The sequence below is a fragment of the Perca fluviatilis genome, chromosome 3 (assembly GCF_010015445.1).
Source record: "Perca fluviatilis chromosome 3, GENO_Pfluv_1.0, whole genome shotgun sequence".
NCBI lineage: Eukaryota > Metazoa > Chordata > Actinopteri > Perciformes > Percidae > Perca > Perca fluviatilis.
The window spans coordinates 21,846,765-22,135,122 of NC_053114.1; the positions used below are offsets into that span (position 1 = coordinate 21,846,765).

At 38.6% G+C, this 288,358-nt stretch overlaps 3 protein-coding genes across 6 annotated transcripts in view; 2 read left to right on the forward strand and 1 right to left on the reverse strand.

Annotated features, from left to right (window-relative positions):
• Positions 1–25,261, forward strand: part of gpc5a (glypican 5a) — a 151,992-nt gene extending 126,731 nt beyond the window's left edge. Inside the window, exon 9 of one of the 2 annotated variants that reach the window (XM_039794999.1) lies at positions 25,206–25,261. In XM_039794999.1, coding sequence (XP_039650933.1) covers positions 25,206–25,261 — 56 coding nt within the window. Of the gene's footprint in view, positions 1–18,895; positions 21,423–25,205 lie in introns of those variants that run through there. The other variant, XM_039794998.1, reaches the window with a different exon arrangement.
• A 14,568-nt stretch (positions 25,262–39,829) lies between these two features.
• On the reverse strand, positions 39,830–204,861 carry gpc6a (glypican 6a). 3 transcript variants are annotated; one of them, XM_039795001.1, is made up of 10 exons: positions 204,216–204,861; positions 167,991–168,149; positions 125,303–125,694; positions 108,278–108,443; positions 83,603–83,733; positions 80,764–80,907; positions 78,093–78,122; positions 50,058–50,188; positions 47,982–48,157; positions 39,830–43,991 (listed from the first exon to the last, which is right to left on the reverse strand). In XM_039795001.1, exons 1-10 carry the CDS (start codon positions 204,373–204,375, stop codon positions 43,768–43,770), a joined length of 1,713 nt encoding a protein of 570 aa, XP_039650935.1. In that variant the 5' UTR covers positions 204,376–204,861; the 3' UTR covers positions 39,830–43,767. The 3 variants fall into 3 exon arrangements, with proteins under 3 accessions (XP_039650935.1, XP_039650936.1, XP_039650937.1); XM_039795003.1 differs by lacking the exon at positions 39,830–43,991 and adding an exon at positions 46,809–47,544; XM_039795002.1 differs by lacking the exon at positions 78,093–78,122.
• LOC120555860 lies at positions 64,642–75,112 on the forward strand. The gene is made up of 2 exons (XM_039795004.1): positions 64,642–65,528; positions 75,078–75,112. The coding sequence occupies exon 1, from the start codon at positions 64,749–64,751 to the stop codon at positions 65,514–65,516; it is 768 nt and encodes a 255-aa protein (XP_039650938.1). The 5' UTR covers positions 64,642–64,748; the 3' UTR covers positions 65,517–65,528; positions 75,078–75,112.
• Positions 204,862–288,358: the final 83,497 nt, after the last annotated feature.

The window sequence follows — 288,358 nt, forward strand, 5'->3', positions numbered from 1 at the left end:
CGAACCGATCCAGTGAGTGCTGAAGGTGAAGATGGCATCATCACAGGCCGATGATGCCATCAGGACCACGTCATCTGCAAAGAGCAGCGATGAGATCCCCAGCCCACCGAACTGCAACCCCTCCCCACCCCGACTATGCCTTGATATCCTGTCCATAAATATTACAAACAGGATTGGTGATAAAGCGCAGCCCTGGCGGAGGCCAACCCTCACCTGAAACGAGTCCGACTTACTGCCGAGAACCCGGACACAGCTCTCACTTTGGTCGTACAGAGATTGGATGGCCCTGAGAAGAGACCCCCTCACCCCATACTCCCGCAGCACCTCCCACAGTATCTCCCGGGGGACCCGGTCATACGCCTTCTCCAGATCCTGCTCTGCCTTTGAGAAAATGAAAGCTCAGATGGGTCATAAGGAGCAAGGTTACCTCCCCTTTCTCTGCTTTGCCCGCCCAGAGAATTTGGCCCACCCATGAGAGAGCAAGAGAGACATCATGGCTTTCAAACGAGCAAAGTGGCAGTTGGTCAAGGCCACACCCCCACCCTCCACCTTGCCCCCCCCCCCCTCCTCCTCAATAGCTACAGACACAGAAATGGCACATACTAAGGAAAGCTCATTGTGGGACTGGCTCTAGTGGCTGTAATTCTGCACCAAGGCTGAATTTCGGGAAAGAGACTTCAGATACAGTATTAGGGGACCACTAAGGACTATATAAAAGCATCCAAAGAGCACCATGTCATGGGACCTTTAACCTCAGTGCTCAAACAATACATACTGTATACATGTATATCTGACCAGCCTTCGATTTGAGCATATTCAGCAGTTGCTGATCTCTTCACTGACACTTAATAGAAAGTCAGCAGCACTGTTCACCTTGGAGTCCCTTTGATGATGTCTAAGGGATTCCCCTAATCCGTGGAGGGTAGGGTGGAGGGCACCTCTCCTCACTGAGGGGATGAAGCCACTTAATGGATCACAAAGTTAATCAACCGCAGGGAGAGCCTGACTGAACTGGAGGAATAGGCTGGACCATTAGACTGGATTCCTCTGGGACACACACACACACACACACACACACACACACACACACACACACACACACACACACACACACACACACACACACCAAAACACACACACACACCAAAACACACACATCACTCTCCTTAAACCCAGTAAATAACAAACAATTAGTTGCCAGTTTATTAGGTACACAGTAGCTAAAATTAATGTAATATTTTAAAAAGATATAATGTTTTGTTTACCTCATTTATTTCAGTGAGGGCAGACTAGGTATCGAGCAATGCAATTCAACATCACCACACACGACATCCTCTAAATGACTCTCTCAAACAGTTACAACAGAAACTGAACATTATATTATATGTTTTATGAAGGTAGGCTTTATTCTAAGACTGTTGTATTAGACTCCATTACATTTAGCTAGGTGTACCAAATAAAAATGTTTATTTATCAGAACCAGTGTACAGAAGAGTAATACAGAAAATACTGTAACATATGGAACTGTGCAACACAGAAATTTAAAATGAAAAGAAAAGCTTGACATGTGTGAAATATAAGATAGAATTAAGACTGCAAGATCAGTAGAGTTCATACATAGGAATTATCTATATCCTGTGTTCCTACACTTTATGAAAATGAAGTGCTATTGAAGAAGCCATACATATAAATCTGTTTGATCAATGTTTAGTTTTATCAAAGACCCTTAAAAACAATAAGACCCTTCGATCTTATTTCATTCCCTGAAGCTTCACAGGGTCTTATACTGACAGACACGATCCTGTAAGCACTCCACACCAGTCGTATATATATCCACTGTAGTGATGATGAAGTGTCTGCAGGCTAATGGTGTTGCAAGAGTATTCATTTGTGTGTGCTAAGACAAGAAATGCAATTCAAGTAAATACTTATTTGTATTCAAAGCTGTAGGATTTGCATATAATTGCAGGAATAGTAGCTTAAAAAGACGCGTACATCTGTTCTTTCAAGCATGAAATTTGTTACTCTATGAAAAAGAAACATGGGACCAAAGTACCCTCTTCTATTTTACTTACTTATTTTTGCATGCTTTATTATCAAACCGCTTGGCTGTCTTTTTAGTCCTTGATCAACAGTTAGGTCATACATGTGACTTCCTCATCGAGACTGTTCACACAGAAAAAAAATGGCAGCATTTGTTGTTTGTTCAAATACCTAAAAAAAACATTACATTTATCCCACAACAACAGTCTTCACCCTTAGTCTTTTAGCTTGTAAACTGAAAAATACTATTTGAAACTTCTTTAGCATAATTTTCCTTTGTGTTGCTTGTCGATGTTTGTTTTTGAGTGTGGAATGGACTCATTGTTGCCCCTTGTGATCGTTGAGGAAAAAACACCAACAACAACTGTAATTCTCACCAACAACCAAGTACCATTAAAGTGGGCAGTAAAGAGCCTGTTACGGTTTGGTGCGTGAAGAGGACGGTGCATTATAAAAACGTACACAGTGGATGGGACAGTCCCAAATGGGGCTATGGTTAAGAGGTTGTGGTAGATAGACTGTTATCCCTGACAGATCGGCAATGCTTATGTCTCATGCTAGAAGGCAATGACGAGTGATATATTTTGTCGTCTACAAACTGAAATTGAATTCCACTGAATACATTTTGGACAAAATAAAATTGAGGCTTCACTTGGCAAACACGATCAAAATCGTCACCATCCGTGTTTCCTCTCGTATTGATTTACCAATCCCTAATGAATGAATCCCTCAAATTACCTGTGTCAGAGAGGACGTGCAGACTCAAACGGAGCTTTAGCTGTTTGGTACCTCCTCGCTCTCGAGCAACTTCTGCACGATCTTCATCTTCAGTGAGGCGAGCAGCTATTAGTGGCCTAATCACCCATACGCAATTCCACAGCTGGTCTGATGAATTGGGCCAAGCCTTTTGCTGTGTGATCCAAGGGAATAATGCTCAGAGCTGCCTATGTTTACCTAAAGGTTAATGGAAGGTTAATAAGAGGGGGAACAGTGCAAATTCCCCAAAAAATTATAAGGTATATATATATATAATATTATACTATATATAATAAAATATCTTATTATTTAAGAAGCTGAAATGAGCTGGTTACTCAAATTGTAAAATAATTTTTGATCGAGGTGTTTTATTATAAATGAAAGTGATGATGGTGAGCCGCTTGGTTTAGCAATGTTCTCCCTCTTTAAATCAACTTCTGTATTTTCTGACTGTGTGTGCATGTTTTATCGTATACGCAATCTGAAGTGGGACCAGTGCATTCCAATTGGTTGCTGAAGCGGTTAGCTGAGGTCAGCATCTAATTCGTACATAATTCTTCAAGGCTGAAACAGAGTGCATTACGTCCCTCTGATTCTCAACAGATCCCCACAAATAGAGCCAGATGGGTATTGACAAAAAGTATTCCCATCCCACATCATCAAATCAACTGTTTTATAACATTTAATTAATAGGTGCAAAATCCATTTAAATCACACAGGAAATATTTTACTAATCCTGATTTTATTCGAGCACCTAAAGAACAATCATGCCTTTGAGGGTGCTTTGACACCTGAGCTGTTTGGTCTGCTTTAACCGAACCATGGAGCGTTTCGTTGGATAGTCCCAACAAGTTCCTTCCCAAGGCCATTTTGCAGGGGCACCGTTGCTGCGTCCAACCCTTTTCGCCGCCCAAGACGATTTTGATTGGTTTAAAGTAGGGATGCTCCGAAATGATCCAGCAGGTGAAACACATCAGGGCGGGGCAGGACAATCAGACAGGCGGGGAAACACAGGAAGTAAAACTAGACAAGACAAGACAGAAAACCAGACTACCAAAATAAAACAGGAAACAGAAACACACCCTACTCAGAATAATACACAATCAAAACAGGATAAACAGAAACATAAACAATCCTCACAGAAACATACACAACCAACAGGGAAATACAGGAAACAGAAACAGAAATATACACAACCATAATAATCATCAAAAACAGGGAAACCGAAACATACAATTGTCATCCACAATCAAAACAGGAAAACAAAACGCTCAACACCACAACAGTAAGGGCCTTTTACATATTGACAAACGTTGATTAATAACATGTATATGCCTGTTTATGGTGAAAATAAGCGATTTATTTCAAGATAGCATATTCGCCCCATAGGGTTACACTGTAGAGTCATCCGACGTTGGTATCCAATATTGCGCCCATGATTTGATTTGGCCACACTCTCTATATAAAGGGCGCTACTTTGATCAGATTTGATTGGCAGTTGCCTGGCAACATTAAAGTAAGTAACCACACAAATGCCATCACATTTAGATTCAGATGTTTGTTAAATCCTAATCCTTGTCCAACCGAGCCCCGCCCACTTCAATACAGAAAATCTGTCTTGTAAAATAAACCAAGATTGTTGTAACTTTGACAGAACATTTTGTGTTCATCACTGAGAGGGTGACTCAGAAAAAAGGTTTTCAGGGACTTTAATGTCACCATTCATTCATACTATATTTTTGAACACAGAGATAAAATAGCTGACCTTGTCCTGTTTATACGGCACAAAATGTTGCTGAAGTTGACTTCAGTGAGGGTTAACTCCAAAGATATGGTGAGGGAAAAGAAAGGAGACGGAGTAGGGCAGGTTTGCAGAGACCTTTACCAGCGCATGCCAATTTCATCAGGCCCCAATGTTTTGTTTTCCTCAGTGGAAAAAAGGAACTGTGCATGAAACATTGAACACATCCCCTCCTTTTGTTAACATTCTCTGACTCCATCTGATACAATATTAACAAGGTTGTTTTGAGCTTTTCTTTTATCATTCGCTAGGAATGAAGGATTTGTTTTGCTTCTGCCAGTCAAATTGTTCTCATTAGGTTTAGGAAATGTAAAAGATTATTTTGCCAAAGATTTTACTTAGCTACTATAGTAGTGCATTGCATGATTAGTCATTTAGTTTACAATGGGTCAGAAAATAGTGAAAAGTGGTTGTAATAATTCCTCAAAGCTTACAGGTGATGTATTCAACCTTCTCCTCCAAAATCTAAAGATAGAGTATAGACACAATAAATCTCATATATGACAAAGATAAGCAGTAAATCATCACATTTGAAAAACTCGAACCAGTGAATGCTTGGCATTTTTGCTTGTTCCGATTAATTGTCCGACGATTGACTTTTTGACAACTTTTCATTTTCCTGCTCTACAAGCTTCATAGACTTCACTGATTTAATTTAACTTATTATTTTTGTTTACTACACATCATCATCATCATCATCATCATCATCATCATCATCATCACAACAAAATATATCATAAGCTAACTAGAAGGACACTTGCAGAGAGCAGACCTTCGCCAAGGCGCCGTATTTCACAAGGTGCATTGTGAATTTTCCAAGTCGGGAACTCTTTTTCCCGATTTTTCCAGAAGTAGTATCAACCCTGTGATTCGGACCCGCTCCAAAATGTAATGGGTTCTTCCTTGGCCCATGGTACACCCTTTGACTAAATCTCAAGCAAATCGGGCTCACTAGTTTTTACGTAATCCTGCTGACAGACAAACAAACAAACACATGGACAAACCAAACCGAAAACATAACCTCCTTGGCAGAGTAGCCTCATGTACAATATGGAGCCGTGTTTCTTATTCTTATTAATGGCAGTTTCTTTACAAGTTTTGCTACCTAGGAATTGAATCCTTTCTAATATTTACAGCTTGTGTGTTCAGTGATTATGTGCCTTGTGTAGATGTAGTTTTCTCTGTGATAAACCAAATTTAAGGGAACAGGTTTGTCCAAACAGCAGCCTGCTAAGAAAAAGTGTGGACACAGAGTGGATGCAGAGCTTTGAGTTTTCCAAGTTAATTTGTATTCTGCCTGTGTGTGCAACCTGAGAGTGACTGACTGGCGGTCAGAGCCCAGTATTGACTGCTCTGAGGATGTAATAGAGGCTGGGGTGATGGGATCCAGGACATGAACACTCTCACTGTGGCATGTGCAGCAGAGCTATACAGGATATAACCAAGGCACTTAATCATTCTGCTGGCTCCATGCAGAGATGCACCAGGCTCTGTGTTTTAGAATAATGCTTCTGTCTTAAATTAGATTCCATTGATCCTGTTTTTCTCTAATTGCACAAACAGGATGGATGCTGGTTGTATTGGGGGTCAGACCAGACATTTGAAATACTTTAGCTTTAAGTACAGGTAAATTAAATCAGACTAAACGCAGGTTGCCCTGATTCAAGGTGATTGGACTCTTGAGGTATTGTCAGACTATGTTTATCTAAAGAGAGCAAAGATTGTGTCTCTGTTTGTTATTCTAAACCTTGCTACACAACCTTTTTACTGATGTATGCTTAACAAATCATTTTACTGATGTATGCTTAATGTGATTACTCTAATGTTGTATATGTTTAATACAATGTAGTTACTTACTGTAACTGTGCTAGGTGACTTTACATGATGGCACCTACAAAAGGCATCTGTTTGTTTTATATATTTTCAACCCAAACAGTCGGCGGTGGCATGTTTGCCGTCAGTAAACGCAGTGTTTACCAACCTGGCCAGTCTATGAATGCTTTTCAGTAAGGGTACAAGATAGAAATGCAATGCTTTTACCTTTTAGAGAGTCCAGCTGCCTCTGGACAGAGCTGTCAAACTCTGAGACAGCTCAAAATATGTTAATGCTTTTTGATTTTTCATTTGTTGTTTGGGAAAAACAATAGCTGCATACTGCACAGCAGTGCTTTGAGCTAAATGCTAACATAGTTGCAGTGACAATGCTAACATGCTGATGTTTGCCAGGTATTATGTTAACCATTTTAGCTTAGTTCAGCTTGTTAGAATGTTAACATAATTAGCTAATTAGCACTAAACATAAAGAATAGCTGAGACTGATGGAGTGTTTGGCCATAAAATTTCAAAATATTTCACAAAATGAGACTTGATGTCTGATGAATCCATTTGCACCAATTCAGGTGTCCCACACTAATATTGCCGCTCTTCTAGCACTGCTATACAGTAAACACACATGGCAGCTGAAAAATTTAGATGTGACACCATTTGATTATGTCAACACTAAGAAAGAAAAAATGATTAGAGCGTTCACGGTGGATCAATCATCATAAACTGGCTATTTATTAAACGCTGTAATTGTACAGGCGACTTAAATGAGTGAAATTGTGCAAAATGATGTGATTTTTATGGATAAAGAGTTAATTTATTCCGTTTTCTCTGGGCGTTTGAATCTAATTGAAAGGGGATGCCGTCTCCAGCACAGAGCTATATTCAATTGTTCAGTTTGAGAATGGGAGCACTCAGCCTTCTCTCCAAGAGGTCTCAGGTGGTTTCTCTTCATTTAGCTTCTCCCCTCAGTTGATCTCGTTCTTGTATAAACAAAACAATTCTGGGGGAAAACAACTGGCTCAGAAATATGCATGTGTCTTTTTATTTACACTTATCCTGCTTTTCATGCTCTATATGCCATACATATTGGGCTGTACACTGATCATTAAAATTCATCTATAGAGGCTTATAGCTGCACGCAAAAACATAAGTGTGCAGTTAGTGCGTGTCTCCTTGTATGTGGTTTTCAAAGTGTGACAGGGATAATTTAGCTCATCCTTTTCTCAAGGCTATATCATCACCTGCAGGGCCATAAAGTAAGGGCTTTCGAGCAGAGCTGTTGGGTCCTCTTGCTGTTATGGCTTTTTGAAGCGATGGTGCAGGACGAAGATATTGGTTCATGAACAGTACGACGGATGATGTAGCACTTGTTCAGGGGAGATCTGCAACCACATAGGCAGCTAAAACAAGACAAACATCTTCATCGGAGACGTGGTGACACCATAGACCCATCTTATGCTGTCTGATTTGATGGACAGGATAGGGGACAGAAGCATCCGTTTTGACACAGACATTTTTTATTTGTGAAAAATGATAAAAGACAGGTTCCAGAAATATGCTCCTTTTTTTAGGAGCCCGACAAGATTAATGGAGATACCGGAAAGGACGACAACACTGTGGAGTTTGTGTCAGGCTAAACTCCTAAATGCTGCGTTTATCAGACTATCCACAATAAGGACCAGTTTCAATGCAAAGAAAATGCAACAAATGCCAACAACACATCTGTTGTCACACATGACACCCTTAAAGACTTGTATTAAAGTTTGTGAGCACTTACAGGACGGATAAAAAATGATATTCAAAAGCATGATAGTTGATAGAAATATGGTGTGGTCATTTTTACAATTTTACTATATACATCTAGCCACTAAATGGACGAATGAAGAATAAAGAACAGCAATTATAAGCATATTTTAGATAAATAGCAAACGTCAAAACACATTGCTTTATGAAAGGTTTGTTTTTCTTTGCGATACTGTGAGAGGACTTCATCTATACAGTATAATGTGATAATGTGAATATTTTGTTTTGTTTATTGACTACAGTTCAGTGTTTAACACCATAGTTACCTCCAGGCTTGTCATAAAGCTCTAGGACCTGGGATTAAACGCCTCACTGTCAGGGCTGGACTGGGACAAAAAATTTGCCCTGGCATTTTTTGGCCCAGGCGGCCCACACCCACCGTAGGTCAGTCACATTCCCTGCAGACAGTGCTCTTAAAATATGCGTGCAATCTATGATATGAGTTGCCTAGTGTTCAGCGTTCATGTGATAGTTTTGGATCCTTCAAGAGGGTTCTCAAGACTTATCTGTTGCTCTTACACTTAAATAATCCATTCATTCTTAGAGTTATGATTTGTATATTTATGGTATATTTATTATTTTTCATTATTGATATTTGATATTGTATTGCTATTATTGTTATTAGTACTAGTATGCTTAATATTGGCTTAGCAACTTTAAAAACAGTTTACTGTTAATTTTAACTATTGTAAGATTCATATTTTGTCGCTTTGGACACAAGTATCTGCTTAATACTATAACCATAACTATAACCCTTCCTACAATAAAGCTGAGAGTAGTATATGCCCTGGAAAAGAGCACCAATACAAGAGAAGCTAATTAAGCCATTCAAGGAACAGTGATGCTTGTATCAACACTGATTTTACAGATCACACAGACTTTTCAGCTACCCAACAGGCTAACTGCTAGCATTTTCAATGTAAGCTTAAGCAGTTAGGTTACTTGACAAGCACTAACTTTAATGTTACCAGCAACGCTTCTTGTTATCGTATTGCACGACACACACACACACACACACACACACACACACACACACACACACACACACACACAGCCTCCCTCCCTTCCTGAGAGTCCCTGTTAATTTGCCTACTCCTTACCACATCGTCAACTACTCTCTCCTTCCATCTTATCCTCACTCGCTCCCATGGCCCTGTCATGGTCACTCGGCTTCTTCCCTGTCATGATGTTGTTTCTGCTTCTCTGTATAGCCAGCCACCTCTCCTCCTCCTCGGCTTCAGGTAATGCTGATGCTGAAGCAGCTACTACAGCCCCAAACATGTCAGAAATTTTGGCACATTTTGAGGAATCCGCCTGTAGATTCTTAATCTTTTTCTCCTGTAATTTCGCTGCACTTCCCTTGCACTTTGGTGGTCGTTTGTCCATTTTAACGTGAATGCTAAACTTCCAGCATAACTATTACAGCTTTGTGTCTCAGGGCCGGGAGGTGTGGCCATAGTGGGATTTGTAAATTTGCGGCCAGGAGTGGGGAGGGGGGTTCCTGGATTTGATTGGGTCAGGCCAGTGCCAATAAAGAAAATTAACCAATGGGCCGCTGTGAGTTCTTTATGGGCTGGCCCCACCCGGCAAAAAAAAAAGGCCTATTTATATCGGCGATTCGGCCCAAAAGTGCGTCGGCCCACCGGGAAAATGCCCGGTATGCCTGATAGCCAGTCCAGCCCTGCTCACTGTGCATGTGGCTCCTTGACTTCCTGACAGGCAGACCCTTAGTTGGTGAGGGTGGGCGGACACACCTCTTCCACCCTCATCCCTAACACCGGAGTACCCCAGGGCTGTGTTTTGAGTCCCCTGCTGTACTCCCTGTACACACACAACTATGTAGCCACTTACGACTCAAACACCATTTTACGACACAGCTGTGGCGGCCTGATCACTGACAACAATAATAAGGCCTACCTGAAAGATACAAACAAACAAAACCTGTCATTCATCATAGGATTATTGTTGGATACCTATTTATAGGATTAAAATGTACTCAAAAATCTCCTTTGAGTCTGGATACTGGGGTATTATTTGCTCACCCTCTTGCCACAAAACTATAATGAAACATTCAGGAAAAGAAGGATTAGAAAATTGAATCACTGCTTTTTGCTCTTGCTTCCTAATATAATGATGGTTTAATCCCTCTACTGTAACGCTACTTGTTCACAGCAGACTGAAAAGAAGGTTATAAGACTTCTCTTAGGTTCAGTTCTCGGGTGTATTTCTGATAGCAGGAAGTCTAATAACACTGTCAAATAACACAGAAATCAATGTCGTTAAATGTGGTGAAGCTCCCGCCCCAGGCCTGGTAGAAAAGCTAGTAGAAGGGCCCTGGCTCTTTCAGAAAGTGATTCTTTGTTTCTGAAAACACAAATAAGCCCACTGGATGCCTATTTACACATATTTACATTTTCTGATATTTGTGTTTATCACAAATGGCTGTGAACCCATTTTTATTCAGATGCAAAGACATGATGACAAATAGGAACAATACTGTCAAAAGATACAACTATCTCTCTCAAATACAGTAAATAGAGCTGGGAGTAATTGAAGTACATTCGTGCAAGCAGGGTGCGATTTGTGAAAAAAGCAGAGCGTGGGAAGTGTTTTGATCATTCACAATAAAACAAAACATGCAAGAATTAAATACCCCTTTCAATACCATGGATATAGTGCCACTTGGCCAGGCATGCCCAAACACGTATTTATGAACTTCAATATTCAATGGAAAATAATCTTAAAATGATATAGCACAACTTGATTTCCACATAAAACAGCGCTTTCAAGCCAGATAGCGGAGTTCTCTTTGCGGCGAAAACAAAATACTTTCACCCAGGAAACGCTTGTTCGTTCCCCGAGAGTGTTTTCATCTAAACCACGATCTTTTTCCTAAACTTAACTAGTCGTTTTGGTGCCTAAACGTAACTGTCATCGTAACATTTAGTTCCCACTGGGGATTCAAGTAATTCAGCAGAGGCAGGGATACATAAGCCTCTTTCCAACCAAGTAGTTACAGGAACGTAGTTATAGGAACAGTCCACTTCTAAACAGTTCTACTAACTACTCTCTCCCAAGACCGGTTTTGCCATTTGCATTCACACTGGCCAAGTGTCCATAGGAACTGACCTTTTATTATTATAATCACAGCCATCTAACCACCACTATGCGGAAAAGGGAAAAGACCCTACCCGGAAGCTGAAAGAGTTACAGGAACTGTGGCCAGAGGAACTTAATAATCCCCAAATTGGTCCAGTCGGAACAGGAGGAAAAAAGGGTTCTAGGAACGTTATGTTCTAGGAACTGACAAAAATCCCTCCGGTCGGAAAGCGGCTATAGACCAGAAGAGGGGAAATCCCACGCATCCCCCTTGCAAATCGCACCCTGTGTGCATGTACAATTTTGTGGTTCTGGTACAGTAGTGTTACTTAAGTATTTCCATTTTGTAAGACTCCATACCTTTACATTTTTCAGAGATACATATTGTATTTTTCCCCTACTACTTTGATATACTAGAGTTATGCAACATATGGCAAGCTAATATAGATAAATAGACAAAACGGTGTCAGCTAAAGATCTTGAATTGGGGTTGATTGGATAAGACAAGCACCTCTATTCCAGTGAAACTTTTGTCACATGTCATTATCTCTTCTCTCTGTGTTTCTTGTCTCTCTCTATACTGGTGTCCTGTCAAACAAAGGCAAAAATACCTTTCTTTTTTTTAAATTTTGTATTGCCAAAATGTAAACTGCATTGTGTTAGCTTGATGACCAGTTCTAATTGAAATAATCTGAATTCATTCATCATTCTTTATCTGAGTAGTTTTAATTTTAGTAGTTTTTAATCTTTGCTTAGATGAAACTGAAACCGTATATCCTAATCTAAAACAACAGAACACAATTAATGTCACTGTCTGAGCAGTTTGATTTCAACAGTAATGCATTTTACAACCTAATATACTGTTTTCAGTACCAAGCTGGAATCATCAGGAAGTGATAGAGGACATGCGGTTTGTTTCCATGTAAAAATCCTCTCTATAGTAATAAATCTGCTGAACCAAAAGAATGGAAGCTGTAATGAAGTTTGACAAACTTGAGCTGTTTATAATAATCCTGTTACTCAAACAGACCAGCTGAAGATGTGGACATAAAGCTCTGAATGGTTACCCTCATATACAGTAATCACACAAAAGGCACTTTCCATCACTGCAGTTGTTAGGTGTTTTTTTCCTGGTGCACTTAGTGTGGTATTGATCATTGTTGGTCCAAGTCCTCAGGAATCAACTTCTATTGATTTCACTTCAGTTGGAAGCCTCTCTTTCTGACCTATGTCTCTTTTCAGACCAAGCTCCTTTTCAGGCATCCTAACCTCTCTGCTGAGGGTTTAATAAAACTTGTCATTACTGCAAAAACTTCCCAAGCAAATCATTTCACTTGGACAGACCATTATAGCTATTTTCAGCCATTACCTGTTAGAGACTAAATTCGCAATGGTAGCACAAGAAACATGTATGCTCTGTTGGGTTTTTATATTGAGGATGTAGTTGTGCTTTAGAGGGGTAATATGCTCCTTCTCCTGGGCTTTCATTATCATTCATAAAAACAACCCACTTATAGCCAAAAGATTCAGCCATGATGATGGTTGTTAATAGCCGCAGTGCATTCACAGACAATACTGTGTGTGTATATGTTAGATATTAAGTAACATGTACATGCCTGATGTGCCAAATGAAGAGACCTCCATTACTTACATGTTAGTTCGAGAATTTATTTCAACATTTTAAAGATTATTTTTAATGCACAGCTTGGTGTTGCATTGCAGAATCGTTAATCCCAACGAAATGAAACACAATCTAATTCTGCATCCTATTTTTTGCCCTTCAATCCTCAGAAACCTAATAGTGTCCGGTTACAAAATTCCTTCTTCTTCTGAACAAGATGTGGGGTTAAGAGAAAGGATGAGGTCAAAGCCCTAATGTAATCTTTCACATTTAGGACCCCAGTTTGGGATGAACCAAGAAATAGCTTACTGTAAATGTCAGTGCTGTCTTTTAAATCTTTTTTCTTAACTTTTTCTGAAGTATTATTTAATGTCTCCCTACTTTAATACTTTTATTTCCTTCTATATTAATATCAGTTGTATATTAAATACACTCTACAGTATATACACATTAAATATGGAGGTTATATTCAATACATTCATGCACATTAATGAATCAATCTTTTTTTTATTAAAGCACTCTGTGTAACTCAAAAACAAATGGTGTAGTTTTCCATTTTTGAAGGCAGACCTCATGTGCATGACTTTGTTTGAGGTTTTTGCTTGGTGTTTCTTTTGCTGTTAAAAAAAAGTGGTCTCAGTGGTGCAGAATGTATTCATCTGTAAGGTACATTCTTTCATTCTATCTACAGCTTGTTGCTGCATTAGAGACCTTGAAGCTTCAGTAAGAGGAATTGGTTATATGTGCCCTGCCACACAAAACCGTTTTTACTTGTATTTTTTGAAATATGTTCGTGTTATGTGGTGAATGCGAAAATGAACTGCTACCTCCTTTGTCAGCTCTAGCCACTGAAAAGAAATAAGTGGAGATATCAGGCCAATTACAAAAGCTGGTCAGTCTGACGTGGTGTTGCCTGAGCTCATTACTGTTCATGAGCTCGCCCAGTTGCGCTGGGTAAAGGATTCTGATAACCAGGCTCTCATTGGCTAGCTGTTAGCCAATCAGAGTCAAGCCACTTAGCTCGTTGAATATCAATGAGAACTGGCACAAATCGAGCTGAGTCTTCCTGCAGGCTTTCCATACCATGCTAGAATGGCTTGAAACAAGGTAACCAAGGCATTGTTTTCCACAAAAACTGTTAGAGTCCATGGTAGAACTTTAGACATTACTACAAAGTAATGAAATATGTGTGGCACTGCACCTTTAAGGTGTTGAAGTTCAATGCTCTTGGGTGCAAAACTCAGACGAACTATCTGTGAGCTGCAGACCTTCAAAGAGCTGTCTTGGGGACTCCTCTGCAGTGAATCAATAGGCAGTTAATTTCAAGCCACACTCAGATGCTTCAACAGCAGCTCATTTATGGACCCTTACATTGGAAAGAGGCCATTAGTAAGATACATTTCTATTTCTACATTCAAATGTGGTGAATTTACCAGTTAGAAATCAAAAGAAACACTGATAAACTGTAATTTGAATGCAAACAATGACATTACATTAGATTAGACTTTAATGATCCTCTGAGGGAAATTCAACCGTTACACCAACAAGTGATTGTCGTGAATCCCGCTCTGGGAAAAGGAATTGCAGGCTATTTCTGCTGCACCATAAAAAGTGGAATTGAAGTCCACAGAGTCCAAATTGCCTCTGCAGCTGGTCTTATTTTATTCTGCTAGTAAGATAAAGTTTGATAACAGAGCCTTTATAGACTCTGAAAGGGTCTGGGTTGGACTAATCCAGCCCATGACAGACTTATGACCCTTGGGCCTAAGTGAGAAACTTGAAAGTCTTGGAGCAGCTGGTCATCTATCTGGGTCCAGCTTTACTTCTTCCCTGTGGGGATGAACTAGGATGGAATTTGAAGTATACTAAGGTGACATCAGCAGGGTTTAGGAGTCACTCAGGAAGGGACACTGAATTCCTCCCCCCTCAATTCTTAAGGCCTCCAAAGAGATGTAAACAGCAAGATGGATGTTGACACCTGGTGTGGTGCAGTTGTCTGAATTGATATCCATTGCTATTAAGGTGTGATTTTCAAAGGTGTAGACATTGGGGGTGTTTGAGTTCAAGTCCAGGTGATTTCTGGTATATAACTATAGGTAAGGGTTAGTAAAACAAGGCTGTTGTTCTATTTTTAAACCTTTAAGTCATTATCTCATTACTGTACATGCACTGTCTTGTTGGTTAAATTTGTCTGTACACTTTCACTCCTCACTGTGAGAGGCAAAAACAAAATTAAACAAATTACCTCCCCAGAAACTCACTTTATCTACCTTATATCCCTGTATCCAAACGTTATCTACAGTGTCAAAGAAAGAGTCCAGCTGTGATGGATTAGCAAGCGACTTACTTGTAAGGGATCAGTATTATTCAACAGTTTGACTGGGTTGAGTGATGAGCAACTGTTGAGTGAGAGGTTGACTATGACAGGGTACTGGTGTTTTCTGCTTTGCTAACATATACAGTACAGTCCAAAAGTTTGGACACACCTTCTCATTCAATGCGTTTCCTTTATTTTCATGACTATTTACATTGTAGATTCTCACTGAAGGCATCAAAACTATGAATTAACACATGTGGAATTATGTACTTAACAAAAAAGTGTGAAATAACTGAAAACATGTCTTATATTCTAGTTTCTTCAAAGTAGCCACCCTTTGCTTTTTTATAAATAAGGGAAAAAATTCCACTAATTAACCCTGACAAAGCACACCTGTGAAGTGAAAACCATTTCAGGTGACTACCTCATGAAGCTCATTGAGAGAACACCAAGGGTTTGCAGCGCTATCAAATAAGACATGTTTTCAGTTATTTCACACTTTTTTGTTAAGTACATAATTCCATATGTGTTCATTCATAGTTTTGATGCCTTCAGTGAGAATCTACAAAGTAAATAGTCATGAAAATAAAGAAAACGCTTTGCTTTTTTTGATAACTCTGCAAACCCTTGGTGTTCTCTCAACATCTAAATATAAGACATGTTTAAGACATGTTTTCAGTTATTTCACACTTTTTTGTTAAGTATATAATTCCATATGTGCTCATTCACAGTTTTGATGCCTTCAGTGAGAATCTACAATGTAAATAGTCATGAAAATAAAGGAAACGCATTTGAATGAGAAGGTGTGTCCAAACTTTTGGCCTGTACTGTATATATATGCAAAATGGCAGCAGTACTATCACCAGTAAAAACCTTGAGGACATGCATTTTAAAAAAAAAATAATAATAATCATCATCAGCAAATGCACAATGAGAATGGAATAGAATATGATACACAAATGTGGGTATTTGCATAAACATGCAACCTCTGCAATATGTTTCTAAAATAGCGGGATTGTTTTAGCCCTTCAGGAAGCTCATTCCCTAACTAAAGCCCACTGGTGACAAATTTGGATTGGATGAATGTCCCACTGACATTTAGCAACAATCAGAATTATACTGGTGGTTCAATTAGTTATGAAATGGAAGTTCCATTCTTCAAAAGTGGTTTAATTTGACAGATATGTTCCTGAAAGTTTTAAAGTATAAAAATATCAAGTTGTTATTGAAAGGTTTGATGTTTGTCTTTTCTTTCTTTTCTGCCATTCAATTGCTAGTGGTGTAAATTTGAATGTACATCAGGTACTTTTGTAGCAAAACCAGTCAGGGTCATTAGGTGTAAAGGTGATATAAAGCAGCAAATAATCTGCAGGGAGGGAGTCTGTGTTGTGTGACCCAATGGGAGCAGCCTAAGAGAAAGAAGGATTAACCACACACATACACAACCACAGACACTGTCATGACTGTCACCTCATGGTGACCCATACCCAGCTCACAGTCCCCCTTTTTACCTGTAACGGCCGCAAAACTGTCATGTGGCCAGTCGCCATCACATGACTAGTCAGCAGTCATTGTTATTTTGTATGGGGTATGAATTGTTGTGCATAAGCATCAAACATAGGTCCACGTTACACAGCCATTGTGAGCACTCTGATAATTGTCATATACAGTATTACGTGAGTATACATATCAGCACAATAATACTGTTGCGTGCAACATACCAAAAACAAAAATCTTGAAAAGAAGTCACTGAGCAGTGCCATCTCAGAGGCTCTACAAACTGGAATCAGTGCAGATTAAATTAAAAAGAAAACTTTTTCCTGTAAAGAAATCCATCTGTTGGTCAATACTTATTTAAACTATTATAATTTGTAATGAAGTGTATGCGTTCATCCTAAACACCTCGGCACAAATATGGGTGTTGACACAAAGGAGCACCCAAGATGCTCTCTGCTGCACCTCGGGGGATGAGATGGAGGCTGAAGGTGCTCCATAGTTGCATCAGCTCACTATAAATAGGGTGGTGGAAAATAAACAAACTCCCTTAATGGTTTAGTAGGAGCAACAATGTATTGCAGCTGTGAAATATGTGTGAAGCATTATAGCTATAGTTTTAATTATGGGATAAAACACCAAATATAGTCAGACAGACAGACAGACAGACAGACAGACAGACAGACAGACAGATAGATAGATAGATAGATAGATAGATAGATAGATAGATAGATAGATACTAGAAATCATAAATAAGATAAGATAAGATTAAATAAAACAATATATATAACATATATAATAATACTGTTAGTTCAAAATTATAAGGGAGTGGTGTAGAACTTGGAATTCATAGAATAGTTTGTAATCATGATTTTTTTAAATGCCTTTAGCAAGACAGTTAGATTTGCCCCTGTTAAACAAGGTTAATTTTCTTGTGATATTCCAAACTTTTCTTTCGTCAACAAATTCCATGAAAAGGCTAAAACCTATTTTAAGTATTCCATGTACTACCAGAGCCTGATACAGCTTAGTCCTCTGTGCTACAGAGCTCCACTGTTGTCCAAAAACTATTAAAACACAAAAATTATAGGGCTTATAGACACCTTCTGGTTGGTTGGTTGGTCAATATTACTGGTGTTACTTTCATAGAATCAGAATCAGATTTATTGGCCAAGTATACTTACATGCACAAGGAATTTTTAAACTCTCGGCGACCAGAAAAAAAAAGCGCTCATCACAGAATAGGGGCTCAGTGCCTTGACATGCAGCTGGCGTTTGTAGCATAGTGTAAATATGCGGCGCACATTTCAAAGAATTACAAACATACGCTAGCCTCAAGTTAAAAAGCTTTGGTGGATACACAATGCTACCAGGTAGAGCATGCTCAGTGCACTGTAGCCAATTTAGTTAATCTAGAGATAATGTTAACCTTTTTCCCCCCATCGACCAATCGATTGGTTGTATAGGTAGAATTTCAGTCAACAGGACGCCTGGATAGCTCACCTGGTAGAGCTCAGCCCATATGTAGAGGATTTGTTTCTCGATGCAGAGGCCTAGGGTTCGAATCTGACCTGTGGCAATTTCCTGCATGTCTTGCTCCTCTCTCTCCCCTTACATATCTAAACTCTCCTATCAATTAAAGGCAAAAATGCCCAAAAATAATCTTACAAAAAACCAAGATTGTCTTTGGTTGACTACAGTCCTAAAAAAATCATTAACATGAAAATGGTATTTTGAGTCAATCCCATATACACTCTCCTACTGCCATTAATACTTGTTAGAACACCAAATGTGTATTGATCCACTGCTCAAAACCAACAAATGCACTATTTACATACAGTAAGTAACGTTTGCCTAAACTACAGAACTTAAGCTCCAGTACTTTAATAAATTTAACTACATATGTCCGACCCATTTTTAGGATTGAATGGGCTTAGGGCTGAGTGCCACTAACAGTGGTCTGGTTTTGGTCTTTTCATGGTCTTTCCTTTCATTTGTTGACAAGAAGACTAGTGTAGATTAGATCATCCTTGTACTTAAAGTTAACAGTGCAAACAGTAATATGTCTTCCATGATGTTATATTGATAATGAGCATCCTTCTGACTGACCTGTTGGTTTCTGCTCTCTCCTCAGTTAGTCCAGATGTGACCGGTGATCACAAACATCATCATCATCATCATCATTATCCACCTGCCGAGGATTCAGAGATGGATGGCAGATCCAGGAGCCTTGGACTGACAGGGGCCATCTGGGTCTTGATATTGCCTTGTTTACATATGCTCATGGCCTTGTAACAGCTGCCTTTTTGCAGCATGAAACTTTCAAGACTTGTTTTCAAGCTTATTTAGAAATGAAAGGTCCAGTGGATGTAACAGGCTTTATGTAATGGAGCACCACTTCCACACAGTGCAGGACACGGTACTCTGTGAACCCTAATGATCGTGTGGAAATGACAAGACACTGTGGCTTATGTAAGACGGCATATGGTTCAGCTTTGCGAGTAGTAATTATTTTTTACCTGGCATTCAATAACACTAATGACTTATTTATAACGGCGGATGTCAAGAATAACTACAACTTATGTTGTAAAGGTTTGACATTAATTTAATTGTATTGCTACACATAATATATATATATATATATGATCTATGATCTGTGTGTGTGTGTGTGTGTGTGTGTGTATATATATATATATATATATATATATATATATATATATAAGCATTAATTTGCATCTGCATATCACATTATAATGCACAGTACAGGTTGCACTTCTTTTAAGCAGGGTTTAAAAACTGCTGTGAAATGAGTCAGTCTATATGGATAAGTTGGATTTGAAATTGAAAAAAGTCAGTCTCCCCAGCTCTTACAGTTAGCTCTTACAGTTGCAATATTTATACACGCTAAATTAAAATGGCCTGTTATTGTTAAAGCATTGTATGAATCCCTTCTGACTATCAACCTGTCTTTACAGACATTTCTTTTTATACTAAAGTGCTTCAGATTGTAGAAATCTTACAAGAAGCTCTCAGATATGGTCCCTATGTTTTAAACATTTTGCTAATAAGAATAAAAAATGATTCAAGACATCTGCTATTCACTTGTAATAGCTGCAATTCTGTTCAAAGTCCATTTAATTGGCTTATTTCAATTGCAAAATTGACCTGTAATGCTATTGCCGAGGAAAATTGTGAAAGGAGAGTGGTAGGCAGGTGGAAGTCGTGGGCAAGTGAGAGAGTTCATACTCCTTTCTTCTTTAGGAATAGATTAGTTTCTTCAGGAGTCTATTATCATCTTTCAAACCCAATCCTCCTCCTCCGGACGGGAGCTGATATAGCTCCTGGAGTCACTGGTGAGGAAGAATCCAATTGCTCCTACCTACTACCTAACTGCGTACTGCTAGTGTGTTACTGGCAGGTTTCTGTGCAGAGAAAAAGAAAATGCATGCATGTCTGGTCAATGGCTGAGAGAGAATAAAGTACTCAACGGTATCGACAATTGGTTCTTTGGCTCACATATGCTGGGAAACTACTTGGAGAGCTTAAGAAATAATCCTATTGAGATGCTGCAGAAGCTAAAATGATACTCTTTAAAACCAAATTTCACTATTCATATACAGCATATACTGTATGCATAAATACATACATACATACATACATACATACATACATACATACATACATACATACATACATACAAACCACAGACATAAACAGGAAAAACTTTAAAGAGCTGCTACTGTAAATAGACGACAATGTAAAAATAACTTTTGAAATAACATTTAATTGGGGCTCAAAACAGCCAAAAGTACATTCTCCTCAGGTACTCTGATCATATATGATAGGATCTGATCATAGACTGTGACCTTCCTCACGCTGCAGTTGGCCTAAGCATAATTGTTGTCATTCATCATTTTCACCTTTAATATACCAGGTGAGGCTTTTATCATGCTATAAAGTCAAGGCTGTTTGAGCATCTGAACCACTTGAGTAGCTTGGAGCTTTTTCCAACTACAGTCTCAAGGTTAATGAATAATAACTTTGAGATTAATTATACTACTCATTTATTACTGTATTGTATTTGGTACTTTGTATTTGAATTAATGTCTTGTATATGAGGCTTTTGTTTTGGGGGTGATTCCCTGGCGACAATAGTCACTGCTTAACAACCTTAACACACTTGTTAAACTCCCTAACAAGTCACGACTGCTCCCCCAAACCAATTATATCACAAGTTGGCACCCTCAAAGTCAGTGCTACTGCCGTTGGAACAGCTCTGTTAATGACACTATTAAAGAATAGTGTTCAGCCTCTAACTAGATAACAGGAGCAGGCACAGAGACAAAGGTACCTTGAGGCTAACTATATAAGATGTCAGGTTATAGTGCCACTCGTTTGCTTAAGGGAAAGAGTTCAATTTGATGTCTTATGTGATTATTATAGCTCCATACTGAGATAGTTATCCAGAGAAAGGAGGAAAGGCGCTAGATGCTGATGATGAAAATGCCAATGTTGTGATGACGTGCACCCACATCCAGACAGGTGTCATCCTGTGGGCATTGCAATGTGTCAGAATGTCTCGAAAAACATGTTTACTCTCTAATTCTGTGTTCAGAGAGTGAATGCATTATTTGAAAAATAAATTCCTCTAATACATGCAGCTCTATTTTGACTGTATTTCTTCCTGCAGTATTTTTTATTTTTTTTAACGGTCCTTTAAGGAAATCAATTTTTAATTCCAATTTGGGCTTCATTTTCATAGCTTTGGTTGTAGGTTTAATGTGTTATAACGTACACACCAAAGCGAAAAATGAGATCTTGGAGCACAACAATATTGCTGAAAATAGGTCAGACATTGCAACAAACGATCAGACGGGTTGTAAACAAACCCCTGGCTAGGAAAACTTATTTGGAGAAAAAAAAATGAAGGCGAACAGTAAAATGATTACCCAGACTGTCCATTGTAGTCATCAATCACAGTATAACTGACTTCCTGGTTTACCTTTAACCTACCCTGCTTGCCATGTGCACATTAACTGTTTTCCTTTGCAATGATTAATAGCGACATTAGCAGCTTTCAGTTTACCTGTTAGTGAAACTTCAGATTTTTTGTCTGCTTCTATTTGTGGCCCCATTGGATCCATTTTTAACGTTTGCAGATCTCAGTAATTGTTTAGATAGTATGTGAATCCTTTACTATAAGTTTAACAACTATTAGTTTGTACTTGAATGTCTGTTTAATGCAGTCATATAATATCTGTATGAAATAACTTAACTTGAAGCCTGTTTTCCAGCAAAATCCTGAGGCTTTGGGTTGTCATCCATCCTAACTGTTTTACTGCTCTGGGGGATCCCCAAGTGTTCCCAGGCCTGCTGACAGATATAATCCAGGGTTTCATGTTTTCTTGTGGCTTAAAAATTATTTTCTTCTCCAGTAAAAATCACTGCTTTTCCTTGGAAACTGTGAGTTCTCACTATAACAAAAATTTAAAAGGAAAAACGTAGGATACTAATCAGAGAATGATGTATATTTCTGTTCTGCCTATTCTTTAATATATATAATTGACATGTTAATAATTTTGTAATAAAATAATGAAAAATAAATATTATACAATATTTCTTGATGAGGTTTGGCCAGCTTCTTTCTGCACTGATTGAAGGTAGTTATATGTGCAACACATGACGTCATTTTTGTGAGCAATGTCATCCTGTTGTTTCAGTTGGCTAAAGCGACATGATCCCGAACACCTCTCACTGCCACGATGTGCTATCATCTCGACACCTTGGATCTGTCCGTGTATTCATGGACATCGGAAAAACAATTTTCCGAGTGAAAACGTCATCATTCACGTCACTTCCTGTGGGAGTCAGAGGTGGGAAACTCGGGCTGGATTTTGCCAACCGAGTTTCCCAGTTGGTGACGTGTTGTTGACAACTAACGTTTGATGTAGGGGATTTTGGTTCACTGAACATATTTCAATGACAATAAACTGTTTATTGTGGACAAACGCGTCTGCCAAGAAACATACACAGACATAACATGTTTCAAATTATTCATAAATAGGCCCATGTATAAAAAAACGCCACCTTATCCCTGTCCTTTCCCGTTGGTTGTCCTGCAGATAACACAAACAAACACCTGTCCATGTGCTGTTTCTATGCTTGTATAAGAAAACAGCAGCAAATCTTTTGTTATTGTGGCCTTCAAGTTTTCACACACCTGATGCTCTAGGCTACGGCCAACCGTTGGTGGCAGTCATGCAACAAGTTGTTATGCCAAACGCCAATATAACAGAAGAAGAAGAAGAATACGCATCCCGACTATGTGAACGCTGGCAGTCGGAAAAACAACGTAATCACGGGGGCGGTCCCTGTTATTCGAGGTGGCATGAACGTGCCATGTGATTTCACTCTTTGGTCATGAGTCGTGACCGTACTGTAGGTGAGATTTAGAATAAGGGTTGAGCGGTAAATTGAATGTTTTCCAATTTACATCGCAGATCTGTCCTCACTGCCAAAGTAAAGCCAGTGTCCCTAACTGGCAGTCGGTCTCACTGGTGAATAGGTCTTCACTTGGACCAGCTGCTTCCTACTCATCTCATGTTTAATGTTGGTTTTTCACAAAGTGCTTCCTCTACCTCTCAAAGCGGATAGATATATTTATGTATAACTTCAGTACCCATCAATAAATAATGCATCTTACTACATCCACTAGTGTTCATAGTTTCAACTTGTGGTGTCATCTGAACCTTTATTGGAACAACAAAATCTCTCACAATGTTTCCTTTGATAGAAATTACAGTGATCGTAGTAAATGAAGATGTAATTCAGTTATATATTTATGAGTAAACACTGATTTTAGGTGTTCATGTTTTTTCCACATATTTGAACTTCCAGTGGCTGGAACTGGAAGAGGTATGGCCATGATAGATATAAAGCGGTTTTATATCTATGGGTATGGCGCTGTATGTTATCTTTACTATTTATCTTGGGTGTTAGATTTACTTAGCTTCTAAGATACAGGAGTGTCACTTTTTGCCACTAACTATAACGCATTACTTGGCCTACATGTGTTGAAACGGCTCACAACCACTAAAGAACACAATCCTGTGTAGTTACTCATGTAATACAATGGCTCTGACTGAAGAATGGCTTTTTACCTTGGTAAACCAATCAATTCAAATAAAAACGCTGACTGATCTAAGCGTCGGATGATAATGTGTGAATTGTAGAAATGTTTTTCAAGAATGATTTGAAGTCAAACCACATAAAACATAAGTTAATGTTTGATTTTGGATATGTGATCAAAGTGCAACTATTCTTTGTAGAAACTGCCTTTGGCATTTTTTAGTACTGGTTATTAGTTGAGAAACCTGTACAGTAATAGGACAGTGTTCACTTTGCACACAGAGAGGGAGAAAAGGAGGGTGGTATTAATGAACTCCTGCATTTTATAAGAGGTGAAGACAGGTATTTTTTGAATAGCTCTCATTTATGTAGTTTCTCAGTGCTGGAGTGAGTCAAATTACAATACACTCTGGTGTCTTCAAAATTACTCTCTGGTAAAGCCTCAGATAGTATGAACAGTTGTCTTTGGAGGATTTCATCTCTGCATACTGAAGAAGGGCTCCTGGGACCTTTAAGGAGAATAGTGCTGAGCGCTGCTTAAACGTATACAGAGATTAATTTCATATTCCCATCGAGGTTTCTGTTTCAGTCAAAATTATTACTGTGACCTTGACAACAGCTAACGTTTAGCCTCAACTTAGAAGGGAGCTTTAATCATCACAGTGCAGACACAGACAGGGCTTTGCATCATTCTCGAAGTTGTTCATGGTAAAGCCAGTGTTTTCAGAAGTTTAACTCTGCACACAGGGCGTGCCTTTCAGTGAGTCAAGAACATACAATATGTTGTGAAATACTGTGTGAGTGATTGCCCAACAGGCTTTTTGTATTTTTGAATGTGTAAAATGGTATTAATAAAATTAATTTAGCTTACATTTCCCCATTACACATTCACAAAATTATGTGTCCAGTTATTTGGTTCAGTTTAGCTTTGCTTTCTGTATTTCCACATTTTTCTATAGGAAATGTGTATCATAAAAGTGCAGGTTTGAAGCTGAAGCATTGCTCTGTTTTAGAAATGTCCACTCCAGTGTTTAGCTTACTCACAGGTCTGAGGACTGCGTAGCATTGTGTGAACCTTTAGTTAAATCCCTCCTACACAAACACCATGCATTAGACAAACAACTACTGTTACAAACTGAAGTGGAAACAGTAGTACTGATGCCAACAGGTGGAGCTCAGGTCAAGTGCTGCTGTTGACCGCTTGGTGTAAAAATACAGAGACGTTATGGATAATCACAGGTGTATTTTTCACAGCATGGATCCAAGAGTAAGGTTAAGAACCTCCATTATTCATGTATTTCATTTTTCATTTTCAGACAGAAAGAGAACGGTGTCAACGAGCACCAAACCGAGCCACCCTGATGCCCCATAGGTACTTTTTACACTTCTTGATGAGTGTTTTCAGACATTAGTGGCATAATAGGAAAACACACACACACACACACACACACACACACACACACACACACACACACACACACACACACACACACACACACACACACACACACACACACACACACACACCTCCTACCAGCTGGAGATAACAGTCTGTGCCTTCTCACTCTCCTGTTTTCTGTGTTCAAGCCTTTTTTTCTCTCTGAGAATGGGGCAAACAGTCCCATCAATATAGTGTTTTCCCGCCGTCTACCCACCCACTGCTGATCAGACAGGACTACAGCACAGGTTTCACAGTAAATCCTCTCATCCCTTCCCTCCGTGGCTTTCCTCTTCACTCATCTTTTTTTATTACTTTCCTCATGCTCACTACTTCACTATTTCAGTAATCATTTTCAATCTTTCCTTTTTGCAAACATGCATCTACATCCCATAAATGACGGGTGCATTAAAAAAAAGTAATATAAATTATATAAATTTATATGCCTCATATAGTATATCAGTTTGATTTATATCAACTGCCACAGTATCAGTCATAGGTGTCTGCCAATTCGACCTGAAATCTAAATTTGGCAGTCTTGCTGGGACGTGTGCCACGAGTGCCAGGTTTATTCTCCATGAGCTGAGAACTGGGATCAGGTGTGAGGATAAGTGACCAGAAATAAGCTCGAAATATGTGTGCAAGAGTCTAAGAGTTATGAAAATGTAATTTGATGTGCTGCTGTTGTGTCAAGCGAACCTGCCGTCTGGTAGGAGCTGAGAAACGGCAGCAAATAATAGAGAAGGACAAAATTGAAGAACATGGAACAAAATTGAATTAGTATCAGATCTCAAATTGTGATGAGGCTGGAAACACACATGAGTAAATGGTACAAATATCAGCTTCAAAGAACTACAGTAAATAAGATTCCTTTACAATTCCATTCAGTGCAAAAGTACAAAAAAACAGAGCAGCAAGGTTGTGAAAATCAATTGTTTTTTGGGTCACACAAATAACTTTGTTGTTATTTGTCACAAAGTGTGACAAAAAAAACAATTGATTCCTTTCTGATGTGCTTGACGCCTGTTGTCTTTATCCCTATGTATGTCTGCTGTTGGAAGGTCAGTTGGCCACACAATGCAATATTGCTGAGTGTGCCGGGCACAACAGAGGGCTAATTTGGCACACACGATGAGGTGATAAGACATGCTGTCGCTAATTCTTGAAATTAGAAAAATCACATGTGCAGTAAATGCTTTATGTTTAAGGAGGGAGGAAAACGATTTAATTAATCTTCCCCTTGTTTACACCTCCCTGCTAAGAAAAACTCCTGACATAATTCATTGCTTTGTCCTGCATCAAAATCTCCACATTTTTTATCCATGCAACAGCTTTAGCTTTACCATCATCACTTTCAATGATGTTCTGGGAGACGAGCTTCATTTTATTTACTGACCTACTTATCACAGCTCACATAAGCATGGCACAACTACTAAGACCATCCCCATGGCCACTGACCCATTTGCCAGAAAAGCCAAACTTTGAAATATTAAATTTTCAGGTCACATAAGTCATGCTTAAATCTCTTCCCTAATATTTCTCCTCTGCTGCACACCACCAACTAATACCCACTTCGTCCAATTCCCATCCACTTTCTTTTCCCATAGTTCTCTGGTGCAAGGTGGGTGTCCCGCTTAACATCAGTTCGTGACACATCCTCTCGGTGCATCCACGGCGGACGTACTGCCAGTTCCATTTATGACACAAGCAGATACATTATTCATGCTTCTTAATTCGCTAGTGAAGCAGCAGCTTATACTGGTGAGACATTTAGTAGATCAGGTTCTTGGGTGACACAATCAACATGAATTTGCCACTGCGTACAAAAGCAAACTCGATAAGAAATGGCACTGTGACAGAGGTTGGAGAGGATGCGGTATTTTTAACTACAAGCGATTATACTATTGTGAGTGAACATTTTAAGAAAGGTGCAAATGAACACAGGGTTCTCATATAATATCAGTGCACAGAGTTTCACAGAGTGAAACTGGCATGGAGGATCATGAATATAATGGGTTATAGGTTATATTAACTGACTGAACGTTTGCTCTTCATGGTGCAAAGACAGAAAAAAAAACAGAAAATGTGTAGAAGAAGAGTGGTTGTACATGCAGTAAGTAGAATTGCTCTTAATGGAGCACTGCATAAAGAGACAAATCTGGAGGAGGAAACAGCAGCAAACACAACAGACTTTTTAGTTTTCTCTTATCAGTTGAAAAGAAAAAAGAGGCAGTGTGCTGTACCTGTTGGCACTGGAGCCGTTTGCCTCCAACATGGCAGTATGCAAACCTTTTTTATTTTTTGAGATCAGTGTAGTGACAAGCCTAATATCCACTGCAGATTCCTCTCTTTCTCCAGTCAAGTGGTGGGTCAAAAGGGATAAAACCGTTTCCTTTCTCTTCTCTGATACGTGCTAATACGCAGTCTGTCAATACTGAGGTGGCAAGGCCCTCGGGGAGGGTTTTGCACTGAACTATTTCTTGTCTGTAGAAAGATGAGGGAGGGTAATCTCTGTCTCTGCTATCCAGGACTGTGCTGCTGTGTAATTCAGTCTTTATCCTAAATCCGGGGAGAGCAAGACAGCAGAGAGAGAGAGAGATAGAGGGAGAATTATTTAAAAACCTCTAACGTACGATTCAAGAAAATAATAGAAGCACATTTGCAAAAGTAACATGGTTGCAAAGTAGTTAGGGCATTGACCCCCCCTGTTTTTCAGATGCAGCAAGATTTACAAAGTCTCTTCATCCTCATACAAAGCAGTTCACAAGCAATATTCTGAATTGCAGGCATCGTATGAGCCCTTCTAAGACAATAAACACTGCAGACCCAGGTCATTTCAATATCAGAGGAACCAGGTGAGTGTTGGTGTGTTGAACCTGCAGTGTTGGTTTTGAGATGAAGTGGGTGGAGAAAACATCCGCATCTGGTGTTTTGTTAAAACATAAAGAGCATTTAAAACAAAGGCCAATGACGAAGCCTGTCCAAAAGAAAATATATGATACTTGAGATTCACTTTGAAACTTATTTATTTCTTATTATACGGTCTGGGTTAAATCCATTTAATTGCTCATCTCTTGTGGGAGTGTAAATTGAAAACCAAGGTTTAATTTCATAGGTCTCTATTTTCAAGGGATTCTTCAGTGTCTCTAAAGCCCTTGCACTATTACTTGTCATGTAAAAAGCAATTACAATCAGTGCGTGGATGAAATGTGTCATCAGAGAATCCATTAACAATGTCCTCAGACCTTAATATTTACAGTCACCACCCTACTTTCAGAGGAAACAGAGTTTTATGAGTTGTGAAGGACAATTAAAAGGCATTGGTGTCTGTAGTATTAGGAAGTCTATTTGAGGCAGTTATGATTTCACAAAGGTATTGATTTTACTTTTACTATTTTACTGTATTAGATTAAATTATACAAGTGTTCCTGTTGTGTCCAAGCCTTGTATCTGATGCTAAAAAAAACTCTTTTGCTCCCACATTATTAATTAACTAGTGCTACTACTATAATTGCAATAAAAAAGGTCTTTAAAAATGTGTGAAGGGAAAACAACATTAGATTGTAATCGACAGTTTTCTCTCTTTAAGGAGACGATAACCAATAAACTCCAAATAAAATGTAATGTCCCCAGTCTCTTAGAGTAAGCTGTCCTAAAGGAATAGTTTGTCATTCTGGGAGATAGGCCTACACTTATTCACGTTCTCGCTGGGAGTTGTATGAGAAGATTGATAGGTTACCACACTTATGTTTGTACACTAAGGATGAAGCTACAGCCAGCAGCCAGTCAGCTTAGCTTAAAATAAATACCAGAAACAGCTAGCCTGGCTGTGTCCAAATATTAATCTGCGATCAGCACCTTAAACACTCACTAATTAACTGTCTATTGCCTGGAAAATGTCCCCCTGTTTCCCCTACTTCCAGTATTTATGCCAAGCTAAGTTAATCACCACCTGGTCACAAATACAATTGTCAACTCACATTTTCTATATTAATGTAACCTAATATGTATTTTTGGCAAGTTGTATTTCCCCACACAACTGTCTAAATTGTTTCTAGCATTCCCCACAATGGCAGGAATATAGGTCTAAATCAGGCCTAAACTTGCTTACAGTTTACACTAAAACAGGGTTTCCAAAATCTGACACTGTGGCCCCCCTCATACAAAAGTGAGGCAAGAGTTCCTCCTCAACACCTACCAGTCATCACCTTCCATGGAACTACATTGCACATGATGCTTTGGGGGATGTAAACAGGAAGTATAATGTTTGAAGTCAGTGAGTTACCTGTAGGCAACAACTTGAGCCCTGTTTTCTTTAGCCTATTTGTTTACATTTTGGCAAATTGGCACCATTAAAAGTATGCTGAATTAGCTATTAGCAGTTACTGTTTGCTATAGACCCACGTATGTTCAGACAACTATCGCTGGATTACTTTAATACTGCAGAAACCTTTTTTTTTACAACGGACATCAGAGATAATGATATCCCCAGAAAGTGTACCATCTAAGGCAGCTGAGGAAGTTTGGAACCTCCCCAGCCATTTTAAGATCTTTTTACTCTGCCACTGTGGAGAGTATCCTGACGCAGAGTATAGCAGCGTGGAATGGCAACAGCTGTGAGAAGGACAGGAAGGCCCTCCAAAGAGTGATCCGTGCAGCTGAGCGTTGCTGCGGTTCAGCTCTCCCATCCCTGGATGAACTCCATCAGAAGAGATGTTGGAGGAGGGCTGTCAAGATTTTAAAAGACACCTCCCACCCTGGCAGCTGCCTATTTCAGCTACTGAAATCAGGCAAGCGATTCAGTAGCATGGCTAATACAGAAAGACTCAGGAGGAGTTTTTATCCACAAACTGTTGGGCTCCTGAATCAGAACATGACAAACTGCACCTTGCACTTTAAGCCCTGGATCTACTTTAGTGAGCACTTAGGTAATAGAAGGTTTTATTATATTTATAAGTAGGGGTAGTCTGGGTGGTATATTTTTATTTTTTAGCTTCTTATTTATTCATGTTTCTAACTTAAGTTTTATTCTATAACTTAATTATGCTATTAGTTATGTGATAGCACAGTTGGAGTGGAGTCAGGAATTCATTTCACTGCTTGTTGTAAGTGTATGACTATGCATGTGACAAATAAAACTGAAACTGTAAGTAACACAAAATCAAAAAATATGCGTATCAGGTCTGTGTGCTGATATTTATGTTAGTTATGATTTAGAAAGGAAGTTTACATTTTTGACACAAATTGCAGCATCAGGCACTACGTTTTTTTAAGTAGCCTACCATAATATCCATGAACACAGGTGTTGTGTCGAAGTCTCGAATAACGTTTCCAGTAATTGTGACCCTTAAAACAAAGCTAGGTCCTCTGTCCTCTGGCACTTTGTCGTCACACTCATTTCTACAGGTTGTGACCAGTTCTGACTAATTTCTCCATATCCCTGCTCCAATTGTTTTATTGCATTACATTTTAGATGCCTGAAAAGATAAAATATAATAATAAAAGTATTTTTTTAGTAAGAAAAAGAAGCTAATTTCTTGCTTTCCTTACCTTTTAGCCATCTGGTGACCCCTCAGATTTATCTGGCGACACCATGGGAGAGTTCCAAAATGGTAGCTACAGCTCTGCACAGATCTCACACAGATCTCTTCTTTGATGTCAGACGTTCAACTGCTAATTTGTATATTTTAATTAAAGATAATAATAATAATAATGTGGATTGCTGCATAAGACATCAGTGAGACAGTAAAAATATGTTAAAATATTTACCAACACTCTGTCTGTATGTGAAATCGTGGCCTGCATGCTCACATGTAAGCAGCCATTTGCTGACACAGTGAATACTAATCACTAAAATTAATAGAATTCTAAAATTGTCCAGCTGTATGAAAGTTATTCAAATATTCTGAATGCAAAGATAAAGCACAGAACAAATGGTTTTAATTATTTATTTATTTATTTTAACTATGCCAGCAGATCAGATGGTGCAGCTGCAGTTACAGCACTCATACTGCATTTCTCCAATACTATACTGTACAGTGAAGCAGACTTACTTATTTCTATACAGGGGGTTTTGCCAAGAGCAATCCAAAATTATCAAGTGGATCCCACAGAAAGATCTCAGCTCGGTCTTTGAAATCCATGAACTTTTATATTTCGACAGGAGTTTGGCCCATTCACACTGCGTTTCCATAATTGAAGCACATAAATAATTTTACAGACAGAAAGAGAGATTATGATGAATAATTCTGGTTCAGATGTGAAGCCGTTTCGTGTTGTCCCCATTGCTGTTGTCATGTGAAAATGAATACATTGATGTTTGGGGGAGCTACTAAGATGAATTGAATGTGGCAATGCAGTAAGCTTTTTTTTGTCTGTTTCTTCTGTCAGCCAGATGTTTTTCTGCCTCCCCCGACAAACATGACACACTGCCAAATGTAATGACAGATAGATAGCAGTTATTAGTTATTCTCAACTATGCTTGACACTACCTGTTGTTGTGAATAATGTTACAACGCCTAAACAATATGTGGTATCATTATAATGACCTCCCCGTCAGCACCTGAAAGCATTTGTGAAAGTATTGATATATCATTTGCGTGGATAAAGTAAAAGAATTTGGGCATATCAGTGATTTGAAAACCTGGTACTCTGTCAATGAAGGAATGCTTCAAATTTCAAACACGCCAAATGTGTAAGTCCTATTGCTTAAATTGGCTGAGAGTAGAAAAATATATCCACGTTTTGACATATAAATGGTTTATGAGAAGTAAGAATTGTGGCCGTGAGAGCAAGTTAAAGAGAACGTTTTTTAAACGATGTTCTCTCTTCACTGCACTGTAGCTGTGACATCACCCACACTGAGCAGCCCTTAAAAACACAGAAAAAGCATGAAGAAGCACTTGACTTTAACAGTGATAACACATAAACTGTGAAAGCTGAATAATTTTCTAATAGCTGATGTTTTGTGAATAATTTAAAATTAGAATGACGTCTGTAGGTGAAAGTCTATGGGTGGAGTAGCATTTCAAAGTGGAAGAAGCCTGAAGAGGATTTGCAGATTGCTTCATTGACTTTCAATTTAAAAGAAAAAAAGCTTAATATTTTTGTATAAATAGTAAACTCCACACAAAAAAGCCAAGCCTGGACTGGGTATCGGACCAGGTGCAACAGTCTCCAGTACGTACTTGCTGGTGTAGTTGGAGCACTGCTAATATCTGAGCCACCATGTAACCAAATAGAGTATGTTGAAAACAGTCATAGCATAGTATGTCCAAAATAAACATGAAAAAGTCTTAGTGTAGTATGTCGAAAAAGAGATTAAAAAGTCATAGTATAGTATGTCCACACAAAAAGGCCCAGCCCGCACTGGGGATCGAAAACAAGGGGCAGATTCTGCAGTGCCTATTTGCTGGTTCTAGTTAGCGCAGTGCTAACCACTGAGTCACCATACCAGTATACCAATAAAGTACGTTAACAACAGTCATAGCACAGTATGTAAAAAAAAAAGAGTGATAGCATAATATGTCAAAAAATTATTTAAAAAAGTCATAGTATAGTATGTTAAAAATAGTCATAGTATAGTATGTCAAAAAAGTGATAAAAAGGTAATAGAAGAGTATGTCAAAGAAAGTCTGGAAGAACATGAAAAACTCAGCACAAAAAGGCTGAGCCGACACTGGGTATTGAACCAAGGGACACAATCTTCACTGCTTATTTATTGATGTAGCTGAAGCATTGCTGACCACTGAACCAACATTCCTCCATATTCATTAAGTCAAAAATAGTCACTGCATATTCTGTTGAAATATCCATTAAAATGCTATAGTATATTATGTCGAAAAAAGCCATTAAAAAAATCCTAGTATAGTAGGTAGAAAAAAAGCCATTAAAAATTCATAGTCATGAATTTTTATGTCAAAAAAAGTAATAAAAAAGAAATAGTATATCATGTCGAAAATAGTCATAGTATAGTATGTCGAACAAAGTGATAAAAAAAGTCATAGTATAGCATGTCGAAAAAAGTCTTAAAAAGTCATAGTATAGTATATATTATTATAATAATATATTCGTAGTGTAGTATGTAAAAAAGTGATGAAGTCATAGTACAGTATGTCAAAAATTCTCATTGTATAGTATGTCGAAAAAAGGGATAAAAACTAATAGTATAGTATGTCAAAAATAGTGATAGAAATTTCATAGTATAGTGTGTCAAAAAAAGTGATAAAAAGTAATAGTATAATATGTCCAAAATAGTCGTAGTATAGTATGTTTTGAAAAAAGTGATAAAAAGTCATAGTATAGTATTGCAAAGAAAGTCTGTAAGAACATGCAAACTCCACACAAAAAGGTAGAGCCTGGACTGGGTATCGATCCACAGGTGACAGTCTCCATTGGTTACTTAGTGCTGTAGCTGGAGCATTGCTAACCACTGAGCCACTGTGACACCACTATCAAACTATATGTAATGCGTGTGCAGGTTATATAAAGATAAATGCCCACAAACCGTTTCAACAGTAAGCGAGGATTTTATTCAATTCACAATAAGTTGTCCTAGTTGGCGATACAGGTGAGAACTTGTAATCACCTCAAAACAGTGGCATAAGTCTTAACACTGTGCCCCGGTCTAAAATCAGCCACTCTAAACGATAGACGAGCCTCACCACATCCGCGCACCTTCACACATTGATAAAACCTGAGTACCCAAGAGGAAGAAACTGCTCCACGCTGCCAGGTAATCAGTGTCCAACAAACATTACCCTCCAGCTGAGTTTGACGCTCCCTTATGCCGTCATCAGCAGCGTGCCCGGCTACCGTGCGCGTAACCACACCTGTAGCGGCAGCGCCTCACATTCATCCCCCCAGAACACAAATCATCGCCCCGATGATAGGGCTAAGAACCAACCCTTAGGTGCCTGCCGAGTCCAATACCTCACAGCATGGAAGATTTACTTAAGTTATCCATAACGGTGGACAGAATCTCTTTTAAGGTACCTAACCATAAATTGTTAAGATGGGCCACTACCTGAGCTCCAGCCCGTCCCCCTCGCCTTGGCACTGCAGACCGTGGTAGATGAAAGGGATTGGAATGCACTCCTGCCGTGCTCCTAGCCGACCGTCGCAACCCCACTGGAGACGGGTCTCGTTCCTCCTCTGACGACTCTGGGTCCGACACCTGTTGTGCAACAGCTGCTACATCCCCCATCTCACTCTCTCCTGATCCTTCAGGGCCCACCTGCATGCTCACTTCCGCCTCCTCCGGATTGTTTCCTGTCCCGGGCGTCATTGCAGACACCCCCATCGAACCCCACTTCTGGAGAAACCTTCTTGAGCAGCACCCCCATGTCCTCTTCGGACTCCTCACCGGCCGAAACCTCGTTCTGCTGCACGCCATCTCTCACACTCTGTCCCAGAGGTGGTTCCACAGACCCAGCCTTACCACAGGGCCTGAGCTCCATCCGATGTACATTACGCTGGGGCCAAGGACCCATCCACCGGAGCCACAGTGTACACCCCCCCCTTGGGGTTCGGCCGAGACAGCACTTGGTAGGGAACTGGCAGCCATACGTCCTGAATCTTATGCCGACCCTTAAAGGTGCGATTCCGCCTATAGACTAACTGACCCTACTCACAGCGCCAAATGTAATGCGTGTGCAGGTTATATAAAGATAAATGCCCACAAACCGTTTCAACAGTAAGCGAGGATTTTATTCAATTCACAATAAGTTGTCCTAGTTGGTGATACAGGTGAGAACTTGTAATCACCTCAAAACAGTGGCATAAGTCTTAACACTGTGCCCCGGTCTAAAATCAGCCACTCTAAACGATAGACGAGCCTCACCACATCCGCGCACCTTCACACATTGATAAAACCTGAGTACCCAAGAGGAAGAAACTGCTCCACGCTGCCAGGTAATCAGTGTCCAACAAACATTACCCTCCAGCTGAGTTTGACGCTCCCTTATGCCGTCATCAGCAGCGTGCCCGGCTACCGTGCGCGTAACCACACCTGTAGCGGCAGCGCCTCACATTTAGTATGTCGAAAAAAGTGATAAAAAGTCATATTGCATGACGAAAAAAGTCATAGTATAATGTTGTAAAAAGTGATAAAAAGTCACAGCATAGTATGTCAATAAAGTGATAAAAAAAAAGCATTGTATAGTTTGTCAAAAAAAGACATAAAAAAGTCATAGTATAGTATGTCCAAACAAGTCATTAAAAAAGTCATAGTATATGATAATGAAAAAGTGATAAAAAGTCATGGTATAGTATGATGAAAAAGTGATAAAAACAGTCATAGTATAGTACATTGAAAAATGTCACAGTATTGTTTGTCAAAAAAGTCATAGTATAGTATGTCAAAAATAGTCACGAACTGCCGTTAGACTGTGTTGCATGTCAAAAAAAGTCATGGTATAGTATGTCGAAAAAAGACATTAAAAAGTCATATTATAGTATGTCGAAAAAGTGATAAAAGTTGTATCATAGCATGTCAAAAAAGTCATTAAAAGTCAGTCATTTCATTTGAACCAGTTTTCTTCACTGCAGCATTATATCACACTCACCTATCTGATCTTACACACTTCATATATTCTTGTTGTGTATTTCACTTCTTTACTTTCAATGGTGAATCTTAAAATTTATAGGAAATGTAAAGGGATCGAACCCCCAAACTGCAATCCTCACTATTTCCAAGTGAATCCTGCTGAGCTATCTGCAAAGAGTGTAATGGTCTGGTTTAAAGTTGTATTTATCGTTCACACTACTGAAAACAGGAAATGAAAAACAAAAAAAAAAAAAAAAAAAAAAAAAAAAAAAGAAAAAAAGGCCTTTAAAAAGTCACAGTATAGTATTTCGAAAAAAGCCATTAAAAAGTCATAGCATGTTGAAAAAAGTCATAAAAATGTCATAGTATAGTATGTTGAAAAAAGTAATTAGTGTATCAAAAAACGGCCTTTAAAAAGTCACATTATAGTATGTCAAAAAAGTCACAGTATAGTATGTTGAAAAAAGCCATTAAAAAGTCACAGTATAGTATATGAAAAACGGCATTTAAAAAGTCACAGTATAGTATGTCGCAAAAAAGACATTAAAAAGTCATATTATAGTATGTTGAAAAAAGTCATTAAAAAGTCATAGTATAGTATGTTGAAAAAAGTCATAGTATAATATGTTGAAAAAAGTCATAGTATAGTATGTCGAAAAAAGTCATATTATAGTATGTTGAAAAAAGTCATTAAAAAGTCATAGTATAGTATGTTGAAAAAAGTCATAGTGTAATATGTCGAAAAAAGTCATAGTATAGTATGTTGAAAAAAGCCATTAAAAAGTCACAGTATAGTATATGAAAAACTGCCTTTAAAAAATCACAGTAAAGTATGTCGAAAATAGTCATAGTATAGTATGTCGAAAAAAGTAATAGTATAGTATGTCGAAAAAGCCATTAAAAGGTTATAGTATAGTGTATCAAAAACGGCCTTTAAAAAGTCACAGTATAGTATGTCGAAAAAAGTCATAGTATAGTATGTCGAAAAAAGTCATAGTATAGTATGTTGAAAAAAGCTATTAAAACGTCATAAGTATAGTATGTCGAAAAAAGTCATTAAATAGTCACAGTATATTATGTCGAAAAAAGTCAGAATAAGTCATAGTATGGTGGCCGGGTTAGCTCAGTTGGTAGAGCAGGCGCACATATAGAGGTTTACTCCTCGAAGCAACGGCTGCGGGTCGACTCCGACCTGCAGAACATTGCTGCACGTCATTCCCCTTCTCTCTCCCCTTTCATGTCTTCATCTGTCCTGTGGAATTAAAGGCCTAAAATGCCCCAAAAATAATATAAAAAAAAAGTCATAGTATAGTATGTCAAAAAAGTCAGTATAGAATGTTGAAAAAAATTATAAAAAGTCATAGTATGGTATAGAATGTTGAAATATAGTCAATGAAAAGCACCTCATGAATGCTGATCAGTAATGATCCTGGCGAAGAGAAATTGAAGATTATATATAATATTTATATTAAAAACCTTAGGTGACTGCCATTTCCTGCTGGAAGCAGCCGGTTGCGAAAAACCCCAGAGTGGTGAGGATCTGTATTTGGACCGGGCATTGTTCCGCCGTGTTGCCCTCTCTAGTACTGGACCCAATTCAGTACATAGATCCAAGAGCACAGCTTTACGGCATGTTAGCTAGTCATCGTCATGGTCCCTGAAGTCTCTTTCTCTCCTGATTCCTCCATTGGCGTAGTCCTCCTGCAGCGCCAGCAGTGCCATCATGCAGTATTACGCACTGGGTTCACCGCAGTATTTATATGTTTACAACAATTTGTGATTGTTAACAACACCTTGCCAAAATCACAGCATCAGTTAGTGGTATCCCCCACCCCGAGATACAATTTGAAGACGAATGTGTGATAGAAAAACACATTTTTTTTCATGCCAGTTTTGTTCTGAACAGTATTAAAGTTTGGACTGATAATGAGAACATAGAGTAATGATTGTGTGAGAGCTTAATGGCTGTATTTCCAGACTTTGACATTTGATTATATACTGTATATGCACAGTATTTAAGAAAGATGTTTAGTTATTTACACTGTGTTCTGAAGTAATCTATCTAATCTCCTGCGCTCCCATAGCGGACAATGGGATGATAAGAGAGTGCTGATTAAATATTTAGAACAAATTCTGATTTAAGATTTGACTTGGATTTTACAAGGTGTTTGTGGAACAATTATCATTCAGTACAAGCGCAAATAACATATCTGGATTTAATCTTCATGATAACGTGGATCTAACGTATGATATAGAGTGACAAAAACGTGTGTGAGGCATCAATACTTAAATATTATGAGTAATCGTTCTTCCCACATTTACTTTCTGCAGTCTGACTTCAGTTCACCACCTCACCATCTGCATCGCCAATTCCCATTGTCTCCAAAATGTGTGTAAGCATGGGTCAGAGTTTGCGTGGAGGACCGCACATTCTCCCGTCAAGTTTGTTTTTTATAAATCACAAACTTTGTGTGGGATGTGGCGTACGCACATTTTCAGCCCCGTTTTGTGCGTACGCCACGTTTATAAATGAGACCCCAGAACATTTTTATATTTGAATGATTTTTGTTGCTGAAAGTATGCAGAAGTAGTGGGCGGCCGAAAGTCATACAGAAGAATCAAATAACAACACTGTGAATGCTGCTAAATCTGCATTCACACAATTAGGTGACTTCTGAAGGCAATTGATTGCACTGGAGTTTAGTTAGCGGTATCTGAATACTTTTGCACGCCAAACTTTTCAGATTTTTTGAAAATAAATGTGACATTTTCCTTCCACGTCACAATTATGCACCATTTTGTGTTGGTCTATCACATGAAATTCTAATAAAATACATTTACATTTGTGATTGTTACATGAAAAAATGTGGAAAAGTTCAAGAGGTATGAATACTTCTGCAAGCCACTGTATATCTTCATCTGCATGTAAATACACTTCTAGAACCCAGGTCCTGTTATCCCCCTGCAAATATTGTAACACATAATTTGTAACAAACGATAAATAAATAAGCGCTATAAATGTAACCTAGGCCTATATAAAATAGAGTTCATACAAATTGACAACCCTATTTATATTAACAGACAGTACTTTTGAATATATAGTGGGAATGAATATAAACTCAATGTAGCAGAACATTAATGTAACTATATGACAGAATGTATTATTTCTGTCAGTAATGACACATTTTGTGTATTACAGTATTATTTTTCATTCAGTTTGAATGTTAAATTCTCAGTGCCACAATAAGTCTTAAAATATATTACCAAAGATCTTTTTTGTTTAAAGTATAAAGTAATTTGAGAAAGAATATCGCTCTGTATGGAGTAGGTGATAACAAAAATGAATAGGGTGCAGTATTGAGAATTCGTATTGAGATTATGCAAACTAGCTCAAACACGAGACATGAAAGAAGCTGTTTTTATAAGGGTTCATTAGAGTTCATTAGTTTTCATGCAGTAATATATATGAATATATATTACTGCATGAAAACTAATATACATATGTGTGTATAAACATATATGTATGTATATAGATAATTATTTACCAACAAACTAGTAACCCTTAACAAAGTGTTAGGAATATCTGGTCCATCTATCTATGTAATGTTTATAGATGTTTTAAAAATGGTTTCTTAAAGGTTTACAAACATTTTTTCATCATTACCCAATACCTAAAATAGTATATGAGGGATATAATGTGTGTAACAATAAACTGTTAATTTACAGCACTACTAATAATTACTAAACATTATTAATTAGAATTGCATTGTTTGTTAACAGTAAAATGACATTTAACTAAAGATGAATTAACTATCAATTTACCATTTACTAATGATGTTGTGTGATGAAGTGATGAAATGTTACCGTTTTACTTAGTACCTGAAAAATCGTGATACATGGACAGCAATGATAAATGGAGACACAACAGAGAAAACTACAGTAAACAAAGATTTTTTTTAATAAAACGTTTATTATTACCTTGGTATTATTTTCTGTATACAAGAATGTGTAACAAAAGCCGAATAAGCAATCCATTTTAGTCTTTTAAAAATGGTAAGGCATGTCTGCTTGTACAACCCTCAACTTCAGTTCCCCCAAAACACTTCAAACAGCGTGCACTGACAGCTCCAAAAATCTTAATGTGCTCCTTAGTTATCTGATTTTGCAAATCACAACAGTACCACACTCACAGCATATGTTTTAGCAAAAGTGCAGCAAACAATTAACATCAAAATGGAGAAGACCTTGCATAACACATTTTCTAAACATTCTGTAAAAAACCTAATTTTTTCAGTTTTTCAAATGCCAAAGAGAATAAATGAGACCAAAAAAGAAAAGAAAAGGATCACAGACAAATTAAGCGAAGCACTGAAGCATCTCAGACAGTGATACTGTCTGACCAGGGTAACGTAGCTTGTCAGGAGAGAGAGGAATACACAAGGCAGTGGAAAATGACAAACAACAACTCATCAGAATGAGAGAAGACTGTTAGTACCGATGCAAGATCTTTGGAAAAATTCAGCCTACTTCTGAAACACCTTCACCTTGATTTACTTTCTTTACTGTATTTCAGGAACACGACCCGAAGACCTGCCTCATCCTAACTCATAAAAAACCTCTTGTTGTTGCAATCACAGATACAGGTGCATTCAACCTTTGTGTGGCTGCAGATTCTTGCTGAGTTTTCACACTTTCAAAAACATAGTCTTCATAAGTTCATGGCTCACTTCTGACCCTGACTCAGAAATATCTGCCTCCACAATGTTATTTAATACTTGAAAAGTGAATCTATATGGCTGTGTTTGACTGCAGCGATATATAACCCACTAACTTGCATTTTTACTGTATAGTTATTTAATCAATTGTAAAATCACCAAAGGACAAAGATCATCTGAATGCAACTCTGTTACTGCCTGATTTAATCTAGTTTTAGGCAACAATATGACACATCAAAATAAAAGTGCTGACAAAACATCTTTTTGTGTTCAATTCTAAAAATCAAGTGAAGATGCCTGAAGCTGAAATTGAATTATCAGTCTGAGCTTCAATGGCCCAATTTAACAGAACATGATTTTTACATGGAAGTTCCTTCATTGAAATTATCTGCTTTCCAGACTGCACTCCTGGGTGGGTAAATCCTGTTGCTGCACATCAGGTCTGGCAGAGAGTTCCTTCATTTAATATTCAGCACATTATAAATAGTTACTGCTGGATGTCCATCCTGTCTAACTACCTCTCATCTGTCAGCCCCACTAAGTTGAGATGGGGATCTGTCTGCTTTCACCTCTGCCTAACAAAGGTGGGTGGTGGGATTTCTTTGCTCATGTAAATATGATCCGGCAGAGGAGACGTGAGATATCCAAAATATCCAACACAGAAGTGTGGTAGAGTGTAACCAATGTCACTTTTGCGTAAACACTATTTCAGATTTTGAGAGGTTGGTAAACTGTGTTTACTGTATGTGTGTTTAGTTTCCATTGCACCCCTGCTTCTGTCTCATACAGACTTTGACCTTTTAAGGGCTTAACAGGCTCTCTCAGTCAGCCCAGACTAAACACTTTTTTAGTGCAATATTTCACGTTTTTAATTTTTGTCTTTTCTGTATTTCCACTCAGGTTATTTAATGCACAATACAAACATTATAGAGGACCTTATGTTGATCAGTTTAGTGTTGTCTTTCCTCAGGCTTTGGTTGGATAGAGGCATGTCGCCTTTCACAATTAAGGTTTACGCACTAGTGATTTAATTGTGTCATGCTGGTTTTAGTGGGAGGCTGCTGTTTAGTCACCTTCTCCTGAAGCAGTTTTTGCAGGGAGTGAGGCGTCAAAGGTCAAATGTTTTCCCATCTGTTCTGCAGTGGAAGCTTCCTGTGGTGATTGGGGTCTCTTGTGTGAGTCATATGAGCCCACTGAGGGGAGATCTTGCTTAAGTTGCTGTCTGTGAAGACAACCATGTTGCTGCAAACTTTGGCGAATGTGGAGATCAGTCTACTTTTGTCATTTGCTCCTTTGAGGGGACCACAGAAACACTGCATTTCATCCACACCTGTAATTTGTGCCTAGGACATCATATATTTTTTGCAGGTCTTGACAGTTGCAGCTTGATGCTATTTGCACTCTTGTGTCCCATGATGCTCACAGTAGCTGTTAATTTGTCACAGCGATGGGTTTAGGGAATGCCCCTGTTGAGTCAAGAGACTTACTTATTGGCTATGTAAAAGCATTTCAGGTGCTTCTGAGTTGATGGGATTAGATCCTCCAGGGACAATCCAGGACGAGGGTGGCTGCCACAAGTGCCCTCTTTTGTGGATCAGTGTACATTTATCCCTTTGTTTGTTTGTTTATATGTACGCCTGCAACATTTCTGGAATGTCCTTTTTCTGTGTGAGCAGAGGTCACGGGCATCGAGTTGTTTTGGTGGAGTGCAAACTATTGGCTTTGCTCCCTACAGAGCCTGTTAGAGGTCAAAGACTGTTGGGAGAAAGAATTAAAGTTATGAATAGTAACCCTAGTTCTAAGAGTACAGCCAGAGCCCACTAACCTTGGCACCCTGTTTTTTTTTAGTTTCTGACTTTGTACATGTCTTTTAGGAAAGCATGGGCACTTGTATAACCTTTAACCTGTAGGGGTGGTGGGTCCGGCATGATTGCCAAACAAGAACACGCAAATTTCAGCATAGTGCTCCATAAGATGTGAAAGGGTGAACCTGTCAGCGGGCTGAGCTTACAGGTGTAGGATAATGTGTAACCTTCCATACATGTAATACAAACAAGTAATACAAACGTTCAACATAAATCATAAATAATTAAAGCATGAGAGTGAAGAAAATACATAAAAATGTCATTAACATATACCTAATATCACTAATATACTCTGAGTCCTCTGAGAAATAAAAAGGAAATCTGAACTGTTTAAGTGCATGTTAAGTACCCAAAAAGAAGAAAGTAAATCAGGTAACTAAATATAGTTAGCAGGCAATTGTAGTATAATGGCTTAGTGTTGTTGCGAAAAACTCCTGTTTTTAAATTTTTAGAGGTGATCAAATATTTTGTAAAAACAAAAACATTTCTAAATTTTTTTGCCATTAACTAAACCAGTAACATAACATGACAGTACCTTCCAGTGAAATACATACTGCAACCGTTTATAAGTACAATACAATCAGTTAAATGATCTGAAAATATAGATCTTCTGTCTCTATGGGGTGGCGCTGTAGCTTTATAAACTTGATATGAAGCTGACAAAAATAATCTGTGCAAAGTAGTGCAGTACATTAGCACTTTCTTAGAGATAATCAAATGTGCAACTATAAAGTGGCTGTAAGAACTGCTTCCTGAAGCCATACTGATATGACCAAACGGGAAACCAGGTGAACTGCTAGCACTGTACAATCCTGTACCAACCAATCCAAAACTGTGTAGCCTGCATAAAAAAACCTAAAACATGTTTTTGTTAGTTAACATCATTTCCATGCATGCACACAGTAAGACTTTCTCCTTTTATCTGAGGGGGAAAAGACTAATAAGACAAAATGGGTGTTGTCTTGTTTTCACAACTTCATCATACAAAGGAAAATAAAAATAAATTCCCTTTTATCTGAAAAATCTGATCAGATAGTTTTCATTATTTTTTTTAAAACCCACTTTAGAATAATGAGAAAACACCACATGTTGTTTTTTTTTCAGAGAAAGCTGGTTCAGTGATGACACCGAGCATTCTTTGGGGGACGAGCAGGATGCAGCACTGCACTCACTTCCAGTCCTACCATACAACACAGTAAGCCATTCTCGACAGGTTTCCAGTGTCCAGTGAGGGAACAGCAGTAGAACTTGCTGTTACACATACTGTACTGTACGTAACAGTATAAAAGTCAGTGATCAGGCCACACTCGTGTATTATCTCCATTGAATCTGCATTGCCCAGAGTGGGAGTGCGAGGGCGGTCACCACCAGCAGTAGGGAGGGTCCGCGGGAAAATGACTTGCCCGCGGCTGCTGCTGCTGCACGTTCATTGCTTCTGTCGGCTCCGATCACAGGAGCCTCTGTTCCAACAAAAACAAACTCTGTTGTGCAGCCGTCAGAGCAGCCGCTGCCACTGCCAGAACTACTGCCCTCGTCACCTGCAGCAACAAAATCACACAAATTAAAATGTACATAAAAATAAAATCGTTACAAGGACCTATTAGTTTGGCAAAGGAAAGTGAGAAAGCCCAGGTCACACTAGAAAGTGGCACCCCTTGTCTTATTAGATCTTAGTGCTGCATTCGACACTATTGACCATACCATCCTGTTACAGAGATTGGAACATTTAGTTGGCATTAAAGGAATCGCACTAAGGTGGTTTAAGTCCTATTTTTCTGACCAATCTCAATTTGTTAATGTTAACAATAAATCCTCCAGGTACGCTAAAGTTAGCCATGACGTTCCATAAGGCTCAGCGCTTGGACCAATTCTATTCTCCTTATAGCACCCAATTATATTTATCAATCAAGCCAGACAAAACCAGTCAGTTAGCTAAACTTCAAGTATGCATTAAAGATATAAAATCATGGATGACCTACAATTTTCTGATGTTAAACTCAAACAAAACTGAAGTTCTTGTGCTGGGCCCTAAACACCTCTGAACCTCATTATCCAAAGATATAATTACTCTGGATGCCATTGCAATGGCCTCCAGCACTACTGTCAGAAATCTAGGAGTTATTTTTGATCAGGATATATCCTTTAACGCACACTTAAAACAAACCTCTAGAACAGCCTTTTTTCACCTTTGTAACATTGCCAAAATTAGGAACAACTAGTCCATGCATTTGTTACTTCCAGGCTGGACTACTGTAATTCCTTATTATCAGGACGCTCAAATAAAACCCTTAAGACTCTCCAGCTGATACAGAATGCTGCAGCACGTGTTCTGACAAGAACTAAGAAAATAGATCTTATTTCTCCTGTATTAGCTCCTATATTAGTCTTCTGACCTATAAGCTCTAAATGCACCATCATATCTTGAAGAGCTCATAGTACCTTATTGTCCCACTAGAACACTGTGCTCCCAGAATGCAGAGTTACTTGTGGTTCCAACCCAGTCTCATGGCAGTACGTGTAATGGTCACGTTATTTTAATCTATTGATACGTGTTCACGGGGAAGTTTTGTCGTTTGTTTCGTGGTGGCCAGGACGAAAATGTAAACTAATGTATTTAAATGGGAAGCATATGTCGTGGACACAGCACGTCTACGGTAGCTAGTAGTATTAAATGCTGAAAATCCGCGTAAGGAGAATGGTTGGGGTGGTGGATGGGTCAAACAATTCGGGACTTTCACCCAGGAGGCCGGGGATCGCGTCCCGCGTGTGGCGTTTTGTTTCCCCGTTAACCGTCCCGTTATTGTTGTGTGTTCCCCGCGGCCATATCCCGGTGTGTGAGGCGTCCTTTCCCCGTTGTTTTTTTCCTTACCGCGTCCTGCGTGTGGCGTTTTGTTTCCCCGTTAATTGCCCCGTTATTGTCGCGTGTTCCCTGCAGCCGTCTCCCGGCGTGTGAGGCGTTCTCCCCCGCGGCAGTTTCCTGGCGTGTGAGGCGTCCTTTCCCTGTTGTTTTGCGGCCGTCTCCCGGCGTGTGAGGCGTCCTTTCACCGCGGCCATGTCCCGGCGTGTGAGGGATCCTCCCCCGCGGCCGTTTCCCGGCATGTAAGGCGTCCTTTCCCCGTGTTTTTTTTCTTAAACCCAACCACCGCCATCCCGTTATTGTCGCGTGTCCCCGCGCCCATCTCCCGGTGTGTGAGGCATCCTCCCCCGGGGTGTGGCGTTTGCTTTCCCCGTTAATCTCCGTATAGACCATTTTGTCCTGGCCACCACGAAACAAACACGAACTGCAGTAAGACCGTGTTGGTGGTTCCTAGAGTCTCTAAAAGTAGAATGGGAGCCAGAGCTTTCAGCTATCAGGCTCCTCTCCTGTGGAACCAGCTCCCAATCTGGGTTTGGGGGGCAGACACCATCACCACTTTTAAGAGTAAACTTAAAACTCTCCTCTTCGATAAAGCCTATAGTTAGGGAGTGAGGAGTTGCAGCGTTCAACTATACTGGCAGGGAGCGTGTGTAACCACAGTCATGGCACACCTTCTCCCTATCTCCCTATATTTAGGGTTCAAGGAGTTGCAGTGTTTTCCTAGACCAGCGGGGGTGGGTGTGTAGCCACAGTCATGGCGCACCCCCACCCTATCTCTGCTTCTCCCCATAGAAAGCTTACGTATACTTAGGGAGTGAGGAGTCACAGCGTTCGCCTAGACCGGCGGGGGAGGGTGTGTAGCCACAGGCACGGAACACAGCCTCTCTATCTCTCCTTCTCTGCAGCTCTTAGTTATGTGGTTATAATTCTAGACTACTGGGGTACCTCCTTTGACACACTGAGCTTCTCTCTCGTCTATCTTTCCATCTGTGTGTATCCATGTCCCAGAAATTCTTGTTACTAACCTAGCTCAAGGGAGCTTATTACCCAGAGTCCTTATGTTTTTTTTCGCCCCAGAATGTTTCCTTGGATCAGCATGGCACCTAAATCATGGTGGCAGCTGTTGCCGTGGTCCTGCTCTACGCCCTGCTGTGCCCTCTTACACCCTGCTATGCTCTGCAATGCCCAGCTACGACTTGCTACGTCCGGCCAACGTCCTGCCACGCCCTGTTATGTCCTGCTGTGCCCTGCGACACCATGAACTATTACAACTACTACTTCTAGTCATTATCTTTATTGTGACTATTATTGCCATTATTCATCACACCCCCAACCGGCACCGTCAGACACCGTCTACCAAGAGCCTGGGGTTTTTCCTTGCCACTGTCACACTTACGCATTTACGCATGCTCTTGGGGGAATCACTGGAATTTTTGGGTCTTTGTAAATTATAGAGGGTGGTCTAGACCTAATCTGTAAAGTGTCCTGAGATAACTGTTGTTACGATTTGACACTATAAATAAAATTGAATTGAATTGAACTGAATAGTAGGTTTAGTCTGTTGCTCGTTCAACCTGTCCTACTCAGTTTAGTACAAAAGCACTATTTGTAAGGTTAATAGCTCAACACCAAACTATTTTCAACAGAGTTATCATAATTGTTTCTTTGGCTTTTTTTGTTCTTGTAATACTCTTTTAACAACGAAGTAAAGTCATAAAAGTAATAATAAATGAATTTCATTCATCTACTTCTGTGTTTGGGTATTCTTTTATTATTGTTAAGCCTTATTTGGTTGAAATAAAGTAATACAGTAACATTTTCTCAGTGTAGGAGCCAGGCGAAAGATAGCACATGCATGTGTTTACTTGCTGATTCAGTTATTTCTACAGGTGTGACAATGGGTGTATTTAAAGGAGAGGGGGCCCACTGAGGCTACATATGTTCAGTGACAATGATGATGGAGTGAGTGTTTCGGGGAGATTTTATTAAACATAATAAACTTTACTGCAAAATTTCTCCTCGTCATAAGTGCTGGTGCGACCGAGCCTTTACAGGTGACAGAGCGCAAAAATAGCTTTTGCATGATTGAAAATGGGCCAAAAACAGCCGTTATGAATAGCAGTGTGCAAAATGTATAGTACATGGCATAGTTTTTTTTCCTTATGTAGCCTACGCAACACATTTAGGGTAGTTGCTGCTGTACTGGGTCTCTGGTGTTGAAGAAGACACCTCTCCTACAGTAACAAACAAAAAACAAAGATGACAGCAACAAAAATGGAGTTGAGGTACACAATTTAGTGGCAGTGGGGATTGGATCCACATAATCTAAAAGACAGAATGGTTTCTGTCATGGCAACATTGGAGATGTATCTTCCTAGACATAGTCTATCATTGTCTGTGTCACCGTACCTACAGCTATTTATTCTCCTAATAATGTCAGTTGTGCCTCAGTGCAACACTGATGCATGCTGTGGAGAGTTGCTACATGAATGACACCAAGGTTCTCTTTTCGGTACAGTTTCTATTACTGCAGGAGTATTCATGTGTGTGTGTAGTGTGGTACATATCAAGACCAACATGCAGTGCCAGAAATTAAAACGTATTTTACTTTAAATTATTAATATTATCTTGTCACTGCATTTGTAAACACCTGAGAAATTGGAGAACTTACTTGAGTCCTGGAAGTATATGTCATTTCCATTGTAGGCGTTCTTTAGCTTGTTGGTCATGACACGTAGAGCCATGATCTGCTGTCGTATCAGTGTGTCAGGCCTGGTGATATCCACATCCACTTCTGGGTTGTTCACTTGGTTGGTTAGACCCTCCTTCACCACCTCAGGGAAATATCTAATGACACAGCAAAAAACTTAAATCACCTAATATCTCCATGTAGCATCTCTGGAAGCACTATATAAATGGGCCTTCATGGCAATATGTTCAATCATTATTAATATAACGTGGGGTTTAGTAGATACAGTAATTTATAACACAACACAAATGTGTGTGTATATATATATATATACAGTATATATATTAAAAACAAGGTTTTTTTGTTTTTTTAAATTTTCACAAAACAATGTTGTCCATATTTACTTGATTTCAATATAGTTTGTCTTCCAAAACTGTGAGAAATAAAATGAGTACAGTCTCCACAAAGCATTTAAATGAAGCTATCAATCAATGAAAGGCAATCTACTGTATGGTGGCTGACAGAGCTCAACACTATGTAGAAGTAACAAAAAGAAAGTGATAAAAATGGAGGTGATGAAAATGCATGTGAATTGAAAAATGGAGTGATAAATCATTCATTTTTAATTCAAAGCCGATTTGATTCAGGACAGTTGTGTTATGATGAAAACAGAGCCATGTTTCATTATTTTCCCTGTCTTACATTCATCATTCACAACACAAAATGCCATGTATCATTTAAGGAAAGTGGCCTCAAGGGTGGAAGAAACAAAAAATAATTGAAAAGAATCAAAGTGATGAAAATGCATGTGAATTTGTTTATGTTTATTTATTTGCAGCATTGAGTCCTGGAAGTAGATGTCATTTCCAAAGCGGTGAGAATCTTCTCTTCATTTACATGTTTTCTTAAATTGCTGTGTTGGGCTCTCTCTGCCACCAATGCAATTGAATCAAATTACAGATCTGATCCAGTTGTTGTCTTTAGACAGTGTCGGCCCTTGTACAGCCATTGTGTTCCTCTCATTCACTTACTGAAATGTGTTTGACCAGTACTTTGCATCCTTGCTTTCTCCACACCACACATGGATAATCTCTGCAAATTGTGGAACGTGTGTGAATATCTCATGATGTTGGTGTAACAGGCTTAGAACTCACAGAGTAGACAAAGAAATTAGAAAGAATCATAAGAGCTACTCTTTCTGATGATGGCTGCTTAAATAAGGCAAAATGCAAGTGTGTAATCAGGCTTAATAGTCTTTTTCATGTTGGGAGTGCACTTTGCTACATACCCACAAATGACTACTTTTTTTTTTTTTACTTAATAAATCAAAAACAACTTAACTTCTGTGCAATGAAAATAATGCACTACATGAGAAAGACAACCTGTTCTCACAATGAAGGAGTGTATCATTTAATTGCTGCTGTAATTGCGGTCGTCTTTTTACAGTTATTGTACATGTGTGTTAATATTTCACCATTTAACCATTAATTTGTATTTAATTTGATAGGTTTTATACAAAGTGAAGCGTGCATAGTTTGTGTTTAAGTAACAGGAGAATCCGATGATTTCACAACACACTCCTAACGTGGTCCGACTTATACTGATGTTTTATCATCTCTGGGAAATCAATTTACCTTCAAGATTTAGAGCGATGCTTAAAAATGTTACTGGCACAAACAAGCAAATTAACATGTCTTTTATTGCACAATCTAGTGATTGTGTTACTACGAGAGGGCCAAAGTGATGGGGTGATATATTGTCTCTGCCAGCGTCTCTGGTTCAGAGAAAACAACTCACTGTCCAATCGACTGTACGGCTCGGCAACACTCTACATGCTGCAGTGGTGATGAGAGGTGTTGGAAGCTCCACAGTCCTCTGGGTATTAGAGCCTCTGAGCTTATATAGAAGTTCTCCACATAAGCAATAACCATTGTGCTAACCGAGAGAGTGTTAATCTGGGAACAGAGTGTGGTTATTTTAATCCCTGGCAGGCAAAATGTGATAACCGTAGAGAGGGGTGACTTTGCTGTGGTTATAAAGAGTAGCAGAAGTCCTCACCTGCCCTTCGTGTGGCTGTTCCAGCACTGATCCTCATCAGACTCTGTGAGCTTGCCCTTGGCACAGATGTCATCTGGCAGGTTGGACCAGAACTTCTTGGACTCCTTCAACTTCTCTTTGATGTCAATCACCTGCCATGGGCCAAAACAGAAATATAATATATATCAGGCTTGAGGATTTTGTATTTTTAAAGGCTTTTTAAATTTGGAAAATACAATCAATGAAAACCAAACTTTGTTAAAGACAAATTTTACGATGAATTAAAAAAAGGGTAAAAAAAAACAAACACAGTGGTACATACTCTCAAAACTAAAAGCTAAAACAGAACAGGAATACAGTAGACTCAAATAGCTCCATCTCTGTATGGAAGAGAGACACATTGCGATTTCAAACATTCATGTGGCATCAAAAGTTTGTCATTGCACAACCCCTTCTGTTCATTTATCCCATGAGGAGATAAGTACTGTTGGACTGCCCGGGGTTTTTTCTTTCCATTTTGCTTCTTGTCCACTTCTATCCATATTATGTTCCTCTCTGTTTCATAAAACAGACTTGGGGTTTTGAATTTGATATTTGGCATGAATGGTCACCCCCGACTGATTCCATCTGGACTTAGCAAGAAGTTTGAGCTGTGACCAGCAAACAGGCGGAAAAAAACATGAGGATTCACTGTGTGCAGAAGCACATTGTGTCGATTTTTTCATTTTGATACAGTTGGTAACAATCATGAAAACAGAGAACACAAAATCCTAACTAATCTAAAAAGAAGTGGTAAGATATTCATGAAGGTATATACTATCATTTAACATTTAAAGTATGCACCATGTGTAAATATGTTGGATAAAAACATGTTCATAACAAACTCACTTGTCCTTAACAAGTACTAAGCTTTTCTCACAGGAGAGTAGGATAACATACAGTATACAGCATAAGGCCTTGTTCAGACAGTCAGCCAAAATCATGGCATATCCAGATTATATCCAGATTGATTTTAGAAAGTCTGGACAGCAAAAAAACACATAATGTGCATGCAGTCGAAATGTAATCTAATTTACCCAGAATATTGTGAGATCCTATTCAAGATTTGTACACTTAAAAGGACTCAAACTCAAAACAAATACTCAAACAAAATCCACAGATATTGAATCCTGCATCCATGAAACAAAGAACCTGGTATTAGACAGCTGATGTACTGGATTTATTCTGTGTGTGTGTGTGTGTGTGTTAAAATATATTTTGGCAAGAAAGAACATTGTTAATGGGTCACAACCTTCTCTGTGAAATTCAATTGCTTTCAGAAATATAAAACAAACACAAGGAATTGCACACCTCCCACTCCAAATCCTTGAATTAACTAGCAAGGAGTGATTGACACAAGTTACTGCCTCTTTTCATTGGTTAAAAAGATTAAAAAAAATAAAAAAAACTTGCCACTTTCTCCGAGATTCTGGCATATCAACCTGCTTGTTTGTAGCAGAGACAATATTTTTCTAATTACTTGTCAATAATTGTACTTATAAAATGTCCCTACTGCAGCTTTGATTAAAAAAAGAAGTTAGATTTGACAAAAACTCAAGGTCCACTTACTAGCTTTTTCAGGATCATTCAACCGTATGTGGTTCAGTAGTGATCAAATATAACCGTGTGTTACACTTAAAAGCTCCAGAAAAGCAAGTTAATGGAGCTTAAATTTGGATTGTTCTGTTTAACTTTGATGATGGAATTTGATGCTACATTTTTAAGCCAACATGGACGAGAAGTCCTTAAAAGTGCTGTGGATAGAATCAGAACCGCTACTGACCTTGCACGTCAACAGATCCATCTCCATGACAACTAAACAGACTTCATCTGCTGATGAAGACGATAAGGTTGAAAGTTTCAGAAAAGCTACAAAGTGGATCTCGAGTCGTGACTGTTGTGTCAAACTACTCTTCAATTTTCAAATAAGAGCTTTGAAGCTTAAATTTAAATTTGTGACACATTCAAAAAATCCTGACTTTTGTCAATAATACTATGCACTGTACAAAACACACGCACACACACTCATACATTATGTATACATAGAGGGTATACACATCACCAATTATTTATTAGATAACCAGTCTATAACAACAAGGTTGAGACTGCAGCAGAATTTCATATCACACTTTGCTGCAGCAGATTCTCTCAGACAAACCATCTCTAAATATATATGTGTTTAACACCTGGGGCCTCATTTATAAAACCTGTTACGCAAGAAAAAGTTGCATGAAGCAGGGTGAAATTTGTCGTCGCAACATTCCTCGCAATAGTCGGGATTTATAAAGAATTTTCATGCGTAAAAATGTTCCCAGTTTTCCGTAACCTTTTGACCACACGTGTGATCGTGCTCCCAAGGTTTTGTGGACTGCGTTTTAGTGAACTCCGATGGTATGTCCGTTTTCCGAACCTAACCCAGTTTTTGTTTTCCTGAACCCAACAATCCCGTTCTTGCTAAACCGACCCAGAGCCGGTCGCGGCGCCCGGCGAGGGGCTGCCAGCAACGGGGAGAGGCAGGTGATCCTCCCACACCGTGCAGCGGGGGAAATACGCTTTTCCTCCGCTGCTCTCCCCTGCCTCTCTCCGTGAAATGCGTTGTTTGTTTGATGTGTATCTGTGTGTGTGTCTGTGTGTGGGAATGTTGTTTTTCTGCACCTGCCATTCCCACACAAAGTTACCAAATTGTACATTTCAAGCACTTTCACCTGTTTTGCACCAATAATGATCCAAAATCTTGTTTCTATTTTTTTTTACCTTTTTAGTAATTGAATTTCCTTTCTCACAAAAAACGAAAAATGATCATATGATCATAAATGTGATCTCACAGGGGTAAATGGCAAATATGAACCATAAATGATGTGTGTATCATTGGTAATTGAGCTGAATCTGTTACATTACATTATTAAGTTTGTGTAACAAAAATATGAACACGACACAAGGGTTAAGGCTTCCAAATAGGATTTTCTTTCGATGTTCTACCTCTGTTAGGAGCACATCGATCTCACAATCACTGAATCGGGTTTTTTCCCCATTTTTCCGTGTTGCGTGATTGGTGATCAAGGGCTCCTTTCAAGGCTGGAATATTCATTGATTGATTAACATGGACCTTATTAGGACAAATATGGGATGACCTTGGGAGGAGCGTGAAGCTCGTGCAGGACCGCATAAGGTAACGCACGTCCGTATTTATAACGAGAAGAGTGCGTACCGGTGTGCGCCGCAAGGTGTTTTAAATCAGAATATTAGTTATATTAGTTTTTGCGTACGAAAATTCTGACCTTTTTGCGCACGAAATCTTTCAGAATAGAATCTACGCACAGTTTTATAAATGAGGCCCCTGCTCTTGTCTATCACATTCATCTGTTCACATATTCTCCCTCTATATTTTGCACACTTTGCCAGACGTATTTCATATGTAAAACGGTGCAGGAATTAATAAATGTTACAATTTCGTCCGACTTCGTCCGACTTCTTCTAGTTAACTGTGTTCCCCAGAGTTGCACCTTAGCTCCTTTTGGTAATACATATTCAACAGTGATTTGGAAGAGAATATCTACCGCAGAAATGCATTGCATATTATAGCTTTACGACACTTAGTTGTATATAACAGCATGTTGACATGATTTTTTTCAGTCCAACTGCAATTCACACTTTGCTGAAATCCACCCTTAGTTGCTGTTGCAGTGCTTGTCAAGCGAAGTAGCCTACATTTACAGTTTATATTGGTAGCGGTGGCAGCTTTAATTCTTAGTAATTCTTGAGACAATGGGTCTTTGAGTTCACACAGATGTAAACAAAAGCAGCCTCTCATTTCTAACAACTGACAAACATCAATTTCATTGGCTGAAATGACAAATTTTGCTAGCAGATTTTAGCAGTTGTAACTTTACATTACCTTTATGAGTTGGCTGAAGACTCTGTCTCCAGCTGACTTGTTTTAACAAAGAGAAGCATGTAATGGGTGCTAACTATGACACTATCTCAGGTAAAGACTTTGGCTGAAGTTGTTGGGATGTAAACTTCCAAAAACCAAAAAAAAGATCAGGATAGAACCACTTAACAGTACCCCAAAACGGATTTACTGTTGTAGCAGTAGATATGTCAGTTCTAAACGGGGATGTTTGTAACCTAACCTGGTACAACATACCGTAGTTAGCTAATTAAATGCTCTTTGACTTTGGTAAAAAGGTAAATATTGTAGGTACGGTAATAAGATAGTTAACCTGGCATGTTAATGTTTGCAGTTCATGTCTGCGCAGACAAACACACACCATTCATACACTTTTGCTCCAAACTCATAAGATGCCAAATATCACTCTTTCCACAGCCCCAAACACACAACTTCCAAAATCCAAAGCTGGCAAGACCTGCCATGCCTAGTTACGGTTGCTAAGCTCTGAACAGACAGTCGGGACATGGGATTAGCTATAGGGAGCTGTGTTTTCTCAAAATGAAAAACAACTTTTACAGTGCTTTACTGTTATGCAGTAGTAGTTTTAGTAGATTTAATTAACATATTGTATCTAATGGTGGTTAGTTCAGGATGTGGGACCGACTGCTCTGCTGTGTGAGGCTGGTGGAGAGACAGTTGAGAGAGAGCGGGAGCTATCAGGTTAGTTCTAACAAGCCTGAGGTAATAACCCAGTGAGCAGCAACATCTCTTCATCTTGGCTTTGGCTGCAGGCCACAGTAGCCTGTGGTTCATATAATAAAGCACTTGCTGAATAGAGTAAACACCTCATCCAGTATGAATTAACTTCTTGAGGGTGCTGAGAATTTGACAAGTTATATAACTACTTCCCATTATGCTAAATATTTAACATTTTCTGCATGTGCCAGCTGTTATGCTGAAACTTATTCCTCACTGAGATTTAAAAAAATAAATAAATAGAAAAAGGTTGAAAAAAGAGTGGTCAACTTTGTGGTTCATGAAGGATGATTCACCCCTTCCCCTAATCCCGATGCCACCTTCCTGAAGTCCTGGACTCTGAAACATGTGACGAACTGAATTATTTCAAAGTTGTTCATTGGTTTTACATATTTAAATGGATTCATCTCTTTATAACCATTTCTTGGCCTTATTTTATTGGACTTATTATACTGGATTTGCTACATTGGTATTGCATCCATTATAATCCTTTTTATGCTGGGTTGGGAACTGTTGCGGGCCTGGAAAGTTTATTAGGACAATGTGTGTGATATGGGGCTGAACAAACAAACTTGACTACAAATAAATTTAGGTTATTCTGCCTTTAATGGATTAAAACCATACGGTATGTTGCTCCACAGATAACGTGATAGTTTTCATGGGTAATGATACAGCCATCTTTAGCTCCAATAGATATGTCTACTGTAAATGCAAAGCCATGGCCACCAAAAACACTTCACAACAGCTGCTGTAGCAGCAGTATAGGAACATTTAACATACCGTTTTTCACATCGCTCTAAGAAATATGTCGATAAATGTTTTTTTCTGTAAGTCAACTTACAACCACTTGTAGAGGTCATCCACGCTTGTCACTATTTTTCTGTCACTATTTTTCATGTAAGTAGCTTGGTAGCTAGCTAGCTATGTAGGCTGATGACATTGATATATATAAAATGGACCAACAGAGCCCGTTGCTCTGGACGGAGACCAGTGAAGGATGTTAGAAGCACTTTTCCGGTGAGCGTTTATGTGCAGCCTCCAACTGAGAGAGACAACGTAAATGTGACGTGAGCAACGTGTCTGAAAGTTGGAAGTCTTCTGGTAGCTGTGCCAAGAGAAATCTCAATCATTCCGAATCTTGCAGAGACGGAGAGTGTAGGTATATGTAAGGAGATAACAGTGGCACAGGCTAATTATTGCTAACTAAAATGCTAGTTAACATCAGTAATTAAACCTAAACAGCTAACTTAAGTCGAAACTGCCTGCGAGCTTCTACTGTACTATACGGTAATTCCTCTACTATGCGACAGTAAGTCGCTTGGTTATGACACAATCGTTAGCCTATTTTTACAAAAACGTCTGCTACGGAGCCATAACGTGAGGTACAAGGTAATGGAGCCTTTTATACATTGTCGTGTTTCTTTAGAAATAAACAATGGACAAATAGAGTCTTTAAACGCTTCAGATGTAAAGTTATTCGCTGTCAAAGTGACGTCAAAATGAATGGCAGTCAATGGAATGCTAACGGGAGGTGATTGCTTTGTAGCATCAAAATGGCGCCATAGGAGGTTTGAGTTCTGAAGCAAAGCTTACCCCCTTGGCTGATGATGATAAATTCTTAATCCCGCCTACTAAATTCTGATTGGTTAACTGTTTCTCCAACCAGAGGAAACACCCGTCAGAGGCCCAATGCCAGACCTATTTGAATCACTTAACACATCTGAGAGGTCAGATACCATGTTTAAATGTTCAACTTGCAAAAATAAAAAGAACACAAAACAAATGCATACACTCATTGGTTGGCTTCTACAAATTTATGATTCTGAGAACCATGAAAAAAAAATACTGCTCCATCCAGTTGAAACCCTTCTTACTCATGTAATAGCAAAACACACACACACACACACACACACACACACACACACACACACACACGACCCTCGTCATGTCCTAGCTACTCTGGGGATTTCAGAGAGTGCATACAGTGAAGCCTCGGGTCTTAACAGGACATGAAAGGGCCTGTACCAACAGTATGCCACTGCAGGAGACTGCCCTAACATTCAATGTGGTAATCCTGTCATGAAGACACCAAAGCTGGTTAGGTTTAACACATGCTAGTGTGGCTGTGATTCATGATGGCCTCAAGCATCCTGGCACTGACAACAAAATATGGATCAAAATGTGTTTGGTTATTATACTTGAACTTTAAAATTCAACCACAGTAATGTGACATTTATATGGTCTGACAGCCGAATGTCTGCAAACAGGAATACTTCATGTGATGTGAAGGCAGGAAGGGTATATACTGTATAAAAACATAGAGGTAAATAAATCCATATATGATCCATTTGGGAATTTATGCCTATGAAAGTACCGTATCATGCAGTGTGTTCCATGGGTATAACATAACGTGCAGTCCACATAAACAGTGTCAAGAGTCCACTATCAGCACAGCCCATTCTACTACACAACTGCAGCAGTAAACAAACACTTGTTCATAAATAAATTCAAACATATAAACATAAACACACATACACCGCACTCAGGGTGAATTGTGAAGACAAAAATCTAACCATGAGCGCCCAGGGCAGTGAGTCTGACTCCAGCTAGAATAGTTACTGCTTTCACCGCATCTGTGCTGCTGCAGCCGCAGGATTAGATGTAGCCGAACCTTCAGTGTCTCTTCCTATTTTATACAGTCTATGGTCTCTCCTCGTCTTCCTAGCAGCCCAGAGTTCACTGCTGCACTGCTTTACAGGAACCTCTAAATAACTGATAATATCAACTACAGGTTCATTGGTAGAAGAGATTTCGAACAGCGATAAAGATTTTTCTCAGTTTGACACATCAATTTAAGATAATACCCTCTGCTGCCAGTTTATTAGGCACACCTAGCTAAAACTGATGCTGTCTGATACAAACGTCCTGCAATAAATCATGAAGGTTATAATCTTCAGTTTTGGTTGTTTTAGAGAGGCGTTGATGCAAGTGTATGGTCATTCTGTAGGCTGCATGGTTTCTACTGTATTATTTCCCACCTGTTTTATATCAATAAGGGTAGGCTAAATAACAGAAACTCCTCTCTGTATAATGCAATGCAGTTTAACAGCACAAACTGAAGCCTCCAAAATTATCATACAGTTGAATCAGTTTTAGCTAGGTGTGCCTAATAAAAGTCACAGCCTTAAATGCTTTGCTCTCTTAGGTCTAATATGTTAAATTTACTGTCTGTTCCACACACATGGCTTAAGACCCTTGGTGATAGATCTTTTAAAGCAACACCAAAGATTCTTTTGTACCTTAAAATAATGTTTCCAAAATCGTTTCAGTGGCTCATCAACTCGTAACAGGGTGAACGGTACTTCTGCATTCACTTTACGGCCCTCTATCGGCTATAACCGCACTATGCAAGTTTGCCAGATCGGCAGGGTGCGAACTACGGTGAGCTATAGGGGGAGCTCGGCTCCCCTTAATAAGACATGGGCTCCCCTGAAAACGTGATTTGTGAAATTTTGGGGGGTCTCTAAAAATATTGTGTCATTTTGACGTGCAATTTCAGTTTTGTGTAATGTGATCATCGTGGATTATTATGTGTAAAACTGCAAAAATATCATTCATTCATGCATGATTGCGATTTAAACCTAATCTACCTCAATAAAGATAACTATACATGCTATTCTTGTTATGAGCATCAAGGCGTAGGTCTAATTGAACAGAGGAATTATGGTATTCTTCGGTAGCCTGAGTAACTGCTAACCGTTGTTCATGTGAAATCTCAAAGACAGCCGATGCTTTGTTTATAGACTATTTGTGGCTGGCTGTTTTCTGTTTGACCTATCAATTCCTGTCGATAAAGTATAATAGGGTAAATCCTGTAGTGCAATTGTAGCTCTTTGTAAGTCATTGTAAGTCGCAAGCGCACAACCCCCCCCCCCCCCGTGGAAAAAAAGTGTGCTCCCCGAAGGCCACGGTATAGTTCGAACACTGCAGATCGGGTAGCGGATCAGTAGTTTGAAAGAGACATAAGAAACACTTACAGTCTGCTGATTCTGTGGACTCTTTCAAAAATCAGATAAAGACCTACCTGTTTAGACAGGCGTTTGGTTGACCTGTCTGTAATATTATGTCATTTCAATAGTGTTAATTGTGTTTAAATATATATTATCTTCTAAGTTTTTATGTAAAGCACTGTCATTTTATCTGTGAAAAGCACTCTATAAATACATTTTATTTACAGTACTTACATTTTTTTTTAACTCAACATGAAAGCTGAGATTCATAACTTCCCATATGTTGTCACCCTCTTCAGATAAATGAGATGTTTAAATTACGACAAAGATGGCAGAACATCCACAGTCACATTTGTGATGTCTCGTTAGCTACAGTGGAGTGAACTATTTTTTTACGCAATCTTTTGTCTTGGCATATCACAAGCATTAACCTATGTATGCTGACGAATGTTTAAAGTACTTGCAGATACTTTCGGTCTATCTTCAAACTGCCTGGTTGCCACTGTTAAGAGTTGTATGTATACAGAGTGGGAGTGGAGCTCTATCTCCCTGAAGCAATGTTTAAACACTGCTTACATCTCTGTTAACAACAGTGATTTACTCCCCAAGAACACACATAGGCCATTAACAAATTAATCGAGTTCACAAAAACAATGGATCCACTATGACTCACTGTGTGCTATTTACTTTTCAAGTCTGACCTAATTATTGATGGTTGGTCCTGTAACCATTCATACTCAACAACTATTGGCTGTAGTTGTAGAAAGTAGTTGCACTACAGAGGAATCTTTTCACATGCAGCATGGAGAGGAGGGATGACAACAGTGACCCCTAACTCTTTCAACGTACATATGGCTTGAGAGTGTTGCGTTAAGATACTCTTGAAAAACTCTGAATCCTTTAACAATTTTCTCTGGTAACAGTTTGCTGTAAAGACACATACTAAAAATGTGATTTGGAGATTTGGGTGATCTAATCCTTACACTTTAAAATAATTTCACTTAAAACCAACAATGTGCATCTTGTGTCTATATTATGAACAAACGAATACAAAAGAGGGCCTTGTGATAACATAAAATAGACAATCTCCTCAAAATCTGCAGTTACAATACCCACAATATTTAAAACAAACACACACACGTGCAGTTGTACCATTGTAATCTATTCCCTCCTTTTCTTTGTGTATTCCCTGAATTCAATATTTTATTCAAACAAAGCTTTATCCCAACCGACCTCCTCCTGGGTTTGCTGAGTCTTAGAAGTGTTGTCAAGGGCTTGTTGATCTACGAGAGCATGTAGGGCACCTTCCAGCAATGCATGTCAATGTAGGTCCATTAATTTCAATTATTACTTCCACAGGTCATATCCACCTGCTTCAGTTCCAAATAACAGCCATAGTTGACTTCAGATAGACCGGCTGCTTTAAACTTAGCAGTGAGCTAACCTTATGGAAACAGCAAATCAGACATAACTCAGTTATTTTAAGTTCACTTCTCATTATAATCTTTATGTTTAGCTTTTTTTTTTTTGTCTTTGTATATTATAAGTCATTTCTTATACTGTATGAATGCAAAGTGTCCACAAATGTTATTAGTTGGCAGATACTTTGTCTATCTTCAAACTGCTTAGTTGTCACTGTGAAGAGTTGTATAAAGAGTGGGAGTGGAGCTGAAGCAAGGTTAAAATACTGTGATTGGTTACTGCTTACAACTCTTTTAAGACCAGTGATTTACTGCCCAAGAACACACATTGGCCATTAACAAAGCCTATCTTAATCGATTTCAGAAAAGCAATGTGACTCACTGTGTATGAGATGAAAGCATTCATTGAAACCAAAGCATGCACCACTAGTTTGTCAGATCTGTCAAATGACTCACACAACCAATTTGTGAAGAATAAAAAATAAATAAAACAAGAACATCTTTTGAAACAAGCACATTAAGAACAGCAGATGGCAATGCAGTGAAAGTGAAGTTTACAAAAAGGTTGGTTGAAAAAAAAAAGATGATTTCTTAATAAAAGGATAATGGGGCACAACTCTGCCTTCACTCCACAGTCTACAGGCCTAATAAATAAATCCCACTGTCCCCTGATCTGAGTCTAGACAGTGGAGAAGCCACACAGGCCTTGCAAAATGATCTCAATGTGTGTTCAGGTTCATGTTGATTTAAAAGCCCAGAACGTGGATTAAATACTAACAATAGAATTAAAATCAATACATATTTTCAGATGAAGCCAGTGTCGGAAGGCCAAAAGGAAGATAATGTGTTTCCTCATTCTAGACCCAGTAAGAAGCCTGGCTGCTGCTTTTTGAGCTATAGCTGCAATCTACAAATACTCCACAACCAAAAGTATGTGAACACAGTAACAATAATAATGACGGGTGAAATTAAGCCACATATGATGGTATCCTGGATGTTTGATAGTAAAAAACAATACATTTAAAAGGCCCTCAAAGAATGTTTTCTCAACCTGTAGTATATAGGGCCGCGCACTGATACACTTAAGGTTAAGCACCCGTGCGCAGGGATACGGGGCCTTAGAACAGTCAGGGTGAATACGATGTCAGACGTGGCTACGCTTGTTGGTCGTATGGTTTGTGTTCCATGTGGTTATAAATGTAAAATAAACTTCTACTGAGGAACCTACATCTGCCCACTATCATGGATATTACTACGAAACACTACATGGTGTCAGAAGTCGGTCCGATTCGTCATCTTGCCTGAAGAAATAAACACCGGAGTTTCCTGTGCTGCTGGAGCTGCAGCTAACAGGTACGGAACGGGTGGATTAGCTAGCTGCAAAGGACATGCTAACTGACCGAAGATGGAACAGTTTAAGCTACCGTCACCACTGGTGTTAACAGGCAATTTGGGAGAAAATTGGAGACGATGGGAACAGCGCTTCCAAATATACATGACCGCGAGTGGTGCAGAGGAAAAGGATGAGAAGGTCCGCGTAGCCATTTTGCTGCACGCAATAGGGGAAGAAGCACTGGAGGTGTACAACACACTTAAAGTTGATCTGGATGATGACGATAACCTCTCGGTGAGTGGAATCTTGGATGCCTTCAAGGCATACTGTTTGCCGAAGAAAAATACAGTGTTTGAGAGACATCAATTTTGGGCGCATCCTATGGCAGAAAACATCTCAATTGGCGGTACGTAACAGAACTGAGGCAGAAAAGTAAGGACTGTGAGTTTGGCGCCTCAGAAAATGATATGATTAGAGACAAGATTGTGTTTAGTTTGAACGACCAACGCTTGAAAGAGAGGCTCTTGAGAGAGCCTAATCTCACATTGGAGAGAGCGATAGACGTGTGCGTGCGCAGAAACGGCAAAGGCTCAGATACAGGCAATGGCCGCAGCTCCACAGGAGAAAGCTGTGCATGTACTCCACAAGCGCAAACCAAAGGACATGCAACCACACAATAAAATGAAGCAACAGCCAACACAATGGACACAAAGCAAAGCACAAAGCAACACATGTCAAAAATGTGGGAAGTCACACCAGCCACGCCACTGCCCAGCATATGGAGTGACCTGCAACAAATGTGGTAAGCAGAACCATTATGCAAGGATGTGTGTGACAGGACAAATACAGCCGAGAAAGTCTGTACATGAAATAGATACAGAAATTGATACCCTGTTTATTGGAACAGTGGATACAGACCAACTAGATGCTAAAACAGACAAGTCCTGGTATGCAAGTATAACTGTTGGAAACAAGCCTGTCCGATTCAAGATGGACACCGGAGCAGACGCCAATGTCCTGCCACTGCAGGTGTTCAAATCCTTGGTGAGGAGGGCCAGACGTGAGAGGAGATCAAAGCTCAGCCTGAAATCCACTAAGACAGTGCTGACGGCATACGGTGGGGCGAGGCTGAAGCCAGAAGGCACGCTCACACTCACATGTTCCACCGCAAGGGACCAAGCTGATCTTACATTCTATGTATCAAGGCACTCCCCTGTACCCATCTTAGGCGGGGAGGCATGTGAAGAGCTGGGTCTGGTCAAAAGGGTGGATGTGGACACGTTGAAGGTGAAACGCCTAGCGACGAAGGACGACTTGCTAACCCTGCACCCAACAGTCTTTGAAGGTCTTGGTGAGTTTGATGGTGAATATCACATCCACACGGATCCTATCATCACACCAGTGATACATGGGTGCAGAAAAATACCACTAGCAATAATGGACAAACTTAAAGACACACTTGACCGCCTATTGCAGGCTGATGTGATTACTCGAGTGACTGAACCCACATCATGGGTGAATAGCCTGGTGGTCACTGAAAAAAAAGACAAGAATAAACTACGGGTCTGTTTGGATCCCAGTGATTTGAATAAGGCAATCCTGAGACAGCATTACTCCATTCCCACAACAGAGGAGGTACTGAGCAAGCTTGCTGGGAAGAAAATATTCTCTGTGCTTGATGAGAAAGATGGCTACTGGCAGGTGAAGCTGGATAAAGCATCATCGCTGCTTTGCACTTTCAACACCCCATGGGGAAGATACAGATTCAAACGCCTACCTTTTGGAATCAAATCTGCAAGCGAAGTCTTCCAGCAACGCAACTGTGAAACCTTCGGAGACATTGAAGGAGTTCATATCATTGCTGATGATATGATTATTGCGCGCTTCTACAGAGACGGAACAACGACGAGATACTACAGAAAGTGTTGGCCAGGGCAAAAGAAGCAAACGTGAAATTCAATAAAGACAAAATACAGTTTAAAGTGGACAAAGTTAAATACATGGGACATGTTGTCACTGCAGAAGGCGTGAAGGCAGACGAAGCGAAAATCAAGACCATCACAGAGATGCCGCCGCCTACTGATAAAGCAGGACTACAACGTATGCTGGGTATGATAAAATACCTCGCACAATACATTCCAGGTGAGGCCACCCTCACAGCACCTCTGAGACAGCTGCTGCGTAAAGACATGATGTGGCAGTGGCAACACGACCATGATGAAGCCATCAAGAAGCTCAAATTGGCACTTACAAATGCACCAGTGCTCAAGTTCTTTGACCCAAAGAAACAGCTGGTCATACAGGCTGATGCATCTAAGGACGGTCTAGGAGCATGTCTGCTACAGGAGGGACACCCAATAGCCTATGCATCAAGAGCGCTGACTGAGCCTGAGAGGAATTATGCGCAAATAGAGAAGGAGCTACTGGCCATTGTGTTTGCTGTCAGGAAGTTTCATCAATATGCTTACGGCGTGAAAGTTGAGGTTCATTCAGACCATAAACCTCTGGAGAACATCCTAAGAAAGCCCTTGGGCACAGCTCCGTCCAGATTGCAGAGAATGTTACTCCAGCTACAGAGATATGACCTAAAAGTCTCCTACAAGCCAGGTAAAGAGCTGCTGATTGCAGACACACTGTCCCGAGCTGTCATACAAGAACAAGACGCAATGGAGGAGGGCCTGGCTGAAGAGAAGGTGATCTACACTTTGGAGCCCACGGAGGCTCTCAGCGCAGCGGCTCTACAAAAGCTCAAGGGCGAGACACAGAAAGATGAAACCCTGCAGCTCCTACAAAACAGGCACAGACATGGCTGGCCACATCACAAGAAACAGGTGGACAGTCGTGTGGCACCATATTGGCCTATCAGACACACTGTGTCAATGAGAGACGGCATATTGTTTGCTGGGGACAGAATAATCATTCCAAGCGTCTGTAGACAAGAAATGCTACATAAGCTACATGTGGCGCATCAAGGAATACAAAGAACAAAGGCACTGGCCAGAAAACACTTTTACTGGCCAGGAATGACAAAAGACATTGAACAAATGATTGAAGCCTGCAGCACATGTCAACAGTTCCAGTCGAGAAACCAGAGAGAGCCGATGATCTCACATGACATACCTGAGCTCCTGTGCGCGCAAGTTGGGAGCAGACATCTTTGAAATTCATGGTCAGTCATATCTCTTGATAGTGGACTATTTCTCAAAGTACCCAGAGGTACTGAACATTAGGGACAAGTCATCACATACAGTCATCAGGAGGATGAAATCAGTGTTTTGCAGACTAGGAGTTCCAAAAGAGATTGTGTGTGACCACGTTCCATTTTCAAGTTATGAAATGCATGACTTTGCATCATCATGGGGCATAGAACTCACTCACTCTAGCCCACGCTATCCTCAGTCTAATGGCTTAGCAGAGAGAATGGTGAAAACTGTGAAGCAGGTGATTAAGAAGGCACAACAAACAGGAACAGATCCTCTCCTTGCATTTCTCACCCTGAGGAACACACCAGTCACAGGTATGGAATATTCTCCTGCTCAGCTGCTTATGGGCAGGGTACTGAGGAGCACTCTACCAAGCTCCAGTTCCATTCTCCAGCCCGCAGTACCCCAGAAGGCACACTCTGCTCTCCAAGACCTACAGAAAAGACAGCAGCGGTACTACAACAGAGGTACGAAGCGGCTTCCTAACCTGTTTCCCGGCGACACTGTGCACATGGAGACTGCACAGGGTTGGCGTCCAGCTGTGGTGACTGAGGAGAGAAGCGAACATCGTTCCTACAATATTGTATCCTCATCTGGCCAGCACTACAGACGCAACAGGCGCCATCTGAGGAAAACGCCAGTCTGCACTCAGGCGACCTCTGATGCAGACTTGGTGGATGTGGACCTGCCAGGCTCAACGGGTACGAGTGAAGCAGAGATTGCGGACTCTCAGTCTTTATCCACACAGGCTCCAACTCACACCAGGAGCGGGCGAGTCATTGGACCACCTGAGAGGTTTAAAGACTTTCAGATGGGTCGACACTGACAGTTCGAGCAGGTGATGTCGAGCTTTGCTATCACATCTCGTCAGGCTTAAAAACAAAATGATAAATAAATAAATGACGGTAAAACAAAAAATAAAAAAAATAAACAAAGATGTGAAATGTTAGGTTATCCGTTCCAATATTATGATGACTGTTTGGTAACATATCTTCGCGAGAAGTGAAATGTGTGAAGTTTGAAATATTGTTCTCTTAATATATGCTATCTTGTGCTGAAAAGTTGCCTATTCCACATGCCTTTTACTTAAGATAAATGTTGTTCAGTCAGTGTCTTGGGTGTGTTGACAAATTAGAAGAACATTACCAAACAAATGTCTGCTAGTACATCACGCATATTCAGGTACCGATTAGGTGGGCAATTCAAGTGTTGAAGGTTGATCATCATGTTAAGAAAGGGGGATGTAGTATATAGGGCCGCGCACTGATACACTTTAGGTTAAGCACCCGTGCGCAGGGATACGGGGCCTTAGAACAGTCAGGGTGAATACGATGTCAGACGTGGCTACGCTTGTTGGTCGTATGGTTTGTGTTCCATGTGGTTATAAATGTAAAATAAACTTCTACTGAGGAACCTACATCTGCCCACTATCATGGATATTACTACGAAACACTACACAACCAGCTTCATACGGCAGTATACATTTTACGTTTTACATGGACACACAGTTTTCTGCCAGAGTTGAAATGAGAGATTTCTGTATTTGTGTTTTTGTCTGGGCTCTTCTTACTAGTTTGAGGTTGGCTGGGAAGTTACAACAGACTTCAAGCTTATGTGTAATTTCAAATCATTAGTGCAAACATCATCCATATATATTAATTATGCCTAATTAAAAATGTAAATTATATAAACAACACTTCAATTCAAATTCAATGTACAATCAATGTAACCATCTATTTTAAAGAAGGAGCAGGGTTTCAAATGATTTTACTATTGATAGTGATATTGCCAGTATAGAACAAGTTCATTTTTATAAATTAATTATTTTGGCAATCACTGATAATAGTTCAAGAACAAACGGCAATGATGTTTGGATTTCATGGGCATCATTGGTAAATGGTTTAAGAAAGACTTGATGGTGAAGAGTATTTAAAATGATGCATTTTAGTATTCATATGTCTTGAGCATTAAGGTGAAGAAAATCTGTTTTGAAAGAAATATCGGTGACCCCCAGAAGAAGATTAGCCTTGCATTCTCAGTGAGGATACTGCACGTGGACTGTGTAGGTTCAACAGCATACTGAGTCTGTAGTTAAGGGGTTATTTTTTCAGCAAGTATTATTGCGCTCTTTGCATTCTGTCATCTTTTTAAAAGACAGGGAACTCCTGGATGCTTGAATTTTAGAAGTAATATGGTTATATCTACCTGGGTATAATGTTTCTCACTGCGGAATTAATGATAATCAGAGCTGATGGCCGGGTTGAGGAAGATGCTTTGGCGCTAACCACAGCGCTCAGAGGCGACTGGCTAATGCTATGACTAAATAATAATCATCTATCTATCTATCTATCTATCTATCTATCTATCTATCTATCTATCTATCTGTATATAACTAAAATGTAACCGCAAGGGCTAAGGTGATAGCACAGAGAGATATCTAAGAGCTGAGGAGCCTGCAACTCTCTGGTCATTACATTGAGAATGTTTTGCAGTTAGATTTTTAGAGGTGAAGGGAATGGAAAAGAAAGTGTAACCGCTGCAGTGTCGTTGCTGGACCAAGAGCTTCAGTGCTGGCCCTTTTGGTCAGACAAGAGCGGCTATCACAACCAAATGTCGAGTTGTGTGAAGGAATGGCTGACATGGGAAATAACAAACTCAGGTTAGTATGAGTTATATTAAGGAGACAGAGTTTCTAGCAGGATAAAACGGTATTAGAGAAGCAGTTTACAGGAACTCTCTTTCAACTGCCAACTCAACATTTAATGTCGCATCTACCCGAAGTGATGTGGCATTACAGAGGTTTTAATACACCAATATTTGTACTGATGCAGACAAGGATTTAGATGAACATTTGTCTCTGTTAAATGTATTAATATGTTTAAGGGCTGTAGGCAGTGGCCATTAACATAAAAAGGGGACTGTTAATTACTTCTTTAACTCTCACAACAGGTGAACTGTTTAATGCAATATTTTCTGATCATGTCTACAGCTAATTATGAATATTAGAGGAGGTTTTGTAACCATAATATGTCCCACACATCTGTTAATTCCAGGCAGTAAGTATAGTTAGTATGCAATCCACAACCTGTCCCAATGACAACTGCTTTGCACAATAACCTTCATGATTTTTACAGCACTGTGTGTGTGTGTGTGTGTGTGTGTGTGTGTGTGTGTGTGTGTGTGTGTGTGTGTGTGTGTGTGTGTGTGTGTGTGTGTGTGTGTGTGCACTTGTTATCCCTGTAATTATATTTGCAATAAAATGTCCATTTACTGTATTTACTGGAGTATCTTTCAATAGGATCTTACAGTTTAGAACTAGATCTTCAACATGCATCATACTTCCAACGTTCTACTAACCTAGCCTAGCTCTGAGCGTGGCCTGAGGTGAATTGTTGACACTGTGACATGCAAGCGGCGTGCGAGTTCACGAGGGGGAAGGGCTGGAGGCTGCTGGTCTGTGTGCTATAAAATTACATTGTTGATTGAAAAAAATTGTAATTCAGATTTTATCTACCGGTATCAATCTACCTGTGCGGGGTATAACCTATATAGCCTAAGTATATCCTATGAGAAACACTGAAAGATTATAAACATAAAACCTTCTAAAATGTGATTGGAAAGACAGAACAAGAAAGCAGCTAGTATGGAAGAACTCAGGAAAACCGACAAGAGCGCACCTGCCTGATGGACCTCTTAAATGGCCCTTTTACATAACCAACTGCTTCTGTCAGTCTAGCCATCATTCCTCATGCAGAACAGCAGGGCTCTGTCCTGCTCTGGCTGAACAGACAGAAATTGAGCGGAGGCAGATTGCTCCCTTTGCAGAGTTGCTTTAGTTTCACAACAATATCAATAAATATGCCTGTACGCAGCACCCATAAACTACTGAAATGCTTTCTGATTTGACGTGTTCCTTTTTTACCTTTGGTCTATTTTTTTATTTCAATACTGAATACACTGGAAAACACCACAAATAAATGTTAATATTGTGAAATTGTAGACCACTGAAAGATTGCTTTTATCAATTGTGTCACAATATTGGAACGTTTAAAAGATCAGGTCATAATTAATTAAAACCTTTACCTCGGTGTCTTAACATAAAGATAATACTTGGTACTGGAAAACTTTTGGCAACACATTGTTCCTGTAAACTCTTACTAACAAGTTTTCCTTCCCTTAACTGGATAAAAATATGAGTGGGCTGAAATCTTCTCACTTGTTTCCAAAGACTTGTTTTAAGAATATTCTTGAAACAAATAGCATAAAAAAATAAATGTCGCTTTTTCCTGTGCGCTTATATCAGCCTACCTAAGTCTTTGAAATATCTGCTTCTGGCTGTTCCAATGTTTTTGTTCTTGCTCTAAAATTAGCTATTAGATTGTAGAAGAAAAATCCCACCTGTGTCCATTAAAGCATCTGTTCCATTAGAAGTCTTTGAACGGGCTGGAAGGATGTTGCTGCTGAGAGACTCCGAATCAGAAAATTATTTATAATTCAGGCAGAAAATCAAAGATGGAGAACAGAAGGGTCAACACTAAAATAATGACTCAATTAGGTTCCAGGATGAACTACAGGTATTATAGTGATGCTCTTTGAAGGGAGCTGGATGTAATGACTCTGTTCTCATTCTTTTTTTTCACTAGTTACTAGGTTTAGCTGCAAAATAATCACTAGGATAATGATAGGATAAAATTTGGATCAGATTCAAACTTACCAGACATCCCACCAATTAAATTTCATATTGGACGCGTGGACTAAGTTTAGAAGCCCCAAATCACTCTTATTACCAGACATAATGTCAATGATCTGCATTGTAAACATTACACAAGGTGACGTCATATCCCTCTGCTTTGTCAGAGAATGTACTACTTTGAATTTAATCTCTGTATTAAATGTGGTATGTAAAAAGTTAGTTGCCTAGCCTTGCAATTTGTGAGAGATTTAATATTAGAAAACATTTTATTGGCACAATAAATACAAAACAAGCCGTTGAAAAGAATTGGATTGTTGCAAACAGCACTAACAGGCAAATGAGAGACATAGTGTCATTTCTAGCACCTCAGTACCAACACTCTTTTCTAGATGAATTGTGAACACACGCACGCACATAGAGAACAATATAATGCCTGAAGCAAATAAACAAACATCTGCATAGAAGACACTAGTTTAATTATTTTTGTCTTTGATAAAGTATGCTTACTTTCCTACTGGACACAACTGAACAAATTTCATTATAAAGCAGTACAATTGGACCTTCAATGATAAGGATACTGAGCAGTTTTAGTACACACACATTCATGCTAAGCAAACCGTGACCTGTCTAATGTAAGCACAGATGGAAGTTTCATACACAGCTGGTTTTGTGTCCCATCCCGAGGGTAAACACACCGTTTGAGGGAAAAGGCTTTATAAACAGATGCTTCTCTGTAAGGTAGTAAGTAAGTAAGTAAGTAACTAAAGCAACATTATAAAGAAGTTGCTGATAGTTTTGATAAATACAGTAAAAAGCATCAAAGGTAATGCATGCATTAACATCTGGACTAGGCAGGAAAAAATAAATAAAATCTGTATAATTATTTAGCACATGACACTGGAATGTTTCCAACATTACACACCAATATTGAACCCCAAACCCCTACATGGTAAAAAAAATATTCATTTCTACACTTATAATTTATGGAATTAATGAAATTAAAATCCCTTGCATGTGGGTGTTAATTAGATTTTTTATTTAACTCTTGAGTCAGGAGATTTTAAATGTGAAAATGCAAATATGTTCATGTGTTAGGCCATAAATTGACTGGCGAAACGTCCAGTGCATGCTGGAACGGACTCAAACGCCTTTATCAGTTCAACAGTAATAAGCAGGAATGGAAATGGATGAATAATTTACAGTGAGGATGTCATCTGTATCGATTGACCCTGGACTAGTTATAAGAACAAAAACAACTGAATTGGCTGTAATTGGTTCATCTAGTGTCCAGCCCAAACATCACACAAAGACAATACATTAAAAACAAATCCTCTGTAACTTCTACCACATAGACCACTATTCTAGCATCAGTATTGAAACACATTGAGCAAAGTAAGCTTCTGTCATCTTGGCACAAACTTTAGGGACCAAAGCAGACACAGCACAATAAATGGAGCAGATACTGCTGCACTGCCTAAAAGGAATGGCTGATCAATCCTAACCAGAGTTTAGAGTTATGTAATCTTCATAAATATGCAAGGATAGACTGCAGGATCACTCGTCCTCCACTTTCTGGGTCACATGGACACCAACAGGAACCACTTAATGGTATCATGGATTGAACCAGTCTCTCAGCACTGAGGGATTTAAACTATATAAAGCGTGGTTAAGACATATTCTCAAAAGTAGGAAAACCTCCAAAGGGAAGCAGCACAAAATGGTCAGTTCCTTGTTATGCTCATAGCAATTGGGTTAGCTTACCTCAAACACAATGGCCCTGCATTTTGTGATTCAGTGCTTTGAATAATGCACTTAATAGGATTTCCTTGGACACACTGTGGTTTTATTTCAGCTTGCCTGCCTACCCACATAGATGAGTTTAGTTGAAAAGGCTCTGCTGTGTTGAAGCAAGGTAAACACCTTCTACCTTTAGGCTGGCATGCTAACCACACAGCCACACACAGTGGTGGGCTAAATAGCCTTCTGATGAGCAGTGAGACAGGTGCTGAGGCAGATTCCAGTCCATGCTGTGGCTTCTTGGCAGCGTCTATTCACAAGCTGCTCAAAGGGTAAAGCAGCCAGGTTCTGTGGACCAGTTTGGGCCCAAATTTAGCTTGAGATGGGAACTTACTCTTATTTACATTGACATTAAAAATAATTTGGTGCAAAGGTAAAGGCTGGTACCTGCAGGTTAAGGTTTTTCTTTGAGGACTATGAATAATGGCAACAGAAATGATTAGATCCTGTCTGTAGGTGATTGTATGAGGAACTTTCACCCACTGATACATGACATGACAGTCTAGTGATTGTTAATTATTTAGACTCCAGGTCAACACACTGTACAAATACTATAGCAGTGCACAACATACCAATGCATATGGGCCACACTGTTAGTATTTACATGCAGCAGGATGTTAATTAATGAATTCATACAGTATTTAAGGTGCTGCAAAGATGTGTGATGTTTTGCTGTTCACAATACTGTCATTGTGGCCTAAATGAATTCCAAAAATTTCACACATCACCTCTCCCTTTGTTGCCAGGTTTATTGTTCATCATTACAAATGTGGAAACACCAAATCAGCACTGTCCTCTCCTTTAAATTCCAAGTGCAAACTGCAGAAGCCTGCTAACAATCCACCGGTTATGTGTTTCTATCATGTCTATGTAGCCAGGGTTATGGTAAACTATGTTGCACAGGGAGATGCACACTTTACAACTTCAGGTTTGGTTGTCACCAGCCAGATTTTGGAAGTTTTAAAATAAACATGTATGAGTTTAATTGAGAAAGGCTGTCCTTTACACTCATTACGTGAGATTGGAAATATAATAGGAAGTCTTTGTGCCATCTCAGTCAGAACCTTTCAAATACTGTTGATTTTGTCGATATAAAACCATGCAGTGCTCTTGTAGTATAAGATTTGTAAAGACAAGTTGCCTGAAGAGCTTGCTAAAAAAAACAGGCAAAGGAACAGTTAAAGTACCAAACAACAAAACATCACCATGGTTTTGAAATGTACCAGCATATCTCCCTGCAGCATGAACCATACTGTGGACATTTTCCAAACATCTGTATAACACAATATGTGTTTCTTTCAAGCTATATTTTAGCTCAATGATGTGCCTTTGTTATAGATTGGAGCATTAAAATCACCAATAACCATGAGGAACATTTTACTGCTTAATGCATCATTTGGTCTTAATATAGCAGAGCATGAAAGCACTAAAAAGAAGACTGTTTAATTTGAACTCTGAGGAAGTGAAGCAAGCGGGGGAAGGCATGGATGAAATGATAATCAAATTGATGAAGCTGCCTTTAGACTCAGAAGTTAGAAGGTGGCCACATTGATCTGTTGTGTCCGTCCACATACATTAATTCTAATTCAGACAGGCCTCTGTTGAGTGAGCATGGCTGATTACACATCAGTCTCTGTCAGATTTCCATCTCTTTTGACAGACAGAATCACTTCTGGACAGACGGATACATCGCCCTCTATTAAGCCATGGAGGTGAAAACTGTGACAACCCAGTTCACACCATCCCATTATTTTAACCTAATCTTTAATAGGTGTCAAATAAAAATTTTCAAATAGCCCAGCAAGGTGTTGGAAGGACTGTAGGTTCCCCAGCTCAATTATTTATTGACTTTACACTGAATAGCCATTTCTTATTGGAAGATTGCATAAACAAAGCCATGACAGCAAGTTTTCCTCGCTTCTATGGCCACCAGAAACACCTAAAAGTCAGAAAACCTCCATCCAATTCGTTACAGTGTGGTTGTGTTTGTGGAGCTGGGGTATGACATCAATCGATTAGGAATTAATTTAGTAAAAGGTATAATGTTACTCACAGTTATCATGAGTACCAACTTCTAAGGTGGCACTCTTCCATTGTCCAACAGCCATAGTCATTTTATTCAGAAATCTAGTCAACTTATGACACCACACAGTATTTAATTATTTGCCCCCCAGATCTTTGTCAGCACAATGTGATATAGAGTCTAGAAACCTCAACAGGACTCACACCCTGTGGTTGTTACTGCTGCAAAAACATTAGCTCAGCATGCCCAGTGTACTGAATTAGCATGCCAGGGCGATTAACTGGTCTTAGCACTTGTTCTTTTCCCGCCTGCTGATCTATACAGAAGTTGTGGCTCTTAAAAAGAAAAACTGAAGAGAACTGATCTGCAGTACATGTCAGTAGAGCTGTGATTGGATCCATTTTATAGCATGACTCTCAGATTTAACCAATTTGGCCGTGTTACTATCAGTCATAATTGGCAGTTGTGTCTGCACTGGGCGGAGTGATTTCTCAATGACTGATTACTCTGGCAGGAAGAAACTTTCTTGTGGGAATAGAGATTCCTACTCCCATTCAGAAGCTGAGGGATGTTCAGCTTTGGGTTTCTTTCCATGCATTCAAATTCACAGTGCGTTCCCCGAAATCTCCATAACACCCTTTAGTCCTCTCAGTATAGTGTAGCTGCTATAACTAATGCACGCTAAAATATAGGTGGAGCCCATCAACACTGGATTACATGGATTGATAGAAGAAATAAAACAATGATCGTTTATTTTACACTTCCTGGGAAAAATGGTTGTTGCCAGATTGTTTCTTGGCCCTGGCGCTCTGCTAAAACAACGTCAAATGGAGCGTGGAGAAAGGCCTGGCCACTGCTAATGACTGATTTACTTTCTTTCCAACTGCATCCACATTTCAACAATGCTGAACAACAAACAACCCGTTAGAGAGGCTCAAAATGTTTAGAAATCGGTCAAATGAATCAATAATGGATTCTCCTGAGGACATCCATCATGTATTTTTCTGTGAGCATTTGTGTAATGGAGAAATTCACAGTAATGTCTTGTCAGCAAAGTTAGTTGAAGCTGACAGAGAACAAAGTAATTTATGTCAGATTTGTGTCATCAGACATCTGCCTATCATTTGCAAAATAAATGGAGAATAGAAATGTTGATGTACACCCAAGGAACGGACTTCTTCTCAACACCCTCAGAATATAAATGTGACTGCGGAAGACGTGGTGGATGATATTCTCCAATACTATACTGTACACTAAACCAGGGAACCCCGACGATTCTGCAATTTAAGACCTGATGAAATGTAATGCCAACGTCACGCCATATAATGGAAAATCATTCAAATCATGAAAAAATATATTTGTCATCATTAACAGCTCTTACGCTATGAAACTGAAAATACAAACATAAATAGAATATAAAAAAATTAAATATGTGCATTAGGAGGTATTACAATTCGTTCTACCATATTCATTAGGCTTGAGTGCTGTCAGTCTGACAATTGTGATTTCCATTGGATTGGAGTACAGTCACTTGGCTGCCTGTTCTGCAAATTTTCCCAGCCCATGTCACATGACCAATTCATGTTTCCATGATGAACATCCAAAATTCTGATACCAAGGAACCAACACTGGAATTGTTTTTTTTTAAGTGGCAGACTGAGCCTATAGAAAATGTGTATTGTATTCGGACATACAATTCTTTTTATATTGTGTGTTGTTCTATCCTATCCAATATTTCCTATATGTCTAAGCAGATTTTCTATGCTGTATTCTGATAAAATGTCCCTAAAAGTTTTTCCTCGCCTAGGTGATCAGCACATCTAGATGATGCCGTCGAATGTGCATTTGAATGTTGGTTGTGTTTACGTTCACAGACCCCTCAACGGTGGAGCAACGCCGATACACAGACAGCATCCTCATCTTATACACAACTCTCTCTCCTTTGCTGTTTTAGATGACCCGGAACCCAAGGGCAATGCCATTAGATTTTTAGGTATTTGGTCATGAACCAAGGAACTGGAAAGATGGTACTAGATGAAAAGTCAGTGGATCACACTGCTGTTGAGACATCTTACTTTAAGCTTCAAATGTCAACCTTGAAGTGGCGCTAAAAAAAAAGTCAGGGGATCACCAAAGTCAGTTGGCTTTATTCTCTGTGAAATATGAATGTCTGTACAACATTTCATGGAAATCCATCCAAAAGTTGTTGAGAAATTTCAGTCTGAACAAAAGTGCTGGACCACTCGACAATACAATTCCTAGAGCTGTGCCACTAGCATGGCTAAAGATTTAACAAAATCTGAACTGAGCCACAATGCTGTACAATGTAACAGTTAGTTCGTAGTGCAGTAATGTTACGTTTTCAGATTTAGCATTGGGTTTGTAGCTGACATTAAAGTTTCCATTTTTTTTAATTAAACATCACAGCTTCTGTGGGCTGCCATTAATTTCATGATTTTTTTCAGTCAGTACGCAACAAAACAATGCAATATATGCACACAAATTTAGTGCTACATAGAACATCCCTCTCTGACTCTAAGAGAAGCTTTTCTTTGAATTAGAGGGAGAAGGTCATTCAGTCGCGGTGATGAATCAGCACCACAGCAAGACAGATTTCTCTGTAAACACTGTAGGGCCATACCATTAATATACATTATACAGTATCATACAGATTAATTAGGATTCATTTGTATGGGGGAATAATCCAGTAATCTTACCTACATTAAAAAAATCACAGACAAAGCAAAATATACCCACCCAATCATAAAACAAAGCACATATAATACCATACCTCGTTTTAACCAGTACTACTATTTGTATTTATTTAACGTACATTTTTGTCAATGAAGCAAAGACAAATCAAACATAAGTCAGCTACATGACTCTTTATAATAAACCCACCAGCTTTAAATCATTTAGCAGTGAGCTGGAAAAGGAAGAGTACTAAACTGTGTATAAGCACTTGTATCTAATTCAGTTCTGATCTGAGGTTTTGATGACTAGGATGTTAGAGATACGCAAATAGAGCAAGATTGAGACATGCTGCAAATTGATTTGAGAGGAAAACACTTGAGTAAATATATAAGGAGTAATGATGACTGAGAGCTTTACAGTCATCATAAACCTCAAGGCTCATGGCTATCACAGTCATATTTACTAAACATTTTGCTCCTTGTTTCTGTGCCTGAAGCCAATGTTTTCATCAAAACTAGCAGATCTCTGACAATCCCGCCATTGAACTGAACCTTTTGACCTTTCCTTCACTCACAGAATGTGTGCAAAAGTGTCACTGATTGTGTAACAATCTGCTGCCTTAGCAAACCAGACCCTAATGACATGCAGACCGTGAGTGTAAGACAGAAATGTTGCCCTGTGATTTTATGTACATACATCTTGCTTTCTGTGTCCAAGGTTTGAATACTTTAGGAAGACGCTAATAAATACATGTATAATCACAATATGTCTCCTGTACAGTCATAGTAGGATCAAGCTACGGTACCAAGTATTTTACTACCAGTTGTACTGTACAAATGTGTAGTTGTGTATGTAACAAATAAAATGTTGACCTTGAACATACACAACAGGCAGTGACAAGCATCTTGTTCTTTGTTCGGGGAAGATGTTGACAATGTATTGTATCCCTTCTTAAAAAAAAATATATATATATATTTGTGACACAATTGGACCTCGTTATTTGTAAATATGAATTATTGAGTGAGCACGTATGAATTTAGGAAAAATATAACTACTACCTTTTCACAGTATAGATCACAGCCAATTATTGATTATTGAGTAGTATTAAGTACGGGATAAAAGGTATAGCTTACTCTTAAACACTACTTGTAAAATAGATTTGACAGAAATGTGTAACTCACTTTTGGTTTTCAAAAGAATGGTTTGTAAAACTGTGAATGCTTTTTATTTTTTATTATTTCCGGAGGGTACAATACATGATAAGAATGTAGGATAGGCATATATAAGCTTTATGCTTCTGCCTGTGCCTTTTCAGTCATGTGTACTAGATTGTATATTGTATATGCTGTTTGACTGACTATATAAACTACTACTAGTATTGTTGTGTGTTATATTTTATATTATATTCTTAAATAATTTATATCGCACTTATGTCAAAAGAAACTGATTGCTGGCATATTGTTTGATAGATCAACTGAGTACTGCAAAAGGCCTTCGTATTAGAATTCAAGATTAAAATTATTAAAGATATGATTAAACTAGTCATAAAGCCTGCTCAACAAAATCCTTCAGATCCTCCTTACTATTGGTAATCAACAAAAATTCATGCACAAAATCAAGCACAGACTAGAGAGCATACTCTGTTTCTTTCTCTACATCACAACTGGTGCACAAGCTTATCCCACCATGCACTGGGAAAAAAAGTACGGAAACCAATCTTTGTTAGGTCATCAACACGCATGGGTTGGCAAGGGTTAACACGCATATCATGTTGCAGCTATGGGCAAATTATTTGAAGTGCCCAATCAAACTTGCATGTCTTTTAATAGTGGGAAAACCCTGAGGGAACCCTAAAGAAAAATGTGAAATTCAAACAGTAGTAACAATGTCAGAGATTCAAACTAACAACCGTCTCACTGTTAGGCAATGACAGCCGTAACCACTAAACCACGATGCTGCAAAAGCTAGATTATTTTAGACAAAACAAGAAATGGACAAAAATAATAAATATTGACCTCCCTAGACTATAAAACACCCAAAATAATTCAATCAAAGTAAATAAACAGCCATGTCACAAACAAGCAATCAATATCAACTTTGAATAATGTAAAGAAGCCGAGCTCAACAGGCAGTTTGATTAAAACACCACAAGACAGATCACTTGGTGAAAGTAAGAGGATGAATGGAAGGCTTACACTGTGTTGCATTGTCCTCCACACAACCCTCTGGGAGCAGCAGAGAAATGAAGAAGAAAGAGATTTAATTGGACATCGGAAAAATGGAGAGACTGAGAGAAAGAATAGTAGCAAAATAATATATATTAGTTAGTGAAGTAAAAAGTTAAATGATAGATGGTGCAGCTGAATATTCCATCCACCAGCATCCTCTCACTATGAAATTTAGTACCTCAAACCATTTTATTCATGATAAATTTTCTACTGTGAAATCATTTTAAAAATCTGCTGCCATCAAATCTGATCAGTGCAAAGATCAGGACCAGCAGTGCTACAAGGGTAATTAGTCTTATAACCGTAGTTTTTTTCAACAAGCCCTGTATGTAATGATCTGCTGAATTCAACAACAATTATTTTAAAAGGATCTGGTGATTCACACAATTATTGTAGTTTACTTAACATGTTTATTTTTTACAATTATAACTAGAATTTGGAGTGTATGGATGACACATTACACTCTACAGCCTTTAATCTGCTTCTCTGCTCCTGCATATTTTCCATTTTAATCCTATCAAACAACTTGTACAGCAGAAGATTATCAACTGTGCCTTTTATTTAAATGGACATAATGTTAAATGGATTTGCCAATTGAACAGAGGATTACATAAAGAAGCATTTATTAAATGGGTTGGTCAAAGTACAAATTAGTGACATCAAAAATATGGTTTAATAATATCCAATCCATGGCCTTACATGTAGTAATTATTCCAATGAAACGTCTTTCAGTTTAATTCATTCAACTTACACTAATCTTGTACACCATAACACATTTGTTGTCACAAGAGAAAAATCGATTAAGGGTTTTCAAGACACCATGTTGTGTTATTATTAGAAGGACTAACAATGTATCATGCTGCTTTAATTATCAGTCCACCTTCTGACATTCAAATGTATGACAATAATGCAGATTGACATGGAAAAAAGAAGTCCATGGAATATTTTACTCTTTTTACAATTACATTATAAAGCATTTAAAATGTGATATTTATTAGGCCCTTGTCAGCACCTAGAGACATCACATCAGCATACATGTTGTAGCAAAGCAGGAAAAGATGCACAGTTGTAGGCTACAGAGATCAGAGTTTTGGGTTTTGGGGCCTGATTTAACACCTTGTCAACTTGAATGGATCTTTTATAGCCTCAATTAATGTCTTAGGATTTGTCATCATCCTGAACTTTGGTGGGTGGATGTTGAATCGGTATTAGCTTCCTCAACACTGATTCTGGGAGCAGTATAAATTCTGGGATAGGGCCCAAGTCACACTTTTTGTGATTAAGTACATTTTGTAATCGGTTCTAATGGCTCTTTTCCTGCAGCAATACACACTCTGAGGAATATATCCAAAACAATATGTCCGAGTAGGTTAGTGCAAACCATGTTCTTTCTGCAACCTCTGGCACTGAGAGTGTAAGAAACTGAAGTATATTTACTCTAATCACAGAGTTGTGTAATTCACACAGAACCTGGGGTCTGCATGAACATGATGACTAATGACTTTTCTTTTAATCTTTTAGGGCCTCTATTTTTTCTGGTCTGTGTGTTGAAGTCCAACTTCAAGTACATTGAAGTTGGACATTACAAATTGTTAACACACTTCTGGATAGTTGAGCTGGTAAAAAACAGAGTGAGGAAGGAAGAGTGTTCAGCATCATTTTGTGGTAGAATATAGATGTCTTCAATAAAACCATCATGAATTGGCTGCTTCAGACTTAATTAGGCTTCAAAAGAAAGCCCAACAATTACAGTTATTTTAGGAGGCTGTTTTTGGTCCTGGTACGACGACTTCAGCAAATCTGGGAGCTCTGAGTCCCAAATCCGGCTGTCGACACAGGGAGCTCCCAGTCCCGTCACCGAATTTGAGTTTTCTGAAATGGCGAAGGCATGTCCCACCCTACTCTGCCTTACTCTTCCTCTGATTGGCTTACCCTGGTATTCTCACCCTAACCAATCTCACTACTCATGCCTAATTCTAACCAAACCAACAAATGCAAGTACTAGCCAATCAAAGGCAGAGTAGGGTGGGTCATGCCTTTGCCATCCTAGGAAACGCAAATTTGCTAACGGTTAACAGAGCTTTCAGTGAACACGGCCGGATGGGACCAAATCCAGCCTCTGAGACTTACAGAGGAGGCCAGTTTGACGACAGGGAATACAGTACCGAGATGGTTTTCTTTCCGGGTTTGGCTACTGGCTCCTGGGCCTGAGTCTAACAGAGGTAACTAGCTAACGGCTAGCTGTTACTTAAGCAACAAGTAGCCTAAAGCTAACACTATCTGTCCTAAACTCAGTAAATCACCTCCGTACTGTATTAACTGTCATCAAACTGGCCTTATAACATTTAATGACCTCTTAATGAAAATATTCACAACACAATTATAACGGTGTCATGACAGACAAAGTCAAAGCCAACCACTTATGACAGTTTAATGTGATGTCAACACAAAAACCTAAATAGTTTCCTTAAGTTTGATAATTAGGCCTGCTTTGACATATATAAAACAGGTTATGTTGTCTGGCTTAATGTCAAGTTGTCATAATAAGTTGTCATGTCCTATTTTTCCATTTATTTCTTCATTAACCTTCCAATCACAGTTTACAATATTGGTCTTCTTATCTCGTGTCTGTACATACCAGTCTATCCAGGCTTGTTCCAGCTGCGGTAGTTGGCCTCTCTTCAGGGGTGTAGGGTCTGAAGCGAGCGCTGAACACATCTGAGATGCCACGCACAGACCTGCCTATTCCTGATGGCTTTGGCTGGCCACACCCTTGAAAAACCTAAAATAAACATAGAATGAACAGAGGGAGATACAATTACCACAAAGAGGGGGCAAACACAAGAGAAAATCGAAAGAGGATACAGACTGGTGTTTAGTATTTACAGCATCTTTAGGAAATTGTTTGATTTTGCAATATTAACAAAATATTTCTTAATTATAGTGAGATGTGAGCTTTGCATTGCAGTGCTGAATAGTACTGAATATAAACAAGGTTATCTGCAGTCCGAAGCCACATGGACTCTACACTGAGCCAAGGATAAGTCTCTTTCTTTATAGAATACACATCCAATTTGATCCCACAAAAGTTGTAGTTTGCTTACACCACTGACATTTTCCTTTCAAAAGCTTTTGTCAATTTGCTCACAGCACAATTTCTGGTCTGTGATATGAGATAGAAAACTATATAGAGCCAGCCTGGAACCAATGCTGTCTATCAGTGCCCGACTGCTTTTACTCACATGCAATTGAAAGCTACTGTTACAGTACAACATAGTGGCTTCAAAATAAAATAAAAATCTCATATATTTTACCAAGGTTTCTAGGTCAAAACCTTTTTTAACTCAGAAACGCAAATTTGCTAACGGTTAACAGAGCTTTCAGTGAACACGGCCGGACGGGACCAAACACAGCCTGTGAGACTTACAGAGGAGGCGAGTTTGACGACCGAGATCGTTTTCTTTCCGGGTTTGGCTACTGGCTCCCAGGCCTGAGTCTAACAGAGGTAACTAGCTAACGGCTAGCTGTTACTTAAGCAACAAGTATTCTAAAGCTAACGCTATCTGTCCTAAACTCAGTAAATCACCTTCGTACTGTATTAACTGTCATCAAACTGGCCTTATAACATTTAATGGCCTCTTAATGACCAAGTCCAAATTGTTTCACTTTACTTTAGGGAAGGAAAATAAAAAACCTTTTTTTAGCTCAGACTGCAACCAATTTATCACAAATATATATGTAAATGAGCTTTGAGTTAGTGTATAAACCTGAACACTATCAGTTAGTATTTGCTTTTAATGTGGCCAATAACATATCTTATTATATTTCATAGACTAATGGTATCCTGATTCGCAACCATGACAATTTTGGCTTTGGAAAACATAGAATGTCTTAATTTTCTTTAACACTCTACTCTTGGACAAACACTGCTTTTACATAGAGAAAGTGATTTAACTCTCCTAAAATATAAACTCAAGCGTCGTTTTTAATAGTGAGACAGAAATAGAAGTTATATTAATATTATGGAAACCTTACACTAATCAATGTGTAGTTCATAGAGGTTCATTGTGAGAATAGATGTTTTCAGACGGCTTGGTCTCTACAGGCTCTAAGGGCCCAAACAACACACCACCAAACCGCACAGCTCATTAGCATTCCTCTCTGGCCTGTTTGCCGACCACTGGCTCAGTATGTGATGGAGCACTCTAATGTGCTGCATGGCTGTCAGGACAAGAGGCTGTCTTTTCTCTAATATTTATCAATTCTTCACAATGATTACAATTCTGTGATCCTTTACATCACACAAGCAAACCGATTTTCAACAGGTCTGTGCAGCAGGAATGAAAGTACATATGGTTAAAATGTGACCGTGGGGGAAAGACTGTAATCTCAAAGCAATCTGTCTGCCAAGTACAACCTTGTAGGGAAGAGGCGTCAAGTGCATAGACAACGGGTAAAGTTGTAAATTGCAGCCCCTTAATATGAAAAAGAATGTGACATTTAATTCCCACTGACTTTTGTAACTCTGGCATGAAGATAGGCCAGACTACACCAAAGGGTCTGAATAAAAAGTTGAACTGAAAAACCTGCCTTTTGACAAAAAAAGACAATGACATACTATTCTGTGTGTGATAATATCCTGAATGTGCTGCTTGAAATTCTAAACTCTTCCAAAGACCGATTAGCAATTTGAAGTCTAAAGAGGAAATTAGTTGCTTCTCTTGCATGTTAAACAGTCTCCTAAAATCAGCTTTATATACCACTAAATGACTAAAAGACCAGTATCCCCGTCCTGCATCCCAGGTGTGGTAAGGTTTGGACTCCACTTTGATTAAAGTTACGGATAGATCACGTTTTTTGTTAAATATCGAAAAAGTAAACCCACCCTGTCTCAGGCTATGACACAGTTTGTTATTTATTATAAAATAAGTTATATAAAATGGTAAAATAAAATGGCCAAGGAGGGATGATAAAACCCAACAAATATTTATAAATGTTTTACTATAAAAGAATGCTTTAAAATATGCTTAAGATGTAGTCTGTCTGATCTCAATGGGCATGGAGTAGTACAGTCTGGTGCTCAAACAGCAAAAGGTCGGGCCCAATGATCTAAGGGGAATTTTCACCCACACCATGAGATTTAAGATGGATAAATAAATTTGCAATAATTAGAATTTACTAAATTGAAGTAGACTCAAAAACCCACTTATTATGCTCCTCTGTTACATTACCTGTTTTTTTTCTTTCCCTTTCTTTTTCTATTCACGTTTTGTATTGTCTCATTGTAATTGTCCTGTCAATTGTTTGTACATTTCTATGTTATCTGTTTTGCACTTATTTATAAAACACGACCTTACAAAAAATAAAATTAAGTATAAATGAGTTAATGTATACAATGTTTTCAATGTAAAGATACAATATTTTTAGAGCAAATCCTATCATAGCATGGCGAACAAAGGTCATTCAGAAGACAGTACCTTGGCTGACACATGCACGCTGTTGCCCTGCATGGTCATGATGGCCTCAGAGATCTTGATGTCAACTGGCTCTATAACTGCTTCAATGTTGAAGGGTCCCTCCAGTCTGTCTGCCACCAGTAACATAGCATCTGTCATAACACAGGGGACACATGTCAGCTCAGAGATAATAAACACTCACACAGACATTTTACTTCTTCTGTTTACACACACACATCAATATGTTCACATCATCACTGAGCATTAACAAAACGCAGTGCAAAACCCTCAGGGTGCTTTGCTCCATCATGTGTTTATGACATGGGTCTAACTAGGAGAACAAAGAAAGGGTCCCTTCTCCAAATGTGTTGACCGCCAATACCTTCATATGAACACACACACACACACACACACACACACACACACACACACACACACACACACACACACACACACACACACACACACACACACACACACACACACACACAAGAGGAAAGTAAGAAAGACATCTCTGGAGCAACTCTGGTGTTTGTAAGAGGATGTGTAACATCAAGTGGAAATAAAATGTTAGTGTGCTACGCCTACAAATAGCTAATATGTAAAACAAATCATTGACTTGCATAGATGCTAATGACTCCAGTTAGACAGACAGCGACAACACACACAGATTTATTTATTTATTTGCATTTGTATTTCTAAATTGTGAAAGCATATCAATGGATGCATACATTCATGACTACATATCATGCTTGTAATTACTTTTTAATTATATCTCAGTGCTTAACTTAGTCCTTTCTGTCAAACATGAATTCGATATGACACCAAAATTAATCAAATCCTTTGCTTTATTGTTAAGCATCACTTAGAAACATCTGATGGCAAGTAATGAAATCAGGTACATACAGTAATTCTTACATCACATTAAATCATGTGTTTGGAAATAGGTACATTAACAACCAAACCAAAAAAATAAACAGGGACCATGACGTTATCTGCTGTGGATGAATCAATACCCAGAACAGATTGCCCACCGAACTGCCATAGTTTCATAAAAACAGGCGGAAATGAATATGATCGTACAGAGGAATAGTTCTATAGATCGTGTCAGACTGGGAGATGTCAGCTGTGGAAAATAATGTGTTTGATATTTTCATTTGACTCTATCTTGTCTCTCAAAAAAGTAATTAAAAAGTCTTGTTTGAGGGGTTAGCACTGGTTAAGTGGCAAGGGCAGAGAACAGGGATATCAATAAGACTTCCATCTCTGTGCACTGACATTTGCAGGGATGTGGACCAATCAGGAAAAGCCTATTTACCCCTACGGGAGCTGCTCCCTGCAAAAGGGCAGCAGAAAAACTGTTCCTCATGAGTCTTTAGCAGTAGTAGAATGACATGCAATTGCAAATGCAAATCATCAGATTATAAGTGATATTAACTAGAATGTTGATGCAGAGTGATCATTGGCCTCTTGTGCAGCAAAGCCTGATGACTACACTGGCAAAAAGCACAACTTTCACCATCCCTGCTGGTTTAATCGGAGGCCCAAACCATTGGCAAAGTGACTGCATTGCATATAAACTGCCAAAATAACTTCCAAAACAGCTTCTGTTGACATTTGAAAAATGAGTTAGTTAATATAATTGTATAAACGTGGGACTAACCTAGATTAAAAGTGATTAACAGATGAAGAAACAAAAATGTATTAATATTAATTTCAATTTATCAAAGTTTAACAAAAGTAGTATTAAAGTATTAAAGAAAAAGGCTGGAAATATTCTACATCTCTGCAATTGCAATTGCACAGGAATACATTTTTTTGAATCCATCTGTCTTTCTGAGCGTATCCACACAGAACCTGAAACATTCGTGTTTCAGGTGCAGTTTTTTATTTCCGCAAGTGGTTCAATCTCTGCAAATTTTGGATAATGATAAAAACAAGCCACCAATAAAATAACGACTTTTTCTTCTCGCCATCAATAGATTTTATTGGATGCCAATATGATAATTCTGTTCATACCATCAAACAAATATATCGATATTGATCAAATGATCCATTTGGTCACGCAAAATAGTACCCTATTTAACAAAGATAAAACGAATATCTGGGGAAGTATAGCAGTTACATTTGCTTGTGATGATGAGTAGCCTTTAAAAGAGGGGTCAACATACTTCGTTGTCAAGGTAACCTATGGATAAACACTCATTTCCAAGTGCATTAGCTATTGTTATGCTATGGAATAATAATAATAATGTTCCGGATTTATGTTTTGTTTTTTTGGTTTCATCCCTGGTGTGTTATGGCCTTTAACAATGTTTTTGTTGGTGAGTATTTTCAGCTGTGGATTTGTTGCACTAGTGTATTTACAGCAGCAGGACGGTGTATGTGTGATCAAATCAAAATGAACTTCAGTGCCAAGGTTCATCATAAAGAAGAAATGTATCAGCCAGTGCACCAATAACAATGGAAGTCTATGGTCCAAAGGTTACACATACAATACTTGTTAATAGGATAAATTTATTGTTGGTTTTGGTCTTTTCGTGACATTTGTTGATAATAAGAAAACTATTGTAAAATATCACAGGTATCTGTTGCTGACTTATCACTGTTGAAGTTTCATTGTTTCAGCACTGTTCACAATTTCAAATCATCGCCAGTGAGTTGTAAGAAAATGTGGGACTTTGGAAGCACTGCTGAGCACTTCAACAAAATCAGGACAAGAAGTCCTTATACAAACAACAAAACAGATCATTTGTCAGTGATCCATAATGGCATGACTCATGAGTGTTTTCTGATCTGCCACCCAGTGGTTCAGGAATGATCATGTTTAGGTAACTGAAACTACTTGGTTATGGTTAAATGATTGCTATTGTGTCACAACTGAACCACTATTGAGTGACTGTCTGTAGGAGATGGAATATCTTAAGTGTTAAAGCTGCAAAGCTTTGTACTGCAGTGACTGTTGTACAGAACTTTTGCTTTACTTAAGTCTGTTTTTACATTGTGTATTGTAGCCTGGTGTGGAAAAGTTTACTTGTTTAGTGAGAAAAGCTTAGGAGTAAAAATGACAAATAAGATCATTGGGGTAATTCATGTCTAGCTCTCATAATTACAGTGTAACAGGCCAGCACTGAGGAAAGCCAATACCTTTCAAGACTGTCCTGACCAGCCCTCGCAGAATGAGTTTGAGCTCCTGCCCTCAGGCCAGCATTTTAGAGTGCCTGTCATTAGACCCAAGGAACATAAAGTCTGCCTCCTCTCAGTGGCTATTGACAGGGCAGGATATTAAGCTCACCTGCGTGACTGAATAGAGCGATTTAGAGGACAGGTGAGTACAGAGGAGATCCATTTAAAGAGAGGTGAATTTAAAACATAAAGATTAATACTCAAACCTGGTGTTGCCAATTAACACTGCATGAACTTGTATTAATATCCAGTGGCCCTCTCTCAGCCAAGCAGAATTGTGCAATTATTCAATGCAACCCAGCTTCATCCCAAAAGATGTATATACATTCATACACACACACACACACACACACACACACACACACACACACACACATATATATATATATGTATATACATATATATATATATATATACACATATATATACATATATATATATATATATATATATATATATATATATATATACATATATATATATATATATATATATATATATATATATATATATATATATATACATACATATATATACATACAGTGAGGAAAATAAGTATTTGAACACTGTGCTATTTTGCAAGTTCTCCCACTTGGAAATCATGGATATCTGAAATTGTCGTAGGTGCATGTGCACTGTGAGAGACATAATCTAAAAAAAATATATCCAGAAATCAGAATATATGATTTTTTTACTATTTATTTGTATGATACAGCTGCAAATAAGTATTTGAACACCTGTCTATCAGCTAGAATTCTGACCCTCAAAGACCTGTTAGTCTGCCTTTAAAATGTACACCTCCACTCCATTTATTATCCTAAATTAGATGCACCTGTTTGAGGGTGTGCCTGCATAAAGACACCTGTCCACCCCATACAACAGTAAGAAACCAACTACTAACATGGCCAAGACCAATGAGCTGTCCAAAGACACTAGAGACAAAATTGTACACCTCCACAAGGCTGGAAAGGGCTACGGGAAATTGCCAAGCAGCTTGGTGAAAAAAGGTCCACTGTTGGAGCAATCATTAGAAAATGGAAGAAGCTAAACATGACTGTCAATCTCCCTCGGACTGGGGCTCCATGCAAGATCTCACCCTCGTGGGGTCTCAATGATCCTAAGAAAGGTGAGAAATCAGCCCAGGACTACACGGGAGGAGCTGGTCAATGACCTGAAAAGAGCTGGGACCACCGTTTCCAAGGTTACTGTTGGTAATGCACTAAGATGTCATGGTTTGAAATCATGCATGGCACGGAAGGTCCCCTGCTTAAACCAGCACATGTCAAGGCCCGTCTTAAGTTTGCCAATGACCATCTGGATGATCCAGAGGAGTCATGGGAGAAAGTCATGTGGTCAGATGAGACCAAAATAGAACTTTTTGGTCATAATTCCACTAACCGTGTTTGGAGGAAGAAGAATGATGAATACCATCCCAAGAACACCATCCCTACTGTGAAGCATGGGGGTGGTAGCATCATGCTTTGGGGGTGTTTTTCTGCACATGGGACAGGGCGACTGCACTGTATTAAGGAGAGGATGACCGGGGCCATGTATTGTGAGATTTTGGGGAACAACCTCCTTCCCTCAGTTAGAGCATTGAAGATGGGTCGAGGCTGGGTCTTCCAACATGACAATGACCCGAAGCACACAGCCAGGATAACCAAGGAGTGGCTCTGTAAGAAGCATATCAAGGTTCTGGCGTGGCCTAGCCAGTCTCCAGACCTAAACCCAATAGAGAATCTTTGGAGGGAGCTCAAACTCCGTGTTTCTCAGCGACAGCCCAGAAACCTGACTGATCTAGAGAAGATCTGTGTGGAGGAGTGGGCCAAAATCCCTCCTGCAGTGTGTGCAAACCTGGTGAAAAACTACAGGAAACGTTTGACCTCTGTAATTGCAAACAAAGGCTACTGTACCAAATATTAACATTGATTTTCTCAGGTGTTCAAATACTTAGCTGTATCATACAAATAAATTGTTAAAAAATCATACATTGTGATTTCTGGATATTTTTTATTTTAGATTATGTCTCTCACAGTGGACATGCACCTACGATGGCAATTTCAGACCCCTCCATGATTTCCAAGTGGGAGAACTTTCAAAATAGCAGGGTGTTCAAATACTTATTTTCCTCACTGTATATATACATATATATACACACACATATACAGTACAGGCCAAAAGTTTGGACACACCTTCTCATTCAATGCATTTCCTTTTATTTTCATGACTATTTACATTGTAGATTCTCACTGAAGAAATCAAAACTATGAATGAACACATATGGAATTATGTACTTAACAAAAAAGTGTGAAATAACTGAAAACATGTCGTATATTCTAGTTTCCTCAAAGTAGCCACCCTTTGCTCTGATTACTGCTTTGCACACTCTTGGCATTCTCTTGATGAGCTTCAAGAGGTAGTCACCTGAAATGGTTTTCCAACAGTCTTGAAGGAGTTCCCAGAGATGCTTAGCACTTGTTGGCCCTTTTGCCTTCACTCTGCGGTCCAGCTCACCCCAAACCATCTTGATTGGGTTCAGGTCCGGTGACTGTGGAGGCCAGGTCATCTGGCGCAGCACTCCATCACTCTCCTTCTTGGTCAAATAGCCCTTACACAGCCTGGAGGTGTGTTTGGGGTCATTGTTCTGTTGAAAAACAAATGATGGTCCAACTAAACGCAAACCGGATGGGATGGCATGTCGCTGCAGGATGCTGTGGTAGCCATGCTGGTTCAGTATGCCTACAATTTTGAATAAATCCACAACAGTGTCACAAGCAAAGCACCCTCACACCATCACACCTCCTCCTCCATGCTTCACGGTGGGAACCAGGCATGTAGAATCCATCCGTTCACCTTTGCTCTGTCGCACAAAGACACGGCGGTTGGAACCAAAGATCTCAAATTTCGACTCATCAGACCAAAGCACAGATTTCCACTGGTCTAATGTCCATTCCTTGTGTTTCTTGGCCCAAACAAATCTCTTCTGCTTGTTGCCTCTCCTTAGCAGTGGTTTCCTAGCAGCTACTTGACCATGAAGGCCTGATTCGCGCAGTCTCCTCTTAACAGTTGTTCTAGAGATGTGTCTGCTGCTAGAACTCTGTGTGGCATTCATCTGGTCTCTAATCTGAGCTGCTGTTAACTTGCGATTTCTGAGGCTGGTGACTCGGATTAATTTATCCTCAGCAGCAGAGGTGACTCTTGGTCTTCCTTTCCTGGGGCGGTCCTCATGTGAGCCAGTTTCGTTGTAGAGCTTGATGGGTTTTGCGACTGCACTTGGGGACACATTCAAAATTTTCGCAATTTTCCGGACTGACTGACCTTCATTAGTTAAAGTAATGATGGCCACTCGTTTTCTCTTTACTTAGCTGATTGGTTCTTGCCATAATATGAATTTTAACAGTTGTCCAATAGGGCTGTCGGCTGTGTATCAACCTGACTTCTGCACAACACAACTGATGGTCCCAGCGCCATTAATAAGGGAAAAAATTCCACTATTTAACCCTGACAAGGCACACCTGTGAAGTGAAAACCATTTCAGGTGACTACCTCATGAAGCTCATTGAGAGAACACCAAGGGTTTGCAGCGCTATCAAAAAAGCAAAGGGTGGCTACTTTGAGGAATCTAAAATATAAGACATGTTTTCAGTTATTTCACACTTTTTTGTTAAGTACATAATTCCATATGTGTTCATTCATAGTTTTGATGCCTTCAGTGAGAATCTACAATGTAAATAGTCATGAAAATAAAGGAAACGCATTGAATGAGGTGTGTCCAAACTTTTGGCCCGTACTGTATATATATATATACACACACACACACACACACACACACATATACATATATATATATATATATACACATATATATATATATATATATATATATATATATATATATATACACATACACATATACATATTATATTTATATATACATTATAAATATTACATACATACATACATACATATTAAACCAACACATCCTCATAACTAAACGACAGAATAGGTCACATTCCTATGACTCCCAGACATATATGACTGTTCTATTAACTGCTGCACGGTGGCCGTTTTTAATCACGTGACCATTCTATTAAATGTAATGGCCGCCATTTCAAACACATCGTTAACGTTGTGAAACAGAAGTAGTTAAGTTTGGGGAAACAAAAATACTTAGGGTAGGGAAATCATCAGGGGTTGGCCTAAATGAGTCATGTAAAATGACTGCGTCATGGTCAGAGGTCTAAGGTCCAACATCCATCAAATCTTTTCCACACATAAAACCAAGGATCCTTGTGAACGAAATGTCAATTCTTTTTCGGAAATGTCAAATTTCCGAAAAAGATATTAAATAAATAAACCAACGCAGAGGTGATAAGTGTGTGCAGGAATTGACTTTTTTCTTTGGAATTGGATCTTCACAGGAATTGATTCCCTGCACCACAAAGGTGACAAAGCAAGTGTATGGGATTATTGTTGTGCCTTTAATTCCAAGTAAAACTTCTCAAGTATCAAACAAAAATCACTAACTCAAGCAAAACAATTGTCATCTCAAAGGTAAAACCTAAAACTTGCAAACAAAACATTTGTGAAGTTGTAAACTAATGGACTTTTATTTGTTTGATATGATGTCCTTTTGTTTAAAGTTCCCTCTGCTTCTTTCTCAATGATCAGTGTTTCCCTTTCTCCATCACATGTGCGGTTGCGCTCCTAGCTTTCTTGTTTGGGCTTCCAAACTCTTTGTTTGTAATTCTGGCACAAACCTCTCGTGTGGGCGGGTCTTACAGGGGGGGTGTGTCCCCATTGGCTAATGAGTTTTTGGAGTATGTTTGAGTGACAGCTCAGTGCCTGCCTGCCCTGACGTTTCAGTGCAGCTAACGTTAGAGACTCTGCAGGACACACAAACCACTCTACACAGCAGATTCCTACAAGATTGATTAAAGTGTAAGTATTGATCATATATTGTCTGTCATGTACGTTGCTTGCATGGTTAAGATACATTTGTTGTTTCGTTTAAGATACATTTGTTGTTTCGTTGTGTTAAGTTACTAGTAAAGCTGTGTAATTTAGCATTTAACGTTAGCTAACTGCTAACGTTATCTAGCTATAACAAATGCTAGCCAAGCCAAGTAACGTTGGCTTACTGTATGTTACTGAGCAAATTTGCCAAGGGAATCATGTAGGTTTAGTGAGGCCTTACTCAATGGAGCTGCATTCATTATCGTCTTCTCTCTGTAGAACAATGAAACATTGTGGGACCAGCAAGACCCGAGCAGACCTACGATACTGTCACAGGTAGGTCAGTATATGGTCTAGATCATTGAGAAAGAAGCAGAGGGAACTGTAAACAAAAGGACATAATATCAAACAAATAAAATTCCATTAGTTTACGATTACACAAATGTTTTGTTTGCGAGTTTTAGGTTTTACCTTTGAGATGACAATTCTTTTGCTTGAGTTAGTGAATTTTGTTTGATTCTTGAGAATTTAGCTTGGAATTAAAGGCACAAAAATAATTCCATACAAGTGTTGTGTGTGTTGCCTTCTACTCATACGGTTACTGATTAGCCAAAGACAAAGAGAGGTGTGTATCATCTGTCCTTGTTTATTATATCTCACAATTCAGTTTATTTCATTTTTTCCACAGGTAGGCTATATAAAAACATAAGAAAATACAAAGACTTTTGAACAACACCTGAAACGACTCTCCCAGAACCTGTCAACTAAACTTGCCAAACCCCCAAACAAACCCAAATCTGGCAGTCTGATAACAGCTTAGTATGTACAGCATTTCAGCATCTTGCACAAAACACATATTATATTAACTTTTCTTTTTTTAGGTTGTGTATGTTATAAAGCAGGCCTGTTCTTATGCGGCGTACTGAGTGAATCAAGCAACAGATAGACCCCACTCTTCTCTCTGTTAGTGGCTGTACCATTGAAGAGCACTCCTGTTTGTTTACTCTGGAATCTCAAATTGGGCGTGATGCTTGGTTAGATTTCCATCAGAAGCTGGCTGGAGGTCACTGTGTGGGGCCAACCTCAGTCCTGTGAAGTCTTCAGCTGCCTATGTTTAGCAGAGTACTGCTCTAATGCTACCGCAGAAAAAGCCTCAGTGGAATACAGTGAGAGGGAAATTGGCAGCAATTCTGTTACTCATTCTATAAAAGACTCAAAGATCTAAATGATATCCTCAGCTGAGTTCTGACAACCTATTTTTCATATAGCTTAATGAATATTTGATGGATTGCAAGTATGAGTCAGCCATATGAATTGCTAGGAGGAATTGTTACTTCTACATGCTTATGCTTAAATAACTTCTGAAATTATGCTACGGGGAACACTTTTTTATATATATAAAGAAAATAACAGGCTGTTGATGAAAAGCAACTTAAAGATTAATCTGTTCAAACCATAAATCATTAGGAGGGCAAAGAAAATCACATATTATAGTGCACAGGCAATGCTGTTTTTCATACCAGCTATACTACCAGCCTTTATTAATTTGGTCACCAAGTGTCTTAAACTTTACATTGGCCCTGGACAATGTTTGTTAGTTTTTTAAGCAGAAGATAGAGATGGGAGGTTAGTTCCATATTTATACTGTATGGAATAGCGTCTAGTTGAATCAACACTCAAACGTGACCAACACATTGTTTGAAGGAACAAAGTCTCATGCTTCTATTTGTGGAAACCACTTTAAGATTCCGAAATCTCTGCGACAACAGTTGCTCATTTTGTAACAGGACTGCCTATTAGTCAAAATAGATATATTTGTGCCTCTGTACATTTTTATTCAGTATGTATTTAATACCTTTTGTAACCTTTTGACGGTTCGGCTAAGGCCAAAAAGTAACCTTTCAGAAGAGACAGGGATCAGGACTTCATTCAAAAGGGTTTAAGAAACCATTTTACTTTCTGTCATTTTCAGACAATACTGTAGAAGCAGTGCTTGGTAAGGGTTTTAAATTCCACTTCTGACTTGTATTTATTCAGATTGCATTTAGGTGAAACGTTCTGTTTCTGTCTACTGACTGACAGATTTCGAATATCTATGTGATTTATATAAAATATTGTTCGTACTTGTACAAAAATGTGTACACTGAAACACATTAAAGGGGTTGCTGGTTTAAAAGTATTTATTTGTACACTTATTCCAATCTTTGTTGCAGTTTTTACAACTCTTGAGCCAGATTTACATGTTGACGCTATCAACATTACTCTTTTAAACAGGACCAGAAACCTAAGCACTTTTTTTTTTTTTTTTAGAAATGCTTGAATACATGTTTTTTCTTTCCTCCTTTATCTGATATTGATCTTGCCTGATATATTTCTTTTGGCATTAGTTTAATGTAATGATGAAATAATTAGATTTGCACCACCATTCATCCATCCATTTATCTATCCATTGACTGATACAGTGGGGAGTATTGACATGGTTGTTTACTGCTGGCTGCATGGTGCCAACTTCTTTTTCTGCTCTAGGCTGACATTTTCTAATGGAAAACTCCTCTATTGTCACACCCGGAGGTATTAGAAGGGACTCCAACAAAAATACTGTACCTGCAGAGTCTCTTGGGGGACATAGCAGTCATTCATGTCTGAATCAGTGACAAATCAACAACTTTTATGTGAAAATGTTGAAAAACAAATAAAGGGTTGATAATTATCAAGGGCATTTTTAGCCCGACTGATTTTAAATTTTATGACTTTTTATTAACTTTTACATTTAACATTTCTGCTGTCTGATCCCAGTGGTAGATCAAATTGACTTCTTTTACTTTTGGTCATAGCTCAGTCAATACAATTTGGATGTGGTGAGTGGTGCTGAAGTGTTCAATAAATACACCCACTCTAAGATCAATTTCTGTCACACACTCCTAGATCCATCCTGAGCAGATACCTATAAAATCGGTTATAATATATGTGCTCTCTGGTTTCTTGCCCATTGCTGGGAAACTAAATAGTTTAAAATATTGACAAGAATAACACTGACAAAAAGTCTGTGCATTCTTTCACTTTATTTATAATTTAACTGATGTATACTGATCCAGGCAGATTGCTGAGTTCTTTGAAATATGATATACATTTTTGAAGAATGAAGTAGGAGACATCTCTACTGAGATTTACCTATGTTAAGTAATGGCCAAAATTCTTTGTTTGTGAGTTAATAATGATTTCTCTTCTCGTTCAGTGGCCGTCGCTACAGGATCTCAGATTTCAGTGGTGGTAAATTCTTGGACTATTTCACACCACATACTGGCACAAGTAAAATTAAATCTTACTGGGCTCAGCATGACTGCTCTGGATTCAATGGGAGGACCAAAGTGTCAAGTTGTGTACAAACCCAGAGTACAGAAATGGTCCAGTCAGGCTTAGACTGTATTCAAAATCATCCTGTGTGACTTTGTCTTTAGGATATAAAGCCATATCACTATCCAAATTATTTAAAGTGGTAGCTCCAATGTCACATACTGTCTGTCAGTCTGTTCAATAACAAAGAGGCTAGAGAAAAGGTGTAAAACACTGACTGAGGTATTGAATAATTTAATATTGTTCAATGTGAATTAAACTGTGACTGTCTTTCTAAAATACATATTATCAAATACATTTTAAAATCACTCAAACTTAGTACATTTATGTTTCCAGTGAGCATCAGCAAAGATTTGTTATTGCAGCAATTGCCCTTCCTGTGTTTATGAGAATTAATCTGGGGATAATTCGGTTGTATTGGAAATTATGAACATAATGCAAAGAGAACTGCCACTTGGGTGCCCACAAATACAAGTCTGGCCAATTATTCAGAGCTGAAGTGATGAAAATGGAGGGAATAACATGCACCATCTGCCAGTCCAAACTGGAGAAAATGTTGGCATACAAACACTAAGCATCCAACAATATAAGTTGATGACACCCTGCATAAATTTCCAGGGGCAGCTTATTATTCCATTGCCAGTGGTGGTGTTTCTCTACATGCTGACAAACTGCACATATCATGACAAAATGTTGTATGTTGCCTAAACAGTACAATAATTATATTTGTTTGTCTACATACAGGTCATGAAGACAGAAGTCTTTGCATTGAATTAAAAAAACAACTATAAATTAAAATGTGATTGAGAAATGCTTCAATACTTTATGTTTTGCTTGTAATACTGGTGGCACAAAAATGATTAAGAGAAAGTTGTTAGGTTAACAAAAACAACTCTTCAACTGCATCTTAGTTATAGCTCCTTGTCAGTGAGACATCACTGTGTCACTGAGCATCCTCTGGGACATCGCTCCTTGTTTACATGCTTTGCTAGTTTGACAAGCTGAGAGGAAAACTACACTGGCTTTGTTCAGCGACGGAATGTGTCAACTAAGTACTGCAGTATGGCTCTTTGATGTGTTGTCTGTTGCTGCTGACTCTTTTATATCACAGCATATAATTGCTGCTCAGCACCTGCAAAGATTTCATGGAGTGCCTCTTGGAGATTATGCCAGTTTAAAGTACAGTATGAACTAGGGCTGCACAATTAATCGAATTTTAATCATGATCACGATTTTGGCTTCCCACGATCAAATTTGGGTGATCGAGCGATATTTAAAATGAGTCATTCCGTTCATAGAATGCTCCTTATCAAAGTTATTGGAAGATCTGGGGTTGATTTCCTACGCTAACTCATGAATGTGTGCTTCCTCTGGCATTTTTAAAAAGAAGCAACTAATGGATTGGAGACTAAATATTGAATAGTGACTGGGGAATATGACAGTTCATGTTAGTTGTGTTAGCCTTACATTGATCTGGTGACCTTTCCAGGGAGTCGTTCTGTCTCTACTTAATACCCGTTGTAAAAGGCTCCCGTCCCCCAAACATGTCTTTAGAAAGCATAAAATGACCAATGCAAATGATTTAAAGTCAGTGCATTTTACATTCAAGCCATGATTGTAAGCAGAGAGCAGCAATACCTGTATTATTGAAACGATCGTGTAAATACCTTAATTAGTGTATTAGTCTCGCTTTGACAGTCCTTCCTCCACAGCGCTGCGGAGGAGGGTCTGGCTAGTCCATAGAGCATTCCGGGATGGGAGAGAAACGTGCTCTGGTTTATTGGTATGTCTTTAAACTAATCACAATCGCCATGGGCAGCGCTTGGGGCTGCACGGAGTTCCGGTGCCGCTGCAAAATAGCCTCAGGAAGGAACATGTTTTGGTGGAACGTGTGTATGTTCAAAAGTTCTTTTAGTCATGAAACAGAAAACTCAGATTGGACAGATAGTCTAGCTAGCTGACTGGATTTACCCTGCAGAGATCTGAGGAGCAGTTAACCATAGACCTCATAAATTGACCAGAGTTTAAAATTACAACACAAAAAAAGCATAAGGTAATGGACATTCGGCCAAAAAGAAGGACATACAGTGGAATTTCCGGCGGCAACGGGGCAATCCCGAAGTGAAAAGTCATGAATATAGACTATACTTGTATTAAAGTTATAATCACAATAAGCACACTATAATTGAATAAGAGAGCTGAGTCACCCTTCAGTCTTCGGTATTAGTCTTTGCATGTAAACAGCATATTTAGCTTTCCTTTTACTTCTTTGCAGAAGCCACAAAAGGTCACACACTGAACCTGATCAATATGTTGGAGAAAAGAGTGGCACGGCTTGCTGTGGTTAAACAATGAAGCTTGTTTTTGTGACGACAGTAAAATGGTTGCAATAACACAAAAAGTGAAAAAACCTGTGTTAAAGTGTTTCATAAATTTGTGTGAAAAAAAACTAAAAAATACAAACAAAATTTAAGGAAATACAATTCAAAAGGCTTTAGTCTAATGTGACTTTATGTCAATTACAATTATGATACCTTAAGGAGACATGACACCCAAGGTTTAAGTTTATGTACTTTGCTGTAAACGGCACTAATGTTTTTTTTTTATGTAAATGCCGCACCAGGAGTCACCAAAGGCAGAAATTAAAAATCAAACCGGGGCATTTATCGCTATCTTTACCTTAGGGGGCAGAAACCAGAAAACCTTTTGTGAATGATCATGTGGGTCACTTTAAAATTCATTTGGAAAAATAGCAAAAGATTACAAATGGTTTGGGACATGGTTTGACACCTTTATTGGCTCTTCAGGTATTTTATGAATTTCCAACATGTTCGATCAGAATTATTAAACAAGCAATGGAATATATTTTGAAGCAGACATAAAGCCATTCATTATTTTTCTGTCCCAACTGACTAATGAGCTCTCTGACATTTCTTTAAAGGGGCTCGGTCTCACTAGATGAAATCACACGCAACATGCAATAAGCAGTGTTTCCCCTACCATTGTTGACTCCTCACCACGCCTGAAAGAATGACAAAATTTATATAATTATGCTATATTTTCCATAAAAAAAAAAAAAACGGATGCGTGAGATAAAGCTGTTTTCATAGCTTTGGCACATACTGTATGGCAATTCGCTTCTTGTCCCTATTTTCACCTGTTGCTGAGTAACGTAGGCCTACACTAACATTCCATGGTCTTGTGCAGGGTCCGAAATTAACACTCGCCAGTCGCCAAATGCAGGTAAATTTTCCACTTGGCGCGTTAATTTCAGAGGGCTATCCGCCACATGGTGAGTAAATGTTTGTACCAAAATAGTTCTGTTTTTCAGTCTTCATTTTGGTGAAGCTGCAGCTACTTTCTTCTGTTTCTCAGCTGTCTGCACGTCGGAGCTTCGCGGGAACGGGCCGACACACAAATTGGCGCACAAACCGGAACGCCAGCCACCACGTCACTTCTGTTTACTGATAGACAGCATTTATATATAGTATGTGGCGATTTTGGCAGCCAGCCTTCCAAAAGAAAAAAACAATGAAATTGAACGTTAACCGATCATTAACCGTTAACCGACAAGCAGGAAACGGAGTCTCAGTTCACCCGTGTAGGAGGCTCTGACACACTTTCTGCACTCCGTGTCCGCGGGTAGCCTATGCTTGTACTGGTGTTGATGTTCTGTGCAATTGCCATGGACACATGCAGCCACTTTTCCTGAAACCGCTTGCTGACACAAGTCCACAGCCACCCTCCGGCACTCAACAACTTTTTGGGGGACGGTCACCACCCCCTCTGGAAAAAATCCTAGGGGAAACACTAAATAAGCGATTACAAACATATTATGCCTCCGCCATATCCCTGAACCTGTATTCTTCACCTTTGTTTAACTAACTTTTTAAACACATCCAAAGTAAACCTTGTGTTAATGTTGAAAAACTTATCATCTTAGTAACAAGTGTGAAACAACCCTTTCAGTCTTACTCAGAATACTCCTTGTTTAAACACAAACACCATAGCCAAAATCACTCTGCTAAAAGAAGTCTGACGTCAGTTAACACTTTGCAGGTGCAAGACATAAGTAAATTGCAAAAGACTCGCTAACTTGCCAACATATCTGTGTGTCTCTGGGGAGTCTCCACAGGCATTCTCTCATGCACTTACAACTGGATTGTAGCTCAACGAACAAATATTTCTTGATAGGGCTTTCTTCTGTTTTATTGGCTTTCGGCTATGTCTGGATTACTGCTCATTTATTGCTCATCTGAAGTCTCAGATACCATGTCTGTTGTTCCTCACATATAAACTCTTAAGTCTTTTTACATTAACACTTTTCTCTACTGCTACAGCTGCAAGACACTACTGCTTCTGCTGGATGACTGTATTTTCCTGTGCTGCCTTTCTGTTTGTAACCATGATGAAAAAGTTTGACATTTTGAGAAATATGGCAGCTTGCTTTTTTGCCAAGAGTTATATTGATACCACGATACCAAAATGTCAAACAATTCCTTTGGGCTTATGCGATTTTGAATAGTCTAAAACATGCAATAACATCAAATGTAATAATTGTGTAAAACAAGTACTGTATGCTTTCCATCAATATAAAAATTGAGGATAAAATATAGTAAGAATAACAGTCAGTGTGCATGTGTGTGGAGGCAATATAACTATTAAATAAAACACAGCTGGCCATCAGCTGTGGTGACTTACAGTATTACAAAAATGTTGCTTATATTAAGTATAGCTGTGTAGGCATTCCTGCCACATGTACAGAAAAGCATCTTGCAGACTCAGTGCACAGCCAGTAGCAATTAGAAATAAAATATACTGGTTCTTGATTATGCTGAGGATATGGAGATCACTTCCACTAGGCTAAGTGAGTCATCCAGCCTTCAGCTCTCTGACAGGCAGGAACCCACTAGCTTGTTTGTTCGTGTCATATCTGTTACTGAGACCATCATGCTCGATACTCAGTCTGTTTGAGTGTGCCAGTGTATGTGTGTGTGTGTGTTGTGTGTGTTGATGTGTTTTTGCCTGGTAAATGTCTCAGGTTTCACTTAAAGATGCAGTATTTTTGTCATACTTGAGGAATCTTAAAGACCACTGTATTACTCTTCAGGTAAAGCATTGTGGATGTTGAGTGACAGTGTAGAGCTTTTACAGTGAGACTGGTAGATAATGTATAGACATCTTAAAGGCTACACTGTGCAGTAAAAGCAGATTATGAGCTTTATTTCTGCCAAGCTATCGATGTCATTTAAAATAAAGCACTGGCAGGGCATTCATCTTCATAATCTTACAGATATCACAGAAAGTCCTTCTTGGAGGACAAACAAAATATTGCCTTGAATTCTCATGAACTGGGAGGTTGTGGGGAGGTCCAGTTACACTGGGACACAATCCATGCAATTAAAAAGAAATGAGCAAATACAATCAATAAGGATCGCTTACACTGTGGTGTCAAAGGACTCAACAGAGGACAACACAAGCCTATATCTTAATTAGGAGAAAAAATGTATACACAGAGACAGTCCACTGCTTGTAATAAAGGAACAAAATGGTAGGCTATACAAATCACTTCTCATTTAATGCAATGAGTTTATTATTTTTACTGTATATACAGTAAATTAAGCCCTGCCCCCCTTAGTTACTGCTGCTACGTCAATCTTTCCATCCTCGCATGAAATCTAGACGCACCCTAGCGGCAGCAAATGTAATTTGCAGCCAGGATCAGTCTAGCAACTCTCTGTTGGCTTGCGAGCCGGAAAAATCAATTTCTGGTCAGGCCAATCACATCGTGTATAGAGTCGGTGGGCGAGCTTAACATAAGGACGGCAGAGTTGTGACGGTTCCGTGTGAATTCCCTGCTACTTGATGGCTGCTGTTGCTGGCGAACAGCGGTCTTTCAAATCGGCTTTTGAGATCTTCTGTTAGATCTGAATGTACCTGGTAGGTGTCTACGGTCCTCGAGCAACTATAATCTGTCCCAGCCACGCTCGCGACTAAAGTCAAGAGGGGACCGTGCTTTCGCTGTTGTTGGTCCTAAGCTGTGGAATAGCTTCCCCGTCTCCTTGAGATCGCTGTCCTCCTTATATGAGTTTAAACTCAAACTAAAGTTTTATCTCTTGGAGCGTGCATTTCTTTAAATTCTTATTTTTTATTTATGTCTTTCTGTTGTCTGAAGGATGTTTTATTCCATTTTCTTATCTGACTCTTGTTATGTGAAGCACAGTGGTCAACTTCTGTTGTGTTTACTTGTGCTATATAAATAAAATGAAATGAAAATGAAATGAAATGCTGTAGCGCTATCCTACTGCGTGCAGAGGGATTTGAAAGACAACCGTTTATCCCGCCCCTTGGATTAAGCCCTGCCAGTTCCCAGACCCAACATCTTGATGTGGGTCTGGCATGTCAGGCTAACATTCAATGATAATCGGTAGTAGATTTACCACTCAAAATTCTTTGTAATTTTTTCAACAATAGGTCCTTGATATAAGACATAGGTAGACAAAAGCAGGCTTCATATTTTTAGACAACAATTTACATATTTGTTGGCTGAAATGACAACTGTAACTGGCCAAATTTGTTGGCTGAAATGACAACTGTAACTGGCCGATGTTATCAGCTGTAGCTAGCTAACTAATTAAGCTAGCGTTAGCTCCAGGAGTTGATTGGAAACGGTCTCCAGCAGACTTTTTTAGGGCACTTGATGGCTACTTATTATATCAGGCTAAAAGACTGGAGAAATACAGAAGAGATGTTCTTGTATTGCAGTTTAGTGCTACAGTAGTTAATCCTGGGATTCTAAAAATGACAGAATAGACACTTTTGTTCTAAGAAAACACGGTTTGGCTGCTTAGCTTCCTTACTAGATTTTCCAATAGTATGTTTTCACCTTTAATGAATGTAACGCCATCTCTGGTAACATGGGGTTGCTGGAGCGGTAACTTCCCCAAATCCAAAAGAGGGCAAAAATAACTGCTAAACTCTGATAGCATCCAGAACGGTCTACACAGTTTTTACAGTGTGGAAAAAATACATGGTGTATTTGCTAGTCTGGCTTCTTTTTTTATACATTATGTGTAATTCCACAAAGTAATATAACCTAGTTAGTTAATGATGTGCTAATACGTGGCTTTAAACATGCTAACAATTGCATCTTACATTAGAGCATATAAACCATTCCTTTTATTTCTCTTTCAACAGCTCCACACACATCGCTTCAGCATGAAGAGAAATCCACAGTTTGCCGTGGCTAGTTATGGTTGCAAAGCTATGATCACTGTTTGGGGAAGGGGTTTATCAAAATGTCAATTAAAACCTGCCATCAATTTTGGCCATGTGTATCTGAAAAATGGCGTTGATCATGATGTTAGCCTGAAAAACTGCTAGTGTTTGAATAACAGCATGTGTCTTTCTCTTTTTTTTTTTTTTTTTTTTTTTTTTTTTTTTTTTTTTTTTTTTTTTTCTCTCTCTCTCTGAGGGTATTTTAACAAGGTGCTGACAAGAAAAATGATAATGATGTGTCTGTCATGATGCAGAGCTGGGTAAATTTGTCACGATGGCAGGTGACTGATGGTGTGGTATCACCCATTGGCCAAACCATGAGTTCCTTCCCTGAAAACACGCACGCACGCACGCACGCACACACGCACACACGCACACACACACACACACACAGGATGCCTAAAATCACCCAACACAGGTACGAGCAGGTAAATCACATCCTTCCCCAGGTTTATGCTCATTGTTCACTGACAGTCTGTCTTCCATTTGCAGCCTGAAAGGCGTGAAGTCGTTACGGTAACCTTTACAAACCGTAAACTACTGTACTGTGACTAACTTTAAAATGTATGACAGGGATGCTGTAATCATTTGTCTCCTTCTGCATAGTGATATGTAGGCTACATCAAAGTATTCACCAAGGTTATTATTGTTTCAATGTTACACAGATTTCAGGAATAAACACAGTAGTGGCACATTTGTTTTACTCTCCCCAGTAATGCTTGTAAAACCTGCAGTGTGATACCGGCATCTTATAACTTGTAAGTCTTGTTGATTTGTTTAGTGTTACAGTGTTTCTCATAAATTCCTCTGGTTCTGTGTTGTTAGTGCTCTACAGTATGTTAAGTGACGTTTTAATGGCTTTGTACAGCATTTAGAGCACAAGAAAAAAACGTTGACTTTACTAGCATGACATAAAATCATGTTCTCCTATTGCTTTTACGTCTCTATTCCTATCCATTTATTTTCAACTATGAATTCCAAAAGCCAAAGCCACAAAGCGATATGGAAAGGGAATAAAAAAATGAATAGTTTTTAAAAATAGTTTTATCTAGTTTTAATGTGAAAAACTAATTAAAAACTTTACATAGGTATTTGTGAATGTGCACGATACTAGTGCAGTACAGCATTATTATCAAAGATCATGTTCTATTTTGGAAAATGTCAAAACAGGGTAGCAGGCTTTAGTCTCAATATTGCAATGTTTTCAGTGGCTTAGTTATATGTACATTTATGCCCAATGAGGCAGGTACAGTATTTATGTAATTCAATGTCAATACATTTAGTGCCAGCATGACAATACTCAGCTGTTGCAACTAGAGTTCCCGGTTTTACACTTTTAGCAGAGACACCATGTATCTTCTGCTGCATTGCATCAGATAAAAAAAAAAACATATTTTCTGTGGTAAAATGATGACAGATAAATCCTGATCTTCACTTTTCAAACAAAATAGAAAATCAGCCATCTGATGTGACTTTCATGTGTTGCTGCAAATCATTTTTTCGTGTTTGAGAGTGGGGGTGCTCCATTGTTCTCTACAGACTTGTCAGCAGCTGCAGACTTGTCACCATGTGTTTTGGGAATGAGGGATCATGCAAATAATACTTCAATAAATGTTTAACAGAAAAGTCAGAAAAACAACAGTTAGTTCATACAGTGTTGTTGTGCTCCATGTTGATATGATTGAAAACTGGCTTTAAAAATGTAATTTTTAGTCCCAACAGTGGTTTGCAGTATGGTGCAGTGCTATACAGCCATTTAACCAGAACTTGATTATTTAGAGTCTGTATTTATATTATAATTCTATTTGATTCTAAGATAGAAATAATATCTTTAATTGTATTTCTCAAGTCCACTGTTTTACTGTATTGAGCTGGAAATTAGTCAAGTCACGCTCACACACACACACACACACACACACACACACAGTAGTAGTATGTCTGCTATTAACAGCGCTAGCATTAGCTGGGCTATAGCTGCTGTACAAAAACAACAATCAATCGTGTCATCTTTTTTCGTCTTCTATTGCCCCATATGAAAAATATTCAAAAAGGAGCAAGAATATTACAAGCTCTAAATCTTATTGTATAGCAAAAGACACTTGTTTACATATGCACGTGTTTACTCTTTGTTTGGTTTTGTGCTACCTCTACAAACGAAAATCTTTCTTGGCAAGACTTTTTTTTTTTTTTTTTACATTTAATATGTTGCTTTTTTTTTAGATTTTTTGTTTAATGATTTTTCAGTGACATAACAAAATCAAAAGGTAACATTTCGGGAGTCAAAACAGTGTCAAGTACAACAAGTAGAAAAATAAAAATAAAAAAAATAAAAAAGCCAAGAACAAATACACAGAACAAAACAAAAACACAAAATGGTCACCCACTGCTAATTAAAAGCCCAATAGGTTCACTTACACAGAGATACATAAAAAAACATCCCAGCATGCTACAAATTCACACAAGAAAAAACTCACAATTAATAGACAATCAGGGTGGCTACTCTGGAATAGCCGTAAAAATCAATCCCTCAACATGTGCAAAAAAATGGACCCCAAGTTTTATTAAACTTTGCAAGAGAACCATGTATCGAGCACCTAACTTTCTCCAACTTCACAAACTGAAGGATGTCCCTGATCCAAGATGAGTGAGAAGGTGGCGCAGGAGATTTCCACCTCAATAAAATCAAACGTCTAGCAAATCAGCCTTATATTTAGTAAGCTGCAAAGTAGGAGGTAAAACCCCAAACAAAGCGGTACATGCTGTTGGATCAAATTGAACCCCCGTACAAACAGAAATAGAATTAAATATCTGTGTCCAAAAATTAAGTAGTGAAGGGCAAGACCAAAACATATGGACATGGGTAGCTGGGGCCTGATGACATCTAATGCACATGGGATCGACATCATTATAGATTTTGGAAAACCTAACTCGAGTGAGATGGGTACAATGTAGAATTTTGCACTGGGTCAGACCATGTCTAGCACAAATAGATGAGGAGTGAACGCAACGGCAGCACCCACAGCTCCTCCGAGATCCCCTCCCCTAGATCCTCTTCCCATTGGGTTTTAATTGTATGCTGCGGGGTAAGCTGCAAAGAATAGATAAGATTGTATAAACGTGATATAGCACCCTTAATGGTAGGCAATGGGGTTAAAAAGGAGTCAATTAGAGCGGCTTCTGGGAGACTTGGGAAATTGGGGCTAAGATTGCGGACGAAACTGCGAACTTGAAGATATCTAAAAAAATGCTGTCTAGGCAAATGGAATTTCTCGGAGAGTTGCTGGAAGGATGCAAATGTACCAGCAATATACAAGTCCCTAAATGTCTTGATGCCATAGTCAGACCACAAAGAAAAAGCCCCATCAATTAAGGAAGGATGAAAAACAGGGTTAGCTGATAAAGGTGCTAGGAAAGAGAAGGTCCAAGACCAAAGTAGCGTCGAAATTGCTTCCAGATTTTAAAAGTGGATTTAACTAAGATATTATTGCCAAAAAAGGGAGAGAGAAAAGCTAAGAGCAGCGTGGATGAGAGCAGTCAATGAAGCAGGTTTGGCAGAAAACATCTCCATACTCAACCATGTAGGAGGAACTGGTGCCCCCTCCAGAGAAATCCAAAGCTGAATTACTCTAAGGATGAAAGCCCAGTAATAAAACCTCAAGTTAGGAAGGGCTAATATGTTGCTTTTAAGTAGTTTTAGGTTGTTAACAAAATCAAAAGAAATGTAGCCAAAACTGACTACTCCCCTAGTTTCCACTTGTTTATATTGCAGACACAAAAAAGGAAAACGTAACTGTAAGATGACTCTGTACGAGGAAAATAAGGCTACTTTTAATTTTCTTTTGCCAGTAGAAGACACTACTGCTCTGTTGACCAGTGGGGCATCCCATAATGTGAATGTGTAATGTGAGTCCTCAACAAAAACGTGCTGCATATTGTAAAATCATGTTTATTTTTTATTTTACATGTTAATAAACTATATTCTAAAGTGTACTTAAACCTTTGGTTTCTTCCGGCTTCACTCAGTATGCACTTCAAACAGGCAGTATCGATCAAATCGATCAAAATAGGAAAATATATTGGGATCACATTTTTTGCCATATTGCCCAGCCCTAATTTACTGTATTTAATTAAATCAAACAATACATTTACAATGTTTAATATACCATAATATAAATCTGTCAACCTTGTTTTTTTTAGTGTGCCATATCTTCTGAAAGCTCTCCCCAAAGAAAGATGTTGCAATAGTCTTTTTAATTTTGATTTGTTCCACTAAGTAAGAATGACGTAAGCTCAACTTTGTACATTAGAGAGAGAGAAAAAACATTATCTGGACTTAGTTTTGCCAAGTTGGCATTCCTCTATTTTTTTGTCTATTTTTAATAAAAGAAAGAATGTTATATGTTACATAAATGTCCCTGATTCAACTGGATTTAGAAAGATTATAGACCATTTTCAGAACTCATCTTCTCTCTTGCTGTTAAAATTTAAAACTAAATGAAAACCCTTGCTCTCCTTTCTATTGTCTTTCGAATCAATGATATCAATAGTAACATTTAACTATGAAGACAGTCCACAGGTAAATGTCATTGAGGGCTCCTAAAAATTGAAGGCTGTGCCTCTAATGTAACCTTCTCTAATAAGTGATGATTTAAAGGGATGACAATGACAGATTGTGTAAGGGCTCAATCCATAAATTTCTATAATGCAAAGATGTGCTCCAGTGGCGATAACTGACCTGTGACACATTTAGAAGTTGTCTCTGAAAGGCAAATCAATATTTCTTTCAAGCTGCACCGTAAGCAAATCGAAGTTCTTTAGCAACAGATAATGAATACAAAATGTCAGTAGACATCAAAAAATGTGTCTTTCATTGTGAAAATAAACATCCCTTGGGTTCTACATTTGTAATTATAATACTCCCAACAACATTGTCTTTCCAAACCAAAAAACAATGTCTGCACAAAAAGTGGAACAATATAAAAAAAAAAATAACTTTTTCTACACCCCAAGGGTGTTTTTGTCTTACCAGATTCATCATTCTGTTGCAACAACAGCTCTTCCCATTACTGTCAAACAGAACGTCCCGTTGCGGCAATAGATTTGCCTCTTCACAACCGAACAAGACACTAACTTTTTAACACATGTCATAAAGCTGCGAGACATCTCATTCAGTGCACAGGGGCCTGTGTTGATCTGAGACTTCAGACATGCCATGGGAGAGAACAAGCGGTACGTCATCTGATGGTTTCTCGAATGACAGGCCTGACACATAACAGCCAAAAGCTTAGAAGTGCAGTTCACTTGACACACTGTCTTCAGGGATGCCTCTTAAAAAAAACGTCACCCCATTTAAAAAAAAAAATCTGTTAGTGTGGGTGGGAGGACGCGATTGGGGTACATAACAAATAAAGTATTGGCCTACAAAAGATCCAGAGGGAACACTCTATGTGCCTCCTTGGTATCCATTTAACAGGAGGGCTTAGAGCATCCAGCTACTTACAGCCTAACTGAAGTGCTATATTACTCACCGAACTCAGCTGGAAACACTATAGAAAATGTGTTTGCCTAAGATCTGCTCTCCTTTATCAATCCCAAACAGCAGGGACCAAAGCTTTAAGCACTATGCCAGGGTTCCAGCAACAGCAAACAACATTTCAGACTGAAAAAAGACGGAATGGTTGCACAAATAAGATTTCCGTTTTGTCTCTGCAAATCCTTTAAAGCTGAATCTAACACAGCACATCCTACTGAATTCCCACAGAGACTATTCAAAGACACTGCCTTGGAAAAGTTACATGCAGCCTTAGAAGTACGAGTGTGCGCACAAGCAGGCAGACACACAAACCTTAAACATATTACAAAGAGAAACTGAGAAACAGGTGCAAGGGCACTCGATTTGAAGCAGACTCTTTTATTTCTTACCGATGAAGAGGTTCCATTCAGCATCTAGGTCTGCCTGGTTCGCGAGACAGCCCCTCATAACGTTGTGACAGTAGTTGTGACAGGGTTTCAGCCCAGGCATGCCGCGACAGTATGGGCAGTACAGCATCTTGGTCAATGCTTTGACACATGCTGGTACTACATTCACCTATGAAGCAAAGAGAGGTTCTTCAGTTTATGTCATGTCTTTTCAAGCTCATTAAACCTCAGTAATTGTTTTATGACATGCAGTATGATTCCTAGAATGGAAAGAGTAGTTGTGATAAAACAATAATATTGCACATAACATTCCTGGACATTTTTATATTTCTACAAAGCATCTATAAGGAATGAAGTTCCAATTGAAAGTTCAGGGGAGGGGTGGGTGGTGAATAGTCAGATGCATTTCAACTTTTTGACAAACATCCCAACACTACATCATATCTTCTGAAGCTTGAAATGTGAAAACCCACCAGATAAAACTGTATGACAATACGATGTTTACAACTCTGTCCATCTCAATTCCTTGTGAAGGCTGTGCCTTTTGTTGTTGGGCCATGTCATTGTACCGGCTTGAGTGAAAGCGACAGGATTCTCACATCTGCTTCCCTTCAGAGGTGGGGATGCAGAACGAAGAGTACATCTGATAATTGGCCTGTCAGCCTCTGTATTCATGCTTGACTTTAGATTTTGTCCAGCACAAACTCTGGAGACTGCTGGTGTGTGTGTGTGTGTGTGTCTGTGTGTGTGTGAGAAGGGAAGGTTGGCAGATTGGTCAGTGGTTGTCATAAGGACTACACAACTGGACACATCTTCTATACTTAAAGGGTTTAGCTATGGCAGAGGAACCAATCTACCCATCACAGAAAATGATTTGAAGAGAAAGTTAAATACATGTTAAGTTATTAATGTCATGTCCATCCATATGAGCAAAACCGTGATTAATTTGCCATTTCTAAAAGTCAAGTTATGTCAACTTGTATTTATTTTATAGCCTAAAATCACTAATTTGCCTTGAGAAGCTTTATAATCTGTACAGCCCTAAACACCCTTTAGACCCTCAATTTAGATAAGGAAAAACTCTTACAGGAAAAAACAAACAGAAGAAACCTCAGGAAAGAGCAAAACAAAGGAGGGATCCCTCTTCCAGGACAGACAGACATGCAATTAAGATGAGTTTTTATTCTGAGAAGGATTTGTTCATTACTCATTTTGTCATTTTCTTTCTAATTATTATTATTGTTAGAAGTTGGAAAAAAGAAAACAGAAACATGTAGAGACACAAAGGCAGAGGACATAAATACATCCGAAGATAAAAGTGAGATGAACATAAAAAAAAAAGAAAACATCAGTGAACCTTTGTACAGTAGCTCCATGGCAACATCTGATGCTGTGTAATGACAGCTTTGGTCTTGTCTACAGTCTGATTTGACCACTGTAGTCTGTATTTGATTTGACTGTAAAATTATTGTACTGGGAGTGTGGTTAACATATGGGAATACTGCACACATGGTTCATTTGATATAACATATTTCACAGCTGACATGGAACCCATTTACAGTATGTGTCAGGCTTCTATTTTAGAAAAATAATCTGATGTTACTAATGGTTGCTGGTTTTATGATATTACTTTAGGATTAAATAATACCAAAATAATTATTAGTGTGTGTGTTTGTGTGTGTACACCTACAGTATTTCTGTTACTTGTGGGAAAATGCTAAAGAGCTGAACTAATGGCCAACAAACTCTTAATTCAGTTTGCTAGTTGCGAAACCCAAACCAGGTTGTGGGAAAAACGGAGATGTAAGATGTACGTCCCCCTATTAAACATTTGTAAGCATGAGGACTGTGGTGGAGACGTCCTCCATCTCATATTCTTTTACTGTATGTCATACCATGTGTGTATTAATGTTTGTCCTTGTGTAACATGGATAATCCATTGTTCTGCTGTTCTTGGCAGCCATGGAAGGCAGTCCTACACAAAGCATGGCTGTCTATTTCCAGCTGTTTATTGTTAAATGTTACGCTACCAACCGTTTAGCAACCATTTGCAATGTGGTTCATCTTAACCAGGGCTACTCCCCTGTGTCAGCCTCCATTTCTAAACAAATATTATCACTTACATTTGCATACTTTATACTGCATTATGAACAGATCATCAATCAAATGTTTATGTACTGTTTATAAAAGCTAAATAGGGGTATAAAGTGTTGCCAATTTATATAATTATAAATGATTCATATTATTATTATTATTATTATTATTATTATTATAGTGATATAGGTGTCTACTATCACCCTGCATGGAGCCTTCACAGTCATTAGATTTTATGCACAACATTACCTGGAGTTTAATTTCTTTCTACTTTTTCTAATTCACAGGCAGTACTGGAGGGAGTACCAAAAAAAAGAAAAAGAAGAGCAAACCGAGCAAGAACCGGCTGTGTAGAAAGCCAAAGACGCTGCCAAAGTCGCAGAAAAACAAACACCAAGAAAACAGAGAGACAGATACAGATGAAACAGACGGAGAGAAACCCGGAAAAGACACTAGCAGACAAACAGAGTGAACAGGCAGGTGTTACTGCCACATTTGGACATACAAACAGCACCAAGTACGTGCCAATCACAGTGTTTGCTTTGGACAGAGCATATCTTAATTCCGAAAGAAAGTTTCACTTGCCAATTCACACTTCATGATTTCTATAATAATGATTCGCTTATTTTATGAATTCATGGTTGAATGCACTTATTATATGTATATATTATATTGTATAAAAGCCTCAGCTGAATGAATGTAATGTAGTGTTGCATTGCCAGACCTTCCTCCACAGCGCTGCGCAGGAGGGTCTGGCTAGTCCACACAACATTCCTGGATAGGCGAAAAATGGGCTCTGGTTTATTGGCATTTCTTTAAACCAATCACAATCGTCTTGGGCGGCGCTTAACAACAAACGCAGGTACAGTGCCTCTGCAAAATAGCCTTGGGAAGGAACTTGTTTTGGTGGAACGTGCACGTACGGAGGCGAGCTCTGGAATTAAAATGGCTGTCAAGTGTGCGATGATACTTTTACTCAAGAAAAAGATAAATATAATTTGATTGTCGGTTCTAGCTCAGAGGATGTTTCCCGATTTGACCGGAGTTTAGAATCCCAACATGAAAAAAGCGGAAGGTGAGGCATCTGAATAAGGTGATATACATATATTTGACAGAAACTCCGGCGGTACTGGAACAATCCCGTAAATGAAACGTCGTCCATATAGACTAAATGTAATGTATTGCAGTTTCTTAAAGTATATGTAATATTGTGTTAGCAGATTATAAAATCACCTTTAGATCTGAGGCTGGTCATTCTGTGCCTGCACTTTACTTTCGGTATTGACAAAATCAGTATCAAACATAAAAAACAAAGTCAAATCTGGCTGCTACATGCAATTCACCAGCCTACTATAACTGAGGCAGGGACGAGACAGTTTTTAGATTGCACTTCCACCTCCACCCGCATCCCCATGCATCTCCAGCAATCTCTTTCCCTCTCCCCCGTCAATGACTCAAACCCCACCGATTAAATATAACATTTTCCTATCAAGCTATATGAATCATTCCATTTCACAGGCTAATTTGCATATAAATATATTTGTTATAGTGACGAATGAAAGAAAAGAGAGAGAGAGATAGAGATAGAGAGAGAGAGAGAGAGAGAGAGAGAGAGCTCGTCCCTTTTGTTTTCTCCGTTGGTTCAGCCCCACCCAGTCACTGTACCTGGGCAAGGACATTAAATCCAGTTTAAACCACTATCATAAAACAAAAACTAGTCAACAGTATGGGAATATATTCCCTTAATAAATTCACAGTATCACTGCTATGGTATAAACGATGGCAGCAATACAGAGGAGCCAAATGAAAATGTAGTATACTGTATAATCTACTCAACATCAGCAAACCATTGCAAATGTCATTTTGTATCATTTAAAAACATCATACTTTGTCTTCCAACTTGTACAATCAAGTACAGTATTGATTCATGAGAATAACACATAATTTAAAAAAAAGTTCTGGGATTAATCTGTTTCTGTCAATTCAATTAAATGTGGCCCATTTTCTAGACAGCCTATTTAAGAGACATGGAGAAAACACTTCCCACTGCCCTCTTTACATTCAGTGTAGCTTTTTAGTAGCGACCAAAAAAAAATATTTCATACTGCAAATTGGAAGGTGTTTTAGGCTGCCCTTGAGCTTCGTGAGCCTTTAGAAAATTTGCATTAAAATGGTGCCTCCTAACGCAATTATTTTACAGGGATTTTTACATCACTGCAGTTACTGTGCCCAGCAGTCGCTGTATGGCCTGGATGAAGGGTAATCTGATAATCTTGTTAGCACTTATTTACAGTTCAGTGGATGGAATATTTCACAGCAGGCTGAGTGTAGGACTGGGGCGCGAGATGCCTTAGATCCAGAGTGAGATTAAAACACTAATCTATTCATCTGATGTTTAAGTGCTATAATAACGCCACATGGAGAGCATGTGCTTGTGTGCCAGTCAGTGTGAGAGTTTTGCAGCCGTGAAGGAATTAATTAGATCACTCTACATAAGTAAAAGACAATAACAAAAACAATACTGCAATATAAGTAAGTAATATTCACTAAATGTACTTTAAGTAGCAAAAGTACTCATAATGCAGAAACAATTATCATTGGATTATTATTATGTATGCATTAATGTGTAAATTGGTCGACATGGCGCTTATTCTATCTTTTTTTTATACTGTACACTGTTGGGTAATTTAATCAACACTAAAGCATCACATACTTATAAGCCTTTCATATATTTTGTATGTATAATCTAAAACTATAAAGTAATGTATATATATATATATATATATATATATATATATATATATATATATATAGTATATATTTGTATATATTATAGTATATAGTATAGTATAGTATATATATAGTATATAGTATATATATATATATATATATAGTATAGTATAGTATATATTTTATATAAGTATAAAATAAAGTTTAGTATTTCCCTCTGCACTGTGAAGTAGAAGAATGTACGATGAAATAAAAATACCCAAGTAAATTACAAGTACCTCAAATTTGTTGTGGCCATTCTGCATACTGAGTCACTTTTGATAAATTATGTACATTATTTTGTTAATACCTTTAAGTGAACATTTGTCATATCAACAAATGTCAGAGTATTAAGTAAGTATTTATTTTTTATTTGAGAGTGGGTGAGGCTTAAAAAGCAGCTTACTCCTTTGCTTAAAAGAGCATCTTAAAGATGCAGTCAAGATTTCACCCAGCTGATGTGAGCTTTAACTTCATTGAGTTGAGAAAAAATGAAAATGTAAGATTATAAATGCAATGAGCCGAGCAATAATAAAGCAAGCCACTTCTCATTTCATCCCATTAAAAGGCCACAGTCGGCAGCCATTACACTCACATGAATTTACTATCAGCAATAAGACATATTCAAGATAACTAAATCATTAAAATAATGGATACGACTCTCATAATGAGAGATAACTCTAAAAGACACTCTTGGAAGACATCACCTTGTCTATCCAACAGGGTGTTGTCATGCACATATGGCGTGAACTCCCTTTAGGAGTAACAGAGTGGGAAGAGCACAGACGATGGAAATTGCTTTGTGCCACAAAGTAATGAAGTTGTGAGAAATGACAATGACTTTGCAAGCTACCAAGGCCAATCAAGGGGAACACTAGTGGGACAGTGAGACTGTCGCCCAAAAATTGTCTCAATAGTTCTGTCATAATTATTGTGACAGGCTACGTTACTTTGCACTGATTGGACATGGATGTAAGACTGCATTGGTGCCCCAGTGTCCCCACTCAATTGCACAGCCATTAGTGTCAATGGCAATATGAGTGATCTGTCACTGTGCAAATCAGACTCCCATCTGCTACCAAGAGAAAGATAACCTGGTCGCACCAAACGCCTGTGTAAAAACTTCACTTATTTCTTCCTAGCCAAAGGACTACACTAAAGTTTGTTGCGACACAAATCTAAAAATTAATTATTTCCTTAGGTTAGAGAAGCTGGAAGATGTTCACAGAAGGTAACATTAAAACCTTCACACATTAGCCGTCTGCTGCACTGACATAAGCTAATGCTTTTTTAATCATAAAGAAAGAAGAGCAAACTGGAGTGATGACAAGACAGAAATAATGCCAATGCATAGTTAAGTTTAAAGATCTACTTTCATAACATACGTCTGTAATGCAGTAAAATGTGCATTATTGTATGTCTGCATTTGCTTTAAGTAGTGGTTTTTGTTTTAAAGAAAATCTCATAGAGCACAACTGCTGCTTATCACATACAGAAAGATGTAAAACATGAGCTCTTATTATAGTGTTCAGAGTTTGATATTGTATCTGATCGCCATAACATTTAACTGACAGCTACATTTAGTACTTAGAATAAAGTTTGACTTGCACATACAATGAGCTCATAAAATGTGATGCTTTGTTATGGCTTAAACTTAGTGCAGTAGTTCATTTATTATTATTAACATTTATATATTAATACGTATACAAATGTTAATTTATATATGTATTATTTCTATGATGTGGGAAAAAAGAAAGTTTTTATTATTGGGTGAACATTCTCTTACTAGACTTCCCCAATTCGTGCTGACTAAATTAAAGCATTTAATGTAAGAAAAAAAACAAAACAAACAATATTAATGCTTGGGCACATTGAGTAGTAGAAATGAGTTGGTCAAAGACATTTTTTTGTGATGAACGAGCTCTATTGCAATGCCTTGCAAAAACTGTCCTCTACTTCAACCATGAAGTTAATCTGACCTTAACCAAGTACTTTTAGAATCATAAACAAAGCCACTGTCTCATGTGTACTTACAAAGTGTACAGTATGCTCTGGTTTGCTTGTTGTGAATTGTTGATTTAGCAGTGGCGTATACTAAGTTATATTCAAAGAATTAATAAATTCATAATTAAACCTAACAGAGAGAAAACGTATTTGGGATTTAATATCCCAGCCTGTCAGTGCTGTGGGTGCGCTTCAGTTACCACCAACTCTCCGAAGACGCTAATAAATTAACTGCAACTGCATGTGGCTATTAGAGCTGATCTTCGTGAATTGGACTGTTTTTGCATAGAAAGGGGCCTATTTTGCGCCAAATATATGTATATCACCTTATTCAAATATGTGAAAATAGCACAGGAGCACCATGACGCAGTTAGGTGTGCATTTCACAATTCCGGGTGCTTTATAAATTATACAGTTTCTTTTTGTCTTACAGTATTTGTGCAGGTTTAGCAGCCACAAAAGCTGAGCAACCTGGCTGCAAATCCACCCCTCAGAGGATATATACAGTAAGATAAGCAAATGGGTAGACTTGGGATGAATACTAATCCTTTGGTACATACAGTCATATACTGTGCACAATATGACACCTTATGCACTAAAGTTGTCATTGATAATAAACCACAGTCTATAGCACTTTGTACTTACACTAATCATGTCTCCTTTCTGTGCTTCTTTGTGAACTTTAGAGTCTCCCTCCACTCACCATGTTAAATGTAAGATGGAGCCAAAGACAATTCCAGAGAGGCTGCACTAAAATCACTTGCTGTCAAATCAATGACTGTCTGAGACTGACAGAATAATCCACATGTGAGCAGCTGTGCCTCCACGAAACAACACAGCGGTACTTGGCGGGCCCGGCAACCCACATGAGTCAGCTCAAATGTCTTTCTTGGGGAGGTATGGGATCGCCCGTTGATCTACCCTGACATGTACCATGTTATATGTCTGGAGCAGCAGTTGGGACTGTTTCTTTAATTTACCAAGACAAGTGCAAACATGTTAAAAGCCAGGCCCATATTGCTTGATGACTACGCACAGCGTACCGTGAGCCATTCAGCATCTCTGGTGGGAATGAGACCTGCATATATATTTATCCATCTGCCATGGTGCCTTCTGCATTAAAGCACACCACTCCCCCTGTGTCCATCTAACTTTGAAGGTCTGCAGCCCAGCCAGGGGCAAACAGTTCTCATGTGGCTGCCAAGAAACCTCTGTACAAATGTCACAACATCGGTGCTGACAACCTTCTCTAAGTGCTTGTAAAATAAATATGTGGTGCCATATACTTTAAGTCAAGGTGCAAAAAAGTTGTCATAAGACGTCATCTGGGCTGGCAACTGATGTGACATATTTTCACTAGTTGTTGGATAAGACAGATTTTTTTTTTTACCATAAAATTTAACGTTAAAATTCGATGGATGGATTTTCCTTCCTTTTGTATTTAGTTCTAAATGTCCTCCCCCTCAGTATCAGGGTGACTGCATCAGTATCTTTCAGTATGAATTTGAAGAGCATATACTGTAGAGAGATGTATACAGTATATTTCTTCATTATCATTTTATATCATGTCCTTGTATTTCAGACCACATGCTGTCTCTCATTTTTTCCAACATTCTGCAGTTCACCACAGATCAAAATCTTTTAATTAAAAAGGACATCTTTGGTGCAGCACATTTCCCGATGACGTGCCAACCTTTTTGAGCCAGATGCCATCTGCCGTCACAGCATTGTGGCTGAGGCCTTATCCCCAGCAAGCTGTGTGAGCTGTGAGCCAGTGAGAGAGAAGGAGACAGACAGAGAGAGAGAGAGAGGGAGAGAGAGAGACAGACAAGTTTGTCCAGTGCATCTGGAAGTGGGCCTCAGATGAGAAACATGGATGAACCATATTCTCATATGGAGGAGGTCAGTTAATCTGCCCTGAGCAGAATCTGTTGTCAAATTGTTTTAGTCCTCTTTCTGGTTGTGCAACATCATAAATACAGATACTAAACTACATGAGACTCTACTAGATAACATACAGTAAAGGACACTGTAAAATATTCTCACTTCCTTGATTAAATGAACACCTCATTGAGTATGATTTAGTTATACACACCTATTGTTTTATAATTGTCTTTATTTAATTTTACTCAAACAATTATTTTCATTATTGATTCATCTGCCAATTATTCTTCCATTATTTTCTTCCATGTTATATGGCATGTCTGGAGCAGCATTTGGGACACTGCCACCCAGCAGCGACTTCAGGCCTCTCTTGGGAAAAGCGTTGAACAGCAATATTCTGATGACATCGAAGAGCACTGGAGTCTGCTCAAATCCTCCATCCTCGATACCTGTAAAACCACACTTGGGTACAAGTCCAGAAAACATCAGGACTAATTTGATGAGAACGACACAGAGATAGAACAGCTCATCACATAAAAAGGAAAGCTTTTCACACCTGGCAAAATGATATAACCTGCCAGTCAAAAAGATTGGCTCATTCCAAAGCCAAGGCAGACGTCCAGACCCGAGTGAGGGAGCTTAAGATTGCCTGGTGGACAGAAAAAACTCTGGAAATCCAGAAACTGGCGGACTCAGGTGATACCAGAGGCTTTTTTAGCGCTATACTAAAGCTGTCTATGGCCCAAGCTACCGCGGCCTAAACCTCCTGCGCTCAAAGAATGGACGGAAGCTGCTGAAGGACAATGATTTCATTAACGTCCGATGGAAAGAGCATTTTTTCATGAACTCCTTAACTGCGACAGCACAGCTGAACCAGGTAGCATCAGCTACATCCCTCAGAGTCTCATCAGAGAAGACAGAGGGGAACCACCCACCATAACCAAGATCCCAATGGGAGCCTAAAGAACAACAAGGCCACTGGTCCAGATGGGATCCCAGCTGAGATCTTGAAGAGTGGTGGACCAGAACTCCTGCACCACATCCATGCCCTACTCCTCAAGGTCTGGGAAAAAGAAGAACTCCCGTCAGAGATCAGGTATGCCCCTAAAGTGACTATATTTAAGAAGGGGGACAAGGCTGAATGTGGAAACTACAGAGGCATCTCACTCCTATCAAATCAACAACAGGCAAAGAGCTTTTGCGTGTCCTTTTCAATCGACTGTTATCAACACTGATTGAGGAAGTACTCCCTGAATTTCAGTGTGGCTTCCGTCCATCCAGAGGTACAGCAGTCATGATATTCACGGCACACCGTCATGATATTCACGGCACACCGACTGCAGGAAAAATTCAGTGAACAAAAGCAGCCTTTGTACATGGCTTCATAGACCTCACAAAGGCCATGACCTCACAAGGTTGCCATGATAAGTACATCAGAATACTGGAGTTACTACATGAAGGCATGTCAGCCACAGTTCTCAGCAACAGCGTCTCTGAGTCTGGGCCTTTCACAGTAGAAACGGGTCAAACAGGGATGTATCCCAACCTGTTTGCCATCTTTATGGCTGCCATACTCCACCTAATTGGTGAAGAGCTCCTCAACCTTAACAGGTTTAAAGCAAAGAGCAAAATCAGGAACACCACCATCATGGTGCTCCAGTATGCGGACGACAACGCCATTGTAGTACACCCAGGCATATAGGCCCCTGGCTCTATCCTTAAACATAAAGAAGACCTGGAAAAGAGTAAAGAGAGAGACCTAAAGACCCAAAGAAAACTCCTGGTCTACAGAGCTGTGGTTCTCCCCACCCTGCTGTATGGGTGTGAGTCATGGACCACCTACAGCAGACACCTCAGAGCCATGGAACATCATCACCAAAGACAACTAAGGAAGATTATGAAGATCATCTGGGAGGATAGATGTACAAACATCAATGTTTTGGAGGAAGCCAACATGTTCAGTATCACCACCACAATAATGCAGTACCAACTTTGATGGACTGGTCATGTCATTCAAATGTCAAATACACGTCTACTCAAGCAGATCTTATACTCCCAGTTGAAGGAAGGTCAGTGAGGCCACAGCGGTCCAAAAAAACACTTCAAGGACAATATTAAGCCTCAAGAAGTTTCAAATTCTAATAAGCAACTGGGAGCACATCGCTTTGGACAGGTATAGCTGGAAGATAGGTACTAACTGTGCAGGAAGGAGCTGTGCACCAGGAAATGGAACTGTAGCTTTGTCGCAGAGACAAAGCTACAGCACTGAAAGGAAGAAGCGAAAAAGGCTCCACCACCACTCACAACCTCCACTTTCCCCTGCCCACACAGACCAAATATGTGGCTCACGGATAAACCTGTACAGCCATCTGAAGACACACTAGAAGACGACCCTATGGAAAGGACAGTCATACTCATTTCAGAATGCCGATGAGGAGTATGTATTGAATGCAGTTTACTGTTTCACCCTGACAGTGAGTGGGCTAAACTGATGGCACTGAGTACATTAAGTAGAAATGAAAAAAAAAAAAGAAAAACTATGGAAACCACATGCAACTGATCCTAATATTTCTCACATGTCAGTAAATACTCTGTAATCTGGCAGAGCATTTATCTAAGGTAAATGTTGTGTAAAGATTAGAAACTGCCTTGGAGCTTAATGTCAAATTCTCTGACAGTTCGTGGTAGAAAATGAGTGTATAATAAGATCAACATGACAGTGTAAGCCATTAGGAAAAACAAATCCCTTACTACAAAATCCCTTACTACCTTGCTTCCTTCCATCATCACAGCTAAATATGCACCATTGACTAGGCCAGCTTCCCGTGCGTGTGCAGAGTGAGTGATAAGTGCTCTAAATGTTTGAATGCATGAACTTTAAACCCTTCAGAAGGTCCAAATCCCTGCAATCTTCTCATAATGTGGTTGGACTGTGTTTTAAGTACCCCAGGATAAAACTCTTAATGGTCATCAAAAACTGTAATCCAGAGAGATTCTGCTCTTAATCCAGGATCGGGGTCCAGGAAACTGTTCAGAGCAAGTTGAGTGCAATCCCATTTTATGAAGTGATATCTCTCCTGTTCCGATTTGACTCCATGCAGAGCTGTCTGTTAGCAGTAATTATGTGTGGCTCATCATCATCAGTGCACCATCATGTGTTAAAGTAATGTGGAAAATTGAACAGACAGATGGTTGAAAGCAGCCATATCATATGAAAGGCACATTTTGTAATTTTAAAACCTCAGGTTTTCACGACTGATTGTTATTTGAGTTAGAGCCTTAACTATAGCTAGTGAGAGCCACCCTCCAGGGGCCATGTAAAGTATTCAACACTTAATAAATTAGACTAAAGTACTAGACTAGTACTGGACTAGTTTCTGAACATTTGTATAATGCTTCTCATAGACCAGTAGGTATTTTAATTTCCCCATCTCTTAAAATTAGGGGGAAAAGTATTATTGTAGGTCTTTATGGATTGATTGACTTTCTCCATGGTGATAAAATGGTTATGGTGAAAGAAGAACAAGAGAAACTGAGAAGCTTTTAAATCCAAAAGGTGCCTGAATGCGCTGCTATGATATGAACTACCTGAAGATCGATCCAAGATCAGCTACTAATGCATCAGGAATAAACAATGCAATGGTATAAATCATGTAACACATTGAACAAGGGCTGCAACTAACAATTATTTTAATTATTTATTCATCTGTTGATTATTTTATCATTTAACTGATACATACCAAACTTTATGTCTTCAGTTGCCTTATTTTGTCAGACCAACACCCACAGATATTTACTTTGAAATTATTTAAACCCGAAAAAACAGCAAATCCTCACATTTGACAAGGTGGAACCAAAGAATGATTGGACCCTTTGCTTAAAAACAATCAACAATTAATAATTTATCGGAATGCATGCAGAATAATTTTTTGTTGATCAAATTGGCTCTACATTGAACACACATTCTGTATAATACTTTTAGTTTTGACACATAGGTATAGGCATTTTGGTGTCTTTACTTTTTCTAAATTGTATTGGCTGGACTAGGGAGTATTTTTACATTGTCGTATTAGCACTTTTACTTAAGTATCTAAATAGGTCTCCACCACTGCTAATTATAGATAATAATACGTAGTACACATTATTCCACCTTCATGACAGATTGATTATGAAAGGACACTTTAAAGCAGTTTGTCCAGTGGTGGTGAGGTGTGTTTGACCACCATTTGCTCCTGCTAAAAAAAAACAACTGCTGAATGACCAAGCAAAACCATTGATTTCTGAAGCTAGAGTAATTGCAGCTATAACAACACACAAATAAAGTGTTCGACCATAAAGTATTATTATGGATAATAATGGATTGGAAATTGAAGACAGAATGCCTTATAAACTGTATATAGTGTTGTGCTAACACCTAAGAAGTGAGAAATTGGTATGTACTCTAAAACTGTGTTGTAAGAAGATTCAGGTGGCTTTCTGATGCTGAAAACAGCAAGAACGCAGGGTGATTTTTAGGTCAAGGTGATTTGTCATGTCAAGCAACTCTTCACCAGCAGTTCTATGGTTGTTCACCAGCCTGACAGCCTTCAGCAATGCCACACTGTTTCCTGGCTCCACTTCATAATTGATGAGGAAGCGAGGAATATGGGATTTGATCCAGAGTGAGGGTGCCTTTTAGGCCTAGGATAGATGTATAGAGGTGCTCGTTTTAATTCTCCATCTGAAATGGCTAAAATACCTCTGAGGAATGGTGGAAGCCTCGCTCAGTGGCAAGCCAAAGGACAATAAAAAAAAAACTATTTAATATGACTGACTCTTCAGAGATGATATACAGCAGCAGGGATATGGCACTTTAATATGTATGTACTATCATGATGTAAATTTCCACAAGCTCCCATAACTATGTAAGGACAGTGGGTACAAGAGGAGGGTGATAATATATCAAGCGGATGGTTATGTTTCAGTAAAATAGTAATAAAAGTTGACAATAGTTTAGTGTTCTAATGAAGAGGAAAAAGTAGATTAGAAATTTGAATGTAGCCGTTTCTTGTGTGTATAGATAATGTGTTTTTTTAAGGACTCCATTCCAAGTCTTGATTGGTTTCTACAGCTTTCTAATAAACTGACCATATTACATCAAACGTTACTAGTTCTAGTTACTTAAAAAGGAGAGATTGGGTTGTCTCCAGGAAGTAAACTGGTTTAGAGTGGCAAGGTGTGGGGTTGGTGTTCCTATTAAAGAACACGGATACAGATGTCCTGTTTTGGTGGGTTTATTTGGCTGTGGTCTTATGTCATTTACACACAGCAATAAACCAGGGAGGTAGATGAACGTTAAGAAGGCAAAGGAGATTACAATATATCCACCGGAGAACTAGCATAACAACACGGCGTTTTTCACATGTGGTGCATTCAATAGTATCGGAACGGCTATGGTACGTTCAAGAGCGTGGGACATATAGAAACTTACAGAGAACTGGCTATTACTGAATAGAACTTATCTCAATAAACAATGTAACAATACATTAACAGTGTGGGCTTTCTAACATACTAGAATGGTTTACATGATTTGTTTTTCTATTTTTCTTGTTGAAAATCAACAATGATTTAACACTAACCCTCAATAGAACTTAATACATTTACAGCTGAATTTTAACTCATACTGTATAGTGTTTTTACACGGTGAACAAAAAATATGTGACTCAATTTAGACTATTATTTGCACATGTTAAAGAAATTATGATAATACACTAGAATATATAATGTATACAAAAGTCGGTATAAAAACTATATATTTTTGTTCTCGCTTTTTTAAATTGGAGACAGGCTACTTAGTAGGCCAAACCTCCAGGAACTCTTAACCTGTGGCCCTTGCTGTCATCAGGTCAGCTGTTAGCTGCTAACGTCCTCATCTTTCTTGCCACCACGGCATCACTATTTTATGAATAGTGATGTAATAATAATGTTTTTCTTAGACATAAGTAGGGGGGGCGCCAAGGAAAAAAGGTTGGGAACCACTGCCTTAGAGTCTGAGAAAATGGCTTAGGTGTTTTTGTTACTACGTTTTCACATTTTACAAAGTATTAATTGAGAAAATAATTAGCTTAATGATCTGATTAATGAATACCAATTTGACAATTTGGTAAATGGGGAATAGAATGCATTTATATAGCGCTTTTCTATCTTACCAGACAAAGCGTTTTACAATTTGCCTTTCATTTGACCAGTCACACACACACATTCATACACAGATAGGGGTTGAGCTGCAAGATGCTGGCCTGCTCATCGAGAGCAACTTAGGGTTCAGTGTCTTGCTCAAGGACACTTCAACATGCAGACAGGAGGAGTTGGTGATTGAAGCGCCAACTTTGTGATTAAAGGCCAAAAGCTCTACCTCCTGAGCCACAGCCACCCTAATAATCATTAGTTGTAGCCCTAGATGATTGCTGTTGACTGCATAGTTTTTGTTGACAGCATTTTCTGTAATATAACAAAGATTTACATGTGGTCATATACCTAAATTGTGATATTATATAATGCACATGCTCGCAATCCCTGGTCTATGATCTGTCTCTGTCTGTGTACAGCCAGAGCTTAACACAGGGAGTTGGTTAAGCCTCCAACATGAGAATGATTAAAGTTTTTTTTCACAAACTCAGCACATCTCATTAATTTTTGCACTCTCAGTTTCTTTCCTCTTCCGACAATATGTCTCCCCTGTTCGACTGAAAGGCACAGCAAGCTTCAAGCTAAAAGCAGATTAAAAAGAATCACATCCCTGCTGAGCTCTGAAGACATTTTTAAAACTGATGTTTGAATAAAACTGTGTGTGAAAAAACTACAGTTTTATATAATTTGTGTCTAATTGCAGGTGACAAATATTGATTTTGGGGTCAACAACTTTGTAGACGGTCATTAAAATGTATCAGCAATTGAATAAAATTAGTAGATGAATAAGTGTTGAAAAATAGTTTTAGATTATAGATTATAGATTATATTTCTTAAGACAAATCAGTGACTATAGACATTTACTGGGTCTATATTATATGTTTCTGTTTTTAAAAGTGTTTTAAGAAGGAATGTACTGTAATAAGTATTTTCTTCTTTGATTGCTTATCATATATTTATTCCCTAGTTTCCTAGTAGGCTTTAAATTGTGTTTCATAAAATCTAAACTGTAAACCAACAGAACCAAATGTAATATATGTTGATGATGGATATGAGTGAGGGACGAAAACCTAAACTAACTTAATTCATGAATTAAAATTTGGTAAACAAATATTTCTAAGCCCTTATGTTACACCTTTATGGCTACTGTTTGGGTTTTCCAGGAAACCCACTCTGTATTAAACTTAATGTTATATATGTTGATGATGACTTTATTAGTCCTGCCAGTTTTTGCATTTATGTCATAAAGTGAAGCAATGCACTGTACCACCAAAAGCAGCCAGATTTGGTTATATAATATATTTACAGTTTAGACGTCAATGAAAAACTGTTGCGTAACTTTCTGTGTTTAACATGGAATTAGAAAACATATCCGCTAAGCCTTGAAAAACACATTTCTCATCTCCAGTGTTTGATAATGCTCTAAAAACATTTTTATTTTTCTGATTTAAATGAACCATTTTCTCAAACCAAACCACAAACATCAGCAAAAATTTACTGTCAGCATGAAAAATGTCACTCTGATACACAATGTCCAAAAAGAAAAAAAAATGTGAATAGCACTCAAGAGAAATACTGCAAACAAAACCAAAGCGTTGCTCTCTGTGTGGGGTTCTCCTCAAATGTGGAGCATACAATGTACTGTGTACTCTACCAGTCACATACAAAATGTCCCGTACTGGCCCTCACACCCGGGGATCAAGTGCATCCAAAAAAGATCTTCATATGGAATCAAAATGTATGCTCTTTATTTCTGAGCTTCTAATAAATAATTCAGGTGCAATCTAAAGGAGTATGATGTGAAGTCCAGTGAAGAGGTTTCAAAGACTTAAAAAACGTATGAAAGTATGAACAGTGCAGATAAATCAAAAAACGGTATAGGTGGATAGACCATCGACAGTGTGCGTATTCTTTGGGTACAGTATATATAGCAGAAAATAGCATCACATGAATGATTAAATGTTTCAATATTTCATTACAGGAATTAAATACAATGCTTAATACTGTATCTTTAAGCAAAATAAAACACCGCTCAACAGCACAGGATCACCTAACAGCCGTGCAACACGACAACAATCAAAACAGCTATGAGAAGAAAATTAAACTCACCTTGGCAACCCTGTTGGCGACCTCCCGACCCACCATTAGCCCCTGAACAAATGTCCGGGCAGCGATGAAGGCCCTGGTGACCTGGGCCTTCAGTTTCCTGGGCACATCTCCAAAGGGTTTTAGCTGATCTGTGTATTTACTGACACACTCTAGGTAGTCGTCTGTGAAGTGGTACTGGGAGTTGAGTAACTGGAACATGCGTTCCAGCAGCCTGGACCAGAAGTCATTAAGCATCTCCTCCAAGTTGACGTTGCCCCCTGTGTAGTAGCGCTTCAGCTCAGTGAACAGGTCCTGGAACACCTCAGAGTTCTGCATATACAGCTTCCCGTACGTCCGTGTGAACATACTGTTAAGAGACTTCTCAGAATTGTCCAGCAGCTCCAAGAAAAACTCTAGATGGATGGATGGTTTGGGGAGAGAAGGGGGAGGTGGAAAAGACAAACAGCTGGGTTATTGTGCTGATATTTACAGCATTGGATGTCTTTTCCTACAATAACCAGACAAACGGCTTTGAAACCATATGAGCCCGGATTAATCGAGTACTGTTGTTGTACTTTAATGTCTTATTGTATGGCTCTGTCTGCGTATACAGGAGCAATGTATAGCAGCCTACAATAAGTACTTGATTATGTGAAGAAAGTCAGTCCAAAGCATTAATAATTTAATAGCAGAAATAATGGGCCACAAGGACTATGAATCATTAATGTTAAGGTTCTGATTGCACACTGTAACAAAATATTCATAAGTTTTAGAAACAGAGACTACTATACATTATCATCCTGCGCACACACCATTATTCCCAGACGCATTAGTTCCTCATTGAAAGAATTTATTTGTACACTGAGGCAGCTGGCCTATGAGCCCATATATTGAATATTATGTTACAGTGTATTGAAAGAGGCTTAATTCGCTTCGAATTTTGTGAAGAGTATGTTAAACAAAAGATACATTACACATTTCACCGTAAGATAAGCAGATCTTTTTTATTTCTATTATGAATTTTGCCATTGATTCAGTACACACACCTTACACTGTATAACATTGTCATTCTAAAATAAAAATGTATATCAATTGTCTTAACATTCCTGAATGCTGAACTGAAATTTGAGAAAACTCTCTTTAGACATCTGTTGAAACAGTGTCCGGGTGGGCTTTTTCCCACGGCAACGGTTGACTGACATTTGAGAGCCAGCGTTGCTATGAGACGCACGTTGTTACAAGATGCACGTTGTTACAAGACATTACTTCCCCTTAGTGTTGGTTATGTATCATTAGCATTTTAAGATGTCTGCCCATTAACAAAGTTCAGCATTTGTGCTGTCAAGTTTGCATTCCATGGGTGGTTATAGTGCAGTGGATATGACACATGCCTTTGGTGTGGGAGTTCTGGGTTAAATTCCCACTGCGATACATCAACCAATGTGTCTCTGAGCAAGACACTTCACCCATAGTTGCTCCAGAGGCGTGCGACCTCTGACATATGTAGCAACCGTAAGTCACTTTGGATAAAAGCGTCAGCTAAATGACATGTAATGTAATGTAATGTAAAAGTGGAAGCTAGTTAGCCTAGCCTGCTAACATTCGCACTGGTAGGGGGTTTCACAGAATAGTCGACTATTCAAATATTCGACCATCAAAACTACTAATTGACATAGCGCATTATTGTTGAATATTCATTTATCTGTGGTTTTAACATGGTGCAGTAATTAAGTAGTGGCAATGTATTAGATATTCACGTAATTATATCAGATATGCAGCAGGGGCAGTGTGGCTAGAAAAGTCATAGTTATATGTGACTAAAGACACTGCAAGGCGGTAAAGCAGTGGAAATGACAGGGCACGATGGAGCAGGATGGAGCGAAAGACTGCGCTAACCTTATATATATATATATATATATATATATATACATACACACACAGTATATTTGCAATATCACCAATAAACATGAACGTCCCCAGACTTCATAAAGTTGATGAATGTTTTTTGTTTATTGAAAAACATCAAAAGAATCCTCAGATAGCAAGTATAAACAGAAAATAGGCTATTTAGTGCAAACAGAAATTCAAAACTTAGCCTACTTACCAAAATGAAACATCATAATGTAATAGATAAGTAATACAATATATAAAATATAATATCCAACATCTGTGTATCCCTGATAAACAGATAGACAGTTACTCACAGTTACTGTCCGGTATATATACAGTACGGGCCAAAAGTTTGGACACACCTTCTCATTCAATGCGTTTCCTTTATTTTCATGACTATTTACATTGTAGATTCTCACTGAAGGCATCAAAACTATGAATGAACACATATGAAATTATGTACTTAACAAAAAAGTGTGAAATAACTGAAAACGTCTTATATTTTAGATTCCTCAAAGTAGCCACCCTTTGCTTTTTTGATAGCGCTGCAAACCCTTGGTGTTCTCTCAATGAGCTTCATGAGGTAGTCACCTGAAATGGTTTTCACTTCACAGGTGTGCTTTGTCAGGGTTAATTAGTGGAAATTTCCACTAATTAGCGCTATCAAAAAAGCAAAGGGTGGCTACTTTGAGGAATCTAAAATATAAGACATGTTTTCAGTTATTTCACACTTTTTTGTTAAGTACATAATTCCATATAAGTTCATTCATAGTTTTGATGCCTTCAGTGAGAATCTACAATGTAAATAGTCATGAAAATAAAGAAAACGCATTGAATGAGAAGGTGTGTCCAAACTTTTGGCCTGTACTGTATATATATATATATATATATATATATATATATATATATATATATCTATGCGACAGTGCTAATGACTGCACCGCCGTGGTGCTTCTAAGAGCTTTAGTGCCTACTTGTGTGATGTATTTGCGGTAATGCCACAGTGCCTAAGTGTCCGTTAAGACAGCAAGCATGTGATAGTTTATCAGTGCTCCCTGGGACACACTTACAAAACAAATACTGTATGTGGCTCAATCGAGCTCAGATGATTTGTTGGAACAAGTAAGTAGGATCAACCATACAGTGTTAAATGTATATTCAGATGACATTCAAGAGCTAGAAGCATGTATGTCTACTGTACATAAAATAGACATAACATATTTTGATTTGTTCCTGTCATATTTAACTTTTAAGGATGGAACATATTTCTCAAAATCTTTAAAAAAAGGATACGATATTCAATATCAAGTGGCTACTTTGAGGAATCTAAAATATAAGACATGTTTTCAGTTATTTCACACTTTTTTGTTAAGTACATAATTCCATATGTGTTCATTCATAGTTTCGATGCCTTCAGTGAGAATCTACAATGTAAATAGTCATGAAAATAAAGGAAATGCATTGAATGAGAAGGTGTGTCCAAACTTTTGGCCTGTACTGTACTGTACTGTACTGTATATGTATATATATATATATATATATATATATATATATATAGTGTTTATTAAATAGTGAACTTTATAGGGAACGACCAAACGAGATTTCGGACACTCACTGAAAACACATTGTTGCGTGACTTGCGTCAGGAGATGAGCCCGTTGTTTGTGTGACGGAGGCTGGCGCGCCCAGCATCATGTAAACAAACCGAAACTAAAATACTTCTAATACGTCCCTGAAACAAAGCGAGCACCCAGGAGGATAGTGAAAGGTTGTATATATGTTGCATGTTACATTTCCACTGTTTTAGACACAAAAGCCCGCTCCATTTTTCCTTTTCAGTTTTCGCTGTAATTTCTGCTTCTTCTTCTTGTCCTCCAAAAAAACATAGCCGCTTTGCATTGTGGTATATGGGAGTAATTGTAGGGTACATTGTATGTACACTCAAATTAGCTATGCATTGTGGGTATTATATAGTGAATAAAATTTACCACGGAGAATTCGAACACCACTACAAAATATATAGTGCACTATTTCCGTGATAGGGAACGGTTTCGAACACAGTTCGTGTCTACACTTAGAGTAGAACAGGTAGGAGAACAGTCCCTAGTCACTCACTCTAGTTTCTTTGCAACCAAGGGACCTGCCATTACACCCACATTTGTTTAAATATTAAGACCCTGCAGGGCCTTTTTCATTCCATTTTTCCAATTGGACTCGAATCAAGGACACGTAAGCCCCTGTGTATTGTGCATGCAATTTTGTATCTGTGTTACCATTTAAGTAGCTCTCAAGATAATTTATATCACAAAACAAAAGCAAGACAATTTCATTGATATTATGTACTGTAGTTTTGTGTAAAAATACATGGTCATATTTAAACTTTAAAACATTCCTTAATACTTGTCAAGAGTTGAAACTAATATGTTCTCTTCTACATTTAACTCTACATGTTTTATTTGAGAATGTGAATTATTAACTATTTATTTCTGCAAAGATGCTGATTTCCAGGCTACCAGTTACCAACATACATACAGTACTCCTATAAATGATCTGTCACTTATACTTCGTCCTCCTTGTATAAAATAAAGTTCCCCCTCCATTTCTCTGTGGGATAGGTTGAAAAAGAAACTGTTTCATGTCTGCATAGTTCAAGCCCAATGCATTTATTTCCATGAAAGAAATTAACCACTAAAACAAGAAAGACTGGGCTAAGAATATTCTGAGCTCACAAAAGTAAGTTTTATACAGGCTAATTGAGTCTCAGGCAATGATTGCTACACTATTCTGTGCAGTAGTGTGAAAGACTGCTGATACGATAATTTAACCTAATAAAATAATGGCCTTGACAATGTCTTACTTCCAGGCAGGTGCAGTATAAACGCCAGAAGTGACTGACCCCACATTCAGGGTTTCTATGATTATGCGGCTGACTTAAACCAGCTCTGGTCAAGTTGTTCAATTGTGGTTATTGATTTTCCAATCAAAAGGACATTAAATGGCTGACTTTAGTGGTCTTTTATTATGTAGGCTCTTGTGGACTCCTGAAACCAGAAACATATGGAGTGCCAAGATTTTGCATCTACAAAGCATTATGATAGATCTCCGCAACAATGTATGAGTTTACACTTTTCATTTAAGAATGTCTTTCTTACATCAATGAGGGTTGGTAAATCCTATTGGGACTGAGGAGAAGCACTTTTAGGCTTTTAGTCTTCGTTGCACTATTGACTGTGTGACATTTAGCGTTCACAACGTCTGTGTGTTTGAAAATGGTTTGGATTAATGTTGGAAAATGTCACGAGGGAATGACTCGACAGGTAGGCTATTGTAAATTTGACCAAAGTTTGTATAATCTGAACCCAAGTATTCTTGAACTAATGAGGAACTACACTAAAATTATGAAGTACTCTTCTCTTGCGTAACTGTTGGGTCTTCATGGGATTTCAAGTCCTTTTACCTGGAAAACAGACTGTATTTAGAGTTTCAGATAGTAGCTACAGCGTGCCAACTCATAAAGAGTGAATTGCTTTCTGCTGGCCAAAATATATATTTGGCCAGGGAATTATCATTGAGAGTTATTGACCTTGGATTACATTCAGCTATCCGGCCTTTAGGGTCTTAATAGTTGGAAACATGTCGATACATGGGTGTATGCTTACTGACACGATACATTTATTCTCAAGCATTGAAGATTGTGCGAATCAAAATAAATTGGAAAAAGCAAAATGGATGTTGCAAGAAAATGGAAAAAAAGTGAGGGCTTCAATTGCAGAGCTAAACTATCTCTGTGAAACAAGAGCACATATACCAAAATGTTTCTCAAAAGTTTCATTGTCTGCTTATTGAACTACCTTTTAGGCCTATCAAAATACAATACATATCACACTATATGCATACATATAACAGTTCAATATTAATAAACTGTAAAAAATAAAATTAAGCAACCAACCAATAAAGGTTGAAAAAAAACTAAAAAAACTAAACGACTGCTGTGCGCAGCTGGAGGGCCGGGGCTTCAGGGTTTTTTCACTTCCCTTACCGAGCACAAGCAGATATCCTACAGGTCAGGAACATCGTCACTCTGCCATTAAATTGTAAGTTTGCCATCATAAAGTTTAACATGACACTACTGCCAGCAAAATACCTCTGCTAATTAATCAATCAATTGCCTACCTACATCATATGGTAAAACCACCAATGAATGCACAGTACAAGTCCTGCATTCAATTGTTTACTTAAAGTAAAAAGAGAGGCATTAGCAGCTAGGGTTGGGTACCGAAACCTGGTGCTCATACGGCACTAGTGCCTAAACGACCGGTATCTAGCCTACAGGACCGAATAGCAACACAGATTTCAGTGCCTCATTAAGGTGGCAATTAAATGCCTTCTGTGCTGCTCTCTGATGCTCTGAAACAGACGTTAGAGGCAATGGAAGCATCGCTGCACGTGACGCTAGTTAACACTAGACTTGACAGCAGGTAACGTTAGCCTACCGTTAGCTAGCAGCTGGATTAAACATGGTTACAATGCTGACAGCTAAACAGTGTAAAGGGTGTCTGTATTTCACTGTAGAGGATTCCAACATTGTGACGTTAAGCAGTGTGCAGCTGCCTTTGTCGGAAAAACAACACAGCTGGTGCATTGACTTGAAACTAGTAAGCCTCGTGGTGCATTCAAAGTTATTCTAAAATACCCTATTCCATATTAAAAGTATCGTTTTAGCACCGGTATCGAAAAAACCAAAAAAAACAACCCTATTAGCAGCACAATGTACTTAAATTTACTTAACGTCTGTTTAAGATAGATTTTCTACTTAAACTTAATGCTGGATCTGCACGTAACCAGTAACATTTCTCTGTCAGGTAAACGTAGTATTACAATGTTTTCCTCTGAAGTAGAAGTACAAAGTAAGTCAGTAGTATACGGTTGAGTTGCTAAGATATTTTGGGGTACAATGGTGCTGGAGAAAGCTACAAGCAATACAGGAGGCCAAGCAATCAGCCCCCTCTTCAAATTCATAATGTGAGAAAATAAAACTACAGCTTCTCATTGATTCTATAAATAAATGTAAAGGTGTACAGTATTTAACAATGACTGTTCACTTGTGTTAGCTTGTTATATCTTTTGACTTTGACAAAAACAATTTGTATCATTTATCATGAGATAAGTCATTGGTCCTGGACTGTATAGTGTGTCTGCTGTCAGACCAAATTATGAACTCCTCAAGAGTTTTACAAAAGAGCTTTAATTTAATAAAAAATCAAGCTCAGTGAATTTACTGTACAGTATTTCTAATAAAGCTTCTTTTAGAGTGTAAAACAAAATTTAAGGTATTCAGGCTGTGTAAAAGTAGTTCAGTCTTTTATAGAGTTTCATACATAAATTTAATAACCATTATTTTTGTTTGATTGATTAGTTTTATGTATCTTAGTTATGTAACAAAGTATCTTTAAGTTCTGTAAAGTGCAAAAAAAAAAAACATTGTTACATAAAGCTGTATAAATATCACTTGTGATCATTATTTTCTCTCATCCAGCATATTGCCACTTTTTTCCAAAGGTTAAAGCACATTGAATAAAAAGCCTAATAATCAACATAAAAATGTTTGTAAAGTGAACCACCACATTAGTGCCAGTGGAAATTGAGGGTGGACTTTGTTATTTTCATTTTGCATACATAATTTAAACCGTGTTAGTACCCTTGAAGTAATTCTGAGCATGAAGAATCAATTTTCTCTGAGAGCAGTTACAAAGTGCTCCTTTGATATCTGGCCTAATTACTGTAAATAATTATGATTAATAAAGGTGACCTTTTTTTCTCTTCCTCTGATAATAACACTTTATCCAAAGAAAAACAAAACCTAGACTCACCCATTAATTTGACTTCACACTACTCAAAAACTAATAATGTTTTACTGGCTCAAACAATGGAATCTATAATTCTTAGTGTGGTTAATTAAGACCAAATTTCAATTAATGGTCCAACAGTCTTGAATGACCAGGGGGTAGTTATTGTACAAAGATGAGCCTGGATATTATTACATCTTATATCGTTTATGCTGGTCATGTAATGCATTTTGAATTAATACACATTTTCCCCCACATAATCCACAATCTGGTTCATATAAACCTGGAATATTGACCTTTAAACTACTGACTTCATATCTACCACGAGATTTAGAGGGCTGTTATCATTTATCCAACGTTATTTTTGATATTGAGAAATACTTTTTCATCTCCATGTTCTACAGCTTGTTGACATAGGCATTGATAATTGACCTAGAAGCCCAGCCTGTTCTCATGAACCATTCGTACAAAACGCTAAAAGTGAAGCACTGTAATTCATAAGCAGTCCAGGTTTTTTTTGCTATATGCACCACATTGACAGCCGCTGTATTAGAACGCGGCTGGCCGCATAGGGAGGACGTCTGGGTGAATCGGTGGGCATTAACATACAGGACTTTCAATCACAGAGTGGAGTTCGCTTCCCAGGGAAAACTAAAACCTTTCACCCAGGAAATGCATGATCCTTAGGAGTGTTTAAATCCAAACCACAATATTTTTCCTAATTTTAACTGCTCGTTTTGGTGCCTAATATTAACTTTCGTTGCGGTCATATTTTGTGGACTAAGGCCGGTTACACACTGGATGCGTCGCTGAGCGTGTCAGCTGCGTGGCGTGTCCGTTTATATTTCGGCTCCCATGTTAACAGGTTAGAGCTTACACACTGCCTGCGTGACACGCGCGTCTCAGGCATGGCTCGAGCCGCGCCGAAAACGCGTGCCTGCTAGAAATAGAACCAACGCCTATTTTCCACGCGACACGCAAGCTTGTTGGAAGCATTTCCAGGCAAAATAGAATAGGTAAATATGTTTATATGTCGCTTAGACACAAATACATATTAATAAATGACATGTTGATGTTTGAAAGTCTCTAGGTTTTGATATAAATGCAGATATAAATGTAATTTAAAAAGAAAAATCGATTTTCTAATATTTCACCATTTGGTCTGTCAGTCTGGTTTCAGTCTGGCCCAGACTGTTATATCTCAACAAGAATTGGATGCACTGCGACTATTTGTTCTACAGACATTCATGGTCCAAAGAAGATGTTTCACACTGACTTTGGTGATCCAATAACTTTTCCTCTAGTACCACTATTAGGTTGACAATTTTGTTTTTTAGCAAAACATTTCAACTTTTCTATTGGATGGATAGCCGTGAAATATGGTACAGACATTCATGGTCCGAACAGGCGGGGTAAAAAGCTGTTCCTCATAGGAAGGGGGAAGACGTGATATACAGTAACAGTAACTATATATACAGTTTAAATTTGGGGATAATTGCTCACATTTTCAGACCCTCCTAGAAGGCACTTTTCTCACCTTTGCACAGGTGACCAATTACTGTGTGTTGTAGTAGCTATGAATGTCAGATTATCAGTTTCGGAAAAATACAGGAATAGTTGGACAAAGCCCCCCCCCTAATCCGACATTGAAGTGTGGGGGGAAGGGGTTTCTGAAGCTATTTGACCATCCAACAACCACTTATGAAGAAGCATACTGGCACCTTTAGTCTTGTTTAATCAGAAGAGTAACATTGATATGATTTAATGTAGACAAATACACTACTCTTCAATCTCATCAGATTTGTCGGCAACATTAATACTGAGAATTTACTGATCACCTTCAAGGCGGACGAGTAAATTGTGCTGGACTAGCACCAAACCGCATGTATGACCTTATCAGTCTGTGTGATCCAGATCCTCTTACATACATGGTTAGTGTTTCATATTCCAGGCTTAAGACAGAGGTGCCTCATTTCTCATCTACTATTATGTTCAATGTGTTTTTGTACTTGAGCTGAAACTGAATGGCGTAAAGTTATTTAATTAATATTTAATGTGAAGACATAATTTTAAATACTGAGAGCAGTGGTCCAGTAATCATAATTAATTAAAAGTTTTGTGTTAAAGTATTTGCTTATCAAGTTGCTTCTTCTGCTTCTTTCCATTTGTGATGAAATGACGCAGTGGAAGTGAAAAGAAATTCTGTGCACAATGATAAACAAATACAAACTAGAAACAATGCATATGTATATATTGCTATTTTGTTAACTTATTTTTTTAAACTTTATTTGTTTTATAAATCAGAGAAAGTGAATAAAATGTGTTTTAACTGCGTCTCCAATAATGAGCTCCATATGCAAACTATATAAAGCAGGTATGTTTTACCGTATTATATACGTCCTTCATCAAAGACCCCTCAGTACACGTGAGCAAAATGTGCACTGTGTAACAAAAACAGATCACGGTAATTTCCATCTCATTGTTATGCACAATTTAAAGCCAGCACTCTATATCACGACAGATACTTGAAATTACTGCATGGTTTGTTTTGTTTAGTTCTCTCCAATATTCATTACCGGCACAAGAAACAACGACATATGAGTGTGTGTGTGTGTGTGTGTGTGTGTGTGTGTGTGTGTGTGTGTGTGTGTGTGTGTGTGTGTGTATATGTGTGTGTCTCTTCAGCCAATTATGATAATATTGTTTTCTGTCCTGTTTGTTACCCTGAACAGACTGCGAGAGTGGACAAACAATCCTTAGACATGTTTTGATTCTGTCTTCCCTCTCTATTTGTGGATGATTATCTGAGTATTAGGGGAAACCAAAACAATTATCAACATAATCAATACTGTATATGAAGCAGTAAGGCTCCATTTTAAATTTGTAATCTATTTAGGATTGCCTGAAATATTTAAGTTTGCAATAAATGAATTTCATGGATGCCATTAATATTCTGTGTATGGTTGGACAATACGTTTTATTTGATACAGTGATGGTTTCCTGTTTTACAAACTATACTAATTTATCAAAAATATGTTTGTTATAAATCTGCCCCACTATTGTGCATACTGTAAAGAATAAGCATGAAAGAATAATGGTTATACTTGCACACAATTGTGAGCTTTTTTTCCGTTTGTGACTGTCTGAGTTTCTCTCTCCCCTTAGACACATATTTAGGCAGCACCCAAAGAACTGTGTTTTCTTAATATTAAGCAAACTGGTCTATTATGAATTGCAGTACATGGTGTTATTTCTGAAAAACTAAAATCGCTAAATTCTCATGGGCTACATATCTCTGTTGGGGGGATTAAAAAATATTACAATTTCAAAACACAAGTAAAAACAACAGCAGAATTGCTAAAGGGAGAAAAGCCTCGTTATGTAAAATGTCTTTTAAATGGGCAACAGAATTGCTGCAAGACAGTTATACAAAACTATTATAAATATGTCCTACTTCTTTACATACAAATTATTCCTAACTTGATATTGTGTATTCTCTAAACTAAATGTACAGTATTTCAGTCTACATTACATTCTAGATGGATTTGTATCTTCTTCCTGTTTGTAGCTCAACTCTTCATGCACTAGAACATAAACCATAAGATACAGTACTAACAGAGTATGACTCATGAAATGCTAATCGTTATTAAACATTCAGAAACATGCTGTTTTCAATGATACCGGTGTTGATGTTGATAAATCCCAATTGTGCATTAATGGAAAGCATTCTAACATGACCTTTTTCTTTATCATGAAGTAACATATCCTAATGACAATTAGGGCTGTCCCAATGATTATTTTTTAAACAATTAATCTAACGATTCATTTTTCAATTAGCGATTATTTTCCCATTGCTCAATTATTAACAATTTACACAAAACAAATTTCAATAAGGTTAAAATCTCTATTTATTAAAATTGTTTAACACTGCACTGTTCAAGTAAAATGAATTTGTAGTGCAACCTAAAGCCAGATGTAGGCTATCAATCTATCCAACCACAAAAATTAGTCACTTTCAGGAGGAATACAAAAATGTAAGTGCAAAAAGAGTAGTGTATGAGAGATTAACCTGTATTTGCTTTTTTTAACAGTAGGTAAAATAATGAATAAGCTCTTGTTTAACATCCAAGTTCTTCTCCCTTTAATTTAACTTTAATTATTTGTATCTAAAGGCTGGTTAAGCACTGTAGGGAGGAGAAGTTGGACAGTTTTTTTTGTCTCGTTCCAGTGATTGGCACATCTGGGTGATGGCGTCGGATATGCGGTAGCATGTTAGAGGCCGAGACACACCAAGCCGATAATCGGCCATTGGACAGTCTGGCGAGGTCAGTGACTCGAGTCTGTTTGGTGTGTTCCGTGCCGTCGTCCGTCCGAGGGGCCATCGGCCTTCATTTTGGCCGATTTGACATGTATAATCAGCGGGGCGGGCACGGTCGGCAATCTGACTCAAATGACCCATCTGACTGGTAGAGTGCTAACCTTAAAGGAACACGCCGACTTATTGGGAATTTAGCTTATTCACCGTAACCCCCAGAGTAAGACAAGTCGATACATACCCTTCTCATCTCCGTGCATGCTGTAACGCTGTCTGACGGCTCCAGCATTAGCTTAGCCCAGCACAGATCCTGCAGGTAACTGGTTCCAACTAGCCTACTGCTCCCAATTGTGACAAAAGTGACAAAATAACGCCAACATGTTCCTGTTTACATGTTGTGATTTGTAGAGTCACAGCGTGTACAAAAAACAACGTAACATGAGACACAGCCATCTTCTAAACGTAAACAAACCGGGAACTATATTCTCAGACAGGCTTGCTGCGAGCATATCACTCCGCCAAAGTACTATATTCTTCCGCCTGAGAATATAGTTCCCAGTTTGTTTACGGTTAGAAGATGGCTGTGTCTCATGTTACATTGTTTTTGTAACGCTATTACAAATCTACAACATATAAAAAATGTTGGTCTTTTTTGTTAGCATTAGGATTACTGGAATCATTCACCTGCCTGTTCTGTTATGGGCTGATGCCGCTGGAGCCGTCAGACAGCTTTACAGCACGCACGGAGATGAGAAGGGTATGTATCGACTTGTCTTACTCTGGGGATTACGGTGAATAAGCTAAATTCCCAATAAGTCGGCGTGTTCCTTTAAAACAGGGAGCGGAATGAGGGTGACTAGAGTCTCTCAAAATCTGACGAAAATCTTTTAAACTGTAACTGACCCGAAGACCGAAGTTTTTGAGGCGGGGACGGCACCAGGTGGGACAGCATGAGACGAGAGGGCATGTCACTGGAGGCTCCAGGCTGCAGCCATACAGTCTCAAAGTTTTCCCAAACTTGCGATCTTAAAGAAGCCATACTCACCATACTCATCCTTTCGCGCTGCTATCTCTGACTCACTCACCGGACCGTCGACCTGGCAAAAAACTGCATGTAGGCGGAGGAGCTCAGCTAGTTTAAAATTAGGTGTCCCTAGAACCCACGTATCTAACAGTAGTTCCGCATTACATTAGTTCCGCATTACATTAATTAATTTGCACGCAAGTTTTATTTATTTATTTTATTTAGTGACGCGTCAACGCAAATTATTTGTGTCGATGCATTTACGTAACGAATCGTCCCAGCCCTAATGAATGAGAAACGTTACATTAGTCAGTGAAGAACACCCACATTTATAATCAAGAGGACCATCAAGGCATTGATGAAAGTAACAAATAAGAGCGTCGGCCTTCAGGTGCCTAAGAGACAACTATCAAGCAGCTGCAGAGACATTTCTGCCTAACAGAACAACCTATGACAGGAGATCACAGCGGGGGTGAAATCGCATTACACCCTTTTAGAGAAGCAAGCAAAAACTTATCTTGACTTTCCAATAAAGTGTAAAACAGCAATGCAGAGGAAAGTTAAAGGCCACAGGACAAGAGACCAGTGTGTTCTCCTAAACCGATTCTGAGCATGTTTCAGTCTCTGGCATTGTTCCAGGTGGGAAACATGACATCATACCCAGCACTGACACTTTTCACCAGCCGATGTACTCAAGGGAACAAACCAGATCAGAATGTGGGCTGAGGGGAAGGAAAGTGACTCTCTGCATGACCTCTCTTCCCTCCGAGTCCGGATCTTTTATTCTTTTGGGAATAACAATTAAAATGTCCCCAATTATAGAATAACTAAGACCAAAATTGCAACTACAATAAATGGCCACTTTTAAATTCACTATATGCCTTTTTCTGGAATTACTACAGACAGCCTATATACTGTCCAACTTTAACAATAAAAGCTTACATGATCTGTAATCTTTGCATACGTTTACACATGCTTTAAGTTAGGTGTAAATTACAGAATAACTTTGACCACAGTAAACATTTTTCACGTTTTTTTTCTGCTTGCTTTTTTGTTCTGAATGGATGTATTGTTACCTTGCTTATGTGACCAACATAACATGGCATGTTTAGGTGCACAGAATACTTTAAAAGGATTTGCATTCTTTGTCTTTGCTTTTTAGCGAATATCTGCATGTAAAGCCTGCAGAATAGTGAGTAGGAACTAGATTCCCGAGGAAAAAGCAGAGAAATGGGAGTACATTTTAAAGTCAGAGGTAAATGGTAGCCAAAACATTTAATTCATGTGTTATTACATTAAAGTAAAAAACATTTCATTACACTTTCATGAAATCAACTTAACTGTGCAATACTTACCATCAGCCAATGAAATCTCTTCAATAAATCAGGTTGTATTGAGCCATTGTGGTGAACTTTGCATATTAATTGTATAAATGCTTGATGGCAACATTAAATCTATTTGTGAAACAATGTGATGACCTTGATTTAGCGTGTTTATTTGAATTTAATTTTTTTTTTTACTATTATCACATTAATACTACATCTTTTTGGAAAAGTCTTAAAGATTAATTATTTTTATGTATCTATATTAGGATTACTGATGGTACTGTTAGATCACTGATCCCTACCCAGTTACAGTTAAATCTTTTACTACGTCAACGTGCACATTACTGGCAGTGTCAGCCTATATAGGAACTACAGATGAAAACGAGCTTTTAGCTAGATCTGGTGCAATTCATGTTGTGCATTGCAACTGTTAATTAAAAAATAAAATAACAATTTATGTGGATATTCTAACATAAATGTACATACACAGTCACAGATTTTAGGTACAGTGTTTATCACCTACTGTATCTCTATTAACTCTCCAGTGCAATTTAGCTGGACTGGAAATCACTGTCTAAAAGCAGCTTTTACCTCAGTGCCTTTATTGCCATTTCCAAACTGTCAAAGTTAATGGATAAAAAGAACATACTCCCCTCTGACATTTAAAGGCTATTCACTTTTGTTTTCTGAGTTCTTAAATATTCTTTTAAATGCGTAAAAAATGCAAATACATTGAGTATATATTGATTAAACAGTCAGTTCATGCATGATTGTTCATCAATCAAAATCAAATTCACTTTAACCTCTGAGTGGAAGCAAACAGATGAGTGAATACATGAATACCAAAGGCCGTGATCCCCAGGCAATATCACTCGACTTTGATGACAATGCATTTTCAACTGATGACATTGTGTGCAATGAAACTGTAGGAGCGGACAACCAGGTGGTAAAATTCCATTCTTCCTCCCCATACATGATGCATATCACACTGTAGCTGACAGCATCAATACAAGGGGCTCGTAATTAAAGCCCTCCGTTGAAGGATAGAGAGGAACGTTCAGGCAAGTTTCACACAGACCATCGATCACACGGTGGCAGCTCATTTAAAACATCTTTAAAATTAAAGTTGCACCAGCCAATGCCTTTTACAAAGAACAATTGTTTTCTGACAGATAAGTGAATCTCTGTTGAAATCTCTGGGAGAAAGGTTGAGTGTGGAAGACTTTTATGCAGAGAGCTGACAGACTGAATTGAGAAGGAGCCCATTCTCTGTTCTCAATGAAATAACTCTGGCTGTACTTGATGCTCTGTGATAGCAGCAGAGAGGGGGGTCACATATTTGCCTTGGATAACTGGCTTTTCGACATAATGGCACACAGCCAGCTAGCCAAAACAGAGAAATTTCACAATTCAGCATCTGTTGTATTAGAAGATACTTGATGGCATCCAAATGTACCATCTGGCTGTGTAAATAAAGGATGAGTGGATATTGATGCCAGTTTCCTCTGCAGATTTGTAAGTCAGTCGAAAGATAATTTGTATCCAATAAAGAGTAATGAATTTTACCACATACCCATTTTTCCAAACACTGTACACCTTAGTAAAAGAAGAATATGAAAATACTATTATTAGTCTAAGAAAAACAAAGGCACCATCCCATGCTATTGTGGCTCAATGTATGCACAATTGCCAGACAATCAGGTGTTCTAGAACATTAATTCAAAGCAACATAAATTAGGTTACATCAATTATCTAATCTAGTCTACATGGACATTTCAAAGATAATGATTTATTATTCCTTTTTGAAGAAGCTCTTTAAACATAAAATTCATCTATCAACTATACAGTACAGCTGAACATACAATAGGCAGTGTCCTACCCTGCCTAAAGGATATTTACACAAGGCACCACAGGCAAAACAGGCTAGGAGAATCATTAAAGATCCAAACCACCCAGGTAACAGCCCTTTCTCCCTGTTGAGGTAGGGAAGAAGGTACAGGATACTCCAGGCCAGCACTGAGAGGCTCAGGAGGAGCTTCTACCCTTAGGCCACTAGGATCCTAAATGAGGACACGGACTAAAACTGTGCCCCCCGCCATACTGCTTTACGATGAATCATGCACAAGTTGAAGGAGCTGATGGGATTACATTTCACTGCACACGTTGTCATTTCTCACATGAAGCACCGCTGTCATTAAAGCCTGATACCGTGTACCCTGAATTTATATTTCACCGAGCAGCTGTTAAACCCCCATAGCAGAGGAAGAAATACTGTATGTTTCTGTGACAAGACGAATCACTGAAATGCAGTGATTAGAGGCTTTTTGCTTTATTTTATCTGTATGTTGTTGCTATAGATGCAAGGAAAGCTACATAGATAGAACAGGTAGAGTATGTTAAATAGGCTCCCTGAAGGCAGGCAATGATTTTTAATTCCTGTGACACTATTAACACCAGTACAGGATTTTTCCTCCATTACTTTCTGTTCCTTTCTCTAGCTTAGTTCACAATACATACAGTGTGGTAATTTATTAAATTACAAGATTAGCTACATATATAGCACTGTGGATAAAAAAAAAGTAGTCTTGATTTCCTTATTGACTCTACTCTCTGTGGGTTAATGACAGTTTATGGGGATAAATGTCATACTTAGTCTGCAGTGTAATAACCTAGCCCGGTCATCAATACTGTAAATGTGGATGTGGAGTCCAGATACAGGTAAAAGGTGGTGGTCTAATACAGATTGTTTAGAATGTATTAATTGTGATGCTGCTTATTGATTTTAGTTTTCAGCAAATCCTATGTCATATTTCTTCCATTTAATTGTACAAGCAAAAATCTCTACTTTCGAGGGATTCTTTCAAAACAACATATTACTAAGTATTATTAAGTACAATTTCTACTTGACTAACCCTCTAACCCTAACCCTTTCATCCTATTGTGCTTTTACTGCACTAAATTTATTTGGCAACTTTAATTTACTAGTTACTTTTCAGATTAAGATTTAAAAAATCCATAATAAGCATATAAAGTATACAGTAAACTAAACCACCCAACAGAATGCAGCTTAATACAACAATAAAAATGTTACTATGTTACTGCATCAATAATACCATTCCTATAGTATAAGATATATAATGATGTGCCTATAACAGAGCCCATTTTGGCTGCTTAGGAAATACTTTTACTTTCTTATATTTTTTTGTAATTCTTTTTAGATAATACTTTTTTAAGTAAGACTTTGAATGCAGGACTGGTATTTTTACTTCAGCAAAATATCTGAATACTTCTTCTACCACTGTCCAAAATTCAGTTTCAGGAATTTAAGCAGAATTTAAAAAAGCATGTTTCTTATATTTCCTGCTTTGAAACTGGTTTCAATTCAGAGCTGGTTGCCTGTACCTAACCCTATAGTGTGTTGTGGGCGCCAGCATAAGAAGCAGCAGGCGACACAATAAAGGACCTCTAAATAATTTAAAGAGAACACTGATTTGTGATTGCCTCTAGTGTGAATAAGACAGGCCAATGATAGTTTAAGACTTGCTGAATGATGGCACGAACCAGGAGGGAGCTGCCTTTTAAATAAAGGACGGTGGTAAATTATACGAGAGGACTGGAGCCAAAAGGCACAGCTTCGGCATAGTAATGAAATAAGGAGAGGAGGAAGAAACCTTTGTGACTGATCTTTCATTGAGCTTCTTCCCTTCTACTTACAGTATTACTTAATTATCCATACAGTAGTTCTCCAGTACTACCAAATATGACCAAAACAATATTCTCAATATTTGTCTGTGAGGCAAGATTACATATTGACCCTTACATGGCCAATCAGCTTGACGTTAAAGGTTACTCTGAATGTATTTTTAAAATTAACTTTTGTAACTTCTAATGCAGTCAATGGTATGTCTTAATGGCTTGTGTTTCCTCATTTCCTGCTGCTGCTAACAGATTGTCTAATCTAATACAAGTGCCACAAAATCAACATTTTCTGACAACCTCATCAAAAAGAGGAGACCAGTATATCAACAAAGCAGTACACAATGTGGCCAGAAAATGGGGATCAGCTAGTTTGAATCTTTCTCTGCTCTGTTTCAAAACCAACAAGTCTCAGCTCTTCTAGCATGCAAGGTCCTTAAAGAGAGAGGCAAGCCGCCCCCACATTCATCACTCCTGCCACCCATCAGCGGCTTGTGCGACAGGGGTGGAAGCAGAAGAGTGCATGCTACATGGGCCTTTCATTGTGAACCATAGGACATGTGCATAATGGTCCACTAGTAATGTCATAGGTTTCTGTCTTCTCTTACATTCAGGGGGTCAAATAATAGTATAATTATTGCATTGTTTTAGGCTTCTAATTAACTGCTTTACTCACCTATGACATTGTTAAAATAAGTTATCATTTGAGAGAATGCGATTTAGAAATCTTAAGCTTAATGTAAGTTTTCTGGCAGTGACCAAATAAATCAATGTTAATGCAATATACTACTGTGTAAAGGTCTCTATCCGTGCCTTTCAAAACTGACCTGCCGTCCATATCGTTAAGGTTTGGTTAAGTTTAGATAACAAAACTTGTTGGTTAAATTTAGAGAAATGGGAAAAGAAACTGCCGTTGACTGTCAGACCAACAATCCACCCCGACCTGCTTACTGCTTGTCAGAAAAAATGTAAATGTCTCATTTCAAGGATTTGAAAAAAAACAATGCTGTTATTTTTTCTAGTGAGGGCAGCCTCTTAGTAAGTGATCCAGTGTCTTCCAAACTAAAACTGCTGCTGTAACATGGTGACGGGGATTTCATTATATTCAGAAAAGTGAATTCAAGTCAAAATGGCACATTGTCTGACCTTGGCGGCAAATTTGAGGTGCCATATTATTTGCACCTTGCAACTCCAAGACAAGGACATCTGTTTCTCTTGGGAAAGCCAGTCTTAACTCTACTGTCCATTGCAAAACTAAGGACACACCATGTAGGGGAGAGCTCTGCTTTCAATAGGAAAGAGAGGAACTGATCTGATTGATGCTAGACCCTAACACACCCACTGATAATGTATTATTCCTGATCCCTATGTGCAGCTGACTTATCATAGCAAGACAAGGCAACATTTACACTTCACCTGAAGACAAAGTGGTACTTCAATTAAATCTACGTACAATAACACATTGAACATTTTTAAATACCTTGGCGACTTGGACAGTAATGGATACTTGTATTAGCATTTTGTATTATAAACACACAAAGTTTGATGAAATTGTGTGATATTAAAGGTGTCTTGCTTAGTATGCACGTTACAGCATTACTTTTCATGCTCCCATCTGTTGTGTGTGTGAGAGTCTTACATTTTAGGCTTAAAAGCTTATTCTACTTCTAACCTCAGACAAATATTTTGAAAATATTCCAATTGTATTTGACACATGCATTCCTTCAAGGCTATGCTAAAAAAAGAATAACTTAGAAATTAAAAAGTATTCAAATGCTAAAGAGTATATTTAGCCTAGTGTTTTATCAGTATCATGCAATAACATCCATTTTCTAATTTATAATGTACAGTGACAGAGGAAACAGGTTAGTTTAACAATGGGACATACAAATAATAATAAAGTATTTGGCACAACACGTATATTTTGAAGTGCTTTTTGAAGATATTTTTATTGTGAAAAGTATACAGTACCTACTGTCCCAAAGCACTATTCCTTAACTAATTGTGTCAATACATCCCATAACTATGTTAATTGCTCTTGCCGCAGTATAGTGTAATATTTTTAAAGTCATTCTACACTGTGAATAGAAGTTCTCTCAAATAAATCTAAGCTGCGTGGTAAATTAACATTGTCACCAGAGATGGTGCAATACGGACTCTAAATTGAGCCTTTGGGGATCATTTTAGTTTAAAACCACCTACAGTATCTACCGAGATTGAACTTTGAGGAGTTCTTGTCATTATCTCAAAGCACTAAAATAATTGTCCTTGAGGAAATTAATTACCTTTGTGCACTGTTGCACTCTGTGTAGAAAGTGATTTAGAGTTAATGAAAGCTGAAGCACTGTCATCTCTTCCCCCGGTCCTCATTTTTCAGACGAATAAAGTCAGTTGAATTGGTGGGTCACTGCAAGTTGATGAGAAGATGAGATGAGAATTTAACAGATTCTTTGTTTTGTCTCTTTCTTGCCAAAATGAAAAAAAGAAAAAAAAGGAACCCTTAAGTTAATTGTGCTTTGGCAATCCCTTGAAAATGGAGTATAAAATCATCTCAGTCATGCACACATTTCACCTTATACCTGCAAAACAAGCAGCAGTTTCCACCACAATGAAAATTAGTAATGCGAGGAGATTAATGAGGGACGGCTAATTGCGTTACACTTCAAAGATTAAGATAAGATTATGAAGGATGTGACAATTCATGCTGTTATCTGAGGTAACTGTCAAATCAATTAAAAAGGTCTAATACTATTGTATGCCAAAGCTTTAGTCGAACTCTCTGATCCAATGATAAACAGTCTTAGGTAAGTTAAAGCTGGTATGAAGCTGAAATTAGTATGAGATGTTTGTTGGCTGATTAGCTTCAGTCACTTTAAATTGCAACAGAACTGCACCAACCCCCATTAACACAATAAAGAACGCACCTTCACATAATCACAAACATCCATCAATGAAACAATCAAGCATATCAGGATATTTCAGATACAAAAAGAGGTGAAAAGAATAGGTTGCTATTTTTAACAGCACTCTAAATTGTCAAACCAAATTGAAATGCTTCAAGAAATTTTGCCCAACTTGGGAGAAAACAGGCTTATTGACGCTGTCCTCTTTTCCCTCCTAATGTACTGAGTGACTGCACTGCACCCACAACCACTGCAGTTTGATCCTCTTATTTGTTGTGAATAGGGCCCATCAGCCTGAGGCTCAAGAATAGAGGGGTGAAATCTTCCACTTTCAGTGCCTGTTGTGCCTGGTAACCAAGGGAAAATGAAGGTGAGGTGTAGCCAAGGTGGCTGCAGGCTAGGGACGACTGCCAGGCATAAACTAATTAGTACGGATTGTGTTGAATGGGAGAATATTAGTGGGGTTGAAGGTAAACAGCTACTGTGCAGCGAGTTAGTAGCTAGTAGGGTTTGAGCTTTTTTAACCAATTGTGTTTGGCAGAAAATGTGGCTACTGTTTTTATATATATTATATATTTACTGTATATTATTTCTATTGTGGATGGGAGGGATATTTACCCCCAATTTCCAATAGCCCTGGATTTCACCTTGCAGGCCACATAGAGGTTGCCTTATCTTATTGCTGGAGGTTGTTGCGGCCGTATGTCATTGATGTATTAAGAGAGCTGGAGTGAGCATTGATGCCAAATTGCCCCAGTGGCAGTAAAACAAAATCCCCAGTTTCCCAAAAGGCATTTTCCCCATACTTGGTAAGAGACATCTATAAAACTGTTGGCAGGACATCTACAGTAAAACGGTAAGTAGGGAAGATTATATTATTCTCTGTATTATGCACTATTAAGGTTAAATATTTGTAAGACTTGCGTACACTAACGTGCATGTGTAGAGGGCTGTGCGAAATTGAATGAATCAAACATGTTTTTGCTTACGTGGTGGGCAAACAATTTTCAAATAAATGACCATCTTGAAGTCTGGTAACCGGGTTTTAATAATACAACAAATACAATCTTATTACAATTAGCTTGAAAGGAAGGCTGCAGTCACAAATCTTTAAAAAGCACTGCAACCACATCATGTGTTTTTCATATTCAAAAAATGTGTTTTTATCCATAGATAATATTATTATTATTATTAATCCTTTATTTGATAGGGACAATGCACATTAATGAACATCTGCATTGAAACAACAAAAACAGACGTAAACACGCCGGATTATAGCCACAGGGCTAATTTACATCCGTAGTCCCCAGAAAAATTACATAAATACAGAAATTACAACATACAAATCTAAAAAAAAAAGAAAAACAATACAAAAATAAATAAATACAGGCAAAAGTGAAATAGTCACTTAACGGTTACAAGACTGGTTTGCTTTAAGCCACACTTTAAGTTTGGTTTATGATATATGATCCTAACATGCAATAATTTCACATTAACCAAAGGCAGTAGATCACAGCGGACTTTGCGGTAAAGATGGAAATATTATAAATCAGAAAGTATTGAGTCTCTATCAAAGAAACTAACTGCGATTTAAATCAGAATTAGTGCATTAATAATGCAACAATTTACATAGCACTTTTCATTGTTATGTTATACTACTATTATTATGAAACGCAAAATAACCAATTTTATTATAATGTTATTTGATAGATTGATATAAATGTAAATAAATGCAGGAAATAGCACCATAGCATTCTGTTGTTTGTTTGTTTTAGTTGGCCTGACTTCATTGTGCCCTCATCCCTACTTTTGATACGAAAAATACATCCTGTGTTAAGAACACCACTGCCCTGAGCAGGTCATTAAATTAAGTTTAGAGAGTTAAGAGGGAGTCCAGTTAAGAGAGAGAGGGGCAGCATAATCCCATTTATGAACATTTACTTAATCAGTCATTTCAGTGCCTCTCAGGCAGTTGCCTAGCTGCAAGGGCCCGGCTTCGATTAGTCACACATCTGATGTTCTGTATTTGTCCTTAATTAATAGGTTGATAATAAGACATAAAACATAACATCTTGGAGAATGAAATGATTTGCATTTTAACATGTTTTATAGAAAAATAAAAGTATTTATATTTATTTTTTTCCCCACTGGCTTCCATCCTTTAATTATAATTCTATCATTTACTTCCACTGAAAAATTAAATCTTCAAATGTATGTTACTGATCATATCAACATGCTTTCAGGTGCACAAAATATATTCCTCTCTGATTTATCTTAAGTCCCGTTTTTTTATTTCAAGATAACTGATCTTGATCGACCTTTTCTGAGGACCGCGTTGCTTTTTCACTCATATTCAAGCCACACAGCTGGCACAAAGTTTGATGCGATGAAAGAATCCAAAAGGCCAAATCATGTTTAAGTGGCATTTTGATGACATTTCTTTGGCCTGTTTAACCTTTGGTGAGTTCCATTTTTCTTGTGCATTACATCTTATCCATGAAGACCCATTTCTCATTCCCTACACCACCAAACACTATTTTTTATGACTTCTCACCGATCTCTCAACGGAGCCCCCTGGATCTGGATAAGTGCAATCACAAATGCATCAATACAGCTGCAAAGCATAGAAAACTAGAATGTGAATTGATTTGAACTATTGATTTAAGTATAGTTTAGGGACTGAAATAAAAATGCACACCAGTGGCCTGAATTTGTATGCATGTTAGTATCACACACACTGGAAGAACGCAATAGATCTTAATTTTCCCTGCTTATACAAGGCTACAAGCTGTAAGCATGATGAAATCCTGCTAATTCCACTGAGGAAAAGAGGGATAAGCATTCTGGCAAAGAGCACTGTTGGTTTGGCTCAGACCAAGAGTTGTTAGGCAGCTCTCTAAGGTTCATCTCTGAGATTGTCGGTTTTGGACATTGAAGCATAAAATATTTTTTGTTTGGGGATGAAGGGAAATGTTCTTAAAAGTAACTAAAAAGACAAACGTGGTGATGTCAGGTGAGAGATACGGTTTTATTAGCTTGGTGTGTGTATGTGGGTACGAGATTGCCAGAGAGCAGCACTTGTTTATCAATTTTGAAAAGTTGATTCATTGTCAGCAGCCAAGGAAGATGTGCTGAATGCAAGAGATAAGGGCAGTAACAATTGCAATGGCCGTGAGAGCAATTTTTATTTAGTGTTGTGGTTCTTGGGATGGCAAGGTCATTCTGTCAATTGATTCACCACTTTGGTCCAAACTGAAATATCTTGAAAACTATCGGATGGATTGCCATGAAATTTGTACGGACGTTCATGATGCCCAGAAGATCCCTTGACTTTTTTTTTTTTCTTTTCTTTTCTTTTAGCAGCACTCACTGGTTAAAGTTTTCACTTATCCTGTAAAATATGTCAACATCTACATTACTAGATGGATTGACACAAAAGCTTTATAAAGAATTTCATGATTCCAGGAGAATGTCTCCTAATGACTTTGGTCTTCCATTTCGACCAGGTTGCCATTTATGCTTTTGTAGTAACTTTGGTGATCCTCTGACCTATGTTTATAACAACATTCCTGCAAAATTAATTCCGATTACCCTTAGCTGTACTTTTATCTTCAGTCTGAATTAGCAAATGGTAGCATGGCAACACACTAAACTAAGATGGTGGACATGGTAAACATTATAACTGATAAAAATCAACATGTTAGAATCGTCACCGTGAGCATGTTATCATGATGACATTAGCATTTAGCTCAAAGCACTGCTGTGTTTAAGTACAGCCTCACAGAGACGCTAGCGAAGCTGTAGATTTTGTATTGTTTTTGTAGAATCAAGCCTAAAATTACCTAAATGTTATTCTATAAATGTGAACAGATGCTCAGATGTAAAAACAGACGTCATTAACCTTACTTTTACAGCCCACGCTATAGTAAACTATACACCTTTCCACTTAGCACATAAGACATCCCCTAAAACATGAAACTTTTCCCATTACCGTCTGCCTCAGTGATTGACTGCTCCAGCTCCGCGAGGCACAGAACCTTTTTTTTGGCTTGAGCAAATGCTACAAACCATTCACAGCAGCTAGTTGGCTTGTTTTCACAGTTAATGAGGCTTGAAGAGTTTTAGGAATGAGAAAAGTAGAGCACATTCTCACACCACACTTTTGCTGTGAGAGATGGACACCGTTTTGTTTCAGCACAAGGTCGTACTTTGCTTCAGATTTAAGACACAGTTATTGTTTATTATAGGCATTGAAATAAATGCTGGAAGGCAAAAACATGAATCCAAGAGAAATTTAAGATCTACATTTAATATTAATCATGGGTGTTCCCCACCTCTTGCTCAATGCATGCTAAGACAGTCTCAGTCTGCTCAACCCTTAACAGAATAAGCGGATATAGTAGAGTTACAAAGATGGATACAGTAGCACGGACACTTTCTATTTGGAGGATGTGTCCTCTTCCTATAAAGCCGACTGGTGCACATATTATAGTTGTTAGGTGAGGGACCTCATTGGAAGTAGTGTCCCTAGTGTACACATGTACTCTAGTCCAATAGCACAAGGTGGATACAATGACACTCATGAAAAATAATACAATTCAATACAACAGCGCTGGAAATTAAACTCATTCTTGTAATGTTGAATTTTTGTTGAAACTGTGTCAAACAGGTGTTGACTCGAATCTCCTGTATTCCACTTCATTAAATAGGGTATATAGGGTGTTTTTGTTATTATCTTGTTCATTGTGAACCAAACAGCCACCATAACAGCAAACAATGACCTCAGTGACCTATCATAGCACTCTACTACCTCTAGACCATTATTCAACGCTTCACTCCAGTCTTTCTTCTTTCCTTCTCAGTCAGCCCAAACTAAGAGGCACAAAAAACAGGATCGGGAGCAGGTCTGTTGAAGCTGTTAACACTGCAGTTCTGTGTGTGTGTGTGTGTGTGTGTGTGTGTGTGTGTGTGTGTGTGTTTCTGGAAGCCCAGTGAAAGTCCCAAGCTTGGACAGAAACCAAACGATAAATGTCCCGAGGTTGACTGGCTGACAAACCTGCAGTGTAATGGGTTCATGATCCTACTTTGTTTCTCTGCAGAATATTTAGCTAAATCTCTGCACAGAGTGACATCCCAGAACTGAGAACAAGCTGTCAGCACCAAGAGATAAGAGAAAACTGGTTGTTAATTTGCAACAAGAAGGCCAGCATCTAATTAGTGATACTACATCAAGAAATACAAACATCCAGAGCCCACAAATCAGCAGATGCATTAACTTGCATATGTGTGGTAATTATAAATGTTGTAAATCTGGTAGCACGTGTGAATGAGTAGTACTTGCTTAACTTAGTGTGAACCTTGGTAATTTTAAAATATGTTTTTTGGATGTTAGATCCCATTTGTTCATGGTATAATCTTACCATTGCTAGGTTTAGTATTTTGCCTAAAAAATATAACATAGTCAACTCCCATAACAACCACTGTAACATTCAAACTGCATGAAATATAAGACAGCAGCACTAGGCAGCCAGTGTCCTCCACCCAGTATTTAGGAAACACTGACTATCAATGTTTAAAGAGTAATCTTATTGTCTTCGTAGGCTTTAGTTTTAGCATTATAAGCAATTCAATTATTGCACAATTACTGTAATTAGGCAATTACCCATTAGCTTCATACCTAAATCGCTAAATGAATTTAGCAAAAACTGATTATTGCCCAGCAATTACATAATATTCTATAATGATTTGATTACAATGACGGTTATGCTTTTGCAAACTGAATATTAAAAATATGCCGAAGAACTAATTGTATTGTTAAGTAAGATATCATTTCTTAATCTGCCTATTTGATTACATTAGTTATCTCTGCTGTGATGACTCTTCAAGCTTTATTCTTGATTACAAAGATATAAAGCAAAGTAGCAAAAAGCTACAATCAAATTATTAATACTATCATAACAATACATGAGACACCGCTTTTTTTGTCCTATGGCCAGTGTAACTACACTGGTTGTGAGCCTCAATAATGGTCAGTAAAGTTGCATATGCTGTATATTAGAAATGGTGTATAATATAAATAGTATAAATAAGTGTGTGCTAAAAGGAACTACAACAAACGAGAGGCAAATGTCTGTATACTTGCTTTGATTTAAGCTGTGTTTGTTTAATGACACTACAAGGAGAGCTGAACAAAAGTGTGTGAGAAAACTTTGACCAGTTCAGTCACCAAGCCTGTGCAACCTGCATTGTAATTATTGCTCTTTGTTCATATTGCTCAGTGCTCCATGTTAGCAAATACAAAGCTCAATAAGTGATACGTTTGTGCACAAGTAATTTTTAATGACTCACTTAAAAGCTGCATTAGATGCTCTTTGATGGGGCAATTATGATGAATCCTACAGAGCATACTGATGTGTCAAGAATACCGTTAATCCCTCTATGAATAAAAAATATGAATGCTGATGACTGATGATTGCTGTTCGTGATAGGTGAACATGACTATCCTGTATGTTAAATATTGTATATTGAATGTCGACATATTTCATTTTAACATAACAGAATATGAGTACATGTAAGCACCTACATTCTCCCAGGATATTAGCTTGTAACCTGCAGAGCTGAATCAGACAGATCCTTTTTATCAATGATGACTTTATGATTATTTAAATAATTACCTTAATCATTAAATGCATGGCCATGTTTTTCCTGAAAGGGGAACTCCACTTAATAAAGTTGTATAAAGTCTTGTATGACTCCAGAGGGAGCTGCGCAAAATCTGATAAATTTACTCAAGTCATGTCACTTAAGTCACGTTGGCTGGGGCTGAAGGCTACAGGTTTGAAAAAGTCTGTGGAGTTAGAAAGAAGTGAGACATCTGTAGCTGCTCCTTATCACCGCTTAAAGCCACCTAAACATGATAGGCGGCAAAACAGCTTTGCGCCGGCCGTTTCATTGATTTCCTGTGGGGAGGGTGGCGCCCAACTATGTGCTGTGCTGTGCTGTGCTGTGCTGTGCTATGCTGTGCTGTGCTGTGCTGTGCTGCCCCTGGCATCACACACTGCTCGGATTTGCCGCTTTGCGCTGCGCTTAAAGTTCAAATTATTTCAACTTTGACATAGTTGACGCTGACCCGCTTACTTATTAATTTGGGGTGTCAGAGCGCAGTTCCCCGATTGTTCCGGCCCACTTTAACCCATGGTTAAATGATTAAGAATGCAGCTTTGCAGTTACTCCAAGTACTCAGTGATGTGTTTCAGTTGCACCCATCCATTTGTTATGAGAGCCAATCCATAGAAATATGTGTTAATCAACCACCAGAACTGGAACAGGTACGGAAACGGACTCAGCCGGTGCCGACGGTGTGTGTGTGTGTGTGTGTGTGTGTGTGTGTGTGTGTGTGTGTGTGTGTGTGTGTGTGTGTGTGTGTGTGTGTGTGTGTGTGTGTGTGTGTGTGTCTGTGTTTGAGAGAGAAACAGAGAGGGAAAGAAAAGGTGGAAGGCAACGAAAATAAAGCATTTTTATTTTTTGAAACTACATTTTAGTGTCGTCTTTTTTGTCAGGTTTTAGTGGCTTGACTTTGGTTACGAAGTACCTCTGTAACTGTTTACCTCACCCACAAACGGCAAGTGAGCTGCTACCACTGAATTATATAGTTTATGTACACATTCCTTGCGCCAAAGCAAATGTTTCATGGTCACGATTCATCTCGTAACTGGCTGGCTTGGTTTCTTGACTTAAAACTCTTTATATAAGCATTATTTTAAACATCACTTCTGGAACCAGAGCCGTTCAAAAAGTGGGTGGTCACTGTTGAGCTCTATAGATAGATAATGACAGCAAACAATATAATTACTACAATATACAAATTCATTATAATACTGTGAAACCTCACCAGCAGTGTTGCCAATGGAAAAAGGTGTTGGCCCTGCAATCTAATGACACTGCCTGGACCATTACCCCCGGTAAAGTAGCAATGTAATTAATTATGACTAGTAACACGTAAAGTAGTTACCAACTTAACTTCTTTCAGACTTGGCTCTATGCCAGAACTCGGGGGCAAAGCTACAGTTCAGTTAATTATATTTACAAAATCCACCTTTGCTGAGGGCGTCTCTGTGTCAACCAAGATCTGAGTTCAGTGTTAAGATGCACTGGAGAAGTCAATTAGCAAGGCTCAGAAAATCAAAGTGATTTCCTCCCATGGTTGATATTCAGAGCTGTTGAATAGCAAGGAGCAAATTGGCTGCACACACCATTGCATTACTGTGACCCCGTGGATAAGCAGCTTTGTCTCAACCTGGCTGTTTGAGTGCCTCTTCCTATGAAAGCTTCCATGCAGAGCTTTGTTAGACTAAGCCATCCTGCAGAGTTTTTTCTGCGCCTGAGTGAGGATACTGAGGTTCTCAGAAGTAAAAAAAAAAAAAACAGTCTGTGTATTGTTGGTTTCTGCCCTTGTTACTTTGTAATTTCTTAAATGGTTAGCTTTTGTCTAGGCAAGAGCAGAACTGCGGCCATGGCCAGACACAACACCGTTGTGGTCACTCATACAGTACATTCACTCAAGAAGTTTGGTAGAATCAAAATTATTGTTTTGGTTAAAAAGATATTTTTGTACAGCTATGTCATTCCAAAGAGATGTTTTATTTGTCAACTGTACCATTTTTTTCCGGAAATGAACCATGGGCTTTTAGATGCACACCCATGCTATGGCCACAGACAGATTATGTGCTCCTTATACTGTATCTACAATTATTTAAAGAAAACACTTTACTTCCCTGGGAATTTCTCAAACTATTATTACATCATTTCATACACTAAGTATAGGCAATTTACCAACAATAACTAGCATCTTGAATAATAATTGCCTTCTAATGTCTGATATTACCATACCACAATTTACCCTGCCTTCTACATGTTAAGTGTTAACCCTTAATCACAAGCATACTGCCAAACTTAAACCCCTCTTTAATTTCAATGTAGTCCGTTTTCAGGACAAATGTTAATAGACATATCCTGCAAAATCTTCACTACTTTAACCCTTTGCTTTTGTTTCATATAATGTCGAAATTATCCTATAGTTAGGGTACTGTATACATAGACAGCTTCTCTTATGTATCTCATGATCAGGTTTTAAAATGTACATATTCATAGCACTTGAAGTGCTAAACTAAAAATTATGCCAACCATTCAGTCAATTTTTAAATGATGCATGGAGATCAAAAGGAGACAGAACAGTGGGGATCTATAAGGGAGGCATATCGCCACCTTTGCAGGAAGAGGGAAACATTTTTCATCAGTCTCCATAGACGGCATGATCTCAGCTGTAGCCCGAGCAAACTCAATATCCCAAGGACAGGATTTTTTGTAATTGAGTTTTCACAGTGTATATGTTTCAATATGTGACAGAAAGTTTAAATTTAATAAATATATTGAAAAGAAGAATCACATTGCACCAGGCCCGTGGATTTCCTTCTCATTTTTGCTACTGTGGCTTGTGAAAAAGGTATGCCTCTTATAGCCTCTCCTTGAAGCTCACCAGTGGGACAAAGTTAACAGTGTCCAGGCCATACAGAGCCATCCATCCTGAAGTACAAAAGTGACACCGGGCTGTAGCCTGTGCCAGATGATGGAGGCTGCCACCAATTCTCAGCTAGAGCAATGCTGGACAGACCCCATTCCCTCCGTCCTCAGAGAATTACAGTCTTCCTGACATTCACTTAGGATAACACAGGGGCACCAAAACAGAGGTTATTTATTTATGAACACTTCCAGGAACTGCATGTCCACATGGTTTTAGATTTCATTTGAAATTGACATGCAACTGTCACAGAGCTTTCAGCCACATAACTGGACTGTAGGGGTGAAATCAAAGTATGCCCTGTCCTCACCGGTGTCCTGCCCTGTGTGTAATTTACTGTAATCTCCTGTGTTATAACAGTCTCATACCATCAGATGGTTACAGAGTCCTGTGGTGTCCTGTGAGTCCTGTACATTTGTTTTATCCTGTGTAATGTAGGCATTGGCCGGTTACCGGTTTCAAGGTATACCATGGTTTTGAAAAAATCATGGTTTCAAAACCACTAAAAAGTGTTGTCATACCATTCCTAAGGTATGTGCTGTTTTTTATGAGTCTTCAAGGACAGAAAATGCAGTTTGGAAATCTGTCTCCCTGCTAGTGTGTTTAAAAATAAAATACATATAATTTTTTTTTACCCATACATTTAAAAAATAATAAATTTTAAAGCTGTAATTGCAATACCACAATACCGTGAAACCGTTCTATTTTTGCTGAAGGTTATCATACCATCAGAATCTTATACCGACCCATGCCTAGTGTAATGCGTCCTGTACTAGGAGGTGTCTAATTTAGTGTCAGAAGGGCAAAGTCACGCTTTCTTTAATTTTCCTTTCAGGTGTGTAAGGATTGTGATGTATGATATCAGAATCAGAATCAGTTTAATTGACCTGTCGCCAGCCCCTCCCCCAAAACGGCCATTGTCCAATCACACATCATAGCAACCGTTACTATGTGAGCAGGTCCGACAAACACTGACTCCAAGCAAAATGGTGAAGCGGTGCGCCCACGGCGTTTGTAAATCGGACACTAGATACCCCGAGAGATTGTCTGGAGGAGTTGTGTTCTTTCCATTCCTAAAGCCGAAAACACAACGTGAGCGGTGTCTACAATGGATAAAACAGTGTGGACGGCCCCACTCCCAGTTAAATGTGTCGAACATTACGAAGCATAAATATGTCTACTCAAAGGTAAGGCTAACGGCTAACTAACGCTAGTTACCGTGATGTCTAGATCTACTAACTAGAGGCAAGAACACAAATTGGACCAAAGTTATGATTACCATGGATATCATTGCCAGAATGTTAACCTACTCTCTAAACTAAGTTTAACGAGCCCTTTAGCTTTAGCCAACATTAGTTAACATGTTAGCTAACGCTAGCTACATTAGCTGCTGTTGTGCTGGGTCTTTGAGCTCCCCAACTTTATTTTTCGTCAGTTCACAACAAAGTCGAACATAGCGCCCCAACAAGCAAGTTTTTATCTTTCATGTAGCATTTGAGGTACAGGTCATGGGGTTTCTCAGATTTCGCTTGAGACCGGTAAGCATTAGCCTCAATAGTAGTCGTGTCTCCTTCATTGCATATTTTTATAATTTGAATATATCCCTCCACTGCATACTGTAACCCCTTTTGCCTCGATCTGGAGGATATCGCGCAGGTATTGCTCCAAAAAAGGTCACTGACACGCACGGGTATACCTCTTCCCGTCATGGCAATCTGTCACGCTATTTGTGTTTGACCATTTGTTTGTTGGACGTAGCAACAGTAACTAAGGGGGACGGGGTTCGGCGAAAGGCTAATTGGCCAAGTGTTCTTTTGCATACAAGGAATTTGACTCCGGTTATCAGTAGCTTTTAATTTGTATACAAATAAAATTGACTTGGGTTGTATGTTTGAATTTGATTGTCTTAGTTATTTACTAAAGCAGGTTAGTGAAATTTGACAACGTTTTAGCCCAGTCTGTGGGGTTGCTTAATTGTAATATTTGTAATCTGAAGTGACACAAAAATGTCACTACCGGACAGTTTTAAGTAGTTTTTGACCTTCAGTTGTGTTTTTTTCTATGAGTGGGCCACCATTTTGTTTATCTCATGCATAAGCACAAGGATGCACATGCGCACACACATGCACTCGGGTGACGTAAAACACATTCCTTCCAGTGGTGTCACACTGTTGTACTGATTGACACGTGAATGTATTGCGCCAAAATATGCAGCAATGCGTCAACAAAGGTAGGAAAGAAGAAGACTGCTTTTTAGTAAACATGGATGTAAAAAATGCAGGTTTCAAACTTTTAAAGACAAATCACATTTGTTAGACCTCAAACACACAATATGTTTTAGTGAGTAACATTAAATGTAAACATAATTTTTATTTGTTTACAAGAAAACTCCACAGGGCACCTCTAATGCCAGCTAGATATAGTAGTATATTCATATAACAACAAATTATATATTTGGCAAAGAGGCATAGTCATAAGGGAAATCAAGACAAAAAAGAAGCATGACCCTTGCCCTCGACAACAATTTTAACCCAAGGAATACATGGCACAGTTATGTTATGTTGGCTTTCCTTTTACAGTGAAATCCAAACTTTGCATTTCTTAGCTGTTACTTTATTAAAAAATATAGCAACCACAATGGGTAGCAGCTATATATATTTTTTAGTTTTGTTAATCTTATGAATTAACTTGAGTATGATTACAGATACTCTCCACATTGTGGGCTAATAAGTGCCCAGGCCCCCACAGAACCCAATGTATTTAGCAAGTTTACCTCTGCCAAATTAGTGTCCAGCGAGCTATAGCAGCCAGACTTTCAACTAGAATGTAATATCTAAATGGGGCCAAATCTCATCAGAATCTTGCACTGTGTATCAAGTGTAACCTCTTTATTAAATTTATTCATAGTATAAATTAATAATGTTCACTATTATATTATGCACAAAGGATAAATCAGTCCACAAACCCAAGTACTCAGTCTGCAGCAGTGCAGCTTGTGCAGGGAGTAATTAAATGAGTAAAGTAACTATAATTTAAGGTAACAGAAGAAAAACAGACGTTTTTACATTGAGGATATTAAAGATGAAGTCTCAACATTTTTACGTGAACAAATTGTTTTATTTCCTAAAAGTATTATAATGCTTGTTATGACAAGAAAGGGTAATTATAATTCTAGTTCAAAACTTCAGAGCTGAACTGGGGTGAAATTGCATAATGAGGACCTTTGAGATCCAGTTTTGATGTAACCACTTGATGTAAGCTATGGATTGTGGGCATTTTCTAATTTTTACTTGGTAAATTCTCCAATGAATGTCAAACATGAATAATAAATGTAAGGACTCTGAGTTTGTGATGTCTGGGGAAGTTAGTAGATTACTAGAGGTTATATATATATAAAATCAAAATAATGAAGTCAGAACATTTACTATGTTGTGTTTATTCACTGTCACCCAGATGAAACTATAGACGTAAACATGATGAAGCTCAGGAAGAAGAATCGTTTTGGTTGTTTGCATCCAGCATTAAAGAAAGCTTGACTCTGAAAGTCAGAATCTAGATTAATAGACAAACAAGACAATAATAGCCCTTGTTCAGGCTTTTATATTGCCTAAATCAGTGTTTCTCAAATGGGGGTACTACTACCCCTAGGATAACATTGAAGTACTGCAGGGAGTACATGAGATTTTTTTATGAATATTTTCTAAAATAATTTTAATATAATACCGAATTAATTTAGTGATGGATTCTAAACATTTGAAATGTAGGCTAGCATTTAAGTGTTTATCAGTTACAAGGTTGTAGTTAAGCCTAAACAGGTGCAGCGCTCTATTGTACCTCTTATATATATATATATACATACATACATACATACATACATACATACATACATATATACACACATATATATATATATACACACATATATATATATATATACATATATATATATATATACATACATATACATACATATATATACATATACATATATATATATATATATATATATATACATATACATACATATACATACACATATATATATATATATATATATACATACATATATATATATATATATATACATATACATACATATACATACATACATATATATATATATATACATACATATATATATATATATACATACATATATATGTATATATAGGGAGGGCTTTATTGTACCTCTTTATATATATATATATATATATGTATATATAAAAAGAGGTACAATAGAGCCACTCCCCTCTGGCAGGAGGCTGATGTCCATCAGGACCTCAACCACACGCCACATAAACAGTTTTTTTCCCTCCGCCACTAGCCTTATCAACAAGGAACGGAATCCGCCCTGACTCTCTCCACACTACACCTCTGGCTCTACATGCCACTGTACCTACTCTGCTGTAGCGTTCCTTTTTTACTACTGTTTAACTTATTTTATTATTTATTTTACATTTATTTTATTGTTATTAATACATACAATTTGTATATGGTTTATATTATTTTTATCCTTCTTATATTTGATAATGTGTGACATGCACCAACAACACCATGACAAATTCCTTGTATATGCAAAAAAACGTACTGATTTCTGATTCGGATTCATCTCTTACCGAAGCCCAATTTAAGGTATTTCTAGACCTCATAATTAGAAGCTTTCCTCCATTATTATACTATAATGCAGACCAATTTACATTCAAAATAAGGTCTTTGGTTAATTGTAGTGCTTCATTAATCCTTATTTGAAGGGCTCTTGGCTAAAAGTAAACATGGCAATATTGCTTTTCGCAATGCACCAACCAGCAGTGCTCACAAAGCTAAAGCTGCAAGCTTTATTGATTGGATATGAAAGATCAAAAGCGTTTAATCACCAACTACATTAAATAAAAAGGTTTTTATGAGCAGAAAATGTGCTTAAATTGAAGGAAAATGATTGTCCATTACTCCATGAGACATTGCTGTTGAGATATTAAGTTACAACCTGTTGGTTCACAGATTCCCATCTTTCCGTCTGTTGTTTTGGGGTTGATTTTGAAGTGCACTGTTGACTGTGACTCATCACTCCATGATTTCCTATCAAAGCTTTGTTTTCTCCTCTATTTGTTTAAAAGATGTCACAGTATCATGCACAAAACTAAAGAGTTGACTATGATGAGTCGAATATTTTAGGTCTGGTTTATTCCTCTTTCATACATAGAAAATGTGCTTATTCTTCATATTATTCAATAAGTATTCTATGGTGCACCAACAACGTTAATACACTAACAATTAACATAAAAACAATCAAGATATAATTAAATATTAAGCCCAGGAAAAGATGGGTCTGCTGATCTCTATCTGACAGAAGAAAAGAGGACTTTTATTTTCCAATAAAAGCCGAAAAGACAAAATTCCTCATCTCTGAGGCATGTTATCTTGAACTAAAATGTTAAAGATGCAGAATGAATCTCTGGAATGTAATAACTGAAATAGAGTTTTTTTTTTGCCTTGTGTGTTTGGTGTCTTACACAGTCCACTAGGAGCTTGTGAATTTGTAAAGACCACAGATTAGAGAGAACGGGGTGTTGTGTTTCGAGTCAGTCTTGGTTTAAGTCGGGTGTGAATAAGGGATTGTTGAAGTGAATGAGGGACACTGCGGCTCTCAACATTGAGTGGAGAAGCTCTACTGGGGCAGGATCAAAGAGCTCAGTCATCCAAGGCTACTGCTCAACCCAGACTTTAGTCAACCAACCACACACACTAATCTCCTGCTGAGGTCTCCATAGAAAAACATCAACCAAACTGAACCTAATGAGCATCTACCATACCAAAAGAACAAACAGAAAGGTTATACTGGATATACAAATGAGTCAAACTGCTCTCCAATCCTGTCAATTAATCTCTTAAACTCCCAGAGACCGACTGGTAGTTGTCAAAGACTATGCTGCTGAATTGCAGGAATGTATAAAATGCTGAACAAAAAGACACTTCGACTGAATTGATGTAAAGTGCAGCCATATTTTATTATTTCACTCAATGTAAATTGAAATATTGTAGCTTCAAGCAAAGCAACAACATTATATAGGTATTACATTGTCATGAGGTAGAGAAATGTTATTCCCTAAAGCTATTTAAGAGGAAATTTAAGGTGAAAGTCTTATTTCAGAGAGTTTAGTAAGTATTTCAGATCATTCTAATCTTATTATTATTATTATTATTATTATTATTATTATTATTATTATTATTAATAATAATAATAATAATAATAATAATAATAATAATAATAATAATAATAATAATAATAATAACCCAAGGCTGTTAAATAAAGGCTGCTGCAGGCTGAGGCTGGAGAGCCACGCTACCATATGGAAAACTATTGGAGAAACAAACCAAGAGAAAGACGGTTTCTGATTAAAGATGAAGATGCTGAAAAACTATTCTTGTTTTCCCACAACACACACTTTTGTAAATACACCTTTTAAAACCTGAACTACAAGAAGGAGCGCAAACTCAACGATAGGCTGGAGCTGCACCACCCCCGTGTGTTGGCGGTCTCGATGAAGGACACTGGAACGCCGGAGCGGAGGGCTCTCAAGAAGCGTGGTCATCAAGTCAGCGGGCCTGTCTTCGAACGCCAACAAAAACAACTTCATAAGTGAGTCAGTTTGACACAACACAAACCCCTCTAGAAGTAGGAAAGAGTTGCACTCATCCAGGCTAGTTAGTCTCATCCTCATGTTAACCACAACACATAGGAAAAAGGAGACAGGGTGTTTAATGTTACCGGCCATGTTAGTTCGTGTTCTTTGTTGTTTAACAAGCCTGGTTAGCTTAACCGTTTGTAACAATACTTAAAGAGCCCCTATTATGCTCCTTTTTAGCGTCATATTTGTACTACTGGGGTCTCCTAGAATAGGTTTACATGATTTGATGTTCAAAAAACCTATTATGTTTCTTATACTGGACATTGCTCCAGTGCCTCTATCTGAAACACTCTGTCTGAGCTCTTGGCCTGTCTTCCAGAAAAGCCCAGCCTGCTCTGATTGGTCAGCTGACCCACTCTGTTGTGATTGGTTATCCAAATTCAAGCAAGCCACTGGGCAGGCTGTGCTTGCTCAGGCAGCACCTATGGGCACATTTGAAAAACTGGCCTTGCTTTCTCAATCAATGACATCATTTATTGCGGAATTTCAAACAGGAATGTGGGCGAGCCGTTTTTAGGCTTTTTTTTTTTTTTTTTTACTTTATACATCTATTACATACACAAAAAACTATATAACACACTAAAAGGCGTGAAGAATCCTAAAAAAATAAATAATAATAAACCCTTTAATTTAGCTGGGTGGTTAATACTTCATTTTACTGTGGTGTGACAGACTTTGAACACATTTATTTTTGCTTTACCAGAACTTTAACAGATGTGATGCAACTCTGCCTCTTTCACACATCTAGTGTTTCTCCAGCTCTGCAGCTTTCTCTCTCACGTATAGATATTGTAACTATTTCTTTTCCTTAATTCAGGTTACTTTAGGGCACCCACTAAGCCACAGCAGAGAACACTAATGCTTTCAGAGACTAATGAAAACAAACCTGTTAGGAATGGCACTGAGACAAAGAAATGCCGAGTTGCAACACTACAAAGTTGGTTGTGAGTTTCTCTCTCCACGTGCATATCAATTGGACTTGAATATAGCCGGACTCCAAGCCTCTCTGGGAGAATACAATGCACACTTAGAGATGGAGGAAAAGATTTCTCAGCCAGATGATTGGACATTCAGAATACCCAAACCTTAATTCTAGTGTGCAACAGTCATTTATGGCTTCAGGATTGCTCAATAATGCATCAAAACCCACAGGCCTCCAGGGGAAGCAGTCAGTAATCAAAAAGTAAGTTAAGGTTTTCATAATAGGGCCCTATAAATAACTGGGGACAGAAATGAGGGCATGTAAAATTGATGAGGGATGATTCAAACCCCATGGAGGTGGAGAGAGCTTAACGCAAGGAGAAGGAATGTGATGTTGAGTGGACTGGCAATATGGGCATGTGTAGAAGATGGAATTACATAAGTGATTTGTGTCACCAGTGTCACTATATAACTGCACAGATATATGGACATTGTTCCAGAGGCCTTGTCTTCAAAATAATGCTATTAATGCAGTAAAATACTTTGCAATACATTCCAGCTTTTAAAGCATTTAACTGCACATTTCAAACAATCCAGCAACACTTGCATAACCTATGGCTACCAATTAAAGGTTTTACAGAAGAGGAGCTGAACCTTTTTTAGGATGTAATTATTGGTTGGTTATTTCTAGTCCCGTGTCCATTCCTCAGAAACACCTTCCAGTCTGTTTCTTTGAGTTTCTTGGATGTTTTTATTATTATTTCATGTGATCAATAACAGGATTTAAGATTCATAAATTCCATACATTCTCAAATGAGATTGCATTTTATATATTTGCCTTTTGTTGCAAACTGTATGCATGTGTATGATACAAAGACAACAGAGCACAGTACAGTTTTTTTCTGCATTCATGCCAGCTTAGTTCAAGTGAGAGAGAAAACACAGAAACATTACTTTCATAAGTTGAAGAATATTGGTTGAAATGATCACCTAAAACAGAACTCCCACACATTTCTTTCAGAAATGCAGAAAATGGTGTGCTTCAACTTCCTTGCATTGTCTGCAGGATCCTGAGTTCTCCGGTGCGCCGAACACTAACGACACTTCTTTGTGTAAAAGTATTTTAAAAGTGTTTTGAAACTAAGGCCTTGCAAAGTGTAACCTTTAAAGTAACTTATTCCCTCAACTTTAAATAAACTTAATCTTGAAATCGCTTGCTGTGCGGTAAAATGAGGATTCCTTTAGGACTGCTTAAATAACATATATAGTGGATGTCCTATTGTCATAATTAGATAGAAAGCAGTAAGAAAAAAAGAAAAAGCACTATAAATAAAATGTATTATTATTATTAATAAATCAAACAATTAAAAGTAAACAATAATAAGACACAACTGTAAAGACTGAGTGTTACTGCTAATACAGAGGGTTTATTATTGTAAGCTTTAGGGATGTCCCGATCCAAGTTTTCTTGGCCCCTGATCCCAATCTGAGTCATTTAATACAGAGGCCGATCTAGTACTTACTGTATATTTACCTAAATGTCAATTGGAAATATATCTGGCACCTTGAACTAACAGTTGTATCCTACTTAATCTGACACACCTTATTTTTTAATGAGCTTCTTGATCCAAATGCTGAAGGGCCTGGTTCTAAAATATTAAGCTTGAAAGCTTAAATTAATGATATAATGTGAATGAAAGTTTAATTGCAGAATGTGACTGAAATTGTCACGATCAGCTGGAGAGAAGGCGGATCGGTCGGTTGGTGCATTGGGAGCTACTGAAAAACTCACAGTTGTACAGTGGTGTTACAGAGCGGAGGTTCTTGCCAAATAATCTTTGGGCCAGTAAAGACAATGACTGCACAGATCACTTTAACCAAACAACAGACAAGTTTATTTTCATGGTACTCACAGAATTAGTTAGTGACAACTGATATGACCCGCTTGGTGAAAGTGACGTTCAGCGCTGGCTAAAAATGATGAGCTGCTACCTGAATGTTTTGCACCTTGCTCTTTGCTAACAAGAAAGAGAGAGGAGAGATTTGTTAGCGTTTTGCTAGTCTATATCGACAATGTTCTACTTCCGGCATTGTCCGGTGCTGCCGGAAATTTCACCGGATGTCACTTTTTCTGGCCGGGTGCCCGTTAACTGCTCCTCAGATCTCTGCAGGGTAAATCAAGACAGCTAGCTAGACTATCTGTCCAATCTGAGTTTCCACCAGAACAAGTTCCTTCCCGAGGCTATTTTGCAGCGGCACCGTGGCTCCGTCCGGCGCTTAGCACCACCCAAGACGATTGTGATTGGTTTAAAGAAATACCAATAAACCAGAGCACGTATTTCTCTCATCCCGGAATGCTGTGTGGACTAGCCAGACCCTCCTCCGCAGCATTGTGGAGGAACGTCTGGCAATGCGAGACTAGCGTTTTGTCAACCTCAGTGTCTAATTATTCACATTCACGCTCTAATTTTCACTTGCATGTGCAGGAAATACTTGTACAGTAGGCTGATGTACAGTGAAGGAGAGCAGTGTTGCAACACTAGCAGGCTGATGTGAACAAAACACAGTAGAGTACAGTGAAGAAAGAATCGGAATTTGATCTGCTTTATTTTAGCCGATACGAGCCATTAAAATATGCCTGGATTGGACCAGATAACGATCCGTAGGATTGGCTCGGACCATCTCCTGTAACCTTGCATCCGTAATTGTGAGACCAATGAATGATCAAGGCCTTATTTAATATAAATACATAATTGAAGAAAAGAAAATTGGAAATAACACTTCTGTATGTGATTAATGTAAATGCAGGCAAAATAAACTGGGATAGGATATACTTATCTAGATTCTTCATTCAAGCATCCAAAACGTATCACCTCTTTAACCTATGTTTAAAAAGCATACTGATAAACTACCAATTCAAATATTAGCAATCAAACTGTAGTTCCAGGGACATTCAGGTATTGTCCTCAACTGACTGCCAATCTGACAGATGGATCATTTAACACTCAGCAGTAACAAACTTAAAAGAAACTATTTTTGATGGTTTTTAGCCAGATGAAACATCCACCTTTCTTATTCCAGCTATGTCCTTTCTGGTTCCGGTATACAGTTTTCAGTTTGTTTATCACACTTGATATCACATAAAGAGAAAAAAATTTAGCGGATTTCAGACATGCCAAGGACCACAGAAAATGTCCTGATTCAACATTCATTAGCATCTCTCTTTTCCTATTGAGGGAGATGCATTCCCTCTCCCGTCTGCACATTGACATTACTTGTGCAGAATCGTAGACGTCTGAGGGACAGAAAAGGCTCATAGATTTTTCTGGTACATAGGGTCACGGCTGCAACTCACTGATCTTTTTTTAAACAGCATGTATGACAAATGTATTTACTGCCAAGGAAAATGTTTTTTTGATCATAACCAGACAATTTGATTCTATTCACTGAAGTTTTTTTTTTTTTTTTTTTTAAATAGAATTTTAAATTAAGTAACTGACTAATAATGAGAACAGAGAATCAAAGACCAGACTAAGCACTGAATGTATAAGTGGCATGAAGGCACTGTAGCACCTTGATCTAATACTGTGCACCATGACTTTAGTCTTACAGACAGGTTTGCATTCAAGCATATAGAACTGCAGTAACATTTTTTCTTTAGAAACCCACATTAGTGTTGTCTTGTTCAGTCAGTATGGGAGTAAATTCATGTTGGGAGAAGTTGCACAAAGCACCAACACACTGAGCATTGCCAGAGCATCCCATTAGTCAGTCAGAAAAAGCAAATGGTCTTAGAGTTGTAACAATTCCAAATGTTGCTGTACAATTAATTATCTCAGAAATAATTGTGATTAAAAATATAATTGTCTCTTTCAGTCAAATTTAAAAAAAATATTTATTTATTACTTTTTGAAACAAATTAAAGTTTAGAATGAATTCCAGGATACATATTTAGCAATATATCCCTGTTATGTGATTAAGATAATGTAATGACACAGGTGCGCAGCCTATGAAGTAAAAAATGCCTAACAACTAACAATTTAAATAATAATAAAAAATATATAATCCAACCAATAATCACTTATATTATTACAATTTGGCATATCTAAAAAATAATCAACAATTACCAGTCATACGCCTTAAGATCTTGCTTATGTTAGCTGTTAATGGCGGTTAAACAAAGATTATGTTAAAAAAATTGACAATTAGACAATTATGTGATAATTGTTACAGGTCTATATAGTCTATGTATGTAAGTGTGGAACAGCAGAAATGATGACTAGTTAGACAAACTTATGATTATGTATCATAAGGTAGCTGGTATGAGCCAAGATAAAGATAAAAAGTACTGTACTGAAGAAGATGAGGACCATGTGTATGAAAAAATACATGCTCACACAGTAACAGTCAGTAATTATTAATTTTTATATCATTCTGCATTTCCAAGTTTGACAGTGTGTCTTGATGGGGATACAAATTAAAATGTATTTCATTATCTGCATGTCAAATAGATCAATTTAGCTTACCATCAAACTTTTTATGCCTCGAGACAAATGTCGTCCTCATATTATGGCTGCTCTCCTCGACCAAGTTCTCAAACTCCAGTTTGCTCTGCTGGTTGAGTTTGTCCTCCATCTCGGATGTGCAGCAAGTATATCCCTGAGGACAGACACGCAGGTGCTCACCTGAGGGACAGAGACATAGAGCACAGTTTTTTTACACACATCACTGCCACAGGATTCGTTTTTCAAAAAGGCACAAGAGTCTTTGATCAAAACTCTATTGTGATTTTTGGACTCATCACCGAAAATATCAAAGATGGACAGACCGTAACAAATGGGGAAGGATATTTGTCGGTACTGTGTTATTATGTGAAAAAGAGAGAAACGTTGATAGAGCAGTGCATACACTTCATGTAGGATTTTCTTTATATCACAGCAACTGCAACTGAGCTCATGTACATCAGTACTACATCAATTGGAAGGCAGCGCATTCAGAAACTATTTGTTTCTAGAATTTTGACTCTGGCTAAACGCAGTAGTAGACACCACCAAAAATGATCTTTAAAACAGCATTATTAGTTTTTTTGGTCACTTAAGTTGGGGTCAGCACAACAAACTGTAAACACAACATTGACCTGTTATAACTTTATAAGCAAACATGTTAGCAAAAAATTGCTTATATGCACATTCGCCAAACACCATGCAACTACTAACTAAAATAAACTAAACTAAAATAAACTAAACATTAGCATCCATTTAGAGTCTTGTTTCTGGCCACCTGAAGAACGCAATCTCCTTTTAGCTCTGTTTTGGTCTCCACCAACTCCTGAGAGAAATACATGGCTCTTTAGCTGCTAAATGCTCTACTTTGTTTACCAGCTAGTTGCTAACTGTGTCCGTTTGCTGTTTGGGACTGAGCACGTAGTGTACAGTGGATTGATCAAATCCTGAAAAGAACTCTGCTAAAAATGCATATGAGAGCTGTGAGAGTAAACCGCAAGACTCTAAAACGCCATGTAGCGTAGAGCTGAGGGGAACTGACCCCTTTCACACTACATGCATCACACTCATTTGATACAATGTTAACATAAAAAATATTGATTAGTGCAGCTTTAAGCAGGAATATTATAATTTCAGAATCACAGCTTATGTACTCCAGTGCTCCCTGGAATAATAAAAACAATCTCAGTGTAAAAAAATTGTTTACTCAGAATTTAAGAAAATGTGTGATGTTAATGTTATTTGCTGAGGTTGTGAGATCGCCACCATTAAGACTTCAGATGCCACCCCGAGTCAATAAACAAACAATCTCAATTCAATTTCAATTCAATTTATTTATAGTATCAAATCATAACAGAGTTATCTCAAGACACTTTACAGATAGAGTAGGTCTAGACCACACTCTATAAATTCCAAAACCCCAACAATTACAGTAATTCCCTCAAGAGTAAGCATTAGCAGTGGCTATTGCGACAGTGGCAAGGAAAAACTCCCTTTTAGGAAGAAACCTCGGCAGACCCAGACTCTTGGTAGGCGGTGTCTGACGGGGACGGTTGGGGGTGTGATGAACAGTGGCAAATAATAGTCACATTAAAGATAATGGAACAGTGACTTCGAAGGTCATCGTGGAAGTTCATGTCATAGCAGGGCACATCGTGTCATACTGAGTAGTGCAGTCTCCTATATCGGATCCTGACTACTCTGTGCATATGAACATCACAGCAGGGCGTTGCGGGATGTAACGTGGCGCTGCAGAGCATGGGTGGATGCGGCGGACGCAGCAGGACGCAGCAGAACGCAGCAGGACGCGGCCGGGAATTGCAGAGCTATACTCTGCGATTCTCTGCAATTCCCGAGAAACATAAAGAAACATAAAGACTCCGGGGAGTAAACTCCCCAGAGCTAGGTTAGTAACAAGCATTTCTGGGACAGGATGCATACAAAAGGAAACAAGTAGAGATGAGAGAGCAGCTTAGTGTGTCATAGGAAGGAAGGAACTTCAGTTCAGCAGTCTAGAATTATAATGGCATAACTAAGAGAGGCAGGTTAAAGAGAGGTGCCTGGTCGGGCTAGAACTCTCCCCAGCTGGTTCCACAGGAGCGGAGCCTGATAGCTGAAGGCTCTGGCCCCAGTCTACTTTTAGAGACTCTAGGAACCACAAGTAGCTCTGCATTCTGGGAGCGTAGTGCTCTACTAGGACAATAAGGTACTAAGTTGACCATTTAGAGCTTTGTAGGTCAGGAGGAGGATTTTAAATTTGATCCTAGATTTCACAGGAAGCCAATGCAGAGAAGCCAATACAGGAGAAATATGATCTCTTCTCTTAGTTCTCGTCAGAACACGTGCTGCAGCATTCTGGATCAGCTGGAGAGTCTTAAGGGACTTATTTGAGCAACCTGATAGTAAGGAATTACAGTAGTCTAGCCTGGAAGTAACGAATGCATGGACTAATTTTTCAGCATCGTTTTGAGACAGGATATTCCTAATTTTGGCAATGTTACGAAGATGGAAAAAGGCTGTTCTTGAGGCTTTGTTTTAAGTGGGCATTGAAGGATATATCCTGATCGAAAATAACTCCTAAATTTCTGACAGTAGTGCTGGAGGCCAGGGCAATACCATTCAGAGTAGCTATATCTTTAGATAATGAAGTTCGGAGGTGCGTTGTTCCCATCACAATAACTTCTTTTAATACACGCTTGAAGTTTAGCTAACTGACCACTTTCGTCTGGCTTAATTGACAGACATAATTGGGTGTTGTCTGCGTAACAGTGAAAGTTAATTGAGTGTTTCCTAATAATATTACCTAGAGAAGCATATATAAGGAAAATAAAATTGGTCCAAGCACTGAGCCTTGAAGAACGCCATGGCTAACTTTAGCGTCCTTGGAGGGTTTGTCGTTAATGTTAACAAATTGGGATCGCTCAGAGAAATAGGACTTAAACCAGCTTAGTGCAATTCCTTTAATGCCAACTAAGTGTTCCAGTCTCTGTAACAAGATGGTATGGTCAATAGTGTCAAATGCAGCACTAAGATCTAGTAAAACAAGAATGGAGACAAGTCCTTTGTCTGCAGCAGTTAGAAGGTCGTTAGTAATTTTCACCAGTGCCATCTCTGTGCTATGATTCTATCTAAATCCTGATTGAAAGTCATCAAATAAACTATTGCTATGTAGAAAATCACATAACTGATTAGCAACTACCTTCTCAAGGATCTTGGATAGAAAGGGAAGGTTAGATATAGGTCTATAGTTTGCTAAGACCTCAAGATCGAGGGTGGGTTTTTTCAGAAGAGGTTTTATCACAGCTATTTTAAATGACTGCGGTACATAACCTGTTAATAAGGACATATTGATCATATCTAGTAATGAAGTGTTAACCACGGGTAACGTTTCTTTGAGTAGTCTCGTTGGGATGGGGTCTAAGAGACAGGTAGATGGCTTAGCTGAGGATATCTTTAACATTAATTGTTGAAGGTCTATAGGATAAAAGCAGTCTAAGTATATGTCGGGAATAGTCGTTCTTTCCAGCGTTCCTGCGTTTAAAGATGAGACGTTAGAAGTTGAGGGCAAAAGGTGATAGATTTTATCTCTAATTGTTATAATTTTATCATTAAAGAAGCTCATGAAGTCATCACTACTCAGAGCTAGAGGAATAGATGGCTCAGTAGAGCTGTGACTATCTGTCAGCCTGGCTACAGTGCTGAAAAGAAACCTTGGGTTGTTCTTATTTTCTTCTATTAGTGATGAGTAATAGTCTGATCTGGCCTTTCTTAGGGCCTTCCTATAGGTTTTGAGACTTTCTTGCCAATCCAAACAAGATTCTTCCACTTTGGTGGAACGCCATTTACTTTGGAGGTTTCGCGAGATTTGTTTTAATTTGCGAGTTTGGGAGTTATACCAAGGTGCTAGTTTCCTTTGCTTAATCATCTTCTTTTTGAGGGGAGCAACGGAGTCTAAAATTCGATCCGTAGGCAGGATTACGTGCGCACCGCTCTACAAATGTATCAATTTGAGAGGGACTGAGGTTAACATAAAGGTCCTCTGTTATGTTAAGGCATGACAAAGAGTCAAATGCTGTTGGAATATCTTCCTTAAATTTAGCTATAGCACTGTCAGATAGGCATCTAGTGTAGAAGTTTTTATCTAATTTAGTATAGTCAGGTAGTAAGAATTTGAAAGTAATTAAAGAATGATCTGATAATACTGAATTCAGCGGAAATATTAGTAAATCCTCAATTTCAATACCATATGCCAGCACAAGGTCGAGGGTGTGATTAAAACAGTGCGTCGCCTTGTGCACACTCTGACTGAAACCGATTGAATCTAATAATGAGTTGAAAGCAGTACTAAGGCTATCATTGTCAATGTCCACATGGATATTTAAATCACCTACAATAAGTACTTTGTCTGATTTAAGGACTAAACATGATAAAAACTCTGAGAATTCAGATAAAAATTCAGAATACGGACCTGGAGCCCTGTAAATAACAACGAATATAATTGGCTGTAATGTTTTCCATTTTGGATTTTGAAGATTAAGAACAAGACTCTCAAACGAGTTATAATTTAGTTTAGGTTTAGGATTAATTAACAGGCTTGAATCAAAGATGGCTGCAACTCCCCCTCCTCGGCCTGAGCCTCTAGGAATTTGAGTATTAATATGACTGGGAGTGGCTTCATTTAGACTGACATATTCTTCATGGCCCAGCCAGGTTTCAGTAAGACAAAATAAATCAATTTTATTATCTGATATCAAATTGTTTACCAATACTGCTTTAGAAGACAGAGATCTAATATTTAATAGTCCACATCTAATTTTCCTATTTTGTTCTATCGTTGCAGTCGTTTTAATTCTAATTAGGTTGTTAAGTATAGCGCATCTTTTGTTTACCTTTGATTTAACCGATCTGAGCCAGGGGAAAGACACCGTGCTTATTAGACTATGAGTGGGCGACTGCTCCAACGGAAGCACAGAGGGGCGCGTAGCACTGCACCTCTGATTACTAATATCAAACTTGGGTTGTCCTAGTTTATGACCGATAATAGATTTTTGATATGAGAGCGGCTCCGTCCCAGGTGGGATGAATGCCGTCTCTGCTAATCAGACCAGGCTTTCCCCAAAGCCCTCCAGTTATTCACATAGCCCACATCATTAGCTGGGCACCACCCCGACAACCAGCGGTGGAAGGATGACGTAGCCTACGGCTGTACATTTCATCACTGGTCAGGTTTGGAAGGGGTCCAGAGAACACTACTGAGTCCGACATTGTCTTTGCGTATGCACAATGTGACTCAACATTAATTTTAGTGATCTCCGATTTACCACCATTACCACCTACGTGAAGTATGATCTTACTGTATTTACGGTTCTTTTTAGCCAGCAGCTTTAGATGGGATATATCGCCCGCTCTAGCCCCGGGGACACATATGACCGCAGCCGCTGGGGCCGCCGGCTTCACATGTCGCAGCATAGAGCTCCCAATAACCAGAATTGGCTTCTCAACGGGTGTATCACTGAGTAGGGAGAAACTGTTAGAGAGGCGAAGATGCTCCGGTTTAGAGCAACCGTCATCATGTGCACTCCCTGGTTTAGATCTAACGCTACGCTTCCCTCGGACCGTCACCCACTCGCCCGGCTGCTCAGGGTCTGCCGGGGGACTGCTAGCAGAAGCTACAGAAGCTACAGTATGTTGGCCCGCATCAACTACGTGGCGCTGGCTAGCTACGGAAGCATATGATTCTGATTCCATGATGCGGAGCCGTGCCTCAACAGCAACAGCATCTCTTTTGGGGAACAATGGTTACTTCGGACAGACTTCACCAAGCTTACTTATTTATTTATTTACAAGAGAAAAGTAGTTCTCAATGAAAAGTGCCCATTGCGAGCTCGATGGATTATCTCCACTAACTAGGACACCATTTCTGAAAAGGCAGCTGCTACGGTTCCCCCTCTTTCTTTTCACACTGAAAACTAATTTTCATCTATTGTACTGGGATAGTGCCAGAATGATCAGAAGTGGATATCTCAAAACCTCACCAAATCCAATATTATTAGCATGGCCAGGTACCACTAGGGGTGAGTGGTGAAATACTTGTTATACAGATATATATTTTCTTTAAGAATGTGAAAAATGCTAAGTGTGTTATCTTAATACGGTGAGGTTTTAAAGAGCGTTAAACTCTTGACTCTTTGTACATAATGTGGTGTTGATTATCAATTCAAAATGTGTAAAATAATCGGTGTTTGTGTGTTCGGAGACACAAATCATCCAAGGTGAGTTAAGTGTTTAAAAATTCCTTTGAATGTGTTTTAGTGGTAGCACACAAGGACAATTTAAACTATTGGACTTACAGTATAGAAGAATTAAACCTCTATTAATAAACCAAAAATGTGAAAATCTGTGTAATATCAGTGTCATCTTGAGCAAAGATCAGCCTGTATGATTCAGGAACAGCACTGGATCTGAGGGAGGGTATTAAATAATTTGGAGAGTTCACCAGAGTACAGTAGATAGTTAGAAAAGTGAGAACATGTGAAACAATACTCCTTTGGCTTCAATACTTCTTTGGCTTCAACTTTGGCTTCAACTTTTCTTGCTAGAAAAACAACAATCATCATTTAAATTACCTCACACATCTGAAAACCCTCTTATTAAAACAGACTCTCACATCTGCGGATTAGTCTCTGTGTGTAAAGAGTGTAAGTGTGTCAAAGAGCATGGATTACATGAAGAATGAGGGAAAAAATAGTCTGAAGTCTGATGATATGAAACGTTCAGCTCTACAGCTATAATGCACAGCACTATCAGACAGAAACCTAGCTTCACACATCATGCATTTAACACAATCTCTTTCTCAGAGCATGGTGATGGCAGCGTCACCAGGCAGGTGTGCTCTTCAGTATCAGGGAAAGACGTGAGATAAGAAAGAATGATGATTTGAGCCAGATAACAAGAGATTTCTGAAGCAGACATTGTGAGAGTGCTAAAGAACCTTTGGCTGAGACAACTGCTACTCCAAACAACAGGATGGTTTTAGGACAAGAGTACAAATGTCCATGAGTGACCCAATCCACGTAAAGACTTAAAACAGAAAATCTGGTGTATGCAATGACTTGCACTGAGCAACCTCACAGACAATACTCACCCAACTTCAACAAGCTTGACCTAAATCTACAAGGATGCATGTGATAAAATGCCTAAATACATAGGTACCACATTTATACACAGTGTACAAAAAGACTTTTGGAATTGGAATTGCTTTGGATGAAAGCGCTTTATCAATGCAGTCTATTCATCATTTTAATACGGGCTTGTTTGGATGAGTGGGCGCCTTTTGAACAGGCACTGCACTAGTACAACCAAATGCAACAGAAATTGCACAACCAACTGACAATTATCAACTGCCAGTTATAAGAAAATGAAAGTAAGTAAGCTTCCAACATGAATCCCAGTCAGAGAACCCTGTTGCCAAAAATATGCCCATTTACAAACCAATACATAAACGGTTTTTCTCCTGAAGTACTTTCCATTACAGTGTCTATTTTGTTGTTATTTCTGACAAAAAGCACTTCAATGTAAAGTTGCATCTATGAGATCATCACTTAGCAGCAGGAGATTATGAGATGGACTTGATGGCTCTGTCATGGATACTTGTCAGTCAGAAGATAAGACCCATAAAAAACAAAAGAAATACAACAAAAGATTGAGATTGTGGTCAGAGGTGTCAAAAGTATTAACATTCATTACTCAAGTAGAAGTATAGATACTAGGGTTTGAAAAGACTTCTGTAGAAGTTGAAGTATCAACTCAAGCTTTTTACTCAAGTAAAAGTGTAAAAGTACTGGTTTAAAAACTACATAAAGTATAAAAGTAAAAGTAATGTAAGGCGAAAAAAATGCCATCTGAAAAGTTTTGCACGGTCTTTCGCTGTACGTTTTGTTGGTAAATGTGAGATGTTCGAGTCACACACGTCTCGTCTTCATAACAGAAACAAGGAAATTAATTTCACCCGTTCTCACCATAGACCGTATATAAGAAGGTTCTCACTCCCGCTTGGTCAGTGGCTGCATGTGGAGATGCTGAGATTGTCGCGAGTAATGAAAACGCGTCTGAGTGAAATACGGACACACTTTTACACCGTTTAGCTGTCAGCATTTTAACCGTGTTTACTCCAGCTGCTAGCTAATGGTAGGCTAACATTAGCTGCTGTCAACTAGCGTCCCGTGCGGCAATGTTTTAGTTCCCTCTAACGTCCGTTTTCGGAGCATCAGAGAGAAGCGCAGTCATTTAAGTGGCACCTAAATAAGGCATGGAAATCCGCGTTGCTATTCGGTCCGGTAGATAACAGTCGTTAAGGCACCGATGCCGTATTAGCATCGGGTCTGCAGGTGCGATGGATCGCGTACAAACCAATAGTGTGTCGGAATGGTATATCTTTATACTTCTCATCCAACCACAATCAAATTCACTCTCTCCGGATGGCGCGATTTATCTGGATAGGTTTTTTTTTGTGTGTGTTTTTTTGAACAATGACAAGCCGGAATGAAAACAAGCCAAACTGAAATAGGAGTAAGGAGGCTATTTTTTAAATATAAGGAGTAGAAAGTACAGATAATTGCGTGAAAATGTAGAAGTAAAAGTATGCTGTAAAATAATTACTCCAGTAAAGTATAGATACCCAAGATTTCTACTTAAGTAAGGTAACGACGTATTAAAGTAAAGCTGTTGCTCAAAAAGGCAGCAGTTGTGCACATTTTTTGAAAAAATAATCACCCTGTCTTTGACTCGTTACTGGTATGTACAAATATAATTGTAGAGTTGCCACATTTTCTGATTAGTTGCTGTCGCCTATTATCTCTCCTCTGCTGCCCTATGTCTGAGAGTGTCAGACATCATCATTATCATTATTATGAGGTTTAAAAAAGAAAAAGAAAAAAGAAGTCTGGCCAGCAGTCGCATGAAAGATTTAAATTTTCTTTTGCTTCTTCACCCCCATCACCCCCCACCCCAAGTTCTACATATTAACATTTGAGAAAGGGACGGATGAAACGGCTGTTGCTGTGCCAGTGGTGGATTGGTGCAGAATAGACTCACTGGGCTGTTTTTGATGGATCCTACTATACAATGCAGGTCACTGGGGTTCTGCACGCATATACAGTAAGCTATAGATGAAGGAGCTGTGCGTGGATAATGAAACAAGGAGGATGCAGTTTGTACGTGCTGGTACTCTTAAATGTGCTTAATCCTTAATCAGTCCTTAGAGGGGCACCAAGCTACAGTAATGAGGTGCACCATCAACAGTTCAACACTAGCCCGATGTCTCCAGAGTAATGCACAAGCCTCCTGGCCACTGAGACCAAACTCTCTAAAACAACAAAATAAGCTGAAATGCAGAAGTCGATTTCCATTTGGTGATTCTTTAAGGCTCTTTTGTTCTTCTACTTCTACAGCATTCCTCAACTGTCACACATGATTTCCACTCTGTGGCGATGCAACACTGTGTGGCAATCTTTATTCCAAGCTGTGATCAGTTTAACACATGCCTGCAGAGAAAACAATATCATGCAGGGTACAGAGCTTGTAGCATAGTGGTATTATTTAAAGATTATTTTTTGGGGCATTTCTAGGCCTTTTTATTGACATGACAGCTGAAGAAATGAAAGGGGGGGGAATGACATGCAGCAAAGGGCCGCAGGTCGGAGTCGAACCCAGGCCCGCTGCACCGAGGAGCAAACCCCTACACATGGGCGCCTGCTCCACCAACCGAGCTATCCGGGCACCCAGCATAGTGGTATTATTTAATTTATGTTTTTTCATCATTTTATTTCATGTCTTCTTTACATAAATCTGTGTTGTACGTTTTTCTCAAGCGATGTTCTCATCACTGTTGGTGTTTTGCTTACGCTTAAGCTCTCATTCACTGAAACAGTGTGTAATTAAAGTATCAGTGTAGTGCAACATGGTCCACCAGATTTTGTTTTTGGAGGGAGATGTTTACATTGAGGCTGACTTGGGGTCAGTTTCAACTGGCATGCATCAGCTGGTTGGTAAATGTCAAAGAAAAACCCTCATTTCAGCCTTGTGGACTGTGTTTCCCAGGATCTAAAATTGCAGTGTTTGAAACAATGCCCAAGTAAGAGATTGGCTCAAAAGTAGGTGGTTTATTTTCATAACGATGGATAACTTAAGAAAAATGGCCTTTGCTCGCTGCATTAGGAAGCCCTGCAACTCTGAAGTATGTCAATTTCAATCTGAAGTTTCCGTTGATGCAACAAATTGACTTAACTTGTCAAAGTAGGCAGAACACCTCTGTTGGCCACTAAAGGTTGGCAAAAAAGGAGAAAAAAATCAATAAAAAGGCAGAACTGCCATTAAGGACAAATGACAGCTGAAAGGAAACCCTGGTGCTTTTACCTTTCATAAGTTGCAGACCCCTTATTCATCTTTCAGTCTTGTTTTTGTAGAACACATCATTTGTCTTTCCTAGCTACTTTAACCACTTTGAAAAAAGGGTGCTGCTGCTGCTGTTACATTAATAAACATAAAATAGGACTTTGTGAGAAGCAGCCAGGAGTGTGAGCAGCATGTTTATGATGTTGTGTCTTTTTCACATTTTTCCTTCTCTCCTTTTCTCACACATCTTTTATTCTGGCTGCTTCCCACAGTACAGATATCAAACTCAACAAGAGAATAGAAATAGCAGTAATGCCAAAATAATACAGGACAAAACTATTCAACATTGTTATACATAAAATGTCCCTTCCCCTTTTTTCCACTGTTTTTATTGTCAGGTCTGTTTCAAAAGAACAATACAAGCATAAAACGCCTACCTTGGTGAACTTGGGAAATAATCGTCCCCAAATCTAGAGGGGATTTTGGCCCACTAGACCATATCTGTCCCATTCTAGTTGGTTGCTCTGGAACCAAGCTGTCAATACACTGTATGCTTGTGAGATCACAGTTGTGCTCAGACTCTGTCAGGCTGAGTTAAACTTGTAAGACTCAATACCAGCAGTGGCAACAAAAAAAGGAGAAGTAGCGGTGGACACAATAGAAAGTTAGGGATGTCTGTATGGGTATGAAACACAAGTGGTGTTGCTATAGAGATACATTAAAGATGAATTAAAACCAATTGAGAGTGCATTCATGACTGGCCTAATATAATCAAGATTATAAACAATGAAAAAATAAAGCTGTTCAAATTAAATATGAAATAAAAAGGAATCATGTACCTATTTAACAGCCAGCAAGACCCACTCCCCACCTTTGTCAAAGCAGTATGATACAATGTGATTTTATATAGTGCAGTTCCATTTTATAGCCCCTATATACAGTTGCACAATTGTAAAAAAAATATATATGTGAAGGATTTACACTAACCCTCCCTCCTTCCCATTATAACTATACTATCAGAACATTATGGTTATACACGCCTGTTTATTTATAAAGCCTTGCTGTTACTATATGCTTATACTTACAAAGACAATAGCATCAGTATTGGATTTTGACAAATCAGAGCTGTTAGGAAGTAGAGCACTGAGGAAAAAAACTAACAGAACACTGTTTTTGTCACCAACTTTACCGTTGGCTGCAGGTGAAGAGGGGCAAGTGGGAAGGTGGAAACAGTCTCAGAGTACGCCCATTGCATCTGTTAAAATGGTTTGCCAAATCGGTACTGTGACCAAATCTTTTACTGCTGCTGAAACCTTTGCACATTCGCTAAAAACAACTTTTGGGTTCTACGTGTTCTCTCTTTCAGCCTTTCGTCAAACAGGCAAAGGATGAAAGGGACAGTACAGTGTCAAGTTTTAACTGAGTGGGCAGCAGAGATACATACTGTATGGGGGGGTGACAACACTGACAGAAGTGCTAATATATTAAAGCTGATACATGTGTCACATCGGGCTCTTCATATGAAGAAAAAACTGCTTCCATTTAGATGTAAAACAACAGAGCTGTATCTTAAACATTAGGTGTGGCACATCCACCCACATTCATGAATCATTACGCTCCTAACCGGATGACAAATTCAGTGATCAGCACACACAGACAAGCATATACACACATACGTAATACATTATTCACTCACAGGTTTATCTATGACTTATGAGCAAATAGTTATGCAATCACTGTTGGGAAAAAAAGCATGGATAAAGGTCTTCAATCGTGTCTTTAACCCAGTCCAGCTTGCAAATGTTCCACTCTGTCCTTGCAGCTGCCTCATGTCAGAAGGCACCGCTGCACATGTTTTACTTTCAGAATGAGCTGATCAGAGATTTAAATGTATGTAATTACAGAAGGCAAGATAATTAAGGACAAATGCTAACCTTCTTTGGGGATTTTACAGTGAAATGTTCTGGCATTAGCTCAAATGTTTACTAATCAAAAGGAAGTGAGGCATAAGAAATATTGTGCGGCTTACAAATGCAATCACACATTAGTTGTTTTGTTTAGTTTCTTTGATGCGCAGATGTGTTTGGCTCCTCTGGATCACAATATTCATGGACTGCGAAACATGATTGAAGCGTAGCATTGTAATTAGGTGAAATCGCTGACTACAGATTCAGAGAATGCTCTCATAGGCCGGCTCAATGCTGATGAATGGTTGGAGAGAAAACAGCAAGACAATGCCCATTTGACACATGCGATCAGCCACAAAGACGCCAAGAGTGCTCCATTCACAGAAGTTATTTAGAATGTTACTATAACATTACTATGTGTGACACGTTTGTTTAAACACAGACATTCTGATCTGTTAAATTACAGGGATAGTCAGGGATATATAGGTCATTGAGAGGAAATGGATGGACCTGGAGGTATGATTATGCAGAGATTAAAGAAGAACTAACATCATATTGTATACTTTATTCCACAGTTGCCTTGTATTTGGCCTCAGTTCCTCTTGGCTTCTGGTCCCTTGATGTTAAAGAAGCATGTGCTCCGCATGTTTGAGGTTTCATATGCAGGCAGATGCTGCAGTCATCTCTAATGGGCAGGCATAAAAGATGGCACATTTCTTATCCTTTTCTTCTCATAGTGGTTCATTAAAATTGTCAGCAGATCCTACAGTACATTCGGCAGCCATGTCGCTCAACAATTGCAGCACATGCCCTGGTGGTGAGATGCAACAGATTCACAGTTTAGAAAGGCCTCAGATGTACCAGAGTGGAGGGCTGCCACTGAGGTTTTCTCTGCCGATTCAAAATGAAGACAAATTAGCCATTCCTCACTACAAATACAAAGACTGTTCTTCACAGCATACTACCAGCAACCTTTTATTTCATTAATGAAAACTAACTCTAGACAGGCATATGAGTAGCTGCTTTAATAATGCTGTTTTCAACACATAGTGGAACTATTTTTTGTGTGCAAATTTCACAAAATTTTAAATGATGTAGTAGCTAAGTAATTTGAGCTGGACACATTCTATATTTTAACGAATTATAAGTAGCCATATCTGCTGTAGGTAAGACAATCTGCTGAGTTGATGAAAATTAATCAACAAGCAGCTTCCTCTTTTGCTAGGATTGAAACACTCTGACTACAACAATGGCTTTACTCCAAACCTTAACCATCTATAACTTAAAACGCTTCATTAGTGGAGCCTGGGGGCTTCATGCACCATGACAGAATTAGCTGCAGCCAGGGACTGTTTAGGTTCAAAATTGTCTTATCACTCCGGGCACTCCATGTTTATCTGTATTTACAAAGAAAAATCATGATTAAAAAAAGCTGATTTTTTTCTTTATCAGTGTTTGTGTAAGTCCAGTAAAAGACTGTCCTATCGATACAAGCAGATGGCTTCTAAAAGGAATGGATGTATAAATAGTCTTTGATTTAAGTGAGCATATACTCACACCTTTCTGAAATCCTAGGCAGAGATAAAAATAAGTTTAATTTATATAGCACCTTTTAAGATACATGAAAGTAAAACTAATGGTCTATTGGGTTAGTGAACTAGATAAATTAACTCTGCATTTATGATTCTTATAGTAGGTTTCAACTATCAAAGAAGGAAAAAAGGCAGAGCGTGATTATTTTTTTTTCTTTTCATACAGTAACACAAGATAATGCTACAAGGTGTGGGACCTCAATAGTCACAGAGTGGGTGAGTTAAACTCTGATTGGTCTCACTCACTTTGCCGACTCATGATAAGGCTTTAAAGGGAAGGTTGAGCACAAGGCTTTAAAGCTGACGTTAAGGAGCTCCTTAGGCTTCCACTTCAACACAATGAGTAAAGATTGAGTGCAATAATTAAAAGAAAAATAAAGGGTTTAAACCCATCTCACTCATACTGCTGCACTTTAACACCGAGAAGCTTTTCTCTGGAAGTTAAGAAAAATCTTACTGGGTCATATCATACTCATTTATTTAAAAAAGTAAGTTTCATTTTTGCGGTTTCATTAACAGAATACCAATATATATGGTTCCTTTCCTTTTAGCAGAATAACAACCGCCACAGGGAAAGATCGAAATAACGGAGGAGCCCCCGCGCTAGACGTGTTTTCTGTGCAACAACAAACTGAGACATTAGAAATGGCCACAAGCTTACGAAGCTTATGAAATTTACTTTCATTAATCTCGATTAAATCTTCATGTTTTCATTGCATTCTGAGTGGCATGCTGACATGGGACCAACAAGTGGCATATATAGATTGCATCTCTCTTGCTAGGTCAGTAAGACCAAGTTTTATGGTGGAAATTCTACTTTTACAGTACTGTGCGTTCTCCCCCCGATTTGTATCAAATGATGCATTTCTTCAGATAACAATGCAAGAAATAATTTTCTTCAGATGTCGGATTTTGGATGGGAGAGGTGCTTTCTCTGACCATTTCTATCTCTTTTTTCATTCTTCACATAATTACTTCTGTCACTTTTTAGCAACCACGTAGGCCTGCATGATTAATCGTTATAAAACTTGATCACCCCTGTTCGCGTTTTTAAATGACTAGTTTGTTTATTTGTTTTTTGGGGCATTTTCAGCCTTTATTTTGATAGGACAGCTGAAGACATGAAAGGCAAGCAGTTAAAGAGTGTGTTAAGAAATCATTCTGTTTTTGATACTGTACTTAAATTGGCAATTGACAAATGCCATTTCTGTAGAGACTGAAGCTGTAGCTGCAGCATGTTGATTGCCATGTTTTAATTATGTAAAGACATGTTCAAGGAGTTCAGATAGAGCCGGTATCAGGGCCATATTTAGTTCAATGGGTTATATGTCACTATTTTTGGTAGCCTACAGTACTTAAATGGCCAGTATGTAATTTATTTTCTTTATTCATTGAAGCCTCTATGTTTACAGCCTTGTAGTGATGCGGAAGGTGCTTTATAGGTGCCAAAAAAAATCTATGTTTGGTACTGCTCATTTGTTTTGTTTTGTCATGGTTCATGTGTGCAATAAACATTACACTTTGTGAGAAAAAAAATTATGGCAGAGAATTGTGATATCAATTCTAAGCTAAAAAATCATGATTCACATTTTTCCTCGAATAGTGCAGGCCTACAACCAAGTGAAACACTATGAATGCCTTCCAGGAGAGACTGTCTGAAAATTTTTGCCGACGTAGCCCATTTTTAAACAATATCTCCCCCCTCTCTATGATGTCCTGCTTTTCACTCCGAACAGTCAAGTGTGACCTTTTGATTCCAAAGTGTTCAGACAACACGTCTTACAAACTTGCTCTTATCGACCCCGGCGCTAAATATGTTCAGTTCCACTGTGCCACTGCAGTAATGTTCCACCATCAAAAGATACATGCAGTTTGACTACTTCAAAATCTTCTACTTGGGAGATTAAAATGCTAAAGAGACTAGGGTGACCAGACGTCCCGGTTTGACCGGGACAGTCCCGATTTTGAATTGCTTGTCCCGAGTCCCGACAAAAGCCTGTCGGGACGCTAAAATGTCCCGGTTTACACCAGGAGTGGCGTGATCCGATTTTGCCGGGGCTTCAGCCCCGAATGTTTTGAGTATAGCCCCGAATGTAACTTTGTCCAGTTTATTTTTCCGAGGCTAATAGAACGGGCAGCTACGTGCAGGGTCCTAGCAACCGTCTCTACGTGAGTAAAGCTGTGAAAGCAGGGTGAAGTTTTCAGAGGAATCATAGCCAAATCAGTCTAATACAGGGTTCGAAATGAGGGGGGTCTGGGGTGGTCCCGGACCCCCCATTAGTCATTAGGGACCCCCTATAAGAATTTATTTTTAGATTTTGGGGGGTCCCCGACAAATATTTTTAACATTAAAAATGATTGTGAAAATTATAGGTCTTTAGTGACGTTTTATATTTATAACAATAATTAATTTATTTCCTAGCGCGATTGGGCAGCAATCAGGGCAGCTAATAGCATCACAGATTGTTGTTGTGGTTCTCCGGCGCATACACTACAGTCTATGGCGCAGACACGTATGTTATTGTTGAACGCGGCAAAAAACGAAGCCTCACAAAGAGTGAAATCCCTAATGAAAATCCTGTAAGTGCTTCGATTATGTTTATATCTCCATAATAATTGCTTATTATAGTAAAATATTTGGAGTTGGTGTTCCTATATCAAAAGTTGCATTAACTAACTTAGATACCCAGTGTAACGCAATGATTAGAAGAGTGCGTTTGTCAACGTTTCTTGCTAGCTGTATGTGTATGAAGCATAGGTATGAAGCCAAATAATCTGCCAGCTAACAGCAGACATATAGCAGTTATCCACTTTGTCATGTCAGGGATTTATATAAGGTGCTGTAACTTTGTTGCTCCAGAATTAGAGGGTTACCTGTTAGATTATAGCCAATCCACTTCTCCAGACACCACTACAATACTGGGACTAGCCCAAACCATGAAAAACATCCCAAGACCATTATCCCACCTTCAAAATATGTCAATATAATTTTGCCTGCAGTATATAGTGTAGCAAGGTAGTCTTCAGTATTTTTTATAATTACATTTTAGGGGACCCCCCAAGAGTCCTAAGTCATTTCGAACCCTGGTCTAATACATTGATGCCATCAACACAAAGTTTAGGAGGGCAATACTAATGATTTAGTTTGAAGTTCCTGTGATGTGAGGTTTCCAATCTATGGTTCAGACTCAACCACACAGAGCTCTGAAGCAGACCTGTGCGTCGCTTAGTGTCCACTCTCTGTAAAATGCAGAGCAGCTTCAGGTTATAATGGATGCGCTCAGCTGTGGGCATGCTGCGGCAGATGTGTTGCGTTTGTGCTCCATGTATTTCTGCAGCAGTAGTTTCGGGTTTCCACCTCCGATGTACAGCAGCGTACAGCCATTTCTCTAGCTAAACTATTTGTCTCATTCAGACAAGCGGGGGCTCTGTGTCTGTCAGAAGGTCTGAGATCTACCGTATCATTAGAGCAATCACGTAATACACAGCAGACTATGGTGCAGGTAGCCTATAGATTATTTTCTGAAATGTAGTGACTTTATTCTTGTAATAGCCTATTATAACTTTATTTTTCTCAAAATATCACGACTTCTCCAAATCTCAGAGAACACAGATATACTGTATTTTGAATGTGCACAAAGTTTTGGACATTGCTCAAACACATCTGAAATATTACAGTCCAGGGGTTTGTTAATACATTAACAACAAAAGACAATATATTCCATTATGTTTTTATATTTGGATTGTAATCTATGTTTCTCTTCACATAAAGATATTTGCAGCATACATTGATTCAGAAAAAGGTAGGTGCAAACAGATTCACCAGAATGCAGGAAATTAAGTGTTTAATGCTCAAAATTTTCAATAAATCATTTTAATTCTTTTGGTGTTATTGGAATAAATAATAATTAAAAAAATCTTTTTTAGAAAAATCTCAACATAAATCTCACACTGAACTGAAAAAGGCTGTTGCTGCAATTTTGTTAATTTTACCGGAAAAAAACACTTATTATTAGATGAGGAGTCTACGATCAAAATAATGAAGTTACGGTCTGTGTCTATGTCTGACCTGGGCTAGCACATGTTCACATTAAAAAGCGTGTGCGTGTGCACAAGCACTACGGTCACGCGCAAAGTGTCCCGGTTTCAGCTCCCGGAAATCTGGTCACCCTAAAAGAGACTTGTTTCAATTGTATCCCTCATAACTACAAAACATATGTTGCAGGGAAATGTGAAAGCTCCAGAATATTTCAGGGCAGCTGTGGGGAAAAAGTGGGTTCAATGCCCATGGAGGGTCTGATGCCAGACAGTGTGATTAACTCCCAAAAGGATTCATTAGTCTACCTGGCCAAAGGGCAAACTGCATATGCGCCATGCCATCTGGTACATCCCTTGACCACTCTTGCCAGCATTTATAAAGTGAGGACATTCTCGCCAGAGCTTTGTGCCAAACAAGCCAACAGATCATGAAGTCAAGAGAGAAAAATGTATTACTCACCCATGCTGAAAATTCATAAAAAAGTGAAGTGATCAGGTAAAAGAAATTAATTTCTGCGGTGTGGCAGCATCTATTGTACTGTGAGCTGGTGAGTTTTATTCCAAGTTTGTCCCCCTGAAAACAGTCTAGTATAAAGAGCCAAAAAGAGCGAAGTGTAACGTATACAGTAGGTACTATGCAAGTCACCCACATTTTGACTGAAATCAGGATTTGTTTTTATCTGGTTCCAGGATATTTTAGGCTGCTGCCTGTTAGTGAGCATTTCACACCAAAGCAGAGCCAAGCTCAATAACAGGGAAGCAACATCTTGAATGAATCGCATTTATTATCATTGATCTACCACCAAATTCCAGCTCCAGTTTCATTCAGCACCGCCTCTGGGATATTGCCCCCTCTCTGCTCTTATAGTCCGGCTGCCACAGAGACTTATTGCCTTCAAATGAAGGCAGAGGCCTGCAGAAGCAGGTCCATACTCTTGACATTTCAATTCATTCAATTGAGTTTACTTGAGCCAGGTCTCCTGCAATATCCATAATTCAGTTTATTTGTAACTCAGTTTCCCAGTGTTTAGCATTGATTCTGTTCAAAATTCATTACTTGCTTTGCTATGCAGATTTACATACCCACAGGTATACTGCTATCAAGTGTACATGCACACACAATGGATTCTCCAACAGTCAAACCCAGAAAGACATTTAAGGGCCTTGTTTCCATATAATAATCCAAATGTATTTTTATTTCTTTGAAGATCTGTGACTAAGGAATTATTGTACAACATTTTATACTTAAATGGGTACTTCTTTACTATGTTAGCTGCTGGACTGCTGATTTTGTAGCTTCAGCTTCAAACGTTTTGTCAGCGGAAATGCCCACGTAAAAAATATTATTACAGGGCGGCCTCTAGCTCACACAGTAAGAGCATTTACCCCATGTTGACTGAGTCCTGCAGTGGTGCAGGGTTCAAATCCGACCTGCTACCCTTTGCTGTGTGTCATCTCTCATCCACTTTCAAATAAAAGGGAAAAGCTCCCAAAAAGTAATCTTAAAATATTAGTAGTATTAGTGTGGCTTTAAAATCATTGAAGAATTGAAACAGATATGTCATACTTTTCTGGAGCCACATAGGGATCATCGACTGAATCAATGTGATAATTGTGATGATTCTGTGGCACTAGTTGGGAGATATCAGACTATCCTACTTGTGATTTTGCATATTTAATGAATGGGGTGGGAGATGTAAGGATTTGTTTCATGATACATACTGCATGAGACATATTTGACATACATGAGATACAACATTGTCATACCTTTTTGTGATACCTTTTATACCAAATCATGGTAATTAAACCTTACATATCTCTCGGTGCATTGGGCCATTGTGGGCAATGTGGCAAATCAATGAGCGAGGACTTCTCTATGGTTATTTTTTAATCGATGTGATGAAGTACCTTTTTTTAGTCAGGTTCACGCAATATATAGTGAAATAAAATTACATATGCCTTGATTAAAGATTTTATCCATATCACCCACCCACTAAAGATTCATGTGAATCACTTATTTTCAAGTCGGCAGTTTGTATTTATGTAAATGACTTTATATATTTTTTGTTAAATGTAATGCCTTGCACCACTTCCCATAATCTCATGGATATACCTACATGCATAAAATAACATAACACTTACAAGTATTATAACATTTCCAAATCTTATTTTTATTTAAATTAGTTTCTGTATAAATTCTTGTATGACATTGAATTAATCCAAAGGAAAATTAGAAAATCTTATTTCATGTTGGTATCAGTCTTGAAAAAGCATGTTACTGTCACTTTGTTTTTTTTTATAGATTGTTACAACAAAGTCTATGGCAATAAATTCCAGGTTAAAGAAAACTGGACTTTGCAGAAGAGGGGCAAAGTTAAAGTTACTTTCTCTCTTTTGGACTTTAGCCAAGTTTAGCACACTGGACAGTAAAAGCTAAAAGGCTGGCTGAGCCTCAGCTCCCTGTGAAAGGCTGACACCTCTATCTTTGAGATCTATTGACTCAGGTACAGAATAGGCACCTCACACATTTAGGCCATCACTGTCCTCTCTTTATTGGGCTGTGGCACATTTAAAACAGCCCTTTATTCATCTGACATGACCTAGATTAGAGGGCAAAAGGGAGCAAAATCGCACAAATAGAATTACAGGTTGTTGAATGATGGAAGACTGTATGAATACTCTGTAATGTTATATGGAAGGGAAAAAATATCTATGAGCAAAAGGTAAAATGAGCAGGTACTCTTGTCAGCTTAAATTATCCAGATCCAGATGATATGTTCTGTTTAAAGGTGAACTTTTAAAATCAGCATAATGAAGGACTCCTGCAATCAAAGGCATTCTGGAAGTATTGGGACATCTTCCTCTAAGCACATCTAAATGTCATTTCATTTTTAAAATGCAAAGGAAAAGTAGGCTACCAACTGCCAGATGATTCTCTGGGTACGTTTTACTTTCTATGATGAAATACATCATATCACCTCTTGCAATCCATTCTACTATGAAAAGACAAATGTAGTTCAGAAATTAAAAAATACGGATCATTAATAAGTGATTTATAACCCCGCAACAAAATGACTGCATATCTATAACAGTGCTCATTTAGAAATGACTGGAGTATAGCTGCAACTAACGACTATCTTGATAATCGATTTATCTGTTGATTATTACTTAGATTCATTGATTATTAATCAGATGAAAAAAGCTACATTTTAATATTTTCAGCATTTTATAAAAGCTATTCTTACAATGTTCTTTTAAACATTTACATATATAAACATATATGTACATATATAAACATATACACATTAATATAGACCATTTCAAAGTTCAAAGCCAACATTCTAAATGTAGTCTAGATGGACACTTTTGAGAGAAAAATATATAACTTTCAATAAGAAAAAGCAGGAGCATTGCCATGAATATAGTTTTTAAAAAACAGTTACCAGGATGGTATGAACAGGTTACCAGGTTTTAAGAGTGAGCTGATTGAACTGTGTTTTTATTTAACATTTGCTAGCTTCTCAAATGCGATTATGCATCTTTTCTTTGTCATGTATGATTGTGAAGTGAATATATTTGGGGTTTAGACTGTTGTTTTTTGAAGATTTCACACTGGGCTCTGGGAAATTATAATTTACTACTGCCTGCATGGTTACATGGAACATGGTTAATGATAATCAATTGTTATGATGAAATAGCCCATGAACAAATGAATGATTAAGAGTTTTTACAAGTAAGTTTTCACATGGTTTCTTAGGGGTTATTACTTGTCAACAGAAATCAGTGAATTGGAAGTAAACTCAATTACTGTGTTAAATCACATCTGTCTGCATGTTGAAGTTGGAAAAATGCATCAAGCTTGATTGATCTCACCGCTGCTCTGCCATCTGGATCTCCTCTCCATCAACCAAATCACCCACTTTCAACTATTTCCACTGAGGCTTGGGACCCAAATTGAATATGTCCAAACAAGATGACACAGATAATTACCTCAATCGCCCCAGCCATATGTTACCACACTTGGAGGCTGCTAAAAGATGTTCTCACTTTGAAATAACTTCCAGAGTTGGAACAGTAATGGATAGATATATATACTGTTCACAGTGTGGCGTGAAGCAGGGAGGTAAAGCTTAATGCCCTGAATAAAATCAAGCTCATAATTTTATGGTGCGCTTGCCAATCTGATGTCAACTCTGTCCTTTTTTTAGTCTAATAGTCTAAATAATGAGCAGCCTGTGTGCTTGAAACATGACAGCAGTAGGTGCAAATAAACATACTTTGCGTGTATAAGACAATGTGTAGACGGTTTTGTTTACAATTATCAACACTGGCTTCCATCAATGTAAACTGATAAAATTGGCAGGTAGATAATAAGAAACGTATTTATATAAAAAGTAAAAATACAGTGGCTTTGTTTGGGTTAAAATCCATTTTTTGTTGTGCAAACATCTTTTTGCTGAATTTTCCGAAAGATGAGCCGAGGATCCATTTTGCACAATGACAGAATTGCACTAGCCAGGTTCTGTACTGAAAATCCAGTTGGACTAAATGAGAAGCTATTATTGAGTTGGAAATATAAAAAGGCAATATATCAAACTGTAGGCAAATGGCCATGGACCTCAGAACATGATTTCCAGATGTGGGAAAAGAAAAGCTTATTCTAAATACCACGGGGATACCACACCTCACAATAAGTAGAAAATAGTATTTTTCCAAAATAATAAATAACAGTAGGCTAGTGGCATGGACATCAACATTGCAAGAACTTCTGCAGAATGACTGTACATATGGGAGTCATACTGTAAGTCAGACAAGCCTTCTGCTGCGTTCACATCCTATGGGATGGACGATGGAGATGGAAAAGATTCAAATGTTTACAAATTAAAAGCATTCACGTCATCGGACAAATGCAAAACGGTTGTATGATTTCAGTGTTAAGGTTAACAAATGCTGTGTATTATCAACATAATTCTATATGCCTTAAATACAGTAATTACCCAGAACGGCAAACTTTGTCTGATGTGAAGCGTCAATGTTTGTTTGGTTTTCGGGTACTAGTACGTGCCAAATTGAAGATATAAAAGATTTAGCACGTATTTCAATGTAAAAAAAAAAAAATGATATTTACGTTTTTTATGGAGATAACAGAAGGGGATGAGATTGTCTGACAAGGATGCCGGGCTTTAAACCCACACTATACAGCCGGTAAGCCAAACTTACCTCCAATAACATATCTTAACTATTAACATATCTCCAACATGACATAATTGCAGAATTCACCTTAGGGTTTTGAGTCAAACCCAAAGTTTACACAAGCAATATTGCTAACCAAAATAACATATTCTGACTGTGATCAGATCAAATCTACCGTGAGTGCAGAATGCATCCTAAATACACAGTATTTAGCAAAAAAGTCCCTTTGAGCCATATTTCAAGACAAGACTAAATCGCATCCCAAGCAGTGAATATCAAGTTTTCTGTTATTGTAGTCAGGTAATTTCAAATACTCTGATCAGCACCCACATTGATCTTTTTATAAACTTCCCATCTGACAACTTAATTCTGACTAAATTAACAAGTCGAGCACTTATGTGGAGCTTATGGCCATAGCTCCAGTCATGCATGCAGTCTATCAATGCAGACCTAAAGTATACTGTATAGCTTCATGCCTCTTTCGTGGTAGTGCCGGTGACCAATTTTCTAACAGAAATTACACAAAAGTCAGAGGTGAACCCTGTATGTGAAAATAAGAACATAATAGCATATACATTTTCAAATCACACCCATGAGAGGAGGTGTTACGTACAGTGTCATGAGGTGTTTTTGAATTATAGGAATCCCTGGCTGGTTAGAGTTGATGTTTATCCTCTTTGTACCCATAAGTAAAAAAAGGTTTTGGTCCGTTTTGTCCTAGTGTGAAGGACTTGAAATATGAGAAATAAGATTTGTGTATGAAATATCTTCACATTCTATTTGCAAAATAAACACAAAAAAATCTAAATAAAAAGTTTGTAAATCATGTCATCGTGACCATGTGCATTACAGTCATATCAAACTGTCAAATTCAGGGAGAAAAATATATATTTTGTGAATACTAGACCAGCTGTGACTAAAACATATATCTTCCTCTTCATTATTATTTAACTGTACAGAGAATTATGTTACTTCTTCCTGAAGTATTTATTTGACTAACTAAACATGCTTTTCCTCAATCAAAGCTTGAATTAAACATGAGGTCAATTAGGTATTAAAATCATAAATCGCTGAATATTGTGTTAAATAAAATGTAATAATGGCTTCACTTGAAATTGCCAACCACGATCCTGCTTCTACTGTCATTATTCAATTAATAGTCAACCCACGATTTACCAAGATTTAAAATTCTAAAGTTTTTCTTAAGGACATACATTACTGTAGATGAGGAGAACTCAAAGCTCCAACATGTCATCAAAGTAAGAAACACTTCAAACCAACAGAGCTGCACCTGTCGTTTAGGACAACAACTAGTGCTGGCAAAGAAATTAACACAAATCTTTTCAACTGGCGCTATTTCAAGTTCTGTATGCACTGGGTCCAAACTGGTACGTACTGCTTCCAGTATGGGCACAGCCTCACAATTTGACGGACATCAACAAAAGTTGTCACCTTCCCCTTCTTGTTGAGCTTTCCCATATTACCAGATTAACTGCCAGTCATTATATGTTGTAAGTCGTATTTACAACAGTACTACGTATTTACTCAAGTACATGGTTTAGCTTGCTTTAAGCTAAAGCTTTGTGTTGGTGGAGTTTTGTGTACTAGTAAGTAGAATCAACACAAGTAATACAGCAAGAAAGGCACAGTAAAACAGTCAATCATCACTCAGCAAAGAGGGGACCATGATTTTAAATTTCTGTCATGCTAAGTTTGCATGCATATTCTTGATCAGTAAAATTCTCAAAAGGTGATTAATTATTGAGGTCTCTAAAATGAACTGTGTATTTTTGTATATGAAGTGTATTTCAGTTTATCACACTTGCTTAATATTTGAGGCTAGGAGAGAAGAGGAGGAGACATACGGTGAGGTTAAAGCCTTGCACTCGTGCTCTGGATTCATCATGCTAACTAGTGCATGACTCAGTCCTAAACACAACAGCTGGTGGTCTGAAGAGCCCGAGGTAGAGCCCCAGGGTGCTAGATGACCAGCCCACTCATTTACCGGCAGCTTACACAGGGGACAGGAAACAGCAGGGTTCTGGGAGCAGGAGACGAGGCTGGCTTCTTTTCAGATTCTAGAAGCCTCCAGGAGCCAAAGAACAAGCCAAGAAGCATCACAATGGCAGATGTTTCATTTGACACATGACGAAATCCGAGGGCCCAAAAGATGTAAATACTGGACACAGGCCCAATAGCCCACACATTTCAATAACCCTTTCCAAAATGCTTGCACCTCCTTTCCAACAGGCCTTAAATTGATAACACTAGAACTATGAAGGAGGGAGATATTCTTTCTCAAGCCTCATCAACATTCTTAGAATGACTTCAAACTGGCCCTCTCCTGACATTAAGGTTACATGAGCTTGTCACATTTGTCATGACGGCGAGGCTCCCTGGAGATGCACTATGTGGCCCCATTCAAGTCAGTGGTGTGAGCCAAGATGTCTTTTCCTGCAAGAATGTCATCAGTTATAAGGATAGGTAATTTAAAGGAACTGCTGGTTCACCCCCGCAGTTCTTCTTTAGTTCCAGATTAATTCCGATGTCGTTCTGAAGCACTTTGCAAGTCCTACGTCCAACATGCTTCATTACAAGCCAATTTTATAAAAAAGAAATACAATATGTGGCGCCATTATACATGCAAAATACATCCAATTATACAGAACTATTAAAAAGAGACTAATAAAATGGTGTACAAGTTGTTCAAGAAAACAGTTTTTTTAGCAGTAGCTACAGAAACTATTTTAATTCTTTTTATATCTCAATTTCAAAACCTTTTTTGCCTTCTTCAAACTGATATTGAGTTGTTAAATGTACATTTTAGCATATTTGCAGGAATCAATCATAAAAAACATTAACATCAGTGTAAATTGGGCTCTGACAGATCACGGAGTAAAAAGGAACACAGGCCTAAACTGGAGTAAAAAAGGAAATGAGGCAACACAGGGTGAAAGAACATAGGGCAGACCTCTGACACATGCAGGAGTGTCATTATTATCCCCCACAACATTTCACTGCAAAGCCTATTATTTAATGTTATAATTAAAGCCCACAAATGTGACCCGAGGTTAAGATCAGCCCTCTAGATTTTTTGCATTAACATAAAGATAATACCAATCTCTAATTAGTCTCTCCACCTCAAAGCAGCAAACGAGATCACACTAAACTGGGTCATGAACTCATGTAATCAGTATAAATTTCCGAATTTATAACTAGACAACATCCTTTACTTGCATGTATTGTCCTGGCTAACAACTGCTGCTCTTTAAAAACACAATTTACTTCCAATCTGTGTTGCAAGGTCGGCACTGTGGTTTTCTATTGTCTTGTTACTTGGGGAGCAATTATCATCTATTCACTTGAGAGATGCAGTCATGCAGTTGGAACTCTCTTGTTACGCCCACTGCAACACTGCTGTCATGAAATTCTTAAACTTAGTATATAGTACATAGTTTACTGATTGCACAATTTAGGTAAACATCATACTGAGCTGCCACAGAATATTAGGGTGAAATGTTTTTCCTGTTGTCCTTGCTGCAAATGTAATAGTGATCAAGTGCATATGACTTATACTGTAGCTGATTTATTAGAAATGAGAGAAACAGGAGTAACACACAACTTTACACAGACAGCTTACTGAGAGCACAAAGCTCTTCTTTTTCACCGAGTATCTCCTGAACTGAACCCTCACTAAACCTCCAGTATTGCAGGGCAAAATATAGCACAAAAGCGCCCACACACCATTAGAGCCAGAAATGTCTCAATCTACTGACTGAGTATGTTACATGCACACTGTATTCCAATTAAGATCCTTATTCCAGTTATGAAAATAGTCTGGTTAGGCCATATACTGTGCAAATAACTACCCCATTCATATTTCCCATTTACACACAAGCAATCATAAACAGCAGTTTCAGCAGATGCATTCAGATCTAGAGCCCCACCACATACGGTGTATAACTATGGTTCTATGAATCCTGGGTGACCACCAGAGAAGATTTGTAGTGACCAGATTTCTACCGTCTCTGGCGGTCAAAAGAATAAAACAGAACTTTCCACTCAGCCTTTAACTGATTTTACATTCTAGGTAGGCCGCTACCTAGATTGGAGAGAAGAGGAGAAAATGAAGTGATTTTCTCTAGAAAAAAAGGAAAAGAACTGTAGTTGCAAAGAAACTATGAACTGGAACCAGAATCAGTTGAGATTATAATTAATGTACTTGCTCAAAAAGGTTTAAATAGTATTAAAGCTATAGTGTGTAGTTTCTGTCTCCCCATGAGGAATTCTAAGTAATGACAACAAAACTGTGCATCCACATGATACAGCCTTCGGTGATCGCACATCACCCCCACCCCTCCTCCACACAGTTGCTAGTAGCCACGGAGGACATGGAGGATAAAAAAAAACATGATGGACTCTTCAGAAGAGATAATTATGTTTGCTTGATTTTCTGCGTGCTAAAGTCGCCGGACGACACCAGTTTCTGAACATAGCCATACTGAGAAATACAGGAGAGTGTTATGTGGAGCTGATAGTCTTTATTAGCTTTGTAGCAACCCAATTGGCAATGGCTTGAATGTAACGGACCTTCATTAATATAAAAAGATTACGCACTAAAGCTTTAAAGGATAAGTCTGGTGACATACTACAAAATATGTTTTTTAAAACAAATCACATAAAAATACCCCAACTAACAATTAACTTATGCCACTAAGAGGTATTAGCCTACATAGCTAAAGCCTGATATAACTTATTCGCCAGTACCATAGAGCTCCATTGTTGTCCCAAAACCTTTAAAATGAGCCACACCTTTGCACTGAATGACATACCTATCAATATGGGCACTGTAGTTTAATTGAGACAATTCCATATATGCAGGCTGATGATGTTAATGCTCAATAAGGCAACAAATCCATCATTGAAAATAGTCCCCAACAAATACAGTATTGACTTCTGTTTGAGTAAAGTTTGCTAAAATTACAGTGCCCAGCTGTTTTAAAGAAATTACTTTTCAAAATTCCAAAAAGTTTTGAAAATGAAAATACACACTGTAGCCTATATGTGATCTGCTTTTAATGATTTACGTCAGTAGGAATGAATGGCCGGGATTCAGAATGTATTGACAGAAAATCCCCAGCCTTATTCTTTACTACTCTTTACTAAATACACCACCACATCACCTTACATAAAGGTTGGCCTTGTTTTTCAATTCCAACTGGTAAAACGAAAGTTAAGTGTTTCAGTATGCAAATATTCAATTTTCTGCTTCAACTACACAGTGAAAAAAATTATAACTATATTTAGAATCCTGAATGATGTTCACAGGCCTTAAAGTTAGCCATTGATGTACTGCTGTGGCTTTGTTTGTACTAAAAAAAATTCTGCATGTTGGAGCATCTGCAATATTGATTTAGATACATCAAAAGCCCCCCCGTGGCCTCACAACAGTGAAACCACCTCCGAGGCCTTTCAGGGGTAGAGACGGTCTATGTTTCATCAACACAACAACAGTGTCATTGTCAAAATTTTAATGGCAATGCCATCACCGTTGTCTGCATCCGTTGACAGCGTCTGATGTTTCCATGACAATTTTGGAATGCATGTTTATCTGTGCTTAATGCTTGTTTACTTCCAAGTCTCTGAGGGGTGGCTTATTTAGCAAATCACCTCAGCCATGTGTACTAGTCTGTGTCTGAAAAACAAAAACAAAAGGTCCCCAGTGTAAAATGTATTTGCATCCTTGACACCTCGATATGACATACCCATGTGGGTATTCCCAAAAGCACTGTGTGGCACTCATCCCTCTGAGCCTTATCATTGGTGTCAAGCTTGGGACTTCTATTCAGAGACTACCCTCCAGAGGCAAAAAGGTCTCTGTGGGCAAAAAGAAAGACCATAGCAATAAACACAACGCCTTGGTTCTCTAACATACATAATAAATAATGGTAGGAAAACCACACCCTCTTGGCTAGAGGGTGAGAATAGAAGTTATTAGTGTTGTCTTTGTACTGAACAGTATGTTTTATATGGCTTTAGATCAATCCTAAAGGGTCTCCCCTAAATATGGCGTTTTTCCATTACATGGTACCTGCTCGACTCTACTCACCTTTTTTGGTTTTCCATAATGGAAAAAAATTCCTTAGTACCTGCCAACAGGTACCTTTTTTTTAGTATCACCTCCGCGAAGGTTCCAAGCGAGCTGCAGCATCATTGCTAGCGACAGACGGGGTTGTCCTGAACAAACGTGCCATTTTTAAATAGTTTAAACCAGCGGTGTTTTTTTTGCTGCCTCCAGCTTTGGAAACAAAATTTGTCTCCTGGCTTTGGCGACAGACACGCGCCGAGATTTAAAAACAACACACCTTCGACGTTCTGTGTGTGTGTAGTGTTAGGTCACGGCAGTTTCCTGCGGCGTTGCAATGACAATCAGCCACGCTTGCCTCACGCATGAGGTGGTACTAAATCTGCAATGGAAAATGGAGGACGGGGCACCGTGGCCGAGTCGAGCCGAGCCGAGTAGAGCTGGTACTAGCAGTGGGTAAGCGCCATTAGATAGCAGTAGGAAGGCCACCCTGTTATCATTAATACCCACCCACTATTCTCACATGTCAACAATGATGTGACAATGTGACCTCCACCACCCTCTACAAAATTCCTGGACCAACTAACAAAGAAATCCCAAGGGGAACACTTTTCCCAGTGGAGGAATATCACATGTGACTTTTCCTTCTGTTACCTCCTGCGGCAGTTTTTCTTTCACTAATGTATAAACGAGACGAGCAAAGTTGAATGCTTTTTCTCCCTTTTTGTAGAAACAAGTATGAAAAGGCAGCATGTAGAGATTCTTCTGTGCAACACAAACAGCGAGTCGGATCACTAATCCCTCAAACTCAGATGGATTACATCCTACCTGACTCCCTCCTTGTATTCCTCACAGAGTTACCGCTCAAGTCATGATTTCAACACACGGTTAGTCAAGGATGCTCTGCATGCATATATGTTCTCTTTTACCGAGTAAGATTGTTTATTTTTTGCTTATTTTCTGTGCTCTCACTTCTAATCCCTCAACATACAATCACATCCATCCATAGACTTCTTGCTGTTATTTTCTAGTTCCTCTCAAGGCTTGAGAGGGTAGTGATCCTTAATCCCACCCTCCATTACTGATTTAGGCCAGCAGTTGATTGAAAACTGAAAAAAAGTGCTATCGCAGTCTCCTACGCTAGCCTGGAGGCTTTTCACACTACTCAGAAAACACCATACATGGTGCTGAGGAAGGCTGCCAGGATCTTGCAGACCATATGCATTTTAGGCTTGAATGCCTGCAGAGGGATGACACATTCTTCACATCATGACAACTGTCAGATATTCTCATTTGCCAAATCTGACAAAAGGTAGAAAAGCACAGCTGGATGATTCACATTGAAACTCATTTGGATGTTCAATGCGTACAATCTGTCTCGCCCAATGAAAAACAAAACACTTTTGTCATTTCCTCCCACAATAGAGGTGCAAAGCAAAAGAAAGATTGGGAAAGTGAGGCTAAACTGCTACACACACCCACACACACACACACCCAGACCCAGACCCACACACACACACAGACCCACACACACACACACACACACACACACACACACACACACACACACACACACACACACACACACACACACACACACACACACACACACACACACACACACACACACACACACACACACACACACACACACACACACACACACACACACACTAATCTCCCTCACATCTCATTAACTGTTCTCTCTGAAGATGTATACAGACTGGCAAGAGACTTATTTCCAATTTGGCAGAGCCAAGAGCATCTTAATGGGCTTTGGAAAAAAATGCCCTACAGAACGTTTTATATGGATATTTGCTAGGCAAGGGCTTTTAGAGTGGTATTCCCACACTTTCACTAAAGGTCTTATGTCATTCCATTATTTAGTAATTAGGCATCTGGCACACATCTAAAATTATCTCCACATGTATTTTAAATAGGCTATCTGCCTTGCATATAAGGAAAAATTAAATTAGATCTATGCAACAGACTATTGATTACATTATTTTGTGACAATGTGCAGAAATGTGACCAAAATATTAACCATAGACTATCACCACATTTTCCGTGCTATATTGTGTCATTTAAAAATCCTGACGGATAGTATGTTTATGTGAGTGCAAAATACTAAATAGCTTCAAGCCTGCTGATTCTTGCGATGGATTCTTGAGGGAACACGGCAATAATAAGTTGTGCTTACAGCTTTAATTATGACTATATTGTATCATCTTCTTGAATCATTTGTAATTTCAACCAATTACATCTGAGGCCCTAAAACATTCATCAAATAGGGAACTAAATGGGCTTAAACCTGCTTTTAAAAAAACATACGAATACAACATTGTGTTGTTTTGTCTGTCCATAACAATCTTTAATTTAGATGTTAAGTGTTGTAAGATGGTTTATTTCAGGAGCTACAGTGACGTATGTGTCAAAAAAGCTCAAATGTTGACGATATTAAATGTACCGCATACAGAAGGTTCAAACGGGTCCTGACATTCATTTAAGTACAAACAGCAAAGATTTCTGATATGTGGGTTGTGTATAAGGGAATTGGCCTACTGCAACATACAGATCACAGTGATAAGCAGAGAGAGTTGCAGCTTCAGGAATTTACAAAAGGGAAAAATATGCTGGATTTTGTAACAGTTAATAACTGTTCATCTTTAAAATTGCTACCAATGAACCACAAAGGTAATTGTTATTCTTTAGAAAGGAAATATATAGGAAGAGTTGCACACTGCATTAATAGGAACTGCAGCACATCAAGGGATTTTGTTTCAAAGCCGAAGCAAAGAGCTACGTCCACCCATGAGAATCCCGACCGCTCTGTGTAAGTAGATGTTGATATTAACAGCAAAGCCTCGGAGCAAGAGCTCCCTGGCAGGGCCTGACTGAAGCATTCAGGAGAAGTTGTGTTTATGAACAAAGGGCTGACAATCAAGTGGCATTGTGTGCATGACACTATAACTAACGTCTGACAGAGGCACACAGGGGTGATCTGCACAAGCTGTATTGCTAGCTGACTGCTGTGTAAAACACCAGGAAGGCAATGGTTCATTGACAACACGGACACGAGAGCGGAGGAATCATAAGCTCGACCTGGTGGAGTTTAACGAAGCTGTCCACCAGCCAGTTAAAGACATTTTTCAGCAGTGTGTTTCAGCACCACCACTCTATCCTACCAACCTCCTCTTTGCAAAGAATACTAGCACGCTTCAGAGAGACCTCTAACTGTAAGAAAACTACGCCAGTACGATTTTTCTCACTGGCCTTTACCTCCCACCACTCCTGTACTGTAAGCAACTGAGGCACTCAAGAGTCCTTAGGCAAAAAGAGAAAGTAGCACTTTTTAATCAATGAAGTGGGTAGTATGGTTAACCTCTAACCGGGTCCGCCAACTGAGCAATTACATTATGTCTGCATCGGTACTAAAGAGTTAGCTCAATCCCAGAATACAACTGTGGCTGATGACAATTTGCCAAGCACAGCAACAAGTATGACAGAAGTGTTATACTGCTGAGCGTACATTACATCTCTTTATGGTTGAAACCACATACGTAAATCTGACTGTCTCTGAGGCAACACTAATGTTTCTGCTTTCAATCGTTGTAACCACTGTAATTGTCAGAAGTTATTATTAGCCCAGCCACTGCGTCCCTGAAAAAACAACAACATATATTCTAATCTATTGTGTAGTTATATATGGAATAGAAAGCATAGCAAAATATATTTTCCCACAAGAACTTTACAGATTTTGATTTTAAAAAAGAGCAAAAGCCATAAAGATATGACCTCACCTCCTGTTGTAATCTTTGAAACATCGATTTGGGGGTTCTGCTCTGATGGTTTACCAGGTTCTTTATGTTCTGGATAACTTTTATGACTCTGGAGCCCAAGAGACCCATTCAAACACTGCTGTAATATTTCAATAATGGATGGCCTGCAGAATTTAGATAATAGCTGTGTAAATGTGCTTATTCAAAAAGGGTCTGACCAAAATGCAAAAAAAAATAAACTTCTATTCAGAATGCCACCAACAAACTACATATTTATTTAAGTTTTATGAGATTTTTGTTTAATTAAAGTTAAAGTGTGGATTCAATCATTAGCCTATTGTATTTTCATATGCAAAAAGCTAACATCTTAACACATCTGTGTTTGTCACCTCTTAAATAATGTAGCTCAGCTTGTCGGTGGCTGTCAAAATAATTAGCTTATGCAAATGTGAGCTTACACCCTGAGGTAGCCACCTCTGCATAAGTATTACACCTGTGTGTTTAGTATCTAGAGGCATAGCATGACATGGCAAACGATGGAGGGATGAGCGCTAACGCTGCACATGCAGCCACACGTTTGTATTAGCATAGCTTATCAGGGGTAATTGACTGATTTCTACTATCCCATCTCCTGAGGCGTAGATCTAACTTCTGTTGTATTTACTGTATGCAAAGGTTATTTGGAGACAACAAAATCCAATTGCACACAGTGTACTGGCTGTACATGAATTGGAATTGGGATTTGATCACAGCTCCATAAAACATCTTGATCTATAATGTGGCCAACAGAACTCTATCTTTGACTTTAACTTGCTGACGTTCCAAGTAAATGAGAAATGGTACATGACATAAAATAATAAATACTGAAAAATCTCAGGCTGTTCTCGTGAACTATTCGTACATAGCTATGAAAAGTAATGCACTGTAATGTGTATGTATTCCATGTATTTATTACCGTAAGCCCCAGAACTCTACATAATCTAATAAAAGTCCAAGTATTTCCTAATCATTTATAAAACATCATCTGACACGTCCTTCATTCTTTTTGTGGTAAATGGAACCCATCCAGTGCTCTGGGGAGGTGGAGGCCAACGAAAACTCTGTAGTCAAATACTGGAAAACTACATGATTTTAACTCCTACGACAACTGTTAAACTAAATAAAAACAGCTGCACAGATGAAGTCCAAGATTCTGTCTCAGGATACATTCAAAAAATCAAATGGGATTTAATAAATAATCCAAACATAAAGCATTTAATAAAAAATTGAAAAATGAACCATGTTCAGGTTTCAATAATAGATATGTCTGAATGAATCAGCAGACTCGTATTACTATTGTAATCCTTACATAGTTAGGGCAAGTTCACATACTTGGATCGACTACACAAAGCTGCGTTTAATCACAAACCATCACTTTACAACACTGATGACAACAAGGAACAGGGGGCAACATCAGAGGCCACCATCTCTGTCTAGCTTCCTGTGCTTTGTCATATCAGAACTAAATAATGAAAATAAAACTAAAACAGCACTGCATTACTACTTTTAGAAGCTTATCGTGTTTAATAAAATACTCTGCACATTAATTATTCTAAATACAGTGTCTGGTCTTTTTATTTGAGAGGTCTGCTGAAAATTTCTCCTTGAGTTGATGCTGAATATATGTTGCTACCGGAGCAGAATAAATGTGGGGAAAACAGTTTTCCTTTTTGCTTTTACATATTTACTGCAGCTTCTGATGCAGATTTTCTTGGTAAATACCAACTTCTGTATTTTCTAAAGATACAAATTGTCCTATTTTTGTCTGCATTTTAGCAACTCAATAGCGCCATATAGATTTATAATTCCTAGATGAAATTGTTTTGAATTTATAAGTGATGTAGGGATCCCTCACACACAGACTTACACACATATGTTCAATCGGTGACAAAACTATCATTTTCCCATGCAGCCAAAACCCTGTTTAAAGCAAATAAGGCGGCTCTATGATCATTACTGCCTGACACTGCCAATTACCAATACAGTATCTCTATTTTGTTTGTAAGAGGCAAAAGAGGGATTAACTTCAGGCCTCTCTGCTTCCACTCTTCCCTCTCATGAAGCTGACTATGTTTACTGACTAATCTCCTTTCCTGCTTTGACCATAAATGTGATTACCACCACACAAGAGATAATAAAACCCCATATCTCTGCTGTACCAAGGCACATGAATTAAAACCTAAGCTGTAGCCTTGAGGAATATCGAAAAGAAGAAGAAGAAAAGAAACCCTCAGCAAAAAGAGTTTTTCATGCTGAGTGCATACAGCCCCCTACTGGTAAACAGCATTCACTATTTAGCCAAGTACAACACAACAAGCTTCCATGATCTTCTGTTGAATGTGAGCAACAGGTATGCAGCTACTGTACTTTCAAAACATATCTTCTGGTGTTTCACTGTTGCAAAATCAATCTTTCACTGTCTCCATTTCACCAGCTCTATTTATTAATGATCTCACATTTGGGCGCAAGTAAATTACATATAGAAGTGTCACATGTGAGTCTTGGGCTGTTAGTTCTGGTGAGAAAATGGTAATCTATCAATGTATAACCTGTGGGTGATGTCACCTCTATGAGGAGAGGAAGACTTCTTTGTAATGGTCCCAATGCTAAAACAGGTCAAAGGTAACGTGGGTTTTACCTGTGTCAATGTAAATCAAGTTTTTGTATTACCTATTTCAATTTGGCCTAGAACATGTAAAAGCTAAAACACCTGAAACGTTTACCTATATGGGGGTGGATAGACGGATACTTATTGAGCAACATGACAGGTGGATCATTTTAGCTGTAGTCTGGATTTTAAATCCAGTGATTGGGGTCTACTCACTGGAAGATAATGAATGAAATGCAGCTTGCTGCGATTCCTCAAGCAATGTGGACACAGAGAGAATCATACTGGCCTTTAAATAGCAACAAAAACACATACATAGTTCCAACTCTAGTGCAATCACATGTCTTTGATTTATCAAAATACTTGCAAAAAGCCTAACAAACATACAGACTGCATAGATTCAATTCAGACAAATGCTTTAACAAAGTCCACCATGGAACGTGGCATGTTGCAAAAACAGACTTTTGACTCGTTTTGGATATTCTGATAAAAGGGATGACGGGATGTTGGTAACAGGGCGAGTTAAACGCTCACAGGTTTGAGGGAGATCGGAAATCACATAGTTCAGGTTGTGTGTGGCGATCACCATCCAATTGTTTAATGATTTGTCAATTACCTGATATTTCCTGATGAGGCACATTGACGAGGCTGAATCCTTTAGCGTTATAAGCTTGCCTAGTCTCGCTACAGCTCCGCGCTTTGCTTTCACCAGCAGATGACAGGGACAGCACCGACAGAGTACATAAGGCGACTTGCAGTCTCCACATCGCATACATCAGTGAAATCCTTGATAATGTTTCACAGGGAAATACGAGCTCCGTCGGAAAAAGAACAAAAAAAAATCCCAAAAGAGCTGATTAAAAAATGTCTCCAGTGAGCAGGGTATCAGATGTTTATTAAAACAAAAAGGAAAGAAGAAAAAAAAAGGAAAATCACTCCTCACTTTAGATACTGGTACGTCCACCTCATTGCAAAAGCTTCGTCTCTTCCACCTCGAAAAAGATATAAGACCCTGACGAGTCCGATTGCTCCCAGCTTGGACGAATCCGTTTGAAGAAGACAGTTGCTACCTGGAGCTCTCTGTGCAAACAACTTCTCCCGCACACACAGCAGCCCTGTGCTCGTGTCGGTGTGAGGAAAGCAAAATGCAACGGAGACACGCTGCACGGCGAGCAGAGCGCACAAGGGCAGGGCAAAACATGGAGTGGAGTGGCTGCTGCGACTTGAGCTGCTCGCATCCAGGGGCGCGCACTGTCCTCTGCCTTTATGCATCCTTGGTAATGCGCACCACAGCAGCAGCAGCAGCACCAGCACATTACGCACATGTGTAGACACATGTTGGTGGAGGCGCGGGGACCTGGATCTAGTGTAGGCGGAGTAAACCTACACGTCGAACCGAATATATTTCTTTTATTTTAGTTCACAAACTCTCAAAACCACAGCTGACTGCTCACTGTCTTTTGATGATAAAAGCCTATGGAAGTAATATGATAAAGGCTATCAAATTAAGCTAGAACCCCCAGAGCCTTTTTTTTTTACACACACACACACACACACACACACACAAACACACACACACAGTATCACTCATCTACCATTTATGTGCAACCTTCCCTATTTTGATATCATTTTTTACTTAAGTTCATTTTAGGTCAGATTCTGACAGTTAGACAGTGAGCTGCAGTGTAAAATGTCCTTCCTGCTAAGAGCCTCGTTTTGCCTACTGTTGCCTAAATTATTTTGTACAAAAACCCCAATGCTTTCAATTGGGCAGAAGTCTTTGTCGGTCCTATATTTATGAAAATGATTTGACCTAATTTAACTTCACCAGCCACAACTAATACATTACCTATGTCAGCACAGAACTGGCTCATCACACTTTAACATCAATGTATGTCATGATTTAAACAAGTAGGCTATCTTAACAAAGATAAAACTTTGTGGGAAGAAGAAGTTGTCTTGTTGAAGAAAATCTAAAAGGACAAGTATCTCATTATCAACACGAGGGATGTTCTCCTGAGAGTATAAAAGTAGACTGCATCTCACAATATAAAGTACAAACACTCCCACGATGTTTTTTGTGGTGTTGGAAGCTACATCTGGCTTGTTAAAATCAACTTTAAAATCCACTGTAAAAGTGCAATTAGCCATGATTCAGGGTTGTGAAGTGTAGAGGTAAAATGTTGCCAGTGCTATAGACTGTAGAAATGGATGAGCAAATGCTAAGAAAGTGATCACATCTTAATTCTTTTAGGGCTAATACATTACGAAATGTTGCTCTATGCAACATGAGATTCTAATCAGTTCAGTTTGTGGACACTGTAAAGGATGCTGTGACACCGTCAATCAAAATGGCTGATAAGACCTTCAGGATCTATAGAAAGACAGAACTGCCCCAGTGAAAAAAGTAATTCTTTGTATCTCATTTCAAGTACTTTGACATTTTAGCCCTAGACAGAGGAAGAGAAAGAGACGGGGTGATGCCCTGAAGATGTTGTAATTGTACATTGGTTAGTGTCTTATACCCCTAAACCACCAGAGCATCCCAGTATCTCCCTAGAACTATAAAATATATGGCATCATAAGTGATTTAGGCAGACCTAACACATTTCTTTCATGCACAAGGTACCTAAATTGTCAGCAGCAAGTGTAGTATTCAAGTAATGTGAGTTCAGCTCCATACAGTTCCTTCATCAAATGTGGCCAAAGGCTAAAACTAATTAGGGGCGCTATGGAGCCGGGTACAGAGCACCGTGAGCTGCAGGTGGTTTTGTCTGAGATTACAGTTAAGTTTAGGCAAGAAAAAGTGAGCATTATGCAGTGATGAAAGTCAAGTTTAGGCACCAAAACGACTAGTTAAGTTTAGGAAAAAGGCCGTGGTTTGGATCGAAACACTCCCAAGGAACACGCATTTCCTGGGTGAAAGTCTTTTGTTTTCCCCGGGAAGCGAACCCCACTCCCTGGCTAGAAAATTCTGTGATTTTTTCGCCCACACATCCACCCTGACCGTCTCCTTATGCAGCCAGCCACGTTGTTATACAGTAGCAGTCAATGTGGTGCATACAGCGATACCTAGCCCTATACATTGTAAAAAATAATCCTCAATTGCCATTGAATACCGCCGCTGTAACCTACAAAATTTAAACATTTTAATGACATGTAGTCCAGTTTTAATGGAGGGCTAGATGTATTTTCTGTTCTGTTCTGTGTTATTGTTCCAACAATAAACTGAGACTTTGGGAAAAAGCGTAAGTAGAATCCAAAATCCTCTACTTAATAAAACAAATTTTAGTTTCATGATTCTCCACCAAATCCTTATGGTTTTGGTTGCATTCTGAGCAGCGATCCGACAAAGGACCGACAAGGAACCACTTAAGACAGAATGATCTGGCTACATCGGGCCAATGGTGAGCTGGTACCCTGCTGATCTCTTGCTATTTTGGCACTTTTACATTGTTTTGGATTAGTGTTAAACGATGCATTTCTTTTGATTTAGCATGCAAGTAATACATGTTGGGTTTAATTAGATTCTCCACACAGCACTGTCACAACTACGCTGTAGCGGTCATTTATAAGTTTATGTTATTATTTCCCAAAGTCTGTGCCATAACTAATTTCAAACTAGTGTTTTGAGACTTTGTACGGTGGCTGACAGTGGCAAACGCACTGCAACTCAAAAAAACACATGCAAATAGACAAAACACAAGCAAATTAAGAAAACATCTTCATTAATTTGACAACATATGCACAGCATTTAGCAAACGTGCTGCAAATACACACAACCCAACCAAATACACAAATACGCTGCAAATACACAAACAATGCATGCAACAATGCCACAGAAAAACGCTGCATCCAGTTAGTTTGTCCAGGCCTCTAGGGGGAGCACTAAGTGGAACAGCTTGATTTTTGACCCCACGGAGAGAGAGATAGAGAGAGAGAGAGAGAGAGAGAGAGAGAGAGAGAGAGAGAGAGAGAGAGAGAGAGAGAGAGCAGATGAGAGGTTTGTTTTGGAAACGGGAAGAAAAGAGTAGTAAAGAGGCAGCATAAAAAGGTGCATATTCATTTTTACGTTATAAAAGAGCAACAGGTTTACGTAGCTACTGTGTTAGAGACTGACTTCTACAAGAGCTTGCTAGCTAACACTAGTTAAAAGCCCATATAAGTTACACACTTAAAAATTAGGAAGGCAAAATATCCACTCTGTTTGACATAACCTCACCTCCGTTGTTACATTTGTTTTTCGGGGTTTGTGTGCTTTTCATTTTGCATCGTTTCTGTATTTGCAGCGCGTTTCTGTATTTGGTTATGTTGTGTGTATTTGCTGGCCTGGCTCCGGCCTTCTACGTACTTCCGCTCAATTTTCATTTTCCTTCAGTACTCCGTCTGGGTTTGTGGTATATTCGCGGCTTTTCTCCGTTCAAGTCTTTACCGGTCCAATCAGCGAACAGAGGGAGTGGCTGAGAACGATGACGTTGAGGTCGTGCGCTAGTTTGAGTTGTAGTTTCGGAATGGCGGCGGAGAAAGATGCGAGCGAAGCCATTCGGTCCGTTGTGGCAACGCTGCCGTATATCCAGAAGTTAAAGCCCGAGCAAGAACAATCTTTGCTGAGTTTTGGTGGTGGCCATGATGTTGTGGGTTCAGGAAAAGTTAGATTTTCCAGCCCACTCCGTTAGTCGTGAAGGTTTTGGCTAAGGCGAATGCTTGCGATGCTAAGCCGACGTCACGACCAAACATTAACGATTGGTTATGGCAGATCCAGAGTGGCTCTGGGCAGATCCAATAGTTTTAAACTTCAACAGAGTACCCGCCTTCAAGGAAGTTAACACTTGTCAATAGAGAGTGGCCAGACTCTCTGTACAAATGAAATGTACGAGAGTCTGGTCGGACCAGGCTATGTATTTGCAGCATGTTTTCTAAATGCTGTGCATGTGTTGTCAAATTAATGAAGATGTTTTCTTAATTTGCTTGTGTTTTGTCTATTTGCATGTGTTTTCTTAAGTTGCAGTGCATTTCTCTCTCTCTCTCTCTCTCTCTCTAGCCAATTCTATAAGATTTATAATAGGTCTTGACTTTACAAAAAAAATCAAAGAATGGACTATGAATAACTGTACTCTGGTTATCATTATTTGTCATGTATTTGAGAATATGTAGTTTAATGTTAAGAGAAGCCTTTTAAATTAAAGATGTTACATAACATAATAAAATATCTACTTTATTGTAGATTAAATAATCAGATAAGAATACAGAGAAAGCACAAAATGATGTGTAAAAATGACCTCTGTTTTGAAAATGATATTGAATATACCACAAGACAAAAGTTCTCCGTGGGCGTGAATCAGACAGAGGATATTATCCTCTGTGTCTGATCTGGACATTATCTCGGTGCTGCTGAGGAAGACAGACTCAGTCATTTGTGTGATTTAAATGAAATGGAAAATTAAATTAATTTTGCTTCACATACTTCTTTTAATTCAAGGCCTTTGTTTAATAAGATTAGGAGGGAAATCAGTTTTTGTCTATGGAGGACTGTGAGGAGCAGCAGCGACTGGAAAGAAAACATGATGATTATTGAGAGATGGCTCAGGAACTTTTTTTTTTCTTTTGAACAATTGTGACTAAATTCCTTTCTCTATTTTCTATATGTATGAAGTTACTGTCAATATAGTTTAACTTTGTTCTGTGTGAAATATTTTTTCCTCAGGCATTGTGACAAAAATTAACTAATGAATAAATTAAATTAAATCAAATGAAATATAACAAAGTTAGTTAAGAAAAATAAATAAAGATTTGCAAAATGACAGCATGTCCCCATAACCCAATAATAAAGTATATGTCTATATATAAATTTAGGGGAAAGAAAATTAACCAAAAAAGTAAAATTAAAAGCTTTTTTCACAATGTGCATTCACGTTTTACAAAAAGTGATAGATGGTCTATGAGAGGGGCCTATAATGACTATAATACCTGTTTTTAGGGATGTAACGAGACAGTCAACTCACAATTCGAAACGAATCACAATTTAAGTTCACGATAAGATTTTCTCATGATTTTTTTAACACAATGAGCTGCAGACAAATATTCCTTTCTTTATATAAACTGTGCAAAACAACAGATGTGCCTTTTCAAAAGTGCAACTAAAATTATATTTTACCTTAAATAAATTGTTAAAGCAAATCCCAAATATAAATAACTGAATAAAGAAAGAAAATCTCTTCAAATAAATAAACTAAGAAGACGTAGTGACATCTGAAGTCAAACAAGTGAAATCAAAAGTTGATTACGCCATAGGCCGTTTAAAAATTGCATCGCACGGTTGTTATATTTACACATTTATATCGAATTTGAATCGATTCATGATGCCTCGTTACATCCCTACCTGTTTTTATATGTTTGTTTTTTTAACAATCAGCCCACATATATTTTCCTTCATGGCAGTCAAAGTGTCTTATCGCTGTTTTGCTCTATTAAATTACCTATATTCTATTTAGGAAGGCGATGCCAGTAAGGCATGAAAGTCCAAGATCAAATGTGTTTTCCCCATTCACCATTGGTTTCATCTGCAGAGCACTGTAACAACCATACTCAGCTAATAAGCCCTTGCTAATGAGGCCTAGAGATGATGGCCAGAAGGTGATCCTGCTAGTGGATCGATATCTCACAATGAGGAGTCAGCATGAGGTTCATCATGACTCATACTCCAGTGCACCACAGGGACAACTGAGCTTTCACTATGCAGACCTGCTGCTTCACAAAACAGTGTTAATTATCAGAAATTGGATTTCACATTTTCATGGGATTTTAATGTGCCAACGTTATATTTTAACTTTGAGTCCATAGCAAGACAGAGAGATAGACCTAAAGATAGATCGACCAATCGATCAAAATCAATAAATAGAGGATCTATACACAAGCCACTAAGAGGACAAACAGCTGACTGATGCCATTATCTTAAACTGTGGATGGATGGATGAATGGATGGATACAGACATCTCACTGATGGATCTACATGGATCTAACAGGAAAAGAAGCATTTGAATCATGCCCTTAGCCAGAGATTAAGAGGAAACAAAACCATCTATGGCCAATTCTTACTTAACGGGTTACTTACTTACTACAAAAACAGGAAGCATTAGAATAAAAAGCACAATTCATTGTAGTAAAGGAAACAAGCCAACAATTGAATACCAGTGTTTGCAGTTTTAAAAATCACTACATGGTTTATATAGTGTGCCATGCAATGTCAAAGCTTGTATATGAGGTACACTGTAAGCAGAGGAAGAATAAGGTCACTTTGTTCACATTAGCACAGCAAGCAAGGAGATGAATAATTAATCATGTACTTATAATTCATGGACGTTTAAGACAAATACTGTATGTGCAACTCTTTTTTTCAGATAGAAGACCTTGGCTTTTTGATGCCTGTACTGAAAACAGAAATACCAGAGCAAACAAAGCGATGCAAGGTTGAGAATACACATATAGATGTTTTTTTGTTTTGTTTTTCCACTAGGCAATAACTTTAACGTTAAAACACATTAAAACATAGCTATTTAAAAAAGGGGTTATGCCACTTATTGTATGTTCATGAGTGTTAACGTGTATGCAAATTTTAAACTAAAGAAACCCTTTGGTGTTAATGCCATAAAAAAGCATGCGTGTTGGGACAAAAATTATCCATCCATCCATCTCTATATTTTACTCCACTTATCCAAGAATGTGTCATGGTAGCAGGGGACTAAACAGAGTAGCCTAGTCATCCTTTTCCCCAGCCAATGTCATGCAGCTTCTCCTAGGTGATATCTGCATTCCCAGACCCTGTAATCCTGGATATAATATATCTCTGGCACGTCCCAGGGCCTCCATCCTGTTCAATATGCCTGGAATATCTCCACATGGAGGAGTCATTGAGACATCCTAATCATATGCCCAAATCACCTTAACAGGCTCTTTTTAAACTCACAGAGCAGCAGTTCAGGCTCCTCAACCTACCTTTACAGTCAAACCAAGATACTCTGCCAGGAGAATCTTATCTTTTCAGGCACACAAACCAAAGTAGAAAAGACACATTTAGACAAAAAACCATAAAAAAACATTTTCGAGTTCTTTACTTTTATCACATCTCATACAATGGCCTTAATTGTGTAATTGATTTAGTGCTATTATTCTGTTGTTGAAGGGGATGCATCATTGAGTTTAGCAGCAGAACTTTTAAAAAGTAAATGATTTCCAATAGTATAATTTAAAGGTGCATCCCAACTCAGCCATAAGGCCTGTCTGAGTGCAATGAGTAACATAAACAGGGGGGAAAGTATAGTAAGAGGAGAAATGTCCTCAATTCGCATCATTCATCACCACTGGTGACCACAAAAGGTGATTACAATGTTGTGCCAGTGTACTCAACACAAATTAATGCCTTATTGTAATTGGTTGTTATTTAAATGCAGATCATAGCAACAGTTGCATTGTGAGAATCTGGTCACTAAATTATTATTATTTTTTTAAGAAAACTGTCTTCAGTCACAAAAGCTCCAAATTGTTGCGGTATCAATGCCAGGTACGTATGTATACATTTGTTTTCACCAGTATACATAAATATATTCTCACCATAATGTATATTACATTTACATTAAACAATACACATGGATTTTATATATAGTAGTAATGCCTGTAAAAAAGCATTGTACACTCATGAATGAAAAGGTATCTTAAGAGATTCAAACACATTACAAGACGTCTGCACTGGCTAATGATTTTGATGTGAAGACACAATCAATAAAGTGAATGCTGGCTCAAATGTTAAATCACAGTATGCCCATCCCTTAATCATTTTCGCACAACATGGAAAAGGTCATGTCAGAGCAGCATCAATCCATTGTTGACAGGCATTATGTAGAATAAACAAGCAGACCAGAATCACCTATTAGTTCAACACCTTTCTTAGTTTTGGGTTCGGCTTTGGTTGAGACCACCAGACATATGAACTGAATATGCTTTGTATTTAAAAATGTAGTTAGTCAAATCAAATGCGCCATTTTAACATGCAGCGGTGTCAGGGCAACTTTGTTTTCTCTGATCCTCAACAGAACACTTCATATTCTCTGATAACCATTTAAATCTTGGTAATTTATTCAAATTGTTGCAACGTGAGCCACTTTTATGTATCATAAATTCAAAATAGTTTCAGGTGGTTGTTTTCCTGGAATAAAAATTGTTTTGAGCTAATTAATAATGTCCTATGGCTTACTAATTAAGGATCTGTATCTTATTCTAAATAAGGTCTGATAAATTACACAGAGTGTGGCTGAGGATGATAATTAATCATCATAACATCAAAAAGAGTTGCCTAATATGTGAGCTAATGTTCTGTGTTTCTTGTGTCAAGCAGACCAACATTGTAACTATCCCAAAAAAGACCAAAACCCTCTGCCTGAACAACTCACACCCAACAGCACTCACCTCCACCATTATGAAGTGCTTTGAGCGGTTAGTCAAATCCTTTATCACCTCCTTGCTCCCTGACTCACTGGACCAACTGCAATTAGCATACAGACCAAATAGATCTATGGCTACGCCATCACTCTCGCCCTCCACACTGCCCTCTCCCACCTGGACCAGAGGAACACGTATTTAAAAATGCTGTTCATTGACTACAGTTCAGCATTCAACACCATTATGCCCCCCAAGCTTGTTATCAAGCTTAGAGACCTGGGGCTCAACATCGCCCTCTGTGATTGAATAAGCTTGCTGATGGGCAGGCCACAGGCTGTGAAGAGAGGGCTCACCACCACACCGGAGCACCCTAGGGCTGCATGCTCAGCCCTCTTCTTTACTCCCTGCTAACGCACAACTGCGTGGCTACACACAGCTCCAACACCGTCTATAAGTCTGCTGCCGGCACGACTATCACTGGCCTAATCACCGATGGCGGCCTACAGAGAGGAAGTCAGAACCCTGACATCTAGGTGCCCAGGACAATCACAATGTACATGTCAGCAAAACTAAAAGGGGTTGATTGTGGAGTATAGGAAACGACAGCAAGAACATGCCCCCAACTCTATCATCAGGACTTTGGTGGAGAGAGTCAGCAGCTTCAGGTTTCTCAGGGTTCACATCAGCGAGGACCGCAAGACAGCTGCTCTTCTTCTTCCGCAGGCTGAGAAGGTTCAACATGGACTCCAGGATACTCTGCGACTTCTACAGGTGCACCATTGAGAGTAGTTTGAGGACCCCCAATGAAAACGAGATGGTGCATCTCAAGGGCTTTATCCTGTAATTCATTTTTTTTTATTTTTATAAAATACATAAATAAATACCCTGACCGGCTGCATCCCAGCCTGGTGTGGCAGTTGCTCCACCCTCAATCGCAAGGCTTTACAGAGGGTGGTTAAAAATGCACAGCACATCACCAGGACAGAGATGCCATTTAGGAGAACCTCTACACCAAACGATGTAAGAAGAAACCCAAATCATCCCAGTCAACTGTTTTGCCTAGTGCCGTCTGGCAGACGGTCCCGCACCACCAGGCTCAGGGACAGCTTCATCCTGCAGGCCATAAGACTTTTGAACTCCTGAGCACTTAACCATCGCTTTAACCTTTATATACTTTACTTACTGTTAGACAAACTGTTTACACTGCTGTGTATATATATTTATTACTTCTCATTATGCATATACATTTACTACATTCCTGTTCAGATTCAGTTTATTAATTAGCAAAAACAGTCAACACATATTGATATTACTTTATTTATATTTTATTTATGTTTATATTTTAGCCCTATATTGTAACTTGGACTATTTGATGTCTTAGATTCTGACTTTGCAATTACTTGCCTGATTTTCTTTTTTTTATAGATATTTAATGAGCATTGTTGGAGGGTGCCTCAGGCCTCAGATTTCCATTGCCAACAACTTGCTTCTCTGTAATTGTTGCGCACATGATAAGAATAAAAGACCTGAACTTGTAGGACTTGATGATCACATGATGTGCATTTTTTTGGTGCACCCAAAGAGGTTTTAGCCAGCGCCTTGGGGAAATCATCAGTGCCAAAATGTCTTTGACTTTCAGCAGTCAACTTCCCTCTCATCCACAGCCGCTTTACACATGCGGCTGGTTCTTAGCTGCATTGTTTTAACTGGACTTGAACGCTTTGCTGTGAAGCTAGCGATAATGTGTTCTCAGTTTAACTGTTCAATCAGGCTGTACCGTCTAATATAGTGGCATCAGTATTAAATGGAGAGTTTCATATACTAGTCGCGTTAAATAGCAGTCCACTTCCATGTTTTCGTACAGTTGGTTTTCACACCTATATATATATATATATATATATGGTATATATATGGTTAAGAACTGGGACCCACTCAATTTCCCTGGGACTCACTTAAATGATCACGATAAAAGCGAAGCCCACATGTTGACGTTTACACGTGTATTGGGTGCGATCTAGCATCTACCAGTTTTCAGGAGTGTGTGGTTCTGCTGCATTGATTTTAATCCTGGAGTACTCTTTTAAAAGACCTTGAGAAACATTCAACACAAAGGATAGAAAACTACAACTCAAACAGCATTTTATTTGAAACTATTTATTCATGGAAAACTGCATTCACAGTAGCAGAAAAACTTAATATTTAACTTATAATAAAACAACAACAAAAATGACACACTGTCAGATTTGCAAGCAACATACAGGCCATACATGACTGCTCTCATATCTGTAATGTAAAAACTTCAGTATGTTTACCTCCAGGAGATCTTCACTGCAAAGCTAACGCAGTGTTACAATTACCATGGTAACCACTGACATGTCTGACACACAGGTGTTGCAAATGGAACTGGTAAATGTTTTAAGTTGGAAAGGGAAAAAATACTCACTGATGTGAATAGATTGTGCTGAGTGTAGTCTTAATACTGGGGTCCCAAAATGAGATAAGACCCATTATAATTTCTTTCTTAAAAGATTGGATTTTTCAAGTCTATCTTAACACTGTACTCACATGCTATATGCACGATAAAAGAGTTGTTGGTTGTTGTAATCATTCCTCCTGTCCATGCTGGCTGTGAAGCATCACCTTTGTAGAGCGACTTCACTGTGAGAAATGGAAGAAATGGGGGTCAAATCCAGAGTCACTGCCGCTTCAGCAGTCTAAGTTAGCAAATACAAGTGGGCTTTCTTTGTCCTGTTGCCCTTCTCGAAGACATTAAGTCTTGGAATAATCAGGATACCCAAATAATTAATGAATGCATTATGAAAAGAAGAAATCCATCCTGCTGTACTGTTCTGCTTTAGTACAGAAGATAGACAGTCAGTCTGTTTTTGCCTGGTACGAAGCAAGAATTTGCTGTTTGCACCACTTTGTACCACAGGGATTCAATTAGCTGCCAAGGCAGTTTAAGGCTGTAATAATAATGATATGTATCCTTTTTGTATGAAATACTGCATTACTGTGGGGGTAAAATAGGGGTGTTAAAAGTTGGAAGTTTTGTTTTCACAGAGAGGTTTTGTTTTTGTTTTTCAGCATACATCTTGTGCTGTGGATACCAAGCGGCAGGCTGACTTTTAGTGCAGTCGAGTGCATTAAAGTCAAAGCAATAACAACCGTATTAAAAACCTAACTACATGCTAAATGTGTGGCAGAGAAACTGAGCAAAAGCAAAGGTGAATACTAGCATTGCAGCTTTATTGCAGATTGCCTGTGAAGAGGTGAGCACAGACAATCTACTTGCTTCTCCGACGCCTGATGTGAGCTTTAAAGATGCCAGCCACCACAGGATAGATCCTGTTTCAGAGAAGACAGCTCATCAAGATGAGTGACAAGTGTGGGGGTAGGAATTTGACCAACTGAGGTGGAGGCGTGCATGACTAACAACACACTTCATGCCTCAAAGGCGAAAGTTGCATTTGGTAGGTTAAAATCTGAGATTGTTTTTTGCCCGATCAGAAGTTTGTAAATTCTCGTTTTCACAAAACCAGTGGAGAATGGTTTTAAACATGAACACACACACACACACACACACACACACACACACACACACACACACGCACACACACATACACACACTAAACATGAACACACACACACACACAGATTAGTAGTCATAAGCACAGTATTCCTGAACCCAAATTATTAAGTGCATGAATATTAAGCGGCTATTATCACATTTTGTATATCAACAAGATATCAGATGATTATGTGTAATGTTAAAGGCGTTGCACACAGTGACAAACCCATAGAGAATTATCAGCAAACTCTGCAGCTCCCTTCAGCTCTGTGAAGCTTTATATCATCTTTCAGCTCATTGTTTTGATTTTATGGCCCACAACTTTACTACTGTTTTGATTTATACTCACCAAAAAAGGTCTAAAAAACAATTGTATGCTACCTGCCCTGCACCACACAGCAGACAGACACAGTTAGCAGCTAGCTGGTGAACATAGTGGAGCATTTGGAGCTAAAGAGCCTAATATTTCCCCAGATACAGTATTTATTAGAGACTGACGGAATTGTGGCCTATACTGGACAGTGGGGCAGACATTTTGATATCTAATGTTGCTCTCTGTCTGTTTGATATGTAAATAAGCAAACATAACAACTTAATAATAATTATGTCAGTGTTATGTTTTAACCCTTGTGTGGTCCTTCGGGTCCCAGTGACCCGAAGGACAACACAAGGATTATGTACTTCCCTTTACTTTGTTGAGAATTGCTCTCTAAACCCTGTTTCTTGTAAAGTAAGTAAGTAAAGTTTATTTCTAGAACACATTTAAACACAGTTTAAGCTGACCAAAATGCTGTACAAACAAGAACTAAGGTGCTGTATTAACCCTTGTTTAGAGAGCAATTCTCAACAAAGTAAAGGGAAGTACATAATCCTTGTGTTGTCCTTCGGGTCACTGGGACCCGAAGGACAACACAAGGGTTAAGCGCTCAAGGGTGTTTTAAGCCCCCAACATCGACTTCAAGGCAGCGCTCCGACTGTCGACTTCAAGGCACCTAACCCTAACCATTGCCTAATCCTAGTACCTTCCTGGCAGCGATGCCTGAAAGACGACATTGGGGGCTTAAAACACCAAACACCGTTTTAAGATTTAAGTGGCTAGAAATGTTAATACAGGTTAAAATAAGTCTAAGCCAATATAAAACGTATATTGGTCCACTTTGTTATATATATTTATGTCACTGACCATCAGTACTATGCTGATTAATGCAAATGCTATTTAACCTTTGAAACTTAAATGTATCTTTTTTGTGGCATCAAGAAAAGTACTACATCTATTTGTATGTTGTCCTTCTGGCATCATTTTACACAGTAAGTAGTTCAGCTGCTGCAGTTTGTGGTGTTGGCCATTGTTTTTAGCTGGGTGTGTGCCAACAACACATGTACATGAATAAGAGCATTTGTTCCTGTTAACTTGTCATACAGATAAATGAATCTACACAAAAATGGCAGGTGTTATGGACTCAGGGCGTATTCCTATGCAGTGTAAATGTACATAACTGCAATACAGCTTAACTGTTATTCATCATGAAATGATTTTCTGTCTCTACATTTATTTATGGGTTTTAATAATGAATAAAGGGGAATGTGTCAGGTTGAGATATGGTCCTAGGTTCCAAATCTTTAAGCTGCAATTTATACACTTTGGGCTTTATTGAGACCATGAGTTAAGTCAGGGAAGACTACTAAAGCTACATTTGTTTTGTGGCCAACCTGCTCTGTTCTGGAGTTGCAGGAGAAGATGCACAGGCCGCTGCAAGATGCAATTCATATTCATCCCTCCTACACTTAAAGTGAGGAATATGATGACTCTGATTTACATACACAAGACTCACTAATGGCACGCTGGGGGGTGACACTGATCAAAGTTACAATCTCAGAATGAAGTGATAACTCAGTTAACCATATCTCCATGGAAATTAATGACTCAGGTGGAGAAGTGTCTTTTGGGACACTCTGCATTACAGGGTTTGAAGGCACCTGAGGGAGGTGAGACTTCTCATAGAGGAAGCGACAAGGTGGGCAAAAGCAGTCTGCTATTGTGAGGATACAGTGAGGAAAAGTGTGAGGCGACCTCTGGTAATATCTTGCTTAGGGAATCCTGTCTTTTTACTACATTTCACAACACTGATGCAGTTGGTCTGTGCGTGTTTCTTTGTAAGACGGGAGGTCTGTGTCAGGTTCAGTTAATGCCTTGGTATTTGATTTGTCTCCCAGAATACCACAACTCACACTCAACCTGGTTAAATCTCCTGGGGATTTTAGACTGAACCAAATCCAGACCTTCATATTACTCAGCTTTCCATCTCACTTAACATGTACCTGGTTGCCTGTGACAACACATCAGTGTCTTTGTTTGCTACATTAGCTGCTTTTTTGAATCTATTTTTTCTGGGTGGCACGCGATTTCAATTGGTGTAGTATACAATATCTTTCACAATACCGTCATCTCTTAGCATAGGCTTACTAGCCAGGTTTGTGAACATCAAAAGACACAATTGTGATGCTTCTCTTATCTAATGTGTGCTCGTGTCTGTGTGAAAACAACCTCTCATTTATTAAGGCAGGAGCAAATTACAGAATCAGTGGCCTGGACTTCCTTCTAGTTGCATTATAAAAGTCAAGCAGCGCTTTAAAGCTGTAGTTCAGAGGTCTGGTTTGCTATCAAAATACAGCAAAGGTGAGGTAACACAATGTTAATAACACAAATGTTAGCATGCTAACAAGTTAAACTAAGATGGCGAACATGATCCATGGAACACCTGCTAAATATCTGCATGTTAGCATTGTTGTTGAGAGCATTTTAGCATGCTAAAGATAGCATTTACCTTAAAGCACTGCGGTACAGTCTCATAGAGCTGAATGCATGACTGTAGACATAGTTTTTTTTTTATTTTTAAATATGACACAGAGCATTACATCCAAAGATTTTTGAATCTGTCCCCCAGCAGTGGTTAGATGATTTACTAGTAAAAAAGACATCTAGACACTTAGAGACTGAAACAAGGCTAAATGGTCAGAAGTGAAAGGTATGGATGAATGTGAATCTGTGCTGTGTTGCTCCACACGCTCCGTCTGGAGGCATCTACTTCAGATCCTCCTCCGTCATTTGCCAAGATTTCAGATTGCTTTAATATTATTTTACTGTTTAAACTGAATTTTTAAAATCTTGAGTCTCAGCTAGCACTTCTTAAAGCATCTGTGTGGATTTCCCTCTAAAATGTTAAATTTAGGGTTATTGCCACTATTCTGCAAAGGCTTTTATTTGACATGCATCACTATAGTTAATGCCACTGCTGAATTTCCTTTTTGCCTTGCATCCTGAGAGACCACCATTCTTTGTCTAATGCTGCAGTCTTGATTTCACTACAGTAAATTAAATACTAATGATGATGGCAGCTGCGGTAACGTTACAGCTGTCATTATCTTGACAAGTAGGGCTTTTTTTAACTTCACCTCATCTTTTATTCCTCCAGTCAGACTTCACAGTCTTTCCTCTTAGTCTTTCAGGCACAGTCACCCTGTCCCTAACCATTCTAAGAAGAAACGTATTGGGAACATCCTGTCAGGTTTGTCTTCCTCTCCTTTAAGACTACGCTGTCTCGTAGGCTCAATATTCCTTAAAAATAAATACCTTCCTTCCTGTTAACTCTGTCTTGGTCCTAACCTGAAACTAGAAGTGCAAAGAGGAATCCATTAATCAATCAGTTGTCAACTAATAAATTACTATTTAGTTAAGTATTAAAAACAATTTTGATAATCAATTAATTGGGTTGAGTAATTTTTTAAGAATGAAATCTCTGATTCTGGGCGCCCAGATATCTCAGTTGGTAGAGCGGGCAGCCATATATAGAGGGTTACTCCTCGACGCAGTTGGCCCAGGTTCGACTCCGGCCTGTGGCCCTTTGCTGCATGTCATTCCCCCTCTCTCTCCCCTTTCATGTCTTCATCTGTCCTGTCAAAATAAAGGCCTAAAATGCCAAAAAAAATAAAATCGCTGATTCCAGTTTCTTAAATGTGAATATTTTTGGTTTCTTTACTCCTTCATTACAGTAAACTTAAGTAAATATCTTTTAGTTGTGGACAAAACAAGACATTTAAGGACATCATCTTGGGCTTTGGGAAACACTGATCAACATTTTTTCCCCATTTTCTTAGACCAAACAACTAATCAAATAAAACATGAAAATAATCAACAGATTGATTTTTTCCTTTCTGTCATTTCACTAAAACCCCTTTTCTACATAATGTAGATAACACAAGAGATATGCCGCTAATCAGAATTGAAAATCACAAATCAAAATTGCAGTTATAAACCCAAAAATATTCAGCGTGCTGTCATCATTATCAACTAAGTGTCAATCATGCTCTACATAAGCCCACTGTTTTCAACAAACCACCAGTGCCATATATCTAGAGAGTCTCATTCAGTCCTGCTCAGTTTGAAAACCCACCAAATGCTTCTCTTCTATGAGTCACTAAGGTTTGCATATGCCAATGCGCACACATTTACAACCTAAATGTTACTTAAAAAAAAAGATATTACCATTAGAGAAAAGTCACTGAACCCAATAAACCCAAGATGGTGACATCTGCTCTTCATCGGGGACAGCACAAGGGGTCAAGTTTTAGTCCCTGGCCAATCTCCAGTTCTTTATTTAGTCTCACCTGAAAGGGTTCATTCTTGTATCTCCTTTTCAATGACAAGGTTGGCCTTTCCTACTCTGTGGAACTTAGAATGAAAAAAAATCATGCATTAAATCAGCTCAAAAACAGAGATTTCACTGACCTTTACAGAAGCAACAGGGGAACCTGCCTTGAACTTCAAATGCATCACTTTGAGCTCTTAAAGATGCTTGGGCAGTTAAAGATTGTCTGTCAGCAAAATTGATTCAGGCATCGCCAGACTAATTCGCAAATGCGTATTATTCTGGAACCTCTGAGTTCATTTTCGATTTCCAAGGGGCGTTACCAAGTCCTCTGCACGCAATTGAATAAACCTACAACCAATCAGAGCAACAAAACATGACCCACATCCAATCAGAGCAATGTAACGACGTAGCACTGAGCGACACATGCAAGTTGGAGGCAGTGCTTGGTTTGTTTTGAAGCAAGAAAAGAATGGGCTGCCTGGTCACAAACTCTCTCAAATTACAGCTAAACAGTACACTAAAATGTGTTTATGAAAACATTTTAGGTGAGAAATATGGAATATAGTAACAGATTTCTGATTCATAATTGATCAGCACCACCTAGTTTGACAGTTTGATTGGCTTTCATGAACCTGGCGCTGGACACAGTATGCCAGTTACGTTCGGTAACTATGTCCGGTAAGCATGACACTCCTCTGTCAGTCATTGTCTTACACATGCCCCATTTAGTGAGATAAACCGTTGTGATTGGTGCGCCCAGGGCCTGGCCGGCTGAAAATCTGTCTGAATGTGAGGGGGGCCGGACGTATCTGCCAGAGCAAATGAAATGTGAGAACATGATATTGTAGCCTCACATGGTAACAACTAGTTTAACAAAAGACGACTGTAAAATTTTTAATTATCCCAAAACAGACAAAAGCTAAATTTCTTGATGATAAATCCCAAACATCCTCTTTTTCAGTGCCGAACATGACATCAAAATGCTGGTCTGTTTGTAAAATGAAAAAAAAAGGTTTGTCTTTGCTTTGTAAAACAAAACAACAAACCAAATGCCTCCAAAAACCACCTATGGAGGCTATACAGCCTGCTGTGCTATGCTGTTTGAATACTGAATACCGACCTTTCAATAGCGACGCACACGTGAATTATCCTTGTTTGCAGCCACATTCAAGAATGTGTGATTGTCTGTTTTGTGGGTGTAACAGCAAAAGGCATAAATTGCCTGCTCTCAGGGAATTCTAGTTAAAGCAGTATTATTACGGGTTAACAGTGAACTTTAGCTTTCAGGTAATCTGCATAGGGTAATATACTGTATGGTAACTTTTGCTGAAGAAGCTAAGCTTAAGGACAAGATTATGTTGTGGCTGTTAATGCTGAGGTTGCTGCTGTAAGCAATTAAAATAACCTAAAAACGACAGATAAAAGCTACTAGTATTATACAATTTCAAAAGGCCTAACTACTTAATATCACTGCATAGATTTACATTTTGTATATATATTCATAACCTTAAAATGCTGCAAAGAATACAGAAATTGCATCAAACCTACATCCACTGGTGCTGCAAAACATCCCTGTGGTGCGGTGAGAAATATAAACATGATGGAAAACTGGGGATTAAATGCATCCTGCTCTTCCAAAACAATTACCTTCCTTTACCAGTAAAGATATCAAAAGGCAGGGACTACTTTACAAAAAAACTAATGGTGCAAAATAGGACAAAGCTTGCTGGGAAAAGTCCCTAGAGTATTTGTATTACTCAGGATTGTGTTACAGGACCTGAACATAGGACATCAGATTTATACATCTAGAGAACCATTAACAGGAAGCATCATTCACTAGCCAAGCTAATGCAATTTCTTTGGTGCCTAATGTTTTGTATGTCACCGCAGTTATCAGCGGACACCATCTAGTCTACTTTGGGCCTGGATGGACACGCTGTAAACAGTGCAAATAGAAATCACTTGTTCTAATTATTTTATTTCTTTGGTAAACAGCTTTTGACTGGCTAGATTGCATTTGAAATGATCTCATGTTTTAAGTTTCCGTATATTGTATATTGCAAATTTGGTATTCTGTTGGTACTAATGCCCAGCACATAATATCTACAAATGTGATGCAAGCTAATCCGTAAAGCTGAGAAGAGCACCAGTGACACTACCGTAACTCTGGTACGTCTTGACATGTTTATTCATGTTGTTTAAATCAAACACGCACAGTGTGAAAATAAATTCTGTATGCACGTGACTGCAAATAAATCTGTAATAAATCTCTCACTGTACATTCAACAGCACAATGTAGAAGAAGGTGCAAAAAGAGGGAAAGAGAGAGAAAAGCAGAGAGAGAGACTAGTATTTATTAAAAACCCATATGCCGCACTGTCTTCCCTAATATCTGAAAGCATGACTGAGTATAAATTAAGGCAGTTATTTTAGTTGGCTAGGCAGCAGAGAGCAAGCCTTATATTCTAAGGACTCCTTCATTTCTCTTAAGAGACAGTGTAACAGCAGTTATTCAAAAAGAATTATTTTGGCTGGGTTTGTGTTTAGATTCTTAAAAACACACTATGTTTAACAGTATACCAGACCTGTTGATATTAAGGTGCTCACAATGGGCAATAGTTTTATGACTGTGGATCAGTTAATACTCAGGCATGTTTGGTTAAATCCAGGAGGAAATCCAGTAGCACTGGCAAGAAATATCTGATGAAACTGTGAACTGTTTTCACTGACATGAAGTGAGTACATTAGATAATCATTTTTTATTTGGGGATGAACTGTACCCTGCAACACAAGCCCTTCTAATACAGATGTACAGTGACTTGACTGATGGAAACATAAAACACTGCATTCATGTAAATGCTTACTAGGCTTCACTACATAGGACGATTAGAGATCTTAATATTGCACCTATATTAGGGGTGTTGAAATTAATCATTGCTTCGATGCATCGCGATGCAGACCTTGGCGATTTTGCATCGATGCATTGACAGACCATATAATCGATTATTGCCTAATGATTAACCCTAACTCTGCTACATTCAGGAAGTGCCTTTCTTTTTTAAGAGCAGATACAATAAAAAGGGGAGTTCATGGACGCCTGGGTCCTCACTGCAGCAGCTGCAGGCTCAATTCTGACCTGCGGCCCTTTGCTGCATGTCATTCCCCCTCTCTGTCTCCTTTCATGCCTAGGCTGTCTATTTAAATAAAGGCCTAAGATTGCTAAAAAATAATCTTAAAAAAAAAATAAAGGTTGAGGAGGTGACGCATCGTGATGCATCGGGACATGGAATCGATTTAAATCGTTGACAGGATAATCATAATCAAATCGAATCGTGACAACAGTGAAGATTCACACCCCTAACCTATAGCAATTTAAAACATGGTGAACTGGGGGTTATGAACCCATAATCAATTAATTTAACTAATGGCAACAAAGTCGGGTAAAAAAATTAAAGGAAAGTTTTGCCTAACCACAAAGAAACTATATATACTTTTTCCAAATATGAACCATTTCTATGAGGAATATCTCTTTTGTTGGAGTTGAGTGCATATGTGGCAATACATCAAAGTCAGCGTATTAAACAAACATTAATGGAGTTTGTATTAAGATAAACACAGGAACTGTACTTTGAAATAGAACTGCACAGATTATTTATGTGCTCACACCTGTATGTACACAAACATTCACACACTACCACAACCTCAGAGACACACGCTGCTAAAGTGGATGCGGTATTAGACAATACAAGTGTAATTAATGGAGTTGGCTCCAAGCACCTAAATCCCTTAACTCTTTGCCTTTAGTTAATTCTGCTGTTGCCTTGTGAAGACTCTTCTCCATCTGATGATGAGCGAGTGATTCCTGCTGTTGTCATAAATAACACTCAGCTCTCCTGGATGACATCCAAGCCGACTTCATATCAGCAATAGTTCCAGAAACCTCCTGCCTTGGCAAACAGCTGGGCTAGATTAATCATTTTCTATTGCTCCTTCTCCCCATCCTGCTTTTTTTCTCGCTTCACCCCATTAGCCTTTGTCGCACCATGCATTTAGTTCAAGGATTATAAATCAAAAAAATATTTTTCCAATAGAAAGTCACTCGGATGCTGCAGTATTTTCTTGTAAAATGATGGAAATCCACAAATGTTGAATGATATCCAATAGCTGCAAACATATCTGTTCTTGTGAGATTTTAGGAATTTATACAGCCACTTTGTCTTTTTGTGGTTCAGAGTTCAAATAATGCAATAACAAAATTGTGAATTTAACATTATGATGATTAGAATAAAAGCTTTATTTTACTCCCTAAATGTGTCCCTACTGGAGCCTCCTAACACAATCCATACATCATTTTCCAAATTAAATCTGAGAAGAATTTAGTTATTGTGACAAAATGCTGTGTAATTATTCTTATTGCATTCAACTGATAATCTGTTTTCTCCCATTTCACTTTAACATTGTGCTTAACACTTGTGTTGTCCTTCAGGTCCCTGGGACCCATTCAGTTTATTTTATGTTTTTGCATTGGCCTGGCGTTGAGCTTCGAGTCTCCCAGTGACCCTTGCATACTATGTGATGTGTTATTCCGTGAACTGGTACGCGGAGGGGGTGTCCCAGAGACTTTGTGCGTCGAACGAACGTTTGGACAGGCTAATACAAAATGTAAATAAACTAACCAAGTCCTAAAGACAAAGGACAATACAAGGGCTAATCATCTAGTCGAGACTAACGATGCTTTCACACCTATAGTTCCGTAGACTCGATACGATTCAGGTAAAGTTCAAACTTGTGGCATTTAAGTGTTTCTAATATTTTAAAAGAAGGCGAACAATATGAGCAGCTGACAGACAGCGAGTGAAGGAGAGAGAGAGAGATGATGATGTGTTGTCACACAGACAACGAGCAATGCATGGTCATCACAGGTTATGGATTTGAAAGTTATCATCCCGGTCATCATTGCAAATGAGAATTTATTCTCCTTCTGCTTACCTGGTTAAATTAAGGTTAAATTAAAAATAAATTTAAAAAATCCCTTAAATCATATATAGGTCTGTTAATTGTGTGCAAGGTTGACATTGCAGGCTAGTAAATGCTCTGTTTTTTTGGTTCCCTTCCTATACTTGGGTCGGATCGCGTTTCACCTGAAGTGAACCGAACTCTAATGATGTCACGAGAACCAACATTCTTAAAACGTGACGGTACTTGTTTTTCTGCAATGGCGTAGGTACCGTTGGTAACGAAGGTACTGTTTGCAATTCTTCTGGAACTGACGGGGGCAACATATACGTGTTTTAGTCCACAAATGGTAAAGAAGAAGATTGCCTACAAGCACACAGGAAAAACCAAAACAGAAGATAGCGACAGAATCCTGTTTGTGGAATTCAGCTTAGCTTTCAACACTATCATACCTGAAATGCTTACCGCCAAACTCTCTCAGCTCACTGTATCTCCTGCCATTTGTCAGTGTATCTCCAGCTTCCTGACGAACAGGAGTAAGCATGTGCGGCTGAGAGATGTCACATCTGGAACACGGACAATCAGCACTGGTGCACCACAGGGGTGTGTCCTTTACCCACTACTCAAACTCTTAAAGGACCCAGCTGTCAAACTCTTAAAATTTGCAGACGACACCACTGTCACTGGGCTCATCCAGGATGGTGACGAGTCTGCATATCGACAAGAGGTTGATAAGTTGGTGCTCTGGTGCAGTCAACACAACCTAGAGCTAAACACTCTAAAGACTGTGGAGATGGTGGTGGAATTTAGGAAGCAACCCACAGTAGGGCTGAACGATTAATTGCAAAACGCATCAACTTGGCACGCTAACGCTACACCATACCTTGAGCGAATTTCTGTCATTCAAACAACTCTGAGTTGTAGTTTAAAACTTTTACAGCCACTTTAATAAAATGAAGGGTTTTATTCGGGTTCGAGTCCATACATGCAGTTAATGGATACAATTCAATTCAATTCAATTTTATTTATAGTATTAAATCATAACAGAGTTATCTCGAGACACTTAACAGATAGAGTAGGTCTAGACCACACTCTATAAATTCCAAAACCCCAACAATTACAGTAATTCCCTCAAGAGCAAGCATTAGCAGTGGCTATTGCGACAGTGGCAAGGAAAAACTCCCTTTTAGGAAGAAACCTTGGCAGACCCAGACTCTTGGTAGGCGGTGTCTGACGGGGCCGGTTGGGGGTCAGGCACTCAGAACTGAAGGCTCAGTTGACAACAATTAGCTCTGATTAGCGGTTAGCTCCGGTTAGCTCCATTATGAAGATATGGAGTGGAGGACCTGCCACTGAGAGGGGTAACAACCAGACTCTGATAAATGACGTTAGGGAAGCTTTCACAGCAGCGTGGCCGCGGTGTTTCAACGGTTTTATTAGTACAGTTAATCCCACGGCAAGAACACCAGCAACTAACATAACGATAGCCTCTCTGAGCATGTGCAACGTTGACGCTGTCATGCACACGGCACGCAACTTCACGAGGGGGAGGCGCTGGAGGCAGCTCCTCTCTGTGCGCTATTTTACTTATTTAACTGTATAGTAAAGTTCAAAGACAGTGTTTAAAAAGTGCAATCCACATGTTTACATATGTTTATTACAGTAAATAATAATTAAATAATCTAAATACTACTAAGTGTGGTAAAGCCACATATTTGTTTTTATATTTCTGCAATCTGCACTTTAGTTTGTGTGATTTGTTTCTGACTTTCATATGAATGTTTACACCAGGCTTGGTCAGTGCTCAATATACTACTGTAATTGAAGTAGTTAAATAAAAGATGTCATTCATATAAATTCATGCATCACCTAATTTCATTATCACATACAGGCCTGGCCACCAGGAAAGAACAGTTTGTTTAATCTATCTAATCTTGTGTTGAATAATACAGAAGACAAAGAGCTTTAAAAAAGAATCGCATATTAAATCACAATCGCAATATTTGGGGGAAAAAATCGCAATTAGATTATTTTCAAAAATCATTCAGCCCTAACCCACAGTGCTGCCCCCCCTCGCAATATCCAACAGCCCAGTGTCAAATGTGGACTCATTCAAGTTTCTGGGCTCCATCATTTCCCAGGACCTGAAGTGGGGGTCCAACATCACCGCCATTCTTAAAAAGGCTCAGCAGAGGATGTACTTCCTACAGCAACTGCAGAAACATGGCCTACCACAGGAGCTGTTAGCCATCTTCTACACTGCTGCCATTGAATCCATCCTCTGCACATCCATCACCATTTGGTTTGGGGCAGCCGCAAAACAGGACAAATGCAGACTACAACACACAATTTGGTCAGCTGAAAAAATCATTGGTGCACCCCTGCCCTCTCTCCAGGACTTGTACACGCGTAGGACCAGGAAGCGGGCAGAGAACATCACCAAAGACCCCACACATCCTGCACACACTCTCTTTAACCTCCTCCCCTCTGGCAGGCACTACAGATCCCTGCGCACAAAAACAAACAGACACAAGAACAGCTTCTTTCCCACTGCCATCACTCTACTGAACACCTGATAAGTGGGGTCATCCCCACTTTGGCCACCCACCCACTTCTACACATTACATACTTATCATTCCAATATGCATCTTGCACGCTACTTTTCACTATTACCTTTTGTACTTTACATCCCACTTCATGTGTACTTGTCTTGATATTATGACTTATTTGTATATTTGTATTTTTGTATATTATGTTGACATGTGCCTATATGTATATTGTTGTCTCTATTGTACAGTATGTTACTACTACATGTCTATTTGTTGAATGTATAGAGAGTTAACACCTACCGAAGTCAAATTCCTTGTATATGTAAGTATACTTGGCCAATAAATTAAAATAAGATAAATAAAATAAGATTCTGATTCTGACAAGTTTAGTTTAATATGAAAATACCTCACATTCAAGGTGGATCTGTTTGGTTAAAACAGACCAAACTGCTCAGTTGTGAAAGCAACCTAAACCACATTTTGCGAATCTACACACTTTTATCTGATCCAACTGTAAAGATGAAGACTCAAATAAACATTATTTGAAAAGATTACATGCCCTCGATTTGGGCAACAACAAGTCAACTCAATTTGTTGGGCTGAGTTGCCCTTTAAGAAGAGAAAGTGCATTTAAGACTTTCAGAAGCACCTATGTTCCCCAAGCTTATGGAAAGCAATTATTACGTTGTCGCTGTGAATTACAGTGAAGACAGAAATAATGGATTTCACTGATTAATTATGGTGAAGGAAACTTAATTGCTTGAGTGCTTCCTTTCAGACGAGTCCTTTTTAAGAAGTTGGATCTATTCATTGGAAATGGCCTGGTATAAAGACTCAAATATTGATTCAAATAATGAAAGATGTTGCACTTACTATAGGGGTTGAATGTAGCACATACAGTACATGTTGTCTTTATATCTTGGAGCCTTTTTGGTCTGCACTTTTGAAAAGTTTTCATATTCTATATTTGTTTTTACTTTACAGAAGGTACCTGCATGACTTCTCAGACATGAGATCACAATTTGATCTCAGTCTGCATTCCATTTAATTCACATCTCACTTCACACGATTACACTCTACTACAAACAATATTACACAGTTCAGATGCAAAAGATGAATACTTAAAATTGCTGTAAACTGAACGTATTCCAGTATGTGCCATGTCAAATACTAAAGTACTACAAACTGTTCAGCAAAGAAATTGCTAATAATAAAAAACAGACTAAACCATGGCTGTTGATGTACAAAGCATTGTCAGATTTGTCCAGGGTCCTGATCTGATTGCAGGGTTTCAGCAGGTGTTCTGCTCATCGACAGTTTTCCTCCCGAGAGAGGAGGCCTGTATGTATGAGCCACTGCTGAAGGATCAGAGTGTGGCCTGAAATTAACTGGATATTGATTCAGTGCAGAGCAGTCCCCAAGACAGCTATTTGAGGGTACAGCACACAGATAGTTTGGCAGCAAAGTGCTCTGAGTGTCTTCTTTTGGTCATAGAGCCTGGGATTTCTGTCCAGTTAAGAGGCCCCCTACAAAACAACAATGACAGAGAAGCCACTACTGCCGACCCTGTCTCCTAGATATTACACTTATATACTACTAATGTACAACAACAAAGACATTGTATGCCCCTAAGCTGACAATAGAGAGATGACAGCAATTGAGGGGACATTACTTTTCCATCAAAAAGTATTTGGTAAAAACAAATAAATATACCCAGAATGTCAAGAAAGACAGGGTTGGTAATGTATATGGTGAATTATCTATGTAGATGTAAGGGACTATAAATCACGTGTGCTATTTTGAATGTGTGCCTTGAACACACAACAGCTGAGAAAACAGTGGCATCCATTGTGTAATACCAATAAAATATAACATGTATATCAAAACTGTCTCAAAAAACTGGTAATTGGGTTGTTGCTGAGTGGGCTATCATGGATGAGTTGTGCAGTGACAGCAGCCATTAAGTTGTGTACAGAGAGCACCAGGCTGGCTGTAGGCCTCCAGGGAGATATGTCAGAGCCTTTTAGTGGAAGAGGAGAGGAGTGATGGAGAACCCCACCCTCTTGTATCTCCCACTCAATGAGCAGCAAGACCACTTAAAGAATGTCAATGATTGGCAGCCCGAAAATCTACAAACTGCTTATTGTGCTGCTAAAATGTATGAATAATACATGCCCGGCAAAAGGGTATGTTGAAGTGTCTTAAAATGAACCCATGTATCAATAGCTACTGCACACACCTTTGAGGTTAATAAATATTCTGTTGGTATTGCTTTTATAGTGATTTTGTTTTATGGATCTGTGGTTTGTGTTTGTGTGGTTGGCCACTTTTTGCTTGTGGCTGTTGTAATAAAGTGTCAGTTAGAGCAGCTACACCGGGAGATGGAGCAAAATGCTGAGGAAAGAAAGAATGTATTGAACTACATATATTTTACAAAAGTAGTGAATGTGAATGTTTCTGAATTGCTGAATTTTCAGTAACATAATTTTGTAATCCAATACATTTTATTTACATGCCTAATGAGGTATGAGGTACAAATAAATACATATTAGGGTCAACAAGTAGGTTCTATCAATGTTAAGAACAAGCTGTAGCAGTACCCCCACAGTGTTGAAAATGGCTGTCTAAATGCAGCTACAGCCAATTTGTTTTAGCTTAAATACATACGAAGTGGCAGCAACCCAGTCTGTAGGTTTTTGAATTGCCTTTTACTGTGTATGAGTGATATTTCTGTCACCCGCAAGATGTGGCTGGAACACACTCACATGACGTTTTAATCGCTGCAAATCAACCTAATTGTACCCTCTCTCTCATGGTGACAGGAGGTTCAGCTCATTGATTTGTATTACCTCCATCATTGTGGCACTTCCTTGTACATTTCCAGTACACCATATGATATTTCATTTCAACAGATAAAGGTGGTAAGTGAAAAAATAAAAAAATGCCTTTATGTATGTTGTGCCTAAGTAGCTATTTGAATGCAAAACAGCAGCACAGCACACACAAAGGTGATTAGTATGCTGGTAATATCCATACTCTTAAGGTCATTAGAACAGATAAACACATGCAGCACATTTGCAGAATCCTTAATGCCAAATTGTCTGCTTTCTCTCAGGGCAGAGACAGCTGTGAAATGTTCCTCAACAGGACTAAGTCTCATAATATTTCCATTTAAATGCCAGGACAAAGAATACCAAACTGTAGTGTTATTCAGAAAGAGGAGCAGGCTTTAGGCTGACAAGATTAGCTTCTTTATCCTCTACCTCCTACTCTACTCTCTGTGTCATGGTGCCTAAATAAGCCTTTCCTCAAGCTTTTTCGAGAGACATGCTAAACTGTGGATTCTGTTCGGCACCCTGAGGCGACATCGCAGACAATCTCCCTCTAATTGTGTGACATCAAACAACTTTGAAGCATCATTGCAGAGTTCAAATCATTTGAATGTGATCTTATAGATTAACAGGTTACGGCCTAATAAGAACCTGATCGATCTGCCTCAAATATTTCTCAAAATGCTTGTGTTCATTGGAGATGGCCTCAAATCATATATTCGGTGTAATACTTTGGTGCTGGTGCTACTGAAAAGGTTATTGCTAATCGTGCTGAGCATAAATACAAATGCAATAACCTTTTTGAGACTCCACATGACATGTAATCTGCTCCCAATATGAGCAGTGAAGTGAGAGATTTGTAGATCATAATGAAAGGCACAATATGTGCTAAATCTGTGAAGTGAAATCCTGTCTCTTTATCCTACTACTGAACCATGTGTATGTTTTATTTCCACATACATCTTCAATAATCTCTTTCCACATGAACCATTTATTTGTATTTTCTGACAATTTTGTCTTTATTAAATTGTTGACAGAACAGTAACAGGTCATATGGGGGAGGGGGGAGGGGGGTGTCCGCACGTGATATAGGTCAACAGCGAACATACTAGGTCAAAACCAGACCATGTATGGTAAATATACTTAATTGTGGACAAATTGTTACAGGGATAATCAGTGATGGTGTCTATAATGAGAATATGAGAATATAGATATAAAATTTTCATCTCTAGTAGGCTACTACCGATTTCATTGCAAACGTCCCCCAGGGCTAAAAACTGTATTTATCAGCACGCTGCAGCCTCTCCTGCTCTGTCAGGGCTGAGCTTCTACACATTAACAAATACACATACTGTGCTGTCCACATATGGAGCAAATATAGTAGACAGCGGATTAGAGAGGCTGCATGGAAACAACTAGGCTACTCGTTCGTTTGTAAAAAGTGAATACTTTATCAATACATCTGTTCACAATATTCATATTTTTTATTTTAATGTATGTGACAAATACATCTCTTGAATCTTTATTCTTTCTAAACTTCACTCAGTATTAGTTTATGTAGTGATGTTGCTGTTGCTGCTCTACAAACTTTAGTTTCCCCCGGCAACTGAAACTTAAGTCCCAGTGGCATTGTTTCCTTATGCTTCTCTCAGATGGTTCTATTAGTTCTCCTTTTTTCATAATGTGTGTACTCCTTTTTGTCATTTGAGTAGTTTTATCTTTTACTGTGTTTACACCGAACACTTAAACGGTGCCTGCTTCCTTGGCGCCCATTTGGAGCAATTGTCCTGATGCTTTTTTGAGCGATTCTTGCAATTCTATATTATTATATATATATATATATATATATATATATATATATATATATATATATATATATATATATATATATATATATATATATAACATATATATGTTTACTGTATATATATATATATACACACAGTACAGGCCAAAAAGTGTGTGAATACTAGAGAAAAGTACACTATATCTTACTTCTGTTTGTTGTTTTCTGCGCCACAGATTTACTTAGATACGTAGCCTTGTTGGCTGTAGTGTGTTTCATTTTGCGGAAAGAATACAACTCCTTAAATGCTTCTTCAGTGTCCTGCCTCTTACTGCACTTGGGTCCTCACTGGTTAAAATGACTACTGAATGTCGATGAGGTTAGGGGAGCTCAGTTGTCATGGTTACAATAATAAACATGTGATTAAGGTTATGGAGCGATCGTGGTTATGCTTTAAAAAGTGTTGATTGGAAACTGGAAATGAACAGCTGTTACCCCTTTCCCCTTTTGCCCCCGTCATAATTGTCATTATGTTGTGTTGGTGTTGAAACGACAAGGGTAGAAGAAGGGTGAATTAGGATGACTCCTAAGTGAAGTAACACTTAGGGCCCTATTTTAACGATCTGAAACGCAAGTATCAAACGTGAAACGCAAGTAGCTTTGTGGGAGGATCGCAAATCTAAAATGGGTTGGTCTGAAGTAGCTAGTGTGGTTTGGGCGTAATGTGCAATAAACCAATCAGAGCGTCATCTCACATTCCCTTTAAGAGCAGGCGTGCTTGTTCCATGGCGGATTGCTATTATGATGGCGGATTTGCCTGGCGCACGCCAGCGGGAGCTGTCCGAGATGCGGCAAAGTAATAAATACCCGTCTTGGCCGGGTGGAGATGTTGCTGCAGTCTCCTCAAGTCTGGAGAGGATTGCTGCAGCCATGGAGCGTGGGCCTCCAAACGCACCACCTGCACCTGTTGTGCCCCTTCCTCCTCCCCCCACCCGCTCCACCAGGAGCGCATCGCGCATTGATCCCGCCAGAGTGTCCAATCCCGCCGTAGTTCAACATCACATCTCCTTAATTCCTCTAATATTTCCTCATTTATGCCATCAACACATCCATGATTCATGGAAAATACAACAAGCCACAAAGAATGCTGCGACTTTTTGAGAACTGTACTGTAAAGTGCCTCCTGATCTATCCAAACACCTGAAGCGCTTTTTCAGTAATATATTTTTTTGTATTTATGTATGGTTTGCAAAATGGGAACTGCTGCCTCCGTGTAGATAAGAGAAGCAAGTGTATGCGCGTTGTTCACACACTACATTATGGCCAAGCATGCACCCCTAAAATAGCATCTGAATAACGCGCTACTGACTTTAGACTAGCGCCACTGACTTTAGACCAGTTTTTCCTGGTCAGTGGCGGAATTGTTTTCTGAAACTGCAAAATAGCACTAGGGAACGTTTGCGCCGGAACACGCCTCCTCTTTTCGCTGAACCGCCCCTGGGAGCGCAAATTCATTCCCTAATTTACCGACGTGCATCTGTGGAGGGAAAAGTCCGCTGTGCATCGGGTGCAAAATAGGAATGATAAATGCGTCGGTGTACAAAGGCAATTGCGCTGAGTGCAAGATAGGGCCCTTAGACTTGGTGGTGAGCATTGCCACTAGAGAGCAAGTATACAGTGGGTACGGAAAGTATTCAGACCCCTTTAAATGTTTCACTCTGTTTCATTGCAGCAATTTGCTAAAATCAAAAAATTTAATTTTATTTCTTATTAATGTACACTCCGCACCCCATCTTGACAGAAAAAAAACAGAAATGTAGAAATGTTTGCAAAATTATTAAAAAAGAAAAACTGAAATATCACATGGTCATAAGTATTCAGACCCTTTGCTCAGTATTGAGTAGAAGCACCCTTTTGAGCTAGTACAGCCATGAATCTTCTTGGGAATGATGCAACAAGTTTTTCACACCTGGATTTGGGGATCCTCTGCCATTCTTCCTTGCAGATCCTCTCCAGTTCCGTCAGGTTGGATGGTGAACGTTGGTGGACAGCCATTTTCAGGTCTCTCCAGAGATGCTCAATTGGGTTTAGGTCAGGGCTCTGGATGGGCCAGTCAAGAATGGTCACAGAGTTGTTCCGAAGCCACTCCTTTGTTATTTTAGCTGTGTGCTTAGGGTCACTGTCTTGTTGGAAGGTGAACCTTCGACCCAGTCTGAGGTCCTGAGCACTCTGGATGAGGTGTTCTTCCAGGATATCTCTGTACTTGGCTGCATTCATCTTTCCTTCAATTGCAACCAGTTGTCCTGTCCCTGCAGCTGAAAAACACCCCCATAGCATGATGCTGCCACCACCACCATGTTTCACTGTTGGGATTGTATTGGGCAGGTGATGAGAAGGGCCTGGTTTTCTCCACACATACCGCTTAGAATTAACGCCAAAAAGTTCAATCTTGGTCTCATCAGACCAGATAATCTTATTTCAATCAGGAGAGACTTCGTTTGCAGATATGCAAAGATATTTATTGTACAACTGTATGATATTGAATGTACAAAGTCTTTTGGAGATTGGACTCCATCGAATTAATAATCTTCTTAAAGGGGTAGGGAATAGGAACATAACCCCCCGATGGAGCCCAGACACTGGTGGCGGCGGCGAAGAGACCGGACCGAAGAGGCAACGGAGCGGGCAGCCGGGAGAAACACAACTACCGGAGGCGGCAGAGGAGGAGGAGGGTCGAGCGCTTTGCCTGAAATGACAGCTGACAGCACAAGGAGAGAACAGATTTAAAGCAGAGTTGTAAGGCTGTGATTGGCCCTTGAATCTCGTGGCCAAGTCTGATTGGTTTAACTGGTAATTCTGAAACGTGATTGACTGAAGATACAACAATGCCATCACACAACACAGCTGAGTGCAGGTTGTTAAATAACAGTCACTTAGTCAGCTGCTACTTCACAAACTGCAAAAGCCAACATATAGGCTACTGCACTTGACCACTAAGTCTCACACAGGCCTATAGCAGCATCACAAAATTATGATGCAATACGTCTGATATGCATGGCATTTCAATAAACTAAACAAAATATGTACATTATCTGGTCACACGGTCACAACAGATTATATTAACCTACTCAATTTACAGATAGCATAATAGCTCTTACCTTTAGAAGTTCTAATTTCTTGTCTTTTTCTTTGCAAAGTCGCAGATCAAATCCTCTAAGTCCAGCTCCCTCAGCAGCTCGCTAAACCCTACTACAGATGCGTTGCTGTGTGTTGGTAGAACTTTACAGGCAACGCAATAAATGTCTCCGGTGGACAGTGAATATAGAATCCACTCCCGTGGTACCGTTTCACCGTTGTGAAGGTGTCGGGTCAGTGCCTCGTTAGTGAGAGAGCGGGTCTTTCTGCCGCCAGATCGTCCCCCCTCCGAGATGCTGGACATTTAGCCGCCTGATTCTGAAAGGCTAATATCCCTCTGGGTATAACTTCCTCCCGGACGGTCTCTGTAATCGGTCCCCGTAGTGCAGGGTCTTCAGAGATCATGGTACCTGAGGTGCCATTACCTTGTTCTGTAATGCTGATGACCTCATCTCTGTCTTTTTCCACAACAACTTCGCTAAAGTTAACGTTAGCCACCGTTAGCTGTAGCTGAGTGTAGCTGGTAGAAGGCAGCGATTCTTCCAAGCTAACGTCAGTAGCTCCTCGACATCCTCCTCTTCGTCATTCCCAGCTCTTTATTCGCGGGACATTTTTTATAGCAGCCGCTTCTTTCTCTCCCTTTTCCACACTTTCACTCGCTGATACTACCCAATCTGACCGGGGATCAGTTACAAATTAATTCCACTCTTTCAATCTCAACCCGTTCTTAGAAAGCTGATCTTGGATCAGTGCGATGTAAACAACCTGCTCTATGCCCACCCACCTTTATCTTTAGCCAATCTACACAGTGCATGCGGCCTTCTCCCAATCATTACATTAAACAACTTTTATTTTATTCTGATTGGATAATTATCACCATAATGATTAATGCCCATTGGGTAATACGGGCTTGATCGCAGTTTGCCAACAAGGGGTGCTGCCGCCAACAAGGGGTGCTGCCGCACCCCCAGCACCCCTACTTCCCGCGCCTATGCACTACTCTGCCATAAAGCCCCAACTGGTGGAGGGCTGCAGCGATAGTTGACTTTGTGGAACTTTCTCCCATCTCCCTACTGCATCTCTGGAGCTCAGCCACAGTGATCTTTGGGTTCTTCTTTACCTCTCTCACAAAGGCTCTTCTCCCATGATTGCTCAGTTTGGCTGGACGGCCAGGTCCAGGAAGAGTTCTGGTCGTCCCAAACTTCTTCCATTTAAGGATTATGGAGGCCACTGTGCTCTTAGGAACCTTGAGTGCTGCAGACATTATTTTGTAACCTTGGCCAGATCTGTGCCTTGCCAAAATTCTGTCTCTGAGCTCCTTGGGCAGTTCCTTCGACCTCATGATTCTCATTTGCACTGACATGCACTGTGAGCTGTAAGGTCTTATATAGGCAGGTGTGTGCCTTTCCTAATCAAGTCCAATCAGTTTAATTAAACACAGCAGGACTCCAATGAAGGAGTAGAACCATCTCAAGGAGGATCAGAAGAAATGGGCAGCATGTGAGTTAAATATGAGTGTCACAGCAAAGGGTCTGAATACTTATGACCATGTGATATTTCAGTTTTTGTCAGATTTTCTTTTTTTAATAAATTTGCAAAAATTTCTACATTTCTGTTTTCTGTCAAGATGTAGTGCTGAGTGTACATTAATGAGAATTAAAATGAACTTTTTTGATTTTAGCAAATGGCTAAAAAAAAAGAGTGAAAATTTTAAAGGGGTCTGAATACTTTCCGTACCCACTGTAGGTTCTGGATTTGAATCTAAATCTTTGGTTGGTTCTTTCTAAGTGGAGTTTACATGTTGTCCTGTGTTCATGTTGGTTTTCTTTGTAAATCTTCTTAAAGGTCCCATGACATGGTGCTCTTTGGATGCTTTTATATAGACCTTAGTGGTCCCCTAATACTGTATCTGAAGTCTCTTTCCCGAAATTCAGCCTTGGTGCAGAATTACAGCCACTAGAGCCAGTCCCACAATGAGCTTTCCTTAGGATGTGCCATTTCTGTGCCTGTAGCTATTGAGGAGGAGAGAGGGGGGGTGGGCAAAGCAGAGAAAGGGGAGGTAACGTTGCTCCTTATGACCTCATAAGGAGAAGATTCCAGATTGGCCCATCTGAGCTTTCATTTTCTCAAAGACTTGAGATACAGAGCACAGAAAGGTTTTATTTTTTTTTACACATTTTTGGTATATAACGAGATTATGACCTTATAAGGAGCAAGATTCCAGATCGGCCCATCTGAGCTTTCATTTTCTCAAAGGCAGAGCAGGATACCCAGGGCTCGGTTTACACCTATCGCCATTTCTAGCCACTGGGGGACCATAGGCAGAATGGGGGAACGCATATTAATGTTACAAAACCTCATAAAGTGAAATTTTCATGCCATGGGACCTTTAAGCTTTAGACTTGCACTTGGTGAGTGTTTCCTTGCCTTTCACTATGCATATTGCATCATCTTTAGGCTGGGTAGAAGAAGGATATTTAGTGGCATACATGACATGTAGCTCAACCTTTGCACTTTCTGGTGGATAATACATTCAACTGGAGTTTAGAATTAATTGCTGCTGAATTAACAATGTTTCAAAAGTGCTTATGATGCTAATTCTAAAAATACATTTCAACTTTAGTTCCCCCTTTTGAAGGGACCTACAGGTGGCACACAGGCAAAATTCACACCCAGCACTGCAAAGAAAGATTCAGGGTTGTCTTGGTTGTGTTCCAATAAACAGAAATGGCAGCATTAAATAAAATCTATTTATTGAATCACTTAACAATACTTTCTCACATACGGGTCATTTTGGTTGTCATTTTACACACAATTTCCTTTTTTACATAAGCTTTCCTGCAACTCTGCTACTCCTCTGATTAGTAGTTGTACATTTGGAGGGGTGGCGACTACAGTACAGTTTCAGAAAAGTCCACACAAACACTCGATCAATATCTGGAAGGCTTGTACAAGAGAGTGTGTCTTTTAATTGGTGGCATGACTTGTCACATGGCTTGTCACTAGGGCTGGGTAAAAAAATTGATAAATCAATGCACTGCAATTTCCTCAATTCAATATCGATTCAGAAAATTCTGATATCAATAGTTGTAACTACGTTGTTTTACAAGTGTAGAATAAGAGCAGATTTAATTTTCGTTTGTTATCAAGTTCCGCTCCTGTAGGAGTCGCCCTAGCGTTATTTCGCAATGTACGGAGCTTCCACTTGACCAGACAACGGCGGCTGTGGCTGATCGGGACTCAGCCAGTCAGTGCTGAGCATGTGTATTTCAGGCCTGTGTGTAGTGTGTTCTAATAACAGAGTGAAAAGAAAAAAAATGTATTTCCCCATTGGGGATCAATAAAAAGTATAAATTGTGGGTTTTTTCCCAATGTTCTATTTACTGCAGTTGCACTAGAAGTCACAAGTGTTCATTTCCTTGATCCCGTCACTTTCCACTATTACATCTAAAAAAAATCAATAACATGCTCTGACCTGCAGTCACTGTCAGGCACACAGTCAGATTGGCAGTGTAGGCCCTCAACAACACACCACTGTTGAGAGTGCTGTCTGTTTCCATGTTCCTTGATATCAAGTCAGTATGTTAAAGTCGTAGATGCATGTAGTACTACAGAAAAACAGCACTGCCAGCAGTTTTCAATTTCCAATTTTTCAGTTGTGCACCAGAGGAATGGATGTTAAAGGTGCATTACTATATGTTATTTTTGCCACTTGGAGGCTGGGCAATATGACAACACCTATCAAAACGATTTAAGAAAATTCTGTCATATATATATTTCTCTATATTGTTTCTATCACAATGAAAAACCAGCGGGATAGAGATAGAAGTATTTGTCCATATCGCCCAACCTTACTTAGAGTCAAAAGAACTGCAGAACAAGCAACCAAAACACAGCTAGAACATTTTATTGCCTTACAAAGATATTTTGGCATGTTAGCAAGCAGCTATATTTACATATCCAGCAGACACAGAGCACCATAAGCACTAATTTGGTCATGTTTCTAGCCATCTGGATCTCAACTGCTAGATGTTTAACTTTCTTCACCAGTTACTTGCTAACTTGTCAGTCTGCTGTTTGGTCCTTGCTAGATAGCAAACAGCGGGTTTATCTGAACTTTTCTGATGGGAGTGGTGATACTGAACCATATAGAACATTAAGGACTGTAAATCAACACACTTAGTTGAAAGAAGTGAAAAAGCTGCAATTTGGATAATTTTTGTGGGTTCATCATTACATATTCTTTGTTTGAACCATAAGCTCACGGGTCAGTAACTACTGCATGTAGCCTACCTGCTATTTTTTGTCATGTTTTCTCTGTATCCAAAAACTGTATCCAAAGACTATTGCAGGCACTCTTGATAAAGTTCAAGATTGAAGTTCAGTCTTTTTATTTCCCTACACAATTTATTATATGTTGACTGATTATTATCTACTGGCTGACATTTTGTTACTGGCTTACATAGCTACAGTGTTTAATTAGTAATGCTGTGTTTGGCACTGAGGGTCAAGCATTTGCATGAGAGTGTTTGACAGGCATTGGTTCCTTTGGCCCTCTTAGCATTCAACACTGAAATCTGTCAACACATAGTGCTTCAGTAGCTCTTAGTCCCAGACCTGCCATTCTGGTCGTCTGCCTCGACGGACATCATCACAAATTGGTTTCTTGTTTCCCACACACTCATGAAGCTGGCTGTTGAAAAGGTGAACATAATTATTCAACACCTGTAATGTTGGGGTCAATAAGTAAGACTGTGATTTAATTATTTAACATACAGTATACAATGATATACAACTCCAGCCCACTTGACAAATTACACGAATTACAAAAGCATTTCAAATAATTGATGCTTATCATACATGTATAAGATATGTCTTCATTTTAATATTCCAGATCAACACATGGGAATGTATCTTTCTGTTTGGGTCTTTTTTCAGTGTAAAACAGTTTGGTCATGGATAACTGCTATCCCTTTTGCAATTTTTGGAAGACAGTTTTCCTTTTGTTACAGTGACAGTAAATCAGAATTCACAAAATAGACCTATTATCTCTTGGCAGTTGTGTTTTCAAAAGGTTCAAAGATTTTGGGAAATGGAGACATTTGTCAATCGCTAGTAATGTCCCATCCCAAGCCCTTATGTTGTGTTGTAAATTTTGATTTCAAGCACACCTGTAAGGATACACCTGCTGTATACTTTAACTCAAGCAGTGCCTTTCAGTATCCTTACTTGCATAAATGTTGCTGTGTACTGCTGTTTCTTCCTTGGAGGTGTTTATGGTGAAAAAAATATTCAAGTGGACAACTTAAGAGAGGAAATCAAATATTGATTCCACACCACATGAGAGCTGTGGTTCTGGAGAGGATAGACCACAGGCATCGGATCTTAATCAAGTGTCGGGAGAGATGCAGAGATGCCATCTGGTGGTCCAATTTCAGCCAAGCTGTTAAGAGAAATGTGTTCTCCCTGCAAGATGCACAGACCCCGTGAGCATTGTGAGCCTCTCATCACAGCACCATAGGCTGCACTCCCATGGTAAAAGCTGGCAAGCTGCTTTGGTGACTGAAAAACGTGCCCAGAGTTCAAGTCACATCAATTTCAAAAGTTTTCCAGTTTGTTTGCAATGCAAATGATTTGGTGGACCTTACGCCATGAGACAGCCTCCCCCTTAGTGTTGGCAAGCAATTGTTTTAATGCTATATTTCATGTGCTAAGGGTCAACTAGAACGTTATCTGGTTCTAGATCATGTACATGTGTGACTGGTGTCTGTTTTGTTATGTCCTTCATTTGCATGAGCTTGTGAGCCTTAAAGCAAAGAACACTGTTCCTACCAAAGCTAACATGACCCATCAGGATGTCATGTGCATCCCACCGTTAAGTTCAGTTTTTAACCAAAGAGAATACAAAACAACAAAGGCTGGAATGACCATTTTCTATCAGGCTAAAACAGCTTAGCCATTACCCCAAAATATTCTCATTTGGAGCAAAATTGTTGACAAGTTTTGCAGAAAAAGTAGATACTCCCAGTATTGTGACAAAAAATATGCACTATCCTAGTATGGGAACTGACTCTATGTTTCCATTTAGACCATAGACTGTAAAAAGAATGGACGTAGAATCAGTGACATCACCCACTGGTTTGTGGACTGCCGTTTTGAAGCCAGGAGTTTGCATTTTGGCCATAAGCCAGTGTTGTATATGGTATCCATGACGCTGTGCTAAGCTAAAACGCTAAGGGAAAGTCACCAATTTTCGTAGTACCAAAACAAGACATGTTTAGGTGACCAAAATAATTTGTTTCTATTGCATAAGGACATGATTAATCCTGCCTAAACACTGTCACTACATTAACAGACTATCACATGAGCACAAATTTGAGCAAAATCTTTTTTTAAACAAGGTTTTTATTAATTTGATTCATTGCAATTACAACTTTTTTGCCTGTAGTATAGCAAAATCAATACATTTATATTCTTGGGGTTTCAGATTCAGATTTGTTGGATACAGGTGCAGCAATATCATCTTAGAGTCAAGTGGAATGTTCACAGACAAGATGAACATGGTTTTATTGATCACCTCCCTCCAGAATGTTTTAATTTTGTCACACTCCCAAACACAGTGCATAAATGTTCATTTAGCCTCATTGCATTTTGAAGGACCCATGGCATGAAAATTTCACTTTATGAGGTTTTTTAACATTAATATGCGTTCCCCCAGCCTGCCTATGGTCCCCCAGTGGCTAGAAATGGCGATAGGTGTAAACAGAGCCCTGGGTATCCTGCTCTGCCTTTGAGAAAATGAAAGCTCAGATGGGCCGATCTGGAATCTTGCTCCTTATAAGGTCATAATCTCGTTATATACCAAAAATGTGTAAAAAAAAATAAAACCTTTCTGTGCTCTGTATCTCAAGTGGTCTAGTAAAATATAAAGGATGTGATTTAAATGCCTCTCAGAACTATACTCTAACCACATCTTTCATTTCACTTGGGTATGCATCATACTCAAGCTATGCTGTAACTTCAGCATTGCCATGACTGTAACTGATGTTTTGATGCAAACATCTGCACAATGCAGTACAAACTGACATTTAGTCTAAAAACTACACTCACAAATTTACATCCAACACAGTTTGTTGATAATTCAGACTTAGCGACAGTTAGCTATCAGCTGACATCATGCCCTCCCAAGGGCAGATCCGGTTTGTTCCTAGGGATACTCAAATTGATGAACAGGATTATGCTCTACAGATTCCTCACAGATTGCACACTCCATTGTAATTTTCTTAAAAAGTGTGACCTGAGCACACCAGGTTGGTGTCCTGGGGTGGCAGGCTGCTGTTTTGCTGATGAGTTACTTTACAGTGTTCACACTGAGCAATTGCCCTCAGTTTGCCTCTGTGTTGGGAGCCCTCTGTTCAGCTCTCACATGCCGAGCATCTGTGAATGAGAGGCTCGGGCTCACATCCAGGAAGCGCTCCGTTGCAGAAGGAGACGATAACCTACATTCAAACTGCATGTATTATCGCATAAAAATGAATAGCAAAGGATTTTTGAGTTTTATTGTCCCATTGAACGTTTATTGAGCATGCATGCTGTTGTTGAATACCCCCCCCCACCCACACACACACACACACACACACACACACACCTACACACATTAAATGTTTGACTGGTTTTATGCTGCTCCTCAAATGTATTATTTGATAATTTGTAGACTTTGTTGGTGATTGTACTATGAGACATGGGTATATGGAAGCGTTGGCATGAACATGTTATCACTCCAAATATGGCCAATGTTCAACTTTTGATCAGGTTAAGCAAGCCTGTCCTAATGATTGATAAATCTGGTTCACATTTTAGTGTTTAGATATACAGTGTATGATCTTTACATACAATGTTATTTCCCCCAAAAATAAAATAACCACCTCTACATAGAAATGGTTCCTGATAGAACTTGCTAGATTAAAATCTCTCTAAAGGGGTGTTGAGACAGTGTGTGTGTGTGTGTGTCAGCTCATCTCAGAACTCAACAGGAACTCCAGTTATTTCTGTTATTTCCCTAGGGTCTCCCTATATGTACTTACTTCCTGTACGTAAAACATGTTTATGAAGTAGATTGATTCTGGAAAAAAAGCATGTTGCAATGTTGAAACATTTTCAATTTTCAAATATTCAATTCAAATCTTTCCTTTTGTCTTTGTAGATAATCACACCACAACTGTCAGTGTGACACCGTTGACTCTGATTCAAATGCTTTTACTCTATCAATAACAGAAAATCCTTACCCTAACAAGTTTTTGCTATAAACTTTAAACCTTTAATGCAACAAATGTAAAATATATTTTATATTATTTGACCTATACATTGTATAATTGAGTATCAACAACATTAGACTGATTTGTGAATGCTCTCATAAGGTTTCCTAGTGTTTTAACAGAGTCAGTGACTTTGTGTTAATTAAAAATTCCATCTGCTTAGGAGACCCTGTGTTTTCTCTGTGATGGAAAACAGCCTTTCTGCAATATCCTCTGTGTAATCTCACAATGGAAGGTGAGACTGAGCTCAATCAATTTAACTCATTAATTGCTGTCAGACGTGCGATGGACTAACCTATTAACTAACAATTTAATGTGTTCCTTATCATCAATAACATTACTGAGGGTATTTTTCCTGTGTGAGAGATCAATCTACTGTGAATAAAAAAGAATTCTCATATGCATGTTTTGTGGCTCTACCCATGTTGACTGAGAATGGGTCAAGTAAGTAAAACAAAGGTTGATAATGGACCCATAAAAACATACTTTTATTAAGTGACAACTTCAGACACAGAGGTTGGCACCACTTATTGAAAGAGCTCACAAAGGACTCAGTGTTTCAACACCTACGTACAAACAATTAAAGTGCATATGCGTCACAATAATGGGATAGTCTGAGCGCCTTTCTCTCCAGGAATACAGTTGTTTATCACATTGGAACAGAGAATAATCCGACACACAGTGTACTGAACTGTGCTTCTGCAAAGCACTGACATTTCATACGCAGGAGTCTTAAAATCAACAGGGGGAATCCTACAAACTGTTCCTCTTATAGACCAATTACGCCGCCTTCACACTGGCAGCTGAAATCAAATCCGATACGGCTTCGAAAAGACCGGAAGTCATTCATTTCCTATGGAGATTCACAGACCCCATGCAAATGGGTCCGAACCGGGTCCGAACGAATGCGGTGCGAAAAAAATCGTGTCAGTTGGTCATCCGGATGCGTTCAAAAAATTTGCGAAAGGCTACGGACGGTTCCTATCCGACGGAAATTAGCGTTGCTGTGGTACTGATAAACAAACCTGCTAATGCTAATTGGTTAGCTAGCAACAGACACCGAACTATTGACATTTTACCACTATAATCACATTTAATCGCCCTGACATGTCAACGTCTTGGGCAACTTTTATCCACGCAGCAGCCTTTCTATTTATAGCTTTATAAGAGAGGTCAGAGAGAATCGTGAATTCAGATACTAATCACTCATTCTAGTCTCTCTGCCATTTTTGTGAGTCGCTTCCGAAGCTTTTCAACGGTGTAGTACGACGTCCGCTGGGGGCGTATTGCGTATTGGGGAGCTGATTTCAACTGCCAGTGTGAAGGCGGCGTTAGTTTCCTCTGCTGTGACGCGAAAATTCTAACCACAATATTGGCAAAACAAATTCAGAAGTGTATAGAGCTCAACAGTCACGCCCCTCCTTTGAGAGACCTTGGGTTCCGGAAGTAAATTTCCCATTCATTTCTCCCATTGACGTCTGGAAAAATCCGTACATAAAGAGTTTTAGATCATGCATTAGGCTAACCAGGTGGTATGTGACTCATATGCATACAACGTACCATTTCGAGTGAAAAAACAAACACAAAATCCAAAAAAAGTCAAAGGTACAAGACTGTGTACATATCGTCATTTCAAAGCGAAGGAACTACTCATCCCATAAACCACCGCGCACCACTGAATAAAGGAAGCTACGTTAGTTTAGCTAACGGCTAATTCGGCTAACCGCTAGCTGAGACAGCATGTAATAACTTTAACAGACCCTCAAAATAAAACCTGAAAATAACCGTTAAAATATATAACGGCTGTTACATCAGCTGTAGCCTGCTTTCCCCAGTGTTTAGTTTGAGTTAACGTTATTTTAGACTGAATCAAGCTGTCAGCTAGCGGTTAGCCAATAGCTGTTAGCTAAACTAACATTAGCTTCCCGGCGGAGGCTAACGGCAGAAGCGTGGAACAGATCGTGATTCGTGCAGTGTCGTAAATCCTCGTGACGGTTCGTGCAGGCAGCTCCCCCTCCTCACCAGCATGAGTTCCACCAATCAGAGGCGTCACTGTGGGATTGTGGGATTGTTCAGGATTGTGGGTAATGAAGTACTTATCCAAGACATCGCGAATAAAAGACGTTTATCTCAAAACAAGGTTGGTGCCCCATGATTTTTGGCATCTATATGATTATATAGAATCACTTAGTCACGTCGGCATGCTGGTTTTAAGTCTACCATCGACGGTTATCATTTTATGGCTTATACTCCAAATTGTCAATGGAGAAATTGCATTGTATTTTTACTTCCGGAACCCGCTGTGGGCGGGACTGTTGAGCTCTATACATACATTAATTAAACCAGATCAAACTGGGTTTATACCGGGTTGTCATGGGATAAACAACATTAGGAAAACTCTAAATGTGATCTCAGTGGCGAAACAGAAACCGGAACCCTCAATGCTTCTTGGAAAAAATCGGATTTCGTCCAGATTTCATCACTTGGATCGGCGTGTTATATTCAGGACCCATGTCAAAAGTGCGGGTGAATGGATATACATCAAAGAACTTTGATTTGAAAAGAGGGACCAGACAGGGATGTCCCCTTTCGCCATTACTATTCGTTATTAGCATTGAACCCTTGGCAGAAATTATACGAGTAGACCGTAGAATTCAGGGAGTATCAGTAACTGGGGTGACCCATAAAATCTCGCTATACGCGGATGATGTTATTCTGTATATTACTGACCCCTTGAATTCAATTCCAGTGCTTCTTTCCTATTTAGGGGAATTTGGGGAAATATCAGGTTACAAAGTTAATGAAACAAAATCAGAGGCCATGATGCTAGTGGGCAAGTGGCCAACAGAATTAGATAAAGAAGTAACATTTAATTGGTCTAATAGGGGATTCAGATATTTAGGCATAATGATTACGACACAAACTTCACAACTATTTAACGAAAATTATGGCAGGTTGATCACACAAATAAAATCAGACTTGACTCGATGGGAGATTCTCCCTCTGTCCCTCATAGGTAGAATCGAAACAGTCAGGATGAATATACTTCCTCAATTATCGTACCTCTTTCAATCGCTGTCTATTTGGATACCAGCTTCCAACTTCAGAATGTTGGATAAAATTATTTCTGCTTTTATTTGGCAAAAGCGAAAGCCTAGAATTAGACAGAAGTTGCTATTAAGCCCAGTGAGGATGGAGCAGGCTGAATAATTCTCTGTGAAGTTTGCTATTGTTTGTGCCGACTAAACTACTTTCGCTGCACTCGTTCTTCTGATTATGACAACAGTGCCCGGGCATCAGTGTGAATTCGACGCAGCGCCATCTATGGGAATGGTGAGGTAATGTAATTTCAGGACAAAAGTGTCAAAACGAAAACTAAAAATATGAATTGATTTTTGGAATTCTATGAATCGATTTGAATCGGTAGAGCTTGAATCTCGATTAGAATTTGAATAAATTTTTTTGCACGCCCCTAATCACCATACTATATATGGCTGACGTGTTGGCAAAAAATCCAGCAGACACACCATTAGCACTTATAATCATATAGTGTTTCTGGCCACCTGGCGAAAATCCAAAACTTATCCTGCTTTTACTTTAGTTCCAACTCCTGCCAAAAATATTTTCTGTCTTGCTAGATGCTCTTGCTAGTTTGCAAGATGCTTTACTTTGTTAACCATCTAGTTGCTAATTTTGTCTTTCTGCCCTTTGGGCTTGTAGTGTACATTGGCTGTATCAGACCTCTTTGCTAGGAAAAGTTTTTTGTTGCAGCTAATCAGAGGTGTATAAAATACCCATACTTGAGTAAAAGTACAAGTGCTCTATCAAAAAGGGGACTTGAGTAGAAGTAAAAGTGCTCTTTAAGCACAACACTTAAGTAGAAGTACTAAAGTATTCAACATTTTTTGTAATTAAGTATTGCAAGTAGTTTATTTTAAAATGTACTACTCAAGTACTGAAAGTAAAAGTACAAGTATTGTGTTATGTAGAACTACATTATTAAAGAAAGCAGTCAAAAGTTTCAATATCATATTGTTTATATTATTTCAAATGTTTAGCCAAAGGAATTAACAAATATTAAATATATAATTTTAAAAATAACAAATATTAACAAATACTGAAATAAAATGTACAAATATCACACTGTGCAAGTAAAATGAACATCCTCTCAAGCACAGTAACGATTAAAGCCCCCAAAAACATATCGCACACTAGCTAGTAACATGTGTGATGTAGCTACAGGAAAGTTATCAAGCTAGCAAAATACAGATAAACTAGCAGCTTCACATCACAGGGTTAAACACAGTTAACATTCAGAACTCACTGCAGACTGAAACAACTCAGGAATAGATTCATCTGCTGCAACAATAGCTAAATAGAAAGAGTACAAACTTACATCGTCTCTGACTTCTGAACAGGCAACCGCCATAATGAAAAGAAACATCAGGCGATCTCGGGGATTTCTTATGTAACTTATGTAATTAGCATACGTAACTAACGTAGCCGTAACACACTGTAACCTACACAGTCTCCGTAGCGTGAGGAATTCACAACAGTAACGAGTAACGATGCAGCACATAAAAAAATCTATCGGAGTAAAAGTATTAAACTCATCGAAAATATGTACTCAAGTAAAAGTGGAAGTAGGAGAAAAAAATAATACTCCAGTAGAGTACAGATACAGCCTTTTAGTACTTAGAGTAGTGAAGTAGTTCTACTTCGTTACTATACAGCTCTGCAGCTAATGTTGTTACCCACACTAAAAGATTTTTCAAATCAAACAGATGTTGAAAATAATAGAGACTCCACACATAACATTATTGATAAAATTTAGTTTTGTTTCTATTGTGTGTGGAGAACAAAAGTTTGGCCAGAAGAGCACACCACACATTAACACCAGAAACGCACTGCACGCTGAAGCGCCATCATTTTGGTGCCCATGTTATCCAATCTGTCGGGCCACACTGGCTTAGATCAGGCGCGAAGCGGCCGCACTGGCCCGCGCACTGCAGCGATCATTTCAGGGTCTCCTCTATTTCTTCCGGGAGCAGCTAGCGAATGTGTTAAGCCAGGCAGGTAATCACATACATAGGGTGACCAGACACCCCGGTTTGACCAGGACAGTCATGATTTTATGTTGCTTGTACCGAGCCCCGACAAAAGCCTGTCGGGACGCTAAAATGTCCCGGTTTAGAACAACCTCTACGAAATTGTCCCGGTTAAACGCTTAAAATGCTGACAGCTAAATGGTGTAAAAGTGTGAGTGTATTGTAGAGGAGTCCAACAGCGGGATGTACAACAGTCAGCAGCTAAAGCTATGAGCTAAAAGACACAAACTAGCTAGCACTTGGTCACTGGCTCACAAACAACACAGACGTGAATAAAGGTTGCGTTTACTTAAAACTGGTAAAACTCGTGGTGCATTCACAGTTATTGTAAAATACCCTTTTCTCATCGTTTTTTGTCGTTTAACAGCAATTTAATGGTGAAAGAAGTTACTGTTAAAAGTTATTGTTATTAAATTTTTAATAAATCATTTAAATTCCCCTTTTTTGTGCTGATCTGAAAATGTATCCGATTTGTGACTCATAACCATGATCCGATCCAACTGTGATTTTTGTGATCTGTTGCACCCCTATACAAAACTATTCTAAAAAATCAAAGTGATGTAAGGCAAAACAGGTTATTGAACTCATGTCAATTCCTGATGATTCATAAGATATAAAGGAATGAAGTACTGCACAATTCATGAATTAATTCATGCCTTAATTCATAATTCATATACCCTTTCTGTAAAGTGTTACCATAACTTTAGTTTAAGCCTGTGGCAGCAGTTCCAAATAATTTGTTTAGTGCCATGCAATGAAAACTACCTTTTCACAAATTCAGTGGGTGCATTTTCCAAAAGAATGCTTTAATTCTGAAAAATAAAGTTGGTCCTCCACAAAATTCATGCAATGTCTTTTTATATTTTATTAATATTTCTTAGATATGCAGGCTACATACCAAGAAAATTCATGAATATTAACTGAGAAACCCCATTATGTTGTGAGCAGTAGACCTATGTGTGCTGTTGGCAAAATGCATGACAGGATGTGCAGAATTTGTATACAACCAAAACAATGGGCTAAAAGAGACTAAACATCTCCAGTTAGGGGTTACAGCAGGGTTGATGATTTCTGTGCCTTTATCATTCCAAGCGATCTGTTTCCCACTACACATAGATATTTAATCCCCTGTCCATGAACATTTTGTTATTCAGTGCAATGTGTGGCTGCATATTCATGAGAATTTCCTTTAATGAGTATAAATTTCTCCCATGTTGAAAAATGTGACCGTATGAAAATTGACACCAAATAATATTAGTCAGCAGTTTTGGTGACATACAACAAAGTAATAATAACATCACTTTTTTAACACATCTCACCGTTTTTGTTAAGAGGAATTATTGAAAGGCAGACAGACAGATTCCCCCTCAACTGTTTCCATATGAGAAGGCCAATGTGCAGTGTGCTTTGGGTAAGAGGTCAAGTATGGATGATAAATAGCAGGAGGACTCAAAGCGGCACTACAGAGAAATGTTCCATATTGACCCAGTAGAAGTGGGAGGGAATGTGCCATGAAATTAGTTTCTGAGCTTGGTGATGTTTAATTTAATGCAAAGCAAGCAGGATGCCAAAGTTCATTTCTTGGGTTTTTGATTAACGACACTGAAGTGGAGTCTTTCCATGTGGGGAAGCATACTAAACAAATTGCTTGGTGTATATGTATTTGATAGTTGCATAATTGTTCAGATAGTCTCTTAAAAGGGGACACACGTGGAATGATCTGCAAACCCTAGCCTTCTTTATGTTCTAGAACTACAGCGGCAATATTTAACAAGGTATGTTTCATTAGCTACCAATGATCAGAGTCCTGGCATCATTAGAAACTTTTTAGATGCCTGCAACATGTCATTTTAAGACAAGTAGCTAGCAGCTAGCTTGATAGTTGTCAAGTGTAAATGACAGACAGCAGCTGGCAGATAGTGAATAATAGTCAGAATCTCCCACATCAGATCATTGCTCTAGGCGTATCAACTTGACAGCATTGAATCAGAACCCCGGGGCTGTGAAGCACCTTATCACATCAGTCTGTGAAGCTTAAATTAGCTTGAACACTTAAAGTGCACAGATGTCAGCAGTATCAGGACTCCTCAGTCAGACGTCAACATTTTTACATTGTGTTAGACAGGATTTACCAGCAGTTTGTTAAATGCTCAACTGTACAACAATGTAAGTTTCACTGATAGCCGCTGCGGATTATACTTGACTAAAAGTAACTACTGTATATGTAACTTTTAAATGTTTCTGAAACTGTGTAATTTTTCATCTGATGATCATAAATGACCTGTAACAGCAAGTGAGACTTACAGTGAAAAGAACGCTATTTTTATATAGTTTTTATCAATGCCTTTGCCCGGGTCTGATTTTTTCCACAAAGTAACAAAATGATTTACGGCAGGTAGACGGCGCTACAGAGCACATATTCAGAAGGGTCACAGATTTCGGCGTAACACCGGAAAAGCCTGTGTTAGTGAGCATCCAGCCAGGTAAAGGGTAGCAGGAGATATCTTTATATAGGCCTAATTGTATTTAAATTTAAATTTTAGAAGTTATCTGCTGCAGTTATGGCTGATACTGGGGCAGGGCCATCACAGAAAAGAAGGAAATTAAACGAATAACTATAAGCTAAAAGGGAGAGACATACGACGGGCGTAACCCGAGCCTCTCTCGGTAAGACGTTCAACAGATGGCGACAATTACAAGATTATAAATAATTCGAAACCCACCCCGAATTGTCCCTCAGGTATGTAATAAGTCTATTCCATTCATAAAATAACTTTCCAGTGCACAATGTGGTTTTACGTCAGTAGCCAACATTACCTTACATTCCCCTTACATTTAGCGTCCTGTTTTTATTTCTTTTCAGTTTGTGTTAGCCTACTCAGTGTTTCCTCTATGTTGATTTGGAAGTGGCAGCCCACTACAGCAAGATTTCTGCCCCCACTGCTAAAAAAAATCCTAAAGGAAACACTGGGCCTACTATTTTCTTTGTCCCCCTGTACTTGTATAAAGCATTATTGGGTTTCATTAAATGCACTATATAAATCTAAGTTATTATGTTGGTTGCTACAACAAACTCTAAACACTCGTGACACAGTGACACCCGGTTTAGCTCACGAGACATCCAAAGTAGGCTAAGTTACCGTAAGCAACACTTGAAATGCAATGATGCATCTGTAACGTATTCTCTTATTGTAAATGAAAGATGTTCTGCCTAAGCTAAATATTCATCACAACTATGACCTCCTGGTAACGTTAACTAAGTAATATACAATGGTTAATAAAGCACCGTAAAGAAAAGACCATTACGACAGCAGGTGTGGTAAAAACACTACTGCTTTTGTCCAAAGCGGCCACTAGAATCAACATAAACTGAAAGTTTCATATAGCCACTTTAATAATTGTGACCTAAATTAGATATAAAACTAGCCACAATAAGTGGATGTTTCTATTTAGAGAAAACTTGCAGGACCTCAATGACAAGCAAATGCATAATTTTATCTGTATGTAGGCTAGATATGTCTGTGATGGTATGTTGGTATGTGTCTTATTAAGTATTATATGGACAATTGAAAATATGAAAAAATGTTTGATTATGCAATGCACAGTTCTGCTAATGGTGGCACACTATCCAACTGATCAACAGGTGGTGGTAACACACCAAGATATGCAATAAAACACAAAGACAGTGAAGAAGATTGCTGCTGCAAGCTAATAAACGTGGATGTAAAAAATTATGCTGGATACAAGATACCTAAAAAATCGACTTTGTTTTATGAGGAAGGAAATGCATTTGACACGTTTACTAAGACCTCAAGGACACATACAATTTGTTTTAATAAGGAACACTGAATGTAAAAGTAAATTTTGGGGGGGTGGGGTTTACAAGAAAACTCCACAAGGCCCCATTAATAAAGCGAATCTATCTAAAATAATTACAGATGAAATCACAAGACTGTATACAAATTATATAAGAACAATACTAAATTACAAAAACTATGGTCAGATAGTTTTGCCTTTACCACAGAAATAAAATAAAAGATGTGCACCCTGGGCTGGAGCTAAAACTCAAAAGGCTGGGCTGTTCAAAAACAAACGGAACACAGTTCAGTGTTAGGCTGCTAATGGAGGGTTAGCCACAGACATAATAAAAAAGGAATGAGGAATCCAAACATGGTGGCCAATTTATTCCATGAAAGCTGCTCAACCAGTTCATACGCAGAGAAAAATCTACCATCATATGTGACCATAGCGCATTCAATAACAGCTCTCAGTCTAAGGGGTGGTTGAGTTCATGAGAAATCTGCAGCACACTGCTGATTGTTTAATCACTTTTTATTAGGTGCACAGACTAATATTTTGACACAATATGCTTCACAAATCTTTACCAGAGTGTGAGAGTATTTTATTGACCAATCACCTTATCGCAACAACAAAAGTTGTCAGGCACAGTAACCTCCGCAACCTAGCATAAGGTACTGTACATAACTAGGCTCTGGAGGGCATTAGGGGACTTTCCTTGAACAAATGCGATGACAACACTCCATTCAGCACAGTGTGCTGTAAAAATATGAATCCACTGAGATCTACAATTACTTTCTCTACAAGCACCCGTCCCAAGACAGAACAGCAAGACATATATGATTAGCACACCATAATTAAGCATGTGCATACATTTCTATGGCTGAACCTGACCTATATATATATATATATATATGTATATATATATATATATATATATATGTATATATATATATGTATATATATATATATGTATATATGTATATATATATATGTATATATGTATATATATATATATATATATATATATTATATATATATGTATATATATATATATATATATTCATTTTCTTAAACACATAACATAAACAAACATCTGGGATAATGATCCCTTACATTTGGTTATTAGAGAATTGTTTCACACTATTCGATACTGTGCGTAATATATAACATATTGGGACTTTTTAAAGTATAATTTTAGAAAAACTAATATTTAAAAAAGACAAGATGTGCATAAAAGTAAAATAAGTTTACTTTAGGTAAACAATTCAGTACACAGAAAATAACATTCTAACAGCTACATTCTTAGCTTCTAGCAAAAAGTCAGGCACTGCTAGGCACCGTTAGGCAAGGACACTAGTGGTGCGTCTCAGCATAGCCATCTAGCAGTAGGGGGTTTAAACACAACATAAACATGAACCACTGTCTTACATGAATATTTTTGCACGTAAACTTAAAAATAAATAAATAAATCGATAGTGTTTTTGAAAATCAATACAGTATTGCAAAATAAAATACTCAATACTCAAGTGTATCGATTGTTTCTTACACCCCTAATTGATGTACTGCACTTTCTTGTTACTTATTATTATTAATATTGTAAGATACTAACTAGGACAAGCCTCTATTAAACAATATGTGATACAAGTGTTGGCAAAGAATCACCAAAGCATGAAGACAGATATTCACCAGAGCATAAAGACAGATATTCAGTTGTCAGTTTGTAAGCCACAAATTAAACCTATTGAAAAACAGGAACAGCTCAACACTCATCTAATAAAGGCAGCAACATCATGCTACTAGGGTGTTGTTTGATGGAAGAGACAGTCATGAGCTAGACTTCACATAAGGAATAAAACAGTTTACTATACTATGCTATCAAAACGTTTCAGAGACTGGCATACTGAGGTAGATACTTGACACATGGGAACTTTAAATAATATCTCCATAACAGGATTCCATTCATTCTCAGTGGAAAGTAGGCTGAGGAATATTGAGTGTGAAAATGAGGTGTTACGCAGGACAGCATTTCCTTTGCTTGATAATGAAAATGGAAATCAGAAGAAAAAATGCATTCGTTTAAATAATAAATTCATAAAGGTTTTTTTTTTTTTGAGAGTACAAAGTTAGTTTTTTCTCTGGTGATGCATGTCCATCTGCGTTTGAAAATAGCAGAGCGTATCTTTACACAGAAATTGAGCATTATACATTTATGTATCAAATCTCTCTGGCATTTATCTGTGCTTTTATGTGAAAAACATGGTTTTGTGGATCAATGAGTTTTCCCTTGATCTATGTTTTGCAAAATTGACATTACTAATCTAAGCTTGCAGATCAGGCTTTACTGCCTGATCTCCAAAACAAGTATGCAAGCTGTGAGTTTGTTTATCTAGTTTGCCGCCAGTATGTAATCTCCTGCTGTAATGTACATTCATACACACACTGTAAAAGCAAAGTGATACAGGACAACCATAACTGTAACACCACAACCCTATCTTCTAGAACTTAATTCATACAGTATGCTACTAATTTGTTGCGCCAATTATGTTTTGATGAGCAATTTAATTGAACCCTATAGATCGTGTTCCCTAGCCAGGCATTTTCCTGTGAAGTAAATATGTTGTTGTACAGCATGCAAGTCTGGGAAGAAGGTCAGGGCTGGTTACAGGTTAAAAAAGTAAACTCGTCCTGTCCTCAAGTCACAATTGACCTTTTTCAATATTTAAAAGATTTTTTTTTCCCTCTAACCTTAACCAAGTGCTCTGAGTGCCTAAATATAATCACAGATAACGTTTCATCATGCTTTAGTTGCAACAAGCAGATATTGTGAGAGCAGATATTCTAATGCAGGAAAATTAATTAAATATGTTGTCATGAACTTTAGCAAAAACATGCAGTATCAACATTTCCAATTTGCCAAATATGTTAATTAATAACCTTTCCTTATTGACAAAACACGTAATCTGAGCAGCATTGGGTTTCTATTTAAATGTGTTTGTTGTTGCAAATTACTAATAGAAAAATTTATTTGTTCTGAGACAGGGTTAAACATCAAGACAACAGCCCTACAATACACTAATGTACAGTATATGGTCTTCATAATTAACACTATTGTCATCAATCAGAACATCATATGTGACATCATAGCCTGATAATCAGACTGACTTGCCATTACACTTCCATTCTCTGACATTGTGTTCATGCTAGCTGTTTTTTTTTGTTTTGGAGAGTATTTTTGCCCTAACTGATCTAAAGCAGTTGATGTATAAGGTTGCTAGTACTAGTTGTATAGGTTGCTAATACCACTTAACGATCAAAGAAATATGTAAATTTAAGAGTTGTAATTTCTGTCGACTTACAATGTGTTAAATAGGGCTGCAACGATTCTTCGAATAACTCGAATAATTCGATTACAAAAAATCCTCGAAGCAAAATTCTTTGCCTCGAAGCTTCGTTAAATCAATGTAATTAAGGTTGTACGGCTCACTGTGTTTCCGCACGGAGGATTATTACTAGCGCACAAGAGGTTTGCGCTTCTGCGGACACAAGACTGACGGCCCATATTACAAATGAAGGAAGACGAAAATAGCGATGGTCTAAAAGGGAGAGACAGGCAAGAGAAAATGACAGAAAGTTTGGGATCATTTTAAGCTGCAAATATGCTGCTACATCACCTCTGTAACAAACCTCCAGTGTACTCATCCATTCCACGGAGCCAACCCGACACAAGGTAGCTAACGTCTGCTGCTCTCGTCCACCGCGCTGTTTACACAACTAGCCTGCAGCATGCTACTCTGCTAATAGCGATGTTTTACACAACTAGCCTACAACATGCTACTCTGCTAATAGCGATGTTTTACCAAGCTAAAACGAAAGCTGTCGGTTTGTAGTGTAACTTTTTATTAGTTTGCTTCTAATATTTGGAAATGTAGCTGCTGCCGGAGAAAAACCGGCTCCTCCCCCAGCATGGCTACTTAATATGCACGTGAATGACGTCATCATGCATTCTTTATTCTTTCTCCTCACCATAGATATATCTATGCTCCTCACTGTGTATTAGGCTTCTGAAAATGTGTCCCCCAGAACAGTGTAGTTGAGTAGCCCTGCTGTAAACCCTCTGGTCAGTGAAGGGGAATTGGGTGAAAAATATTAACATTTGGGCCACCAAAAATGTACTATTGTAATGTATTTCTTTTTAAGGGTCTTGGAATTTGGCAATAAAAAATGTTGCTTTTTCTAAAAAAGGAAACCAGTCTTTTGTATATATACAAGCGACAGGTTTCCTTTTTTTTTAGTAAACAGCAATAATAAATATTTACTATTGCTGTTTACTAAGTATTTCTTACTAAGTATTTCTTATCCGATTACTCGATTAATCAATGGAATAATCGGTAGAATATTCGATTACTAAAATAATCGATAGCTGCAGCCCTAGTGTTAAAGTCAGCATTTCCTTGGCAATTTTATTCATTTATTCTTAATTCCATCTACAAAGCTCTGATTGGCTCAAATGTTTTTTTTGCCAGCTGGCAACAAGCAGGATACCAGATTTACAGTATTTGACTCGCTGAAAAAAGTGGAGATGTGGACAATAATTTAGCAGGTTGGTGAAGTGTTATTTTTTTACAGCATAATCATATGTACATTATTATAGAAAGACAAGCAAAGATATTTTATCACAACTAGGGTAAATCTTTACAGCGTCTAAAATCACATAATTCAGGTAATCAACCCAGTCTGAGCATTTCTCACTTGACAGACATTTTTTAAATCAGCAGACTTTTTAATCAATCAGGACTGAGTCTAGAAGTTTGTGCCACACATAGTGCCAGATCTCAGGGGCTAATTTCTGCTCTGAGGCCGAGTCTCAGCTACAGGAAAATGAAAATTGCAGGAATGTTATCTGCTCGATCTTTAAAGATAAGTCACTGTAAACAAACAAAAAAACTAATTCCTTATGCAGGGGAAGATGCATGACAGTTTCTCATCCTGTATGGCCACAGAAAGGGCAAGTGCTACTGCAGGTAGCACGCTGATGAATGAGCAGGTCGCGAAAAAGCCCGGCAGAGGCCACATATTATGACCGGGTCGATTGGTTGATAGCAGGCGTGAAATTGCTGTCACAGATCAGTGGCTAACTAATCTGGAGAAGGGACGGATTCAAATCACAGGGTCTCTAATCAATGATGATTAATCTTCAGCAAACACTCACATGTCCTAAAGAAACGTTAAACGAAGTTGATTGTGTGCAATTGGATAATTACCTGTTACCATTTGACATGAAAAGCAGGTGGATGAAAGGCTTTACATGGTCCCTGTAGCTACTGATGAAGACCTCCTCAACACAATTGATTAGTGAGGTTAAATATATCGTAAACGTCTATCGCTTTACACAGTCAATTCTTCATGGACCCATGCAACGTATAAACCTGAAGACACATGGCAAGGTAATTGGTCAATCCCAGCTTCAGAATGAATGCATTAATGTGTTGCTGCCATGGTTTAAACTACATTTCACCTGGAGGATATACTAACTGACCGTCATACAGCACATATTTATGTTTATATTTGCTGCTCTCAATCATCGCTATTGACAAGTGAAGAACGTTTAGTGGGTAAACTGGAAATCTCACTGTGGATTTCACTTCTTGCATATTTTATTGAATCATCTTCTGAACTTCCACTGCCTTTTGAAAAAATGTATGCAATAAAATGCACATAAAAGCATGACAATACATTTGTTGGGTGGATTATCTGCATGTTGTAACCAAATATTCTCACAAAGCTCTTCATGCAGATAATTTGCAGCAGATTGTCACTAGTTGGTGAGAAGGGCAATGGGCACCTCTGCCAGCTCCTTTTCCTTACTGAAATTCATAACTGAACTTAATGACTGACAGCTGGAGACATAATGATAACCCCCTTAAGCTAGTGCAGTGATTTCATTCACATTCATGGTGCTATAAGGGAGAGTCTAGGATTATAGATAGCAGTATGGTTAATTATTTTCACACACTCATTTAAGTAGTGTATCAAATTATAATCAAAGATAAAGAATCCTTGAGCACGCAGACTGACTGCAAGTGAACTCAGACAGTGATCAGGAAGTGAAGTTTGACATACTATGTCAAACAGAATCCAACATATGTAAATCCAATAGTAACTTGCCTATCTTTTCATTTTTCATGTATTATACAGCAAAAATTTAAAAGTAACAATAAGTTGCAATATAAAACGGGCCTGACTCAGTTTAAAAACTGATTGGCAGCAGGTTTCTGTTCTGCAGAAACATAAAACATTGAACATAGTTACGGCACATGAGGACAGAAACATTTGTAAAGGACATTAGCATGGGCTAGACAGATGCAAACACATAAAACAACAATACAAACAAGACTAGGACAATACATGAACAATCAATATGTGCAAGTATTTATAGTTATATAGTTTGTATGCCTTTTTGAAATATGTGATGGATGGTAGTGTTCTGATGTGATGAGGAATGTCATTCCAAATGTTGGTGTATCTGTGAAAAAAGAATTTCTGACCATAGTTTTTGTATGGGGGAACTGGAATGAATGCCTGTGAAACTGACCTAGTAATGAGTACTGGTCTCATATTGTGTGTCGGCGAAGTACTATTTTGAATCTGAAAATAAAATGCAATAGCGTGGCTGTTTATGTAGTTCTGGTAAGACAGCGTTTGAGTTTGTGAGTGCAATGCAATGGTGAGACCACTTTGGGAGATTACTGTGGATCTTGAGAGCATGATTGTATAGTTGTGCTATTGGTTCAGTAATTTCCTTTGTGTTAAGAGACCAGATTGGAAGACAGTAGGACATTTTTGAAAACACAATTGCATGTAGGTGGTTTTAGAAACCGAAAAGGAAAGATATAATCTAATCTTGTTACACATAAAGTTTCTGATTTAGCTTTTTTGTTAAGTTAGAAATGTGTTCCTGGTATATAAGGTGTCAATCAAGTAGCACACTAAGATATTTGTGATGACAAGATCTTGGTTTGCAAAGGTAATAGAATCAGTAAAAGAGACTTTTTCTGGGTGAGTGAAAATACATACATTCAGTTTTCTTTACATTGATGGTCAGAAGATCAGAAGATAATTTAGAGTTTATGACATCAGGATTTGAGTCAAAGAGAAAAATCACAGTATCATCAGCGTACAGTAAGCATTTAGAATGTTTACACACTTGAGGGGAGATCATTGATGTATAAAAGAAAAAGTAAGGGTCCAAGAATGCTGCCTTGTGGAACGCCCATATCACAGACTAAAGTTTGGGATATTACATGATTAATTTTGACAGCTTGCAACCTGTTCGTCAGGTAGGAAGAAAGCATTTCTATCACAGATGAAGACGATTTGAATGAGTGAAGTTTGTTAAGCAGGATCTGATGGTTTACTGTGTCGAAAGCTTTACGAAAGTCAATAAAAATAGCTCCAGTGATGTGACCTTTGTTAAGAGAGTCACATAATTGTTCAGTGAAGAGTAGTAATCCCGACATGGTTGATCTCTTAGCATGAAAAAATCTTTTCTAGTTTCTACCAACTCCCGAGAAAAATATCCAAACCAAAGATCTCAAATTTGGACTCATCAGACCAAAGCACATATTTCCACTGGTCTAATGTCCATTCCTTGTGTCCCAAACAAATCTCTTCTGCTTGTTGCCTCTCCTTAGCAGTGGTTTCCTAGCAGCTACTTGACCATGAAGGCCTGATTCACATAGTCTCCTCTTAAAGGGGTGATAGAATGCAAAACCGATTTTACCCTGTTATAGTTGAATAACGACAGTTCGGTGGGTAAATAGGACATACATAGAAGCTCAAAATCCCATTGACACCCCTTTACTATGAAAATCTCATATTTTGAAACTGCCGCTGAAAACGGGCGAATCTCAACAAAGCTGGAAGTTGACGTCAACCTCCCAAAAACCGGAACCTTTGTCAGCCCTTGGGTGTATTAAGAGAACGGTCACGCCCCAACATTTACATAGGCTACACAACTGACCTGAGATCAGGTAGTCTTGTGAATCTAGCTAGGTCATTCAGATCTCTGCTATTCCATTACAAAATTCACTTCTGAAACTTTTTTATGCAAGAAATCAACTATGTAAAGCTCAAATATGGGCCGCTTTACAAAAATGGATGGCTAATTGCAATTTTTGTCCGACTGTGTGTCGGAGTTCAGCGCCGGTGCTGCCTGTGTAGCTGCCTCGCCGCCCGGCCTGCCTTCCTTCACAGACCCTGGCCTGCTATGAGGTACTTGGAGCTCCATCACGACTGGCAACCCACAGCACTCCATACCCGCACAAAGTCACCGTCTCTTGGGCTAATGACAACCAAATGCCCCTGCCCTGACAGAGCTCCAGGGCTTGCAATTCCCCTGTTCCTGCTAGCTAAATGCCCGGTGTATGTGAGTGAGAGCGCGGTCAGCGAGCTTGTTACGCCAGCAATCTCTTACCACAGGTTTCAGTTAATCTTTTAATGTGTGTAATTATAATGTGTTGAGTTACTTAAACAAACGATTGGGGAAATAAACGCCGCTTGTCCGCGAGTCTCATTGATAGAGCCTGCTGCTGGATGTAGCTCTATCAGTGAGAGCTAGCTAGCCTCCTCTTAGAATTCCTCTGAAATTCACAAATATTCATTAACTTGAAATCGGACACCGTTTTTAGCTTTATAAGATATTTAGCTAGATGTTGTATACGTGGCGTGACGAAATTCAAACTGTAAATATACTCGAATTACGACCAAAAATTAAGCTAACCGTGATTTGTAGCTACACAGGTAGCTAGGATTGAAGGGACAGTTGCAGCTAACGGAAGCCCTACTCTTCACAAATATTCATTAATTTGAAATCGGACACCGTTTTTAACTTTATAAGACCTTTAGCTAGATGTTGTATACGTGGCGTGACGAAATTCAAACTGTAAATATACTCGAATTACAACCAAAAATGAAGCTAACTATCCGTGATTTGTAGCTACACAGGTAGCTAGGATTGAAGGGACAGTTGCAGCTAACGGAAGCCCTACTCTTCACAAATATTCATTAATTTGAAATCGGACACCGTTGTTAACTTTATAAGACATTTAGTTAGATGTTGTATACGTGGCGTGACGAAATTCAAACTGTAAATATACTCAGAATGACGCCGAAAATGAAGCTAACTATCCGTGATTTGTAGCTACAAATCTACATCCAGCCGCAGGCTCTATCAATGGGACTCGCGGACAAGCGGCGTTTATTTCCCCAATCGCACATACACCGGGCATTTAGCTAGCAGGAAGAGGGGAGTTGCAAGCCCTGGAGCTCGGTCAGGGCAGGGGCATTTGGTTGTCATTAGCCCAAGAGACGGTGACTTTGCGTGGGTATGGAGTGCAGTGGGCTGCCAGTCGTGACAGAGCTCCAAGTACCTCATAGCAGGCCGGGGTCTGTGAAGGAAGGCAGGCCGGGCGGCGAGGCAGCTACACAGGCAGCACCGGCGCTGAACTCTGACACACAGTCGGACAAAATTTGCAATTAGCCATCCATTTTCGTAAAGAGGCCCATATTTGAGCTTTACATAGTTGATTTCTTGCATAAAAAAGTTTCAGAAGTGAATTTTGTAATGGAATAGCCCAATAAACAATGTGTAACTTTGCAGTGTCTGAAATATGAGAGTCTCCCATGTGTTTCTATGTAGTTTGCTCAAACCAATCAGCACGTAGCTCATTCGGAATATTAATGAGCATACCATATTTGGAAGAAAAGCTCTTGTTCCAAATAGAGCCATATTTACAGGGTAGTTAAGGGCCTAATAAAATAGCATTCGGGCAATTTTCAGCCCAACCAATGTTACATACCCTATTAGGAGACCTTAAGGAACCCTATAAAATACCCTATATAATCATTCTATCACCCCTTTAACAGTTGTTCTAGAGATGTGTCTGCTGCTAGAACTCTGTGTGGCATTCATCTGGTCTCTAATCTGAGCTGCAGTTAACTTGCAATTTCTGAGGCTGGTGACTCGGATGAACTTATCCTAAGCAGCAGAGGTGACTCTTGGTCTTCCTTTCCTGGGGCGGTCCTCATGTGAGCCAGTTTGGTTGTAGCGCTTGATGGTTTTTGCGACTGAACTTGGGGACACATTCAAAGTTTTCGCAATTTTCCGGACTGACTGACCTTCATTTGTTAAAGTAATGATGGCCATTCATTTCTCTTTACTAAGCTGATTGGTTCTTGTCATAATATGAATTCTAACAGTTGTCCAATAGGGCTGTCGGCTGTGTATCAACCTGACTTCTGCACAACACAACTGATGGTCCCATCCCCATTAATAAGGGAAAAAATTCCACTAATTAGACAAGGCACACCTGTGAAGTGAAAACCATTTCAGGTGACTACCTCATGAAGCTCATTGAGAGAACACCAAGGGTTTGCAGCGCTATCAAAAAAGCAAAGTGTGGCTACTTTGAGGAATGTAAAATATAAGACGTTTTCAGTTATTTCACACTTTTTTGTTAAGTACATAATTCCATATGTGTTCATTCATAGTTTTGATGCCTTCAGTGAGAATCTACAATGTAAATAGTCATGAAAATATAGAAAACACACTGAATGAGAAGGTGTGTCCAAACTTTTGGCCTGTACTGTATATCTTTAATACTGTGCATATATCATCAAATGTCAAAGTCTGGAAATACAGCCCTTAAGTTCTCGCGCAATCGTTAACACTTAATGTCCTCATTATCAGTATGAACTTTAATACTGTTCGTGACAAAACATGCATGAAGAAAAGTGTGTTTGCCTATTACACTTTCTTTTGTCTTCAAATTGTATCTCGGGGTGGGGGATACCACTAGTTGATGCTGTGACTTTGGCAAAGTGTTATCAATCACTCTAATTGTTGTAAACATAAATACTGCGGTGACCCCCGTGCGTAATGCTGCATGATCGCACTGCAGGAGTACTACGCCAATGAAGAATCAGGAGAGAAAGAGGCTTCAGGGACCATGACGATGATTGGCTAACATGCCGATTTAAAATCCCTAAAGCTGTGCTCTTGGATCTATGTACTGAATTGGGTCCAGTAGAGAGGGCAACGCGCCGGAACCGTGCCAACCCGGTCTAAATACAGGTCCTCGCCACTCTGGGGGAAACTGGCTGTTTCCAGTAGTAAATGGCAGACAGCCAAGTGTTTTTTTTTTATGAATATTATATATAATCTTCAACTTTATCACTAAGGCTTGTTTGGATATAATATATAGTTCTGTTAAATCTAGGTCTAGTATATCGAAGCTGTCCCCGAGTGCTGTAATGCCTGCCTTTTTGGACGGTATTACTAATATAGGTAGTCTATAGATCAGGTTTCCCTACACTGTGCAAGAACAGGCCAAAATTATAATTAAATTTGCAGCAATTCCTGAACATCTGAGAAGTTTTTAGCTTTTTCTGCACCAGTCATCATGATTCGGCAAACGAAAGAACTGCCAGGGTCATTAACATACTGATCAGCATTCATGAGGTGCTTTGCATTAACTGTTTATGGTTAAAAATTGGCTTGTACAGGGCGGAATAAGAGGCTAATTCACATACGCACAATTGTGGGTAATCTGTGATTTATAAAGGGAACATTGCTTACAGATGTGCGTATGCACGGTTTTATAAATCTGAATTTGGGCTTTTGGGCGTACGTACACTTTTAGTAAGGATCCTACGCACAGTTTTATAAATGAGATCCCAGCTCTTTAGCTGCTAAATGCTCCACTATGTTCCCCTGCTAGTCACCATGGGTTTATAAGAGCTTTTTCACTGAAAATGACAGCTGCCTCCTACATCTGGAAACAACGCCAATGACAGTAAAGTTGTAGGTCATAAAACCAAAACAATTATCTAAACATAAAAGTCGATGAGGGACTGCAAAGTCAGGGGATTTTTTCTCTGTGGGTTTATCACTACTACTTTCACTCGCAGTCATTTCATATATTTCAATTTTAGCAGCTTTATATTCAAAGGTTCCACAAACACAACACAAAAACGGGGACAATGTCATTGTTATTTAAAATTCAGTGTATCATTCTTGCTGTTCAGTAGCAACACTGCTGAACAGACAAAGTTGATCTGGCAGAACATGATACTTTAAGTGAAAGCAGAAGTATTTAAGTCGGCAAACAATTCTATCAATGCCCAGTAGAAGAATACATGGATGTAATGAAGTGCTCTCTGGGGCATCTCCTCTACTTGAAAGGCCTATTCAGCTAAATGGCTGTCCCCACCTGTCCTTAGAGCTATGTTGTCAACCTATTGTAACAAATGTGATTGAAGTTTACGCTCAATTTCTTCTTGCTTCTGACATCTAAGAAGGAGTGAATCAGTATGTTGTTGACCTAAAGGTACCAATGCAGGGTTTATGGTATGACTGACACATGTGCACACATGTGCGCTTGTTCATGTGTTTGTCACCACTGTGCCCTGATGTTTTTGAGGCCAGCTGACATGGTTCTAACAGCAAATCCTCCTGACCTTGCTGCTAAGCTTTCATATGAGGTTATGGGGGTCAGGGTGTTGTGTGGCGGGGAGATGTCTGATTCCCAGAAGTGGAGGATCAGATTACCAACATATGCCATCCCTCTTTTATTGTATTAGAACATCATTATCTAAGATGTATATTTCATTAGCCTAGCTAGGGCTGGTGAAAGTGATTTTAGGAGCTTGAGGTTTTGTTTTAAGGTTTTAAGTCACAGCTATTAACTGAAGCATCAACAGTGCAACCACAACCCCCTCCAAAAATAAATAAAACCGGTAATGTACTTGAGTAAAAATTTAAGGTAACTTGAGTCTTTTCTTTTCATGCTACTTTCTACTTCTACTCCACTACATTTTAGAGAGAAATGCTGTACTTTTTACTCCACTACATTGATCTAACAGTTACTAGTTACTTTACAAATTAAGATGTATGCTCACAAAACACGTGGTTTATAAAATAAGATGTATCATTATAAATTAAATTACCCAACAAAATAAGGCCTACAAGTACAGTTGAAATAATTAGCAGATTAAACACTTAGTTGATTGACTGAACTATTTTGATCTTTTCCAGTTTCTAAAATGTGAGGATTTTTCTGCAGTAATTACTTTTACTTTTATTCTTTTAAGTACATTTTCCTGATGATACTTACATACTTTTACTTACGTAGCATTTTCAAAGCAGGATTTTTACAGTGTGGTATTAGTACGTTTTTTTCAGTAAAGGATCTGAATAGTTCTTCCACCACTGGGCTACAGTAGGCCTACTTTATTACTAATGTATTAGGAAATAAAGTTCTGCCAGCAGATCAGAGGTCACTGATTCTTGGGAATTTGGATAAAACAGGTTTTAATTTTGAAAATAAAAAGTTAAATTACAAAATATGAAGGTATATCATTATAGACCAAAGTCTTGGCTGTTCAGCAATGTACTGGTGCAACCTCCTCATTTTGTATTTTTTTCATAAAATAGACGTTTTTCCAGTTATTAGTTTGTTTTTGTCAACACCGTCAGACACAATAAAAAGCACATTATTTTTTATTTATTTGGTCTAATATGTATTTAGAGTTTTTAAATCATTATCTGGCATTCATAGTACACATCTATGCTGTTAAATGTTGAATATTCACTTTTGTTAATTTTTTATACTGTTTCACGTGTACTCCTTTAAAAGATCTAACATCATACAACGTTTACTTTAAGCCTAAATAGAAAAAAGTAATGTTTTTTTTAATTTAACAAACATATATTTGTATTAAAAGAGACTATTACTTTAATAACTCAACAGCACTGAAGAAACATATTGTAAGCATATTCACTAATCTGGTGACAGTGGCCTCATAACAACATACAATTGCAAAATGTATAACACACAAGATGGCGTCTTGCTTAACAACTTAATTTAACTATTGGGTCCAAAAAATAACAATCCTGAGCATGCATATCATGTGAAAGAGTAGGTTTTTGTCATCAGCGTCAGACATCACCACCGTCAGGTTTTCTGTGACGTACAGTCTGACGGTGGTGACAAAAAAACTCCAAATGGTCCTTAACGGAGGCTAGAATATAATTGTTGATCACAATAAATACGGGCTCACGGCTGTGGTTCGGCCGCAGCCTCAAGGCCGAACCACAGCCGTGAGTATATCCACGAAAACCTGATGGTGGTGACGTATGACGGTGGTGACAAAAACCTACTCTTTCACATGATATGCATGAGTTGTTCACATTAGCCTTCTTGTTTCCCCTCTATTGCTAGCTACTTCAGACCTCTTCTTAAAAAGTATACATTTATGTCATAATCTAATTTAATGTGTTTTATACAAAAGAGACGGTGTTGACATGTCATGGTTGCGACAATAGCAGTGTCCAAAAATATGAACAAGTTTAAGAGAAAATAGCAAACTTAAGGGAACTTGAGTGATCTTGAAGCATACAGTAGAGCTGAAGGTTTGAAAATGGCGTCCTCAGGAATGTAGTTGACCTTGTAGTTGCCTGATTTTATTGCTTTTTATAAATATCTGATGGTGGTGACGAATATGTGGGACACATTTTGAGCAACCACAAAATAATAGTAAATATTGTTAAAAACTAACTGTTTGTAGTTTTTAAAACATATTACAATGTACTATTTCATGTGGTAAAGATATTATTTAATTAAATTATTACTTTTTGTTTTTTTAATCAAGTTGAAAGGATTATCTCCTATCCGAGGACAACTGATTTTGTAGGCAATGGGCCAGCAAATAATCATTAAATTAATAAGAATTAAAAATAAACCTAAAAGAACCTTACATATGTGCAAAGGACCCCCTGATTATAACCTTGATACTTTTTATTCATGAAAATGTTATTAATTTCCAACAGAATTGGCACTTTTCTTAGTGGGACATGTTTTTGCCAAAGTTTCAAGAATCAGTTAGGTGCATCACAAAATACTGCTGCTGCAATGTTTTGTTTTGGTCAGTGAAACTGTAGAGAACTAGAAATCATTTAATAACTTTTGTATGTATGCTCTCTGAGATCTCCCTCTTAGTCCATGTACTGTAGCAACCCCTGAGACATGAGACCATAACAAGCAAGTGTGCATGGAAGAAATGGTGTCACTGTACTATAATGCTGGTGGCAAAAACAAAAATGTAGTGTCTGCTAGATCAAAGGGAGTCTGCCCAGTTAAGCCCCCTGCTTCAAGGTACACTCCTTTCAAGCTGTGACTGACTAGTATTCATTGCATAACACATGGATGCTATTTTAGCTAAGTTAGCTGATTAGCTTAGCTTACTAATTCCACTATGTTTTCATGCTACAATGGTTAAAGAAAATGAGCCAAGCAAAGTTGTTAAGTCATCTGGTGATAGGAATGTGCTGTGACAAGAGTGCTTCTTTGAAGCATTCAGTGGTTTAATTTTACATATTTCGCAGCTGACTAGTTAGCTAGCTTGCTAATTCCACCTTGCTTTAATGCTACACTGTTTACAGAAAATGAGCTCAACAGTGCAGGCCCTGGGTCTAGGTCCCCCTCTCTTTGTACTGTCTTTGTGTTCTTATATTTAACATTGTGTTTCTGTAACAAAAAAAAAAGTTGAAATATTAGTTTTGTTTTCAGCAACAACTCTAAAATCTTTTTTTTGGCATAATTTCAATGGTAGAGCAAAATCTATACGTTTGAAGAATAAGGCTGCTGGGAACCAAAGAGTATGGACTGGTAATGACGCAAGGACTCTTTGAGTAGGGGGATTTAAGTGTCTCTGACACAAGGCTGATTATAAATGGTCACAACAATTTACAGAATGACGTATAATTGACCTTTTCATGGTCTATTAAAGCTGATGTGTTCTGCTGAGAACAGGCTACAGCTCATTTAGCCTGCCTGTGAAATATGGAAGGAGTAAAGTACATAAGCAGGGGAAATAAAAAAAAAAACATAATAGCGTGAAGTTTTACATTGCGCAACAGTTCATTTAGTTTGGTGAAATGTGGTTAGAGGCAGCACGTGCTTTCTTCAATTTGTCATTACATCTCTGATGACAAGTTTAAAAAGTGTCTACGAGAGGTTCACAGAGGAAGGATTAGTGTCTTTTATAATACAATAAAGGATTAAGGAGCATGGTCATTACCAATGGGCTTTTATTGTTCACTTGTGGTGACCTTGTGTTATTACAAATGACAAATAAATTAAAGTTTGTCTTTCTGCTGGACACATTGGAAGGTTTCAAAACTATTTAAGATATTTTGCAACCCAGTACATTTTATTTATAGCTTTCTTACTGCAGACATTTTGATATGCAACAGTAAACAAGTGTAATAAATAAGAATCATAATATGCATTCAATTTAGTTTTACCAATACCAATACCTGTCTCATTCATATGGCTTGCAGGGACACATAATGTTGATGTTATAGTTACACATGCTTTTACTGCTATGATAACTAAATACAGTTAGGTCCGGAAATATTTGGACAGTGACACAATTTTCATAATTTTAGCCCTGTGCGCTAACACAATGGATTTGAAATGAAATCATTGAGATGGAATTGTAGTGCAGACTTTCAGCTTTATTTTGAGGGTATTTACATCAAAACTGGAGGAAGGGTTTAGGAATTACACACATTTTCATTAGCGGTGGGAATCACCAGAAGCCTCACGATACGATATCATACTTATGTCACAATACAATATTATTGCAATTTTAAACATATTGCAATATTCTATGATATATTGCAATGTATTACCTTTTTTCCAACTTCAAATTTTTCCCAATTCCAAATGATGTCCCCAAAATAAAACTTTGTTAACATCTGTTTCATCTAAAAAGATACATTTCTCTGTCTGTTCATCTCACTTCACCATGTTTTATAGATGATGTGGTGTGCTTTGAATCAAGAGCCGTGCCAAGCCTTCTCCATACTTTTCTCTTCCTCATTCTGGTACAGGTTTATCTTAGTTTCATCAGTCCAAAGAATGCTGTTCCAGAACTGGGCTGGCTTTTTTTAGATGTCTTCTGGCAAACTCTAATCTGGCTTTTCTATTCTTGAGGCTTATGAATGGTTTGCACCTTGTGGTGAGCCCTTTGTATTTGCTCTTGTGAAGTCTTCTCTTTATGGTAGACTTGGATAATGATACGCCTACTTCCTGGAGAGTCTACTTCACTTCACTAGATGTTGTGAAGGGGTTCTTCTTTACCATGGAAAGGATCCTGTGAAAGGATCCTGCGATTTTCTCAGAATGTACCAAACTGTTGATTTGGCCACTCCTAATGTTTCTGCCATCTCTCTGATAGATTTTTTATTTTCTGCTTTACTTGCATTGAGAGCTCCTTTGACCGCATGTTTTGGATTCACAGCAACAGCTTCCAAATGAAAATGTCACACCTGAAATCAACTCCAGACCTTTTATCTGCCTAATTGATGTTGAAATAGCCCATACTTGCTCATGAAACAGCTTTTGACTCAATTGTCCAATTACTTTAGGTCCTTTGAAATAAGGGGACTATGTATGAAAATGTTTGCAATTCCTAAACCCTTCCTCCAATTTTGATGTAAATACCCTCAAAATAAAGCTGAAAGTCTGCAATTAAATTTCATCTCAATGATTTCATTTCAAATCCATTGTGTTAGCGCACAGACCCAAAATTATGAAAATTATGTCACTGTCCAAATATTTCCAGACCTAACTGTATGTCCTCTGTGAAAAGGTCTAATGTTTTTATGTTGTTAAAATGGGAAAGAAAAGACATCACACGGAAGCCTCTCAAGCACAAATGTTAGCCTGGACTGAATTTGGCCGTGCACACAGACAAGTTTAAAGATCGTCAAACACGCAGATAAATACATAGCCAGCATGGAAGTCTTAAAAAATTAACTGGACTGTACTACTCGTTATGTTCAACAAATGGAACCTGATTTCTACTTAAGAAAATAACCAAAAGGCAAATTGGCTTCTAAGCTGTGGTCACAATAGTGGACGTTTTTGCCCTCAGAAGTCCATCAGTGGGCGTGGTGGCTCCAGTATGTCAGGCTTTATGTAGACTTTCACCGTGGGACAGAAAGCAAGTCACTATGAACAAGACACATTAAGTAATGTTTCCTGCTCTCCTGCAGCTAATAAATAAAGTGCACTGCTTGAATCATACTGACTCCTACATTTGCTTAGAAAATGATTTTATACACTGCCACCTTGGGCAATGTTTGCACACTAGGGGCTAGATTTACTAACACTAGCGCAGTTTGCGCTGCGTCCGTTTATGCGAGTTCGGTAATAGCGCACGCTATGCTTCCACATTTTGCGTAGTATTTATAAACCCTAACACCCATCATTTACACCACTCGTCGCGGCTGGTTTAGACCTGCTTTTAAGAAGCGGAGAATTTCCCCCCGCAGAATAGAGGCGCGCTCTTACTGACAGTCTTTGTAAATACCACGGAATATATAATTAGGGGCACTTTGCGCTTATCCTCCTACCTTTTTGGGTGGAACTCCCCACGACCCTCCCACAAACGCATATTAAAGCGCAACTTGTCTCTTCTTGCTCATGTGGCAGACAATCTGCGATTTTACCCAAGTGCGCCCTGTTTGTAAATAGCCCGCATCGGTTACGTCCGTCTTTGCGACCAATTAGCGCCTGGAAACAGGCGCAAACAGCTTGATAAATCTAGCCCTAGGTATCTGATATGTGTTACTGAAGCCGTTTTCTCCTATGAACTCTGGACAATGTCATGTAGCCGGCTCGTTATTTGGTCGTAAACAACTGAGTCTCTTGCCGTACATTGAATTTATTTATTAACGATTTCAGCGAACAGAAGTTCCTGAATCTCGTCTTCTCTCTAGTTAGACATTTTTGTTGGCATCTTTGTGTAAATGACCCTTTTTCTTCACCCTCGGATTTTTGCATTCATCTGGTTTCGTGCCAGCCGCATGACAGAAAAGTCATCAACACGCCCGCTCACACTCAATTACCTGCTATATTCACACAGTGACTCAATCGGATGTTACACAGACTTTGTACTAAGGAGTTGGCAGGGTAAAGTCCGTTTAATGTCCGGTCCTACTGATTTGGACATTTGGGTTCTCACATACAGCTCCTCCGGGTAATGTATAAATAAGTTCAAAGTTACAGTGCATGTGTAAAATGGGCTAAAGTGTGCGTGTTGGTAACAACAGGTTTAATAAATTACACATGGTAGGTGTGTTATTAATCACTCCTTAAACTAGTATCATATGGACTGCAAAGGTGGCTCACTGCAATATTCAATCAATGAGTAGAAAAACATGACAGAGGTCTCATAATATGATACTAATGATAAGGCAGAGAGGATCCTCTTCTAGTGTTGCATACACCACTGTAACGATCACATGCATTGCCGTGTGGAGGTGTGTTGCGCAGAAGGGCTCCCTCAGATATCATTAGCTGCTGTGCTGTGATGAAGAAGCAGGAATCAGATCATGTAATCCCCTCCTGAGACACTATTAATTAATAAGAGCTTTGCTAAAGAGGCCCTCCCCCACTTAGGCCCTCTGTGCTTTCTTGCAGGAAATCGATTTGTGTCTCTCCTGCTGCCAATGTGTCTGGCGGACATCTTTTACAGTACAACCCTAACGCCATGAGCAGTCTGTGTGTCTGCCGCTGAACCATGCAGGGCCAGATGACACCTTCAAAGCCAGCGATCAAATTTCCTGCATGGTCTATGCTTCCAGCTGGACTTGCAAGGCATTGGGATGCTGGTTGGAGAATTGGCTTGTTGGCTTACCATGCAAGTTATAACTTTGACAGGCTAATACGTATTAAGTTATAAGATGTTGTAGATAGATATTTTTTTCTTACAAACTTACAACTGATAACGAGGTCGTTGAGGCTCTGAGGTGTAGGACTTGAAACCTCAGAAGGAGCAGAAGGTTACACATTACAAGGGTTGCAGGTTTGCCAAAACAGTGATAACTTCCTTCAGGAAAACCAATTTCCCCTTGAGACCTGATAAACCCGCTTCTCTCTCTACAGTTTCTACCAGGATCCAACACTCCCCTTAATCAGCCAAACCTAGTCATTGCCAAAGGATTCAGCTACTGTTGGTAATAAAACAAAAAATGTTTACCAAGAAATGACTCACAGAAAAATAAAAATAGAGCCTATTCAAGAACATATGACATCTAAAAACTTATAACAAATAGTTAGTTTCAAAGCTATTTATATTGATTATGGCTGGGGATAGAGCAATTCAATCCAATTATTTCCTTTACTGTAGCATACTGTATCAATGCAGGTGAAGCTGCACTATCAATAATTGATGCACTAATGAAACAAATGCATCATTACAGCTCTAGGTGACACACAATCAAAGACTTCAGAGGAATGTCACATATTTTCCTTTTTACATCAAAATACAAAAGAGCAACAAATGCATTTCACCATCACACAAGCTGTTTGACTAATCTTTGTTACTTTAGCTCTGAGTCAGTGAGTACAAAGAGCACACCCTGCAGAGAGATGTGTCACATTGTGTTTCATCTTTTCGATCAGTTTCATTGGAGATCAACTAAAGAGTGACATTGTAGGCTCAGCTCTCATTTTTTTTTAGCAGCCAGTGTTTTTCAGAACAAATATCTTACAGCAAGACATTTAAAAATAGAAATGAAGTCTAACATGAAGTTCTGTTTGCCCTTAATTCTACACTAAGCCTTTATGGCAAGTTGAGGATCTGGAACGTAAAAGGCTACACAATCAACATAATACAGTGCATTTCAAAGTTGAGTAATTCTTTAGGACGGAGTACTTTTTGACGTACACCACAAAGGTGTTTACACTGGCATATGATAAGTGATGCTATTGTTTATTGACATGAACAATTACCTTCAGTTCAATACATAAAACACCAGTTGCAGCTTCAAAAATATAAAAAAATCTCTACCATAACATGTTTTACTGGTAGTAAACCTCTGTATTAAACACTTGCATGACTCAAAATGTGTTCATAAGGTGTTATTCTCCAGCTATAGATTGGATTTTGACAGAAAATAGATTTTTGTCGATGCTAAGGAACAGTGACAAGAGCACATACAGCTGGTAAACGCAGCAGGAGTAGTTTCTAAAGTAGCTGGAGTCTGTCTGCTAGACAGCTTTTAATGGACGCCCTGCTAACACCGACTTGATATTGACTTCAACTGACTGTTAAACCGATTGATTTAGCCTGCTGCTGAACAGATCAATCTTTAAGATACTGGTGTCTTACTGTAAATTTAAGCAACAAAAATATTTGGTTCGCTCACTTGAAGCTAATTTAGCTGTTAAGATGTAGCCTGACATTTTGTCTGCCCATTAAAGTGATGGATTTGCCATCACTAAAAAAATTACTTAATTTACTATAAGTAAAATAAAATAAGTTGTATACATTGCTTATTGTTATTTATACTGTGTCCCAAAGTTTAGACCTACTGGATCAATATTAATTTATTAATTAATTAATATATAAAATACTTCAAATACATCCAGAAGCACCAATTACGAAGCAATGTTTACTATCCTATAGTCTCATCATTGCAAAGAAACAGCATCTCATGAACTGGAAAAAGAAAGAAGTCTTGACTGCAAAGATGGCTTAGTGAACTTACGAACACACTCCATTAAGTAAGGGATAATGTAGAGCGAGGCGGTTGTTATAGCAAATACAACCCCAACAGGGTGATCAGGACCCCGACGCGAAACGAAGGGGTCTTGAATTTTATTGCATGGCTACTTACCAAATAAATCAATAATTTGACACAAAATATTGATTTAAAAAGGAGCTTGAGTTAAATACGATTGTATTGCTTCCGTCTCTACAGTTGGAATACCTCGCGTCAAAAAAAAACACCCCCCCCCCCCAACCCCCCCTCCTTGGGGGGGGGGGGGACAGAAAGCTGCTGTTTTAATCACTGCAGGAATTGACACAACATTAGCTGAAGCGCTGTAGTGAGCTAGTGGGCTATCGGCTGCTCTAATTCACATTCAGCTGAACATTTCCGTTGACGGTGAAGTGAGACACGGCGAATGGCTTCTTTGGGAATATTTATGTTGATGTTTATTGTATGTCCTCATTCATCTCGTTTCCTTTTTGCACAGCCGCTGCAGTTGACACACCTGTAACGTTAAACATGTTGCAATGTAAGCTAACTAATTAGCTTTGTTGTCACTACGGCTGTTACTACATAGCGATCAGGAACCATATATATATATATATATATATATATATATAAGCTCACCAGATCTGCTGTCATTGCTTGAATTGGAGGACAGAAGTTAATTCACGTTTCCCCACTTTTTGCCACCACTGATAAATTATCCGGACTTCTTTCAGCGGATTGATAGCTGTCCTCCAGAGTGAACAGAACTGCGTCCATGGCAACGCTCTGCTATGCATGGCAACGGTGTGTTATACTTAGCAACAGTATGTTATCAAGAAATAACAGACTGCAGAATGCCTTAGAATTCAACCAAGCTATATGTAAAAAGAAAAAATTACAGTAGATACACTCTTATGGACAACATGCCGTTTTTTTGACAAGGTTTGGCCACCTCTCACTCATTATCTTATAGCCTGACGTGGTCATACTCAGAACTTCCCGACCTCGAATGTTGTGGGCGGGTCTAAGTTCGGCTGGCATCCAGGCTAATTATCTTACACATGTGACCTAAAAGTAGCATTCTTCATTTTACTGATGGACTGATGGAAGGGTAGGGTTAGGGGAGTGGGTTGTATTTTGTATTTTATTATACTTGTGTTTTTTATGTTCATTGTGCATTTATTTATTAATGTTATTCTACATATGTTAATGAGCATGTTGCGTTTTAAGCGCATATATATGCTGGTTGTATCTAGTCAATAATGTGTGTGTATCAACATGCTAAAAAAAACATTTGAAAGAAAGATATCCTGGATATTGTAGTTTTACAGCATGTTCCCTGTTCAGATTTTACCAGGGGTAAAGTCTCTACCGCCCTACATTATGGCCCTTTGTTGCACATGTTCAGTATCTGTAAAAGGGCAAATATTTGTGGAGGCTGTTTAATGTGCTTTAAGTATGAATTGTTCTGAAATTTGGAGGAATACAGACCAAAACACAAAACAGGAGCATAGATAGGTGTAAAAAGGAAGAGGCTTCCAGTATCTTCATAGGAAACGTGATGCGCCTGTGACTAATAATTTCCATATTTGACAATTACAAATCAGTAATTGCCAGTCAGCACTTTGTATTTGGGAGGATGCAGCGGTCAGTTTATCATTGAAACTGTTGACATTTGTCACCCAACAACGCACAAGAATTTGTTGTTTTATTGTCGAAAGGTGTATCGGTGTCACCACTGATCCCATTTTAATTAATCAAACAATGGCTGACTCATCTTTACAGCCTTGTTTAACCTTTTAGAAGTTACACTGATTTGTCCTCATGCGGATGCTACAAACAAAAGGTCAAATTTCAAACTCTGAAAGTGGTATCTCAAGCTAAAGTTTGGCTGCTGTTTTGTCTGGTTTTGTAAAAAAAAACTGCCTTCAGTGGCAGAGTTTGCTATATGGCCGTAATTGTTACTTCATTGGTCCAGGTTTTAGGAAAGTTGAAGTAAATGTTTTTTTGGGCCTGATGGACCGATCAATCTGAATTTATTCATTTCACTCTAATTTGTGCATTGTTTCCCTGATGCATCAGTTGTGTGTGGTTCTACAAATGTTGAATTATATCCTTTCCAGCCCCCTCTTCAACCTACTGTATGATACAGCGCACACAATATGCTGCAATGTTAAATTACAGCTGCAAAATACAATATCACTTTTTGCTTTTCCACAGTATTACATTTGAAATATGGAACTTCCTAAATGCCTGCACTTATTAAACATCGTTACACTAATGAACATGTGCATTCAAGCTACATTAGATGAAACCTTAATGATCCTCGTGGGTATGTGCAGGAATTCTTTTTGCATTATTATAGAGTTGTACTCCTTAGTGAATAATTATATAATTTTGATGCTATGGTGTTCCATTAAGATTTTTTTATTTTTATATTTATACCACAGCGCAGCTCCGAGGGGACCAAGCCAACCTTGAAGAAAATAGCAGCACTTCAAGCTTAAGAAAAGTCTTTGCTTCAAAACATTTCATCTTGGACATTCCAATATTATATATCATATAAGGGGCAAAGTGAATGTAGAAGATACCTATCTCTGAGGAGGTTCTGTGGAACAAAGTAATCTAAATGCATTTCTTTTCTGATACAGCACACTTTGAGCAGGGCCTACATTTGGTTTATAGAAATGTTGCACTTGCCAGAATGATCAATAACCCCATTAACACAACTAAAGGAAAACACACACTCAATCTACCTTTAGGGGGCTCCTCTAAAGGGGAGAGTCTGGGAATTTAAATGGATTAATGTGCCCACTTAATGTGGATGTGCCTGCGTATGAGAGCACACACGCCTTTGTGTGTAAAAGTGAAAAAAAATGTACATATTGCAGTTATGACGGATGAACATTTGCCCAAAACATCAGAGAAAAATGTTCACAGAGCAGCTCACTGGTATATAGTAGCACAGCAGCAGTCTTATGCAAGATAATTTGTTCTTCTTAAATTTCCCAAAATATAATTTTTTCATTAGCATATTACAGTCTGGTATTATACAGTACGACAACAGCATGATGTGGTCCAGGGAGAAGTCTCAAGAAGTCCTACAGCATAAAAGTTAATGAGCAGTTGGCTGTTTAGCTCAGTTGGTTGAGCAAGCGTACATGTACAGAGGTTTGTTCCTCAGCTCAGAAAGTCCAGGGTTCGAATCTGACCTGTGATGGTTTTCCTGCATGTCACCCCCCCACTCTCTCCTTTCAAAATCTCAGCTTTCCTGTCCAATAAAGGCAGAAATGCCCCCGATGTATCCCCAAGCCGGGGCTGTTGCCAGCTCTCATCCCAACCGAGGAGAGTTAGGCAGACAGACAGGGGTGTGCTAGCTGGCTGAATTACCATTAGATTAGTCATCTATCTATACAGTTAACGTTACTGATGAATTCGTGGGTTAGCCCAGAGTTGTTAACTGTGGTGAAAACAATCATACTAAAAATAACTGAGCATGTTGAACGATGTCATAATCTTATGTTACCCACCAAGAACTAATGTTATAGACCAACCATTAGCATCAGCCACTTGTCAACCAGCACCTTTACAGTAGGCAGCAAAGCACTTTTCCTCTTCGGTCCCTCTACAGGTTGGAAGCAGAATTGTCCATTACCATTACCATTATTCTTATGTCTCCTTCGAACAAGTTAATGAACCACTGAAACGATTTTGGAAACATTATTTTAAGGTACAAAAGAATCTTTGGTGTTGGATCGATCGATATTGAAATCAATCAATAAATAAGGTCTCTGCTGTATTACCGTGTTGCAAAGTGGCATGTAATCAATGACAAAACAATGCCATGTAGCAGAAAAAAAGTTGTATTACGTTGAGTAGGCTATAACTCTCCTCAGCATAAACAATTAATTATTTTATTGAAAACATAACACAATACCAACAATGAAAATTACCAGAGGTTGCAGCAACACCATTCAGCCACACAGCCAGGAGATAATGTCTGTATAAACAATGCAAATATCCCAAACAGGAAGCTTGCTGAACCCAGTTGAAAGAAAATGTTATTGCAGCAGGGCAGACTAATGGATTCCACAGATTGACATTTTAAAAGGAACAGAGCCACAACTGATTAATAGCACCCCTGCCTCCATCTATAGCGATGCTTATTAAAATATGAATTTCAAATGAATCAGAATTCAGAGCATTGTCCAACCAGCATCCAGCTGTAATGTCTTGTCACTGAAGCTTTTAGACACTGGTATCTCCTTGGCCAGAATGAGAAGTAGTAAAAACACCCTGACTGGGAATAAGAGTCAAAGATATGGCACAGAAGGCAAAGAGAGCAGTCCTTTTCCAAATGACTATAATGGATTTGTTACCATTCTGATTTACATTTAAATGAAAACCTTTTATCTGCTGGTCTACCTGCTAATGAGCAAACCCTGCTTTGACAGATGTGTGACTTCTCTTCTCATCATGAATAGAGTGAACCAACGGTATAATGTCATATAGTGGCAGTGTTTCCTCTATGTTGATTTTATTGTGGCAGCCCACCATGGCAACATTTCTTCAGCCACGGTATCAGAAACAGGGCAGACACACTGTGGTCGCGGTTGCCTTTTAAATGATCCTGCCGACATAATGCCGAAACTGAAGGTAAACAGCGGTAGATCAGTAAAGGTGGGATCTTAGCTCAAGGTGTAGTTTCTGAGCCTAAATGTGTTTTGCTACCTGTGTGTGTGTGTGTGTGTGTGTGTGTGTGTGTGTGTGTGTGTGTGTGTGTGTGTGTGTGTGTGTAATACCTCGCACTTTGCATTGGTTTTAGACTTCAAAGGAAAGAAAATGTGAAGCCTCTTTGTGAGTCTCCCAGTATCTTTGGGATGCTTTTCAAAAACTGTGTGTGTTGCTGATACAGCCCAAGCTGTTGGGAATAATTTAAATAAATAACTGTTTGATTAATGATCTGATCTGATGTTTTTTTTGTTTTGTCCTTTTTAATCTCAGATGTGCTGTATTATGATTAGACACAATTTGTGTTTTCCTGTTGTTAGAATCAGGTAAGAGAGACTTGGAGTTCTGAAGCACAGCAGTTCCTCACCTGCCCAGTAATCTGTGAAAAAGGTTTTCATGTTGTTAATAATTTACATTCAATTTCCTTCAACTTTTAAGTGTTTGCAATCAATGTAATTACAGACAAAAGAACAGCTAATGGGAGAAACGAAATGCATCAATGTAACATGTTAATTTTTACTTTAAATATCCAGCCAAACAGTACAAATGCATTATTGCTGCTTTTTTCGTGACCTGTTTGAATGCTTTTCATAAAAGACTCACACCAAAAACATAGACAGAAGGCGTTGACAAAGATGTTGCACCTTTATGCCAGTTTTGTTTAAAAAACACTGTTGGCTACTACCCATCTAGCCTCTTGTGTTTATGCTTGTGGGTGTGTGTGAGAGATTAAACAAGTAAATACATGTCATTTCCAGTTTGCCAAACAAGCAACCATCTGGCAAAGGCATTTTAGTCATGATTTAGGACAAACATAGCCCTGTATGTGTTCATAGAATATGGAAAACAGACAGAAGTTGAGTGTTTCTTACCTTTAGGTGTTTGTCAGTTACAGCTGTTTTTTGTTTTTTTTAAATGTGATAGGTTTTTTCCCTTTTTTTTTTAAACATGCTATAATATTGTTATAGCTCAACATTTCACAGGTGTGGGTTTATTTTTAATTTGCACTTGCTGTAACAACATTTCAATTGTCACTCTTTAAGAAGATATCACAATAGTACCAAAAAACAGCAATCAAACTGCAGAATAACAGATGTTATGGGAAGAAAGAGACACCACAAACAAACAATTTGTTTAAAGCCTTATGGAAATGGGATAAAAGTGATTACCATGATAAAAAAATAACCTGGTACATAACTGCTGACGTAATGAAGCTTCATTTTCACATTAACTCAATCAATCAAAACTTGTGATGCTAATAGGAAATAATGACTTAGCTGATGGACCAATTGAAGCAGAAAATAATCTTACACTGCGGTAAGTTCGAGGTGCTCCACCAAATACTGAGTCATGTAGGTGCATGAACAGAAATTAATAACATTAGCAAACTTGTATCATCCTTCAATTTTCAACCAGAAGAAAAATCATAAAAACAATAGAGGTGACAAATGTAGAAACATGAATGCTCATTACAGAAAACTGCAATATTCTGTAGTTGGTATAATAGCCTTTATAAAGTACACCGGCACCTGCTTCTTTCATTCTTCAACCTCATCCTACCATACAAAGATATACAGCACATAATATTGCCTAGGACTATAACATATTCCCAATTACTTTTTTTTTTGCAGATCCACCACAATAAAACACTATCTTGTATCTTGACAAAAGGAATAGAATCTATATAGGGAGGATCCATTATAAGAGAGTGTATGCATCATTGCCACCAGAGACTGGGTTCCCCGCTGAAGTGCTTCACCACTGACACACCTTTGCTTGTCATTTAGCCAAAGGGCTTCTGCTGAGGACATGGAGTGTGACTTCCAATTAGTTTTCGGGAGATTTATTCATTCAACTGTTTAGGAAAGAATGTGTTAAAGAATGTTAACGGAGTAATGAGTTTTAAATGACTGCCACGCTGCAACGCTACATATAGCATAATATGAGCTCTGATGAGTTTTGTACGACCCCCTAATGTAAATGGTGAGGTTTAAAGCTTCATTTGGCTGATGTTTTTTCTTTTAATGAAACTAAACGCAATGTATTAACTCATATTTTATGTAGACGGTTTAATCTTTTTGTTGTATTAATAAATATCTAAATCTCATATGTCATGTGCCAGTGTATGTTTCCGTCGTCTCAACCATGCATAGAACATATTGTTGAATCGTACAAACAAATACAAAAACATTTATTTGAAGAAAAAAAAATCAAAATCAAAAGTGCAGCAAACTGTTCCATAAGTACTGTTTGTGTATATGGGTGTGTGTGTCAAGCAGCTGTGTGGGAGAGGAGACTCAAGGTGCAGATACTGTATTCAAATATTGGAGGAGGAGTATGTTGAGGTTATTCAAGAATCTGATTAAGGGTGTCACGATTTCGAAATCGACCGAAATTAAGTCACAATCTCGAATTTCGAATAAAAAAATGGAATCGTCGATGCTGCCACGCCCCCACGTCACGTCAGGTCAGCTTGTGAAGCAGAAAAAAAACACACACGTGTTGAAGTGCTGCGAGCCAAACTCCTCTAACTTAGCTACAGCCAGTCAAAAGATAGCATGGCAACTGCAGATGCAGGAGACCCATCGACAGAACTTGAACCCCCTCCTCTTTCACTGAAGTCGCCGGTGTGGAAGTATTTTGGATTTCCAGTGAGTGTCAAAATTTGATAGCAGTGGCAGTGACAGAACCGTTTGGCTTAGTTATCAATGCCGTTAGCATCGTGGCTAACACTTTAGTTACTTTATTTTTTGACAAATCGTTTCGGCTCTGTTTTCTAACACGATGTCATTGTGCTAACCGAGCACCGTTAGCCTTTACAACAGAGCTGCTTCACTACACTTGTTAGATAATGTTTCATTACAGAGTTCTCTGTTGATTTGTGTTTGCCGCTGTGTGCTCGTGGTGGGAAATGAATGTAAACAGAGAGCGGCATGTCGGAAATGCAATGCGCTGTGACGTAGGTCCCCTTCAAAACCAGGCTAATGTTGGAAGTCCCTCTAGTGGACAGAATATGTAACAACAACCACATGCTTACAGTGGCATTGACTATGCATAAGCATGACTAGTGTAGTACATATTAATAACAGGCTGCATTTGAGCATTAAATCTTCGAATATTATTCGAATAATGGCATAGCAACCTGTGCTTTAAAAAATAGTTTTAAATGGAGAATTGAATCGAACCATGACCTTAGAATCGAAAATGTAATCGAATCGAGGATTTGGAGAATCGTGACACCCCTAAATCTGATAGTTTGGAGTTGGTTGATCTGTCATTAGACTGCCTGGTAAATATTAACAGGAAAGGTGATGGGCCCGTATTTTCTGTACAACCAAAGACTACTCCAGAAGGGCTGGCAGAAACAATGAGCCTAAAAGTTAAAAGTACTTTAAGCAATGTTTGTGATATTAACACAGACTTAAATGACTCACTGTAAAAGTAAAAGGGTCGAACAACAAACACTGCTGAAAACACAACACTCAATTCTGCAGCTCAGTGCAACTACTCACTACAACTCACTTTCAGCAACTTTTAGCTCATTGAAAAGATAAGACTTCCCTGAGATTGACACCAGTGGTCTTGACTACAGCCCTTTTCACAGCTTATTCAACGATGGTACATTTCCAGGATAATTGCCTGGCATCCGGTGCGGGAGTCCCTCACATTCCACTCTCTGTGAGTTGCCATTCTTAAACTCTGAGTCTGTTTCCTTCGTGAAACAACAACCTTCAAGATAGCAAGCTACACGCTGAAAATGGTAGGTTTTATGATCATTTAGATCGCATGGATCATTATTACTGTCGCACACCGCGCACCATTTTCTCTCACTCTCTCTTCACAGAGAAACAGCTGATCAACAATCTACTAGCATAAGTGTAACGGAGCTGTGTAGCATTGTAATCAAATATAAATGAAAATAGGTTGAATATAACTAATATTTACATATAGGCCTATATACAGAGCAGTCTCAGGTTGAAACTTGTAGTTCCGAAAGTAAAGTTGCACAACTTAAGGTAATGTTTATGTATGTTTAATGTATGCCTTAGTTTGAGGTTGTTATTGCATTTCAGAAAATGTTTTCTTTAAAAACAATGTAATATGGCACTTAATGCACATTGGGGTGGTTTCCTAGACAGAGTTTAAAATAAACTAGGCTTATCTACTTAAATTAATACGGACTTAAAAAATGGCTTTCCGAGACATTGCTTTATTTGAGATTAAGTAGTACCCGACTAGGGAGTTGGAGACTAAGGTTAATAAAGACTAACTAGCTACTCTCTGTGAAGCCCGATCAGAGTAATGTTGTGCACTTGGTGCAGACCTGAGGTTGCTTCAAAAACCAGGGCTGGACCCTTAAGAAACATTAACATTGTGTGGAGTAAATCACCCAACCAAACAATGGACAAAGGTAAAAGACAACTTTCAAAGAATTTCAGTGAGTTTGAAAAGACCCTTTTGAAGCAAATTGTGTGAAACCACCCAATTATTGAGAACAAACAGCATGATTCAGCAACAGAAAACCAGAAAAAGACAGCTTGGACTTCAATTTGCAATGAATTTAACTCGAATGAAAAAGTAAGCAACAGGACACGTCAACAACTTCAGGTAATGCCTGGCTCACACTACAGGATTTTTAGGCCGATTTATGGCCGATTTACCCCTCCCGAGAATCTGAGAAAAAATCTTGTCGAGGACCTCGATCAGTTCCGATGTTCGGCGCAGATTATCTGGTAATGTGAGGCGTTCACAGATCTAATCTTGCACCTCCCGATCTGCTCGCAGACACATCGGGGCCGCCCCGATAATATCAAACATGTTTGATATCTAGGATTATAATCGGGCGTGAAACGACTATGATTACGTCAGTACTTCCACAATAGCCAATGAGAGACAGGTCTGCAAGGAGACTGAAGTGACGGAAACTTTTGAAAATGTCCGCGAAAGCAGCTGTAGTACGGGTCCGGTGGACAACTGAGTTGGAAGAAAGGATGGTGGAGATGTGGCAACAGCACTAGTGCCTGTTTAATGTATCATCAAAAGAGTATTATAATCGGAATGATAAAGAGAAGAGCTGGGGAGAGATCGCTTCAGATTTGGACCTACCGGGTGAGTGTACAAAGTTACCAGCGCACTAGCTAGCAAATGTAAACATTAGATCTAGGTCAATGATCATCTGCTACATTCAGGTCTAACAAAAGATGCATTGCACATAATTTGTTTGAATAATATTACTAATATTTAATGATATTAGTTCAGCTGAATTTAGAGAGGAAACAGTGTATGTCAGTGTCAGTGTATATTTTTCAGTGGAGGTGAAAACAAGAGCAAAAACATTACGGACACAATACACCAAGCTTCTCACTTTACTCACTCCAATGTCATCCAAGATGTTCATGTCTTTCTTTCTTCAGTGGAAAAGAAATTTGTTTTTTTGAGGAAAACATTTCAGGATTTTTTTTTGGATGGCATTGGGGTGAGTAAATTATCAAGAAATTTTCATTTTGAGGTGAACTAATCCTTTAAATTTAAATACCTTGCACTGACATAAAACTGTTTTTCAGCTTGATCAATCTGACATGGATGACCCCACCAGCAATGAGGACATTATAAATACATACGAGGCACCAGGTAAAATAACAATTGTAGATGTAAAGACTAATTAAATGCTGAAAAAGTGTTGACAGATTAGTTGTTTTGTCATTCAGGGTGCCAGGTGTCCTATTTTCAAGTTTGCACAAAACAGATCAAGCAGTGACATTTTCCTAACTGGTGTGTCCAAAAATGGTCAATGTTTATAAAAATGTCTTTATTCAAATTATTGATTTTATTAATTATTCTTTACATATTATTATTCTTTTACATGTTCTGGAGATATTTAATCATTTATAAATATTCTACTATATGCTTTGATATGTTTGAGGATTTCTAAATGCAAGATCTTTGGATTCTCTTCTGTGCTGTAATAACAATGTGATTTCTCTTACTTTAATTTTTATCTCATTAACCACAGCACCACATCCCTCTACCCAACAAAGGGGTGAACACCTCTCTTCCCACTCCCAAATCGGGATCGAAACGTCACAAAGAGGATGCAGATTCTGTTGAGCGACAGAAACTTAATTTGTTACAGCAAGTCACTTCAGTTCTTGCCACTCCAGATCCTTCCAGTTTCTTTGGACATCAAGTTGCTGTAGAACTTAAATTAATAAAAAATATAAGCATACAGACCAGGGCAAAGAAAAAAATAATGAATATTTTGTTTGAGGCCCAGGAGGCTGACCAGTCCACTCCATCACCATCCTCACACATTCCATCAGCTACATACTCACCTCTCACACCTACACAAATGCTCTCCTCAACCCCTTCATACACACAGCCACAACATCAACACTACCATCAGCTCCTGCCTCCTCAGGGTCCTGCTCAGCCTCAAAACTATTTCAGGATGTTAGAAGATATGGATGAGTAGTTGCAGATAAAATATGCAGTACGATATACACAAAGTTCATCACAAATGCACACAACTTAATTAAAGGGATTGTTCCCCCAAAAATGAATATTTTGTCATTACTTACTCACCCTCATGTTGTTTCAAACTTGTTTATGACAAAATATTCATTTTTGGGTGAACTATCCCATTATTTAACACCTGAAATGTATGACTATGGCATTTGAAGTTACTGTAAGAGATGTGCATTTTAAGTTACTGTAAGAGATGTGTAGTTCAAAGTGAAAGCTTTTGACAGTTGTATGAATGAATTAATATTTTAATATGTTGAGTTGGCAGTTTAATACTTTTGTATGCTTAAAATAATTGAATAAAGAACTGAAATGTGATCATGAATACTGTCTTTATTTTAATAATAGCAAATAGACATGCTGTGAGTTTAAATTATTGTTTTTAAATAACATTTTAAATTTCATAAATATATGGGAGCAGAATCAAATAAAGCATTTTACAGCAGAACAAACAAATACCACAAAATATAAATTATGTAATCTTCTATGTATATTGCTGTGTTACACCTAGCTAATGCTTATGTTTATCAATATTCTAAACGTAGTCTTTTTGCCATGGCACCTGGCAGTATCCATTTTGTTTACATGCGCTTCCCCGTGAGATCGCATCACGTGAGGTGCTAAATCTGGCAAGATAATCTTAAGAATATCTTGTAGTGTGATGCCCCACTATTTTCAAATATTGTAGTGTGAGCATGTTAAAGATTTGAGGGAAGAAAATCTGCAAATATTCTCCTCAAGTGTGTGCTGCAACCAGATTTCAAAATTGGTTAGGATTTTAAAACTCCTGTAGTGTGAGCCAGGATTTAGCTACTGTATGTGACGTGTGTATGGCGGAAGAAAGAGGACCCAAATGCAGAGGGAGGCAGGCAGGCAGGAGATGGTTGAACTCAGGGATTTAATACACCAAAAAACGGCAGCACAAAGACTGGAAAACTCACGTAATCACAAACTGACGGGCAAAACAATGATGATGATGATCATGTGGACAGTTCGGGTGGGGCCCCGTTCCAATCCTCATTTGGTAGGCCAGATTAATTCAATACGTGCCATCCTTAAACTGCAGGGAATATGTATTGTTGTCAGTTTTTTCTTGCAGTCCTATAACCAGAAATATATATTTTGAATACATATTGTTCACTAATGCTGCAATATAATACTTTTCAGATGATCACCAGAGCTTGGAGGTCCTGAGACAGGATGAAAGTCAGCCCACTACAGCTGCAGCAGCCTGGAGGAAAGATGGTGTCAATAATTCTGGCCCGATGAGAAGGACCAAGAGGCTGACCACGCACGAGAAACTGGCCATGGAATTCCATGAGCACAAATTAAAGTATTTAAAAGATGAACATGAAATGAAGATGAAAATACTTCATGTTGAGTTAGCCATGAAGGAGGAAGAGAGAAACATGAAGCAGCAGCAGTACCAATGTTCTACTGAAACCAGCATCAGTTCAGGGTCCCGATATCTAAATTTTTGAAATAAAACTTTTGTTCATCATCAATCTGTGGCAATTGTTGTCTTCAATCATCTGAGGTAACTTTATTGTGAGAAGTGCCGCAAAGCAAAAGCATCTCTGTACGCCAGTCCATACCGGTCATTGTCTGGCTCAACCATGGGAAGATCTGGTTCATCGCTATGTTCCATTTGAGGATCTGGGCAGCCATGCTGTTTGAGGTAATTGTGAAGCACTGCTGTTGCAATTATGACAATACAGCATCTTCTTGGTTCAAAGCGCAATGTGTTTCTGAGACACTGG

What these genes read in the sequence shown, in the direction of transcription:
- LOC120555860 (XM_039795004.1), top strand. Translation starts at nt 64,749, where the DNA reads ATGAAATCAGTGTTTTGCAGACTAGGAGTTCCAAAAGAGATTGTGTGT.
- gpc6a (XM_039795001.1), bottom strand. Translation starts at nt 204,375, where the DNA reads ATGTATGCGATGTGGAGACTGCAAGTCGCCTTATGTACTCTGTCGGTG. An exon ending in GCCTCATCAGGAAATATCAG is followed by an intron (nt 168,150 to 204,215) that starts GTAATTGACAAA and finishes TCTGTCCCTCAG; the next exon opens with GTGAGCACCTGCGTGTCTGT. An exon ending in CATATACTTCCAGGACTCAA is followed by an intron (nt 43,992 to 47,981) that starts GTAAGTTCTCCA and finishes TTGTTGCTGCAG; the next exon opens with GTGACGAGGGCAGTAGTTCT.